The sequence below is a fragment of the Brienomyrus brachyistius genome, chromosome 7 (genome assembly GCF_023856365.1).
Source record: "Brienomyrus brachyistius isolate T26 chromosome 7, BBRACH_0.4, whole genome shotgun sequence".
In the NCBI taxonomy this organism is placed as follows: domain Eukaryota; kingdom Metazoa; phylum Chordata; class Actinopteri; order Osteoglossiformes; family Mormyridae; genus Brienomyrus; species Brienomyrus brachyistius.
Window position 1 is genome coordinate 10,869,814 of NC_064539.1, and position 288,358 is coordinate 11,158,171.

Consider the following 288,358-nt stretch of genomic DNA (forward strand, 5'->3'; position numbering starts at 1 on the left):
TTAATTTGTCATTACTGACGAATCCTGAATGCAGTATTATATTTAAGGCATCATAAAGCTTTGAGGCAATGAGAATTTTGGGTCAGATCTTAGTTTATTTGAAATGTTCAAAGTACTTCTATTTATGGCAGCACGGGGAAATAAATTTGTGAACTGGGTGAATTTAAGGTGAACAGGCTTTGAAAATTAGTCTGTAAAATACTGAACATCTATCTTTGCACAACTGCCCCCCGCCCCCCCCCCTCCACACCGGCCACAGCCACCCCTCTGGACAAGACAAAGCAAGCTTAACAACAGTATGAAAAGAGTGGCCTGTGAATGGTTACTATTCAATTTGTATTTCATTCCCCGCTGGTCATGGAATTGAGATCAGAAGAAAAAGTGAAAACACATGGCTGGGGTCACCAGGATCAGAGAACCACCACATACAGCAAAGGGAAGGAAAAGGCATTGAGAAGTCGTGTGAAGAAATGGATTGTATAAACATAGCCCACCATCGCCTGCACCCTATTATCCTATAATTTACACTGCATGGGAGCTTGGAAATGTATTAAACTAGTGATAGGTTTCATCACTGCATTACAGCGTCGACTCACGCCAATCAAAAAGCAGTGTGTATTTTGAGACGAGTTTTGGATTCTTTGGCTAATGTGTTTATTTTAAATATCCCAGGGAAATTATTACATCAGTGGCAAATAATGTTCAAGGAAACGGCCATTCCTTTGAAGTTTGTGGCAGCAAAATGTGATTTTAATTACATAATAACTTTGCAATTGTATCTAAATGTTCTGGGCTCGATGAGGAAGTATAGGGGTAGCTTAAAAATTGGTCATACCTTGATAAAACAAACTATGAAAGAAATGCACAAATGTGATGCCATGAGGAATTAGGCTGCTCCTTTTGTACGATAGTTAGCGTCAGATTGCCTTTTGGTGGTGATGAATGGCACCTTCCCATATATTCTGCCTTACTTTAATTAACATCTTGTGAACTCCCCTCAACACAAACAAAGGCGATGAGCTTAACAATAGCAAAAACATTTCTCTTGGTCCACACTTAGAAGTGCACTCAGGAGTCTTGGCAGACACCTTGCCAGTGAGCTCATGACATTTTATTCCAACTGTAGCAGCCATACATATTTATAACTGTAGATTACAAGCACCACTGGAACCGTTAAAGCTCGTCTCAAGTCTGCAGAACTCAGAGTAACCTTTATAATTTAATAACATATGCAACATATAGAACGTATAATACGAAGGATTTTATACAAAGTTCACTATACTGTGCTACAGTCCAACAGACTGGTCAAAGAGTGAAGACCACACTCAATGACTACGTCCAAAATAGCTGTTCACTAATTTCATAATGTAAGCCTTCAGGAACTAAATGACAGCAAATAGATCCAACATGGATACCACGGTCTATGACCAACCAATTTGTTCATAAAGCAATTCTTATGCTTTTGAAGTCACATTAGATGCCTCTCAATATTAGGTGTAAAAATGGACACCCGTATGAAAATTTGTAGCAATGGTTTTAGGTACTATGAAGTGGGATTTTTGAGTTATGACGGCGAAAAGGAAAATCTTTACAACACAATAGGCTATCAGACCTTGGCTATAAGCTTGGCTATATACGTATTTTAAAATCTTTATAGACTAGAAATCTCTATGGCCAAAGCAGCATGTGGTGCAGCTGGCTTCAGGGTCATATGACTTGTGTTTATGAGAATTAGGTCTACAGTACCAGTCCCCAGTGTGCATGGCAATATGTAAGGTTATACATTTCACATGCGGAATAATTAACACACTGATTCATGTTTCCCCAAAGCTAGTTAAGTTTCTTCCACATTAAAAAAAATGTATATTGTTCAATCATTGTTTAAGCACGGAAACGTATGTTTCTGCATTTATTTATGTCTTTCATTAACGTTATTTATAGCATAGTGAACGGATGTTGAATAAATATAAGCAAATAAAGAAGATCCTTAAAATTGAAAGTACTGCAGAGAAATGTTTGGCATGTCGCCATGCACCATCTAGCTCATCTGGAAGCTTTATGACCAGTGTCCTTCAACTCTGCTGTGAGGTGTGCAGACTCTGCACAGACTGAACGCCAGATTCTTTTTTGAATTTTCTACCCTCCTGTGTGAGTCATGGTTCATGCATCTTTCTTCTGGCTATGACTGTAAAGAGAAAGCAAGTCCCACGCAGGACACCAAAGCTGCGCCTATAGGTGGTAGCTGAGTACTTGGATCCCCACCCACTAGGAAGCCACAAGCTTCCTACTGTAGAGCTTCCCTGTTCTGCTGGGCCACAGATGAACATGATCCTGACAGGTAAACCTCACCAGGTAGCCTAACTGGAAAGACTACGAAGAACTGAGGAACATCTGCCTTTTGCTGACCCTCTCGAGGCACCTAGACCCCATTTCTGTTTTTCTTCCATCTACATATTCAGTCTATAATTGAATGCCGTCATAGCAATGCAGCCTATGGTGTAAACAGCACATGGGTGTCATTCCTAAGAAGACGGTGCTGCTTCTTCTGCAGGAGCAGCTACTGAGAAACTAAGCACTGTGTCAAATGCAATAGAGTATAAATGAAGCCGTGATCGTCTATCTCATTCTCTCCTGTATTACTCAACCTAGAGATGCTTATTGACCTTGCAGCTTGCTATATGTCTTCAGCCTTTTCGCATTAAGGCCTTTAAACATTTATAAATGATTTGATCCTGTGTTTATGTCCCAGCCTGCTTGACATCTGCAGTTAATATTTGTCACAGACTCCTCACCATGAACACGCTTCTTCCAAGGACCTTTCCTTGTTATGGCAAGAGCATATTTTGAACTTTGTGGATTAATTTGTTTTGCTTGCCCATGTGTGCTGCTCAAAACAGTCTGACTAATCCGACATAGACAAGTGACTTCGACATGTTTATGATCCATCTGCCTTTTACATTAAACCCAGATAATATGTTTTCGGCATGTTGTTGATGCATTTTCCGCAATAATTTCTTAGCAGGTGATTCGCTGAAAGTTTCCCTAAGATGAGCCCTTCTGTCCTGATTCACTTGTGCACTGACACTTTATGTATTTCCTTTGTAAGTCTCTGTTCCATTTAAATTGGAAAACCTACTTTGTGTTCTCATTAATCTATAGAGTGAAATGTTCTATGGTGTGGGTAATATGCTTTACCACAGCACTCACTATGAAAGACATTAAATTCTTTTGCTGTTGTTTGATATTTTACTAGTATTTAACATTTTGCTTTTGAAAGATAAGAAATTGCAATACTGGGAATGTATTTTTTATACCTCTTGTTTAACTGGGAAATATTTTTGATTTTTCAACATGCAGATTTCAGTTACAACTTAACTCTGCCATAGAAACTTAGTGTAGAAACTTACTACTATATCTAGAGCAAAACGTATTGCATTATTGTACAAATTGCAGCTGAGATACATACACCTACTTTTTTCAGAAGCTACGCGTATATATGAACATATTGTGCTGCAGCTAATGGCCCTGTTACCTCAGAGTTTTAAAAACAGTTTTCATGATCCTGGTATTTCTCTTTTGTAGAGCTTTTTTTTGCCTTTCATTTCTGTATTTGCTTGCTGTGTGTTTGTACAGAGCTGTGTTGCACAGTTATGATTATTCGGAACTCTATATGAACGCGAGCGGAAGCAGTGTTAACATTTCCATCTCCCCAGGAAACCTCAGGCCTCAGACACTGCTTTGATAAGATAATACACATTATATTTCGTGTTACGCGTACCGTGCGCAGCTTTTACGGTGATTACACTACAACTCCCAAGACAGAAACAAATAAACATGGCTCACGTACTTCAACCAGATTCTTAATCAAAAGAAGATACTACAGTATTTATTCTACTACCCCATTAACTTGATACAGCAACTGCTGACTGGTTTGCTTTTCATTAACATTCCTCCGTTGATTTATGTGTCAGTTTATTACAGCATCATAACATTCGTGATTACGTTAAACACAACATTTAGAAAGTATACACTGCAGCTACGTGAAATGGCACCAAAACAAAGTATTTTAAGTGGAAACTCAGAAACTTCTGCAATGATTTTAAAATATGGCAGAATTCTATTTTTTGACCACCGTAGTTTGAAGCGATAGGCTCGCGTTGGTTTTGCCCCTTCGCGTTAAATGAACGAAATGGTAGACGTAATACCTTAAATGGAAAAAGCATGACACATTCTTTTTTAAGCAGCACCATTAAGCAATTACACGGGTCAAATGTGTGGTCACATCATGCATTTAAAAGACACATAAGTAAAACGCCGGTGGGAATGCAAAAATCGATGACATCTAGCCACAGGCTTCATATTAACACACACTACCCTTAGAATTAAAGTGAACCGGTCACACCGCAACATAAATTATATTTAGTGCAAGCTCTGTACACTAATGTACGGGTTTTAATTTCATCATCTCAATCAGTGTGGTCCTGTGTGGTCTGCCTCACAACCGCATCCAGCACTCCAGTAAGAACATGGAGACCACGGGGATCGACATCCTCCGTGCACAACCATTCAGATTTACGGGCGCCTGTGATTTACACGTAAAATAGAAAATGTTCTCGTTGCTCTTTTAACTTTATATGAAATCATTGCTATTTTCTACTTTTTTGGTGGGGACCGTACAACTACTTGATAAATTACGGCGTGCTGTCCAGATAGTGCAAATGAATGTACTGCGTACAGATCAGGGTTTGACGGTGGGGGTCCTTGCAGCATGGACTGCTACAGGACAGATGCCAAAAAAAAGAACACCAAGTGATTTAAGATGTCATTCCCACCCTCATTGACGGAGCTACATGTGGTCTTTATAGACATCACATACGCTGCAATATAATGGATACATTTTAAAATAGCTTTGTCACTGGCAGTGTTCTCCCCTCTATTACAGACGTTTCCCTCGCTGCAAAGCCACGGCCGTTGGACCACCAGTGCGCGCTGGCACGGCTGGATTAGAGTATTCCTGGATGCATTAAGACTCCACATCATAAATTACGACACTCGCTCTTCGCCACCAAGTGCGCCACCAAGGGGGAAGAGAGGAGCGGGGTCCCCCACATCGAGGTGTAATTTAAGGTCCGCGCTTCTCTTGGAGGCAAGGCTGTGAAGAGAATGGTGAGAAATGGGAAACGAGCTGCTTCCTCTGTTAAATTCTGAGTGAAAAAATTGCATACTCTAGTGTCCCCCCCCCCCATTTTATTCTATAAGCCAAGAGAATTGTGTCACTACTGAAATACAAGCAAGTGTGTTTTTTCTAAACATACTCCGTGTTGTTTTAAGCGTCTCACTCAGAAAAAAAAGCCTCATCTGTCTGTATGTTTGCATTTTACTTTTTAACATTTTTTAATGAACTGTGAATAATGTGCACGTTATGCCAAAAAGTCGTATTACCTCTAATATAAGCTTACCATTCATCACTGTAGGGATCTCCACTTTGCGCCCTTTGCGTTTTGGAATGGGCGCCAGGTTCACAGTGACCTTGCATTGCATAAGTAATTATGGAAAATGGATGGATGCTGGGATGGATGGATACTGTATGTACTGGCTTTATTCAGAGAAAGTTAACCTTTAAAGTCATGAAAGGAAATTAATTTCACATCCTCTGCTCAGATGGAGAACTTTATTTATTCTGGTTTTAAACCGTGCTTAAGCTTCTAGTGATATGTAGTAAAAAAAGAAAGAAAGTCACATTTAATCAGTGGATTTCATTCCTTGTCTGAAATTTGGGGGCATTCAATTAATTTAATGAAAATGGTGGAGGATCACATTTATTTATTAGTGTTTGGCATGCAGTTCACAATGGCCTGACCACTGTAATCAGATAAATTGAATGATTCATTTATTATTCACTGCCAAGTCCCCATGAAGCCTGGTTGGACTGTCGGGACTTGGCACTCCCTGTACTTTCATTATGGTTTGTCGTTTGTCCAAATTCAAAGCATACTTCACTACTATGTTTCTGCGCGGATGTAGCCAAAACAGCCCATTTTAATCATCTGTAATATCAAGCCCCTCATTTCACTGCAGATCTCTGTCAATTTACACACTTTCATCTTGTTTTTTCTTTGCACTTGAAGGACTTACAGAGCTATTAGTTTTGAATTTAGTTCTATTTAACCCATAGCAGACACGTTGATTTTTTTAAAAAATAAGTGACATTTCTCTGTTTGCCTGGTAAAATTAGTATTGATTTTCGAATTATCATTATAATGTTTCTGAGCAGAGATTTCTGTCCATCTCTATTTTGTGATGGAAAACTGCAACTGCGATCGTAAGACTGACAATTGAAACCATTCAAAGCCAGGAAAATAAAATTCTATGCGTTTATTAATAAAATACAGACTTTAAGAGGGTTTTGTGGAATTGCTATTAACCATTCAAACACCATCTATGAATTACCCAAGTAAAGACCACCCAAAGTCTGTGTTTTGTACTCTGCGCATATCTTGGCAACTTAGCTCAGACACTCAGAGACAGGGCTGAATGTTCCTATTGCGCTTGAAGTGAAGGTGGTTGCCTGGTTCAACACTAATGAGATTCCAGTGTGCCGAGCCTCAGCAGAGCTGACATCAGATTCTCCCTCTCATCGTGGAGCCGAGCTGAGAAAGGGAGAGCAGTGATGTGTGGTGGAGACTGCCTCTGCTTTTCAGCTGGGCCTCTCCAGTGTTCTTTGGAAGTGTATTTGTGTGTGTGTGTGTGTGTGTGTGTGTGTGTGTTATTGTGTGAGTGGGCGGTAGCAAGGAGAATGCATCTATTCCCACTGCAATCCTGCCATTAGCTAATGAGCTTCATATAGACAACTGCTTAGCCGTAAAAACTCTGCTGATGTCTCCAGTTAAACTGTACTGCCGTTCAAAGGCAAGGTGCTGTGACTGTGTATGTTTTTATCAAAAGTCGTTTTTTAGGGTTATGACTTAAATCGGGTCTCTTAGGTTCTGTTTTATCTTGGATGAAATATTTGTCGAGAATAAAGCGAAGAATACCGATGGATGAAGCACCCCGATAATGCAAAAGACAAATTTTGGTGGCATTTCCAGATCTAGCTGAGTGTTTGCTTTTGTCAGATCTTCCCTTTTAGTCTAGAAGTCAGCATGACCGCACTGCGCTCCGGGCGAGTGCAGGCCGTTCAGTGCCTCTGACGCTGCTTTAACTGTCCTCGCAGTGGAACAGACGTGATCCTGTGTGTTCCAGGTTTCAGAGGCTCACAGTGTCTCATTACCCGCGTCTGAATGCCACACAGGCTCTGTGAGCCGCACATCCCGGCCTTTTGTCGGCCGCTGGGAAAGCTGTTGTTTTCGGCGGACGGGAAACACCGCAAAAAATTTGCACACAAGTTAAAAACACATTTTTCCTTACTCTCTCTCTCTCTCTCTTTCTCTCTCCCTCTCTCTCTGCAAGACCCAGGGAGGCTAATTAAGAAGCGGCGGTTGGCACGGAGATCGTCGAGGCAATTTGCGTCCCAGCGGGTAATCAAATGTCGTTCACATCACGACTGTCTGTGTGGCGGGACCTGCTGAGGGAAATGAACTGGGCTGGAGAGTAATTAGTAGGTAAGGTGCATTTCATCTTAGTCAGTGGATGAAATTGCACACGTCTAAAATAAACACTGGGCTAAAAGGAGAGGGATGGTGATGATGAAAGAGAAAACGAATGAATGAATGAGTCTTAGACCTTTCTTTATTTTGAAGTCAAAGTCATCGTGGATATTTCTGTAGATTTCATGATTATACACAAGAAATGTGGCTTTCCAACATGTAGGACTAAAATGTTTTTACATACTTTTTTATATATATAATTCACTTCGAATGTGTTATTTTAATTCTTCTAATATGCTGATTAAATGTTACTTACAAATTGAGATTTTTAGATCCTGTTTGGCACCAGTATGGTTTGCAGTACACAGAGACCACTGTACTTTATGAGCGTAAAGCACGTGTGAATATCTAGTAAATTGGAAAAGTGTGTCTTATTTTGTAATTTAAATAAAGGGGACAAAAAAGTGTGGAGAAAGTCCCTTGAGATTATGATGTAAATAATGGTGGTTTTTACCCTTGTTTGTCAATCAGTGCTAGTGGAGTTGAAACATTTACTGGTAAACTGATCAGTAGGTAAACAGTTCCTTTGTAATAATCTGTCCTAGAACTTTTTAATATGTTACTTTGAGGGAATGTAATAAATAAGTAGCGGAGGCATGTGTTTTATTACAGAATTCTTCTGTTCCTGTTCAATAAGCATGAGGATTAAGCATGTTAGCTTACATACATTGTAAACTACTTGCAGATCTACAATCGCATAGATCTAGCTCGTGTCCCCGAAGGCCTTAATGAATTGACTCTATGTGTTTAACCTTTGCAGCTAGAAGGTGTTAGTGATTCCAAAGTGGCTTACAATTGCCAAATTTATGAGTTATGGGTCACCCGGTTAAAAAGTGAAGGACAAAGTCCATCGTGTGACTGGGCAGCTTTTTAGGTTTACCTCAATTGTGGACAATTAGTGAGCAATTTCCTTAAGTGTTCTCTATATCTTTCCTACACTGTCTGCAGGGCTGATGTTTGCTTTTACTACTCCAGAATTTGCATTCATGCACCACGAAGCATGAGTTTACCTCTCTGAAAATAGAGTACGATGAATTAGTTCCTTCTCTGTGACCATCAAGGCAGTCTGGCCTATGAGCTGTCTTCGTATTCAGATGGACCGTTGTAGGCAATTATACCCTGCACCTCCATGGGACCACATCTCAAGCACATCTGGTGCAATTTGCATTTTAATTGAAAGAGGATGACTGTATCATGTGACCACCGTGATTCCTGCAGCTATGCCTCTCCTGTTCAATTGTCATGGATGCATGTGTGTGTGTGTCATCAGGTTTGTATTTTTGTTAAAGTTTTTTTTTTTTGTCCTGAGTTGTGATGGTTCATATGACACATTGATACCTTCATTTCATTCCTCAGGTTGCTAAGGAAACACCAGCCCATTGCTGCTATGGAAGTCAGCTGCTAACCATCAGATTCTAGAGGCCAATAAGAATCTCAAATTATTACATTTATATTTTTATTGCATTTAGGAATGGTTATTTCCCTTTTATTTATTTTTTTTATTATTTCACTGTTTTAATCTCTCTGAAAAGCTCCAAAACCAGATTTGGACAGTAGGAGCTTGCCCCCAGGCTGCAACACTTATCAAAGCATTGGCACAATTCAGCCATTAAATTCACATTGTCCCAAGAACGTCTGATTTTCATTTGCTAATGTCTCATTAAGCAAACACATGAAATCTACTAAATGTTCTGCAGATAATAATGACATGTCCAAGTTCCTGGATATGTTTGGGCTTGTGGTTCTCATGGGGTCCAGTAGGCAGATTTCCATTAAATTCATTATCCAGTGTTCATATCAATGTCTTCCTTTCCCCTGAACATCAAAATTTCAGGGAAACTTTCACTACACTGTTCACTACACTAAAGGTATTATGTGCATAAACTCTTAAAGCTAAACTTGGCTCACGCGTAACCCTATACATGAACTATTCATCGTTTTCAAGTAGTAACTCCGTCCCACAAATCCAATTACATTCACCTACTCCATCAGAAAAAAAGTACCAGTTTGTACCTTTGCTTGTCAGTGGGGCTGTACCCTTAGGGGTCTGTCAGTTGTACCCTAACTGTAGGTAATTGTACATTTTAAGATACAAAAACAGACAACCAAAAATATTTTTGTACCATTGGGGGTACATTATTGTTACTTATACCTTCCAGACATTATGGCAGACATGTGCTGTTGAAAGCCAAGCAAGGCACCATTTTCACACACAAAGCACTATTACTGATACCTCTTAGAAGAACTCACGACACAACAGCACTCCAACCACAACCCACTACGTTTTTCTGTTACACACACAGCCCACGATACTGGCTCCCACTTCAACAAGTCAGGGTGGGAACACTATTCACTGCACTCTCATTACCAAACATTAGCACTACACATGATATTACAAACGGGGGGCAGGCGGCAGACGAACATGACACAGTCATCAACAGTGACATCGTACATGGGCTATTTACAACACACAGACAGGCCCAGAATGCACTAGGAAACATGTAAATTATCTCCAGCTAGCGAGCTGGAACTAGCCGACTCTACGGAAGATTTACTTACAGCTATAGGGTACAATTGGCAGACCCTACAGGGTACAGCCCCAGTGACAAGCAAAGGTACAGACTGAAACTCTTTTTTTAAAGTGTATAAATAAAAAAAAAACATTGTAGCAGCAGTTACATAACTCAATAATTAAACAAAGAAAAAAAAAATCATTTTTACACTGGACTTTTACTTTTCGGTACAAATTATTTAAATCCAAGTACCTATTTTTTTTTTGTTTTTCATTTTCATATTTTTGGTATCACATTTACTTTTAACTTGCTTTTCTTCGTCTGTTCTCCCGAGCCCCTTCTATGCCAGGTACGCGCTGCTGAAACGCTAAATCGCCGAAGTCTGAAAGAGAAAGATCTGTTTTTGAAGTCCGTTTGCAGCTGTACCCTCACACCCCCTCCGCCGCCCCCTTAAATGTCACCAGGGCTGCAGAGTGTACATTGTGCTCCGCACAGAATGCGTTTGTTTCCTATTGTAATATGAAACATGCGCAAGCCCCTTTTATGAACGCAGCGAGACAATTAAGACCACATTAGGTCCTTCAAGCACTTGTAATTTCATAAGTGAGGGTTTGAAAATGAAATGGGGGAAACCCACAACCTTAGGAGAGGCACTCGTGGTGATGGGAAACAGATATTAACCCGCCGCGGCTCTGCCGGCAGGTCTGCCCCCGGCGCTGCTCGCCCAGCCCACCCACATTGGCACCTGCTCCCGCTAACGAGGTGCCTCTCGGCCGCGCGCCGCGGGAGCCCCGTGTGCGCTCATGTGACGCGGGCCGCCCGGGGCGCAAAACCTACGGCGAATTAATGGGGGTGGGGGGCACGTGGTACCAGGCTGATTGCTTTTTCTTCGCTTTCTTTTTACTGATTGCATCACTGAAATCGTGCCATACTGACGGTTGACAATCGCACTCACGCATCACTCATCGCACTGCATTAAAACAAACGCCTCGAATGGAGACTGACAGGCTGATAGAGGGTTTTGTTTGGGGTGTGAGGGAGCGGCTGTTGTATGGCAGAATTTCTTGAGGACGGCTGCTGTTTGTTGGTAAATTAATTGTGATTTATTAATCATCTTGAAAGTTTCTGTGGGGAAAATGTTTTGTTTCCTTATGCTAATAAAATTAATTTTGTTAAAAATATCTGTTAGCAACATGTGTAAAAACTAAACACTACTAGGTAACTAGAACGGATCCCTACTGTAAGTCTATCTTGGGCGCATAGCTAAAGGGGGCTTTTCACTCATTTAAATGATGGGTCTGGTGTAGTACATTTCCCAAGTTTACACAAACTGTCCAAATCCCATGCTGTGTGAAAAAAAAATGATGTATTGTCTTCATTAGATGGAAAAATATGAGTAATCTCCAAGCACGTTCAAGGTCTGCGCTGGTTTATTGATTTAGGTGAAGGTGCTACCTACCATTATTTACTTTGATCATGTGCATTTGTTCCTTTGCAATCAGACTAAGGCCATTAGGTTGTTATCACAAGTGCCATAGCTTGATACCTTGAGCAGGACTTTGAGCCATTTGTAATGGAGATTGCTTTCTTCTTAAAAGGGCCGGCCGGTGCGCTTGTTTTAAAAGCATATATCAGGCAAGAAGGGCTCATTACCCTAAAATGAGCTGAACGTAATCTCTATAGAAGTGTGTGCGTCTGTGCATGTGTGTGTGTGTGTGTGTGTGTGTGTGTGTGTGTCGTAGTTGGGGAGGGGGGGGGGGGTAAATGCTTGAAAACATGAGCAAGGTTGTCTTGAATTATTAATTGTGAAAGAAAAAAAAATGTTGGTGAGGGAGTGCATTAGTAGTGACCTACTGTTGGTCTTGCCGCGTAGGGTGTGGGTGCATCATCCATCCATCCATCCATTTTCCAAACCGCTTATCCTACTGGGTCGCGGGTGGGTGCATCATATTATGGTGAATAGGATTTAGAGTTAGGCTTTGGATAATTTATCTAAATTTTCTGGTTCGTTATAAGATCATTTCAGTTAAACAGTTTATGAAAACGATGCTCAATAGAATGTCACCCGCTGGATTCTGCCACTATGTGGCCGGGAGGTGATGTGCGAGTTTTGGATGTGATGTGCGAGCTTTGGATGTGATGTGTCAGCTTTGGATTTCACCTTCACACAGTAAAGCAACCCCCAGCCGGTGAAGGCCATGTCTCCCAGGTTCCCAGGGGACCAAGCAGGGTTTTCACGCCACTCTCTCTGCTTGGCCGCAGCCCCGTCCAGCGCTGATGGGCGAGCGGGTGGGTGGGTGGTCACCCCGGACCTCTCGCATTCGCGGCATCCCCACTTTCGCTCCAGAGCTTCCACACGGCCGAGCCCCGTGATCGGCATCCAAAGCGACACAGATTGAATGGCTGGATGGGCTGAGGTGAAGCTGCAGAGCTCTTCTGAGCTCTTCATTCATGGGGGTGATTTCCATGACACATTTCTGGGGTTTAACAAGGTTTTCCCTGGATAGTTAAAACAAAGAAAGGGCTTCCTCACTTAGTGGCCAAGTAACACGTGGGTCAAACAGGCAAAAGTTTAGCCCTGCCTGGCTGTGAAAATGCCTCGTCGACACACACACACACACACACGCATGCATGCAGAAACACACACGCACCCACATGTAGGATATACCTATCCGTATGGGGCCAGCTCATTCACTTCTATAGAAAAAATGCTAACGCTCGCTATGACAACCTTAACCCCCACCCTGCTCTAACCATAATCATAAGTAACCAAGCAAAATAGAGTTTTTGCATTTTTAGTTTTTTCATAGCAGTCACTGATTTTTATAAAATAGAATTTTCCCTTATGGGAAAAATAACGGATATTTATCACGTTATGGGGACATTGTGTCCCCATAAGGATAGGTATACCGCTCTCACACGCACACACACACACATACACACACACACACATTAATTCCAGCAATAATAACTGAATTGATTTGTACTTTATTCTCTGACATGCTCCAGTTTGCAGGATTTATTAGGAAGCTTCTGTGCCTGTGATGGGAAGGTCGGTGCTTTTAGCCTAGCCTTGGCAGAATTGTCACATGTCCGTGAGTCCTGGATCAAGGCCTTTAGCCCCCAACTCCATGGGCGCTGCTGCAGGTGGCTGCCCTTCACTGCCAAGCTCGCTCTCACTTATATGTGTGTCACGGAGTGCAAGATGGGGTAGAAGAAAAGAGAATTTCCCCACGAGGAATCAATACAGTATCATTATTATTAGTATTCTCTTCAATTGACATAGAACAATGAAATTCTTACTTACATGCTTCCTAGACTAGCGCCCATAAAACGAAAGTAACAATAACAAGACAAGAATAACAATATATTGTTACCATGCAATAAGTATGCAAAAGACATGCAAAGTCATCAAAGACAAACACTTACAGTTTAAGATGTATCCTGTTAGGTTAACCTGATAAATATTAGCCCAGGTTCCTCATGCATACACTTTGTGTGAATCATTCGGACCACAGCCCATTTTGTTATTTGTTGCTAAGGTTGTGAGGTGTGTTTTTTGTCAGACCCCTTCATTCAATGTGCATTTTTTCTTTTGCTCACATTTTACAATACACTGACAAAAACAGACACTCTTTTACCAGTCAATTTTTGTGGGCTCATCTACATGTCATTTATCAGGTCGACACAATTTTAACTGTTTATCAGGTTTAAAATTCAGTCGGGCAAAACTTCCAAGCATACGCTCACATTCATTTCTTTCAAAGAGCAGTTCTCAGGAAAATGAATATGACATGTTTCCTGAATGGCTATAGAAATCGTAGGAGCCACTTCATAAGAAGTGACGTTTTGTTTTCCAAATTGCACTTCTTTAAGTTCCCGGTGCTGCATTAGTCATTCTTTAGTGCCTGATCACACAGCTGGTTTGAGAGCTGTAGCAATCTCTCCACAGACTGGGGAATAGGTGAACTTTTGTCCTTTATTTAAGTGAAAGGTTGATCAGTTTGACTCTGGCAATTCATTATCCATGTTTTGATTTTTGGGTTAAGTTTCAGAAAACTCTTTGATATTTTGGTCAATCCAGCATGCTGGTAAATTTTCTTGTTATTTGGACAGATTGGACTGTCAAGGGATACGTGTATATGCCAGGTGTGATATATTCTTGTCTTGGCAAAACTGATATAATTTACAAAAAAAAAAATCAGGTAGTAATTATCATGGTAAAAAGTTTAAGACATTAAAAAGACTTCAAAATGGGAAAGGGATTACTATATACTAAATAAAATCTTTTCGGAGGAAATGTTCAGCAATTGCAGATGATTAATAAACAATTTGGGGTAAAGTAGGTAAGATTTGTGGTTTGTAATGGTGTCTCGTTTTCCTTAAACATTTTTCATTTGTACCACTTTCTTACCACTGAAAAAACATTATTATCGTTAGCGTGAAGAGCGCTGCAATCATTCACAGCCTCACTCTTCTCAAGCTGGGAAATTGCCTTGAAAATTGGTGAGGCCTGTAAAGTGTTCGACACTTAACTCCCATCTTTCATTCCTTGCCTTTACACACACACACACACACACACACACACACTCACATATACACACAAAAACATATTAATATATATGTAGGGAGTGCTATTTACCATGATATTACCATGAGCCCAGTTTTATATATATGTATACAGTACTGTGCCAAAGTCTTAGGCAGGCAAAGAAAATGATGTTTAAACGATAATCATGACGGTGTAAAACTACGCTATTATGCCTGTCAAAGTGTGCTAGCTTAGCCATTTCATGACATCTGCTAAAATCACCCCAGTATTTGCAGCAACCATCCAGTGCACGCATGTATTTATTAGCTTGAACACTAGCACAGTTCATCAATATATCATTGATTTTTTTTTTTAACAAATTACATTTATTAACTAAGTGAGCTGGTGGTGAAATGTATTCAATACATGGAATGGCTGGGCTGCCCCTGAGGAGAGGACTGGGACCTGATGCAGTGCTCACCCAGCCGTGAACAAAATTACAGTAACTTTTCGGAGAACAGAAGAAATTCTAGCTAGTTTTTATTGTTTTACTCTAAATATGCATGCATTCTAATGCTAAATAGTTTTTGCTCAGAGCATCCATGCACTTGATACTCAAATAAATAGCTTTGAATATTTCTTTTTTACTGCCTTAGACATTCACACATTACTGTGTGTTTATATATATGTATATAGCTTTAACCAAATATTAAGCACAAAAACTAAAAAGATGTGTATTTATTTCATATTAAAATACCAAGCAAAATACAGTAGGCATTGCAAATGCCTCTGTGGCCAATGTAATATAAACCAATTCAGATTTTATCGCAATGAACTAACTATTACAAGTAGCAGCAGCAGAAACAAAATCAGATCCCAAGATAACAGTGGATGATACAAAGAGTGTAAACAGTTCCACTGTCAGCTTTCGTATTTTGGAACATATCATTGAAAGTTTTGTGCAATTTCTGGCATTTGAACGTCGGTATTAAAATATGACAAAAGAAAAACAAAAATGAACACAGTTGGATTTCACTGCAGTCGCTGAATTTAACTGAAAACTACTTCCTTATGATCAAAATAATAGGACTAACTGCTTAACAAAGCATTAATCTATTCACACGACTTTCAGAGCTCTCTACATCTCGCAGCTGTGTTTAGTTTTTATTTGTGTTTTTTTCATTTCTTCAAAGTCTTATAAGACACACACAATGTTCTTCAGAAAGAAGGAGGAAGCTGTCAGGCTGACTTGGACCACATCTTGTTTAGAAAACCATTCTGCTGGGTTTGGTTGACTATTTCTACACATGAAGGTGTTTCACCCACTTAGAGTGTATGAAGAAAAACTGTATCAGTTCATATACGTGGGCAAACCATTTGGATTTCATTATTGGGATCAAGTCATTCTATTCAATTACCACTAGAAGGAAAACAATTCCGTCACACACATTTCCTCTTTGAGCAACAAATTCTAGTAAATAATGTGACTGTGAGGTCAAAGTTGTGCAAAGAATTTATCTACTTTTACTTCTGTTGACAACAAACTCTATACATTTATCAAATATACTGAAATACAGCTACATTTCTCCTGCCCACAGATCAGCACGTAATAACAGCAGCAAAAATGACTGACTTTATTCATCCAAAAGGCAAACGTGATGCCATGTTACAAATTGTTTGGTTTACATTGGTCAATAACCATATTATAACCCTGGAATTTGGCTTATTTATAGCACAGGTAGAAATTTCAAGTCTAGAAAGTAAAAATCCAGGCCAAGATTTTGATTCAACCAGAGGTAAGTACTCTGTAGCTGTGACTCTTTATACAAAACTGGTTAGTTGAAACAAAATCTTGGTTTGGAGTTCTACTGTCTGGACTGTTCTGAATAAGAATCACTCTCCCAACAAATCAGTTGTTCCTGAAAATGTAAGACAGATGAATGTTGAAGGTAATTAACCAGTCGAATTTAATAACTACAGTTATAAATAATTGCAGTGCTACATTATGTAAGATATTACTGTTTGGAAGCTGTAGTTCAGTAAGGGCATTTGAGCCCCTAAATAATCAATTTAATTGGCAGGTTTTGAATGTGCTGAGATTTAGAGCTCTAAAAATGTACTTTTGAGTTCATGGTTGGTTCCCATCTGGCCCTTTTGGTTCCTCCTCGTTTGGCCAGCAGGTGTTGCTGTCCATCCTGTTTCCTCTGTCTTGTAGCCCTAAGTCCCTAGAGTGTTTCGTAGCTCCCTGGGCTGATGAGTAGTTCAGAGGTTTGTCTGGGCAGTTCTGTGGTTGTACTCCTCTGGTCATGAGTGCAAGGCCATCCTCGCCTGTTATGTACTTCATAGTAGTTTATTCCTTGTGTTTGGTATTGTCTTTTTCATCTTTGCTTTTCGTCCTTGTTTTTGGTCTACCCTGCCCTTGCCTGCTTCAGATCTGTCTCTAGTCTTTTCCTATTGTTGTGAGCCTGTGAGTTTAGTAATGTTATCTAGTTTTCTGTGCTTATTCATTGTGTGTATTACACCTGTTTCCTGTTGCCCTGTGCCTTACTGATTAATTAATTGAGTTATGGCTTTCACCTGTCCAGTGTCATGTCCTGTTAGTAGTGTATTACGATCTGCTTTTGTTCTGTTCCTTGTTGGTTCATTGTGGCTCTTCCTTAGTGTTGCTTTATGTTTGTTAGCTGTATTCTTAATTGTTATTCCCTGTTAGATAATCGTAGTTCTGATGTGTCTCACCCTGTTCTTAGTATTATGGCTCCCAGTGTTGCTGCCAGTCTTTGTTTCTCTGCTAGTTGTTTGATGCCTCTCATGGTTTCCTTATTTTCTGGTTCCTCCTTTGTGTTTGTTTTTGTTAACAGCCCACTCTGCTTGTAAGCTACACTGGGGATCATCACTTTTTTCCCTGCCTAAGCCATTCCCTGCCGTAACACAGAATGTAGATTCATATGAAGAGGACTGTGTTGCCAGTCTTGGTTATTGAATTACTCTAGTGACTTTCACCTGTTTCATATTATGATACTCTTCTCTTTATACCTTTTACCATTGGCCAAATAGTGTTTTTGAAAAAGATACTTAACTTAAATATTAGACGTTATGAACATTTTCATCGTAATTAAACTGATCAACTCAGATTTCTAATGTTATGAAAGGAGTATGTCTTTGATGATGAAATCTCTCTGGAGTTTCAGAAATATCGTCAACAAACGATAAGCATACCGATCCCAGTGTTTGTCTAAGTGAAACACAAACAGAAAACAGAAAAGGTCTCAATGCATTTTCCTTTAAGCATGCAGTGAAATTCAGTGATTGCAGGTTGCATGATGCACTACTATACTGCCTGCTACCCCAGCACAGGACAAATGTACATAATTGCAAAGAGCGAATGCAAATGCTATTGCAACAGCATCAAATTTATGGTACATTTAAATCCATGTAAACAGAGCCGGCAATAAAACTTGCATATGAGCACTAAAATATTTCTGGTGCACAATATATCAGCTTGACACGGAGACATCCTCTGCATCCTATTACAGGCTCATGCCAGCTGCTATTCCTTATTGTTTGCTGCTCCAAACCACATTCGCTTGCTCATTGTCAGTCTGAGCATCGTCCACTCTGACTTGGCGGCACCCATTGATGTGGGAGCCGAATGGGCGCAGCGTCATCGCGGGCGGGATGCTGAGGGGGTGACGTGGCCGCTGTGTGGCCCTCCGTCAGGCAGCCCGGCCCTACGCCTCTCGCCTTGTGCGGTCTGATTCAAAACAGGCAGAGCGGATATCTGACTGCGATGGATTCCGAATCAGCGTGATTCCCCCTTCTCACTCCAATTATTCATGTTCGTATAAAGCCATCTTTTTGTAGCAGATATTATTCATTTGTTATTATTATTGTTATTCGTTTTTTACAATGATCATAATCATAACAATAATCTTCTGCTGAAGCTCCCTGGCTCCTCATTCCCACCCATCACTGCGTATCACCTTGATGCGAATCCTGATGTTTTTCCTGTGGGGGGGGGGGTTTAGAGAATGACCGAGTTTATAAGCTACCCCAGTTAAGTGCATGGGAGGTTACAGAATGCATGATAATTATGTTCCTTCTTCCTTACATCATTTCTTTTGCCATGTGGATTTTCATAACCTCAGTGCACAAAGACCCTTTTCTTTATCGATCTAAATGCCAGCGCTGCTTAAATGAATAGAACGGACCCCCACCTGCCCCCACCCACCATTTAATAGACCAGAGCCACACAAAAGACAGTCCTTAGACTCTCTGGATGTTTGTGACAGGGTGTGACAACGGGGCCGAAGGATTTGTGCTCGGCTGTTTCAGAGGGGGCGGCCGCTGGACATGGGATTAGGGCACGACAAGTGAATCGGCAACAAAGAGATGGCACCATCCACCACTGCATTGACCAACTCTGCCTCCCCCTCTAAAGAGCCCCCAGTACATGGGCTGGCTAAGGCTAAAGACGGCTGGATGGACCTCCAGAGACCGCAGTTAACAGACCCCCCCTGCCCCCCAGCTAATGGTCACTCACCCACTTAGGCAGGCCGCTCAGTGTCCCAGCAGAGGCTTGGTGAGATGGCACCTGTGCAGGCCAGATTAGCATGACGAACTTTATCTGGAGCTCTTTTCTCCAGGAGCCTTTTCACAAGGCCCTTCACATAGTGCCAGTTCCACTGAGCAAAGAGGGTTAGAGAGACAAGGGGACAGAGCCCACCTTGTCTGCCGCGGCTTCAAAGAGGCGCAGTCAGGGCCACGGTGTGGGAATAAAGCCCTTAGTCACCCACTGAGGCCAGCAGCCTTTGGACAGCGACAAAACTACTGTTTTATTTGCGAATAAAGAAACAAAATAAAATTGAAATTTCGAATAAGCAATCCCATGAAGCACTCAACAACGCGTTGGCCATAAATTGCGACTTAAAAAGGATTTATTACACCGTTTACCACCTTTATAAAAAAAAATAAAATAATAATCCACCAAGCACTCTGTAAGCTGTTAGGAATCTGAAAAACATCGCAAATCAGCGTGCGCCTTTAATGATCCGAGGCTTGGCTTTGGCGGAAAGTGGGCCGCTACACTCCCTACCCCTCCGCGTTTGCATCACATCAGTAGCGGGATGCGAGGTGACGCGATGCAGGGTTTCTCTTTTTTTTTTTGATGAATTCGGAACAGGAGGACTGCCTGATTACAATGGGGGCCAACTATATACAAAGGGGGTTGACACTGGGGACGCTTTTAATCAGACCGCTCCAGCCCACCACAGTCAGACCTGTTGCCCGCTGACTTGTTTAGGCTGACATCAAAAAGAAAGCTTGAGTCAACTAATTAGCACCGATGGTATATTCAATGCTGGGGGAGAAACTGATCAGTGGAACGGCACAGCTTTTCTTTATCTGGGGTGGTGCTGCTGTCCCTGGCTGGGATCAAAGGCGAAGGTCTGTTTCTCTTCAAGGGAAACGAGGTGTAACAGGTCTGATATAACCTCCGTACGCGTCCCGTTCCGCGTTAATCACAGCGATTCGCCGGGAGAAGCTGGAGCCGGTTTAAAAGGCTTCTCAGTTTATTGAGGATCTGTTGGGGTGGAGAGAACAAACTTGCAACGCTGTCCTGAAACGAGTAAAATGAGCTGTTATGAGTCTCCCAGGGCCGCCGGAATGGAAGAGCGTTGGGACCTGAGGGCTGTCGAGTCTCGAGCATTTCGTCGGTATGGTCGGGATGCCTCCGAGCTCTGTCTGTGGATGCTGGCGTCACGGGGATGAGCCGGTGTGGTTAGGAGAGAGGTCTGGGCGCACTGGAACTACCCTGGGGCCACGAATCTGCAAAGTCAGCTCCTCTGAAGCTTCGCAGCATGTGTCAGACAAACCCCCCCCCCCCCCCCCCCCCCATACACACAGGCAGTCTACCCACCATTTTACCCATAAGCAGCTTCTCCTTTGTCGAATATTTGTCACATGGACCCCACACCTATAGGACAAGCCTAAAAAAATAAAACAATTATGACAGTTAAATCTATTGTACAATTGTCGTAAACGGGAACGCAGCTGTTCTTGTGGATGCTATTCCACACTTGTGCATGTAATTTAAACGTTTAATTATTTTTCTGTTTACTAGAAAAAGTGAACAATTACTCTGAAATTATTCCCAGAGCAAGTAAGCATACCGATAGCACATTCTCTACTCCAGGCTATAAAGATGTGAAATACATCCAACAAACGCAATTGTGTTGGAGAAAAACTTAATTGCACTTTTTCTGACTCGTTATCATAACCCAGGGTAAGGAATGAAAGATTAATATCTTAGTGCTAAGAAATAGATAATATTTAATTTAGCCAAGTCACTGCTAAAGAAACTGCATGAGAGGAAGAAGTTATGTGGGATGACAGGGTGCACAGGGTGAACACATGTTTACCAACCAAATATATGAATGAAGCTGGACAAACTTAAATATATAAGTATTTACACATATAAAAGTAGGATTAATGTATGAAATCTCCAGATGCATCATTAAAATAAAGAATTGCTTTAGTCGTAACATTCTGTAGATCTGTGGCTGATGAGGACAACCATGAGAATGTGGGATTACTCAGTCGAGTTCGAAATTCCGAAACGCTAATGTCTGAAAAGACAGGCCTCAAAAAACACACACATTTAATCAAACAAGGGGACAACTGTCTGGCAGATTGTCTGCACATCTCCATGTCTACTTCAAAAACATTCATTAGCATGAAATCGGTGCTTTTGTGGCCAGAACTATAGATTTGATATTAAAGGTTCAAATGAGAATCTTCAGAATGTTTTGTTTGCTTAATTTATTTGAAACAATTAATTGAAATGTTAACCCCCCTTAACTGCAGCCTGAAACTGATGGATGTCCATATAGCCTAGTTCAGTAAGCATCCTAAATTAGACCCTCCACTGGAGAAACTGCTGTAGAAGATCAGTTGATGGATATTTGAATCAGCATGAGGGTTCATAATATCTGCTACTTGACCTGGTTATGTTTGTTATGTTACTGTTATGTCAGTACCAGCCTAGCTAGCCAGGGAACCTGTGCTGTACTGTGTCTTTCTTAACCCTAGTTTAATAATTAAACAAGCAGTGACTAGACACTGCTTAAAATTCATTCAAAATTATGTTGTTTCCAACTTGGTAATTCAACATAATATATAATTCTATATATTTATATGAACATTGCTAGATATGTCCACGTTTATGAATTCAATTTTTTTTTTAAACCCTCAAATTTCTCTATATATTGGGAGAGTAATGAATTCCAACAACATCTATCTGTTTGTCCAGATGGGTTTCACCTAAAAGTTATTCCTTTTTATTATCTTCCTTGCTTGTAACTGAAAGCTAATGAAATCATCTTTATATCACTGTTGCTGAGGAGAGTTCGATTCAGGTTCCCTTTAATATGAAAGATGTTTTCTGAGCTTTTAAAGCCTGTGGAGAGATGAGCCTTTATTCTCCAGAGAACATCCACCTCTCTGGCATGCATCTGCCTTCCTTTTTCCTGGCCCAGCTGCCCCTGATCTTCACTTAGAGGAGAGACTGAAGTACTAAATGATCTTAGAATCGCTGTGAAGTGATCCTGTCACATTGGACCTTCTTATGTGCTATTGAAGTGCATAAATCCTAGCCAGGTTAATACTTTCCTACAATGATTGACCCATGACAATAGCACAATAGGGCAATAAAGTGTTCTACATGACATTCCTTACAAGCAGTTCTGTGAGAGGAACTGGGGGGTTTTTACCAGTTCTGTTGTTTGAGACATATATATATATATGTATATGTGCCTGTATTGAACTGTCTAGGTGAATTTTCTGCTACAAGCTGAGATGAAAAATACGTGTAGGTTTCCTTCCCTTGTGTGTATGACTCATTGATAAACATCTGAAGTTGTCACGTCTAGACTTTGGAGGTCTCCACTGACTCAGTTCAAAAACAGTATCTTTTTTGCTATACTGGAAATGATTGAATGCAGATTGTGTGATGAATCACAGTTGTCTTAGCGTGAGAAGATCCTTTCTTGTATTACGGTCCGGTTGCTGCTATATGTACCGGATAAACGTGTTCCTTTTGATTATTGAAGTGATTGTATTGAGACATTAGCCAGAGATCATAAAACAACCATTGTTCTGAAACACTACATATGTGTCCATAAAGTATTTTAGACACATATGCACAATATGTACAATATCATTTTTATTTAATTTTTGTGATTTGAAGCTTTCGTCAGCTAAATCAATTCAAGTTTAGTAAAACATTATGTCATAGGCCCGACGATAATATTTGAAACACACTTTAAGACATTGGCAATGGTATAGCATGAGTTTAAAAACAGGCAGCATAAAGTAAAGCTGACAACCTATAATAGAGAGCAAAATCATATTAGACAACTGTTTATAAATTGTCTATCAGTTTGCATTAAAGTGGTAAAGGGTCTTTAAAACTTTAAGAACTTTGTAAAAGTAAACTGAGTGTTCTTTTTAATGTAGTTCAGTAATCCAGGTTTCTCAAAGATTTACTACAGGTGTAACATGTTTTCTATAAGAAAAGTTATTTGACTATTAATCATACTGCACCACAATAATTAACGTATTATATTTTCATTGATTTCACTGATTGCACAGCAGAAAATGTTATTGTACATATACAACACAAATATAATTAATTACACAATAAACAATACAACAAAATGCACTGTATCTGAAGAACATCAAAGGGATAAGGGAATCATTGTGTTTTTTCTTTGTTTATCACATTTTTACAAACATGATGTTACAGATCACTTTTTCAAAGACAATGCAAATAAAACCCCTTTTTAGAAAAGGGAAAATAGCTTAAAACCATTTCGTAAGTTAAAGAAAATAACAAGCAACTCATGTAGAAAATGAAGCTGCATCATATTTGTATTAGTACAACAAAGTCTACTATGGATAAAAAATTATGTATATATTTTAAAAATATAAACCATAACTATTTTGTCTAAACATTATTTGCTGGATGGCTACACTATACATTATAAAGTCATACAAACAAAACGCTTTCTGCTATTAAACACTAACAGTAATGTCTGCATTCTCCTAAAATAATGCAAATTTAATAATTGTTTAAGCACTTGTCTACAGCTGAAAATGTCAAACTTGAGTGATTTGGGAAAGTTTCCTTTAACTCGTTCAGCAATAGCTTATAAGAATCAATAGCAGATTTTCCACAATTTTATCTCATTATTATGACAACAACCTAGGAAATTCAGAAAGAATCATTTCTGTGCATAACTGAGCTGAAATAAGGGTAATATCTATGTTGTATAAAGGAAGGTGGAGTAACTGAGGGTGGAGTAAGCCGGGCACTTCTTACTTTGCTAGTAATGTGATAGAGAAAATAATCCATGTGGGTCAGTTCCTGGGGAATCACTATTACCCCCAGCAACCATGACATGGCATTAAAAACAGTCCAGTTTCGCATTAATCTAATGCCCTTAATCCATCCAGGGTGTCAGGCTGCCACCTGCAGTGCAACTTCTCACACTGCCCACGCTAGTATGTAGCCAGGGCACCCCGATGGCCCACACATGACATAGAAAGTCCAGACTAATTCCATGCTGAGGTCACACAAAGTCCCCATGAACACCCGCTGATAACCTGCTGATTTGAAACCTGTAGCAGAATACATACAGCAGAAGTTTTAGCACCGGCTCTTAACTTCCTTTTTCTAAAGCACAAATTGAATGACCTTTGTTTAGCTAAACCAATAAACAATACAACTGCCACTGCTGCTACTTCTATGAATATTACTACTGCTACTACCATTACTATTATTATTATTATTATTGTCAACAATAATAATAATAATAATAATAATATTGATACTACTACTACTAATAATAATAATAATAATGATAAGTAGAACAAAATTAAGGATGATGATGATGGTGAATTTTTTTATATTTATATAAAGGTGTAACTAACTATATTTTAAATATGTGTAACGATGTGTAACAAACTAAGTTTTAAAAACCACTTAGCACTGCATCACTAGATTACCAGTGTAAAATTACGGGTGTTTAGAAAAAAGTAATGGCCTTGCAGCTGTTTTCAGTGCATATCTTTTGTTATTCAACTTTTTGTGTTTGTCCTTTTAGTATCAGCCATGTCAAAGTTCAAATATATTATATATAATATCTAACATATTTAGTCATATGCTGTTTTATGTGTCACGTCTATCTAAAGACTAAAATCAAGATACTTTAAATATATCCTTTGTTTATTGATCTTTAACATCTTTGCTGCTCATGTCAGTTTCACCATTATGTAAATTAATGAATCTTTCAGAACTTATTTATGAGCTACTAATTTTGCAAAATAATAAATGAATAATTAGTCAGTCCCATTACACCCACAAAAGAAAACAACCCTTCTGAGTTTTTGGTGTAAGGTTTTTGTTAGCAAAGTTCATTCTTTTAGCAGTTAATTTCTCATATTTTTTTTCACTCTTTTGTATTTTTTTATGAAACCACTGCCTTAGACTAATAAACCTGTCTTCATTCAATTTACTGCTCAGGCAATACAGACAACAAATAATTCTTGCCTGTGCTGCAAGGAAGCCATTGGAAATCAGGAAGAAAAATATTGTTTCTATGCCATTGTTTGAAATATTATTTAGGAAAACCTGTCCTTTTGGATGTTTGAAGAATTTTTTTCTGGTCTGGTTATTTTTCAAGCCTCTCGGTCGAAAGACCCATGACAATTCTTGTCTGAATTAGTTGGATATCACGTTACTCGTGTGACGTTACAGATCCCTGGTTTACTAAAGTAGGTATTAAGGTTTGCTGTTCTAATATTTAAGACAAACGCCACTTTTGCAGTTAAAGTATAAGGTCTTCTTACAACAGGATACATTGTTTAAAATGTTATTCATTTAATTAATACTAAATTCTCTGCCTAACAGCGTTAGTCGTAGACAAAGAATCCTCGCAATGTAATACACTGCTGATGCTAGCGTCAGTATTGCTAAAATTTATTAACGCTGTCTTGTCTTAAGGTCCGTATAATTTAATTTGTCAACAAGAAAGAGTAGATTATATAAAATATATTTAGTGCGCTGTTAACGAATTTATAAAGCAATTATGTATTTCTCAAGATAAAGTTACTTGGAAAGTACGATGTACGGACAATGTAACGCCAATAATGTTCTATATGTAAAAGCGTACTGCCCTCTGCTATAGAGATTGCTTTTCTTTGGAAAGCTATAATCTAAGCTACAATACAAGGCTATAATATACGTTTTTCAATGCTTGAAGTACCAGTTACATTGTAACATTGTAACTATCCGACCGTGATGCAATTTGGCTTGCCCAGTTACAAGCACATCTCAAACGGTGGGATGCGAGAATTTTGGCTAATTGTTGATTATCTTTAATTTAGAAGGCGCGGTTTGATGTTTAAACAAGCTATTTTTCTTCGGACTTGTCCCCGCACTTCCTTTGCAGCTGTTTGCGAGCCGGTAGTGTACATTGTTAGGGCTTATTCTCATGAATAGGTATTCGCGTCTTCGTGTGGCTAATTCGTTCAGTTCGTGAGCGTTGCGCACAACCGCTTGATTTTAGGTTGCTGTTATTTATTTTTCTCAGATAAGAGTTCCTCCGCTTAAAAGCATTGAAGTGGAGCGCTTTCCATTCACTATCTTGTTATGCCGTCCAGTCGGAAAGTGGATACTGGAAATCTTTATTTTCTGACTGGTCAACCTGGCGTTTCCGAATTCTAATAATGTAGGACATCTCGGGTAAACTTCAGTTGTTTCCTAAAAAAAGATTATTTTAAAATTATATTAAAAAGTACTACACTCGACTGTAGAACACCAATCTTAAGTGATTTCCAGAAAAAAAAAGTTAATATAGGTAACACTTTTTGTATTAATGAGTGTGGCACTTTTACAAATATTGCTACCATAAATACTCAATATAAAATTTGAATCACTTTTAGGTTTTAAAACGTTAAAAAATACAATAAAATAATCAATGGTCTATTTTTAAATATACACATAATATTCAATATATCAATAAGTCAAGTGTGCTTACTCCAAGCAGCAATTTTTACGTTAACTCTCACTAAAGTGCTTCAGGAAACATTGCTTGATACTACTACATTTTCATGTACATTTTTTTTTCAACGTTGACGAAAATTAGCAATAACTTAAAATTTTAATATTTTACTGTCCAAATATGCAGTATTTGTATTCTATATCAAAACTAAACGCAAAACTATCAAAATTATTAATTTGTCAGCATACAAAAAGTAAAAATAATAGCAGTATAGTTAATTTCAACATTAGCTTTAAGATATAAGTTTGTCTTTCCCTGTAAAAGATTCCTATAACCAAGGCTCGCTTGTGCTGAACCTCGTATTACAGTGACATACTGTAGGGGCACATTCACTTGGCTAGATCAACTGCATTTACCCGACCAATTAATGTATGGTCTTTACCTTTCACAATGCTCCTGCATTGTCTTTGAGCTAATCAGGTCTGCAAAAACTTTGACCGTGCCCCCCCCAGGCCCCTCCTCCCCCCCTCCACCTGCATCTGTCACATACGATAACCAATCTGCAAAGTGCAATATATATTCAACAATCAATCACTTTGCTTAGATATCTAATATGTAATTTCTCTGTACAGTTTTGCAGATGATTTTTGTCATCCACTAGATGCAGAGTGATGTTGGCAACATGTATTTTATGTGGCCGATAAAGACTGACACAGTCAATTAAAAAGTGTGATATACTAATAATAGGAATTTATATTGAACAGAAAGTAGGAGGCAAATTATCGCGCGTTGGTTGTTTTGTAAATAAATCAGGAATATTATGAATGAACGAATGAATGAATGATCACCTGCAATATACAGCGATTGAGGTGTATTAGAGCCTTATTTTTTGCTCTTTTTTGGGGGGGGGGGGGGGGTACACTCCGACTGTAGAATACTCCACAAAGCTCAAGCGGCCCATAATATGGATTCTAAATCTATTATGTAGTCAATCCCTGATGACGTCCTGCTCTGTGGTAGAACCACATTTGTTCACGTGCATTTTTCTAAGGGTCTTTGTACACCTTTTGTAAGCTCGACATAAAAATGTATATATCGGACCGACTGCCTTTCAATCCACTGACTGCTCAAAAGATTACGTTCAGGTGCATGTTGCTATTAGTAAATTGTGGTAAAAATTGAGCCTTTTGTGAGAGTTTCTGTATGGTTATTAAAACTGTTTGGTGCTGTTCGGTATATCTGCAGCCATTGTCAGTTTACGGTACCAATAATTAAACCAGTTATATGCTTCAATAAATATCGACAGATATATATCTGAATCCAAAATATGTTTAATTAAATAATATTTATGAAGTGGTTTGTGTTAATATATATGCTTAAGTTCGTGTATTTCATCAGTTATTTTATTTGGCCGAATATCTTTCAACAAACAACAAAATCATACAATATGGACAAAAACATGTTTCTAATACACCACAAAGCGCATGCCAATAAGAAACAACTTAAATATTCAAACGAAGCATTGATTGCATAACCCCCAAACGTATACTGTACTTACCTCTAAGCGAATGTTGATAAACAGATGAAGCGTCATATTGTTGCGCTCCTATCCTGGCATCGGTGAAAGAGTGTAAACACTACGCCAGGACACAGTCACACTTAGAGAAAGCTTCTTTATTGTGCAGTTTTACGTGACCTATAAACAGTTATGGTCAATCAGCGAGAGCAGGTGCCACGGAAGTTAACTGAGAAACCATAATGCATGTTGAGAGGACTTTCCTGCCATAGCAAGCCAACGTTAAAAACGTGAATGGACAGAGCGGCAAGTTGATCACTAAGGTTGCGTATAAACACCCTCGTTACAAGGTAAATTATTATTTTAAATGTATTTATATGAACAAGCCGTTATCGAGAAGTTGTGGAAAACATGTGGAAAGCAAACACGCAGTGTAGAGTGAACGATCCGAAACTTAACAAAACACTAGCAGACATGAGATATGATAAATGTACAAGACCAGATAAGAAATTTAAAATGAAACTTAGGGAGGGGTGACGTAGCAAAAACGTATAAGCGAGAATGTGTATAAAAAAGGACATTGATCGAGGCCATAAAAATTAAAAATAAAACAAAAAAAATAAATTATATATAATATATATATATATATATATATATATATATATATATATATATATATATATATGTGTAGGCCTATGTATTACTATAAGTGTAAAATCTGCTACTTGGGGTAAAAACATACACGCAGAGAGTTTGAGTTTAACAGCATTTTAGATTATTCCTGCTATCAAGACATTGAATCCTCCTTGATTTTTAGAGAAATAACAGTTAAAACAAGTCACATATTTCATGTCACGGTTATAAAACATGTTAACGTTCATTTATAATGTAATCGTTTAGTTCCCACCTTTGATCCGACTCTTACACGTGGATCACACATCCAGAAAAAAAGCGCAATGCACGCTAGGGGCAACTTTTAGACTTTAGTGGAGAAAAAAGGGGGGAGAATTTCCTTGGCTTCGGGCAAAACAGACGCGTCTGCTTTCTTCGGTCACCTCCCACAAAAAAAAAATCGTTTTTTTTATGTTGAAAGTACCCCACAACAAACACTTGATTTTTTAAGCACTCATTCATATCTGAAAAATTGGAAGTTTTGCGGAAAATCATAGTTTCCCATCAGAGTCAAAGAAACTACAAAAGATATTAATTACATACACACAGTAATTGTATTGACCATAGAGGGGATGGTTACGTTAATTTCTGCAATTACTAGCCTGTTTATTGTTTCTTTGTTGACCGTCCCACTGTATAATTTTCACATATCCATCCATCAAAACGCTTACCCAACTGTTGTCGCGGAATGCAGAGTTTGTAAACTGCATTTTAAATCGCATATACATATACATTATAAGACGGTGTTTTTTACTCCTGTAACTGGACATAGACATGCTGCCTATGATAAATATGCGCTACGTATAATGCATTTATATGTATAATTTTTTTATAATTGATCATTCTGGGGACTGTATGTATAATATAATCCCTAATAATTTGAATTTGTGTGCACAACCCTACCTGTAATCACCATATGATCACCATATGATCACCATATGCTCGCACTTTCCGGCTAAGTTCTCTTAGAATTAAACGCTATACGTGCATCCTCGAATATAGTTATATGACCGCAGAAATGCATTGCGAATGCAACATCTGTACTTGTCTTCAGATTAAATCCCTGTTGTCTTACAAAATATATCACTTGCACGCTTGACATCTGTAATAGTTAGATATATGATAAACAAGGGGAAAATTCCACCGTTTTCCCATCGGGACTCCACGGGTGCCTGCCGCGCACAAATGATTTGCCTCAGTTTACAGGCAGAAATTCCCAAGATTTTATCAGCGAAATTATCCATTTGCTTTACCAGAGTTAACAGATGAATATCTCTTTGGTATCGGATAATGTCTTGAAGTGCATTTCATTGTGCTCATTTCAAAGATAAGATTTGCTTTAGAAAATGTTTGATTCTGTATACGGTTGAGTTTAATGAACATGTAAACTAATCTTGACACTCATAATGAATAGTCATTAACAATACAACGCCAGCAAATTCATGCACAGTTCAAGGGAATACTTTGGTGTCACGTTGAAATTGCTATACCCTACATATAAACCTACTTTATCGATTAAATAGTAGAAACACAAACTTGACTGAATGGCGAGATGAAAAAGACACATGAAATATAACAAACGTTTTCCCAAACTGCAGCAGACTTCTCGGCCAATTTAGAGTGGTTTACTTCGAATGGCAAAGGAAATAGCTTTCCACGCTGCTAAATGCCCAAATAATGCACCCGAGGCACAAAGTGACCGTTTAATTTTGTTTACGTTTGTTTACAGTTACCATAATAACATGTTCCCAGAAGAGTCTACACGTTAAGACTAAATAAAGATGTTTTGTGCCCAGCGATACTGATGTTAACTGATTTTTATTAATACATCGTCACCAGACATAAAGATAGCTTTTATTTATTCCGGGCTTCATGTTTGTAGCAACCAAACGCTTAATTTATTGATAGGTAGACTGTATGTTTAGGTACTTATTACATAAACGTATAAGCAGCAAAATTATTAAGCATGGGTTACGTTGCGTTTCACATCAGCGTCCACATGTGATAAACTGTATAGCGAAAAGAGCGCACAAATAAATAAACAGACAAGCAAATAAATGAACGAATAATAAATTCATATACAAACAAACAAACAAATTAAATAATGGGATGGGACAGAAGGGTAGCATGGGTGGCATTCGCCACGGTATCTGGCTTCATTAGACCGATTTAAACCTTGGCAATAAGATATGTTTCAGCTACGCAGAAGAAAAGAAAACATTTCAGAAATTCAGCTAATCCAATCCAGTAGACGAGGTCATGACAGACCCACGTGCATAAATATTGGAGGTATTATTTTCAGGTTTACATGTAAGACTAAGTGCCTTGTTCGGGAGGGGAGGTCTACTGTCCTCTTCCGATGGCGAAGTTTTGGTAAGGCGTTTTCACGGAGAAATTCCGGAGAGGAAGCGCTTATCCCATTTACAACGGAGTTCAGATTAACAGTTTTAAAACAAAGCACGAAATTCAATGTGTTGTCAATTTAGTGCCTTTGGGATGGTGACTAGCGACCTTGCCAGAATGTTCTCGTTGTACACAAGTATGGCATGGTAAGCGTTTAAAACATTAACGCTTATCATATAAAATGCTTGTTTCAATAGGCTATTTTATTTCAGCCAACAGCGATTCGGAATTTAAAATCTCGTTTTTGGATATTCATTTATTGTTAGGTGTTTTCTAGCTTTGTATTTTCTGCTTTGCCTCTTGGTGCATCACGCTTAACCCAGTTATAACTGAGACGTTTTAGACCGAAACGCGTCCTGATCGTTTAGGTCTTACACGAGTTGTGTACGTCTGTTAAATCGGAGTCGGAATCATATTACAAAGATGCCATTAATGTTTTTTTACCTATATTTGATAAGACTAAATGGTTCAACGATTTTTAAGTCAAAGCTTATAGGCCTATGTTTTGTCATTGAGGATATTAGATTTATTATAGTAATTTCTATTATTAAGAATGGGTCCCCGCTGAATAGTTTCAACATGGCAGAGTTACAGTTTCACTCTGGAAATTTAATGTATGCGGAGAGCAATGGCCAATAATTCTGTCACAGCAGCATAACCTCATACTGGAAAAGACTGCACAGAAGTTCCGACTCTTAAAGAACTATTGTAGTCATAGGCAAGCGATACGTATCGTGTTTTTCTAAATGCTTAATGTTTTATTAATCAGATCCCACGGCAAGCATTTTCTACCGGTGGTCAACATTCTAGTTGTATGAATCTGTAAGGCCGTCGTGGACAATTAAAGACACGTCTGCTTCTCACAGAATATGCTGCAACATCGCGGTACTGCAGCAGTACAATCGTATTGTCAGAACTGCGAACCGGCAAACCCACAACGCCCAACTCTCCAGCCACCATACCACATGTTTTCCTAACATTTAAATGGTTGTTAGTCCACTTTGGCTACCGAGGACATAAAAAATAAATAAATGTCGTACGTCGACCACCCGCCCCAAATAAACAACTGAAATTTTAGAAGTATTTATTTATTTATTTTGGAATTCTATTCGGACCTATATTAATTACAATACGAGCATACTGACCTCCATAACATAAAACTACCAGTATAGCCAATAGGCCTATTTATTACTTTTCTGAACTATTCTCTCAGTAGGCCACCTTATCCTGTTGGACCTGACTAGTGCCAGGTTCCTGTAGCATGCTCTACATGCTGTTTTTGAAAGTACAAAACATTTGTGTTTTGTGTCTTTCTTTGCCAAGTCTTGTACTGCATTTTGCCTGGTGGAGTAAACCCTCTCAATAGTCCTTTTTAATGATTCTGTGCTTTCCTATTGACAGTGATTTCACACAGCCATACCATTGAGTACTGCCAAGGTAGAATACCTTTGTACTGGATGAGTTATTTGTGAATTTAGTTGTATTTGATGAAGAGACATCATTTATCTTCAAGCTTGCTTAAACACATGTTTAACATACACTGTTAAGTGTGACACAGTTCATTAGTTTAATTTTAAAACATTTTTAAAGTTGCAGAGATGGCCATTTTTAATTTATCTGCTCATAATAAACCTTGGCTCATGCTCGCATTCATAAGTATTGTCACTCATAAGTAAACACAGTTTTACTTATAACATCATTGTTATTGTTGATATTGCTATAACATATTATAAGTTCAATAAATGTAATCCAGTGTTAGACTGGATTACTGTAATCATATAACATATATGCCCCCCCCCCCCCCCCCCCCAGACACACACAAACACACACACACAGGTTTGTAATTATGTCTTTGTGGGGACTCTCCATTCACTTATATGGGGAAAACTCTAATCCCAACATGACGACCAAACCCCTACCCAGCCCTAATCTTACCCATAAGTAACCAAACAAAATACGAGACTTTTGCAGTTTTCCTTATTTGATTGCATTCACAGATCTTCGTGGGGACCTGAAAAATGGTCCCCACAACATCAAAAACAGGTTTTTATTACATTGTGGGGGGCATTTGGTTCCCATAAAGTAATATACACATAATCCACACACACGCACAAAGATTAAATTATATTAAGTGCTGTGCTGCTGTGTGGGTTTCGGTGGTTCTATGCCATATGATTTCATATCATATATATGCTCTTCCATTCTACAGTCGTGTTTTTTTGGATATTTCACCAGAAAATGCCAGGTACCCAAAGCTATTGCTATAATAACCTTAAAGAAAAAATCAGCACCACTTAGAAGCAATAACCTTATGCCTAAGGCAATTCAGTGAATTTCAAATCCATAGCTTCACCAAAACAATCATAAAAACCACATACATACCTTGGAAAGATGTTAATAGATCAAGGTTAATGATGTATGCATGTTGTGTAAGCTAGTCTGTTCAATCCAAGTTAGCTGCAACTCTCTAAGCTTTTCAAAAACTCACTATTTTAGTTGACCTATGACATGACCCCATATTAAACAATGGTCTTCCAGATACATGAAATGGCCACATTTTGCCAGCATTGCTGAATTAATGAGACCATGTCATCTTTAGTTTACAGTTCAGTCAGGAACCAACCAAGTGGAAAAATGAGTCAAGGGCCACTGAGGAAGCTCACGCAAGCTTTCAAGGAATGTGTGCTTTAAATCCACTGGGCTTCGTGCTAAAACTCACCCTTTCCTCCTCATTTATTTACATTTCTCATTTTCTCTGTCATCTCTTTTACATTCTTAACCACAAGCGTTACCATAGTTACGTCCTATTAGATTGCTAAGATTTATTTTTTTCCCTCTTTGTCCCTATTGGCATAAACAGACTACTAAAATTAAATTACTTAAGTATTTGAATAGAATTATATATTAAAATATTTATATATTTTATATATTTATTTATATATTTTAGATATTTAAGTCACATTTACATATAAATGACTGAAAGATAAGGTTTTTTTCTAAGTGATTAATTGTCATTGTTGACACGCCACAGCACACAGTGCACAACAACGAAATGTGTTCTCTACATTTAACCCATATGTGACAATGTGACATAGCAGGGGGCAGCTAATTCACATTATAAGACAGGTCCGACAAATAACTATTCAAAATCTAATGCCGAAGCTTCTCTTTTTTGCTGGTGTTCTGAACCTGCAAGGAGAATTTTCTGTAAACCCAATATGCAAAAACACACTGAGCACATGTTAATTCCCTCTAAGGCTGGGTGTGGGGGTGCAACATTTACAATGCGTCTGGATCCCGGGGGAATGCAAAGACATAAAGCAAAGCCAACGGCGTAGCCTCTAATGGTTTTTCCATTTCCAAAAATACTGTTTCCATTTCTTAAGAAAACAAACCTGGATATATACCTCTGTGGTTTATACCCTGGAGGCCTCCAAATATCTCCTCAAGGTTTTCTTACCGTGTTTTCTCACATCGCTGACCCTTAGACTGAGAGAATAACCCTTTCACGCTTAGTTCACTTGCTTGGAGTCAAGTCTTAGTTCACTTGCAATCTAATTTTTTTTAACGTCTCTGGTTTGTTTGGTTTCACACCCCCCAAAACTAATCACATTTCAACTACCTTAAACCGTCTTCATTATGCCCTGATACAATGTGAGTCTGAACCGTCTGTACTGTTGTTTGCAGCTTATAACCGATGTATTTTTCAACTTTTGACCAGTGCATACTGTACATAATTTATTCTCTTACTTTAGATTTGGCCTCTGGTTGTAGTAGTTACTGGTTAAATGTAAAATAATGCAGTTATTTGAAACATAAAGAGTAGCAGTGTTGCGCTAGAAGTGCCGTGTCATGTTTATGTTTTACTGTCTGTCTTTTCTACTTTAAACTTCTTCGTATGTTTGTATATATGTGTGTACTTTTCCTGACTGAGCAGTTTTGTTTCGTGTTTATCCCACAGTGAAACCATTTGTGATGTCACAACAAAACCAACAAGTAGCGACCGTTTCCCCAAAGAGAACTTCAGTTGGTCGTTTGCAGGCACCAGTTATTGCTGTCAGTCATTGCTAGAGAATGAACAAACCACTCACACTTACGAACTGCCCACACGATTTGACAGCAAGCTGTACAGTTCATTTGTTATTGCTACCCCCATTTTTTAGCTCTTTCTTGAGGTGAGTTAGAGATCGTTTGCCACCTGCCTGTAGCTCTCAACAGACAGAAACGCATGTGAAAATTGAATTTACATATGTTACATATACATGGCTAAAAGCATTTTTATAATTTTATTTTTGATACAATGCTTATTAAATCAGACCATGAATTACATCATGGCATGTTATCAAATAAGCATGGCAAATGCTTATATTGTTTTTTACAAATGGAAGAAATAGTTTTACAAAATATGAAAAAAACAATGCCCTTGGTATTAATAGTCACTAGTATTCAAATCAGATAATTCGTCACAATAATTGTTTGTATTCTGGGTCCCTTTAAATTCATTTAGCCCCAAATGATAGTGGAAGTCAATGAATTGTATCTTTAATTTGTTAAGGAAAAAACTTCTAGATTTGCATCCTAACTCTTATCGCTTGTCTGTTGTCTTTCCTATGTGGCTGGAATGTGAGTTCAGATAAGATAGACTGTAATTACAAGGCATGAAGAAACGATCGGAAGTGGTTCCCAAAGAGCTCTGTCTAACTTAAACCTCTGTCACACTAACAGATGTCTATTAACTGCCTAAGGCAACCCCAAACACAAACCAGAGACAAATAAATTAAACTAAACTAAATGGCACAGATCCTGTTTTTAAAATAATGCACGCCGTGGCTTAATGGCATAGGCAGTGACATGTTTTCACATTTGGCTGCTTTACACAGTTATTCCATGCATATGTGTGCGTGTGTGTGTTTGTGTGTGTGTGTGTGTGTGTGCCCGTGTGTGTGTTTGTGTGTGTGTGCGTGTGTATGGCCGTGTGTGTGTGTGTGTGTGTGCGTGTGTGTGTGTGCATGCCCCTGTCTGTGTGTGTGGTAGTTTCAGTAGGGCAGTACAATTTATCCTGCCAGGCTTGGTTTTCATCTACCCAGCTGGGGAAACATGTGACTCTGTGGTACTTCCTGTTAGCAAACCAGATTGGCAGCTCTAGTTGACCAGTGACCTCAGGGGGGTGGGATGTATATTTTTGTTCTGCCTGTCTCAGTCCAAGAATAAAAAAAAAGAAAATGAACAGACCCTCAGATCTTTTTTTGGTAAGAAGTGGCCCTTAATGATTTTGTCACACATTAGAAAAAAATAAATGGAAAGTAGTGGATGAGTGACTTTGCTGTCTTTCATATGGCGGCAAACTGACTGCTTCAGTAGCTTGAAGGGGACCAATCTAGGTGCTGCTTGCCAAGAGTCTGTGACTGGGAGTGTGATTCTATGAGCCATGGCAGCTCCCTTGCCTTTAGAAGCCTTTGACGAGGCTTTGAATCACCCTTTTTGCCGATTGGTTCCCATGGAAATTAAAGCACCCCTGGGCTCAAAAAGTGTTCATGGTTTCAGATCTTACTGAAGCAGATTTACTTTAAGTAGACTCAATATTTTGCTTGCATGCGATTTACATTCTGCATTTTACTATAGAGATTTTCCTTTTCATTGTTCTGCGTATTATAATTTGTAATATGAAATATGTGATATTTGGTCGCATAGTGTTTCTGATGAAAAGCCATTTGGGGATGTATAGCAATATCAGCACCTTGTTTTTCACCTTATTCACAGGACAAAGGGGATAGACTGTTTTTTACATGATGAAAGTGAATCTGAGGATAAATTGCAAGGGCTTTCATAGAAAAGTGAAAAGCAATTCTTTAATGTGATGTGAACTGCTGTAGGTGGCTCCCTGGTGTTTCTTGCCCCTATCAGGGTGAGGAGAATCACATGTGTTGAGTTTGCATGTTGTGTGGGTGTCCTCTCACAGTCCAAAGACATGATGGACTGACTGGCTCATAATCAGAAATAGGTGGTCCTTTTTGGTAGACTTTGCCAGTCCTGGTGGGTTCGAGTTGGTTCCTTTAAGTCGATTTTGCTAAGCGAGGGACAGAGGCAAATTTCAAGTGATTGTCACTGATTGGCTGTCTGCCTGATCGGTAGTGAACCAAACCTGTTGTTTTTCTAGGTACCAGGATGGACCCACACCTTGTGTCATGGATCTTAGAATGCAGCTAAACAAGAGGGGGCAGGAGTGGGGGGCAATGTCACAGAACCATACGTATATTACTGATGACCTCATAACCCAGACCCACACCATGCATGTAAATCCAGGATGAACGTATGCGTCAGTATAAACATACTGAAATTAACTCTTCTGATCTGACACTGGTGTAAAGAATATAACCAAATAAACGTAGCTAACAACAGCCAATACCACCTCATTCATTCCAGAGTACAACCCAATCCATTAATTAAAGCACATCCTGTAGTATACGCCTGTCTACATTATGCACGATTCAAGAGAGAAGTACAAATAAAGTTGTTTGATTTTGTACCTTTTCAGAGTTTGAGGTGGAGTGTTTTTTTTACTCTGCTTGCTTGTGGAAATTCAAGATATAACTTTCTGTCTATTCATTTTTTTTTCTAAATTCTTGAAATCTGTCCAGCTCAGCGTACGAGTTACCCAGTGATGCAGTGATGCAGTGGTGCATGGCTCATGCTGTCGATGAGGAAACATCAAATGCAGACTCTTTAAAAACAGCTGACTGTTAGATATGGAATCGTGACACTCAGAGTGTCATCAATAACATTGGCTTCACCTAAAAAAAATCAGTTTTTTTTCCCCCAAAAAACACAGATATGATTCAGGCTTTAATATTTTTTTATAGGTAATTTGTTAATGTTTGTTCATCACTGCATGCTTAACGATGCTCCAAAGGCTACCTGAGCACAGGCCTGGGTGCTCCCTCTGCTCCCACGGTCCATGCCTTGTGTCCTGTCCTGCCTGGCATAGGCTCCAAAACCTCTGAGGAATTTGACCCCCACATTGAGAATAAGCATTTGCAAGATGGATGAATGGAAAATACGTAATTCTGAACCAGTCTACTAGATTCCGCTTACAGATGCTTGTTAGTATTGATTTCAATGACAAGTGATGTAATGTAGTCACAGGATATTGGTGTGTATGTAATGTATCGTGTGTATAGAACAAAAATCACATTTGTATTGACCACCGTATGCAATGGAAAAGATCACTTTGAACTGTAATAAAACAGTCTAATCAATTGTTTATGGAATGTTGTGTTTTTCATAGACGTATTACAGTGAGTTTGGGCTGTTTTTGAGTATTCAAGGATAAAGTTCAGGCTGCAGTGCATTATTCTTATTTTTTATTAGCACCTAGGCTGATAGGAAAAAAGGCTTTCAGAAGGTGAAGACTTCCTCATTCCAATATGTCATTTTCCTGGCAAAAAGGTCACCACTGTGCATAAAAGAGCCTCTTAACAGGTTTTCCTAAAATACTCAGGAGCACTTTAAAGAAACAATCTGATCACATTAATCTTGTTTATTGGTAGGAGTCATGAAATGGGTTCTGCAGAGAAACGACCCAAGGTAAACAAGGGTTTTGTTAAATATTGTTAAATACCCTTCCAGATGAAAACTCTCATCTCTTAAAGTTTCCTTAGAAACCCTCTCTATTAAACTTGAGGATTCAAATGGTTTGTGTAAATATTTGAATTGGGCCTGACTTTGCCTGTGAAGCGCTGTGCAGTGTTTTGATTTACTCTATCTGTGCAAAGTCGGTCACATACTGCAACTGTTTTTTCTTTTCAAAGCTGGCTACCTAAAGGATATTTTTCTCTTTATCTTGGACCAGGGAGCCACAGCCTTGGTCTTGGTGGGCTGTACTCTGCACCAGTCTTCCAAGTTTATAGCTAAGAACTTCCCTTGTGGGTGGGCACATACACAGCCCCAGGGAATCCTTCCTTGGGGGCGGGGGGGGGGGGGGGGAGATTAAAATTGTTATTTTTTTATTATCTTATATTCATTCAAATTATTTTATATTCAGTCAGATTATGCTCCGATCAGCTAGCAAATACATTATTCTATTAAATCCCTCAAAATGCTTTGGTTTGAACTTAGCTATTGACGACTGTTTTTGCTGCAATTCAACTACTAATCGGAAACTGTAGATTGTATTTTTATGAACTTCCACTTCCGGTTTAGTTTTCCGGTAACGGAATATTACAAATTACAAAACATGCATAGTCAGTAATTTTGTGCTAAAACATTTGAAGTTATCACAGTGCAAAAAATATTAATGGAATTATGGATCTTTGTATGCATTATCTGCCTCCTAAAATTATACCACAAAAATTAGTAGCTCACAGTTGTCTTGCGTCTTCCAGGAAAGGGAAGCTGATGTGAAGCCCTGGGAATCCCATCACTGACTCCTCCCCTTTTCACAGGGTGAGGAAGTCAGAGCCGAGCGTCCATAAGAAGACACATCCATCCAGCGCTAGCAGTCAGTAACTCACAGAGGGCTGACATATAACCACACGCTGCGGGCAGTTGGAGAACAAATCCCAGCCTATTCCCCTCCCACCACTGGTAGAACAAGTCCAATTTATCACAGAACCAGGGGCTCCCGATGAAAATCGACAAATGGTACACTTCAGATTTTAGACACTAAAGTAGTTTGTAGAGGCATAGCTAGGAATTCTGAACCCCCCCTAGCAAAATGTCTCCTTGCCCTCCCCCAAATTTTACGTGCAATATTATGTTTTTAAGGGTGCCTGTAAAGTGATGGGCCCCCTGAATCTGTCAGGGTATCTATTCCCCTACTGCACCCATGAAAGATCTGCTGGAGAGATTATCTGCATAACATTCTGTAAGAAAACAAAGTAATGAATGACGATAATTAATGAAACATTTGCGGAAAGACAAGAATGTTTACTCTGTAACCAGGTACATGTAAACAGAACAATAATGAACTCACTTTACTGTAATTTAAATGATAGGCTTTGTTTAAAGTGCATTCTTCACCTGATTTCCTTATGCATTGCTTCAAGAACCACAGTAAAGGCATAAAGGCTTCCAGCTTTAACATATAATAACAAGTAAACATTTCCTGAAAATGGAAGAGCGATATAGCTATGGGTACATGTTTTTATATTTTAAGCAACCACTGGCATTTCCTCCCAGAGCACATGAAAACAAAAACATTTGTAATTATAAGTAGATTTAATGCCACCAACTGTAGAAATTAGTCATCTAGTACAGAGATATTACACGTCTGCTTGGCTCTGGCGAACTCAGTGTCTGCATTCTCCCGCAGTCTTCCTCCCAGTATAATTATATCAGTGGCAATCTGGTTCTGGAATTAACCTGTTTTGCAAAACTAATGGGGTTAGATTTAAAACAGATGTAGAGTTCGGTATTTTCTGTGTGGCAAACATATGTTAATACTGAGGTAAACAAATTAGAAGACACCCCCCTTTTCTCTATTACAATTTGAACTTAGAGCTAAACTTTCTTTTTTTTATCACCACTTATGCATATATTCTGCCACTGGAATGCATTTAGCATACAATACTGAAAAGTTCAGTAACACTTTACCTGAAGCTGTCGTCTATAATGCACTCTAGATATCCTCATAATGCATGCCGGTATTGCATAGTCTGTGAGTATGAGAATTAGTATGCTTTGCATTGAAGGTATCTATAGTGCATAATTGATGACAGCTTTATAAAGCATTCACAGTGCATTATAAACATGGCTATAATGAGTTATGCCTTTTTGTAAATGGTTACAGCTATGTTTATAATGCTTTATGAATGCATTATAATGTGTTATGAATGTGTTCATAGATTCTTATAGCTATGGCTGTCATAGAAACTGTTGCCAAATTTTATTACGATTTGATATCTACCAGTCAGCTGTTTTTTAAGACTGTATTTTTAATGTTACCTGATTGACAGCATTAGCCGTGAATCACTGGGCAATAACGCGTATCATGAGGTGAACAGACTTCAACAATTTAGAAAAGAAAGAGTGGATGGCCTTCATTTATAAGCTAATTGCAGATGTTTTCTAATATTATATATATAGGTAGTGAAATACTGTTGATCTCTAGCCAGTTATACATGGCGAAAATATGACAGCCAGCTTTCAGATGTTCTGAACAGTTGAGGCTTTTATGGTGAATGCAAGTTCAGTGCGGGTCTGTAAGATGATGTTATTGGGTCCAGGCCAAAGGGGATGGTGACACATCTCTGAAAAACAGCTTCTGCCAGTGGATCAATCTGGGAGGCGATTTTGGAGGGAGTATACTGGACAAAGAGGGATGAGTAGTTCCACCCCTGACCGTGCACTGGTCCACACTGCAGACACAGCGCATCGGGATGGTGCCGATCTGGGTGATGTGACTGGCTGAGAGCCTGCTTACTGATGGATGGATTCATTTTTTTAGAATAACTTACAGTTTGTGTCCTCTGAAAACACATTAAAAGAGCATCACTCACATGAACAAACAGCCATAAATCTTGAAGACTCTAGGAGCAGCATTTAACTTCTGGCCCTGATGACTTCCATTTTAGAGTGTGCTCCAATTGATAATTTAATATAATAGTTTCAATGGCAGTCAAACGAAAAATTCAAATGCCGACTTTTTTTTGGTCGGGCAGATGTTCATTATGAATAGAAGAAGGTTGCCCGATTGCAAAATTGGAGGGCCTGTTTGAAACACAGTTTGCGGATTTCCCTGCACAAACATACCTACTAAACCTGGCAATTAGCTGACAAAATGTGTTTGAGCTGGGAAATCTGCAAAATGTGTAGCAACATAGCCCTCCAGGACCAGATTTGGGCAATCCTGGAATACAACAGCAAACCAGAAAGTGGTATTGAAATCGTTTTTAATCCTTCAATTTCCCGAAAACAATTACAAAAACATGAGAAGAAAATTTTCAATTAGGGAGCAGATTCCAAGCTTTCAGGTTGTAAAATGTCTAGTTACTTGAAACAGTTCTTCAAGCTAGATTTGATGTAAGCAGTCAGTTTCTCCTGCTTTGCACATTAATATTTTCACATTTATATTGCACATCAGTTAGAATCTCATCCTATATGCTTTTGGCTAAATTTGCTAAAATGTAATTTGGCAGTAATTGTAAATTTAATATGTAATTACTGTTATTTTAACCTTCACAGCATTTCTAATTTAATGCTATAGACAAGATGCTTTATTGTAGGAATAAATGAAGGTGTTACTAGATTTTATATAACCACAGTGGTTCATGAACGTTCTGGATATTATGTGACTATGTTCTGATTTTGCAAATATGTTTTTGTAAATACTTTGTGTCATTGGGATGTAGCTCCTGTTGAGATTCGAGTTTACATTTGAGATTATGTTAAAATAAATAAATAAATAAATAGTAAATTTTAACGCTAAAGCTGCTGGGAGCAGCAACCTGAGATCCTCGCGACTTAGCCGTTGGGATTTAAAAAGTTGAATCTTACTCAAAGCCTTTCCCTTTTCACCTCTCAGCCCTCATAGAGAAGAGCTTGTATAACGTATAAGGAGTTGGCTAGCTAGCAAACTAGTCATGACTAATAAAAACACACAAATTCACTACTGTTAGCGGGTGTGAGTTATTTGATGCTACACACAAGTCCAGACCAATATTCCGAAGCAAAGCGCCTCCCACTTCCCTGTCTGGCAGACTACCAGGTCAGTATGGCCGACACTTAGGTCAGTGTGCTTTCACTTTCACCAAGGGACTCATGGGTCACAAAGGTTAAATCCTTTATTTGTTTTTAAGTGTAAGACTCTGTTCTGAAGCTGTTAATGATTTTGAAGAAAATGGGCACTGTGAACCCAACTTTGAAAAGAAATAGAAGGTTTCTTTGACAGCTTCTTGAAAAAGAATAAATATTAGTTGAAAATAGGGTGATTGCCTTTAATGTGTGATGGGTATTACAGGATAATTCTGCTCAATAGCTATATAAAGATTTTTATGACTTAGAATAAACCTTATAATAGTTGGTACAATGATTAATAAAGCATTACAGAATCTTCTATTGACAGTCATAAGGCATTATAAAGTTGATTAAAATACTTTATAAGCTTCACTGAAGTAGTGTATTTTAATAGTCGATATAAGCATGAAGGATGCTTTGAACTGTAGATATCTATAGTGCATTATGGATGAAAGCTTCATAAAGCATTCATAATGCATAATAATCATGACTTTAATGTGGTATGCCTTTTTATAAATATTTACAGCCATGTTTATATTGCTTTATGAATGCATGATAATGTGTTATAAATGTGTACAAAGATTCCTATAGTCATGGCATCCACAGAAAGTGTTGCGAAGGACTGCTTTGAAAATATTTATCATAAAAAACATTGTATTACTAAAGGATAATGTCCCTCATGTGTAAAAGGACCTGCTTGATTCAGTGTACACAGGTCCCTGTTCTACAGTCCTGCACTGCAGACAGACATCAAGTACACATTCAATTTCATATTTGATTATAAATGATCCAGTGAAGTTTATAGTTGGCAGCTGTTTCTTTTGCTACCTTTGAACCATTTCAAAAACTCTTTATTTTGATCACTTATTTCTAGTTAACTGCACTTTTAAAAAAAACTTGAAATTCTATCTTTCCACCATAAATATTATGCAGTTTTCCGCTTGAAGGTCAGGGTAAGCCACATGCAGTATAACAGGCTACTTAGAGCCATCTTTGATAATATCTACACAAAATTTCTGTTGAGTTCAATTTTTCATTTCCAATTTCAGTGGATAATATGAGTACAAATTGCTTGTTATCAATCATTGTTTTGACAGCATCTTACTATGGTCCAACTTCTGTCATATTAGTTATTCTAAGAGAAATGCATTGAGCTTCTAGCAATAAGTGTTAATGTAATTGAATAAAAAAGCAAAACTCCAGATGGCCAGTAATTTATTGAAAATTATATTATTGGTATTTTACTAAATTTAATTCTTATTAGCGAAGGCCCACTTTCTTCTCAAAATATATTAAATCCTAATACTCGTATGCCCTGGAGAAAAGGACACGACAACAACAGTTTAGTGTAATTTATGCAGTGACTAGCTTAGGTATACTGCCAAAATTAATGAAATGGCAACCATGGGGAAAATTACTACTGAACTATAAAAACACATTTAGGGAAATTCACACTTATACATCTTAATAATGGCCAGTGCTTTTCACAATTTGTCTACACACCATTAAGTTATTCATTTTTATAGTCCCTTTAAATATACATATTACGTCTCAGGAAGTTTGCTCAACTGGCTAAAACAGAACGCATGTCAGGAACATTAATACTAGTATTCCGCAAAAGAATTTCTCCTTCTCCATACTTCCTTGACTGAGTATTTTTAAGTACACTGCCCAGCCAAAAAAAAGTTGCCATTTGAATTTATATCAGCAAATACTTAAGAGCCAATGACTGGATCATTATTACAGCCCAGTAACGTTATGCAGTGGTAAAGTGAAGTCAGCTGAGTACCTGAATCTACTGGCCAGGTTCCGCCTCCATCCATCATCAATGGATTTTTCTCTTCCCTGCTGGCATGGACATATTCCAGGACAAGAATGTAAGATTCACTGGGTTCAGATTGTCAATGAGTGGTTCAGGGAGTACGAGGAATTATTTTCATGTATGACTTGGTCACCACAGAATTGCGACCTTAACCTCATTGAAGGTCTTTGGGACGTGATAAAGGAGGCTTTATGGAGGTTCAACTCACTTGTCAAAACAGGATCTCGGTGAGAAATGAATGCAAATCGGGATGAAAATAAAGGGCGAGATGTTGCATAAACCTGTGGAAACAATGGCATGACAAACGTGCACCGTAATCAAAGTTAATGGCAGTCCAACGAAAAATTCAAATGCCGGCTTTTTTTTCGGCCGGGCAGATGTTCGTTATGAATAGAACAAGGTTGCCCAATTGCAATGTTTGAGGGCCTGTATGCAACACAGTTTGCAGATTTCCCTTCTCAGACACACCTAATAAACCTGGCAATTCACTGAATAAGATGTGTTTGAGTAGGGAAATCTATACACTGTGTTGCAAACTGGCCCTCCAGGACCAGAACTGGACAAGCTCTCATGTTCGTAATTCATTATGATGGTCGTTATGAGAATTAATAAACATAACAGCATCTTCTATTGACTGTCATCAGGCATTATAGTGTTGATTATAATACTACACAAGCTCCAATGAAGCTCTGATCTATAACGCACTATATAAATATAAATAATGCATTATAATGGTCAGTGTAAGAATTGATAAAGCATTACAGCATCTTCTATTGACAGTCATGAGGCATTATAATGTTGATTATAATGATTCATAAGCTCCAATGAAGCTTTCATTTATGATGCATTATAGATAGATACCAATGGCCATTTAACGAAGCTGAGAAGATAAATGAATGATTAAAAAAGTAATATTAACTTTTATATATAAAAATGAATACAGTATAAACAAAATATAAATGCATTATGTCTTACGCATATACTAGGATAAAGAGATTAGGCTTTGCCATCGTACTACCCTTCATGACTAAATTTCACACACACTGAAATAAGATGAATTTTTGTTATTCTGAAAATGCATATACAGTTTACACACACTTGAGTTCTGAATGTTTTTGGATATTTTTGGGATGAGGAGGACAGTACATGGGGAGCTTACCCAGCTGAACATGCAGGGTGAGCGAGCCAGCTGATTATGTTAATAAAAGACTAATACAAAACAAGGGATTGGCCCTTTAAGAACATAAACCAAATCCAGGAACTGAAACCCAAAACACCACTTTCTGCAGAGTAGATGTTTTGCCTTCCTCTTGCACCCCCTGCGTCTTTGCACTTTGCCTATCTAGCCCTTTTTATATGGCCTATTCGATTCATTACAGCCAGCTGAGCATTACTAAAGGCGTTATTCTACATGGGACTCAGTTTGTTATAGCTTTGTTGTTACAAAATCCAAGCCAGGGGCCTCCAGCCTCATTCTGACCGATTCAGATGTAAAAATATATTTCCTCACATTTCCACTTGTGTTTAAATTTCCTTCTGGATAAATCAATCAATCAATCTATCTATCTATCTATCTATCTATCTATCTATCTATCTATCTATCTATCTATCTATCTATCTATCTATCCACCCACCCATCCATCCATCCATCCATCCATCCATCCACCCACCCACCCACCCACCCATCTATCTATCTATCTATCTATCTATCTATCTATCTATCTATTTATCTATCTATCTATCTACAGCATGCATGATTCTACAGGACCGCCAGCCATGTCAACTGATGATTACACAACAATTTAAATCCCAATCATGTGATCTGCCTAGAACCGGTAACACTAGTGTCTCCACCGTTTTCCAAAGGATTTGCGGTTCCACATATCCTGGGACTATACCCAGAACTACATTACACTTGGACAGTATTAGAAAGTGCAACCAGCAGCTAAAAACACAAAGAGAAATTAGTTATGCATTTTTTATTAGTCTAAGAGGTTACTGTACGAAATGTTAACCTGCATCATTTACATATATTTGCATTTCCGAGCATGCTTCAGCGCTGACTGGAGACCTCATAAAGGTTTTCCTTAGCACTAAACAAAAATATAGCATGGAAAACATCATAGTAAAGGGAGCTCTTAAAAATGTTACATAATGATTGCGTTGTTTTCAAAGATCACAAGCCATGGAGAAGGTAAACCAGCAGAACAGAGAATGTTACCAGCACTGTATTCTCTCTGATAATAAAACATATTTCATGATTTTACTGCTTCACATTATTATTAGATGTCCATGCAAAAAAGCATTAAGGTCAATGAAAAGGGAAGAATATTTCATACTAGGCCTATATTTAGACATCCACAGAAAAATAAAATTAATGCTCACAGATGTTTTTCTTGGTAATTCAACCTTTTGATGGTGGAAAGTGCAGCTATGCAAACTGAATAAGAATAAAGCTGTCTGATAACTGGGTGAGTAAGGGGACTGGGATGCTGTCCGATAACTGGGTGAGTAAGGGGACTGGGATGCTGTCCGATAACTGGGTGAGTAAGGGGACTGGGATGCTGTCTGATAACTGGGTGAGTAAGGGGACTGGGATGCTGTCTGATAACTGGGTGAATAAGGGGACTGGGATGCTGTCCAATAACTGGGTGAGTAAGGGGATTGGGATGCTGTCCGATAACTGGGTGAGTAAGGAGACTGGGATGCTGTCCGATAACTGGGTGAGTAAGGGGACTGGGATGCTGTCCGATAACTGGGTGAATAAGGGGACTGGGATGCTGTCCGATAACTGGGTGAGTAAGGGGACTGGGATGCTGTCCGATAACTGGGTGAGTAAGTGGACTGGGATGCTCTCCGATAACTGGGTCAGTAAGGGGACTGGGATGCTGTCCGATAACTGGGTGAGTAAGTGGACTGGGATGCTCTCCGATAACTGGGTCAGTAAGGGGACTGGGATGCTGTTCGATAACTGGGTGAGTAAGGGGACTGGGATGCTGTCCGATAACTGGGTGAGTAAGGGGACTGGGATGCTGTCCAATAACTGGGTGAATAAGGGGACTGGGATGTTGTCCGATAACTGGGTGAGTAAGGGGACTGGGATGCTGTCCGATAACTGGGTGAGTAAGGGGACTGGGATGCTCTCTGATAACTGGGTGAGTAAGGGGACTGAGATGCTGTCCGATAACTGGGTGAGTAAGGGGACTGGGATGCTGTCCGATAACTGGGTGAGTAAGGGGACTGGGATGCTGTCTGATAACTGGGTGAGTAAGGGGACTGGGATGCTGTCCGATAACTGGATGAATAAGGGGACTGGGATGTTGTCCGATAACTGGGTGAGTAAGGGGACTGGGATTCTGTCCGATAACTGGATGAATAAGGGGACTGGGATGTTGTCCGATAACTGGGTGAGTAAGGGGACTGGGATGCTGTCCGATAACTGGATGAATAAGGGGACTGGGATGCTGTCCGATAACTGGGTGAGTAAGGGGACTGGGATGCTGTCCGATAACTGGGTGAGTAAGGGGACTGGGATGCTGTCTGATAACTGGGTGAGTAAGGGGACTGGGATGCTGTCCGATAACTGGATGAATAAGGGGACTGGGATGTTGTCCGATAACTGGGTGAGTAAGGGGACTGGGATTCTGTCCGATAACTGGGTGAGTAAGGGGACTGGGATGCTGTCCGATAACTGGGTGAATAAGGGGACTGGGATGTTGTCCGATAACTGGATGAGTAAGGGGACTGGGATGTTGTCCGATAACTGGGTGAGTAAGGGGACTGGGATTCTGTCCGATAACTGGGTGAGTAAGGGGACTGGGATGCTGTCCGATAACTGGGTGAATAAGGGGACTGGGATGTTGTCCGATAACTGGATGAGTAAGGGGACAGGGATGCTGTCCAATAACTGGGTGAGTAAGGGGACTGGGATGCTGTCCGATAACTGGGTGAGTAAGGGGACAGGGATGCTGTCCGATAACTGGGTGAGTAAGGGGACTGGGATGCTGTCCGATAACTGGGTGAGTAAGGGGACTGGGTTGCTGTCCGATAACTGGGTGAGTAAGGGGACTGGGATGCTGTCTTATAACTGGGTTAGTAATTCTCTGTAAACTCTACAAATTGTAATACATAAAAATCCCAGGAGGGCGACTGTTTCAGAGATGCTGGAAGCACCATGTCCGGCACCAACAATCATATTGTGTTTAAAATCACTTTAATTATATGTTTTGGCTGTTTTAATGTTTAGTCACACAGTAACTAAACCACCTGACCCAGTTTGCACACTCTGTACATTTAGTTATTGCCCCATGATTTGCTGTTTGTAGAAACAAGCTTTTTGTGCCAACAATCAGGTATCCCTACTAAAGCGGTTGCATTTTACACAAATAACCAACCAGGCTTGTTTTCTGGATCCTAGTTATTTGCTGGCCTTCAGCTAAGCTACAAACATAAGTGAGTCATTTTCTCTGCCACCCCAGGGCTTCAACACCACTGCAATCCCACTCATTTTTAGCATCGCAGGCTGCATTTTGTCAAGAGTTATTGTCTTGTTTTTTCTAACACTACATCTGTCAATTTTCCAGTCATTTATCCAATAGCAGATCACAGTGGGAGCTGGATCCTATTTACCTACGAATAAAATGTTTGATCCGTCATAGCTTTTGCATTAAAATTAATTTCTATGAATTAACGAAGTAGCCTTTTATACTTTTGATACTTCCACTCCACCATCTACCAGATCATATTCCTCATATTACCTGTCATATTTTGAATCAACGAACATATTATAAAACTGAAGGAGTAAAACTTTCATTCTTTATAGCAGTGCAATAACAAGGCACTTACTTTACTTCCCTGAATTAAAAAAAGTGTAAACGCTGTGAGATTTATATAGCAAAATATAGATTTTTCTTAGTTCACATTTTTATTTTATTTATGTTTCCTAGTAATTGCTGTGCAGTATTTCAATGTTACATTAGCTTTAACATTTTAAAAATATAAACATTACAAATAGAACCACGTCAAAAATTAAGAGACTACAGCACAGTTTTTTGTTTCACTCATTTTTCAATTTACAGGTGTGTCTGTGAATAATATATGTTTTTTTAAACTGCAGCCTGGTTCTTCCTTGTTTCTCATTAATGAAGGGCTTCTTCCTTGCTTTGTGGGATTTCAATCCTGCTTAAAGGAGCCTGTTACAAACTGCTAGCTGTGCACTTCACAACACTTAATGTTTCCCATTCCTTTTGAAGGTCACTTGAGGTCATCCTACGATTCATGTGAAACTGCCGGATAAGTTAACGGTCATCTCTGGCATTAGAAAGTGGCTTCTGCCCTTTACCTGGCTCGTTTATGGTCATTTCCAGTGTCTCCTGCTTCATCTTGTTCTTGTGTACTGCTGTCTTAGAAATTTTGAACCTCCTCTGTTTTTGTATTTTGTTCCCTAGTGTTTCATTTGTATGTGTTTTCTAGTTCCTGTGTCTTGTGATTTGTACTTGGTTTTGGTTTCATGCTTTGTGCCTGTGCTTGTGTTTTTACCTGTCTGTAATTTCGCTAGTGTAGATTCTGTTCCCTCTTTTCTGTGGGTCTTAGGTTTTCCCCTCCCAGTTCCCTGAGTTGATTAGTTCCACCTGGTGCCCGTTCTTGTTCCTGCCCTTGTGTGTTTCCCTGATTGCTCTTTGTCCTGCACCCTCCCCGATTGGTTAATTGTCTGTCTCACTCCTGCTTGCCATTACCCCGTTCAGTTTTTGTATTTAAGTTCCTGCCTGAGTTTAGTTCCCCAGTGGTTTGCTGTTGTATGCTGGGTATTGCTTGATGTTACCTGCCCATTTTGTAATTAATCTTTGTTTATCCCTCTTTACTTTTGACTCCTCGTGGTCCTTTGTTTTGTGTTTTTGTGTGTTTTTTTTTTTTAGTTCAGTTAATAAACCCCGATTTGTCTTGTGAGCCACAAGTGGGCCGTCCACCTCCTTCCCAGCCTATGCCATGCCACGCCCAGGTCCCAAATCTGCCCGGGTCCCCGACAAATTCCTACAAAAATATTTTGGGCATCTCATTCATGACCTGCCTTCTTCTGTCTAAAAGGATTACAAGGTACACTGCATAGCATAGTCATATTTACATCCTTACTTATGAATCAAGTCAAGTAGGTTTTATTGTCATTTCAACCATACACACAGTATATAGAGAAATGAGATAACGTTCCTCCAGCATGGTGCAACACAGAGCAGGACAAAGACAGAGCGACAGCATAACAGTACAAATTGACAAGACATCTTGCTTCAGATGATTAAACTTAAATCGCAAATCAAGGTACACATTAGATTATGGATTATACTTATGTGCAATTAGTGTTGTTTTAGCAGAGCTGTGATTCTTTCATTTGTAGAATTCCAAAAGTTATAAGGTAAAAATCTGAAGGTAAATATCACAAGACAACATCAGCATCAACGAGACATCCAACTGTACATCACGACAAGGGGATCGGAGCTACACGAAGGTCCCAGGATGGCTGGAGATTCTCTTTGAGCACGGTTGCCTTCCAGGAAGACCTATAGTGCACTTTGCTAAGCTTTGGAAGACACTTCATGGCCTGCAGCTGTGCTGCATAGAGCTGCAGGGAGGTATTCCATCATTCTCACGCTCCCAGACAAGTGAACTCGGCCGTCAGGGAGGATTTCAGGCCCCTTATTGATGATCCAGGGCTTCAAAGTAACCTTTATTTCAGCCCATGCTAAATCATCACATATGAGGGAAACCTGCCTGCACGTCCGTCTCCAGGAGTGAGCAATCAGGAGACTAGAGAAAAACAGCAAGCTATCCTAACCAGTCTGTCTAAATCAGTGTTTCCCAGTCCGGGCCTTGGGGAGTCCCAGACAGCTCAGGTTTTTGCTACCTCCCAGCTCTCAGTAGTTATTGGGACGGAGTAAAAATGTTGCCTGTGGGGAACGATGAGGGAGCAAAAACGTGGACCGTCCGGGGTGCCGAAGAACCGCATTAAGAAAAATTGGTTTAAAATGTGACTGACAAAGACATTTAGCCAATGAAATCACATTAACACACAAGAGAGACATGGGCAAATTCGACATGTCAGAAAAGTCATCAAACAAATTATCATTCTGCTTGTCACATTTTGAAATCAAGGTTGGTTTTTCACTCATAATTTACATTACACTGTGTGCTGATTTACTTTTTGTTTGGAGACAGCTGATAGGGGAGTGGACCAGCAGCCATTTCTTGCTAGCTGTCCGATATAGGACTTAGTTGAGATCATGCAAGACACTCCATAGAATCTTAAACCCAGATACTTCATGGTGGAAACCTGTAGCTGCCAAAGTTATAAATGTTAATTTATTAAAAAAGAAAAAATACAGACTATTACATAATCAGCAAGCCAATCGGACATAGGAGCGGAGCTAAGTGAAAAGATATGAGAAACGTAGGATGCAAAGATGACCGCACGAGATCACAGGACAGGCTGCCCAACACATTTGGCGTCCTCCAAACCAGCACTGTGCGCATATTTTATGCATTTATAAGTTACGACGTTTTTGTGTGTCGTCTGCTTGCCTTTAGGTGTCGTCTATGTCGGCTTTCTTAAAACTCCCCAAAACTCCCAGGGAATTCCCGTTTAACTTCTTATTCCGACCCCGCGATATACCGAATCCGCAACTGAGAAAGTCACAATGCAGAAGGGTCGACTGTACATAATTTTATTGCTAAGTACTATGTGTAATCTGAAAGCCATGTGATATTGAATTTTCCGTAAATGATAACCTTGGTTAATCATCATGATTCTGGGACGAAACGGCGAAACTTCAAAGTCCGCAGCCTTCATAAGGTAGGACAGGATAACCTAGCACCGTACTTATATGGGTACATTTTATTATTCCTACGGTGCTCCCTACGCCTATGGGCTTTTATTAATTATTCATGATCTTTGTCGAATTTAATTATACAGCTGTAATTGTTTCAATACCAAACCGCAATACTAATAAGGGAAGTGCATTCAGTCACCAGCAGTGCGGTTAGCCTTTAACTTTAGCTAATGAACTATCTGTGTTGTTTTTCTGTTTGTTTCAAAGACCACCAAGCCCATAACGTGTATGAAGGAGATAAGCATAAGATCTGCTGAAATTAATTAATGAAAGACAAGTCATTCTGCGGTTTTACCGAATTAATTAAAAATTATTATTGGACATAAAAAGCATTTTATGTTGTATTTTACAAGTTGTGCAATATTTCTATTTCCAAGCTTATTAGCTCAATATGTTAATTACAGTGGTTGCTACTAACTGTTTTGAATTTGGAAAAAAACACATTTATTGTAGACTGATTGTTCTAGACAGAAGAACAGTTTGACTTCTAGTTCCCATAATACTCTATTTATAACAGAAGCATGAAAATACATTTAGATTTATTTATTTGGCAAAGATTTCTGTACAAAAAGACATACGAGTGAGACCGTTTTACCTTTTAAAAACCAAAAACATTTCGATATTACGTTAGTGCGTTAGCCTTTCCTCTTTTGTCAGCAATGAAGTACCATTAGAGTTTTTTGTTGGTTTGTTTTGTATTTTTTGAAAAAAAAAAGTTACTTCAGTTACAACTCGGTTTTTCATCTAAGCGAATTTGCTCAGATGTCCAAAATGGAATGAGATTATGCAGAAGTGAAACGCGATAACTTTGTTGGGCTGCGATGTGGAGAGCAAGATATTTTTCTTCTAGTTTCCGATAAGTGATCAATAACAACTGAGGAGAATCTCTATAATGTTTATGTAGCCACTTTGAATGGGGAATTGTGTCAGGTGAAAGGTATTTCACAACATTATTTCAAATTAATTGGAAAAACAAAAGCAGGTTTAAGCAGTTCCCTTCCCAGCCTTGCAATTCTTTGCAGTCTACGTTTATACAACAGAAAGTACTTTAGGGAGACCAAGATAAGTATCTTACATGTCACAGACAGTTATGCTCTCCATATGTTGATGTATTCAATGTGATTTTAACTGATACCACTCTTAATATCCACCGTATGTATACGGTAAATATTCAGCTGAAAGTGTAATGGTTTAACCAACAACATTTAACAAACAGATAGATGTACGAAGTAAGTATGTAAATTATATAAAATGATGATATATCGGCTATTCAAGACATTAGATATATACGTTAAATCATGTAAACATTAAGTAGGAATGTTGTAACCGCTAGGAATCCAATAAATATAGGATAACGCGTGTGGACATGGGTGCGTGCTAAGTAACTGAAAATGCATATGTAACAGAAATAATGCACATGTATCAACATACTTTTGGGGGTTCAAAGGCGTAGAGGATAAGTAGGTAAAATTTGTCATTTGTATTTGCCAGTGAAGCTTGAGTTATAACGCCTTCCTCTTTCACTCCAGGTCCATAAAATTGCAGTTGATAGCAGTTGTCCCAGTAGACGATGCTAAGAAAAACAAAAGCATGAATGGCTTACATTGATTTCGGTATCAAGGGAATTACGGGCTTATATCCTTGCCCCTCCTTATGGAAAGGTCACTTTACTGAACAACTATTCAGGGGCTACTGGAAACAGTCCAAGAGACCGAATGTAAATTTTCTCGCAACTTTTTTTTCTTTCGTTTTAAAGACAACAGCTAACATTTCTAATCCAGAAAATGGTTATTTGTTTAGACTGACAAAGGGGATTCCCCCCTGACAGTACGTTGCTCGGAATGCCGGACCGTTTTCATGTAAAAATGATAATGGATGGTAAGGGGAGAGTTTTTTATTTACACATTGAAACAGCAATATCTTAAAATATTGTTGATTGCTTCCTTTACAAACAAAACGCGACAAAAAATATTATAATTGGATTTGTATTAAATCCAGTTCCCATTACTGGGAAGCAAAAGTGAGCTATTCAGGATATGGTAAATATCCTAATCTTATTTGTCTTACTATGAAATTATAATTTAATGTAATAGAGGATATGAACATTGACATTCAATACATTCATCATTAGTAAAATATTCATTTAAATAGATTTTTTGAACTGTCTATAAATCAGATATTAATTTAAAATAGGGCAAATGGTTAGTCCGAGTTCTCGTATAGTGAAACGATAAAGCCAAAACTAACAAAGTCTGTATGTAGATGTGGAGATTTATTGATGTGATCCTTTACATCCTTCTTCTGGTCTGCCCAGTGCTACACTCTGCTTAATTTCCTCACGGGGTTCGGGAAATTCTATCCGTAGTTTGCGCACAGCGGGTCAGCCAAAACATGATAATCTGTGTAGCATATGTGCTGGAGATAGGGACCACCGGAGCGCAATTCGCCGGCTTTCCAACTGGAGGAGAGGTGTCAGGAAAACAGGAGGGGGAAGGAAGGGGCCGGGGCGCCGTCTTCTATGTTTCTTCTGTGTTTCTTAATTTAACTCCTGCTCTTTCTTACCGTTTTTAAAGCGTCCTATGTATTATTAAATAATTTTGTGCAATAATGCAGAGCATAATATTGTACTATATTTGACTTTGTAGTAGCCTATACTTAAAATAAATCGCGGAAGATTTTTTTTGTTTTTTTTTTCTCCACTGAAATAATATGTAGACTAAACTAGCAGGTAATAAATGCGCTGATGGATTCGTTACTTTCGAAGGGTCGTCCACGCCTCGCCGGCCATTTAGTGCATGCAGCGGAGTTACAAGAGAGGAAGGAGGGAAAAAATGCCGCGTTAGAGACGCACTCGATGAGAGGGTCGCCATTCATCTCCGGGGACTTGAGCGTACATGCAGCAATGAGGCTTCAGAAGAACCTTCTCGGGGTATGAGGGAGGCTTTGAGCTAATGAGTAGGATGTATGGCAGCCTTCATTGCCACTGCTCTTTTATAATACGAGTAACCACAAGTACCTGGACCTTTATTGTCATCCCTTTAAGTTTCCAAAGTGCACTTGTTAAGTACCCTGGCATGCGTGTATTTCCAGGATAATTATTTGGTAAGTGTTTCCTTGTGGCTTGGTTTCGGTTCCTAAATTTGCACCGTTATAAATGTAAACTCTAAATTCACTACGATGCTGCAGTAGAGGTACAGTACAGGCTTTTTCTTAATTTACATGTACAACCGATTCCTTATATCAGTCTAAGGAATTAAACCGAACATTTCCGTTAATAATAGTTGTACCGAGAGATAATTCAATGTGCTTAAATAATGGCTGCCTTACTTAATATTTAACAATAAAGGAAGTAGGGCCACCTGCAACATTTTTAGAATTATGGCAATAGGACCACATTCTACTGATCAAGCAGCCTTAAAGCCTTTGTGCGATGCGCATCTTTAGAACGTTTTGATAATTAAGACAAAACATATAATATAATATTAAGATTAATTAGTAACATGGCAGAATTTTTAAAAGGAAATATTTAATTCACTGATCACAGTTAGGGGGATGCAAAGTAAACTTTTCCTCACAGATTTTTCTTTCAAAGAAATCAAGAAGATCAAATGGCGAAGGGCTCGAAAACGAGATCATAATTATGCCAGAAATCGATGGAATGTGACTGACTACCCACGTCCGTAAAGCAACTGACAGCTTGTTTGAGCAAAGAAAAGAACACTGTGGTCACAGGTCTGACACTCTAACCTGACACTTACACTTGGGCATATCTGTCAGACTCATGTAGAATTCATTGCTGTGTCACATTAAACGTAGGGAAATAGCAACGGCAAAAATGTAACAAGGAACATACAGAAATGATAGTAAGACACTCAGCAGTGTTAATTGGATTAAGCAGTACTTACTGGAAATTGTTTACATCATTTGTGAACATTTGACTCCAGGAAACAGAAAATGTAAGACGTTTCTAATTTTTGAGAAAACATTAGGCTCATAATTTTAAATATTTACCCATGGCACTAAAAGGAAAACTCAATGTGAAAAATATAAGTTACAGTAGACTACACTGGGGCACTTTGCTCTCAGTGCCAATCACTGATGAAAGAGCCGAGGCTTAGCTGAAAAACTCATATATAACAAAGGAAAACTCAATGTGAAACGTATACCTTACAGTAGGTTACAATGGAGCACTTTGCTCTCAGTGCCAATCAGTGCTGGGCCTCAGCTGAAAACTCTTATATAACTATATTTCAAACTAACTAAAATTATAAACTCACTGCACTATATTAATGTAGTTAAATGTGCATATATTTTCATTATTACTCTAATAAACGACTCCATTCCTCAGAATATTCTTCACATTCAACAAAGGTAATGCTGGCTACCTAAATATCAATCTTTGAAAGTAATTGTAACAAACATTATAAATCAATCCTGCCTAATATCAATCCATCGATCCTGGACAGGACAGGGGGAAGCTTGGAGCTTCTCTCAGTAAGCACACACTCCAAGGCTGGGGTCCATCCTGGGCCGGGTGCCTTTTCATCCCTTTTTATTTTATTTTTGATATATATATATCTTGTTTTTTGGAATAACTGTATGTCGCGTTCACTGAATTCACTGGCCAGATTTTATTACAGTGAGTGAACTGGTGACGATGCTTTTTACCAAACTGCCTCATGCAGCCGTCACAGCAGAAATATCGACGCGCGGCTGGAAACTTTACACTGATCAGAAAAAATGCGTAACTCAGGGAAAGTTTCTTCACTAAGTCATGTCTGTTTTCTCGTTTTTTCATCTGGCACAGCACATGCTCCACTGTCCCAATCTAATCCTTCGATCATGCTACACTATAGATATTTCCACAGGATGGCGCTCACACTCTTATGTAAACATGTATACAATTGAATCCATTTGATTGCATGTCATGCTGTGCTTTTTGAGTCAAAAAGCTGTCATTCCATATGAACCAACTGCTGCTACTGATCGCTGTTCTTTTTCTTTGCACGGCATGTCAGATGGTTCAGGGGGAAAATGGAACAATTTGCAGATCTATCTGCTCATTTGTAATATTAGTGCAGTTACTTTTTACGATACAAGCCCCCTCAGCACTACTTCTGCGGAACTGACAAATCTGCTCCACCTTCAACCACTAAAAGGGCACTTAATTAGGCCATAAATTAGCCAGTGACACGGTCCTACAATGCTACAGCAGTAGCCAATTAGGTGTCATGATTGTTTATTTGTACTTATTCTTTTAACGCTCACCCGCAGGACGATGTGAAGCTGCAGACAGCGGGATGTTTCCTCTAAGAAACCAAGTAAATTGAATTACAAACATAACAAATACACATTTAAGAGCAGTGTTTAGAAAAAAGACCATCACGTTAAACGAAACAGAGTGATTAGTGGCTTTGAATGCCTCAAATTAAAGCAAAGCTGAAAATAACTTGCGGCTGAGTGCTCTGTGCCACAGCGAAAAGGTATCTCAGATATGACAGGCTGACTGGCTGGGGCGCCAATGAAAAGCCACTGCGCACAGCTGAAAGTCATGTTAGAGGGCTCCAGTGGGGAGCTGTAAACAGCCAGTGGTCCACTAGAAGCTGGAGAAAGGTATTATGGGTGGTAATATGAATCAGAATTGAATCTAGTAGGTGAGTTCCTATATGAGAAGCCTGGAATGATTATAAAACAAATCCAGTCTGTAATTATGGCATAAATAGTATCACTTTTTATAAACAGATGAACTAATTACAAATGCTTCCACTGTGTTAGGGAAGTAATAATAAAGTCAAATCCCCAAAATAGCTTCAATCCCCAAAATATTTTATGATGATTGTAGAGGCTTTGCCATAAGACCTTGATGGGTGAAGTGGAATATCTTTGGGGTTATGCAATATGCTTGTTTTTGAAGCATTTACTTATATCTAAAATTATTTTGTATTATTTTCTTTGCGAATTCTGTCAGGGATAGATGTAGTTATATTATGCAGGATGTCATGCTACTGAGTATCTCTCCAAGAGTCTGGTGACCAATTCACCCATGGAAACACCTTGATGTCCAACTGAGATCAGTTCGACGTCTCTTTTCCTGACCACCCTGAAGGACAGGCCCTGCAGCGAAACTAAAGTGAAATTTGAACAACGCTGGACTCCAAAAATGTTGTGATTGAGTAGAGGAACTACTTGCTGCTGAGGGAGGAAGTATCAAATAAAACTGCATCTTTTTCCACTTTGTTGAGACTCCTCCAGTTAAACACTTTCACTGACATTTAATGCCCGACCAGAATCGAAGATGAGTTCGCAACAAAGAGCATATTCATGTGCCCATTGGTTGAAAAAATAGTGCTGTTTCCTTTTCAAACCCCTTTGAAATGATCACCGTTGATGTCTTGTACTGAGCAATTGTTTTTCCTTCCAGCTGCCTGTACTATTCTCAAGATATCAGTGCACAGTCGTGTTGCTGGGGGCCATATGATTTGCTGTCACTCCAATGCCAGATGTACCCACACACGATGCCGGGTGGAAATTTTGTCAAACACATGACACAATGGCTATCAGCTCAGCAGCATATGGAATATTGCTCTAGCTGAGGTTAACAAATTGGGTGGAGTAACCATTCACTTAGACCATACCCTATAATTTACTTACTAAAACTTAATTACCTGCATAAATTAAAAGTATTCTTCTCATGTATTTATAAATAAGGGGAACGGGGGAATTTTATGTATGGGCAATGGTAAAAACAGTAAATAAGAGGATAGATAAACAAATAAATAAAAAGTAAATGAAAAATTACAAGCTTTAATGCTTAAAATTACTCTGTCCATGTTAGATCTTTGAATCTACTTGGTTTTCTTTAAGGAATTTATTACATTAACATGAAAACATTTCAAAATGTACTTGGAAGTTATAAATGGAAAGTTGATAGCTTATATGGGAGGGTCTTGGAAAGGATTTAATTTTTTCTTTTCAACTGTTTGGAAATGCAATAAAGGAAAAGTCCATAACTTGCAGTAGTAAAATAAAATAATAACATCAAAAAATATTTTAAACGGAACATGAATGAAATCAAGAAAATATTTTTCAACAAGCGGGATACTTTCATGTGAGAGTGGCATTTTCCTGACAGTTTCAGAAACTAATCACATGGTTGAATTCTGACATCTTTTCATAACCTTGGTCCTGGAAGCATGATGTATATGTGACATTGATATAATTATTAATCACTGTATTGTTTGGTGATGAGAATGCTTATGTTTATTGTGAGAAGAACTGCAATTTTATATGTACATATGAACTATATTTGTAAGCAGGGGCACCGCCAGGGGGGTGGGGGGAGTTAGGGCGATATCAAGGGCCCCAGAGTGACAGGGGCCCTAAATAATATGGAAAATAACTAGATTGGTCTATACCGGGGGCCCGATATGATATGCTTTCATGGGGCCCAAAATCTTTAGCAATGCCCCTGTCTGTAAGTATTAAGAAGCAAACAGGAAAATGTGAGTAATGAGTTGTGTGTAGCAAGGAGTGGTGTATGTCTGTCAGTGTGGAACTGTCAGAAATAACCGAAACGAAACCTCTTAATTAATTGTAATACTAATCTGTTTCATTCATCAGTTTACAACAACTTTCAAAAGTTGACAGAAAAAACTTTGGTAACACTTTATTTGAAGTTGTCATCTATAATGCATTATAGATTCCTTCATAATGTATTATAATGGTCAGTATAAGAATTAATAAAACATTACAGCATCTTCTGTTGACAGTCATAAGCAATATAGAGTTAATTTAATACTTCATAAGCTCCAATGAAGCTCTCATCTGTAATGCACTATAGACACCTTCATAATGCATTATACTGGTTGGTATAAGACTGAGGATGGTTTGTACTGCATTGTAAAGATATCTATAGTGCATTGTAGATAAAGCATTCATCATGCATAATAAACATTGCTATGATGTGTTATACCTTTTTTATAAATATTTATAACCATGTTTATAATCCTTTATAATGCATTATAATATGTTATGAGTATGTTTGTGGATTCTTATAGATATGAATTATAAGTTACCAAAGATTTTTCTATTGCCATGAAGAGCAGGTCATTGGACGCTTTTAGCTCGTCAGGAGATGCTGTCATTTTTGCTGCATACATGTCAAGCTGACTGTAAGCCTATGGAACATGTGCCCCCTGTCCTCTGCATACCCACATGCTAATCACATGTCATCTTTTGAATTAATTAATTAAATCCCTAATATCCCTAATGGATGTTGTGCACCATAAACACAGTTCAGTCACCCATCATCAATTTATTCCATATATTACCACCATTGTGTTTCCTTCAGAAAGATGGTATTCCTTCAGTGTGTCAGCACTGCTTCAAGTTGAAAACTATAGTGTCAATTAGTTTCATGCCACTGGGGAGGACAGGCGATCTAATGAACAGAAAACTTGCTAGTAAACTGGAGATTATCTTGTTTTGATAAGGAGCAAAGCAAAAAAAAAAAGGAAAACACAATTAAGGTTTGGTCAGAATTTATACCCCATAAAAAGTTTTTACTGGGTAATTTTCTTTCAGTGTCTCCTTATATTTTGAAACAGAGTTATAATTAGGGAAGTTCAATGCAGCAATATTATTTTTAAGATTTTGTGGTGATTTGCATTTGTAGATACGTTGGTTTTTTTTTTTCTTGCTGAGTGTCAGTTTTGAAATATTTTCATTTAAATACACTCTAAAGCATGTATTGCATATTTTTATTTATCTGGGAAAATTTAGTAACCAGTTTTATCTTTACACAAAAAACAAGGTAAAGTCCCCCATGAAATCTGACATTGACATCTGAAGCTTAATTTTTCTTAATTCAGTGATTGGTTTCATTTACCTTATTTTTCATACTGTATCAGGGGTGTAGGAATGGGGGGGATGTGTCCGTCCCCCCAGTATTTAATTTGGTTAAATGCCACCCCCCCATAAATAGACCTTTAGTTCATGAACCCCGGCCCCCACCCCAATATCTCCTTTGCCCTTGGAGTGAATGTAATTACAGGAAGGTTAGGCCTAGCTCTGCTTTTCAGGGATGTGTGTATATTTCAACAATAACGACACTTGCAATAATGATTGATTTCAATCAGCTTTTACTGATTAGATCACAAATCTCAGTAATCACGCAGCAAATCGCCATTTCAACTTCCATTGCCTACAAAGGAGAAATAGTGTTTAGCTCCTGAAGGAACACAAGCTTGTGACAGAGAGCCTTAATTTGGTAATTCGCGGGAGCAGGCAGGACAGACTGGGTGCCAGCGTGTCATGTGCCGCCCGTCAATCGGAAGGACAGAAGCTGGAATTACAGCATAACCTCTGGAGCTCGTTTTGGCAAGATGTGCGAAAAGCGAGCCGCCTCTCTGCCAGATTGAGATCTGAGAACTCTGGCACTTTCCCAAAAAAATGCTACATTTTTTTTCCCACTTGGAGAGCAGTGTCACAACACTTTTGAATTCACTATATATATATAATAGGTGATACTGCTGCTTTTATGCTTACATATTTGCGTTCCGCACGCGGCAGCAGAAAATGGCTCATGAGGCTCGAAGATCACCTCCTCCTGTTTTTGATGTGATTGACAAAGGGGTGTCGCCCCAATTAAAATGAAATACACGACACAGTCCGGGGCAGTTCTGCCTTCAGTTTTATGGGATACGGTGTACCGTTTAAGACTCTCTGCGGTTTCCTTCGTTTTTGGGAGACAAAGAAGTCAGCTCACTATAGGTTGTATAATATGAATTCCAGTGGCGGCCGTCTGCAACTCTTCAGCTCCTCGACAGCTTGTTAGCGACGCGCGCATTCCTCAGCGTCGTTTCAGACCGCTTGAATGGAGCCGCACAAAGCTGTCGACAGCTTAAACTTTTACCTGGATCCCACAGTGCTTTAATACACACATCAATCAACTATAAGTATGCGCATTCAATGAATCAACTACCAATCAACTATATAGTTTACTTTTTAAAAAATAATATCATGAGTATTATGGAATATGCATCACAAATAACATATAATATATATATATATATTAAAGAACTTTTTTGATATATGTCTTACCTTCAGATCCTCTTTTTTTAATATGGGATTTGCGGTGTTCATATGGAGTACTAAATTCAAACACCTTTTAATTATGGATTTTTAACAGCTGAGTGTTTCCGTTCACGTGACAAGGTGTAAAGACGTTGGTTATTGTCTTTGCCAAGGCATACCTTTGCTTACACAGGCTCATGCCAGAAAAAGGCAGCTTCATCATTGGCAAAAGCCGCTGTCTAAGGCAGATGAAAAGCACTGCACCGCTTTATATACCTCTAACAGTGCGAGGATTTGTTTGAATAGTATTTTTGGTCTCAGGACAACAGCTAAATCTCGATGAAATGGAGCCCTCAAATATCAATGCAGATTGGACAAACTGCTCAGTTCAGCAACTGATATCTCACATCTATCAGATTAACCGCACGTTTAATACAGATTTACACTACACTTATCATTTTTACACAGCATAAAACAAAGATTTATCTGAAGCTTATTCTGTTTCAGAGAAAATATATTTGTTGAAATAAAATCTATTTGTTCACATATGGTTGCAATTTAATAATTTAATTATTCAGTAACTATGTTTATGATTTGGAATACAAAAATTCCAGTTTATATCACAAATACTAATAGAATTTTTTTTTTAAATGTTAAGTTTATTTTAAAACTGTAAACTATATTTTTAATAGTGCTAAAGATATGCATCACCAGACACTTAAACATGAAAATATACCTCTGTGGAAGTCGACTGTATAGTTTAACGTTCACAGAAACCTTAAAGGAGTTCCTCATCTTACAACCCTTGAATGTAATTACCTAGTCTGAATTGTCAGATGACCTAATTCTGTTTTAATCTAACATTTTCAAATTAAGAAAGCGTTGTTTCTTTGGCAGTTTGGTAGCTTTGTGGATATAAACTGGTGTAGTGATTATATGTGCTTGCCTGGACATTGTAGGAAATATGTACAACAAAACATGTACTAATTTATGCACAGCAGTGCATGTGAATGCGAGTGAATGAATGAATGAGTGAATGAATGTTACATTTATATAGTGCTTTTCAAGACACCCAAAGCACTTTACAGAGCCAATACCACTTCAACCACCACGGCTGTGTTGCACCCACTGGCAAGTAAAGCTAAAAATTTGACTCCAGGCAGAGGATGTACATTGCCTTTGGAGATGGGGAATTTAATTCAGCCTCAGCAGCATGTGTGAGCAGTTTGCATGTCCTCGGTGTGCAGTGTGGGTACCCAGCTCCTAACAGGCATGTAAGCACATTGGTGTCTATTAATTGTCTACAGTGCATGCATGCAGTGTGTGTGTGTATGTGCCTTGTGATGCACTGGCACCCCATCCAGGGTGCACCCCTGCCTTCTGACCTACGCTGTCAAGAAAAGGCTTCACTCCCCTCATATTTCTGCTCAGGGCAAGTGGTTGGAAGATGGATGGAGGCATGTCTGACATCACTGAGGCCTTCACTGTCCCACTGTGGCTGACAGACTCCTGTGTTCTCGGCTGTGATGCTCTCGACTTCAGCTTGAGTACAGGAATGGATCCATTATCCTACCGCATCATCCTACCGTCATGGTGGCTGAAAACGTAAAGCTGCAATAGTGGATGGAATCTCCTTATTATGCCATTATGCCCAATTAAGTCGCTGGGTTATATATATATATATATATATATATATATATATATATATATATATATATATATATATATATATATATATATATATATAAAAACACACAAGCAACATAGGTCTACTTGATGGATAATCAGTGCTGTAAGAAAATTTGTACAATGATACAAATTAAACTGACTATAGAAATATCCCTTCTTTTAAAAACGTATGCTACTATATAATAATAATAATAATAATAATAATAATAATAATAATATATGTAATATATTATGTCTATTCATATATCAATCCATCCATCTCACCGACCATCCATACATTGATAGGCACATGCTGACATTATAGTTGCGATTCACCAGCTGTCTGAATGTCTAATGATATGAATATACCTGACCGTATTTCAACTGAAACTGACTAGGAAAAGTGATTGGATTGACCAATTGGGCATGTGTATTAATGTGAAATGTTTGAAATTTGAAAAGTTATTTGCATTTAGCTCGACATAAGTGGCTAACCAAGAAAGAAACGCAGTCCACGTTTTTTTCGTTCTTAACTTCTTAGCATTAGCTTCTTGTTTGCCATTTTTTTTCTTTTGTCTGATTTATTATTTCAGGTTTGCCGGGACACCCTGGTGTTTGGACGTGTGGACATGTATGTGGTTTGGCGCGGACCCCGCCACGAGTGGCGTTGCTCCGTTTATTATTATAACTCAAGTGGAAGATGCAGCCGGTCAGTTGCTTTCGAGAGGACAGCGTAACAAATGTGGGCTTGTAACGAATGGTTTGTTTCACGCGGGCTGTTATTTTATCGCTCACATTCTGCATGCACCTACTTGTGTGCAAGTGTGATTGATAACTTAGGGGTCCATTGTTTCGCAAGATCAGCAGACAAGCCAAAGCAAACAAGAGAAACGGAAAGTGTGGCGAAAGTGCACAAAATAATTCTGCTGAGGATCTTGGTTCGGGGAGTTCACCTCGAGGTGAGGCAGCTAGATGTAGTACAAATAAAAACACCCAGAACACTTCATCTAAATAAATTATGGAGGCAAAAAAAATGATTATTTACATTGTATGAGTATGGAGTGTAGGGTTGTTCCATTGTAAGCCTACGATATTTTAACCAGTGGAAAGACTTTTTTATGTAATGATTGTAGAAAGTGTCTAGATAACTAAAAATGTTTATTTCACTATAGATACTATATATATATATATATATATATATATATATATATATATATATATATATATCCCTTTGTTTTTACAGTGGTGTTTGGTGTTATTGATTCAATAATAATGATTCAATGTTATTTTTGAATCTGCAGATGCCTTCTTTGAAGTACTTTAATGAATCATTTTGAACTATTGTGTACTTACAGAATAACCTTGAAGTATAACATAAATATTTATTTGCAACTTATTGGAATGTTAAATATTTTCCATTTCTGTCAAGAGATAGATCAGTGCAAATAGGTTACAAAGGATGAACTTCTGGGACAAGGCTAATGATTTAGGTTACTAAATGTTTGTGATGTTTATTATTTTATTACAAAGTAAGAGGACCGTGTAAAAACAATTAGGTGTGTGTGTGTATGTTTGAGTGTTTGTTTCTGTGTATCTGTGAAAATAGATTTGCAATTCAAAGAGTTTGCAGTTAACTTTAGCACAAGTTTTTTTTTCCATTTACAAAAACATTTCCATTTATAAAAAACATTAACTATAGTAATAAAAAGTGCAAATCTCTAATCCCTGTGTGCACCATCAGAACCCCAGAATAAACCCACTAAGAGTGAAACATAACCTGATGATACAAAACCACAGGAAGGGTTCCCGGAGATGGGCGGTAATTTGCGATTAGAAAGATCAAAGTTTCCATTTAATCCCAAGTCTGTTGAATTTTAAAGTGGACCAAGGTTATTAATACGGGGAACACGACCACTATGACGGCCTACAAGAGAAACTAATTCCAGATAATTATACCTTGGATCAGAAGGGCTGATTCCACCTCAGGCGCCACCTTTGGGAGATCCAGAATGAATAGCAACTGCTTCAGACCTCCCATCCAACACAAACATCTGCAGGGCTGCACAAACTCCAGAGTTCACTTTATAGCTGTTGTCCAGATAAGGCTCCAGATTTATTTTTAGGTGATTAAGAAGCTCATGTTCATGAGGGTTAAACTCTCCCTGCGAGCACAACAAAATCCAGCAGAAAAGCACCGGCTGCTTTGGGCCGACTCCTTATTTTGTTGCGTGATGTCATTTGGGGCTGCATATTTTTCCTGGAACGTGTGTCGGCTGTGTCTTTCCAAGTGTTTGCCGTGGTTCTTGTCTATGGTAAATGCAGACATATAGTGACAAGATGCAAGAATCCCAAACACTCATACATGAGGTGTGTGTGTTTGGGGGGGGGGGGGTGATGGCTGATGGGGGGTGGGCTGCACTCCTTCTTTGTTTGTCTACAGTTTCACCTCGCGCATTGCACAGTATGGCTGCTCCTGTTGACATGACCCCAGTGCCGGCAGCAATCATGTTGGGTGGCTTGGATTAGTCTGCCGGAATTCATATTTTTAAAGCCCGTTTTATAAGACTACCGGATCAAAGGCGCCTCAGGTTGAAAAATCGGCTGAACTGTAGCCAATCATCCGCTCTTTCTGCAAAGGAGAATGAGCAGAAGAAAAAGCTGGTGTGGCCAAATAGATCCCACTGCGTTTTCTCGTACGCAGCCCAACGATTTTCGTGGTTCTCTAATTGGAGTTGCATTCAGGGTGGCATTAGTTCCCAAACTTTTAATGGAGCGTAAAGCAGAGCTCTTTTTAAAGGGATGGGATAAGTGTAGCAACTGTTACATGGAGTGAATAGCAGATGTAAGGATTCTGTGCCTCCCATGGTAGTTATTCACAGCCTTCTTTAACTCTCCTTTTCCACCTTGCTAACGAAATCCAACCAAATTCAGTGTAAACGCGCCGCGCATGTAGCCACACTCCACTGTTCTTCTAACCAGACTAATTGGAGCACAGATATGCAAAGTACAGATATACATTAGCTGCATGGTAAATCCAGGCGGAGTAATTGCTCATTTTCTGTGAATGGATGGGAAACAATCTGCGAGTGCTCACATTTTCCAGAAAAACAAAGGTATAAAAAAATGTTCCTGCACAGCTGTAGTACTTTGAAAGATTAGGCTACATTTCTGATTTTTTTCTACTTTTTTTTTGGTTCTGGGGTATGACGGAATCAGGTCAGTGGACATGGTGTTTTTATTTAACACAGATAGATACAGTGTGCTGTTGGTTAGTTAAAAACAAGGAACAACACAATAAATAATCAATAGGAATCGTGTGCCACTGCTTTGACTCACCTAAAAATCAGCCATTCAAAATCTTATGATAATAAAAAGAAAACATTTTTCTTGTCAAAATCTACGTTGATCCTGGCTACAAATCAAGTGACTTGTGTTAGGCCTCTGATGCTTTTTTAATTCCATAAACGTGACACTTGACCTTAGATTTTAAAAAACCCCTCTAAGGCGAAACATAAGCTCATACTGAAAGACACAGAATTGTTATTGAGCACAAAAAGGTCCATAATAATTTTAGACAAAAGTGCATTTTATAATATCTAGTTTGGGTCATTATTGGTTATGTCTCCCATTTAAGTCGATATTGTTTAATGGATTTAAATGTTCACTTGAATTATGTCTTGTATATTCATTGAGTCAGCATTGTTTTCTGAGCATGGAAAAGAGTGCTTGGAAAAATATACAATGTACATCCCTCCATGGGACCTTAACTCCACTGAGGTACTGACGACATGATTTCTGTTCAAATACTAGCACCGTCATGCTTCATGATCGGAGCTGAAAAAATCGAAACTGCTTAAACAATTTATATAATCTTCAATTATTTCACTTTCTTTGCGTTAATCAAGTATGGTGTTGTTTGTTTAATGAATACCACACAAATACTGTTTAGGAAGTCAGTAATTGCCACTGTATTCTAGAAATTTCTCCATTGTGAGTGACCGGGTTAGCCGCCAGTGGAATGCAGCTGTGACTGACTGCGAGTCACGATGACCAAAAGCAGGGAGAGGGGTGACACTTCGGACCCTGGATCTTTTAAAACACCTTTTATGATTCTGCTGTTTCATCCTGGATGATTAACAACACTGTCAGCAAACGAAAACATTTAACAATTCGCATAGCCTCGCGCGAATATGGCGTCATGTTTCATTGAAACTTCGTATTTTAGGCGGTTCTGTGGAGTGGTTCAAATTAGCAGTGGATTTGCGTAACGAATTTAATGTTGTACCATGTCTGTACAGCTATTTCTGTTATTATTATATAAAATCAATGAGGACATTAATGAGTTTAAATTCTTAACGTATTTGTATTTGATTGAAGTACCAGCATACGCCCGTGTACTGTAAGAATACACGCAAAAACACTGCCATTTCTTCTGTAGAAAATTATCATCTATATAATGCTGACATACTGACAATTTTTTTTTTGTTAACACACATACACACACACACGCGCGCGTCAATATTGCGGATGCTGTCATCCTGAGACCCCGGGGGTGAAGCCAACTGTCCTGTAGGTGGTTAGACAGTAATGGATAGTTTAAAAGAGCAATAAATTACAAGCGAGAGTTTTTAACGTGCGCAGGTGTAAAAACACAGACAAAACTTGAAGTAGGCATTAGGCATACCAAAGCAGAGGACAGCCCCTGCGACCTGGCACTAGGCAAGGTCAACTATACTAGCAAAATCCACAACCTAACGGGAGCATAGCCAGAACACTGACTGAACAGCGATGGTTCACGGACTACCTGCTCATAATTATCGGTTTGCGTTATATAACGTGTACATTGCAAGCATAGAAAAAATTCAGTCACTATCTATATCACCACTTTTTACGCTGCATAATCGGCAAAGGGTTTTAAAAGAATTATTCCAAGACAAATAAAATTTGATGATTACGTCACATCAGAGCAAATAAAAAAAACACTTTAAAAAAATGACTCCCGCAAAGAAAGTGAAATTATTGAAAACTTTTCTAAACAAAGTTTAATACAAAATATTAATTACTGATACGCTGAGACACTAGGTGGCTTCTCTAAATGTGTCTTTTTATGTTACCTTCCTTTGATGCGAGTTTGATCAATAGCATAATATTTACTCTCATTCTGCAGGTTTTATACCAAACTCTACACTAAAGCTGATTAATTTTCAAACTCAGTATAAAGTTTACTTGTTGCTCTACACAAACATTCACATATCATTTTATATGATATTAATCTGAGCTTTGTAGTAATCGTTTTACAAAGTCAAAGAATGGCGATTATTACGCTATCGCTGTATAAATAGCCTACAGATCAAATTATTTATTAAAGCCTACTAGTCTATTGTATGCCATTGTACTTTTATTTTAACTTTTGTAATGAACAATAGGAAATGCAAAACATCTAATTTGTCCATTTATCTGGTGAAAATAATTGTTTTGACGTATTATCATAATCTTGCACTGGGCTAACTTCAATCACATACATATCTGATCCTGCCTCGAACTTAGCGTACGTTAAAAAAAATTAAAGATTTTTTAAAGCTTCATATTTATATTCAAAGTATGACTTTTTAGTGAACATGATTAGCTACATTTGAGGGAATTTAACTCATAGTAATAAATTGTAGACGGATACATTGATTATACCCCTTTGAAGCTTACGGATTTTCCAAAAAAAAAAAGGTTATGCATCCCCCCCCCCAAATTTTACAATATCATTAACTCAACAAAACAAGTATAATAATAATAATAATAATAACTCCAACAACACCAACAACAAATGTTACGTTTTACTTGGTCACGTCCGCATAGAAACTTAGGCTCTGTTACTTTGACAGTATTCAAATGTTTTAACCAAAAGTATTGATACCCCTAGACCCAGTCTTTATTTAAAGTGACAAAATATGTCAAAGATTTAAACAATTTCTTAAGATTAAAAAAGTATAATGACAAAACCTTCAGACAGAAATGTATGAAAACACAAAGCGCAGCACAAACATTTGTTCACTGCGGTCATGGAAACTTCAAGCGTGGATGTATAATGCGCTTGGGTAAACGCGCTTTTCCAAGTATGTTTTTGGTGATTAGTACCGGGGCAGTTTCAGAGAAACATCAGGCAGAGCATCTACGAAATAATAATCATTGTGCCAAGTACTTGCCAACTCCTACCCTTCTCGGTATGAAGATATCCTTTATTGCACAGCGAAGATGCACCGAAGCTCGATCTGCTTAATAATGCTGATACCAACGTCGTTCTACATGGTGAATACACAGATTTTCTCTTTTTTACACTAACAAGTATTGTAGGAGCCTTTACAGGGTGTCAGCGTCAGCCTGGTGTTACATCATAGCTGTCCTCCTGTGGCCTAGTGAACTATCTGCTTGGGTTTATGCGCTTCCTCAGCAGCAAAAGAAGCAGACAGAATCAGCCAGTCAGTAAAACGTGCTACCAGCTCACAGAAAACGCTAAGAAACGACCGTTCTCTCCACTCAAGTGTTTTAAAGAACGATGCTATTATTTACCGCCATTTATTACTTAATTTGGCTCTATTTCACAGTAAATTATTATTCGAAAAAAGAACAAAAGAATGGCTATTTATATTGCTTATCTTGAGGTTGTATGAAAATAGGCCTATTGGAATTATAGGCCTATTCGTGCAGAATAAACTCTTGAATTATTAACACAAGTATAAAACAATAAAATTACCTCTGAGACTAAGGAGTTATGAGTTTAATATAAACCTCTGGCATTGTATGGCTAACCTCTTGACTAACATATCAATGTATGAGAAATATGTAATGCATAGGGGTATTGTTTTTGAAGAGTGCACAGATGGTTTTCATCACAGAAACAACCACCAACAAGCAGAAATTCAATACCGTTCCAAACGCAGTTCTCACACTTAACGATGCTGAAAATGTGAACGTCCGTACTACATTTGGCCGTCGACGTTGTCTATCTGCTAAACAGACTAAGAAATACATATAGCATTCTAATCCCTGTTTGAATGTGCATCGTTTTTCGTTTATTGACGTACTGCGCCAATATAGCCTATAAGCATTTGATTAAAGAACATTTTTTAAAACCAGTTGTTGTTTTTATTATATCAAACCATGCCGATGATGAGCAGTGTTATTTTCAAGTAAATAATTTGTTACAGAAAAATCAGTTACATATTATACATATGCGTCGATGGCTTCAGCGAAACACCTGGCCTGAGCTGACAGCGCCAGTTTCATGAAAAGGAACAATACCTTACTTTCGGGAACACGGTACAAATAGGCCCAGATCATCTTTGGTTAACAACGGCACAAAACCCCTAATTAAGTAATGGTGTGGCCATTCTCCTTCTGATTGAGGGTAACTTCGTAAACATCGGCATAAGCATCCATTTTGCAACATGTTTTCCCTTACCTATAATTCAAAACGGTAAAAGGATACAAGCTTCTTAATTTGTGCAAGAAATAAGTTTCTGTGCCTGAAAAACGTGATATCAAACGGATTTCAAAGAAATTCTGACAAAAAAATCTGATCAAGCTGATTCGGCGTCTTTGGCTGTGAAAAAAAACGCAAAAAGAAGATTTATGCAAAGTGCATGCAGGCCTATCGGTCTTATGTAAAATGTCTTTTGCGCTCCGTTTTCTTAGTGAAACATCAAGCGAATTTGATTATAGGCCTAGGCCTACGGGTGTCTTTACTGAACGATTATATCAGTTATGATTGATATAATTATGAAAGCCAGATTTTGCAGTAGGCCTAACCGATAACCATCACCATTCAAATTGAAATGTAACTACAGCACTTACACAGTATGGCAAGTTTTTATATATATATATATATATATATATATATATATATATATATATATATATATATATATATATATATATATATATATAAACGCGTACACATATCTTATGATTCGAAGGCAGTTTATGTAATACTATACTATTACTGTATTAGTCAGTTGTATTAGAAGACAATACATTTGTTTCTTATTAAAATATTTTCGTAATTATACTTTATATTCAATTAATTTTGAATCTAAAAAGTATATTTATTTTTTTATAATTCGTGTCGTATATCCTTCGACTACAACTTTATATCGTTTTTTAAAGCTTTAAATCAGAGCCCTCACTAAAATGACTAACGGAGTAGATTTTAATAACCTTTCATAACCGAGCGTTACCCAGCACTTTAACAATAAGATGATTTCCAAGTCAATTTAATTTGAATATGTGAAAACAATATTTATTCTTATTGAAAAACAAAATGTGGAAAAATGTCACACTTCCATAAAACAATATTTGGCAAAGAATTTACAATATTTTATTACTGAAATAAGCACACACTTCATATAAATGTATTACTTTCACTTTAGTGTCTTTTGAATATAAAGCACAAAGTAAAACAATAAAATGTGTCAGTTTGTCAGCCTAGAAAAACAATCGTGTTTTTACAGGAAAAAAAAAGAAATACATTGTTTTAGACACGTGACACAATTTATATAACCTGTTCATAAAGTTGTAATCCTGAGATTCCAAAACAGTGATTTATGCGGATCACTTTATTTAAGTCGAACAATTCGTAGGGAAATTGAATTCAAACTAAATTGCATACATAAATATATTCTTATAAATTTTACAGCTTGAATATAGGCACATTTAGTGTTCATGTCCGTCATTCAGCTGCTTGTACCAAAAACATACAAAAATATTCCTACCTGCAGCGACGAGCGTTTTTTAACTTTGTTTTGTTTTTTATACAGTTAACAAGCACTGGTCCCATTTGAAATCCGATTCGGAAAGTTCTCGGCAGAATGTAAAGCGGTTCCTGGATGTAAGCTCGGCCGTAGCGTAGGCGACTGTGTGCTGAGGGAGGAAGATAAGATGGGAAGGACTGGCGAAGTCCGCGAGGCGCAGTTAGATGAACCCAAAGATCCCCCTATGATGCTCTCAATGGAAAACGGAGAGCGCTGCGCAGGGGAACTCGATTTGGTAGCAGTCTGTAAAGAGGAAGGCAGATTCGGGCTGAGTTGTGGGTAAAAACGGGTTCTTGGGAGATCAGTCGTTGTAGGTATTAAGGAAGGCGCAGGGATAATAGTTCCAGCCTGTGAGTGTCGGGATTGCTGCTGCTGATATGCGAAAATCGCTGAATGCGTGTGGTACGACTGCAGCTGAATGCCATATCCGCAGCCGTAGGGTCCGTAGCCATATGCAGCAGCGGGGATAAAATTACCGTGATCCCTCAGCAGGTCCGGCGTTTGCTGCCGTTTGAAGCGTTTCCTTCTCCTCAGAAAGCTGCCATTGTCGAACATATCTGCTGACTCCGGGTCTAAAGTCCAGTAGTTGCCCTTCCCTGGGTTTCCGGGCTCCCGCGGTATCTTTACGAAGCAATCGTTTAAGGATAAGTTGTGTCTGATGGAGTTTTGCCAAGCCGGGAACTTCTCTCTATAATAAGGGAAGCGGTTGCTGATAAAATCGCAGATCTCACTCAGCGTGAGTCTTTTTTTGGGACTCTGGAGAATGGCCATAGTAATTAAGGCAATGTATGAATAAGGAGGTTTAACTAACGTGTTTTTGCTAGCTGGTTTGTAAGGATCCCGGGATGAAGGACTATCCGCGCACTGCGGAGACCCAGCCAACAGGATATCGTCGTGCATCTGGGCCACCTCGTGCACATAGGACCGCGTTTGGCTGTCCCCATCCTCTCCCTCGCCGACTACATCTATATCAGTTTCTTCCGAAAGGATTGTGGCATCGGACATCTCTGAGCTCAAAGTCATGGCTCACTGCGTTCAGTGTCGAAAGCTGATTAAAAAAATACAATTTATATATAGCTTCCTTTTAGAAGAATTCATAAGGAATCAGTAATGAAAAAAGCAAACAATGAATCCGCAGTCCTCTTTTCTGAATACCATGTGTTCCGGGTATTCGAAGATCAGCAACTCATCAATAGACGCCATCCGCAAGAAACGGTAATTTACGGCAAGGAAAGCACTTAAAAAGGCCAGTTCTGAATCCGAAATAGGGCGGATCTTCTCTTGGTATATATACAAGCACGATGATCACATGGGTATGGAACGTCACTAGGCCAATTGTGGGGAAGAAAAAAAAGCAAAGAAAAGCTCTTTGAAAAATACCCAAAGAACTGTGGAAGATTAAAAAAGTTACACTCCTTTTTGGTGGTTATCTTGGTACATTTATATGGTCAGCGTAAACCCTTTATTCTAAAATGGTAGGCCTACTTAAAAAACACTGAGTCTTCTTTAAGATGAAAAAGATGTACCGACAACAAAGCCAATGTTTACTGGTAGGAAATATTCTACTTTGCTTCTAATTTTACTCGAATAATAATAATAATAATAATAATAATAATAATAATAATAATAATAATAATAGATTTATTAAAATAAAAATAACCGGAAAAACTATTTTAGATATGAAGAATTAAAAATCTCACTGGAAGTACTACACATATTTTACTTTTATGTTTTCAGAATTGCAAAGTTTAATCTTTGTCTGTATTTTCTCATTTTGCAGCACAACATAGTTATCAAACCTTTTTTTAAAAAATAATTCAAGTAGACAGCATCCTTGCTGCAAATTCGATAGTCACAGGACTTAAACACTTTCAAGGTTTAAGCATAATATTCACTACCCATAGAAGATTAAATCTATCATTTAATTTAATATATTTGTGATGGTAACGGCCAAGATCAATGTTGTGTATGCTTAAATATAATATTTAACAAAAGTACTACGAATTTGCTGTGTTTTTGTTTTGGAATAATTATTAAAACCACAAAAATTTATTTGATGTTTTTCAAAATTAGCAAGCAGCTAGCCAGCGCATTTCTGATATTTAGCGGAGTGATATATGTAAGAACAAAAATCAAATTTATTATGCTTTAAGGATAATATATGCAAATATGAATTACGTGCCACATCTAGGCAAGGTTATTATTATTACCATTACCGTTATTATTGTTATTATTTTAGTTATTGTTGTGGTTGATATTGTTGTTTATTGTTGTCGTCATTGTTGAATAATGCTTTTTTGTAAATTACCTTATTCCAAAACTGAAATAAATTTGTAATACTTGAAAGTATGAAATTAACCAACTTTCTATGGCATTTTCATCGTTGAGTTTTAAAAATCATTATTATTTGATGAATCCAGTTATTGTCTGGATTCCAAAAATGTTAATTTAAACCTCTTCGAAATTTCTAGTATACTGTTGGTAGAAGCAGGGCATTGCCTCGATGGATTCAGTTATTTAAGAATGTACACAAGTGCACGCAGCGGATCTTCAGAATCCAAAATGCCAGAAAGTACACCTGGCAGTGAATTACCGAGTGCCGAGATGATGTTTTACCATGATTTCTAATTTGCAGTTTTGTTCGGTAATTTTTTTTCAACTGTAATCAGTTTCATATCAATATTGAAAGATAAGACATCTTATTTTTACAATTGATCCAAGGAGGATGCCATACTGTTGCAGTTCTGTTTGTTTGTCTTTAACTGTTGTTAAAAATAGTTAAAAATAAATGTAGTGTGCAAAGAATGATTTTTTTCCCTCTGAATAAATTAATAATTTTATTACACAAATGTAAAAGCCTATATTTTTATTTATATAATGTGTCCGGTGTTTTGTAAAAATTAGCAATTAAATTGGGAGTAGAATATTTCAAATCTATAAGTGAAAATCATTTTAAAAAATCACCTACAAAAATATAATTTGTTATATGTTTACTAAGCCGTTTTTTCCTCATAATCCAATTTTCTTTATTGCCTGAAACCTACTCTCCTGTTGTGGTTTCAACAATTCAACAATTCCTTTCCTTTCTGATTGATGGGGCGTGCATATAAGGGGTACACATTTAATTCGATTAAACCATTTACACATTGTATTTGTTTGTTTCATTGTTGTTTTCCCCACTAGTAATAAATGTACTTTTATTCGAGTTTTTTTGAGCGCGATTCTAACAAGTTATACGTTTGGAGAGCACCACCTTGCGGTGCATTTCTGCTACAATTTTAATTTGAACGGTAATGATGTCAACCTTCACTTTTGTCTTGCAGTTCACATAAGAGACTTTAGGTGCGCAAGGTCTGCAAGGACCCAAGCACAGTAACGTAATGTGTACCTTTAACAACCACTGCTTTCATTTCTTAAAGGCCAGGCCTATTACTAGTATTACATAGTAGTTAGGGTTACAACTTTCAATCTGTAAATTACTGTAGGCCTAAGTAACGCCAACCCCACCCCCGGTCCCAGATGATAAATTTTCAAGACAATACAATTTGCTGAGCGCCCACGCGTGGGAGGTGGGGGGGAGTTGTTATGGGAATGGGGACTGCTTTCCCTAGACTGGGGGGTTAGAATTCCATCGAAAGGGCCCAAGGTGACATTTTGTCAAGGGGCCCAGAATTTTTAACTACCCACCTGTATAGGCCAAGGTACATCACGGTGCAGATTTTCAAGCCTGTATATTCAGTATAGAAAATACATTACATTAAAATTCTTTGCTCGTACTATTCACTTATTTTTGTATCATAATTAATACACTTAACATTAATGAGATAAACAAAATAAGGCGCAATGATTTCAAGACATCCGTTAGTTACTAGGACATTCCATGTCATATTTTAAGAATTTGTGAAAGCAATGGACGTGGGCTAGATAGCCGGTAATTTCCGCTTCAAAATGTGATCTTGATTTAGATATCGCTTATTAAACAATGGCATTTTTTAAACAATAGCACTGATCTAAACTTTTAAGTTGGATTTTATTATTAAATGGCAACAGCGCTCATAGCAATATACGTGCATAGGCTGGTGCTTTTCGGCGGAGAAACCCTGAGTTTTAGCCCAAAAATGTCACAGTAAATTTTGACCAGTGTTTCGAGTAGACAGACACTAAGGGCGGATTAATAAACAGGACTCGGTTCCCCGATAACGGTGGCTTTTAGCGTCTTACGAAGACTCTAAAGATGTATCTTACGAAAGGTATTTATTTTCCTAAACGTATTTTTCCCGACCAAGGTTGCTCAAGGGAGAGCTTCTTAAGAGCGATATTAATATAGGAACAGGTGTTGTGCCAAATTCTGCACCCCTACCGTTAAATGCACCCCCTGTCGGGAGCGATGAGCCCAGAACTAGAACATGGGTTATTTGTCTCGTTATCACTTTACTAGTTTGTGAACAAGGAAGTCCTTGGCTTTTACGCAATACCATTCCTTGTACATATTTAGTCATTTATTTTTCTTCACAATGAAGACAATGTTCTGGTACAATGGTCTGAAATACCTAAACAAAAAAAAGATATTAGTCTTTATGACGGGTAGCCTCCCAGGAAATTCATTTCCATTCTCTCCTTTGATTCTGTGACGAAATGCTGTTAGCAACCAACACATTTAATGAAATAGATAATAATTACTGAATTTCATAAATGCCATATTACGTGCAGCGCGCGCGGTGTCGGGAGGGGGGACTTTTACGGCAGCTTACTTGTTTCGTATTTAAGAAACTGGCTCAGTAACTGTGTTATTAATATCTTACAAAGTTCGCAATGTTTATTGATGCTGGTTTATTGTGTAAATCTATGAAAAGCATATTAGGAGAAGATCAACTGACAGGAACATGCGGTGGGGGGGGGGGGGGTCCTTATGCATAAGGGTATGCAGCCTTTTCAAATTTAGCCGCACTGAAACTGAATCTGTGAAGCTTGCTCCGATAACAACTTTAGGTCCACTGTGTGCGTTATCAAAAAAATTATATGATCACCTGAGACAAAGATGCAGGGGGGTGCCATTCACGGCAGGGGTTAGTAATTAAGTTTAGTAATTTAAACTACAAACCATGAGGCAAACTTGGTACCAAAACATACAAGACAAGTTTAGCAACTGATATTTACATTACTTGAAAAAGGAATCCTGACATAAAACAGCCCTCTGTATCTGTCTAACTGTAGGTCACTGGTGATTATATCACAAAATGCTTTGGACAGTACACTCTGTGCACTAAAGTATACTTACTGAGCAAATTTAATTTATGTAGTACCAACAGAGGCAGAATTACTAAATATGTATAAGGAATGGTATTGCGTAATTTTCTTTGGTTATTAAAGCCAAGGACTTCCTTGTTCACAAACTAGTAAATTGATGACGGGACAAATAACCTATGTTCTAGTTCGGGGGTCATCGTCTACTTGTGTCGTGCACTAAGGTGCCCGGAGCACAGACAGAAGTACAGGATGCCAGAAGTCAGGGAAACACAGGGTTTTAATGAAAAGCAAAGCAAACGCAGATGGACAATACAGTGACCGGACTGGGGAAACAAGCTGAAACGCGGACTAAATACATTGGACTAAGGGGAGCGAAGCGATGGGGACCGGGGGCACGACAGCACCTGGGGAGACAAAAGCAACATGAACAGGGGATATGGAACAGCACAGACACACAGAACTGGCACAAGGAGGACAACTTAAACAATAAGCCACAAACCACGGGGAACGCGGACAAACACAAAGACACGAAAGACGGAAATACAGGACCGGGGAACAGTAAAGGGGACAACAGAGGGATCAAACCAGGGAACGAAGGCATGGAGGGATGATGAGGAAACACAGGGGGCACAAAGGGCGCTTTTCCACCGCACAAAGTACGGTACTTTCGGTATTTTCACTTTTCCATTGACTTCCAGTCGAGTACCAGTACCGGAAGTTCCAGTACCGAAAGTGCCAAACCAGCTGGGGTACTACTTCGGTACTTTGGGGTGGGACTGGCAAAGGTATTTGCTGTCGATTGGTTATGCAAATAGCCTGTCGCTGAAACACAAGATACAACCAGCATCTTTTGAAACACACAACGAACAGCGAGAAACAAAATAAAAAGCAGTAGAAACAAAAATATATCAAAAAGTAAAATGGAATGATGGACAAATGAGGAAACACAGGCTTTAATCGCCATATGGTCAGATGAACAGATCCAGCGGGATTTGGATGGCAGCTGGGAGCTTGAGTGCCTGGTGGCCTCCACCCATTGTACTGTTCTGTTTTGGTGAAGAGGAAACTGAGCTAGAAGGCAAAGCTCTCAATTTACTGGTCGATCTACCTTCTCACCCTCACTTATGGTCATGAGCTCTGAGTAGTGACTGAAAGAATGAGATTGTGGATACAAGCGGCCAAAATGTGTTTCCTCCTCAGGGTGGCTGGGCTCAGCCTTAGAGACAGGGTGAGGTGCTCGGACATTTTGGAGGGACTCTGAGCAGCTCCTCCTCTGCATTGAAAGGAGCCAGTTGAGGTGGTTCGGGCATCTGTCTTGGATGCCTCCTGGATGGCTCCCTGGGGAGGTGTTTCGGGCATGTCTGACTGAGAGGCAGCCGTGGGGCAGACCCCGGACATGTTAGAAACATTATATTTCTTGGCTGGCCTGGCAAGACCTTGGGATTCCTCTGGTGGAGCTGGCTGGTGAGAGGCATCCTGGCTTAGACTACTGCTGTCGCAACCTGACCCCGGATAAAAGGCTGAAAATGGATGGATGGATAAATTATTCATATCCATTTGTTAAAGAGTTGAAAAATATTTCATGGCAAACAGTATTTAGATACTTTCATTAAAATGCATAGAATCACTTTAGTTCTTGGACAGATTATAAAAATCTTTTTTTGTTTTAACCCTTATAATTTTCACACAGCAATTGTGAAGTGTCTTGGTTTACACCAAATCCAGAAACTTTTTGGATACCTTATTGCGATTTGACATTACATTGCCCATCCGACCCATTTACTACGTGTTCTGTTTTGATCAGCAGGCGGCTGGCCATCCTATTCCCTCTTCCATTGTCCCTGAGCACTAGTGTGTTCTCCTGTTGCCTCCCGGATTGCCAATGGTGGGTACTGGTGGCTTAAGCAAGGCATCCCTGAGGTACCCTGAGTGAGGTACTGCTCCCCGACCAGCAAGGCATCACTGAGGTACCCTGAGTGAGGTCCTGCTCCCCGACCAGCAAGGCATCACTGAGGTACCCTGAGCGAGGTACTGCTCCCCGGGAGCTGAATTAGCTGCTCCCTGCTTTGTCATATATAGGTTAAATGCAAAACTGAAAAATGGAAAAAAACAAATATTTCTAATATGTAGAAAAGTGACAGAGTGGGAATGATTTTGAAAGCTTTCATGGCTTGGGTATGATTTTAGAATGTGTATAAATGCTTTCTTAGCCAATGCAGATTTTTCAGAATGTTCTTCTACAAACTCTTTATTAAGTAAATAGTCTAGGTTACTTTTAAGAAGTTGTTGCAGCATCATAGCCTTTCTTGGTAACGAGCACTGCTCAAGGCTCAAGTGCTTGACAACATTTGCTATCAAAAGCAACTGTTGTTAAATATCCCATTACCCAAAAGACACTAGTAGAGGTGACAGTGATTGTTCCAGTGCCTCTTGAGTAGTTTTGATGGTTAAGGGAAACTATAACAGTCACCATTCTGCTACAGATAGAAATCTTTCTGTAGATGTAGCATGATGATATGATTTTCTACCTTTAATACAATAAAGAAGGTGGTGTGACACAACATATTCAGTCTACAAGCTAGTTTTCCAGTGGTATAGAAACCTTCTTTTAAAATTGCAAACGTCTGCAGTAATCTTTTTTCACTTTTTTTTTAAATCCACCCTAAATTAAATATTCATTTACAACAAATGAAAATTAAGTTAACGCAGCTCATAACTGTACCACACTTCGTTATTGTCACTTATGATGGTTTTCCTCAAATAACTTCCGGTCATGCGCAGACATGCGCTTTTGTAGATTCCCGCTGGGAACTGTAGCCGGTTAGCTAATTCTGCGTTACTATAAATGGTACGTGCAAGATGTTGAACTCATGGAGCTATTTGCATTATTAGATAAAAACATATTAAGCCGAATGACGGGATTGAAGCATTTAAGTTCATTGATTCAGTTCTAAGTGTTATTAACACGGCTATTTTTGCAGCCTGTTTCTTTGTAGCTGACCAGCTAATATTTAACCAGGTTGCTATCTGATGTGTATTTAGCTTTCCAGATATATTTCACTTGTTTTCAGCTTTTTGTCATATTATTATCACATTTAAATATATAATATCGAACGTTTCGACATATCTTTGTTTTTTTCCCCAAGTAAGAACGTAAATTACTTTATTTGCCTTAGCCTCATTGGACAGCTAGCTGGCTAGGTCGTGTTCAAATCGAATTGATGGCGTGAGTGTAATGGGAAAGTGATTGGAGTATATATAAAATATGTAAATATGTTAAATTAGTTCCAGGTACAGCCGAGGTTGAGATTTATCTGAACAATAAAAGGTTACGTTGCGGTTGTTTGACTGCTTTATCAATAAATGTGACTTTTGCCGTACTTTGATATTTATCACGAATTAAACTACCTCAAACTACCTGCCAATGTAAACTAATTTACTAATTCGAACTAACCGTGTGTCATTTGAAAAAAACCGGCAAAACAACGTTGTGGTGGTTCTGTTCAGTTAAATTGGTATGCATGCAGGCAGAGATGTCCTGCGAATTAATTTTCAAGAATTTATGTGATACTGAGTTATCTCTTACTACCTGTAACACGCAGGATTGATGGTCACTGATAGTCTCAGTAGTTTATAACTCCTGCTTAACTTGTGAAATTTACGACATTGCATCTGCATTAAAAAACAAGTGACCACACTTAACCGGCCAATATATGAGTTTTTTTTTTATCGTTGTGTAGTAGGGCTAACATTGTGTTAGGAGAGGGTGTTAGATTATTTTTTAAAGAAATGCTTGCATACAAGAAAAGTCCAGAAACAAAGTGGGGTTAATGATCTGTTGCTTTTATCCCAGATGAAAGAAACCATCATGAATCAAGAAAAGCTTGCGAAGATGCAGGCGCAAGTCCGTATAGGTGGAAAGGTATGGACTGCTTTGGTCTTACCGTTTCTTCTGAGATATTTTATATTAAAAACATAAATAAAGCTGTCTTGTCAATTGATTTTTTTGGTTTGAAGGGTACTGCCCGCAGAAAGAGGAAGGTGGTGCACAGAACAGCAACTGCAGATGACAAGAAGCTTCAGTTCTCCCTAAAGAAACTTGGCGTTAATAATATTTCTGGCATTGAGGAGGTGAATGGTTTTGCACTTTTTACATGTGGTATTGCTATGAATTAGTTTGTCTCAGCCGTATAAAACTCCACTCAATCTAACAAATGACCTGAATGTACCTGCATGGATCCAAAGCAAAATGAACTGGGTTTTTGGCTGTGAGACCATTAAACAAAAAAAAAGTCTCTTTCTAGGGTCTTCAGTAACCACTTTTGTTCCATAGGTTAACATGTTCACAAACCAGGGAACTGTTATCCACTTCAACAACCCGAAAGTGCAGGCGTCACTGGCTGCCAATACATTCACTGTCACGGGTCACGCGGAGACCAAGCAGCTGACAGAGATGCTGCCCACCATCTTGAATCAGCTCGGTGCTGACAGCCTGACCAGCCTCAGGAAGCTGGCCGAGGCCCTGCCGAGGCAGGGTGAGTGTATCGCAGAGGCCCTGGTGATGGCTGCTATGCCGCGGTCTGGTATTCTACCGGTTGAAGCACAGGCAGCTCATTTCAAAAGATGAAAATCAGTTATTCAACTTTGTGATTCTTTTTGAAAAAATACTTTTAACACATTTGTGGTGCAGGTACATTACGATTTTAGGTACCAGTTATATAAATGTCGGCCAATTTTCTAAACATATTATATTAATATTAACATATTTATATAACTAAGGTTACTGGGTGCAGTTGGGTACCAGCTTTTAAAACATGTTTTCCTTGCTTTCATTTGTGTGAAAAGCTGGAGATGGCCGGGCACCCCTTGCTGTTGGTGAGGATGATGAAGAAGTTCCAGGTGAGATAGCAGACTTGTAGTCGGATCTGCCTTTTGGCCATAATTTAAATGCTCCTTGCTACTTTTGTCAACACATGGAATGTAGTTTCATATGCAGTAAGTACTTTGGGAGTGGAGCCTATTCTAGATGGCTGATGTGTATGATGATAGAATTTACAGTCAGTGATGTGCTCTTCATAAAACTCAATAATGTTCAAAATAATGAAGGTGAGACAAAGTCTATGAGCTTTCGACCCCAAACCACACTTTGGTCTTCTGGAGTCTGTGCGTCCGTCTGTGCGTCCATCCATCCATCCATCCATCCATCCATCAATCAATCATCCACCGCTTATTGGGGTCTGGGACATGTACAGCAATCTTAACAGAAATGCCCAGACCTGACTCTCCCCAGCCACTTCCTCCAGCTTCTCTGGGGGGACACCCAGGCAATCCCAGGGCAACCGAGAGATTTCTAAAGCATGTACTGCTGTGTAGTAAAATGCTTTTATTTTAACAAAGTAACTGAAGAAATAGACGGTTGCCTTGCAGTGGACATAACGCAGGAAAATTCTGATCTTGCAGCTCTTGTGGGGACCTTTGATGAAGCTTCGAAGAATGAAGCGAACTGAAGAGGACCAGATTAAGATGTGTTCTCTGATTTACAGATGGTCTTGAAATAGTTTTTTTTTTATTAACCACTATTGTCTGTTTGCCACCCATTTTTAGGGCACATGTATGTTGCCTTAAAAATCACTCATGATATTCCAGTATATTTCACTAATTACTCAGTTCTGCTTATATTTCTGGTATCTCCTGCTAGTAAATATAAAACCAAGTTATATTTCGAAATGTTCAAGTGGAAGCAACATTTGGATAGGCCAAATTTCCTTCCTCTTCCTACATTTGTCTGCAGCAACACTTGCGTTTGATGAAAAATAAGCAGTTTGACATTTTCGATTTTTCAGTGCAGTGTATTTACCACTGTCACTTTATAACTGGATTGTGCAGTGCACTGTGGAGTTACGGTGACCCTCAGATATTTACATAGGTGTTGTCATATTAGTGCCAACACTTGGACTATTATCTGGAATCTTACTCTACATTTGGGTGCAGTGAATTGACTCATACACAAAAATCTTGATTTGTGTTGGTAGTTCCAGGTGATGAATGTGGCATACTATGTGTATACTATTTACAATATATTCAGAACTTTCAGAAAAACCTCAAAGCAATGCATTCAGAGACTGTTTAATATATCAAGTTGCTATTCATTAAGGAATGGTTGGGGGGGGGGGGCGTGTTGTGTGTCACACATGATTAAAACAAAATGCCAAGTTTATCAAAACAGGATGCGTTGAAGGTGTGTTGTGTGTAACTTACTAAACTATTGATATTTGTTCTTTTGGGAACAAAATACAAAATGACATCTATTTAAACAAATGTGTTTTTGTGATTTACTGTATGAAATGACAGATGCAATCAACAAGTAGTAACTTGATATCCTAGTTTGTTTAAGGCAGGTTATTTAAAATATGGAATAGTTAGTTAAAAAGACTGCTCATTAAATTCATCAGAGACTGACAAGCAAACTCACAATTTAAATGATTTTAATAAATTCTCAAAAACAGCATGCTTTTGTATAAAACACATCCCAAAATTACAACTTAAGCATAGTCTGCAACTCTTACCACAGATTATGTCACCATGCAACTCCAGTGCCTTGAATTTGCTTTTCATTCATAAGCAGTTTCCTGCTTAACTGCTGCATGTTTCTAACCAAAAAAAAAAAAAAAACGTATATTTTAAAAATGAGTGTTAGCTGTCGCCTGTATTCTCTTCATGCATAGATGATCCCCCTAGGATAGGGATGTATGCTACACAAAAAGAAAAATTAAATCACAAATTCACACCAAACTACACAAAAATAAATATGACACAAATAATCACACACATCACGATCAATATCACAACTTCAGCAACCACAGAAATGAAACATAGCTAAGTAAGTCACTCATTGTGTAATTACATTTACTTAGTCCTTTGTTCAAAAAAATTAGAAAAACTTTCCCATGTTTGGTCTAGTCGTCAACTTTTAAAGATATTAGTAATACTTTAAAGGCTGTTTAAAATGTAACAATTAACATGGGAACCTTCACATAACTTTGTCAATGTAATTAGTTTTTTTTTTAAATATGTGCTGTTTAATAGCTACATGTATGTAGCACCTGTACCCAAGAAATAAGGGTAACTGAACAAAAGAAATGTTTGTATTATACCAGTGAAAAGCAGAAAGGTTGTTGATTTAAAGTGCTTCAAGTACACCCACTGCTTTCTGCTTTCACTTCAATTCTTCACAGTCAATCTTTAATTCCTTGTAGAAGCTTTAACAGATGGGCTTCCATGACCTGTTGAACTGGTAAAGGAAACAGTGCAGCACATTAACTAAAATGCAATACATCTGTGTTTTAGAGGTGACCAAAGATCAGTACAGGGATGTGCAGAACAGGTGTGTACAATGTCTGATTTAGTCATTGATAAACACAATGGTAATATTTTAGAAATTAAAAGACTATGGTGTTAACTGGTTTATTAGTATTCAAACATATTTAAATCATCCATTTTCCAGTTAATTCCGATAAGAGTTGCAAGGCCCATTTCATAACCATGGAAAACTTCACACGGCTGCATTATTGTAAGTATGGTGTCGCTATCTGCACATGACCCATGGGAGAAACCTTGGGCATTTCCTGTCTTCAACCACCTGAATCAGCTGAGAGGATACCAATGACAGAAATGCAGCATTTTAACCTCAACATCATTCAAGTACTATAATTAATCTGCCACTCAATCAGATGTTAAAATATGGAATTGATAGTTGGTGGGACATTTACCATTTCTGTGGCCCATTGCCACTGCCATATCCATGGCATTGAAACCAGAGTCAGACTCAATAGTCGGATCCGCTCCGCTATCTATAAAAGATAAAAGTCAAGCATTAAAATGCAAAAATATGAGAGCTAATGAAACCTCAGGTTGGAGTCACTTCAAATTAGCGTTTTCACTTCCCCTCTTTCGCTATGTGCTTGTATTACCTGCCTCACTTGAACATCACTTTGTCAAATTAATGTATGTATTTTTACATAGATGTAAAAATAAATCCATTCATAATTACCAAGAAGGAGTTCCACACAGCGCACGTGATTCCCATGAACTGCGTACAGCAAAGGGGCACCACCATTCTATATTGAGAAGGAAGTTCAAATACCATATTACATCTTAGCTTTTAAAAATTTGGTCTTTTCCAGCTCTTTCATTGTTACTGCTTTCAGAATCTCGAAATTTACAAGGGATGTTCCCTAAAAACGAAATCACGCTAGTCATGCCTATCCGGGATGTCAAATGACCAGCAACGGACAGTTCTAATGCTATAAGCTAAACTGTACATTAAAATAATGCTACAGATACGGAAAAGGTAATCTGGCATATTATTCCTACAGATGAAAATGTGTTAAATTTTAATATCACGATTATATTGACCAAAATGATCAGTCATCAGTATTATCACAATATTATTAAAATGTGCTGAAAACCTAAAAATGAAATTAGCAGCACTACGGACCTTTTGTTTGCATATGAAAACCACATCAAATATGCATTAACATTAAAAATCTCCGGAGCGCTGTAACTGCTTTTCCCCACATTTTCACTAGAACAAAACAAGCCCACACTGCATGTTGCGTCTGGAAGACTTTGGCTAACTTTGGTTGATGCTGTACAGTATTTAACAGGAATTTTTCAAAGCAAGGTAATCAGCCGTGGTTTTAATGATAATTTGAAAACGGTAATACTAACTGCAGGGAATTTACCGTGGTTTACCATGAAACTGGTAACAGTTTAGTTCCTAATTATTCCATCAACTGAAAAAGCGCTACATGTATGTGAAAGACGTACCCAGTCATATTCGTTAACATCCACGCCACAATCAATTAACATTTTGACAATGTCAGTGTAGCCCTTACTGCAGGCCAGTGATAGGGCACTCTCTCTCCCCTTAGCCAGGATGTTGGGGTCTGCACCCTAGGTAGAAGAACAAGAGTCAAGCCTGATGGACGATAGCAGCAATGCGGCATTTGTGGTGCAACCAAAATCAAATGCAGTGACAAAAGGGCGACTTCAAAAAACAGACAGTTAGGTGGACTCCAATAACCGATCCGCGGTAGCTTCTCACGTTCTGCAGCAGGAACTCCACGACGGCGATCTGCCCATGTGCCGCTGCCCACATCAGAGGGGTGAACCCTTCCTCATCCTGTAGGTTGATCACCGTCTCTGTTTGACGAAACACAGGGCTACATCTTCCATTTACAGATACGCCATGTGCAAGCGGTCATCGAGTTTGAGAGAAGGGAGCAACATGAAACTACTTCAGGACAGCAGTCACACATATTGACAGAGTGGTTTGTATAACAGACCGTAACATTTTAAACGTCAGTAAGTACTTCAAACTCTGTGACGATGAAAGCTCACCTTGTTCGATCCTGCTGGCCAGGAACACCATTTCCCCTTGAGCGGCCAGCTGGTGAATAGACAGGGCTGGAGAAAAAAAAAAAAAGACGGAACGCCACCTTCAAGTTTTCATATGGTGAATAAAATTACCAATATTAACATTTCTTACTCCAATTCGCTTTAAAGGAGCATATAAGGACTAAATGAAACTGAAGAACAAATTTCCAAAACTGTGTCCATATCTTGATGTTTTTGAAATGAGACATCGGCGACCTAAAGTCAGGCTTCCTCGTCATATGTTAACAGTGTTGGAAACCAAAATTAGATCAGTCCTCATGTAATGCCTCATGCAATTTATTCAACTTCTAAAACTCACCAAGAGTGACTGGACTGAGTGAGTTTTTGGAAATGTGTTCTTCAATTACAAATTAACATTAATGTAATACTTCGGCAAATAGATAAATGGCATCAGAGTAACCACACTTACAGTGAACCAGCAATGGCGTGGATGAGACCTCGTTGCCGCGGTGCTTGTTGGTGAGCGTGGTGGACTGCTTGATGGGAGAGAAATGCTTGGTAGTGGACGGCGTGTAGACATGTCGCACCTGGATTCCCGGTGACTGCGAAGTCTGAATGTTACATTCAGCTGTGACGAAGGTGATTCAAAAAGAAAGGCAAAAAATGCCCAGGGCTGAACAAAAAAAACAAACTTTTTTTCATTTTATTTACTGACAAAGCTGCTTGCTGGAATTTTTTTAATCCAGGGTTTCTGCAGGTTTCAAGAAGTAAAACTTAAGAATCTATAAGCCCTTTTTAAGACGATTATGAATGCATTACACTAGTCCACACATCATACCGCGACACTTTAGCTGGGGGTACTCCAACAAATTCTGACCAGGCTACAGTTTGCGGTTAGCAGACTCCAAAATAATTGCATATAATGCTGCATTTTCAATAGATATTTCAGAATTGGCAAGTATCAGTACTGTTGTAATAGTATTATTTTGAATGGAAGTATTATGAATTTCTTAATTTAATTTAGGATGTAATGCTACAATGAGGATATGTGCAACAAAATTGAAAATTACCTGAAATATCCATGAAACATTTATTTTTCACATACATTTTTGGACCTACCCACGCATGATGCATAATTGTCTGTTAGCTTTTAGTGCCACAAGACTTTTCTCTGTGTACCTTTAAACAAGACAGACGCCACCTCCAAATCTGAGTTGACCTGATCCTGGATGTTTTTGCTGTCCTCCTCGTTGAGCGATTTGACAAAACGTGAGCAAACGTTCATGTCGAAGCGGTTGGGCAGAATGAACTTAATGCCCATGGCCACGTTTTGGGAGCTGGGGTCCTCCGTGCTCACGTCCACCTGGTGTTCTGCCTTAATGGCACCACCCATCCCTGGCATCACACAGATGCCCTCCATCTCCTCGGGGCCCAGTTGGCACTCCCTCTGATTCTCTGCCGAGGCCATGTCCATTTCTGTAGATGGATCCTCTTTGTTGTAGGTTCAACACAGGAAGGAACCCATGGGTAAAGGCAATGGAACCTTGGAAACAAGGATTATGTCCAAATTAAAATCAGACAAAACACACTTAATGCTCCCCCCACCAAAACTTAAGCCGATCCAGCATTAGTAAAATCATTACGCGAGATATCGAATACATTCAAAACTGTGGTCTTAAAATTCATATGTTAATGCAGATAATTGAACTGTACGTCTGTATCCTCAAATCCGAAATTTTCACTAAGTGATCTAACAAGGCAAATATGATTGAAAACAGTCAATAACTTCCGTGCAGATAAATGGTCAAACATAGCCTGTAAACTCTGCACATAGCTAGCTAGATTTTAGAAATGTATCTCAAAACGTGAACGACGCTATTTAATGCTGCTTCCTGTCTAGTTACCAACAATACCCGAAATAAAAATTAACAGCACTGCTTACCTGTCAACGACCCATTCTGCCGAATATATTCACAACCTTTGTTACAGACTACCGCCAGCTTAAAAACTGTTGTTTTGAAACCTTCTTGAGCGGCTGTTGAATAAAGTTAATTGAAATCTGTACGACTGTTATCTGAACAATAAAGTTACATTTACATTTGACCCGGAAGTTTTGGCTGAGCAGTATGGCTGCCTCTATCAGCTCGCTAACAACGTGACTGCACTTTAAATGGAGATGATTCTCGGTATTGCAATTTAGGTCATATTTTTATAATAAAATTAACTGTCGCATTCGTTTTATATCCTATCCTGCACACAACTCATTTTTGGTAAGCAGTTTGTGTCCGATTTAAAAACTGATCAATTAAATGCTATGAAATTGGAGGTTAATCCTTTTGATATTTTAACGTGATGAAATATGTGGATTGATGATGTCTGCGAAGATCTTGTACCAAATTTAACGTGATTCACGGTCATTTTGATCGCTGCTTAGGTAAATCTTGGTTGCGTGATCTGATGCTGGTTTACCTCTAGAACGTCATTTACTTACACCACGCGCTTAGACCACTTTGGCTTAAGGTCTTGTATTTTGTCACAAAATATACTACTACTACTACTATTATTACTACCACTACAAATAATAATAATCACTACTGCTTCTCCTGCTTTATCTGCAGCGGTTTTGTATTTAGCCAATGAGAATGGTGGACAGTTACGCATATAAAGTTGTGAGAAGTTAATGGATCGTTTTTGTGAACAAGGCTGGCCCATTGTTTAGTAGCATCTTTAAGTTATTTTTTGATTATATTAAGTCTCGTCTTTATGTACGACATAGTAATCCTCACAAGAGAAAATTGTTGCCGATGATTATGAACGTACAGTTCACACTTCCCTTTAAGTTGTTTAAGTGTTTAGGAAAGAGATTGTGGACAATCAAATTGTCTATGACTTTGGATTTCGACCATTACATGAAAAGTTAAAAAGGATAAAATGTTGACAATAACAATCATTCGTTTGCTCTTTTTCTATTAGGTGAGCTCAGCAAAGCTTATGCTCACATTGGAAATTGTCAAGTTTTATAATGGCTTCGTTCAAACCCACAAGGATTCCAAGCTATCCTAAGTTTGGAGAGAAAGTTACTCAGGACACACTGTACTGGAGAAATTATAAGGTATGATATGAAGCATGGTGTCCCAGTGGTTATTACCGTCGCTCAGTGTTTCTGAATCCGGTCCTTGGGGATCCCCAGACAATAGGGAACTGAGAGGGAGGAAAAAACGTCAACTATCTGTAAAGACTCAGACCCTCTGGGGGTCCCAGAGGACTGGGCTGAGAAACACTGCTGTAGCTTCACACCTCCAATGAGTGTTTGAATGCTGCCCCTGATGTATGTGTGTATGTGTGTGTGTGTGTATGTGTCTGTGTGTGTGTGTGTGTGTGTGTGTTTGTGTATGTATGTGCCTGCGCACGCTGACACAATTTGTGAAACACTAAAGTAATTTGCAACGTGCTTTTAGGATCTGAGTAATTGTCAGTTTTTGTTTGTCTTAATGAATCACAGTTCACCTTTGTGTTTACAGACTCCTGTCCAGATTAAGGAATTTGGGGCAATCACAAACATAGACTTTTCTCCCATCTCCCCATATAATTATGCAGTCACTGCATCGACAAGGGTAGGTTTTTTGAATCTTTCAGTACTGCGTGAATGTGTTTTATTAGAGGTTTAAAAATCTTATTGGCATAGGATGAATAGAAATCTTGTTTTCATTATGCAATTTAGAGAGACAGAGATGGTACTCTATCAATCCTTGGCTGGAAATTAGGAATTTAAAACCCTACTCCTACTTTGTTTCTCTATAATCTTTTGTTAAGTTATTTAAAAATATCTCATGCTTTTGTGGTCAGTCTAAATAGACGGACACTGATGTAATTCATTGTCACTTTGCTCATGAAATCAATAAGCCACATCAAGGAAAGACTGCATTTCTTACATTTCCTGTTCTTACCTCAGTCATTGACATTTTGTATAAGTCCTCAATCTCATTCTTAAACATTAACTCTGCTGCTGAGTCCCTCATTCATGCCTTTATCTTTAGTCGTCTTGTCTACTGCAACTCACTACTTGCTGATGTCACTGTTACGTCTTTCCATAAACTCCAGATAATCCAGAAATCTGCTGCCTGCCTCCTCACCCACTCTCACTCCTACCAGCACATCAGGGCCTTCACTGGCTCCCTATAAAAGAACGCATCACCTTTAAAATGCTTCTCTTAACATTTAAAGCTCTTAATAACCAAGCCCCATCATATCTTTCTGAGCTGCTTCTCCCCCGCCAGCCTCCCCCTCACTCATAGATCCTACTCTTCTGACCCTCTCCTCATCCCCCTTTCCAAACTTCACGGCTGTGGCGATCATGCATTTTTCTTTTTAGCTACCTGACTTTGCAGCTTCCTCCACACTGCTATCCGTCGGTCCCTCTTTGTTTGCTGAGGCGTATAACCTTCCCTATCCATAATGTTTCGTCATTTTTTAAAAACTGTTTACCTCATTCTGCGTAAGCGTCTTTGAGATCTTAACGAACTATATAAATGTATTATTATTGTTTTCTTCATTTGAGCAACAAACACATAATTGGAAACCCCTGCTTTGAAAGTTCTGTTTTACTTAAGTAATTTAGTAATTTGATGGGTTACATGAGCAATCTGTGATTTTTCACATCTCACATAAGAGTTAAGTGCTCGTCTGCTATGTAAGGAGCTCCTGTTCTAAATGGGACGTTTTGGTTTACAGATCCAGATATATGGGCCGTACTCTCAGGAGCCGGTGAAGTCATTCACGCGGTTCAGGGACACGGCATACAGCGGCACCTTCCGGTCTGATGGCCAGCTCCTGGTGGCCGGCAGTGAGGATTCCCTGGTGCAGCTTTTCGACGTCAACGGCCAGGTGCCACTCAGACAGTATTCTGGACACTCCAAGTATGTTTTTAGCCACGAGGTGGCCTGCTTCTCAATGTACAGATAGTTACTTACAGTGCAGGGTGTAAATTTGAGACCTGTGTGCTTGAAGTTTCACAGAATTTACATACCGCTGGTATAATTAATAATCGTACTACTAATAATGAAAGTTGGTTCTCAGTTCTACCCAGTTTACTACTGGTAATTTCAGAAAAACCAGCACGACCTGCAAAAAACACGCACCCTCCATGCACATGGGGTTGGGAATGAAGTCCTGTACCCCTGAAGTTGTAAGGACTGGGGTTGGAAAATTCTAGGAATTTTCCTGTTATTTCCCATGTATTCCCATTAATTCCAAGTTTCCAGCTTGGATTATTTTCAAAATTTCCCAGTTTAATTTACCATGGAACGGAAAGTTTCTGGAAAGTTTCCACAATTTTTCTGCCCCTTTGCAACCCTCGTAAGCACACAGCACTGACCTAAAAATCCTATTTATTCATCCTAACGGTCTGCTGGGTATCAGTGTTTTCTGCGGTTGTCGCTTCTAAACTTCCTGTTTCATCACGAAACAAGCTTAAGAGCATTCTGCATATATATAGATGATGTGTGTTTTCTGTCTATCCAAATCGACAGGCCGGTACACGTCACGGACTTCACGTCAGACCGCTATCGGATACTCTCCGGGTCGGACGACTACACGTGCCGACTGTGGGACATCCCCAGCTCCGCTGAAATTTCCTGCTACAGTGAGCACACTGATTACATTCGCTGTGGAACAACGAGCAAGTTGAATCCCGACCTTTTCATCACGGGTGAGTGACGCGACGGCGGCATTTTCTGACTGTACCTGTGGATGACTTGGTGCTTTTGGCTAAATGCCTAGATTTGTCACCCGTGCAAAGTTCACATTCTGTTATCTTGCACAGTTGGGTTTTACCCGGTGCCCATTTTTTTACCAAAACATCTGCGAAGTGTCTCCGCGATATAGGGCAGCTGGGAGCTTTTGTAGCTGCTGTTCTGTGCCCATCCAGCACAACACCAAAGTGCACCAGCAGGCCCCATGGCCTGAGTGCTGGACCAGCGTTGGCGTGACTTATCGTTTGTGGAGATCTCACCACATGTCAGCCCTGTTGCTCCTGCTGCCCCTGCAGGCTCCTACGATCACACTGTGAGGGTTTTTGATGGGCGAACAGACAAAAGCATAATGAACATGGACCATGGGCACCCGGTAGAGAGGGTCCTGCTTTTCCCCTCTGAGGGGCTTCTGGTCTCGGCAGGTAAGTGGGCTCCCCTGACACAGAGATCACAGATGTCAACAGAAACACAAAAGTTTTTCTCTACCTAGATGACAGGTTTCAGAATTTAAAGTGAAAATCATTAGTTGTCATTGACACGCTACAGCACAGCCGCGGTATGTGTCCTCTGCATTTACCTCATATGTGACATAGTGACATGCACTAGGCAGCTAATTCAGCGCCTGGGGAGCAGTGCTTGGGGGTGGTACCTTAGTAAGGGTACCTCAGTGGTACCTTGCTGGTTAGGGATTCAAACTAGCAACCTTTTGATTACAAGTTGAATAGTATGCCAACAGAAATATACTGTTTAGCTTTGGGTGTCTTACCCGCCGGCCTACAGCATTCAGTGCCCATGATGCCTCTGTTCTGCAGGTGGCCGGTATGTGAAAGTGTGGGACATGCTGAGGGGGGGGCAGGCCCTGGTGTCCTTGAAGAACCATCACAAGACTGTGACGTGTTTGTGCATGAGCAGCTCAGGGCAGAGGCTGCTGTCAGGGTCTTTGGACAGGTGAGGCCCTGGGCGAGATGGGGACGGTGTGTGTGTGTGTGTGTGTGTGTGTGTGACTTTGTGTGACTTTGTAAACTATGTTTGTAATTGTTTATTAATTATTCACAAAATGTTATAACCAAATTAATAGCCTGGTAATAAACCATTTTTAAGGGTAGTATTGTAAAGTGGTACCTGAAACTGTTACATGGTGATGTAGGTTCCTGTGTGTTAGGTATTGTAATTTCTATTGTGATTTTATTATGGAAGAACAGATATGCTCTTATTCTGAAACTGGCCAACCTGAAATCCATAGTTCAACACTGAGGATTGTGTGGAGCTTTTTTATGGGTTCCAGAGATGAAGCTTAATGTCTTAGTAAAATACCGGCGTTCTCCGCAGGCATGTGAAGGTCTACAGCACGACAACATATAAAGTGGTCCATAACTTTGACTACGCGTCCTCCATCTTGAGCCTCGCATTGGCGGTAAGTGATCAGCCAGGTACCAGTGTGATGGCGAAAGAACGGAAGTTTGGCCAAGGCCTGTTGGATACTGAAATTACGCTTTACATTTTCCATTTAATGCTAAGCAGTTACTCCTATTTGTCATTGCTATACTAGTTACATCTTCGTTGTATATTGAGTAATGACTGTGTCCCATAATTCTTAGTGGCTTTCCTTAATCTTATGTAGCAGCGGTTCTCAAACTTTTTACCCCACATACCACCTCCAAAAATATTAGGGCCTTCACATAGCACCATTATGACAGATGTTTGAATAGAGATACCTCTACAAACCACTAGAGGGAGCCAATGGTACACATGCCAATGTTTGAGAACAACATATTTCTGTACAATTTCATGCTACCTGAGCCGCTTTGAGCCACAGATATTTTTTGGAGGGGGGGGGAGCCTTTTGTAAATGGAGCATCTGTTTTCCATCTTTATAAAGCCTGAAGATAACACTCTTGTGGTTGGGATGACCAATGGTGTGTTGAGCGTCAAGCAGAGGAAACCAGAAGAGAAGGACGCCTTTGGCAGTAAGCAGCGGCAGCGGCGGCCAGCCTACAGGGTCTTTGTCAAGGGGAAGACCTACGTGCCCAAGCAGGTGCTGCCACAATGGCTCTGCTGTCATCTTTTATGTCCTTTTATGGTTTATAAGCATTTAATTTACTTTAATATTTACAAAATTTTAAAGATGCATTCATTTATTTAATATATAAAAAGATAGGATTTTAATACTTGAAAATTCATGTAGGATATTATTTAACATTCATTTTCCTGTAAACATTAATATTTTATATATAATATTTGTTGACCGTTTTGAACCTTATGTTCTGAGTAGCAAGTTTCCTGTGTTTGTTTTAGGATGATTTCTTGGTCAGCAAACCAGTCCGAATGCACTTGCGGAAATACGACAAGCAGCTGAAGAGCTTCCAGGTCTCCAAAGCTCTGGACACGGTTCTGGAGGTGAATTGCTCTTGTTGCTTTTTTGCCCTCGTAAGTCAGTTTCTCAAGCTGGTCCTCAGGAAGCCCAAGATATAAGTAACCGATGGGTGTTGAGGTTCAGCCAGCAGGAGGCACCATGATTTGCTCTGTGTCTGTGCTGATTACATGTTGCTATGTGTGTCGCCCTCAGCCCTGGATTCGAGTGAAGAAACCAGAGGTCACAGTGGCTGTGATGCAGGAGTTGAACCGCAGAGGCACTCTGAAGAACGCTCTTGCTGGCCGTGATGAGAGGAGCCTTAGCACCCTGCTCAGCTTCCTCTTACGGTAATCCTGCTCATCTTCCTCTTAGGGTACTCATAGGCTTCCTCTTAGGGTACTCATAGGCTTCCTCTTAGGGTACTCATAGGCTTCCTCTTAGGGTACTCATAGGCTTCCTCTTAGGGTACTCATAGGCTTCCTCTTAGGGTACTCATAGGCTTCCTTTTAGGGTACTCATAGGCTTCCTCTTAGGGTAATCCTGCTCATCTTTCTCTTATGGTACTCATAGGCTTCCTCTTAGAGTACTCATGGGATTGATTCCTCATAGAGTTATCCTGCTCGGCTTCCTCATAGGGTACTTCGGTTTGTTTTGGTGAATTGTTACCTGCAGTGTCCTGGACAAAATAAACTCAGCACTTCAGGGGGTATTCTTTGTACGTGGTTTAAAAATTCCAAGATCAAAGACTCATTTGGGATCGTCTAATCATGGATACAGTTATCCAGCTGTTTGTTTTTCAAAGCCATTGGAGAGTCAGATTAGCCAAGCTGAACTGAATCATCAAAGATAACTGAGCACTCCCATGGACCCTATCTAAGCTACATGTATCGACACTTGCAACCATGACCAACAAGTGTATGATTTGGTTGCCTAAAAAGTCGAAAGCAGGATTGCAGTCCTTCACCCTCAGCAGAGCGAGAGCTGCTGCTGGAGGCATACAGGGAATCGTAAGTAAAATACACGCAGGGGAAGGACGTGCATATTTTTTTGTTCTCATCCATTGCTATTTTCGTAATAAAAAAAAAATGTATGGCATTCCTAACATTATTGGACGAAACCTCTAATGCAAATATGTTTTCAAAACTATATAGTTTCTACATTTTTGTATCGCAGAGTCCAAGACTGTCAGGTGATGTATCCGTCTGAACAAATGAGCAGAGTAAGAAAACTATTTAAATTTGATATTTAAGTAACTAAAAAAAGTTACATTTAATTTGGTGTAATTCTATTTTTGAATCCTTTTGCATGCCAGGTGGCACAACCCATGAAAAATCATTAAAACATTGCAATATGAATATGATAAAACTATTTGTTTTTGAAAAAGTGGATATAAACTTGATATCGAGGACAAAAGTAGAAATTGTGCAGGTGTCCAAGACGACTTTGTTACATTTGCAATGAGCTTCAAAAGGCAGGTGGTGCAACTGCGATCAATATTACTACTAATCATAAGTACAGTATACAAATGGGAATTAACATTGAAGTGTAGACATTTAAATGGTCATTTTATGATGGTTTTTATTTGGAAAAAAATAGCATAACTCTATTTCATCCAGGGACAAATGTTTTGCTTATGGACTATCGGGCTTATCTTCTATATTTCTATATTCTATATTTTTTTTCATATTTTTTCTTATGTGCCCCTGGCATTAAATTGTTTGTGTATATACTCTAATATTATACGTATTATGCATTATCTGTTACAAATATATATATGATCACTTTGATTGCAATCGGCTCCTTTCGTAAGAAAAGTGATTAGGTGGGTTTTCTGGCTGGACAGAGCGCTGTTTATATCTGTGATGTCCTTTATGTTGAATAAAGTTGCTCCAAGCACACTGATTGGTTGTTGTGAAAACCAATCCAACAAGAGTTTCGAAGGATTGAAAAATCTGGGATGTTGTCGAATCATCAACAATTAAATCCGGATAACTTGTTAATCCACGTACAAGGAACACCTCCCAGGGATGGCCAGTTTTATCAAGAAAGGGCCGTTGTGTATACTGGTTTTCACTGTAGCTTCCTAATTACGTTACTTATTAGAGGACTGATTGGCTGAAGGGTCATCACACTTGGATTTGAACAGCTGACCTAAGGGTTTCCAAAAAACCTGCATACACACCGGCTACCCCTGCATTACATGGTGTAATACACTACTATGCATTATACATCATTACGACGGGGTGCCCACAGAAAATCCATATGTACAGTAGCAGCAGTAACTGTAGTCCAGGACATTTCTAGTTAGTTTGAGCTATGGCATGTGGAAGGCATCTAATTTAGTTGTGAATTAGTCCTTTGGTCTGAAGCTGTTAACTAGGAGGGTGAGTTTTGGAAAAGTTGATGCTTCGGGTAAGAAATATTAGCAGTGAGTTTTCCCTAGTTTGATTCTTCACCCAGAATTCCTGTATTGAGGAAAGGCTGCAGCTAGTCTTTTCTGTATTGAGCCGGAGCAGCATTGAACCAGAGACCGAGGATGAGATGATGAACTCTGTTACACTGTAGGGTTAGTATTTCTTGGGGATGGTTACATGTCTTCAGTTACCATACAAGCATTGTCTGCTATCCCTTCTCTGTGATGCTGGTGATGCTCTAATGCCACCAGCAGTTAACGGGCGAGGGAAGACCCCAGGAACGCAAATGAACTTCAACAACGTTAACGGTTGAGTCATTTAAAGGAAGTGGAAGCCTGGAAATAATTTATCATCTCCTTTGTCTTCTAGAATGTGGACCTCTACATTGTTTTTGACTACAATGGTTTGTCAGATGTTTTTCCTTTCAGTTTTGTATGACTTGTATATTTATTTCTATGGTTTTATAGGAATATAGTTGATTCCAGGTTTACCCCCACATTGGTCATTGTTGCGGAGATGATTTTGGGTAAGTTTATTTCTTTTTTTTTTTGTCACCTGTCATTGCATTGTGGGTATTTTGACATTGCAGAAGCTGTGTCAGTGATGCTGATGCTAATTCTGTGTGTTCAGATATTTACATGAAGGTGGTGGGCCAGTCGGCGGTGGTGGACAAGCAGATAATGAAGTTACAGGAACTGATTGAAAGGGAGATTGACTACCAGCAGGAGCTGGTGGAGGTCTTGGGCATGTTGGACACGCTGTTTGCCACCATGACAGCAAAGAAGGATGCTTCACAACAGAACAGAACAGCCAATGGGCTGTTGGAGATTGGAAGTGGGCAGGACCAGGTAGTAGGGGCAACCTGATATTCCCATCATGCTCCACGTCCTCTGAGTGACTGGCTTCATGAAGTAACGCAGAGGTCAGAGGTCTGCTGTCAAGATCTCAGTTAGGAGACAGACATGGTTACAGCCCATGTCTGTTCTTTTGCAATTTGTGGGAAATTATGGACATATTTTATTCTTTTTCCCTTTTAATCTTTCATCTTTCTTCCAGCGGTAAATTCCTTCCTAAATTTTCAATGTATTTAGATCAACTCCAGTGTTTTGAAGTATGTATTTAAGACATCTCCATCTTCTAAAAATGTCATGGAAGAGTAAAACTTCTCTTTCAAAGCCAAATGGTAGTTTGTATTCTTTCATACAAATGTTTTACTGCTTAACACAAGGGGGCAGTGTAGTTCAGTGTTTCTCAAGCATTGTTGAGTGTGTGTTACTGTCAGGTTCTCAGTGACGCAACTTGTATGAGTTTAGATTATTCATTAATGTATAATCTACTTTAATTAAATCAAATTTATTCAAAAATGTATGCTTCTTTGTCAGGACAACTCATTTAGAAATCTGTATTTTGGAAAATATCTGGATAATCAATCAGATGTTCATTAAGATGCTGCTTGGAAGGAATAGGCTTATAATGATATAAGGAAGACTTAAGTTCATCTCTGCCACATTTAAGTGTCGTGTTAAAATAGTTACTGCTTAATCTCCATGTGATCCTGGGGGCAGCATAAAACAGGAGCAAAACTGATTATATTCATATCATGCAAAATTCTGTGTATGTGCTAAAGAAAAGCTAAATGTATCATCCTGCCATATGCATTTGGGACCTAAGAAGGAAACTCCGCATATTTATGTTTTGTGGTTGTTACTTTGAGGCCGTGTCAGAAATGTATAACCATGGAATACAATGTAAAATGTCATTAGTCAGACAGTCATTGATGCACATCGCAGAATGGCAGTTTCTGCAGTCCCACAGCTGCAGACTGTATTTAAAAGTTAAATTATGATATTCTTGTAAACAGTCCAGCACAGTCTGGGTTGTGTTTGCTCTTCTGGCTAGCTATGCTGTCTTGTCTGTCCTTCGGAGTCCAAATATAAGAATTGAAAGATGCCAGCCTGTCTAGTATTGTGAGGTGCTGACTTAAATGAATTTTTTTTGCTAGTGGTGTCATGAATTGCGAATTTCTATTTACCTCAGAAAAGTTGGCCTTGATTGTTGATGCTATTATGTGATGCTTGAGGAACATTGGATGCTGCTGTTATCAAAGGGCACCCGGTGGATAAAAGGCTGGATTCCTAGGAGGTGAACCATGTCACCATGTATCTGAGGCTAAATGTGACCTGTGCTGGAGATTCATAATGCAAGAAACAAATTCATTTTGCATAGCTGTTAGATAATCTTTATGGGGGATATAGGTGTAAATGCATCATCCTTGCATCCATCCACCCACCCACCACTTACCCTGGTAAGGGCCTTGGTTGTATTGTCAATATACTCCTTTAGTACATTTGAAGTCTACATCTTTAGTTGTGACTTTTTGTGATGTTTAACTGTTTCTCTAGCAGAAACACTTCTGCAAGGAATGCAGAAAAGTTTAATGCAAGGGGGACACTGGATCCTTCAGTGAAGTTCAGATTCATTTTCATTCATAGATACGACAGATTTACAAACGTATTGCCCTTGAATACAAAAGGTCTTTCAGATTTAAAATAGATTTTTTTTAATTGGTTGAGGAAAATAAAGTACTCTCGGTTTTTGGAGGTTCTCCTCCTTAGCACTTTTTTTGTTTGTTTTATCTGCTGAAATAAGCAGGAAGGGTGGGGATTTAATGCAGTGATTCTGTTGTTTCCTGTTTCACTGCTATAACTCTGAGTTTGTGGCGCTGTATGACTGAAGAAGCAGATCACTGGCACCGTCTGTTTTGCATAGGTGGGCCTGTGTGAACTTAACATTGTCATTATGTATAACCTCAGTAGAATTAAAGGTAGCACAACGTTAAAGCCTTTCAGATTGTATGAATGACTTGCAAAATAAGACCTTATCCCTAAATCTCTCAAACGATCTTGAACTAATTATTCCCTCATTTTCTGTCCAGTATTACATACACAAACTAAGTTAAATCTTAAAGCTACAATGTTAGGCAGTAAGAGGATTTCCAACATTGATTTAGTCCTGCAATTAAAGCACTAAAATCTGGAATTTGGTGCATGAACTCCTCGGTTACCGTATTCAGCTTGCACAGCTGTTTACATTCTCTTTTTGTTTTGGTAATTAAATTAATCTTAAAATGTGGGAAATATTAATATTTCAACTGTTTGGATCAACTGCTAAGCAAATTCTTTTGATGTGATTTTTTTTTTTTAATCTGTCTGTGATGGGCTTACATTTGTGGAAGCTAATATCAGAGAAGTGCTCCTTAAAAGTGAATAGAAGGAACTGTCCATTTTTTATTTAAATATCTAATCTTTCATGGTATTTGGATCCTTTGCCACTTGATATGTGTGCAGTTTGCATGCTCCCCGTCTGGCCAGGGTTTCCTGTTGTGCAAAAACATGGGGTTAGGTGAACTGGTATCTACAAATTTCTAACAGTCTGTGATGGACTAATATTCCGTCCATGGTGTTACCATGCCATGTGCCCTCTAATGGATGGATGGATGGATGGATGGATAGATAGATTAAAGAATGGATGAAAAGATAGGTTGATGGGCAGACAGTTGCTCCTGTAGAACTTGGCTTCTATGTATGGTAATATCAAAAGATGGTATTGCTATTTTACTGGTATTTTAGCACTGTTAGCTTCCTAATGAGAATATTATGCTTAACCACAAATGTACAAGAAACATACCCCTCACTGACCGCTCTCACCCAGGACTGGACTGGCGATATGGCATACTGGGTGTTTCCCAGGGGGCTGCTGTGGTATGTGAGTTGGTAAAACATATTGTTGGGGATAGACCCCACACCCCAGCATGGCAAAATCTACAGTCTAGTCCAGACCTATTACTACCTATTTCACATATTTGCCTATATATTATTCACTATGAGGTTATCCCATTACATTAGTCCACTAAACTCCTAATCAGTTGAATTCAGGTGTGAATTGGCCATTGGGAAGTTTGGAAATTTTTCCATTGGGCCAATCCTGTGAGAGCCAGACTTTCTTCCCCAATCACCACATTATATAGCCTGTATACCAGAGCTGCCCCGGCATTATGTAGCCTATATACCAGGGCCGCCCCGGCATTATGTAGCCTATATACCGGGGCCGCCCCGGCATTATATAGCCTATATACTGGGGCTACCTGACCCATCCGTCGATCTGAACATGTTTCCTGGTTGATCACAGGTATGATTAATTGGTAATGTTTTGCTGTTATGTAAGCTTAGTTTAAGGCCATAAAGACAACCCAGAGTGAAATGAAAAGTCATGCTAAAGTAATTTGGATTTTGTGTAGGAACAATATGATTAGTCTATTCTCCTGGAGTTTTTATTCAATACAAAAAGTAGGAACAATGTAAAGGTAACCGGATGACAACCCTGAACATGCCACACCGATATTAAAATACTTTTTCCCACCAGGCTTTCAGAAGCAGTTCAGTGCCTATCAAAGACCCAAAGTTGACTTAAGGGTTTGAAGAGAGGAGAGAAAAAAAATCATTCTCTTTTTGTGGAGTGAATTCGATACCATTGTGCTCCTGGCCTGTCATTCAAACTATACACTGCAGGAAGGCCTTAAAAAGAGAAACTAGATGATCTATTTTGTGTGTACCAAGGGTACCTTTGTTGACGCATATCTACTATTAAAAAAATCTCCAATGACATTACTTGTAGTGTGACTTTTTATTATGGGACTTTAGTAACATTAACAAAAATATATGCATTCTCTGTGAAAGACATTTTCCTTTGTCTCTTTATACCTTAACTTGTGAGTTTTTAAGTGGTGGAGAATTGCGGAATATTTCTATTTTGAAAACACCTGCGACTTTGCTTTCTGGGTACCTGGGGAGCTCAACGGGTTAAGCGCACGTCACGGCGGAGCCCTTCAGGTTATGGCGTGTGGACACGTGACGCTGTTATTGTGCCGCGCGCCTGGCGACCTGGCAGCGGCCGCGAGCAGCTGGCGAGCGAATCCCGCAAGTGCAAGGAAGGAGAAGCAGGAGAAGCGTGGAGCCGAACGGCATCCCCGGGATCCCCGGCGCCGAAACCCGAGCGAGCCGCCTGCAGAGCGCTGCGCCAAAATGCTGCCGAATATGCGCTAATATATTCCATATATTTTCATGAATATCTGTCGCGGTCTGGGCGCGCACTTTATTCAACTGTCAAAGTTGGAAGGATGCAAAAAAACGAATTTTGCTTTGCGCTGATAGCTTGAAACGATTCGTCTGACGTGAGGACTGAGGTAATTTATTTATGTATTTATTTGAACATATCAGTACTCTAGTCCATTCTATAAGTAACTGTAATATCCTTGACCCGCACTTACTATATTTACATTTCTGTAGTGGAAATACTATAACGAAGTGACCACTATGTGCATGAAGGTATCGTATGCCTATAGGAACCGACCCTGGGTCAGTATTGTTATTTATCCTATAACAAGGCAGAGGGGTTGCCCAGGGTAATCTAGTCTTGAATCAGTCGCTAATAAGAAAGTAAGACTCTTAAATTGATCATGACTTTCTCGTCTGCTACATATTCTATGTATACATGTGAGTAATCTGATTTAGCGTGAACGTGTATTATTAGCGTCTGCCAAGTTTGACACACGAGTTTGGATAATGTGCGTCATGTGTTTGCCTCTTTAGTTTTCCCACAGAAGGTCTACGATGGTGATACACCTGTTTTTAATGATTATTAGGATTAAAGAAGGGTGCAGTTAACTGGCATTTTTGCCCAGGTGGCCCAGTGTTAAAATAATTTCCTGGAAGCCGTCAGGTTAAGACTACCATTTTATAATTATAAATACTACCCTTTTCAGTCATTTGTTGACTCTTTCCTTCATTTGACACGTATAGGGTTAAGTGAAATAAAAAAAAATACATTTGTTATGCAGTAAGTATTGTTTAAAATTTGCTTCAGTATTCAAGAGAGTACTATGATCAGAAAATGACCACGTTAGAAGTCACGTCACTGTAGTCCAGTTTACATGCAATATAAAATAAGTACATTCCAGCTGAATTTAACATCACTCATAGTGGCTTGAATATAGATATGTGTCATTTTTGCAGTTTTAACAATGGAACTGCAGTTCCATTTCAATGCATACTGTAACATAAGCAGTTTTAAATTTTAATATAGTCCTTCAAATAATAGCATGCGTTGTCCTTATGTAAATTTAATGCATAAACATTTTGGCATGTAACAAACTGTACATGGACACAGTGAAAGGATTGTCTAGATCAAACCATGTATTGTAAATTTGTACCAGTGCTGTAATGATAAACAGTCAGTAGGCTCCAGATGACTGGTTGGTTACTACTGTATTTTTCATACTGGGCAATTCACTGTTTTCCTCCTGTGGTAAGCAAGCTAGTCAAATGAAGTGTGTAGCAGTTCTGAAAAACTTTCTTGCATGCTAGGTCTAAAAATGTTTACATAAGTACACTAAAGAAGTGTCTGTCTAGATAAGGCCACATAGCGTTCCATGAGGTATATCGATCCAAAGAGATCATTGCTTATTTCCATTGTTCCATTTCTTGTGTTTCAAGTTTTGCACTGTATCAGACAACTGAAAAGATATGCATGCTGTTTCAACAACTCTGAGCCTTGAGAAACACGTTAGAAAATCCTTCCCGACACCTTTTTTGACTTCTTGTGCTGCCTGCTCCCTGTTTTCTTTACCCCAGCTGTCATTGTGTTCCCCTACACTACATAAAAGATTATTTTTATTAGCTAAGCCCTGGACTAACTGGAAAGCATGCGTCAGCATTTTTCCTGTATTTAATCATATGACATCTTCTGTTGTGACACTTAACTTTAAAAAGCATAGTCCATATTTTTATTGATGCTGTGATCCAATGTTTCCTTTCAAGGTGTTTAGTCTCATCCTTGTTTTTGCAGTTTACTACGTACATTTTTATTTAGATCAATTGCAAAGTTTCGGGATATGTTACAACATCCCAGATACAAGATTAGCAGAAACCAGAACCAGTGAATAGAAGAATTAGCCAGATTTTCTGCCCTTACCCTCTCTGTATATTTGAAATAAAGACATTTTTTGCAGGAATTGGATGGGTACTAATTTGTGATGGACAACAAAATATTGCAAGGTTTGACAAACCGATGAACAATATTTTAACCACCCGTCTTGCAATTGCTTATCCTGGGAAGGGTTATGTCCGGCCTTGAGTCAGTCCCAAGCAGCCCAGGGCACGTGACTGGGGTACATCTTGGACAGGATGCCAGCCCATTACAGTACACACATACACAATGGGCAATTTAGCCTGACTGCATGTCTTTGAGCTGTGGGAGGAAACCCAAGAATGCAGAGGAAGCCTGTGTGACACAGGGAGAACACAGAAACTCAGCACGCACGGAGTGGAGGTGGAATTCAAACCCAAAGAGTGCTACCCACAATATGCCACAAGCTAATACTTCTCTGTATAGATGTTTGGGTTCCATGTGTAAATAGAAATATGGTTATAGATCTTGTTTACTTGGTAAGATAATATTAATTATAGGAAAAATATTCCCTTTTATAGGAATAAACACAACTCAGTTCGGTCCTAAAACAGTTCTAATGATATACTTTTTTTTCAGTTCTAATGACATACTGGATTCAGTTCCAAAGGAGTGTAGTGTGAAATTATTCTCTAAATTACTTCAAGCTTGAAGTCGAACGGCTCTGATATGTGCATTGTTTAGTTGTCCAAAATGATCTCTTTGTTGTAATCAACACAGAACTGCTTTGTACAGGACTAAATGTTTTGCATAAGCAATGAAATAATTATTCAAAATTATTGAAACACATACAACAAATGCTGGGTTTTAAATAGAGAAAGGCTGAGCCCAAGTAACAGATTCCGTTTAATATTTAACATCAGTATTTATTTTTTTTTTGTTTGGCATTTCGGAATAAATAGCTGGACACAATTTAAGAAAGCGGCAGGCGAAAGAAAAGGATCTCGAGGGGATGTAGAGAGAGAAGTGAATAAAAAGGGGAGGATCCTAAGAGGAGGGAAGGCTGAAGAAGAGGAGCATATTGAGAGAGAAGAGAAGGAAAAGGGGTCTTAAGAGGAAATGAGTAAAAAGAAGAATCTTAAGAGGAACGCAAAGTAGAAAGAGATGTATATAAAGGCAGTGATCACAATTAGACAGTATCAGGACAATGCTTTTCTTGCTTCCCATCTTCCAAATGTAATTCTTGGAATCTTAACATATATAATCAGGGACAATTTCAGAAATTAAAATGAGTTTTTTTGACTGGACAGGAGGTGATGCAAGGACTGCTGAAGCGTAACAGCTAAATAAATGGATAAGTAACCCTGACTGACATGAAGTGGCGGGGCATGGCACGGGTGCTCGCCCCGCCTGTTACTCATCAGGCCCCAAGCGGAGCACTGCAGCCGCGTTCCTGAGCCAGTTATTCCTATCGCAAATTTCACTGCAAATTTCACTGCATTTGATGTGTCTTTCTGTGAAAGAATAGAAAGGGAATGTTGTGGCTCTTGTGTGACAATGTAGGGAAAACGTTTTCAGGCTAGCAGAGAGAGAGGCGGACAGGGAACAAATGGGAATTTTCAGCTGAACTTGAATGCTGCGGATAGAGGTGTCTGACAGGCTATCACGGCTGGTGAGAGTTATTTCTGATCTCCCCCATCATTTTACAAAGGAACCCAAAATGTGGACTTTAATGACCTTTTGTTTGATGGATGTTTTGTCTGTAAGTCTCAAACCTAAAAAAAAACAGGAAATAGGAAAAGTTGGTATTCACAACAGAGCATGCTGTGAAGTGCCTTTGACTTGTAGCTATGCTGGAGTCACTTGGGTTTAGCTACTTCCTGTTTATATGCATTTAGTTTGGAAGTAGTTTTTTTTTGCTCCAAAATGCCTTTCAGGTCTAAGCTGTGCGCCAAATACAGCATCATTACACAATGAACACTTGATCATTTCAAAGTTTGTGCAATTGTTAGATCTTGTAGACTGTTTTGGATTGCATAGAAGACCTTCTGATGTCAGTAGTCGATTTCAGTATCCAGTTACTCTATGAATTAGCCCCCAGTTCAAAATCGAGTTTAAAAAAAGGCCCGTATTTGCCAGGTGGGACACACCCTCGGACTGGCAGGATTGTTTCACGCAGATGTTTTCACCCTGATAGACTCCAGCAGACCAAACACCATGCAGCACCATGAAAAAAAAGAGCTGTTCAAGATGTAGGAGTCAGCAGGGGATCTGTCCTTGCATTTCTTTATTCTTTTTGTTAAAAAGGACTTACTTATGTGCTAGCACCCTCCATAAGATGTAAATACTGTCATGCATACTTTAAACAAGCTTAATGGCATTTTTGGAGAATCCTCAACCTCGGGCCCTAGAAGAATTGAATCAGCCCCGCAGCTGAATGCAAAAGTAAAATCTCAAAGATGGGCTTTTCTGGAACAATGCCCCCCCCCCCATTTATTTCAAACAATCTTCTGAGGATGGCTCAAGTGGGCATTAGTTAAGCAAAACACAGATCCTCATCGTGATGACAGAAGGGCATAAGTAACTTTCACAGTGTAAAGTTCAGGGGGGTACTGAATTATTGCGGTTACATAATAACGTTATGGCACATGAGCCATCCACGTATTTAGACTTGACTGTCTTGTTTTAAAGTTCGTTCTTACTTTTGTGAACTGTGCTGTTTTTTGATAGCATATCCATTTTGTTTTTAAATCTACTTTTACACTATTTAATGTATTTAGGTTTAAAGCATGGTGTGATACTTTATATGTACATTGTACAAAAGTACTGTAGAGCAATGTCAAGAACTTTTAAATTGATAATTTTTTTACTGATGAGCAGTAATAGTGAAAATGAATTCCTTATCCTCAGCTTCTATTATCTGTTATCGTTCTGCTGTCCGTAGTTTTGTGCCCTTATATTCACACTCGGTATTGAAACAGCTGACCTGTATAACACCGGCTATAGATGCAAGACTTAAGTGGAGGAACTAGTGCTGGCATTACACAAGAGACTAATAGGCCCTGTCTTCACTGTATTCTCCCACCTTTCTGTGTAACATGAAAAGGAGGAGATGTGCACTTGGTATTGTGTTACAAGTGAAAATGTTTGAGAAAGGATAACTTTGTGGGATTAGAGATGTTTTGTCCCGACATGCTAGGAGATCAAAAGATTAAGCTGTCTCTCCTAATGAAGGCTTCGTGTTATCAGTATCCAGTTAAATTCGGAATATGGAATGAAGAAAAGCAGCTAACTTTGGAAGAAGTCCGATACCAGAAGGGCACCCTGAAATCCTTCAGTTTAACCGAGATGAACAAGTCAAAGCCTTCTATTTTAATCTCTATATATATGCATTTTTATACTGTTTGTTTGTGAATTTATCTTTCATATTTCATTTGGTCTGTGTTTTTTCAATAGGGAACAGGGACTTAGCGTCGCATTTGTGTTTCAGTGCAGTTTGGAATATTATATATATATATATATATATATATATATATATATATATATATATATATATATATATATATATATATAATACTACTACTACTAATAATAATAATTATATGTATATTATTATTATTAGTAGTAGTAGTATTAACAAATTGTATTTTAAGAATTTGATCAGGATGTACACATTTTTAATCTAAATAAATACCAAGGATTGAATCACTTCATGACAACGTAGGTTGTTGTCTTCGTTGATTTTTCCTAGTGATATATCACATTGAGTCTGTGTACCTTTATGGAATTTGAAGGCCACTGTGCCTTATAAGCATGCTTGATTAAAGGCATCTTATCTTGCTTCTCTCCTGTGCAGATGCTTAGGGAATGGAGCTGAGCAGACGAGCAGTCCCTCTGTATGTAAGTACTCTCGATTCTCCCCTTCAGTGGTTCATGGGTCCAGCACTTAACCCGCTCTCAGGTGAAACCCAAGACTGGCACAGCCTTTGTGGCCCGGTTCCCCGGGGAACTGTTTCAGTCTGCCTGCTCTCCAGATGACAAAGCTCACAGAAACCCGGGCTACTGGACAAGCCCCCTTGCATGTGTGCAAGGAAGAGCATGATGGAAAAATGAAACAATGAAGATAATTATCTCCTTGTTGTTTTTGTGAACAGGAGACCCTGAGCAGTAATTGCGTATATTAATGTGGAAAAAAATATTGTCTTGTTTTGGCTCTGGATGTAGGTAAAAGGGTTCTGGCAGTTAACGATTTGTTTTGTTTCATGCGGTGGAAATGATGGGGCTGCTTCTCGTTTACCGTGGTACAGAATGGTGCGCATTCTCTTCCATGGGTTATGCCCGACCCCTGTGACGTATGGAGAATGTTCTGTCCCAGCTGGCAGGGCAGCACCACATGTCAAAGACAACAATAAAGCCATTATACCAAGACTTGCTGCCATTGTGGCTGCATTGTCAGAATCATATTATTAGAATATATTTTGCCAGTGTTCAACAAAATGGGGAATTACCAGCTAGGAAGTACCTTGTCTAACCTTAAGATGTAAACTGGGTATAATAAAATCTTCATAAGTGTCATGTGTATATAATGGGATTCCTGTGGAAAAACTGGTGAAGAACTGGTCAGTCAGATATCGGAGAGGGATGCCTTAATCTACTGCTGTTGCTGGATGGCTCTGAAATGTTGTGTAAGGAATGTGTGAGACTGCTGTCAGTCAGTTAACCTTCAGTTTGTGACAGTCCAACAATTACATCGTCAATACCATTATCTAGATGCAGTGAATTTTTCAGTTAGGTTAAAGTTATTTATAAACAGATTAAGTTTCATATGGCTACATTTCACGTAAAATGTGTCTGTAGTGTCCAACTTCTTTGCAACATGTTGACAGAGTGAGATTAAAAAATCATCTCGTCACTGGAAAACATGGAGACAGTCAGTAATGAGTCAGCTGGGATGAGTGAAAAAACTACATAAATACAAACTGCTTCTTACTTAAAGAAATTAAAGCAGCTGGAAATAGAAAATAAGAAAAAATAAGCAGATGGAAATTAGAAAAAAAGTTCTTATTAAATTTTTTTTTAAAAACTTCATAATTTATCTGATTATATTCATTCTGAACTGGAATTTGTCAAGACATCCCTGTCACCTGAAGGCACTCTGTGAACAGCACCGGTGAGCGACGCAGGTGTTTTTTTCCCTTGGAGATCAGCTTTCAGTCATTGCATTGCACCTTTTGTTTGCTCTGATCCCTAAGCAACTTGTCTTGTTCGATTCATACATGTCATCCAATGCTATAAAAGTATTTGTTTCAACAAATTGTAGGGATGCTGTGAAAACATTTTTTTTTTTCGGACCGAATATGAGGTCTAACAATGACACCAGTTAGGCCTGAGCGATAAAAAAATAATATGCACTATGTGATACAATAGCACACATATTTAACTAAACCTCTATGTTGGCAGTGCAATAGTTTTGTGTTGGTTCTTCCAGCATACCGCACATGTGGTAAAATACGTCCACTAACAGCATTTACGTGTCCATCTTATCGAGTAACGTTCAGTCATACTTACGTCTCATAATACCCTTAATATAATTTATCAAGTGATGTCTGAAGCAGACGTAGTGGACGTCACGTTTATGTCAGCCAGTCTTGGACAGTGGGTTGAATCAAAATAAATGGAAAAGTGCACCTATGGGGCCCTGCAAAGGTGGTGTGTCAAAATGAGGATTACCACAATATACACAAATACGTCATTGTATTCCTAAAAACAATGAATTTTTCTGAAGTATACAGCTACTTTTAATTCAATCATAATTTCCTGGCAAAGTACCTTAAATGCCCCGGAAAACTAACTTGCAGAGACTTTTTTTTCATATACACACTTGGATGATGCCATCTAAAATGAGTTAGCGTATTCAATGTGTTTCAAGCACCACATCCTAGTTTGGTATAGCAGAGCTGACAGACAGTCTTGTTCTTATCAACTCCTCTTTCTACAATGTTGGAATAATTTTTTTGGAAACTGAGATGTTCCCCACCTTCTTCTTAAAGTGATGTGGGAGGGTCTTTGAGTTCTCCAGCCCTAACCATAACCACAATTAGCCTAATGTCTTCCGTATTGAACATCTGAACTGTTTCGCCCATGTCAATAAATGCATTCATTAGTTTCATTGTGTGTAAGGAAAATGATGTACCTAATGGCACACAATGAATACGTGTAGCATTACTGCCCTATGGTGGGTAAGAGCTTCTGAGCTACGTTTTTCTACATATGTGCTTGTGTATCATGGACAGTAAGAGGGGGCAGGCAAGGAGAGAATTTCTCTCTTTGGGGATCAATAGAGTGTTGTTATTATAACGTCTAAAACGTATGATGGTCTGTCGATAAATCAATAACAATATCAATGAAGTCAATGTTTATGTAAAGAAATCAGAATTCAGGAAAAGCCAGGGGCCGGACCGGAGTGTAGGGGGCGTGGCCAGAGACAGCCTGCTGACTGTTCCAAATCATGGGTGCATGTTACAAGTCCGGAACATATTTTAACTTAGTACTAACTTAGCATCATATTTGATCTGATTCGACTGAATATCCCAGGTTTCCATCTCTCATGCATCTGGTGTGACGTGTTTGTCAGACTCTCAGGCTGGCGCAAAGAAATCTTACGGGAATTGAACGTCTCACTCCGGTCAGCTGAGCAAAGTTGGTAACCTTGGTATTGTGTGTAGGAGATTCGGTATAACTATAATTTCGTTCTCCATTTACATGCCGGAAGTGTCTTTAAGTGTTATGTAGTTTTGCCTGAAACGCAAAAATAAAACAAAGAAATTAAAGCCAAGCAGTTGCTGAAATTCTGCCGTAGCGATTGAAGAACTTTTGTCGGAAGTTGGATTCGAACCCACGCCTTACTTCGGAGAACAGAACACCCCTTACTTTGAAAGACCATTTTCGCTGCGCAGGAGGCTTTAGACCGCTCGGCCATGGGGCAGTTCCCAGTTGAACCCTAAGGAGTAGGTTAAGTCCAGCCTTGGCTCCCAAGCTGACGTTTTTCTACATATGTGCTTGTGTATCATGGACAGTAAGAGGGGGCAGGCAAGGAGAGAATTTCTCTCTTTGGGGATCAATAGAGTGTTGTTATTATAACGTCTAAAACGTATGATGGTCTGTCGATAAATCAATAACAATATCAATGAAGTCAATGTTTATGTAAAGAAATCAGAATTCAGGAAAAGCCAGGGGCCGGACCGGAGTGTAGGGGGCGTGGCCAGAGACAGCCTGCTGACTGTTCCAAATCATGGGTGCATGTTACAAGTCCGGAACATATTTTAACTTAGTACTAACTTAGCATCATATTTGATCTGATTCGACTGAATATCCCAGGTTTCCATCTCTCATGCATCTGGTGTGACGTGTTTGTCAGACTCTCAGGCTGGCGCAAAGAAATCTTACGGGAATTGAACGTCTCACTCCGGTCAGCTGAGCAAAGTTGGTAACCTTGGTATTGTGTGTAGGAGATTCGGTATAACTATAATTTCGTTCTCCATTTACATGCCCGTAGTGTCTTTAAGTGTTATGTAGTTTTGCCTGAAACGCAAAAATAAAACAAAGAAATTAAAGCCAAGCAGTTGCTGAAATTCTGCCGTAGCGATTGAAGAACTTTTGTCGGAAGTTGGATTCGAACCCACGCCTTACTTCGGAGAACAGAACACCCCTTACTTTGAAAGGCCATTTTCGCTGCGCAGGAGGCTTTAGACCGCTCGGCCATGGGGCAGTTCCCAGTTGAACCCTAAGGAGTAGGTTAAGTCCAGCCTTGGCTCCCAAGCTGACGTTTTTCTACATATGTGCTTGTGTATCATGGACAGTAAGAGGGGGCAGGCAAGGAGAGAATTTCTCTCTTTGGGGATCAATAGAGTGTTGTTATTATAACGTCTAAAACGTATGATGGTCTGTCGATAAATCAATAACAATATCAATGAAGTCAATGTTTATGTAAAGAAATCAGAATTCAGGAAAAGCCAGGGGCCGGACCGGAGTGTAGGGGGCGTGGCCAGAGACAGCCTGCTGACTGTTCCAAATCATGGGTGCATGTTACAAGTCCGGAACATATTTTAACTTAGTACTAACTTAGCATCATATTTGATCTGATTCGACTGAATATCCCAGGTTTCCATCTCTCATGCATCTGGTGTGACGTGTTTGTCAGACTCTCAGGCTGGCGCAAAGAAATCTTACGGGAATTGAACGTCTCACTCCGGTCAGCTGAGCAAAGTTGGTAACCTTGGTATTGTGTGTAGGAGATTCGGTATAACTATAATTTCGTTCTCCATTTACATGCCCGTAGTGTCTTTAAGTGTTATGTAGTTTTGCCTGAAACGCAAAAATAAAACAAAGAAATTAAAGCCAAGCAGTTGCTGAAATTCTGCCGTAGCGATTGAAGAACTTTTGTCGGAAGTTGGATTCGAACCCACGCCTTACTTCGGAGAACAGAACACCCCTTACTTTGAAAGGCCATCTTCGCTGCGCAGGAGGCTTTAGACCGCTCGGCCATGGGGCAGTTCCCAGTTGAACCCTAAGGAGTAGGTTAAGTCCAGCCTTGGCTCCCAAGCTGACGTTTTTCTACATATGTGCTTGTGTATCATGGACAGTAAGAGGGGGCAGGCAAGGAGAGAATTTCTCTCTTTGGGGATCAATAGAGTGTTGTTATTATAACGTCTAAAACGTATGATGGTCTGTCGATAAATCAATAACAATATCAATGAAGTCAATGTTTATGTAAAGAAATCAGAATTCAGGAAAAGCCAGGGGCCGGACCGGAGTGTAGGGGGCGTGGCCAGAGACAGCCTGCTGACTGTTCCAAATCATGGGTGCATGTTACAAGTCCGGAACATATTTTAACTTAGTACTAACTTAGCATCATATTTGATCTGATTCGACTGAATATCCCAGGTTTCCATCTCTCATGCATCTGGTGTGACGTGTTTGTCAGACTCTCAGGCTGGCGCAAAGAAATCTTACGGGAATTGAACGTCTCACTCCGGTCAGCTGAGCAAAGTTAGTAACCTTGGTATTGTGTGTAGGAGATTCGGTATAACTATAATTTCGTTCTCCATTTACATGCCGGAAGTGTCTTTAAGTGTTATGTAGTTTTGCCTGAAACGCAAAAATAAAACAAAGAAATTAAAGCCAAGCAGTTGCTGAAATTCTGCCGTAGCGATTGAAGAACTTTTGTCGGAAGTTGGATTCGAACCCACGCCTTACTTCGGAGAACAGAACACCCCTTACTTTGAAAGGCCATCTTCGCTGCGCAGGAGGCTTTAGACCGCTCGGCCATGGGGCAGTTCCCAGTTGAAACCTAAGGAGTAGGTTAAGTCCAGCCTTGGCTCCCAAGCTGACGTTTTTCTACATATGTGCTTGTGTATCATGGACAGTAAGAGGGGGCAGGCAAGGAGAGAATTTCTCTCTTTGGGGATCAATAGAGTGTTGTTATTATAACGTCTAAAACGTATGATGGTCTGTCGATAAATCAATAACAATATCAATGAAGTCAATGTTTATGTAAAGAAATCAGAATTCAGGAAAAGCCAGGGGCCGGACCGGAGTGTAGGGGGCGTGGCCAGAGACAGCCTGCTGACTGTTCCAAATCATGGGTGCATGTTACAAGTCCGGAACATATTTTAACTTAGTACTAACTTAGCATCATATTTGATCTGATTCGACTGAATATCCCAGGTTTCCATCTCTCATGCATCTGGTGTGACGTGTTTGTCAGACTCTCAGGCTGGCGCAAAGAAATCTTACGGGAATTGAACGTCTCACTCCGGTCAGCTGACCAAAGTTGGTAACCTTGGTATTGTGTGTAGGAGATTCGGTATAACTATAATTTCGTTCTCCATTTACATGCCCGTAGTGTCTTTAAGTGTTATGTAGTTTTGCCTGAAACGCAAAAATAAAACAAAGCAATTAAAGCCGATCAGTGGCTCAAATTCTGCTGTAGCGATTGAAGAACTTTTGTCGGAAGTTGGATTCGAACCCACACCTTACTTCGGAGAACAGAACACCCCTTACTTTGAAAGGCCATTTTCGCTGCGCAGGAGGCTTTAGACCGCTCGGCCATGGGGCAGTTCCCAGTTGAACCCTAAGGAGTAGGTTAAGTCCAGCCTTGGCTTCCAAGCTGACGTTTTTCTACATATGTGCTTGTGTATCATGGACAGTAAGAGGGGGCAGGCAAGGAGAGAATTTCTCTCTTTGGGGATCAATAGAGTGTTGTTATTATAACGTCTAAAACGTATGGTGGTCTGTCGATAAATCAATAACAATATCAATGAAGTCAATGTTTATCTAAAGGAATCAGAATTCAGGAAAAGCCAGGGGCCGGACCGAGTGTAGGGGGCGTGGCCAGAGACAGCCTGCTGACTGTTCCAAATCATGGGTGCATGTTACAAGTCCGGAACATATTTTAACTTAGTACTAACTTAGCATCATATTTGATCTGATTCGACTGAATATCCCAGGTTTCCATCTCTCATGCATCTGGTGTGACGTGTTTTCAGACTCTCAGGCTGGCGCAAAGAAATCTTACGGGAATTGAACGTCTCACTCCGGTCAGCTGACCAAAGTTGGTAACCTTGGTATTGTGTGTAGGAGATTCGGTATAACTATAATTTCGTTCTCCATTTACATGCCCGTAGTGTCTTTAATGAGATGGCTGGGGTCATAGTCTTCATGTGGGAGAAGAGCCTCTATTGCTGCTTTTAACAAAAGCATCACCTTGGTGCCAGAGGCGAAGCACTATACACAAATATCTCCAAGAATATAAGCAGAAGGAACAGTACAAAGACAGGATTAGTTTTGTGACTAGGGTTGCTTCTCTCCATGTGGGAGAGATGGCTGCATCCTAGCTGAAGTGCTACCGTACGTGTAAAAAAGGTCGGATGTGGGGGAACAGTGCTGAGGACCTACTGAAACGAAACAAAGAGCGTGCGTTTTACACGCTAAGTGCTAATTTCAATAAAATTCAAGTACTTCTGCTATTGATAGCAGTAAACTATCAATTAAAATGTTGATATTTATTTTCCTAACAATACAAAGAGCTACTTTGTATTAGAAGTGACTATTATTCAGTTTCAGTTTATTTATTTCTATTTAGCACCGTTTCCAGGATGTTTGCCCCATGGTGTTTAACTTTTCACGCGCAGTATTTCAGTGGCACTGAATTTCCAGTTACTGATTACTGCCTGTACAATGCGTATCTGTTCCCTACACCACACCCCTGTTCTCCAGCCGTAGTAGCAGTGTATTATCTTCCGAGAACACTTCCTCCTACACAGAAAGGTGCATCGTGGAGCATGCAACACCACATAAAAAGGACCTAGTGCCGGTGTGTCTCCATTTCCAGTGAAAACAGCAGGAAATCTGCTGCAGAGAAATCATCTTCAATGATTGAATGATTCACATTCTAGTCTGTGATGTGCCTTTCCAAGAATACATGTGTATCATATCTTCACATATATAAGTATCTTTGTAGTCCTTCTCCTGGTTATGCCCTTGTTGATACATGTGTAATGCAACAGCATGCAGCTCATAATAATTTCATCATAGTTCATAAGTAAGCAGTCCAGTAGGAATGGCACTAAATAAATCTGGACCTTGAATTCTAGATGAATCCTGTTTGTTCAGTGTTATTCTGCCATAGGTACAGTCTCTGCTTATGTCATCTGATCATTTATTTTGTCTCTGTCACTGTACTCATGACAAGTGACAAAAGGAATCTGCTTCTAAGGGTTGCTTCTCATTACAATGCAGTCAGCTTTGTGTAAATAAGCATGCCAGTTTGATTCTCACAGCATCGCATCACCATCTCCCGTAAATATCAGAGATCGCAGCGGCTTCGGCTGGCTCTTAGACTTTCCGTTCCCGGTATATGCATTTGAGATCTGCTGCCTTTTAATGGATGTGTCTTTTCCTCGTCTTTACTGAGAACCAGCACATAGCTTTCATCTATAGTCCAATATATATAAGAAAGACCTCTTTCTGAAATGTTTATGTCCGTTGATGGATTGAGACATAAGTGATACAGAAGTGTTCTGTCAGGGATATGGGGTCGTGCAGTGGTCACATCTCAAATACGGATGTGAATGGCGGTAAAAGCCATCAACTTCCCGCTGCCGCGGCCTGTGCTAATTCCGTGCCTTTTGAGATGCCTTCATTCACTTTCAGTTAGTGGGAATGATCCTCCTTCATCTTTGGCATGGATTCCTGCCATGAATACTATCCTGTCTTCTTGTTTTTACCAGCCTCTACAGATACTAATTATGGACGAAAACTAAACACACTTTGTAAAGATCTAGTCAAGGCTGGGGAGAATCACAGATTCAATCACAATCCTGAAAGGCAGCCCCGATGAAAAGGGGGGGGCGGGTATCAAGGTTTCAACATGAAAAGTGCTGAAGGAGCCTTTTCCATTATCATCTCTGCAGTGCAAAGAAAGCGTAAAAATGATCAAATAGAGAGAAGCAAAAATCTTGCCTAAATTCTATGCAAGTATTTTTGTCTTTTTTTACACAACTTATTTCAATTAAACATGTAATGAGGTTGACTTTGGCATTTAAATTAATTATCTTGGATTTTACTCATCCTTACAGTGACCAGGCAGGTAAACTGGAATGCTGACCTGTTACTGACATATATCAGCGGGCTGCTAATATGACTATTAATATGATTCCAGTTTACCTCTGTAAGTAGAGCTTTTTCCTTTATTATGGAGAGAAGGAGGAAGCCACGTTTTTGCATGCTGTGCTAACGGAGAAGCTGGAAGTGATTGGTGTGCATTTTGGTGCTCTGGAGTGTGTGTGTCTGTATGCATCTGACCTGGTTACCGCTTTGTTTCTTTAAGAAAGCCGCTTCAGTAACGTAGACCTTCTGCTGTTGGCACTGGTTTTGGAAATATTTACAGTAGCTGCTTTTGTTTGGCGTGGAAACATTTGTCTTCAAGGTTATAGCTGTACTTCAAGTACTTTAATGTCATAAGGAAAAAGATAGTATATATTATGTATGATGTAATTCCAGTGTGATCAACAGAATTATTTCAGTTTAAGTTAAAAAAAAAAACTGGTTCTAGATGATTATGGGCAAGCAATAAAGTTAGAAATGAGCAAATGAGTATAGTGTGTCCGAGGTCAATTTGGATCAAAATGATTGTCGAATTCCTTTCCTTTTCTGAACATACCGAACTATGGAATATCGAATGTCATCATTTCAGTACAGGCCCGTTGGCCATGCTTTTTTGATTCAATCACGAGAAAAAAATATACTTTTGTTCCATCATGATCTGAACATGGATTTCTAAAAACAAAAGTGTAATAGCTTTCAAAACAATGCAAGAGAATATTTATTGTCAGCTTGGATGAATGGATTGACTGATGGACCTTCCTTTAAGCAAATCGTACAGTACATTTCAAAGATGTCTTTAAACTGTTTTTCCATATCATGCAAGTGCTAGAATTTCATTCAGAGCCACAGGATGCCAGACCGACAGCTAGTGAACTAACGGTTCACCAGACCAGAGTGTGTTTCCTCTGTAATCCTCTGATCCTCCCATAGTCATGACTGGTTTCCACAGTAACAAGTAATTACCCATTAAATGCAATTATCCTTCCTTCCTCTCCTACATTAACCCCCTTCCCCACCTACTAGAGATTTTATTAAGTGTTGAGAGTTTGTCTTCCTCTAAACGGGCTGCAGTTTCAGGACTGTGGGTTATGCTACTTTAGTGGATCTAACCCTCTTTGGTATCTTTGTTCTGTTTGTGATGTTATTAATGCATTTTTTTTGTAGATGGAAATTCATAATAAATATGTATTGCTTGTATATTTCTAGACAAGATCAGGCTGTGCATTCAGTTTTATTTTTATGTAATTGTTTATTTCTCAGAAAGCTTTCATCTGCAAATAGAGCATTAATGCAGAGAGATTTGAAAGAGATATTACTAATGGAGTACAAATTACCAGTTTTAATACTGGTCTGGTTACTTTATTATTTGGCCTTGTAACTTTACACGTGTAATGAATTCATGTGATAATTTGCAGTACATTCACTGTAAATTGAAGGCATGCATATTTGATATTCTTACACTTTTATGTGAACCGAAAATGTAGCTACCAACTGTTTAGTTCAGTTCAGCGTCTGAGGACTACATTAAGAAGCTACGCAGTAGCTATTGTATTTGGATTGTATTTGGCCCACTAAAACTGAATTCTTTGACCATCCAGTTCTCGTGTACATGTAGGACAGCACAACTCATATGGGTAAAATAGCCTGAACTCATATGAATGAGATACCAAAGCATGATGATCAGTATTGTGCCTGTTGTGAGTCTAAAATGCTTCAGAATTTCTGTTAAAAGACCTCTGTCTCACTACATGGCATTTTGGGCTTACATCTCCAAAGTTGTTAATTGGATATCTACCCTGCCTTGTCTGTGGAGTTAGCATGCCCTGCGTGTCCTCTGCCCATATTACCACCCTTAGTGGGTGACTGTGTGTGAACGTGAGCCCTGTGATGGACTGGCATCCCCTCCAGATTGTTCCTCGTCTTTCCTGGGATAGTGCCCATGCTCCCCATGACCTTTCTCTGGATAAGCAGTTATGGAAGACTGATAGATGAGACTTTTGTGACAGGTCGCCAGAAATTCCCACTCTGAATTGCTCACAAGTGAAAATCCAAAAGAGATGTTGTCTTTAGTGCATCTGGAGCAGTGCAGTATCAACTGGACTTCGCATTGGCTCCACATTGGATCTCAAGGGTCTTTTCCCTTCAGAATAAAAGTTGATGGAACCTCAATGTTCCAGTCAATTCCTCTTGTTATTGACTTACTCGTTATATGACTTCTTTTCCATACAGCATACCACTCGTTTATGGACGTCATATATAAGCACAATTTCAGTAGCATACCTTCACTTTCCACATTAACACACTTATGCTAATTGCGGGGAGTGTTTGAGGAGTTAGAATATATTTGTTTTCTTAGGGATTGCCACATAGGAACAATGTGCTATAACAATATAACGTCAATTATGAAATGTATAAAAGTTTATAAATATCAGTATACAGACCCTTCCACATTGCGGGGGTTAGGGACGCGGGCCCCTTGCTCTCTGGAAAAACTGGGTAAAATTTTTTGGTCTCCTTGGTGAGTGAAGCAGGCATGTGAGTGAAGTAAAAAGGTACTAGAAATGTGACAGAGAAAGATCACTGCGAGATCACTGCGAGATCACTGCGACCTTTCTGTGTCATCTGTGGCTTTCGTAAAATTTCCATAAACTCCCAGTAATTTCCCAGTTAATCCCCACAATATATCAAGACCCTGACGGGAAAGTCACGACGCTGAAGGGTACATGCATACATACATGTAGAAATATCAGTTTTAAAATCAGCGAATCTGTTGCTTAGGATTGTAATTTCAGTTAAATCCGCTAGTTTTTTCCCCTGGAATCAGTGATTATGCTACAATTATCCCTAATGTGTATGTTGATTATTACATTCATTGCATAATTTTTCAAGCAGATGAAGTAAATTTCTAATTCTTCAGGTAGGAAGTTTGTGCCTGAAAGCTCTGGCAGATTCTGCATCCTAACCTCCTCCTGTTTCTGTTCCAGGGGAGGGTTAAAGTCTGTGCTGTCCTGCAAACTACGGATGCGGTTCTGCTTCCAGAGGACGCCGAGTTCTACATCGTGCTGGAAGGGTCCTCTCTAAACCACATCGCCGTGGCTCAGAGAGCCGGCGAGGGGTGTGACCTGAACTTCATTGTTCCTGGTGAGTCCCACATGTAAGGTTTTGTCAAACCTGTATATCCAGTATAACGGACAGGTCAGAGTTTGCGTCTTGTACATCCAAAGCACACTTGTGGCCTCTTTGTCCCTGTAGATTCTATATGTCTATATTCAGAAATATAAAATAGTTTATGCAGGCCTGGGGGGACAGCAATCGCAGGAGGGAGGCTCAGGTAACGTGGGTTTTTTGGGTTGGTTAATCCTGTCCATTGTTTTGGGCAACAGTGTAATTGGTAACTGACTGTTTTAGCAAGTGGTTGGCAAACTATGTGGTAGCACCAGTAGTATGTGAGGACCTTTTTCTGTGAACCACGGGTTTAGATAATAGGAGCCCTGGTTGTGGGACATATTTTGTTTCCTGCCTTATCTTGTTTGTTTTCTTCTTCATTATCTTCTGCAAAGGCTTTCTTATTGTCACCTATGCTTTTAAATGGCTGCCATTCCGGTCCTGCCCCATCCTGTACCCTAATAACCAGACATTCCTGATGATCCCTGTGTTACATGGCTTTTGTTTGCCATTCTAACAGGTTTCCCAGTGTTTTATGTGAAGAATGTTGGGTAATAATTCACATTAAGTGCACCTTTGTAATGCATTTATAATGCATTCATAGAACATTAATAAGCAGCAGGTAAATATAGCTTAACGTGTTAAAGCATTGCATTCATCCTTTCAATGAAGAGGACATGACAGTTTTAAGACAGATAGACAGACACAGAGATAGACGGGCAGGCAGACATAAAGACAGATACTTAAGTGATCCTGAGATAAATTAATAACATTCTAAACATTTTATAAGCAATACATAACAAGTTCAAAAAGCATTTTAATGCTTTACCATGTACAGTATGTGTGGAATGGCATGAGTATTATTCTCCTTCTAAATACATGCTGCTTATTAATGTTCTATGAATGTATTATAAATGCATTATAAAGGTACACAATGTACATTGTAAAAGGATATAGTAGGCGCAGGCCGTAGGAGATGATATTTGCTGCTCTAGCTTGCTCCGTGCGTCGCAGTGTAGCAGCTGGAACTGGCTTTGACTGACATGTAATGCAAATAGTTGCTGAGCCTCTCACTGCGCCACACCCCGCTAATAAGGAATTATACAGGAAAAGTAACCTCATACATGAAAGAAAAAACACAGCAGGACAAACTGAGCTTTGTTGTGTCTGTACCAGTGTTAACATGGCTGCTGTTTTTTTCACATTGGTGTGTTTATGTTGCTTTTAGTTATTTTTTAATTTGATTTTGAGCAAAGCAATGTAAACTACTAATCTACTAATAATGATTTCGTATCTTCAGGATAATACAGTTGTACATGTGAGTTTAACTGATTGATTTAGCCAGTAAGCATCTGACGTTTTCCTTCCTGCAGGCCATAACCTCTTCGAGATGGTTTCCGTCATGGCTTATCTCTATACTGAAGGGCAGCCTGTCTCCTGCCTGGGAAAGGCCACTGTGGAGTACATCCAGGATGATGCTCAGGAGCTGGCCGAGTTTCTGGTCACTCACGCTCACTGCTTAAGCGTCAGCAGCCACCAGGACATCGCTGGCAGGTTTAGCTTAAGCGACAAGGATGGCTGCAGAAGGATGGATGAGGGTATCACACAAGCCATGGCAAACTTAGACTATCCATACTCGTGGAACGTCCTCGGAAGCCAACCCGGTGAAGGTAACCTTTGAGAATGCTTGTAAGAAGTGTGGCTGGGATCATGGAATAATGCTAGTAGTTGATGTATTCCCCTGAAGGAGTCCTATTTTGAGCATCAAAAAATTTCAGTTAAATTTCTCCTTTAGTATATACAACTGTTTAAAATGACAAGATGAAGAAAAATCACTTTCTGTAATCATGTTACTTAGCAAGTAAACATCACACCTCAGTGGCTGGGGCTCGGATCCCGTGTGTGATGTTTGCTTGTTCTCCTTGTGTTGTCTGAGTTTCTTCTGTAACTCAAAGCCATGCAGTCAGGTTAACTAGCATCTGTAAGGCCTGTCCATTGTGCTTCCTGCCTTGTGCCCTGTGTTGCCTGGAATGGGCTCTCGGATCAGTAAAACCCTGAACTAGATGGATGAAAGTTAGATGAAAAACGATACCTAGTAAATTCGAAAGGCAAGCATTTTTGCAAATATGCACACTGTATACACATTTTGCAATCTGTTTATCATGCATCTCTTTCGTCAACTGTGAATGTATCTTATTCAAGTCTGCATAACAGTGACACTTGATCCTTTCATATCAGGGGTGCCCAACTCTTCGACTGGCGTGTTTCCAGGTTGATCGTGAGATGATTAATGGATAATGCTTTAATTCATGGGTGACCAGCTGGTCGATCTCAATGGTATATGGTATACCACAATATACTCAGGGGACCCCCCACCCTCGTTGGCAAGGTAGACAGGGGGCTTGAATCTCTCCATTTCCTTTTTTCCATTTCCAAAAATATAAAAATTAGATATAGTATCAAAGTAGTATATTAAACTAAATAGAGCTATTGTATCGGAATCTGTATCGGTATTGGCAGTTGTTTGTCGGAATTGGATCGGAAATGAAAAAATGTGGAGTGGCCCATCCCTAATCGACAGGTTAATGGAAGTTTTTGTCTTCTGACTCGGCTCTCTCATCACAAATACAGACCAGTACAACCGATCCACCTGTCGATCTCCCGCACCATTATTCCTTCACTTGTAAACAAGACACCAAGATACTTAAATTGCTCCACTTCAGGTAGTAACTCACCCCAACCTGGAAGGGGAAATCCACCTTTTTCTGCTTGAGAACCATAGTCCTTGGGTTGATCCTCTGTAAACTGCCCCAGTGTAAGCTGGAGGAGGTCCCTGGTCCATGAAGCCAATAAGATGTAAAAGCAAAAGTGCAAGATACTGAGAACCAATGAGAACCATTCACTTATTAAAAGTCTTGCTCCAGGCAGCATGTTGGTGCAGTGGTTAGCACTGTTGCCTCACACCTCTGGGACCCGGGTTCGAGTCTCTGCCTGGGTCACATGTGTGCGGAATTTGCATGTTCTCCCCATGTCGTCGTGGGGTTTTCTCCGGGTACTCCGGTTTCCCCCCACAGTTGCATTTTCATTAGCCACGTGAGCATTAAAATCCCCCAGTAGGAGTCACTTTCTTGTACCTCACCCAAAGTCTTCAAGAAGGCTGGATACTCTGAGCTTATGTTTGGTGCATAGGCATGGACCGCTATCAGAGTCCATCCCCTAACATGAAATCGGGGGGGTATGAGTAGACACACACCTACCCGGCGCCTCTCACCATGGGCAAATTCAGATTGGAATAGAGTTCTCTGTTTCCAAAGCCTCAGCCGTATGTTCAGAGGAGCCAGACTATATCTAGTTGGTATCTCTCTACCTTCTGCACGAGCTCTGGCTCCTGTCCCACAAGAGGGATTATGCTCTGTTTTCCTAAAGCCAGTTTCAGTAACCAAGGATTGGTGCGTTGAGGCCCCTGCCTTTGACTGCTGCCTTATCCACGAAGCATCCAACCCTCATGACCCCCCTGCAGGTGGTGGGCCCTCAGGAGGGCGGACCATTGTAACTCCTCCGGGCTCTGTCCAACTGGGCCCCATGGGTAGAGCCCGGACCGCTAGGTGCTCGCCTACAAGCTCCACACCCAGCCTTTCTTTGGGGTGGGGCTCCAGTCTCCCTAATTTGGGTGACGTTACATAGTTCGTTATCTTTTTCATGACGGGGTCTTCTTCATCACCCACCTAGGACCAGTTTGCCTTGAGAGACCCTACCTGGGGCGATGACGCCCAGCAGCATCGCTTCTAGGATCCAGGGGAGCTCAAACCCCTCCACCATGATAAGGTGGTGATTTGTGGAGGGGAAATCAATTTTCATCATCAGGGAATTGCTCATTTGTCGATTCAAACATGCGCATTATATGCTCCTCGAATGGAGAAAGGGCCCTTTGTTTTTTTGGAAAAAAAAATCACTCTGTCTTATCATCAAGAGACATTTCTGTTCTGGTTTGTATTGGAAAAGAGAAGTATTGATTTGCAGTGTAACGTACTAGTATGGTTTCAATATGAACTGCTGCATCATTTCCCTGAAATGTTCCAGGGAATCATATGAAACAGGCAATAAACCTTTCAGTGACATATTTTGTTACGCTGCTACATTACTGTCTGTATATTCTTTTGGCACAAAGCCATATATTAATATGTTCGGTTTGTTTTTCTTTGTGTATTCTTCCATTCTGCATAATGATGTAATGTATGCTTACTTCCGAAAACTGATGGAAAATTATCTAAATTTTGTAGTCAAGTCAGGATAAAATTAGGAAAAGACTGCAGACGTAGAAAAGCAAATTGCAATACCATTGCTGGGTTCAAATAATTGAGTATGTTTGCTTTATTTACAAACAAATCTGATTTGCTTTTTAATGGAATTATAGGGCTCTGTTTCATAGCAGTACCATATCAATGTCTTCATAATTATGGATGACTAAATGGAAGATGTTTGAAATTGATTTTAAGTACACAACTATTATTTTTAATTTCTAGGGTAACTGTATGTTAATAATAATATAGTTATAATTGTATTTTATACAATTATAAAATGGTGCAGTGGTTAGCACTGTTGCCTCACACCTCTGTGACCCGGGTTCGAGTCTCCGCCTGGGTAACATGTGTGTGGAGTTTGCATGTTCTCCCTATGTCGTCGTGGGGTTTCCTCTGGGTACTCCGGTTTCCCCCCACAGTCCAAAAAACATGCTGAGGCTAATTGGAGTTGCTAAATTGCCATTAGGTGTGCAGGTGTGCATGTGTGAGTGACTGGTGTGTGAGTGTGCCCTGCGATAGGCTGGCCCCCCATCCTGGGTTGTTCCCTGCCTCGTGCCCATTGCTTCCGGGATAGGCTCCGGACCCCCCGCGACCCAGTAGGAAAAAGCGGTTTGGAAAATGGATGGATAAGAATAACCTAAAATCAGAAAAACCTCATGGTATCCATGGTGGAATGTGAGTCTTTTATGGAAAGCCAGAACTATATTTATTTAACATTATTGTGAGAATTAAATGACCTTCAGGGCTGCTGTAATCTTTAAAGTTTGTTTAGGGATTATAACTAAGTGAGCAATAATATGGACATGAATTTTGTGTTTTTACCATCATGTCCATTTAATACATATAATATTATTACAATTAATTATAGCAATTATTTAATTTTATTCATTTGTTTTAATGTGAGGCCCAGTAGCCCCAGACGCAGCACTGTCACCCACCCAGGGTTGTGATGTTGGTCCCCACCGGAACTTTGTGTGTGAAGCTTGCACATTATCCCCATATTTTCCTAGTTGCCATATTTCCACTAGTGGTCCAAAGACGTGTGTTTGAGGTAAACTGGTGCCACTAAAATCTGGTATCCTGTCCAGGTTGTCCCGAGGCTTATGTTGTTATTGTGGAATTTGGATGTAGTATGTATGTTTTTAGTTTTCTTCATTTACTTGCTCGTTTAAATATGATTAATTCTTCTACTTTATACTGACCTGAGACTATTTTTTATTGCTATACATAATTCTTTTAGAAAATGTTAAATCTGGAAATATGAGATTACATTAAAATAGAGGTACAATGAATGTTATGAATTTCTAACATTTGAATGACTTTTTTCCATTACCAGTTTCAAATTAGCAGTGGATACTTAAAAGCACTGTTACGATCCTCAGTCTAGGGTTGAGGACCGCCAGAAAGGTAAAGGGAAAGGAGAGGGGAAAACGAGCCAACCAGGGTATGGGAAAAGGGAACACGGGACACAAAGCACCATGAGTTATGAATCTAAAATTCATCCCTTTTAATGCAGTTTGCTAAACAGCTATTTTCGCATGCCAGGTGATTCATTAACATTATACAGTTAATGACTTATTAATTTTGTTTGACACACATTTCGCTGTATATTTACTGCACTGCCCAGGCCTGTTTTGTACCTGTCCAAAATCATAACCATTACTAAAAGATGTTGAAATTCCGAGTATTTGTTTGAGAGCTTAGTTCGTTTTGTTAATAGCTTTCACAGTTTCCAGGTTTCTTGTGTATTAGCATATCATAACAGAGGTCAGAACATTTAATTATCTTTCCCTTTCAGAATGATTGATTGTATTTACTCTGTACACTCTGAATCTGGCATAAGCACGAGTACTTGTACATCTGGATATTATTTCTGCTGGAGAAATTCAAAGTAAAAACTTTCCACGTGGACGGTAGTGCAGGAGGTTGGTCAGACCTTAATCACACTGACGTGGTTCCCTGTTAATATATGATGTGCTATGGCTCTTCTGTTAACACTGCTCTGTCTGGGGGACGCTTGGGTGTTTATTTTAATCATTTATAATTTTTTTAAGCTATATTCTTTTTCATTTAAAACTGTGCTTGCTTTGTTAGTGTGATGTTGGATATTATAGGCCACAAAGAGAAAACAGATGCGGTGTATGTTAAAAGAAAAAAAGGAATGAGTCTGTATTAATAAAATGGCATTGGGACAAATCGCCTGCTCTGCGGGAAGAAGAATAGCATGAGTGTCCGAGGATCCGCGGAATGCTTTACATGGCGGCGGCTTCCTTTGGCCTTACCGACGAGGTCGTGAAGGGCCTGTGCCGTGCTGTCGCATGGAATTAGCTGGTGGACGCTTCATTTGCCACAGTCCTCCTGCTGAAATCTGACAGTGCAACTCTGCAGGATTGCGAGCCTCCCTTTAATGAAGCTTTCTTTAAGGACAGATATAAGGCGTTGCAATCTAATCATGCACAAAAAAAAAGTATTGCTATAGAACGACATTTTGTATAGAAAAAATGAACACTCTTGTTGAGTGAGCCTTGTGCTAATTTGCAGTCACCTGATTGGCTAAATGCGGGTTATTGGAGTTTAAGCACTTTCATTATTAGTGGACAACAGGGGACCTAGGTGTATTATTGCAGTGGTGGGAAGGGGTTACTCTGTACTGTCTAAAGAAAGTGGCAAAAACAAAGAGAGCAAGATAAAGATGATTCAGGCAATCGTTTGTGTATGATCAGTTGTTTTTAGACAGGAATGGTTGGTTTTACACCTGATGTGACTCAATGTGAGTGTCTGTGCTTTTAAAATTGATAATATTCTTTATAACAACATTGAAAAATAAATCTTTGAATTAAGGTAACGCCAAAGTAAAATGCAAAATTATTTGTAGAAATACATTTAATTGCAGCTGTGCAGTATTGTGTATGTATACGACAGAAAGCAGAATTGTTCAGAGGAGTCGCTTAATATTTTGGCCTTACTGAACATGCGATTTCTAAACAATTCTAAGCATAGATAAGGAGTATGAAACACAAAATGGTAAAGAGTCCTGACTGTGTTATCTGGAGTCTGATACTGGTTTTCTGTTCTTATTTTTCCTATATTCAGCCAAGCCTTTATTAACAAGAGGCAAAACAATATTTTGAAAGCATCCAGACCACCTCATGGTAGAGATTGGACTAAGGGAACAGTGTCATAGCCATAAAGGCAGAGTTCCTATGGGATTGGCACCATGCCTCTTGGGGGTATTTCTCCTGGCATCCCTTTAGGGAACCTTAAATGAAATGTCCAGCTGTTTGTTATGTCAGTCTGAGCCAGGGTCTTTATTGGACTGTGGGGGGGGGGGGGGGTGTCCCCCACGACGACATGCGGAGAACATTCCAATGCCACACATATGGAGCTAAGACAGAGACTCAAACCCCAGTTCCGGTGGTGTTCATCAGCAGTGTTCACCACAGTGGCAAATGCCAGTCACAGCACATTTTTATACAGCTGCAATATTTTTTATACAGTATACGTGTGGGGCACGACAGAGGAAGGACAATCCACATAGCGGCTCCAAGAAAAGGGGATTCCTATGAAAAACAAAGGAGACACTGAAAATAAGGGACCATGAGGGGTCAAAACCAAACTGATGAAACAGAAATTAAGTCAGAAAACAACATCGGGAGCACAATACTTAAGGCAGGAAGGAGCAGAGGAAAACTACAATATATTTTAGGGGATATTAAATAAAATAACAGGGAATACTACTAACCAGGAAACAGCACAGGGTAACAGCGCCACGTAACCTGGGGACTCCCTGTTGAATGTAATAAAGTGTGTTCAGTACTAAGGGGCGGCAGTGTGGCTCAGAGGGTCACACTGTTGATCGAATCCTCCTGTATCATGCGGGATTCCTCTCACAGTCGAAAGACGTGCAGTTAGGCTAATTGACACCTCTGAATTGCCCATGGTGTATGATTGTGTGTGTGATCGGCGGGCAAGTTCCTCAGTAGCAGCTGAAGCTTCCTGACCTTTGGTACAGCCTCGTGCTTGTCTCTCACAGAACTGCAGCCCAGGGAGTCTCTGCTCCACATTGCGGTGCGACTGGGCCTCCCCCGCGTCCTGCAGCTCCTCCTGTGCCAGCCCGGGGGCCTGATGGCCGTGGTCTTGCCTAATGAGGAGGGGGACACTCCTCTGAAGCTGGCAGAACAGTCCGGGCAGCAGGCCCTACTGGAACTATTGACAGAGTGAGTCATTTCTCCACTGATATAGAGGCTCTTTGAAATCAGGTATGCTTTCTCAGTCAATCAGTGATGCATATATTTCTCATATAAATCCCCTGGGGGGTGTAAAAATGGATTTGTCAAGAAATGCAAGTGTCCAGCCTCATTATAAACATGGTAAAGCAATAACATTTAGAGTTTAAAAAAAAAAAAAGTATATTGGGTTATATAACGTTGAAAACGCCAACATTTTAAGAGCACATAGAAATCAGTAGTTGGAACTAGTGGAATCTTTTGATATTTTGGATATTTTTGCAGAGAACAATAACTGGAAGGATGTTAACATATTCCTTCTACTTGATTAGTCTTAATGGAGTTACATTTAGTACTGGAGAAGAATGGTCAAAAGATTAGGTTAGGGAGGATTACTGTCAAATATAGTCCCTTTAACTTATAATGGACATTACAGGTTATATAATGGATAGCAACAGCAGAGCACGTGTTCCTTATTATATTACTGCTCCATTTGCACTAGGCTCACTAAACAATGAAGGGTAAAAAAAAAACAGTGACAGTATTGGGAAGTATGTGATGTCACAGCTGCAGTCTCTGCATGGTGCCTAATTCCTAAGTAATTTTGTTTGATGAATCTGATTTATGAGAAAGCATTATTATTTGTTAAATGATTATAACATAAAACATGAAGACATTAAACAAAAGAACATTTTTATGTAATATTGTCCCGAGGTTGAATCTGCAAGATTTCTGAGCATATGACATTTCAAGATTTTTGCACTCTAACGGGTCTCTTTTCTGCTCATTTTCCAGCCCTCCGAACCCACTGACCACGCCCTTGGCCGGGATGTCGCAGGTCTGGGCCGACAGCTCGCGGCTGCTTCGCTTTTGCCACGAATCGGAGAGGCTGACCCTGACGGTCCAGCGGGCCTCGGACAGGAACCGGCAGGCTGGGATTCTGCAGCTGAGGAAGCGCTTGAAGGATGATCATTTCCTGAGGGAGGTGAGCCTGGGACATGCAGTGGAAGCCATCTAAACTGCTCTGTGCCTTACAGGCAGACTGAATGCAGTTTATTCTGTAGCACTGTAGTCCTGTGCCACATCACAACCTTTAAAGGTACAAGGCAGGTTTTGTAGAAAAATTTGAAAATATTTCCTCTTCCCGTTTTTACTAACATGATTTTACTTTTTCTTTACTTTTTATTTTTGTCAAATGTGAAGTAATTCGTAAGTCTAGAATTATTTTTTAACAACTGTATTTAGGTAATAGAATCTCAAAGTGGACATTATTATCCAGTGTAGTGTACTAGTGTGTCAAATGTATATTTACAAACGCATCCTTACACAGTTCCTGCAAACATTTTTTTACTGTGAAACTCCCTTAGATCAAAGCACTTTCTCAAACTGGACAGCACACTGAATCTGAAAAAGATGACGTCAAAGGCATCACAAAGACTACAGGTACTTTTCATGTTAGGTTTGGGGTTTGCCATAAGACATGTGTCAAGACTATAGTAAGGGTTAGAAGATCTGTGTTCTTAAATTTAAATAATTCATTTGGTTTTTAATGTAAAAAGGGACAGTCAATGACTGCTTATACTGTAACTGTAATGGAATTTTATATATTTGTGACATTTCCTTTTCTTTTCATGTTTATTCCTAACAGTTTCAGACATATCCTGAAATTGTGTGTGGCTCATACAATTGCAATGAGTTGTTTGGGTTGGGGTTAGGAAATGAGCAGTTTGGCAGTTATACAGCATACGCACTCTGTCATTATGACTATCCCATCTTTTGCCAAGAGAATCTGCATGTGTATGTGCAGCTTAAAGAATCCCGACAGAAATCGGACAAGTATTGAAAATATCAGTCAGTCAACAGATGACCGTTTTTGAGGCAGAAGGCATGGGTGGTCAGAACTGTTACTGAGTCTGAATACGATCCTGAGTTTGTCCTCTGGCAAGTGGGTGAAGAAAAAACAGAGTGATGGATTCATCTGAAGTAGGCGCTACACAAGCGGAACAGCAGCCCTGCACATGTTATACTGAGAAATCTGAACAGACTGATTATTTCCCCACACTGAGAATAACCTGGCTTCTGTGAAATCTTAACGAGGTGCTAGCCTTCCATGGTTTAGAAAACAAACACTTATAATTTTAGCAGGGCACCATGTTAATCTGCCAGATCAATACCAGTGACCTCCATGGGTACCTAATGTTACATAATTGCTTATTTACTGCTTCAGATAAGACTATATTGTCATGGCGCGGCATGACGCAGGCAGAAAAAAGGTGATGATCCACTGGGCAGCTCCAAGACAAAAGGGGTTTATTAATAAACCTGAACACAATGGGGGAGGCACAAAATAAAAGGACCAAGAGGGGTCAAAAAAACACAAAAAAACAAGAATTAACTAAAAGAAACCCTAAAGTAAATACACTGTGGAAACAGAACAAAAAAATTTTTGCCGCAAGCACAGCAACAAACACACAGTAACATGTACACAATGACTGACTAACAAACAGAGTGAGGGCAAGCACTGAAATACACACAGACAACCAGGCCAGCAAGGGACAGGTGTAGCTCATAATCAGTTAACCAATCAAGGGAGGCACAGGAACAACAAGAAACAGGTGGAAGTGGTAACGCTAAATGTAGAAACACCAGGGTTATGACACCGGTGGCCTGTACTATGAAGCGGGGTCACTGACTTATCGGGGTAACTTGTCTGATTTAAAGTAGTCTGGGCAAAATGTAAGTGAACGAATATGAAGTCTATTGAAACTATGGTACCTTAAATCCGACAAGTTACCCCGATAAGCCTGGAACCCCGCTTCGTAGTACAGGCCACAGTGGGCTATTCCATGCAAGTAGCTAAAGAAAGCCAGATTTTCCCGAAAAAGTCGGACTCAAACTAGTGCCTCTCTAAATTTTGCCTCATGTCGTTCCACTAATGCAGTTCAGTTTTAACTAATCAAGGCTCATACAAGACAGGCTTGCATAGTCTCACTTAGTGCGCACACCCGAGATATTTAAGAAGCCCAAATGAATGGATGAATGATAGATCGATCAAATGAGTTGGAAAGCATGTAAAACAAGAGCGGTGTTTTTTTCCGCCACGCTGTTGATGGATCTGTATGAAAAATGCAAAGATGTAATCACTAAAAAAGGCAATACTGTTGCCATAAATACAGCCAGGGAATTGACTTGGCAATGAATCGCAGACAGACTAAATGCGTAAGTTACGTAAATGTTACAAGTGCTTAGTACAGTGGCATGGTGGTACAGTGGTTTGTGCTGCCGCTTCACCGTGAAAGATCCTGGTTCATTCCAGGGAACCTTCAGGGTTGAGTTCACATGTCATTCTTACTGTATAGTGATATTCTGTATTATCTGTAAAATACTTTCAATCGCATTTGTGTGAAATATTCTGCACAAATAAGCGTATTTTGTCTTTGCTATTTTACTAATAAACTTTCAAAGTACACAGTGACTAAACAAAATATAAAAATATCTTCCTGTTCATATTATTTTGACTGATTTTTTTTTTCAGTTTCAGTCATTGCATTTCATATTTGACATTTCTAATATGGGTACGCCATCCATCCATCCATCCAGCCATCCATCCATCCATTATCTTCCACATATCCCGGCCACTTCATCCAGCTCCTCCGGGGGAACCCTGATACATAGTCCCTCCAGCATGTCCTAGGTCTTCCCCGGGGCCTCCTTCCAGTGGGACATGCCCAGAACACCTCATCAGGGAGGCGTCCAGGAGGCATCCTGATCAGATGCCCGAGCCACCTCATCTGGCTCCTCTCAATGCGGAGGAGCAGCAGCTCTACTCTGAGTCTCTCTCGAATGACCGAGCTACTCACCCTATCTCTAAGGGAGAGACCAGCCACCCTGCGGAGGAAACTCATTTCGGCCGCTTGTATTCGCGACCTCGTTCTTTCGGTCACTACCCACAGTTCATAACCATAAGTGAGGGTAGGAACATAGATCGACTGGTAAATCGAGAGCTTCGCCTTTTGGCTCAGCTCCTTCTTCACCGTGACAAGCCGATGCAGCACCCGCATCACTGCTGATGCCGCACCAATCCGCCTGTCGATCTCCCGTTCCATCGGTCCCTCACTCCTGAACAAAACCCCGAGATGGGTATTCTTTTACTTGAATTATTTTGGAATTAATTAGAATGCTGAGACGTGATTTTTTATAGGCTTTATTATATTTATTACACGACATTAGTAGTGAGATGAGTTAATCTCGTACAACGGAATGATCTTTTGGGAGTCTGTTCCCACACGTTGCAAGTTCTTTGAGACAATGCTTAACTAAGTGAGACCGTTAACCGGGTCCGGAGCAGACTTGTTTACCATGGTAGCTCAGCAGGGATTCATTTAGGACACGTTGATGGAACGGAATTCCCACTTAAATGAGCCAGACTGTCGAAATAAGTCAGACTTTTCTTTAATCCTGCTTCGTAGAATACTCCCCAGGAAAGACTAAGACCATAAGAATATACAGAATAAAACACAGCAGAACCGGGGGTCAACCAATACCAGGGAAACACACAGAGTAATAAACATTAGGAAACAAAATCCCAGTAAACACAGAATAACTGGAGGGTACAGCCTCCAAGCCACAGGCTCAACCTGATGAGCTGTGCAGTGGCCTGGAAAACAGGGAAACACACAAGGGCTGAGGGCTACAAGGGGGAGGGGGGACAAAATGACAAGCAACACACGCTGGCCAAAAACAGGACATGTAGGACGGGGTCGGGCAGGCAAACCTGACACATATATTTCAGTGAACTTTAGATATTTTGCCTGGTGCTGACACACTGTAGCTAGCAGCTAAATGAACAGGCTGCACTGCTGTGTAGGTGTGGGGCCCCATCAGCTTTTCATTAACTTGTTCAGAGATAATTGTGTGTAATGCTGTTCATCTGTTTATTTGCTGAAAGTAAAGCTGCGTATCAACATACCTCTGTTATCCTCGGGTACAATTTACAATGCATTCGTTGCAGACCACACCAGTTATGTCTCACCTGATAGTAACTCTGTGGTTAGTTTTATGATTCGTGAATTTCACTTGAAGCTTATTTGTAGCCATGCAGTTATCATGATGGCAAAGAACACTGGAGGAACATACAGAATTTAAACAAGCATCATAAATTATATTGTCGTACTTAGTGTAAAGTTTATTTGTGTAAAAGCAGTGTTTCCAGTCCGGGGACCTGCAGACGGTCCATGTTTTTGCTCTCTAAAAAAGTCTGGCAGGGAGCTGGGACCTTCTGGGAGCCCCCCAGGACTGGGTTAGGAAACACTGGCATGAAGTATCTGTGGTACAAAGAGATACAGATACATATATTGTACATTCCTTTTTTTATGGAGTGAAAATGATGAATATATTTGGTTTGTTTAATTTTGTCATTGACTTTTTGCGGCTCCTTAACCCAATCACCTATTGAATAAAGAAACCCTACACTGTTCACAGAGATTAGGAAGAATCGTACCCCCAGCTGTGTGTGCTAGCCCATCCTCTGCAGTTTTTGGCCTAGAAATGGCTGCCTTGTGATAGAAGTACAATGTCATCTCCTGGTTACTTGTGGCCCAGGCTTCGGTATTTTACGTCAAATGAAATAACTGAAAAATCTTGGAATATCTCCCCTCAGTCAGATATTTCCTGTGTCAGTTGTATTTAAATCGGTCAAATATATTTATGCCCTATTTACAAATTCCTTTGCCTTTGTTGCTTAAGCACAATATACACTTCTGGCGGACTAACAAACAAGCAAAACTCAGTTTACAGCATGCAGTTTCGACCCCACAGTTACCCTCACACTCAATTAATTCAGATAGTGAGGGCTTCTCTATGGCTCTTGGTCAGTAACCACTAAATTTCATGAAGCCAGCCCCCCCTGTGCACGATAACAGATTTGGCAGCGCAGGGACCTCAGTGAATTGCTGTGTTTATTACATTTTATAGAAGACACAGAAGGTCCTTTGTGAAATCTCAGCAGTGTTTTCCTAACATCCCCAGCCCAGGACCGAACGCATTCAGCCACTCTTGGGTGGCCCAACGCGTAGTTTATCTGTAGCAGTGCCGCACAGGGATGCTGTCGCTCTCTATTACGGACCCAAGTTCCTGTTGCAAGTAACCATAGTAACGTGAGGTTTGATTGCAGCCCATTAGCTGGTAGGCTGCTCCCTGCAGTAAGTCGATCCTGTGTCTTCTATGTCTCCTGTTGTCATGTCACTTCACGTCACATAAGGACGATGAGACAGTCCCTCAGCCTTCTTCCCTTTGGTCCGGAAGTTACTCTGCATATGTAATATAAAGGTTTTTTTTTTTTTTTTTTTTTAAGTTTTAGCATGTTAGAATTTGTTATCCAGGATGGAATGGGATCTGGAACCTTTACCAGAAATTGAACTTGAACCACAGTCGCAGCACGTGAAATGACTGCTTATTGGCAATAGCAGAAGTGTTTATCGCTGTTTTTATAAGTACTTTATTATTTGTACAGGTTCAATGTTCCCAGTACGAACAATGACTCATCGTTACCAGGATGATAATTGGTGGTCATAATGCAAAATAATCACTCACAAGGATTCATTTTCCTTCTTGTCCTGCAGATTTTCAGAAAGATTTATGCGGAGTCGGCCATGTGCTGGAAGATAATGTGAGTATGACTTGCTGTACCTACAAGGAAAAAAAACTGCGTCCAACGCCATGTTCATATGTATATTCTGTTAGTTTCTTAATCATTAAGTGGTGAACTTAATTAGGGGAAGAGTTCAACAATGGCTCGGATGATTAAATGTAAACTCTCCTAATGGGAAAATGTTGGCAGTAATTATGGGTATGGTTTGGATGTTGAATTTTCCATACGCAGGCAGCAAAGCTGAAGAAACAGCTTTATTCCTCAGGGCGAAATTGAAGGCAGGCTTGCAAAGCTGAGGGAAGGGTAGCGTGCTTTAACATATAGAGTGTTTGACAGAACTTTCAAGGCAGGAAAAAAATAACCCTTTCACAGGTTATTAATCAGTTCTGGGTTTATGCGCCTCTGCATTGGGAAGCTGTTTAAATAAGGCCATGAATGTAAGGCTGATTGTTCGTTCATCCAAATCTGACACCAGTCTTTGTCTACAAATATCTCTACAGTATTTGCTTTTCTCAGTACTTTTTCAGTGTCACTTGACAATGAAAACAGGTGCTTACCTGGTACAAGTTAAACAGTTATCCTTAAGCCCGTAGTTGTCCTTATATGAAGGAGTCTTTCTGTAGTCGTAAATTCAGTTCCATTCAGTTAAATTAAGTTTTACTTGTGTAGCACCATTTTCATCACATTACATTGTCTGAAAGCGCTATACATTATACCCGCCCAAAGCTCCCAGTGAGCAAGCCAGGGGCAACAGTGGCAAGGAAAAACTCCCTAGAAGGAAGAAACCTTGGGAGGAGCCAGACTCAGAAGGGGAGCCCATCCTCCTGGGACCGGCAGAGGAAGCCAGATGAACAGCATGGCAAACTCCTAATTATACAGTCCAAATTTTAAGAGTGTAGTGCACATGCTGAGGGCAGCCAGGTGGTGCTGGTCCCGAGGGCAGCATGTCCGCGGGTTTGGCAGCAGGGCTGTCATTTTCTTTAGCAGAGGAGGTCAGAAAACAGTTGGGGTTTGTATTTAATCTGCAAATGCCTAATAAGAGGCAATCCTATACACAATCTATTCTCTTTAATGATATTGTTACATTGCAGCATATTATTTAATATTGTGAATAAAATGCATTGACTGTGGCACGTGTTAGGGACGTGTCGCCATGATGGCTGAGTGGCGCCTGTGTTTCCCAGCTTCCGCTCTGCCTGAGAGGTGTGCAGAAGGCAGGGGGTCTTGCTAATGGACCACCGGATCAGACCCGCTTCACACCTCCCTTGATTATTGGCGTACAGGCAGCTATTTCTGTGTTTCTTGTCCCCCCTTCCTCCAAGCCCTGAGGTACCTTGCTGTGAATCGGCCTCACGTTCCTCCCTCCTTCTTCAGGTCTTTGAGGAACAGCTTGTACTCTCCCTGGACGAGGAGGAGGAACCTGCTGCAGCCTGTGCCGGTAAGATATTTTTTAATGAGAACTGATTTTTATATTGAGAAATGCATTAGTTTTTGCACATTAAAATGGTACATTGGCAACATACAGTATGCTCATTCAGGTTTACTTTCAGTCTTCAGTTTTTTTTTTTGTCCAAGATGTAATATTGACTCACATCAATCAGCTAAGCTTGGTATTCAGCTGGCAGGTGGCATTAAAGTGTAAATTCATTTTTGTGTGCAGTACTCGCCAAAGGGGCCAGCACGATAAATCTCAGAATAACAGTTTCACCTGCTCTTAATGAAATTTCTGTGATATGAAAGCAGTTTCAAGGGTGGGAGAGATCCCTCTGGGGCATCTTATTATCACCATATGTGCTTCCCGAAATTTGCCAGTATCTAAGCAGCAGACAGACGGTTAAAAACTGCGCAGAGCCTCAATCTCTCCAAAGCGTGCAAGAACCATGCCAAATGCGGGAACTATGAGATTCCTCTAAAATAAATTAATTTATGGTGAATAAGTTTATTTTATATTTTTTATAGCAGTCTTTTTCTGCTTGATGTTGGGATGAAAGTTCTTATTTTTAGAGATATAACACATTTTCCTTTTGAAAAGTGTTAATAGCCTTGCTCTGCTTTCATTGGGTTTGCATATTAGTATCACATTATATGGAAGTTAACTTCTGTTCTTGATTTGAGTTCACGATAGACTCGTCAGTAATCTGCTGGATAAATTTTAATGAAAATGTAAAAAAGCAACTTATTTTCAAGAGATGTTGAGTACATCTTCCTACAGACTCTGTGGGAGAAGGATGATTAGATGTCTGTGTATAACCGTGTGATAATGACTGTATGACCTGTGCTTCAATACAGTAACAGGAAGGTTTGGAACACAAAGCTTAAGATTAGTCAGAGCGTCAGTTATCATCTGTTCTTGCAGTGGAACTGTGGAGATCTTGAAAAAACAGTTGTACTGTTTGTTTATTACTTATTATCTTGTGAAAGCCGTGAGTAACTCTAAGGTAATATCAGTAAATCTAGGTTATGCCATGCATTTGCTATAATTAGGGTACTATAGATGTAAAACAGTAAACCACGGCATAAGCTCAAGTGTGCAGGTACCACGGCAGGCGTTTGCCTTTGCCATGACAGCCTGCCGAAGTGGTGGAACTCCTGCCAGACAGCCCCCGAGCGCAGGGCGGGTCCTGCCACCGCCTTCCTGTCCCGCCGCCAGAATGCCAGAGGAGCCGCAGGCTTTTGTTCCCTGGTGGCCACTTTCTGTCTGTGAGGAGCGTTTGCCCGGGACGTGCTCATCCCGCAGGGTCGTGGCGCCCTCCGCTGCCACCGTGGCACTGAGGCGTCCCAGGCACTCTGCAGTGGGGGAGGGGGGGTCGTTACTCAGCCATATGCACATGCGTGCAGTGTCCCAAGAAGGGGCTGCATGCACGTACGTGCAGTGCCCCAAGAGGGTGCCGTACGCACATGTGTACAGTTTCCCGATATGGGGCCGTATGCACACATGTGCAGTGCCTCGAGAGGGGGCCGTATGCACATGTGTGCAGTGTCCCGCCTGTGGCCGTGCTGCATGCGCCTTGATGTTTTTGATGACGACGCTCTGTAGCTACATATGTGGTGAATGACTAGCTGTTTCCTGGAATATATTGAACATTTTGGCCAACAGCAGAATTCCTTGTAATCCTATGAAGCACGTAGCGCTCAGTATTTAGGAATGCTTTGCTTACTACTTTCTTATTCTGATTTTCTAAAGAAAACCATTTCTCTAAAGAAAATGGTTAAAACAACTGTTATTGTAAATATATCTGTACAGTGTAAAACACAACATCAGTAATTGAACAACATTAAAAAATGCAAAAAAAAGTTAAGTGCGAAAAGATTTAATACATCCATCCATCCATTTTCCAAACCGCTTATCCTACTGGGTCGCGGGGGGTCCGGAGCCTATCCCGGAAGCAATGGGCACGAGGCAGGGAACAACCCAGGATGGGGGTCCAGCCCATCGCAGGGCACACTCACACACCATTCACTCTCACATGCACTCCTACGGGCAGTTTAGCAAGCCCAATTAGCCTCAGCCTGTTTTTGGACTGTGGGGGGAAACCGGAGTACCCAGAGGAAACCCCACGACGACATGGGGAGAACATGCAAACACCACACACATGCGAACCCAGGTCAGATTTAATACAGTGCATTGCAAAAAAAATAAATAAATAAAACACAAATAAATAAGAAAACACATTAACAAAACACAAAAACATTAAGGAAACACAAAACACAGAGGAATCAGAAAAAAATGAAAAACACTGAGTATACACAAAAAACAGAGCAAATAGTTGCATTTTTGCTTTTTCTCAGTGTTTTGATCTTCAGGCTTACCACAGAAATCCTTTAATAGGCCAAAATGCTAATGTAATCCAAACTATTTTTGGGGAGGAGAAAAATCATGCAAAGATGGTTCTCCTGTATGCAGTAACCTTTGTCATTATTCTTGCACAATTGACAACTAAATGGAGTCACTAATAACTCTTTAGTATAGGCAGAAAAGTTTACAAAATAAGACTACCAGTAGTGCAAGAATAAATCATTACCCTACCATATGCCCTGTGGTACAAGATAAGCGAGTGATGGATGGATCAATGCATAATTTTATTTTTATTTAGCAACAGTGCCGGTTTGATAAGTAGTCGGAAGATGGATGGATGTAATGTAATCAGTCACAAGCTGTGGTGCTCATCAGGCAAGGTTGAGATGTCTATGGCTTCTGTTCTTCACCTGGGAGTTCAGAATGTGCAAGGTGTCCTTGGTGAAGCCCCTCTGTCACACATCCTCTCCGTGTGGATTATGGTGAATTCGGAGGAATCGGATATCTGAAGCAAAAAACAGGCCTCTGGTTAATCATTCGACTGTAGTGGTTGACCAGGACTCATTGCCTTTTAGGTGGAATGCTGCGGCTCCAAGCTCGGTCTTATGGTTGGCAAACGCAATCTGCAATTTGAATATCTTGAGGTTTTGGTCCGTCTGCCTTGGTCAGTGCGTCTGTTTTAGTCATTCCTTCAACTGACTGCTTTTCCAGCTCAGCCTTTTTATCTCGCGCTTGTTACCTCCTCGCAAACCGCGGTACTGACAGTGGCATTGTGGCGAGCCGTTGAACTACATGGTCGCTCGCCTTTGCCTTCGCGGCGGCGCTGACGGAGTGCGATGGCGCAAAACATGGGGCTGTCCGGTGTCCGCTGTTGTGCGAGGAAGCAGGCTGCCCTTTTCTCAACAACTGAGAGAAAATGAAAGTCAGTGTGAAAACTTTGGGACTTGCTACTTATGGTGACATTTTCTATTGTAAAATTAGATTATGCTGCAACCTGAGCTGCTTAAAATCCTGACCGTCTGTCCATTCAGCCCAGTATAAAATGATTCCTCATGTGAATCAGATATCTCTGAATCCCATTTTCTAAACTGCAGTTTTAGGGAATAGTTTAGAGAGGAAATATATCTTATAGAGTTGAAAAATGAGGCCTAGTATTTCTCCAGCAAAAAAGAAAGTGGAGCTTGGAGCAATATGTACTGTATAATGCGGTGATGAGTTGTCTTGTAGTCTCTGAAACGTTGATTTTGCTCTAATGTTTAATCTTGCACATGAAAAAGTAGGTTTGATCTCGGAACTATTTAGTGCTGCACTTAAACTTTTATGTGAATGATATTTTAAGTTGTTTGGAAAGATTTTCGAAGTTATTGCGTTGCTTTATAGCACATTTTCAAATGTTCTATTATCTATGATGCAAATTCAAGAAGCATGTCTGTTCTGATATTTTTAATGTTTATTTTTGGATATTAATGTGTGTTAAGAATTGAATACTCTCAAGCAGAAGGTTATTCTGGTGCTAGTCAAAGATAATCTTCAACTGCAGTTGTTGTTATGCAGAAAACTAAAAATAGCCGCACCAGGCAACATTCTAGTGAAGTCCAACACACCCACTGACCAGAAATAACAGGAACACCTAGAAAGTGCTTCCGTTTCGCTTTTAGAATGTTGGTTTTAGGCTTTCACTAACAGTCTGCCCGTAAGCCTCTGAAGGCCTTTGATGTTGAATTTGTGAGCAAAGATAAATCAGTGAGGGCTGGCATGGCGGGGTGGGGCAGGGCAGACCCTGTGCTTCACAGTGCCAGGGTTGGTGGTTTGAGTCCTGCCTTTGTGCAGCGTTTGGGTGTTACCCCCATAGGGTTCCACCAGGTACTCCGCTTTCCTCTTACCTATCTCTAAGTTGCACATAGAGTGTGATGGACTGCGACCCCCCCCACACACACACACACACCCTGTCCTAGTCAGGTGACTCTGTACTGTGAAAGTGTTTGGTAATGGTCAAATAAATGGGCATAATGTTTTATTGGTCTTTTTGGGTAAAAGAATCCTCCCACAACTACAGTTATTAGTGGAGAGTGTCCAGTTCATTCATGTTCCTTGGTTGAATAACTACATTGAATAGTAATAATAGAAATGTAAGTCATTATTCTGCAGCCTCTGTGTGACTGAGCTGTATGCTCTGAAGGTTATTGTGGCATGAGGTGAGAGCCCTACTCCGTGCATTACACGGGTGAGACATTCTTCACAGTGCCTGTCACCTTCCTGCCCCCTGGGGGCAGTGAACCAGATGGGAAAGTCCTAGGTGTGGACAATCTGGAAAGGCAATTAGGTCTTAAATAAAACAAGCCTTTTTGTGGGGGATTAAGAATGTGTTTGTCAGGTCATGGTTGTATAGATGTTTGTTTAAATATTTATTTACTACGAGTGTGCAGCATGATGCATGTTTGTGCAGAAGATGTATGTTTAATTCTTAGGTAGTTACATTACGGAATATGAAAACATTTGGAATCTATGTCTTTTCTGGTAATTACAAGACAATGCACTTTTTTGGAAGTGCATGGCTAAACGTGCAAGAAGGCAAAATCAGGGTGGTGATTGAATTTGGTTGTGAGAATTATGCGTCAATTGGCCTCTGAAGTTATTTAATAGTGTTTTTTTCTTCATTAATATTAATGTAAGACATACTGGAGCCTTAAAAAAGGCACACGGGAGCATAGCGCTGATCTGTAGTCTCTTTGGTTCATGATCTGTCATATTGGCCTTCACTGCCAAGGGAACTTGGGGAATGCAGAGCTGGGGGGGGCAGATGGGCAGGGTGGGGCAGGGTGGGCGGGGCCAGCTGATCTACCTTCACCTAGCCCTGCAGCAATACCTGCTCTTGGCTGGGCGTGTGCAAGCAGAAGCTGGGGCAAGCAGAGATGCCCAGTAAAGCTCGAAAAGTATTCAGAGGCGAGCAAAGGAGTAGGTGGTTAAGCATGTGCAGGAGGTGTGTCCTGCCTATCGCCTGTGACAGACTGCTGGGAGTGTCGGCCATCAAGGAGGCATGAGAAAATGGGTAAATACATACAGTGCAGTCAACCATACAGCATTGTTTTCGCAAACCATTTACCTACTGAGCATCAACTATGGAAATATTATATTTGTGTGCTTTGTATTTTGACTGAAGTAAGTAAATACAGCAGCATTATATTTTACTCAAATAATGTTGCTAAAACCTACATGACTTGTTTATACTTCGATGTTTATGGTGTAGGAGCACAATATCCCAGATTCTCATTCCGAAACCATTTGGCTGTTTGTGTTTATGTGTGTGTGTATGTATGTGTGTGCGAGCGAGTATACTTTACCTTATGGGGACACAATGTCCCCACAACGTGATGAATACCCATTTTTTTTCCCCTTATGGTGACCGGTTTGCTGGTCCCCATAAAGGAAAACTCAGTTTAATAAAAATGAAAAAACTAAAAATGCAAAAACTCTAGTATTTTGCTTGGTTACTTATGGTTATGGTTAAGGCAGGGCGGGGGTTAAGGTTATAGTTAGCGTTAGCATTTTTTCCATAGAAATGAATGAGCGATCCCCATAAAGATATGTTTACCCGACATGTGTGTATGTGTGTGTGTGTTTCTGCGTTTGTGTGTTTGCGTGTGTGGTTTTCAACTGAATGGTAGCGATGAGCCGATACCTACTTAGGGTATATGCCTCAGACATGGAGAGTCCAGGCTTTGTCTGTGTTCTGCCTCAAGTGTAGGCAATATCAACATATCATCACCAGGACAACAACTCTGTCTATTTGTTTTGCTGTTTAAAGTTAAGACAGTGCTGCTGCTGCTGCTGCTGCTGCTGCTGCTGTAATTCAAGATACTGAGCTTCTTGTTAAGGTTTTGTGGGGGAGGTGTTAATTTTCACAGTTTTAAAGGCTTGTTTTCAACAACATCTAACATCAGTGCACAAACTGGATTAAGTAGTGTATTTACAGATTTATTACTTTTGCAGGTTACACTCTGATGTGCAGGTTATGGGTGTGTTTGTAATGTTTTTCTTTCAAACATTCTTTATTTTATCAATGCTTCATGGGAGTTTGTGTTCAGGGTTAAAATATCAAAACTTTCTAATAATAGCTTGCATATCATGTCGCAGTGGAGTACCAATGTTTTAGCATAACAACTTTATAGTAAAAATAGTAAAAATGTTAACTGTGTATACAATTACTACTGGCTAGTGAGAAAATAGTCAATTATTATTAGTAGAATATTGCTGCTTTTATTAAGGACTAAGATACATGAGATGCGTGTGGGGTTAAATGTACATGCCTTCACACAAGGAAAATGATGTACAGATTAAAAATGAGCCGTATGAGTGTGATGATTACGGGGAGCGGCCTGATATCCTGTTGCTGACTCTAGAGTTTTACGGTCGTCCTTAGCTGCTGGACGTGTAATCAAAGTGAAACGGGGAATGTTTACGAGCTCAAATGTCATCGCTGTACAAAAGCTGACATTTAAGATGATCCACACGTCACCCTGCTCCTGCCACTGTTTGGCCTGCAGCCCCCCCCGGCTCTCCCCTCCCCTCCCCTCCCTCCTCTTTCTGCTGGCTCGGCTGACTCTGAGCCTCTCCACATGTTTTTTTTTGTTTTTTGTTTTTCACCTCAAGTCCAACAAGGACACATTCGGATTCTAAGGGGAAGCCAGTAGAAAGCTAACTGTGAGTTTAGTGAGGAAGACGGAAAAACAGGTTTTTCATTTATTTCTTGATTCCGTGGGGGTGGGGGGGTTCACTCATACGGGTGTGCACTGAAAGGGGTTTTGTGCCGCGGAGACGATGCTCGGGGGGAGGGGGTGCCGGGCTGCAGTGAATGCTAATTACCAGCGGGTTGTTGGGGGAGACTCTATAAGAATGGAGGACTTGTTGTGAAGCGGCTCCATCGTTGCTGAGAGCAGAGGCTGTAAAACTGCCAGACCTCCACGGCTGCTAAAATTAGAGGGACCTGCCGGGCCCCCGCCGGCTGCCTTTGATGACCTAATGAGCAATGGAAACAATCAAAACTTATTTAGCCGCGCAGACTCCTGAGAGGACAGCCCCCCGCTGAAAGGATGTGCTGGCCCTGTCCTCCTCTCCTCATCTCTGTGAGCGTGAGGTTTGCTCACAGCCACGCGGATTCAGCCGCTGTGGGCTGCAGCGCTTGTCAGGAGGGTGATCTCGCTCTCTCAGCTGCCAAAGAGCGCGTGGCTGATGGCGCAGCGGCGGTGGTGGCGGGGGGTGCCGTATGACCGCGGAATGAAAGGAAAGTCAATGGAAAGAAACCTTTGGATCCCGCTTCTAGACCCCCAGGACTCTCCAGTCAGCGCTTGCTCGGAAAACTCTGCTGCGGCAGCTTGATGGGACGGACACCGACGAAAACTGGCTTTCCGTTAGCGGCTCACTCACAAGCCGCGTCCTGCACCGCGAGCTTCAGCGTGCACACGACAGCGGAGCTGACTCCGTCCTGTGCCCCTCTCTTGCTGTTTTTCTTGGGGACGGGAGGGGGGGGGGGGGTGGGCTCTCCTTCCCATCGTGCCCTAAAAGCCACCGGACTGCTGTAGCTCACACATGCATCGGAGATTAAAAAGGTGAGTTAATGATTCATCGGCCTTGGCTGACCTCTCAAATTCTTCCGGACACCTCTTTGCAGCCAGCGTTTACATCCTGGGAGGATTTCGGGACCGTCATCGGACGCGGTGCCCCCCCCCCCCCTACTCCCCATGTTCCTCTGAATTTCAAGCCTCCCACACAAACACCACCCCCCCCCCCCCTCCGCAGCACCGCAGTCCCACCTCGCATTTGGGTCCAGGTTTCACCGCAGCCAGCCCCAGAGCTGCAGACGGATGGTTTCGCTTTGAGCTCAGACTTGGGACGCTGCTGAGGACAACACACAGCTGTCCGGGGGAAGAGTACAGAAAAACAGCATGTCTCCTTTCTGAAGCGCTCGTCTGAAACGCTCAGCGGCCAGAGATGGATTCAGACTCTGACTCGCCTTTCAATTACTCCTGGCCATCTTTCCCCAGGATGAGGATCCGACGGAGCCCCTCAAAACAAGGTACAAGCAGTGCAGCAAAGGAAATCTATTGCATGAGCTGCGTTGTTTAATGCGGGAGGCAAAGACATTCTGATATTTAAATGCCAACAGCAGTAGCCTGAATAAAAGTTGTAGTAGCTGTTGTCTATATAATAGAAATGTTCATTTTTATGAAGTCTTACACAGCAGAAAAATATTTGAAGTGTTTCAGTTTCTGTATTTTCCTTTGTTTTGAGTTATTTTGTCATCTTTGTGACTTGGTGTTAAGTGGTACATGAGTACTCTTGCATTTCGTACCGCCAGTTAACATTATGTCATTTGGTCAAGCTGACCAGAACCTTGTCTTGTGCACATTTTGGGTCGCCAGAGGCAATGCTAGTTTTGAGAAATATATGTTTGTTTTTTTTCCTTCACGTGTTCTGTGCAATGAGATGCAAAAATGCAGTTACACGTCGATCTGCTTCCTTGAAATACTATTAAACTGTTCAATCATAAATAATCAAAATGCACTAAGTTCTGTCATCACTGTCAACATGGACAGCAAAAATAGCTGTCTTGCCTGGTGTTTTATAATTTTTTTTTTTTGTTAAACTTGCAAGGGCTTTTGCGTTGAGCAGTTACAGGGTCTGAGAGCGTGACACTCATCAGGTTACAGCCAAGTCTGTGGGGCCGGCTGAGTGAATCTGATTGTTGTGGGTGATGGGGGCTGCTAAGCTAAATTGTGTCAAATACCTCATTTATGTCACATCTGCAAAAAGTTTTCATTGGGGTACAATTGCATAAAGAAAATGGAAAAGCTGGAAACCATTTAAATGCACGATTGCACAGCTGTTGTTGTTGTTCATGCTGTTGTTTTGCGTGATTATCATGTCATGGGTGGGCAGCCTGTTGACCTTGAAGCTCCAGAATTGTCCCCCAGTTTTACAAGCTTAAGGCTGCGTGTTCCTCTCCTCCACTGTCTCCTGGCGTTTTCTGCTCACACAGTGTACTTTGAAGCTCTCTGGGGTAGCTATGCTGGGAAGGGTGCCGTATAAAATAAATTTAATGGAACTGAAAAAAAAGCCATGGGTAATTTTTGCTGCTGTCTGGAAAAGCACAGTTACTAAATGTCTGAGCTTAAATTTGAAGATGTGCATGTTAAGCAATTGCCTTGACACAGAATTAGTGTGGCTTTTTTTAGTCTTAGGTACTCCAGTTTCACAATACACTGGGACAGGTTTTTGAAATCATAGTATTAGCAAACTATACATGACAGCCAGTGTCAATGTCTTGAGAGAAATTATGAAGATCATTAAAGTAAGTTACTGTATGTACTCCTTGTTTTATTATTGGGCAGTTTACCTTCTTAGAGTATCTAATACGTACTTGTTTCTGAGTCAGAGGGATCCAGTCCCAGTGCTGCTTGAGTTTTTATTACGGCAGTTTTTATTGAGTGGGGAGAATGATCGTCTGCCCTGCTCTCCTTTGGTGGTGACTGTTCTGTTAAAAATTAATTTTCTCAGACAGGCTTCATCACTTGTGTTCAGTGTCAAGCTGCTGATGTAAACTGGTAGTCTGGAGGTGAACTGATTGTGACCGAGGACACGGTTAACAAAAAAAAAACTTAATTCTGCTGTATTATTTACGGCAGCTGTACCGGAAGTAGGAAGTCATTTACTAGCGATAAGCTAGGTTTTAATTAGTTTTCCTCTGTAAATTCAGAACTGCTTTATAATATTGGCATTTATTCGCCTAAAAGAAATGAATATTGAGCATTAAAAAATCTAAGTAAAGAATTCCTCTGTCTAGAAACTGTCTTATGTGTTCTGAAGGCATAATATTCACAATTTTGCCATTTTTTTTTTCACAACATGCATATCAGATAGCGAATGTGGTGGGTTACAGTACATGGCTGTTTACCTTCTTTGAAAACACAATGCAATGATCTGTCATCCAAGACCCCAGACAGCCGCAGAGTTAAAAAGCAGCTAGACTGGGTTTTAAGGCGGAGTGCCCCAGTGTAGGTTCACTGGGTCAGCACTGGTGTAATGTAATAGGTAATGTTTTCAGGCCTGCCAACAAAAGGGAGACACCTTAAAAAAAAGCTGAGGAGGTGAAGCACAGTCATATGTGTTCGCTGCTTCATACTGCTGTGGCTGGTAGGCAGGTGGCCTTCACAGCAAGGGTCCTAAATGATGATTTAATGTAATTCCAGGGAGCCACAAGCTGCCAAAATGAATATCCATTTTTAGCCGAATACCACTTTGCAGCCGTGAAAAAGAATGACAGGGAGCCATGATGCTAGTTAGTGTTTTTAATCTAGTGCTCATAGTGTTTTTTTCACTCTGGTCTGTATGGCTGTTTTCTGAAACTGATATAAAAGGAGGTTTGCTGTTATTTTTCTAGAAAGAATTCAGACATTGCATTCCTAAATAACCACGGGCATTTCTCAGAAACAGCTGCCGAGGAACCGTTTGTTGTACTGTTGTTTTTAATGTAGACCGCGATTCAATTTCAGAGAGCATGTCAGATGCCGTGTTTAGCAAATTCAGTCACGCGTATATGCGGGTTGTCACCCTGAGGTCAGTCTGAGACAGGACTCTGAGACGTACCTAATTCTCTTTGAGTAAGTTTGTGTTACGAAACAATGCACAGTCACTTGCTTCCTATTCTGATAAGAACTGGCTTTGTGTTGCTCTGATAGGGATGCTTCATTATGGCACAAATCATAACAATGATTGTTTTGGCCAGTATAAAGATCATGGTTATTTAACACTATTACTCATTGACTTAGGACATGTCATGCATTTGTTGAACTTTTTAAAAACGTTTCTTTTTAACAGTAAATTTCCATGAAGTCTACATATAATTCAACTGAGAAACAAATAAAAAGGGACTAGAAAGGGGTGTGCTGGATTTATAACACAAAAAATAAACGGGAGCATCACTGAGAAATGAAATGCTTTATCTCTATTATTTTGTTTTGATAATCATTGGAAGCCAGTATCGTAGCTGGAATTAAATTTCATAAACTGCCCAGCCCTACACTGTGGCTAACGTAGGGACATGTCGAGTCTTCAAAAATCCAGTTAGTCTGAAATTAAGATGTTATTATCAATATAGCACCACAGTTCTGTAATGCTAATCACATTTAATCTGCCATTGCCCAGTTGTCCGATTTTTTTAGGGTGACCAGTGCCGATTACAGAGCTGGTGGATTGTGCTCCTCTTTCTGTCAGCATGCTGTGATTTTCTTGATGGACAGTAGTGGTTTGCAGCAATGGCCCGTACAACCTAATAGCAACTCTGTTGGTCTTGGCTTTGGAGAAGCACAATTCTAATGTATTCAGGGTTCCCCATTATGAGAAATCATTCTGGAAAAAAAGACACTGTTCTGATTCCCTCTCTATTTTGTGGTCAAGCTTTTGTGAAGAACAACACGATTTTGGCAGCAGTTCCCATTTGAGGGGTGATGCACTCCTGTGCTCTAAGCTGATTTTAGAACTTGTTTCATTTTAAACGCCCTTCTTCTGTGTCCCTGGCCGTGAGGGAACCCTTTGTGCAGTTTTGTAAAACCAGGCTTTCAAGTGGTGCTGGAGACCATAGATTCGCTTCCACTTACCGGGACATTGCTAAATACAGATTGCTCTCTGCTTGGGTTCTCAAAACACTCGAAAGCCAAGCGGTTTTCGCAGCTGTCCGTGACCGGCCGGCGGCACGGAGGGGCACAGCAGTCCGCCTGGCTGAAAGCCCCTTGGCACCGTTGTTACAGTCGCGGTGTGGATTTTTCCGGGAGATGTTTGTAGTGGGACACCCTGTGAAGGCTGCGGGTCTTTCACAGTCTCAGAAGGAGACTAAGGGGGGCCGTTCTTGTGCCTTTTTACAGCGATGCAGTACTTGCTAGACTGACTGTGAGACTCATGATTCATTCAAGCACAGAAAAGTCGCAGACAGTGTATGGTTTTCAAATACATATATACATGCGCACACACACACAGACTAAATCTGTTGGTACCCTTCCACAAAAACAAAAAAGCACAACTTTCTCTGAAATAGCTTGAAACTGACAGATGTTTAATTGCATCTCTTATTGTTTATTCCACATTTAACACAAATGAGACTCTGCTTTTGATTACTAATTCATTTGAATACTTTATATAACTAAACAAATGAAAATGGCATGGACAAAACATGGTACTCTTAAATAAATATTTTGTGGACCACCTTTTGCAGCAATCACTACCAACAAACGATCTCTGTACAATGTCTGCATTTGCCAGCAGGTAGTCTGGCCTCTTCATAAGCAAACTGCTCAAGCTGTCTCAGGTTTGAAGGGTGGCGTCTCCACACTGCAGTTTTCAGATCTTTCATAGATGTTCAATAGCTTTAAGATCTGGGCTCATGGAGGCCATTTAAGAATAGCCCAATGTTTTTTGTTTTTTTTCTCAGCCATTCCTGAGTGCTGTTAGCTGTACATTTTGGGTCATTATCCCGTCGGAGGACCCATGACCTGAGACTGAGGCTGAGCTTTCTGACACTGGGCAGTATGTTCCGCTCCAGGCTGCCTTGGTAGTCTTGAGTCTTCATTGTGCCCTGCATTGGTTCAAGGCTCCCAGTGCCAGATGCAGCAAAGCAGCCCCAAAGCAAACCCGAGCCCCTCCATGTGTCACAGTAGGTATGGAGTTCTTCTCTTGTCAAGTTTCTTTTTTCCTTCTGTAAGCATAGAGCTGATGTGACTGGCCAAAAAGATTCAGCTCCGTCTCATCAGTCCAAAGAACATTCTCCCAGAAACTCTGGGACACTTGTGATACTAATTAAGGTTAAACAGTTGGTTTGAAACATGATTATAATGCAATGGTAAATATTTTCTTTGGTGGTCCCAACAAATTTGTCTATACTATTTTAGCATATCCTTGTGAAATAAACAACAAATCATTTTGTTTTCTCACAATTTTATTGGTTTACTCAATCACATACTGAAGACAATTGCTTGTAATTGAATCACTCTTCAGGAGAAATGAAGCATTGATTCAATGAGCTGTAAAGGTGTATGTATACACACACACACACACACAGTGATTTCATTGTTGGGCCCTGAACACCTTTAACCTCAAACTTCTCTAGGGACTGTCTGATATTTTTTGCTAAATATATCACATATGAAAATGTAAATATCCATTTTCCAAACCGCTTATCCTACTGGGTCGCGGGGGGTCCGGAGCCTATCCCGGAAGCAATGGGCACGAGGCATCGAACAACCCAGGATGGGGGGCCAGCCCATTGCAGGGTGACGGTATTATTTTACGGTATTACTTTTTTCTGGTCTTGTCCCTTTATGTAGCAATTTTTAAAAAATATATTTTATATGTACACTTTAATTGCTATTACAGTTGGTTATGGGTGGTCTTTAAAAAAATACAAAAAGTGTCATAGGTGATCGTTTCTCTTATTCATTTCGTAATTATCGGAGTAACTGTGCAAAGTGAATGATAAGCCGTTTCAGCTGAAAAAAGTGACTTACTTTTCATTTCAAATATAACTTAGGGTTGCCAACTGGAGTAAGACTTTCAATTCGAAACAAATCTGCAGGCATATGCACGCTCATTTACATGAATGTAAGAGTTTCATTACCTTGTAAGTAGTCTATAGGCTTTGTAAACTACCCCAAAGCTTTTGATGTCACTAATTTTAGGTTTAAAATGGAATAATATAGATTTGCCGTTAGATTTCTGCGTGAGCATGAGAGTCTGAAAGCCTGAGCTGGACACCCTGAAGACATACATATTTGATTTCACATAAGTTGATTTCTGTAATAAATAACTTAAATTTATACAGTTGTACAAACATTATACAGTTGACGAACATGAACTCACCAATAAATTACGTCCATTTATCTAGCAGTTTATAAAAAAACACTGCATTTGAAAAAATTTTTGCTGTACGATTTCACTCTGTTATGAATATTATAGATTTTTGGTTAGATTCACTTCTGTAAGGGCTGCATAAGCCGAAGTAAGTCTTGCATGGTGGTTAAAGGAGTTTGATGTTCATTGGTATGGGATACGGCGGTTTTAGTGTTAATTCGGCAGTTGTGCCTTTTACCATGGACCTAGCATGAAGGCAACGGCAGATATGTATGCCGATTTAGCAAATGTGTTTTAGTTTTTAATTCGGCACTATACATATATGTAACCAGGTTATAATTCTTTAATGTGTTTAATCACACAGAATCTGTTTGAAATTTGTTTTTGAGTTTGTTAATGTGCTACCAGAACATGGCGTCAGAGTATATATAACTATGATACTGGTGTACTGTGCCACCCACCCCTGATTGGTACCATGACTTGAATGAGTGTACTTGGTACCATCTTTTTGAAGGTTTTTTTGCATGTTCTGCTAGGAATCTGTATGATGTATGTAGTTCCAAACCAATGTGTGGAGCAAAAGCTAAAGATAAAGTTAATCATTTTAGATCCATATCTGAACTACAAAAGCCAATATATTGATACATTTTAGTTGGTTCTTTCTTACATTGCATTTCCTAATTATGTTGGAAAATTGCTGTTCCTGGAGCTGCTTGATGCCCTTAAGTTTACTTTCACCTTCTTGATTTCATTGATAACTCTGATGTCCTAAAGTGTGGGCTTTATGACTGCCATGTATTAGCTGTAGACCCTGCTGACAGACAACAGTATCGCTAGACAACTTGTCTGCTTAGTTCTGCCTTCATCTATGTTGCCTGCATAGTTATTACCTTATTTTTGAGCAGTTATACTTTGGTTCACTTTGTAGAATCATTTGCCTTGTCAACAGTGACGGTGCAGAGTATGTAGAACAAATTTACTTATGGAGATGTGCTTGGTGATGAGTCATTAACTGACGTTAGAAACCTCACTGCCATTATAAAATCCCAGGAATTTGTTGAAATATTGTTTTGTTTGTATGTACCAGACACAGAGTTAATATTTAAGCAATTTCAGAAACTGATTTCAATCTTTTATCTAAATGGATTAACTTTATCCTGGACAATTTTGTCATTTTTTTAAAGCCCGTAACTCATTTAGGCCAAATGCCTGTTTAATTGCACTTCGCTAGCAGATCTCAAATTTTTTGTGCTTCACAACAACACATACTTTAGTGTGATAGATGGGATTGTTTTTTTTAATGTAGACTCAGAGTGACAAGGTCTGCATTTTGATAATTAAGCTCTTCTTCAACCTCATCCAAATTGGATCTTACTCTGTGTATATATGTGTAGATATATGCACAGCACTGTTCAAAACGTGGTTGTTCCTTCACAGAGCAGAACCCCCTTTCTCTGGGTATCTAATCAATCCAGAAGCATTCTTGTCACCAGGGAGACTCCAAATCTGTGAAATTCATTAGGAATGGCCTTCCTGTGTCTGTCCTTCTCTGCATTTAACATTTTCATCTGAAGCATGTGTGATAAATGTCTGGAGCAAAAGCAAAAAAAATAAATAAATTAAGAGGCTAAAGGTTCTGGAGGTAAATTAATTTCTGGTCTTATTTGTGGATATAATCTGGCTTTATGAATGGAGACAGGGAGGTATTTTCCAGGCAGACATAGAGCTATTTGTATATGGTGAGCAAAATAACTTCCTTTTAGTAGATGTGCCAGTACAGTGGCTGCCCAGGTACAAATATTTATTTTTTGCATGAACGTGGAGTCAAGATGGGCATGTAGTGCAGAGGATCTGGCTGACGTGAATCTCTGATTGCCACTGGTAATGTTCCCTTTGAAGTAAATTGAAGTAAGTTGCAAGGAGCTGTTGGTTTTGGTTGAGCCTGCCATATGTGTACAGGCTACGAAAGATAAATATCAGTGCTTTCCAGTATCCTTGTATGTCCCTCCTGTGCTTAGTGGGAAATGCTGCCCTCAGAGGGACACATCTGCAGCGGGCTGTTTGCGCAAACCAGGCAGTTACTCTCGAACGCTTGTGCAGTGACATAATGCTTCTCTGGACTGATTGAATGTAGCCAGAGATTCCTGGTACAGCATCGTTCTCTCAGCCTCGCAGTCATGATAACAAACACTATCCACTGCTGAAAATTCTTCCTCTTATTTAATAAGAACCGGGCTTGATGTAATATTATCTCCACTGTTTTTTTAAGTTTCGCTAAAGTTGTAATGTTTCGTATTATTACACCTCACAGACCAGTATTAGGCAACGTCTCTTTTTTGGAGGAATTTGAAAAAAACACTTTTATTAAAAGCCCCAGCTGTCACCTTCCCAAACAGTTTCAAATCACTTTTAACTTTGCATATATAAAATGTATCATTGTACAGAATGACAGATTATTGTGAATTTGAACCTGTTATTACTATTTAGTGTCAATGGTGATACTTCATTTTTAATATGTGGAATACTACAGTGTCTAACACAACTAATACTCACGCTTATATTATCAGGGCTTTTACACCCTGGATTTTTCCCCCACATCAAAGAGTGAGCAGTTGCACTAATTCCCCTGAGCAGATGACGCCAGTGCATGATCGTAAATATTAAATTATATGGCTAGACTTCTGTATTCATGGTGCTGTGCTGCTAGGAATTAGAACACCTGTTTCTTTCAAGTATCAAGCAGTACTGCCTAAAAATATGCCTCTCTGGGTCTGGATGTTTTTGTGAGAACAGTACATGAAGGAAATTAAACAATAAAAGTCAAATAAAGCCATGACATTCAAAATTACATTATTGCATTTGGAACATTTATACAAGTGGAGATAGCACAGCTGTGGGGTGCCTGGGAAGCCGGGGCCTGTGCAAATGTACTGGGGAAGGGAAAGGAGGATGGGGGAGAGATGGGGCAGCCCAGGTTACAAACCAGGTCCATTTCCTAAGTCGGTCTTTAAGTCGAATTTGAAGGTAAGTTGGAACAATAATCATACAGTACATTATAATGATAATAATTGTACAGTAAAAATAAAAGTAGCTACATACAGCACTGTATTGTACCTCAAGCCAATGAACTGCTGAAGCCACACAATGTTTTCACGAGCGTCACAAAGTAGTGCGTACCTTCGTCATTACGCACCATTGTATTCAATGCAAAATTTTATTTAATAGGCTTTCTGGCGGTCAGTTTGTAAGTACAAGTCGTTCATAAGTCATTCTTAGCCCTGGGACTTTCTGTTTATGAATGACTTTATGAATGACAGCCTTAATGAGCGGCTGCGTGACGTCTCCTCACAATGATGAAGGACACTCTCTCACACGTATTGTCACAGTCGGGTAGTTGACGATCTTCTTCGGGTGGATTTTGCTCAGTAGCACAGCCTCTTGAGGCAGAAGGCTTTAAATCCTATGGCTGCATCCTCCTACCAATGCATGCTGCTTCTGGCATCCACACGAACGACTGACGCGGCCAGTGGCAGAGATCTGAGGAGCTGGATCCCGAGCAATTTCCTTCTGTCACGCATGCCAGCATAACTGACCTTGTCATGCATATCGAGGACAATGAAGGAAACAATGTAACTGATCTGCATTTAGCCACAACATGTGGTGGCTGGGAGTGGCGGGGATGCAAATGTTGAAGCAGCATCAACACCACTACAAATCCCTCGTTTTTAATATAAAGCCTGTGAATATGTATGGTGGACAGATGTAACACTCGACTTTTCTCTAAGCTTTAATGTAGGCTGCAAAAAGATAAAGATCCGCTAAACTCACATATTGTTGATGCTGTAGTGTAATCATTGTAGACATTGTCCTCCAGCTTTTTTCCAGGAATTGCACATAAGTAACAGTGAAAAGTCCTGCTCTGTCATTTACTCTGTCAGGTACTATGTTCTGTATTCTATTCGTTCTATAATATTTTGCGCACTGCTGTGATCCCTACGATGTAATGACTAATTAGTGCCATAGATGTATGAAGAGACTTCCTATCACTACAATAACATCCAGGAATGTTTGGAGCAAAACCTATTGGCTGGCATACTTCAGAAAGCTGCCCTGTAGAAAATAGAATAGAATAGAATAGTAATTTAATAGTAACAGTAACAGTACTTTATTGTAATTGTACAACACAACTTCATAATAGACTAAGATACACCACAAAACAGCTGTGCAAAACTATAAGCTATTAAAAATAGTTTTAATATTGCTACAAAGCAAAATGAGAGCTTTGTATGGAAAATTGCTCCCAGTGTACTGACAGGCTTTATCTGGATTCATTTTACAGTATAGCCCACATTTGCTGAAGGATACTCAGCCATGTGCTTTGTTCCTGCAGAGAAAAGCCCGTCTCCATCATTCAGGAGACCTCCGGACCAGTCGACCTTCTCAGCCGCCGCCCGGCTGTCCGCCATGCTGAATGGGAAGGACCAGATATATGCCAATGCCATGCTGGTGGAGCAGGTACCGCAGAAAAAGGCCCAAAGCTTTACCCGTAACATGCTGCTGCTCTGCCGACTCACAGCCTAATCCATAGTGTCTTAGGAAAAGGAGGTACTGTTATATGGAGCTGATTCATTCCTGTAAAATACAGGCAGTTCCTAGGTTACGAATGACAGCCAAGTCTGTCTTTAAGATTTTATGAATTTGTAGCAGTTGAATAGCAGTAGATTTTGTTAATTATTTGAATTATTAGCCATTCACCCATCCAGTTTCCAAACCGCTTATCCTTCTGGGTCTGGTGGGGGTCTGGAGCCAGAAGCAATGGGCATGAGGCAGGGAACAACCCAGGACGGGGGGCCAGCCCATCGCAGGGCACACTCACAATTCACTCACACATGCACTCCTATGGGCAATTTAGTAACTCCAATTAACCTCTTTGAAACCGGAGTACCCGGAGGAAACCCCACGAAGATTGCACGAGTACATGCAAACTCCACACACATGTAACCCAGGCGGAGACTCGAACCCGGGTACCAGAGGTGTGAGGCAACAGTGCTAATCATTGCACCACCATGCCGCCCTTATAATAATAATAATAATATTGTTATTATTATTATTATTAACAGTAGCTATGTACGGTACTGTACTTCAAGCTGACAAACCTCTGAAGCCACACAATGTTTTCACGGGTGTCTGTATGTGTTCATTGTTACAAATCATTGCATTTAATTCAAATATTTTATATAATCGGCTTTATGGCTGTCCATGCGTAAGTACAAGTTGTTTGAAAGTTGGACATTCTTAAGCAGGGGACTGCCTCTACTTTATTCGGTGGTTTCCATCCTCTCTGCAAATGGAATCATTCTATCCATGGAAGACACATGAAGTCTTACCTTCTGTGAAGACTTAGTCTACTAGTCCCTGAGCCATCTCCAGACCAAAACAAGATTATTGCAGAGTGGGTATGTGTGATGACATCATACAGCATATTAGATAACTTTATATACATTATCACACATGCTTACGCTGTGTGGACAAAAGTATTGGAATACACCTCTTAATACTAGAATTCAGGTGTTTTATTCGGATACATTGCCACAGGAGTATTAAATCAAGCACCAAGCTATGCAGTGAGGTTTACAAACATTATTATACATTTGTTCTGAAGAGCTCAGTGAATTCAAGCACTGTACTGTCACAGGATGCCACCAATGTGATAAATAAGTTTTATGAATTTTTTTCCCTGTTAGATGGTTGATGTTCCATGGTCAACTGTAAGGAGTATTATTGCAAAGTGTAAGCATTTAGGAAACACAAAAACTCAGCCACGTAAAGTAGCAGAGTGGGGTTGCTGAGTGCTGAGGCACGTAATGCGTAAATATTTCCAACGCTCTGTTGATTCAGCAGAGTTCCAAACTTCCTCTGGCATTAACCGCAGCACAAAAACTGTGCTCCGGGAGCTTCATGGAATGGGCTTCCATGACCAAGCATACAAGCCTCACCAAGTGCAATGCCAGGTGCCGGATGGAGTGGTGTAAAGAACGCCGCCGTTGGACTCTGGAGCAATGGAAATGTGTTCTGTGGAGTGACGAGGCATGCTTCTCTGCCTAGCTGTCTGATGGACAAGTCTGGGTTTGGTAGATGCCAAGAGAATGTTACCTGACGTGCCAACTGTAAAGTTTGGTGGAAGGATAATAGTATGGGGTTGTTTTTCAGGGATTGGGCTAAGCCCCTTAGTTCTAGTGAAGGGAACTTTTACTGCTTCAGCTTACCAAGAAGAATTCTATGCTTCTTACTTTGTGGGATCAGTTTAGGGAAGGCCCTTTTCTGTTCCAGCGTGACTGTACCCCAGTGCGATCTCCACAGAGCATGGGATTCAAGCCTGTGACCCTGGTGGCAGCGAGTAAAAGCAGCAATGTACAGTAAAAGCAGCATTGTATGAGATGGACTGCTTATCAGTTCTGATGCAAGTTTGCCTGCTGGGATAAAAGAAACAAGCTACTGGGCCAAAAGGTTAAATACAAGAGTCTGAACAATGTCCAAAAATTGCAGTTGTTGTTGACACAGCTTTACTGATAGTGTACAACTCAGCTACCCTATAGCTGGTCAGCCGTCATTTGGTAACGCTTGAAAGCAAAATACCAGGCAGGAGGCGTCCTTAAACGCCATGCCACCTTGTGGCTCATAGGTGCAATTATACCCCCCCCAGAAACTCCTGGTATTTCATTTTAATGAGCTGTTACTCAGGCACAGGTAAGAAATGCTGCTCTTGGTCTGGTCCTATCCAACACCTTAGGCACCAAAATTTGATTCAGCACATTCCTTGTATGAACAGAGAGCCTGATGATCTATTACTGCTTATTTCTTTGTTCATGACTATAGGATCTGTAAAGGAAACGATGTATCCACTGTTTATGGGTAAATGGCCTCCATTTTATCTCAGATGTCTAGCAGCCTCACTGTCTTTGTACCCCCCCCCCCCCCCCTCCACCCCGCCCCGTAGGTGGGTGACTCGGACATAAAGTACAGCATCACTGGGGTGACGGGCGACAGCACACTGACGGACGGTGGGGGGCCCGACACTCTCGGGGGCGCTCCGCCTTTCCCAGCTGACCCTGCACAGGTGGCAGGCCCATCCGCTTCTCTCTCACGCCCTCCACATGCAGAGGAAGGGGGGGCCCGGGAACAATTGGCCCCTGCTAGTCCCTCCCCATGTCTTTCCCCTGTTGACCTAGCGCTCGCTCGGCTAAATAAGCTAGCCCAGGCTGATGTGCTCAGTCATGGAGGAGGCTCCCCACAGGAGACATGTGCTCTGAGGTGAGATGCCCTGCCTGGCCACGGTCTTTACTTTAGAATCTTTAGAATCTCCATTAGAATTAGAATCTTCAACTTTCGCTTTGTACTTCAGTCTTCCTGTACAGTAATGGTACAGCTGGCTATTGCTCAAAATGTTCTTTTGATATGTTCAGTAAGCAGAAAAATGTCGTACATTAATTCCGTTTTGTGTTTGATGTATTTCTGTAACGTACGACAGTAATGATTTAAAGTATTTAGTGTTCTACAAGATTATTACATCATATGTGTTCAACTTCTGTAATGATTCAAAGTACAAAATTCAGTTTGGGGCTGTAAGATCCTTTTAATATGGGGGTTTGTCATCAGGTGTCTGAATTTATTTCAGTTTTATATGGAAGAATATGGACCAAAGTAGTTGTGATTAACGGCAGTTTTTAAATGCTATTTGGGTAATGTTTTCTCACTATTTATTATGTCTCCGTATTTTCCATCTTTTAAACGGTGACAACATCTTTTCAGACTAACAAAATTACTTCTGCATTCTGTATTATATTCTTTTCTAACATGTTTAATTCCTTTAGACATTACTGTATACTTAGCCCAGCCTGTGCTTGTTTTTCAAGGCTTCTTGCATTGAGCCCATTGTTCACCGATTTCCTCTCCGAGTCTCTAGCTGGGCGGGTGGGGGGTGGTTGCACTTGTTCTAATGGGAGATCTCTGTGTCACTTCCCGTCAGCCCCAGTCTAGTGGCTCTGGAGGTAGACAGCGAAGAGGACGAACTGCTGGAGAAGTCAGCTTTCTCTCACCATTCCACGTCGCTCCAGCAGGGCGGCGCCCTGCAGACTAGTAGTGGAGACGAGCGGGACTCCTTCGACGCCTCCCTGGACCTGTGTTGCAGCCACGCATACTCCTCTCCCTTACGCAACTCTCCTTTGGTACTGTGAGCCTCCTCGCTGTGGCACACACAGCCAGAAAGCAGATTCAGCAAAAAGCTTTTTAGTCTGAATCACACACATTACATGCATATGCCGTTTTATATGCACTAGTAAATTGTCTTTTACTTTTACAAAGAAAATATTCTTTGTCACGACAGTAGATGTTGCAGTAAACTGGGGGGGCAGGGGGTTATGAAGGCACTGGTCTAATTGCTGTGATCGAAGGGTCGGCGACCACTGATTTCGAGTATATATAAATGTAATAGCAAGTAACCATTTATTAGAAGGTTCATTAGAAGTTCTATTCGCATTTCTGACTGTTGTCTTTTCTGTAGGACTCAGGGGATCTCGGCCTCCGCCTGCGCTCGTACTCCTACTCATCCCCCAAGATCAGCTCGGTGCGGCCCCGCTGCGACCGTCACGTGGCCAGCTCGGACCTCACCGAAGGTCGGTGTCTCTCCGCCAGGCCCTCGGCTGACAGTTTGGCTGTTATTCTCCTGTCATATACAAAATGATCTTTATGCTACCATTACTGTACATATATAATGATCTGCTTTTCAGCATATACTGAGGGTCTGAGTTACTGTGGAGCATTCTGAATAGTATTAGAATATGTCTGTTCTGTTAGCTGTTTCTTCTTTTCCCTTTTGTTTTGGGCTGAAGAACGGGGTTGGAGTTTAATTTGAGAGCGCCAGTGTCCCCTTTCAGCACCAAGCTGATTATAATCAGTTATTTCACTGTTTGAATGAAACATCTCTGTGGAGCGTTTTTCCAGCAGCGCTCTGGCTTTGCACGAGATGACTTGGCTCCTGACTCTCCCTGGGTCTGTTTGTTGTGCGGCTGTGGGCCCAATAGCAGCAGCAGCTTGGAAGCAAATGTGTTTTCTTAGTAATTCAGATTTTTGGAGTTCGTCTTTCTTCGATTCTCATTTCCTAGATGGTATTTGGATGCTAGCGCAGATGTAACTACATAAAATGTACCAAAGACAAATACCTCCTGACCATAGACGGTTCTAGACCCTATTTAGGGGGGCTTCAGCCCTCCTGTTTTTTCGTCATAACCCCCCTTTAAAATAATGACCTTAAGACGATTTAGCGATTAGTCCTGTATTTCTGTATGCATTTTGTACCCTCTGCTCAGCATCCCTTTAGGGGCTTGAGTCCCACTGCTTATGATGCTTTTATCTTCTGCAACTGACAAGCTTAGGTTTACATTGTGTATATTTTTCTGGAATAATTCACGTTTTTCCTATCAGTGGGGGCAGACTGGGAGCGGACTGGGGGCGGAGTAGGGACCGACTGGGGGCGGACTAGGAGCAGAGTGGGAACGTATTGGTGCCAGAGTGGGGGTAGAGTGGGAGCAGACTGGGGAAGGACTGGGAGCAGAGTGGGAGCAGACTGTGGGCGGCGTGGCAGTGGATAAGGAGCGAACTGGGGGCGGACTGGGGAAGGACTGGGGGCAGAGTGGGAGAAGACCGGGAGAGGACTGGGAGCAGACTGGGGGCAGAGTGGGAGCAGACTAAGGGTGGACTGGAGGTGGACTGGGGGCAGAGTGGGAGCAGACATGGGGAGGATTGGGGGCAGAGTGGGGGTGGACTGGAGGTGGACTGGGGGCAGAGTGTTACTCCCAAGTGAGCGTTCTGTCCTTGCCCTGTAGATGGAGTGTTCAGCAACAGTGGTCGGTCCCTCCTTCAGGCTCTCTCTCTGTCTAAATCACTGTCCCTGCTCAATCCGATTAGTGAGTATTCGCCTCAGATGACCCCGCCCTGCCCGGCTAGCAAGCATGTAGCCCGAGCAGCTGGGCTCCATGGGATGGGCACTTTCCCTTCATTACCCCCACTCATCATCCCCGCCGTGCTCCAGTAACCATGTCTGGGGTCTGCCTCCACGTGTTAAATGCTAATCCTGTCCCCCCAGATGTACGTTTTTTTTAGTCATTTAGTTTAGCATTTTAGTCACCGGATCACCATGTACAGGACAGAGAGGCACAGTGCATGGTATCCACAGCCATCCCACTAACTAGCCAGCCTGTGTTTAGTCACCGCTTGGTGGTAGGGTGTGTGATGCGGAGGGCATGCAGCTCCTAGATTGTGGTGTGTGGGTCTTTGTGGGGGGAATTGTTGTGCCCAAAACATTAATCTTACCCTCTGTTTTCATTCCCATAACATGTCATGACTTCCGTGTTGGTCCTTGCTGAGTGTACATTTAAAACTCTGTGTCTCATCAAAGGGTGTTATACAGTCCTGAAGTCCCGCATGACAGTTCAGTTTACTGTGCCTGCACTCTAGCCATGTCATGTCGTTGCTGATCACCGATGTGAGAGTTCTTTGTCTAAAACATTTGCTAAATGAATCGTTTAGAATGTACTTTTGTTTTTGCTTTGGCTTATCGGCAGTTTTCTGGATGGCGTATAACACCCAGAACATTGTTTTTACATTTGTAAGGATGCGACAAGATTGTTGCACAAAAAGTCCCCAGAACGGCCTTTCTGCATATCCACCGTGTTTATTGTTTTCTTCATTTTCTTTTCCTTTTACAGAACACCGTGCTTTCAGCTTGCCAGAACAGCCACAGGAGAAGAGGTATTTATGAGGATGAATCTCTCCTTTAACTGCTTTCCGGTTCATATTGCCGTACCGTATCCCGCCGCCCCCTGTCACTCTGGCATAAACGCTCGCCTGATCTCTGTTAGCCATTACTATTATTAACGGCTTGCCCGGTGACCCCCTGGCAGTTCTGGTGGCTTCAGGCTGGTGGATCGGTTTCTCCTGGGTTTTTTTGAGGGTGCACTTATAAAATTAGCAGGCCCTCACTTCTCATTCAGGAAGCGTGGCCTTAGCGTTAGCTTTTGGCTTACTGTTAGCTTTCGGTTTGCTACTAGCTCTTGGCTTGCCGTTAGCTCTTGGCTTGGCATTAGTTTCTGGCTTGCCATTAGCTTTTGGCTTGCTGTTAGGTTTGGACATGCCATTAGCTCTCAGTTTGCTGTTTGCTTCCGACTCACTGTTACTGTAGCGTTCGGCTTGCCGCTAGCTTTCGGTATGCCGCTAGCTTCTGGTTTGCTGTTAGCTGTTTGGTCACAGCTTGCTGTCTGTTCCAGCTTACCATTAGCTTTAGGCTTGTCGTTAGTTTCCGGCATGCTGTTAGCTCTCGGCTTGCTGTTAGCTCTCGGCTTGCTGTTAGCTCTCAGTTTGCTGTTAGCTCTCAGCTTGTTGTTATCCCACAGTTCACTGTTAGCTCTGCGTTTGCTGTTAGCTCTCAGTTCACTGTTAGCTCTCATTTTGCTGTTAGCTGTCAGTGGCTTGCTGTTAGCTTTCGGCCGCTGTTAGCTCTCAGTTGGCTTTTAGCTTTTTGCTTGCTGTTAGCTTCTGACATGCTGTTACCTCTCAATTTGCTGTTAGCTCTGAGTTTGCTGTTAACTTCTGACTTGCCATTAGCTTTCAGCTTGCTGTTAGCTTCTGACAGGCTGTTAGCTTTCAGCTTGCTGTTAGCTTTCGGCATGTTGTTAACTGTCATTTTGCTGTTAGGTCTTGGCTTGCTGTTAGATTCCGGCATTCTCTCAGCTATCAGCATGTTATTAGCTCTTGGCTTGCTTTTACCTTTCAGCATGTTTTGTTGGTTCATTGCACATCCTCAGTGCCACTTCCTAATCTTCCCAATCGCCCATCAACAAAACAGAAACCCCAGAGGCTTTATAAATAGGTCTGTTGTTGAATAGCTCTATCTTTATTTTGGCTTCTGTGTTGGCATACATATATCATGCATATTAGCGTGTGTATATATGATTAGACGGCTACGTAGTGGCACATTTATGTGTTTATATCTACTATGTGCTATACATATATACACAAACTTCTGTCTGTTCCTTCACAATTGTATTGGCACTGGAATAGTTGACTAGGTATTTTTTTACCTAATAAACTGTAATATAGTATAGAAAATAGTTCAAAATGTAGGTTTCTTTTGGTTTTAGTTTTTTAGTTTCTTTTATTTTTTTAAGAAGATCAGTTTTTCCTGTTTAATCATTAAGCAGCTTCCACATGCCCCACTAAGTTGCTCGGGTCCTGGGTCCATCCTCTGATAGCTATGGGTTCTCCTTCAGGCAGGCTCAGTTAGATCTTGGATGTTCCATTATTCTCAATATTCAGCAAGAAGCGTCCAGGTTTGTATAGAAAACAGCACTGTAAGAGTTTCCAGATACATTTTGTTCATAATAAAGATATGCAGCATTTCTAATGAAAGAACTGCAAAATGTCACATTTTAGCAAATATATAATATATAAGCATTTTATGAGAGTATGAAAATTGCCTTTTGAGATATTAAACAACCTGAAAATAACCAACCCTATAAAGACGTGTTCATGCTTAACTCATGTTTAACACTTCCTGATTTCACTTTATCTTACTAACTAGTGTTAAATATTTTTAGTTTACAGTTTTTTACCTAGAGTACAAACATACACATCAGCTATACCAAATAGGATGCTTATTTGTTAGAATTATGTTAAGATTTTTCCTTGCTTGCCCTTTTCAGTAATTTGGGACTATTTGGGATATGAAACAAAACACCAGGTTCCTTAGTGCAATCCCACTTGTCCCAGTCCTGGGTAGCCGGTCCTTAGTCCCCATTTACCCGTAATAAGCGAAAGCCTGGACATATTACCGTTTTCCATAAAATGGGACAGCATGCACAGCAGCTTTCCCCATGTCCCCAGCCAGCGCGCTGTGCAGTTATCACACACTTTCAGTCCCTTTGTAGTGCTGCCAACAGCAGGCACTCGAACAAGACAGACACCGCAGGCAGAGAGTCATTCCTGCTGCTCGCTGATGGTTAATGCCGAAAAGTACACAGTGTGTGACCAAACCCACCCCCCCCCCCCCCCCCCCCCCCCCCCACCAAGCCACAGCAGGTCGGGAGAGCTCTGTTGTTTCCCATAGGGAGTTAACTTTCCGTAAGAGGGCACAGTCAGCTGAGGACGAGGGCAGAGTGGCACTGGCGGAGTCCCTGCAACACCTCACCCTCTCCGAATTCCTCAAAGAGTATGTGGCCAGTCCAGCCCTGGGGTCAGCTTGGCGTGACCTGTTAGCTATTAATCCATCCTGCCGCTCACTGCCGTGTCAGCGTCCTAAACACCGCAAGCTGTCTGGTAACCAAGCCTAACATCGCAGGCACGCTTTATCTTGGTTTATATTTACCAGCAATAGCATCTAACCGCCCCTGAATTACTTGGCAGTAGATCTCTAACCTGTAGTTCTGCTACCTATAGCATGTTCAGGTACATGTATGGATTAAAAGAGGAGCTCAAAATAAAGGCAGCTTTAAATGCTCTGTGAGTCATGAATCCTAAAGTCCAGAAGAATGAATTGGTTTGTTATGACTCTGTGGGGGGGCTTAGGATTGCATGGTATGCTCGCTTCGGTTTAACTCCACTCCAGCAAGAACAGTATGAACAGTATGGGTATGAACTAACCCACTGCAGTGTTCTTTTGGTGCTTAAACTTTAAAATGTATCTGTGAGCTTCTTAGAAATGCAACAGTAGGACAGTGGGCACAATTTGCTTATCATTGTGACTAATAGATCTCCTACTTTGTATAAAGTGCATGATTGGCACAATGCGAACTAACCATAACATTGTCCTTAGTAGACTAATGCCAAATTGTTCTGTAATGTACAGCCGCAGAATTGCCGAGTGCGTGACATAATTTTGCAGTCGTGTAAAATGTTTTTTTTTTTTCCTCAAACAGAATTGAAGAAGAAGAGTGGGATAAATATATCATCCCGTCCAAAGCGGAGTCGGAGAAGTACAAAGTGAGTCGCACCTTCAGCTTCTTGAAGAGCAGGATGTCCAGCACTCGCAACAAGAACAAGGTAAAGGCAGCCACTGCAGCTGTCAACCCGCCTGTCTCCGCTGAGGGACATGCCCGCGTTTACGTTCAGCCACTAATTCCAGAGAAGGAATGGACATATTAGACCTTAGAAAGTGCTGAACTTTTAACTGTTGCCCACCAAAGAGCAGATCTGTGCCTGTAATCATTAACCCTCATGGAAAGCAAATAACACATTCACCTTTGCACGTCCCCGCCGTAAAGCTTCCATTATCGTTAATGCCGTTTCGTGAGGGCAGTCAGAATAAGAAGTTAGCAGAAAAAAGCCAGATTCTGTGCCTTTGACTGATAACCACTGGGTCTGACTTTCCAAGGGGAAGGCAAAGGAAAAGGAGGGCAAAGAGAAGTCACTGAATGGGCACCAGTTTGCCACAGGGTCCTGCACAGGTCTGACGCTGTGCCTGGTCTGCGACAAGCCAGCGGTGGGGAAGGACCTCCTTCAGTGTTCAAGTGTGTATTGTTTTCCCGTCTTCCTGTCAGCGGGTCACCGCCTTTATCTCTCTATAAATGTGGAGAGGACTGATATTATGCTATTGTTGAAAGAAGCAGAGGTGTTTGCTCTAGAATTTTCTATTATACTCTGTTGCTGCTCTCTAATCCAGATGCTTTTGTTTCTAGTCCTGATGTAATAAATACTTTTGCGGAATAGGCTGGTGGGCGTGTAAATTCTGAAAGGCTGATATGCAGGCTAATATTGGACTCTGTACACTCTAGCTGTTTATTGAGGTGGTGATGTCACTTCCTCCACAGACTGCGGCATCAACGTGCACAAAGGCTGTCGGGATTCTGTCACACCTTGCATGAAGGTATCGCATTATTGCACGCAGGATCTTGCTAAATACAAATACTGCAATTTATAGCAGGAAATACTGTAATTATTTCAGGTCTTGGTTTCCAGTCATGCCCACAGAATTCCTTAAAAAGGAATGAGGAAATGTTATCATTTTCAGGGCGTCTTTCAAGGAGTTTCTCAGTTACGTTGCTTGTTAGTCATGGTCAGCCGAAACCAAGAATTCATTTATGGTAATGATTTCAAAGTGCAGCATATATATTATCTTTTTCTTTCCTTAAGAATGGAAGAGTGGGCACATGGAAGTTATAAATTGTTTGCACATATATGTGATCCTTATTTTCAAATCAAATTCTTTGTTTCTCACAGAAGCTTCAAGAAAAATATGTGGTGACAATGAAGAACAAGACAACTTCCCTCCCGCAGAGTAAGTCCAGCAGTTAAAGTTTGCCTGGTTGTATTAATGTTTAGTGAGCTATGTGGGGGGTCCCTGACAGAGCCTCTCTTCCCCTACAGGGCAATGAAGCACCTTTTTTTTAAAACTGGCCGAGTCCTTTGATCTTTGTACAAAGACCTGTTTAATGAGCATTTTCATTCTAATGAGCATATTGAAGTTAAAAACCTACTTTATGCTCACCAGAAATAATACAGAAATGTTTTTTCCACAATTCCAGATTTATTTTAATCTGGAATACTGGAATACAGCAGACATGTGATTCTTGCATAATTTTAAACTAAGGGACAGTAGAAATTTTGAGAGTAATTATATAAGAGCAACTACAGATATGCTGTAAATTGAGGCACACATGGCCCACCTTTGATGTGCTTAAGCTGCCACAACTGGGCTATTTGTAATTGTCTCCCAGTAATAACTAGAGAGGAAAAATTATGTCTAAATTTAAACTGAAATAATCTCTTCTTAGCTTGTCCCTATGAAAAGATTTATTTAAACTAACGGAAAGCAATGGTTACTTATTTATTTATGATGCAATTGTATGGTTATATATTTTTTAGTTAAGCATATGTAATTGAATTGGAATGTTCAGCAGCTTTTGTTTTCTGCAATAAATGGTTCACCCAGGATTAAGTTCTGGGAACCTCATACTGACCTGTCACCATTATTATCTGTGTCAGACACTCTGATGCGGGAAAATCCCATAACCTGCGTCATCCCCACCTCCACCTCCCTGCCCGCCGTCATGTGTCGGGATAAGAGGGAACAGGCCAGCGTGCCTGGCTCCCTGTCCAAGAGCGCACCCATCGTCACAGAGCGGTGAGTGGGCTTCCTCTGTAGCCATGTGATGTGGTGGGGTGGCCCGTTACAGGGGGGGTGATGAGTGCAGCACTTCTCAGATTGTTACAAAAAAAAAATGCAAGCTTTGATTAGACATGTGCACACAGCCATGTTCCTTCTGCAAGGAGATGAACCTCTCAGGGGCAGAAAGCTAAGCCCTGGACTATGTATAGAAAAGTATTTCTGAAAGGTGCATGGTTTTAGCAGATTTAATGACGTGCGTTTCAAGCCCCATGAAAGATCAGGCCAGTATAGCCTAAGACAAGCTATGTGTCCTGAATTTCTCCAATAGAATATCTAGCTTTATGGAGATTGAGAGTGAAGCTAAAGCCTTTGCTATGCTAATTTAATCAGAAGATGAATTGTGGTTTTGCGCGAAGCTCCACAGAGGCCCTTATGGTGTTGTTGGCGATGTCCTCCTCAGCAGGCTAAGCGAGGGTCCCGAAATCGACCCTGAGACCGTGGCCTGGAGGAGTCGCTCGCAGTCCGAGGAGCTCCTGCCCGTCACCGAATCCTCGCCCTCCACCGATTCCTCCATCATTGAAGGTATTATCACGTCATCCTCCTCCTTAGCTACCTAAACACCCACTCACCCAGGTTCTGCAACTGCTTCTCCAGCACAAGTTACCCCAACAGACTGAACTAATTGTACTGTTGACTGTTTTCGGAAGCATTGATTTATTGGTGCTGAGAGGGGGGGGGGGCTATTGAATTACCTGGCATCTGATTTGTGGCTTGAAACAGGACTTTGAGCTCTATTTACCAAATTAGCAATGAGAAGGTAGTGTGTTGTTCTTTGGCTATTTGTGGAAGAACATTTTATTCTCAGGTACTGCCTGATTCTGACTAATGCTTGAAAAATGTGTTACTCGTTGAATGAGCTTGCATCAAATCTGTGGTGCAGTGGTGAAATTCTTTCAAGCATCCATACCAGTGATCATTTAATAAATATAACTGCAGTTTGGGGTCTTTTTTGATGTACTTCTCAATTTTCCATCTACTCCCTGAGGTCGTTTTACCAGAGGAATTATTTTCTTCACAAAAGCAGACAGGTGTCATCTTCTGTGTCTTCAGATGTTGTGGATGCCTCGTTAAGAAATGACTTCCGGGAGGATCTGCTAGATTACGAGGCGGAGTCCTGGAGCCTTGCCGTGGACCACAAGTTCTGCAAGAAGCAGGAGAAACGTGTTGTGAAAAGACAGGATGTGATTTATGGTGCGTTCTGCAGCCTTACCGAACAGGGACTGAATCTCCGCCTTGAATGAACAATATTGTCTTCCGTCCTCTGGCATAAAGTCAAAATAAATGACAAACTTGAAGCTGGTGCTGGTTTTAGTCTACGTCACTGTTATGGCAGCTGTTTTAATTGCTGGGGGATAAAAAAAAAGACAGTCAAACCTTTCCTATTAGTTTTGGCAAAACACCTTTACTTAGTGGAATATTTATGGTGTTCAGAAACAAAATGAAATGTCTTTCTAAGTTATTTTTTAATTCTCTGTATGCCATGCAGTCATCCTTCTTCCGTATCTGCACCTGCAGTTCATACTTATGTGAGCCTGGTGCCGGTCTCTGGAACCACGGGGCATGTGGCAGGGTACACCCTTGTTGGGATGCACTATTTGGGGGAATATTTATAATCTGAGTCAAAAACCATTTAGATATTCTTCAGAAAACTTTATGTGCTAAGAATCAATCTAATAATATGACCTTGAAATGACTAAATGTGTATTTAGAGACATCGAAGCAGTTTTGCAAAGTTTCTAAATACAGAACAGCATGTTGTGTTTGGGAACTACAGTGAAGCAATCGTGAGCTAATTTCCAAAAATAACCGAATGTCCTGGCAGTGTTTTGCATATTTTTAATCGGAAATCAGATGGAAAAGCTGTGCTTCACTTGCCTAGGTGTGGAGATCGCAGTTTACTTCAAGTGAACATGTGTCTGTTGGCTGGAAATCAAAGAACAATTAGTGTTTTTGAGAAACATCAGAAGCATCTCTGAAGATGAACATAGCACACCTGAATTTTAAGCTCTCAGTTCTTGTCGTCACCATCTGGTTTCAAAAATCATGCCTGACTCTTAGTTCAGATCCGTTTTACTCTTTTAATCTTTTTTAAACTACGTCTACATATGAAAAAAACTTTTTTTCAATCATTTTTTTTTTTGCTTACTAAATTCCGCTAATGGAGGAAACCGCTTGGAGCAATCTCGATACATCATGGTTAGGTTATGTCATCAATACAATATTTAAATAGCTTGCATGTTTTATACGTTGTCCATTCGTTGGCAATAAAAAATAAGTCTTAATTTCCTTCCTTTGTGGTATTGCCAAATATTTTAGATAAGTTTTCCAGCTGGGTTTTGACCTCACAACCTTCTAGGCGCAAGGCCAGCTCTGTGAAGAGTGGCATTCAGGCCTGCCAACTGTTAATTGTAAGGACTACAGAAGTCACCTTTGAAATATATATACAGATATCCATTTAAAGGTATCTTTCCACTCAGTCTAAGCCCAGACACTGCAATGTTTGCTTTATAACTGTGGGGAGATTCTGAGTAAAACTTATCTTGTTTTTCAGTGAAGCATTTGCTGCTGTTGAACTTACAACTACAATTAGTAGCTGTGTGCATATATAGTATGATTTGTTAGGCATAAATTATTTAGCAAATGTCTTTGTAAGAGTAAAAGCTTTCTTGTGTGTTATTGATACTTTAAATTAGTCTAGTTTCTTTTTTTTTTCTTTTCAAACTCCTGTGTTCAAGAGGAGAGGGCTACGCGCGCAACGACATGTGCCCACCAATATGGGCCTAAAGATTAACTCTTGAGATTATTACTCTGCTCTTTGTTGCTCCAGAGCTGATGCAGACCGAGATGCACCACATCCAGACCCTGACCATCATGGCCGAGATTTTCCGGAAGGGCATGAGGGAAGAGCTGCAGCTCGACCTGGAAACGGTGGACAAGATCTTCCCCTGTCTAGACGAGCTGTTTGACTTCCACAAAATCTTCTTCTGCATCATGAAAGAGCGGCGTCAGGCCTGCACCCTGGAGCATAACAGTAGGAACTTCCTCATTGACAGGATCGGAGACATCCTTGTGCACCAGGTGAGCATCCAACTGACGACAGAGTGTGAAGTCTATATATGGGTCCGTCTTTTTTAAGTATTTGGTTGACAAGGGAGATCTCTACTAATACAGTGTCACAGCACATTACCTGTTATGCACATAGATGTTGCATGTATATAGCTTTCAAGCCTCCATGCAACCAACACTCTCTCATTTTTATATAGTTTTCGCATGAAAATGCTGAGAAGATGAAGCAGGTCTACGGAGAATTCTGTAGCCATCATACCGAAGCTGTGAGCTTTTTCAAAGAGCTTCAGCAGCAGAACAAGAAATTCCAGTTATTTATTAAAGTAAGCCTTATTTTATCATTTTTGTTCCTTTAAGCCTTATGAGTTACGTTATCATAATCGCCTTATGGGCCACTGGCTGCCTTATTCATCCGATACCTATTGCTTTGTATCCTGATGATGTTTCTACAGCAACAGAGTAATAACTCTTTGGTGCGGAGGAAAGAGATCCCAGAATGTATCCTATTGGTGACACAGCGCATCACCAAATACCCAGTATTACTGGAGAGGATTCTTCAGTATTCCCAAGGTCAGTCAGTCTGTTTCAGGTTCAGTACTGCAGATGCATCTTTAGTTTACACATTAACTTAATTTCAGAATTTCCATTTCTTCATCCATAGCCTAAAATAATTGTACCTTTGCTCATCACTGGGGCTGTGCCCTTTTAAGGTATAGAAATGACATATAAGGAAAAATGTCTGTACCATTGGGGTCCATTAATGTTTGTACCTTGGGGATGATCCTCCGAGTCAATTTCTGTACCTTGAATTAGACTAAAAGGTACATTTACTACAGCTAGAGTACAACTGGCTTACCCTTGAGGGTATAGCCCCAGTGATGAGCAAAGGTACAGATGAGTACAGACTCATTTTTACTAACAGTATATGTCAGACAAATGTGGAACACTGAAAACAAATAATAGTTCAATTTCATTATAATTGAACACTATTGGCCTAGAGATGCATAAAATGAAAACGGTAAGATAAGTTATAAAATACAGTGGTCCATTGGTTTGCGAACATAATTCACTGGAATCTTTTTGCTCACTGGAATCTTTTTCTTTTTGTGCTACTTTAACAAGGAACCTATCCAATGACAGTGCTTTTGCCTCCTCTTTGATTTCACAGAAATGTGGACAATGCATTGTCGTTAAACAGATTTATCGCTCGCACTGCCACGCCCTTATTCGTGTGGTGCTTTTCTACAAAACTATCTTGACTATACTAGTGAGGCACGTTGACTGAGACCGAGCATGGGAAACGATTACCCACAATCCCGCAGCTAGAGAGAGAGAAGAACCATCGGCTCAGTTGTGATTACATGACGCTTGGCAGACAAAGTATATATGTAATACTCGTATTGCAAGACCTCGTATCAATACCGTATTGTTTTTTTTTTCTTGTGATCATACAATATTTACCTCTGGAGCTTATTCTGGCAAGCATGTGGCATGAGGCAGTGGCCACCCTGGATAGCAGAACATCACAGGGCTCTCATATTGTTAGCAAAATACAGCCGACACTAGAAAAGCGACTGAAAATGAGGCACCTGTCAGATCTCACCAAACCAGTTTTGCGTTTCTCTCAGAGGGCACTGAGGAACACGCTGACCTGTCACGAGCCTTGGCTCTGATTCGGGAGGTGATCGTGGCTGTCGACCTGAAGGTCAGCGACTACAACAAGGAGCAGAAGCTGCTGGACATCTTGAACCGCATGGAGAACAAGACTCTGGCTAAGCTGAAGAACGGCCAAATCTTCCGCAAACAGGACCTTCTCAACCAGACCAGGACATTGAAGCATGAGGGCTTGGTCTACTGGAAGACGGCAACTGGAAGACTCAAGGGTTGGCAGCAGAATTGGGAATTGTAGAATTGCTAGATTATAAAACTATCTTTAGAGGGATTTCTTATCCTTTGTATCTTTTCTTACAGACATCCTGGCACTTCTCCTCACGGACACTTTGATATTCCTCCAGGAGAAGGACCAGAAGTTCATTTTTGCTGCTGTAGTAAGTTTAGAATGAGCATGAAAACTTGAAGGTCACTTTGTAAATGACACATTTATCATGCCAGATGATCAACCTGCTGTTTCCTTTTCATTTGTCATGGATGGCGGTTTCAGTCATGCATCATGCATCTGTGGACTGAACTGCAAGTTAATATGGACCTAGCCGATAATACACCTTATGGTGCATTAATATGGTATATTGGCGGTTCTGTATGGCATCACATGGGCCTGTCCTCTCATGAAATATGTGAACACGCTTGGCTCTCCCAGGACCAGAAGCCTCCAGTGATCTCCCTTCAGAAGCTCATAGTGAGGGAGGTGGCCAATGAAGAGAGAGGCATGTTTCTAATCAGCGCGTCTGCCGCCGGCCCAGAGATGTACGAAGTGCACACGTCCTCCAAGGAGGAGCGCAACACCTGGATGAGGCTGATAAGGGAGGCGGTGGAGAGGTCAGTCAGGACTGACTGCGGCCTGTGTGGGCTGTGCAGAATACCACCATGGACTACACCTCTACAACATGCTTCACTCCACTTAATGGTGCTGTCTTTGAATTGGTAGTTTGTCACATGTACTTCGACAGAATGTCACTTCAGATTAAAAGTCAAATCTGTAGCACAAGTGCCCATCAGACTGTTGCCTTTTCTTAAACAAACCTGTACCCAAAGTTGACCTTCTTGACCTGTTTGTCACCTCAAGTCGTAAAAGCCGGGCGACAGCATGAGCGCCCGCTGGACACTGCACACATGTCAGTGGCAGAGTTCATGTCCCGACACTCACCGCTCCTTCTTATACCACAGCTGCCCCGAGGAAGAGGAGGAAATCAACAGCGAGAGTGAGGAAGACAAGCGAGCTGCGGAAGCCCGTGCTCAGAAGATCCAGAAGCTGCAAGGTCGCGTCTCTTTCGATATCCGTCATTTGTCTTAGTCCTCATGCTTCAACACACGCCACAGATGCCTCTCCATCACAGGCAGAGCAATAAATAGAATCCAGCTTTATTTGTGTTCTAAACGCACTTCACTGTTGTCTCTGACCTGTATTGGCTCAGCCTGTTGAGCATGGCTGTGCAGAGGTTTTACAGATATTGTGACCCCACATTGGGCTTTGGTCCTCTGCATCTTTATTCTTCACTGTGCTTTGTCTGTGGCCTTAAAAAGAGAATGTGATCTGACCTGCTTGGCCACCACAAGGAAAATTCTGATGATGGGTAGATATTTTGGATTGATGTGATGTGCCAATATTGAGCAAGGCCCCCTACTGTATGTTAAAGGATCGAAAGCCGAATCAAGCGGAGATTTTACGTTAGATCTCCTGCGCATATTTGTGCAGAGACGCTGAACTCACAGGACCAGCAGATATGCTCCAGCCTGGAGGAGAAGCTGAGGATTTACACGGAGCTGGCGAGGATGAACGCGAAGGAGGACTCGCTGCCTGAGCCGCGGCTGCTCATCCAGGCCAACACAGAAGAGACGCCGCAGGCTGCGATGCTACTCGCTGCTGCGCTCAGGGAGGGTGAGAGTCTCAGCCTCAGAGCCGCGACAAGCACCTCTGCTGCTCCACTGATCTTCTTTATATATTAGAAGACTACTAAATTCCATTATGAGTCTCTGTCTGTTTTCAAGTGCTGCTTATCTAGTTCCATAGATACATTACTCATGGTAGAAACCAAGTAGCTGGAGAACATGCGAAATTTTTTTCAGACACGTATCTGGAGCCCGATTGTAAATCTCTGCACGCTGAGGTGAAATCACTGCCCATTTCTAAAATGCACCAACCTGCATCCTCTTCCCAGCGGAGAAGCTGACCACCACACTCACGTCCCGGTCTCGCTCGTCCGACAGCAGGTCCCAGGAGAGCTTGCCAGAGCCTGGTGCTCCTGTCAGGCTCGCCGATTCCACTGGCACTGCAAGCATCCAGGATTCCTCCTTGGAATGTGAGTCACATGTACATTCCCTAGCCCAACCTTTCTGTTTTTAACTGCGCGTCTCTATTTGGTCAGTCAGCATAATGTGAACATTCATGATTTGGGGTTTATGGTCTTATGATAAGATATCATATATATACATACATTATATTGCCAAAAGTATTGGGACACCCCTCCAAATCATTGAATTCAGTTGTTCCAGTTGCTTCTATAGCCACAGGGGTAAAATGAAGCACCTAGGCATGCAGACTGCTTCTACAAACATTTGCGAAAGAATGGATCACTCCCAGGAGCTCAGTGAGTTCAAGCTTGGTACTGTGATAGGATGCCACCTGTGCAATAAGTCCATTTGTGAAATTTCCTTGATACTAAATATTCCACTGTGAACTGTTATATATATTATATATATATTATTATAACAAAGTGGAAGTAACTGGGAAGACAGAAACTCCTCCCGCAAAGTGACAGGCCATGTAAAATCACAGAGTGGGGACAACGCATGCTGAGGCACAAAGTCTGCAGAAGTAGCCAAGTGTCTGCAGAGTCAATAGCTACAGATCTCCAAACTTCATGTGGCCTTCAGATTAGCTCAATAACAGTGCGTAGACAACTTCATGGAATGGGTTTCCATGGCTGAGCAGCTGCGTCCAAGCCTTGCATCACCAAGTGCAGTGGCGTAAAGCACGCTGCCACTGGACTCTAGAGCAGTGGAGGCGTGTTTGAATCATGCTTCTCTGTCTGGCAATCCGATGGACAAGTTTGGGTTTGGCAGTTGCCAGGAGAACGGTACTTGCCTGACTGCATTGTGCCAAGTGTAAAGTTTGGTAGAGGGGGGATCATGGTGTGGGGTTATTTTTCAGGGGTTGGGCTTGTCCACTTAGTTCCAGTGAAAGGAACTGTTAATGCTGCAGCATTTGAAGCCATTTTGGACAATTTCATGCTCCCAACTTTGTGTGAACAGTCAGTTTGGGGACGGCCCCTTCCTGTTCCATCATGACTGTGCATAAGTGCACAAAGCAAGGTCCATAAGGACATGGATGAGCAAGTCTGGTGTGGAGGAACTTGACCGGCCTGCACAGAGCCCAGACCTCAACCCGATAGAACACCTTTGGGATGAATTAGAGCAGAGACTGTGAGCCTGGCCTTCTCATCCAACATTAGTGCCTGACTTCACAAATGCTCTCCTGGGAGAATTGTCAAAAATTCCCATAAACACACTCCTAAACCTTGTGGCCTTGTGGAGAAGAGTTGAAGCTGTTATAGCTGCAAAGGGTGGGTGAACTCCGTATTAAAACCAATGTATTAAGAATGAGATGTCATTAAAGTTCATGTGTGTGTAAAGATGGGTGTCCCAATACTTTTGGCAATATAGTGTGTGTGTGTGTGCATCTGTATAGATAGATAGATAGATAGATAGATAGATAGGGTTATCTATCTATCTATCTATCTATCTATCTATCTATGATAAAAAAAAAAGCAAAAATCCCATGTTAACTTTCTTAAAATAATGTAACTGGGACAGTAATTGTTCAGCTACAGAAGGGCACTAGCTGAATATCTAACCTCCAGCAGATGTCGCCATGTCTCCTTGCCATATGAAAATGCATGAGTATGGAAATCTGTCCTCCTGGGCAAATTTGCACTTATGCAAATGTATGTAAATAGAACTTTTACAGGTAATCTATTCTCTAGGTATTAAAAGCCTTTTTGTTTCGGGGTTGGTTTTGTTCAACAGACATATATCACTGTTTATCCGAGTATTGTGTCCCTGTAGCTGAAATGTGAATTCTCAACAATTTAACATGTTTCAATGTCTTATTTCTCTCATAGCTGACTGCACGGTCACCCACAATTCCAGCTCAGTGTCTCAGACTTCAGACCTGGATACCAGAGAAGTAGAGTGGACAGGGGCCAGCTCTGTAATATTATCTGTCCCTGCCCCTAAAAGGGATCACTATAGTATTAACCTAAAGGTAGAGTAACATGCATAACAAACAGACCACTTCTGTGCCTTATCATTCCAACAGTAATTGCTTTTCTTCTCCTTTTTTATTACTACAATTACAATTGCACTTACAGCTGGGTATTCATTTCACAGAATAAATAGTGCCCAGTAATAATACAGTGCAGAAATGTTTAGGTGCGTTTGTATGTATGGCCTGCCTGTTTGTTATTCAAACACGCAGCTCACATTTGCATTCATTGCCCATTCCTGCATTCTGTTCCCTTCTGTGAAGTATGTTGACGTAAAGCCAGAATCCCTTTATACGCTACAGCGTCAGGCCACTAGGTGGTGCTCAAAGCTAACAAAAGATCCAGGCAACAACCAAAATCAAACCTTGTGGGTGATAATACACCTACTCACTTAAACCAAATGATTAAAAAGATTATTGTCTTAAAATAAATTATGCATAAATAATAAGTCGATACTGCACATGTACAGCCTCGGATTTTGAAAATTTGGCAGATGAGCATGGTTTGTTTTTCCGTACTTGGGAGATGTCCGCGCACAGCTCTGTTACGACTGGTGTTTCTGCCCAGCTGGGGACAATCTTCCCTTCTGCTTAATTAAACCCAATGACCCAGGGTAGCAAGCGAGAGACTTTTCTGTAGGAAATGGCCTTTGCATAGGACATTAAAACCAAAGTCCTGACTCATAGGGATCTCCATGGCAGTTATTGCACAGTGTTAGACTGTCAAAGCTGTTGTCTTGGCTTGCTCACATCGGCCTTGTAATCGAAACGGCCCTTACGCTAGATTGCCTGCATAAACAATAACCCTTTTATTCTGCCTGGGTAGCTATAGTTTTGCCTGTATCTGGGAAAGAATGAGCTTGTAGTTTAGTGTGCGTTGCTGTCTTTTATTACCCACACACAGATACTCATGTGCGTATGTATTGGTACGGAGCTTTTTATGTATTTCTGTTGTAGATCATTATCTGATTGCATATTGGCAGCCTGCTGTCTGTAATCTACCCTCACCGGTATGGACAGATGCCAGGGCAGTGTTATAGCGCAGTGCTTCTCAAACCGGTCCTCGGGGACCCCCAGGCGGTCCACGTTTTTGCTCATTCCCAATTCCTTGGGAGTTGGGAGGAAGCAAAAACGTGGACCGTCTGGGGGTCCCCAAGGACCGGTTTGAGAAGCACTGTTATAACGAGTCTCATTTACCCATCAGGCAATGTGAGCGACTCACACTTTTTGTTCATCCCTCCTTCCCAGGTGGCCCAAAGTGTGCAGAGCCTGACCCAGTTACTCTACAGTCTGCAGGTGAGAAAGTCCTTCCATGCTGCTTCATTGTTGGGAACCATTTACAGCAGTGTTTCCCAGTCCGGTCCTCGCGGATCTCCAGCCGGTCCACATTTTTGCTCCCTCCCAGCTCCCTGCGAGGCAGTTCGCATTTTTGTTTCCTTCCCAGCTCCCGGTAGGAGCAAAAACGTGGACTGTCTCGAGGTCCCTGCGGACCAGGTGGAGTGGAGATTATTTTCTTAGTTTGCCATAGTTTTCGTATCGATTGTTCGTATTGGAGGTGAGCCAGGAGTGAATGTTGTACTATTGTCAGCCAGCTCATGGACACATGCATTGGCAAAGTGAACCTTCATTCTTATCAGCCCACTCTCTATTTAGTTGCAAAAATGAAGAAAGGAAAAAAAAATGTGCAAGATTCTACTTTTCTGAATATGACTGAGTGCATGCCTGTGCTGAGAATGTCAGTATCTGTCATGATCAAGGCTACTTCCTTTTTTATTTTATAATATAGTAGACATTTTTTCCATCATTACTACTCAACTGGCTTCTGCAACAGCCGTATAAATATTTTTGTTCTTCTTGACATCTCAAGACTCCCGTAGATTTAATGCAAGTTTAGATGTTTGTAAATCATAGGTACCTGAGCAGCTTCCAAAGAACCTTCCCAAATCCCTGTGATCATCGCCCTCCTCTGAGAGAACATGATATCCCCTCCAGTCACGGAAAACTTAACGTACATACTTCCCTGGAATAAAGGGAGATTTTTCCAATTTCTGGTATTTTGGACTAGCTTTAGGAAGTTATACAAATTTCATCAGTAAGCTAAAATAAAATAGCCTTTTCAGGAAAAGTTTTTTTCTTACATTCTCAATATTTATTTGTGCTCGCTTGAGTTTTTTCAAATTTATGTAGTTTCTAAAATCAAAAGATTCCTTTTGAGACCATTGTTACTTATTATTATCTGAAATAATATTAGATCATTATATTGTTGTGTTGTAACTCATGGAACTAGATGTATTATTATTATTATTAATATTATTCACTGTTATTATTTTCGGTTTCTGTGTCTAGCTAGTTGAGGCTGGCCTGCTCTTGAACTGCTGTTGCGGGCATCATGTGCTTTTCAGGCAGCTGTGACCATCCAGGACAGCTGCTTTGAAGTGCAGAGGGTCCTCCTGCAGGAGAGCGGCAGGCTTCCCCGGCAGCCGTGCCCCCGTGCCAACGCCCTGCAGGAGCAGGAAAAGCAGCGCAACCTGGAGAAGCAGCGGGAGGAGCTCGCCGGCGTGCTGCGGCTGCAGGGCCAGCTGCGGCAGGAGCGGCAACGCTGGGAGCGCGAGTGCGACCTGCGGCGGCGCCAGCAGGAGGCGCTGGAGAGCCGGTTGGAGGCACGCGAACTGGAGTGCCAGCGGCAGGCGCAGCGGCTGCGGCGGGAGCGCGAGGAACTGGAGGGCCAGCTGCGGGAATACCAGCAGAGCCTGGAGAGGCTGCGCGACGGGCAGCGGCTGGTGAGCCGCGAGCGCGAGAAGCTGGATGCCCAGCAGAGGATGCTGCAGAGCTGGCGCCACAACCGGCAGAGGAGTCTGCCCGTCATGATGATCCCGCTGGATGGCTGCCAGGTATGTTGACGCCCACGGTGGGGGGGGGAAGCCTCTCCGACACGAGTGGGCCTCTCCACAGCACTGGTGGGTGCCTGGCCAGTCGCAAACATTGAGCTATGCAGGAAGCACACAGCTGGCGGAGCAGCTGAAGCATAGGCACGCTGTTCGCAAGCCCCACGCTACATGCCAAGTGATATTCGGGCCTCATTACATGAAGTTGCCTCGCAGGTCACATCGGCAGGGTGTTCAGCCGGCACCTTCTGCTCTCTGTGTAGATAACGGTCAGAAGACGGTCACAGCGATGGAGCCGGGTTTCAGTGTTTTCATAGTGACCCTGATTAATCGAATTTTAAGCCTCTGAAATGCACTCCTGTGCGGACATTAAAATTATGCTTGACTAACCTATAAATGACTAAGTTATTAATGCCAACTGAAAATGACATTAGTGCATCAAAGGAAATTTTAGATGGGATGGGTGATGCAGGATTTAGCGACGGCCACGGGAAGAGGAATGTCCACCCTCTGCGAAAAATGTCTGTGTGTCGTGGGGCCGCATTCCAGGCCCTGCCTTCTCAGAGGGGGTGGAGGCTGCTGTGGGCCTCTGATTCACAGACCGGGAAGACAGGGGCAGTTTAAACACTGTCTTATATTTAAACCAGCCAAAAAACAAGGAGATGCATCTGAATACATACATACAGACACACAGACACACACACACAACAGAGACTAACAGGAAGTGAAAACCTGTGAAAACTATTGCGTGGCAGGGAAGCTCACTACTGGTAAACAAACAGTGGATTTACCTTTTCCTGTCTGTGCTTCCTTCCCTGGTTTTAAAGTCGCAACACACTAAATAGTAATGCTAAGTCTCTGGGAGTAATGCGAAGTAGGAGTGAAGCAGGCTGTTGGGTTGCTAACCTTGTGTTTTGACTGGTTTGTGTTGCTAAACAGAGGCCTGTGTTTTAGCCATTTATTGCGGGGAGCTGAATAAAAGCTGCATCCAGGAGAAAAGTCACAAAAAACTCCTTCAAGGACAATTACTGCAAAGCCTTCCAGTCACGCTGCCGTTACATACATCAGTACGTAATACTTTAACAACGCTGTGATAACAGGGCTACCTTTGGCGTTTGTGTCCAGCAGAGACAGCGTGGCTCGCTTACCAGCAAATCCATCGCGCTGTTTTCTTTGTGTCCTTTTTGGCCAAAATGCGTGGCGGCATTTGGCACCAGGCGGAGGAAACGAGTATGGAGGGCAGGAGACATAACGAGTGGTGACTCACACGCTTTGTTATTGCGACGTGCTCCAATTAGCGGGACGTGGCATCGATCAGCGGCACTCCCGGACGCGACTGCGGGACCGGGCTGGCTCCTGCCAGCAGCGAGGGCGCTAGTGTTCTGAGGGCGCAGTGGTGCATCGTGTCCGCCCACACACCAACAACTAATTAAATTCCATATCGCCTATAAATGTCACTTTGGATAAAGACAGCCGTGTCTTTGACTGTTTTATTAAAAATTTATTAAAAAATGCACTGAGTGGATCTGAAACCATTTTCTCATTGACCTTTCGTAGAATATCTTGATAGCAAACCTGAAAATATCGAAGATGTTTTTACAAATGAGTTTGGTTCCGCCTCACAGGTGCCTGTAGCTCAGTGTAGCTGAGCGCTGGTCTGCCATTGGTGCACATGGTCATATGTCCCTCCCCCCCAGGACTCGGCCCATGGGCAGTACTGCGGCTGTGACGGGAATGGCTCCGTGTTCGTCAACGAGGCAGCACTCCACCTGCCGCTCAACAACCGGCAGGCGCAGCAGCACCAGCGCTCAGGCTCTTTGGTGTTCCCCAACGGGCCCAGCACCCAGAACAACCTGAACTCCCTCATTGGCCGTCCTGCTGAGAAGCTGGGCTGCGGACAGCAGGCGGACGGCTCCCATCACTGCATGCTGACCCACAGCCAGAGCCACGGCACGGGGAGCCCACCGAACGCGCCTTACTCCAGCGGGGGGGTCAGCAGCCTCGGGAGCTCGCTCGCTCACAATGGTATGGACCTCCAAGAACCACAGGGCCAAAGGGACACAGAACCTCAGACTACTATAGTGAAGGAAGGTGGTGAGACACAAATTCAACCTCAAATATCACGCATAAACAAACTAACTCCAACCCGACTCAAGCCCTAATTTGAACGTAATAAAACTGACTTGTACCCGAAACCCGAAACGTTGTCGGGGTGCGTCAGGTTCGAGCTGGGCTGCAGAGAAACCCTGGAAGGGATGCCTCGTCATGGCAGGACACACATTCACACGTTATGTTCACCTGTCTGCAGGAGGAACCCCACACAGACGGGCTCTGCACACAGTGCTTGGGCTGGGATTCTGACCCCCAGTCCTGGAGAGGTGGGGGGATACAGGGCCCCCGCTAAGCCACTCAGCCCCTTGCTGCATTTGATACTTTTTAAGGAAACAATGGCTGTTCTTTACATATCTACTTTAATCAGTTTTTCTTTTAAATCTCATTCACAGAGTGTGGCACTAACACGGTATTATGTATGATCCCGAGAGACGTATGTGTGAGGATAAATATCAAGGTCATCAGTCACAGAGCCTCTCTATCCCTCTGAGTCACACACTTCTTTCCCAGTTAATCAGTGTCTCCTGACAAAACAACAGTCTCCTCTCTCGCCCTGAAAATCCATCTCGCTCTACATCGAGCGGCGAGTCAGACAGCGCTGAGCAAATCACCGTCACGGCGACCCGGCCGGCACACCGGGGCATCGATCAAAAAAAATCTTTACAAAACTCATTATGGAGCAGACCGTCATCGGCCCGTCACAGACGCATGAATATTAAGGCGCTTTTTACCACGGATATGCAGTAAGTCAGCTGTTATTTTTGCAGCACTAAACACACTATAGGCGTTTTTCATGTTATAAAGTGCAGTACGCGATTTGAAATGACTGCAGAAGTAAATGCTGAGGATTCTGCACGGGCTTTGCTCTGACTCGGTCACTGAAGCCACTGAAGATCTCCGGCTGGCATTCAGCCCATAGTCGCGATGGCTTCTGCAGTTTGAGCGTCTCGGAGAAAGTGTGTTGCGTCATTTACAGACAAAACCCTACAAATACTTCAGCTGGCACAGTTTTCTACAAATTGACTTATTACCTTCTTTTCCCCAGTATTTATCCCTCGCAGGCCCCAGTTAGAACAGCATCACTCACTGGTCTGACAGTTAAGTTATCCCATGTAGGGAAGTCAGGCCCAGGGCTCTTTTACACTGATACTGGGTACTTACCCTCTTTGATCCCAACAGTTGACAGTTTAATTAATCAAAACCACTAGTTTTTCCTGTTTTGTAACCTAGGCCTCTCTGCAGCCAGACTGAAAACAAGCCATGTTTTGTCCAGCACTGGAATGCGGCTTTCTGCTTTAGTTTTTTCACTGCAGCAGACTTGGCTGCTTGCTTGCAGTGCTCGTTAAGGCCGGACAGGGCAGGAGACTATCCCGATCCTGTTATCACTGGCAGATACCTGTGGAGAGAGCTGCAGTAGGCGAACGGTATTGTTGTAGGGGGATGCCAGCTGATCTGTTGCAATCAGTCAGAGACCTGAATTTCTGGAGGGTTCCTGTACAGACCGGGAGCTGTCCTCAACCTGGCACAGGCTTTGTCTCTCGTCACTCTCAGCGCGGCCCACAGCAAACAGGCCTCTGGTTCCGCCCCTTCATCATTTCGAATGTCGAGCCAGCCCGTGTGGTACTCTAACGAGGTGATGTGTGCAATTAATCACCCCGAGACACATTCCCGATGAGTCCCAGCAAGCTGATTATCGGCCAAATCAATTATCGCAGTCTGTAGAATGGCACCTGTGTTGAACCTCAGAGTAGCAAGAGACACTGTGGTCTTGGGAGAGGAGGGGGTTGCATATACCTGGCCCCTTTCCTTTCTTCCCCTCATGCTTAAATAATGTGGTGTCAGAGAAAGGGCAGGCCATGTCGTTGGCTCCACTGCATGGAAATAGGGCACGTAGCTCAAATAGCCGGGGGGTCCTTGTAGTGTAAAACCTGAGATTCCCCGTGGTCCAGCCTGCTCTCTGGCTCTGATTAATAGCTGCACTTACAGAGCTTTGCAGAGAGTATCTAAATGTTTGTACATACATATATATATATTCATATGTTTACACCCACATGTTCTTCAGATGTCAAAGGCAAAACTTTTAGCACATCATATGTTGCCAATGCACCAAACTCACGCGACTCCCACCTCCGAACGATTCATCTACCCCTTGAAATATCCACATAATCTGCATGAAGTGCTCTGACGAAGTTATTTCTGTGCCAGAGTTCAGCACTGGGCATCCCATTGCCATTGAATTGTAGGTGGTACAGGAGGTTGTTGCCAGATTTCAAGTACAAACTTCTTGATGAATAGCCATCAGAACAAACAGTCCCTGTGTAGGAAATATTACAAAAATGTGCCCCTTTTTCCCTTCTGCTTTTGTTTTTACTGTCAGCGATGCGAGTAATGCCGAAGTACGATATGCTTGCTGATCAGTGACACACCTGGGCCCACAAGCCAGCAGAGAACTTCCTGATTATCTGAGTAAAAATTATGCCAACAGCACTGATTACCCCAGCAAGGCTGATTCTAAGTTTCTGCATGTTTCAAAAACACAGTGCACTCCAGAAATATTAGTCTGCAGGTAATTTCAGATTTCTTGCCTAGTCAGATAACTTGTCCCAAAGTACCTTAAATCTGACAAGTTATCCGGCTAAGCAGGAAATCCAGCTTCCTGATACAGGACCCTGGTCTGTACTCCAATAGATCTGCTACATGTATACAAGGCAATGGTGTAGGCTTTAGCCTGGTGTCAGATTGATTGATAAATGGTGTGTGCTCTGTGATGGACTGGCATCCCATCCAGGGTGCCCCCTACCTTGTGCCCTGTGATGGACTGGCATCCTGTATAGGGTGTCCCCTGCCTTGTACCCTGTGATAGATATAGACTGGCATCCTGTATAAGGTGCCCCCTATAATGTGCCCTGTGATGGACTGGCATCCTGTATAGGGTGTCCCCTGCCTTGTACCCTGTGATAGAGATAGACTGGCATCCCATCCAGGGTGCCCCCTACCTTGTGCCCTGTGATGGACTGGCATCCTGTATAGGGTGTCCCCTGCCTTGTACCCTGTGATAGATATAGACTGGCATCCCATCCAGGGTGCCCCCTATAATGTGCCCTTGTGTTTCCCAGGGCACTTTTCCAGGTTTATTGAAACCCACCACTAGAACAGGCCCAAAAGCATGCTTCCTGATCCCCACTGAAACGCTTTGATTCTTTTCTCTAGTCTAATTTTCAGAACCTGAAGAGCATGAAAGCCAAGCAGAACATACTAATGGTCCGTGCTTATACTTGCTTTCCAACACAGACATGAACACGCTCCAGCACAACGTCAGTGGCGATCGATGGCCAGTGGAGACGCTGCTCTCGAGCCCGGACCTCTGCCACAGCTCCAGCCAGCCGGTGAAGAGCGATCTCCTCATCTCCCAGCCCTGCGTCCCTGTGGAGACTGAGAATGGGGAGGATGGGAGTGAGGAGAACATTGTGTACCTCTAAACCGCTAGATACCCAGATAGAGGACATAAATGTCACCCCATAGACTGTGAACTGCTGTTCCATTCAGCTTTACCGCACAGGTTGAATGAGATGAGCCCATGCAATGTAAGCGTGCACTTATTGGTATATCAGTCTGGTAACACTTCACTGCGTAGGGCTCTGATGTACATCATCAAACAATACATGAGAGTATAAGGACTATAGAACAGTACCTGTATTTTAATATGGGTGATGCGCTGCAGTGGCATTCCGAAGGATTAGAAAGCCTTTTACCAGCCGGGTCACTGGAACAGGGGAAATTTAGGGACACCTGAACCTCATGTTGGAGAACCGGGAGGAAGACTTCACCTGCACGGGCGGGAACACGGACCCTCCACACAGCCGCACAGCTGGTGATTTGGGTTCCAACCCCCAGCCCAGAAGGTGCGAGGCCACTGCACTGCCCCTGATAAAATATAAAAATGAACTGTATTACACGTTCTTTTGTATGTAACTAAGTGGATACAAATCATTGCACTTATATATAATACGTATTATATATATCTGTTAGACCCCTAGAGTTAATTGTTACATATTTCTGTCTCTCTCTCACCGTCTCTGTGTGTGTGTAAGTGTGTGTGTGTGTGTGTGTGTGTGTGTGTGTGTGTGTATATATGGAGTGGCTGGAGCTACGCAAAAACCATTTCTAGTGTGTTTAGGTCAGGTGGCTGGGTCATGTGATGTGACACTATCACTCTGTTGTGGGCAGCTTGGTGTGTTCAGACTTTAGACTTGAACTGTGTGTGTGTGTGTGTGTGTGTGTGTGTGTGTGTGTGTGTGTGTGTGTGTGTGTGTGTGTGTGAATGAATGAACATCGAGGAATTCATATGCGATTTAAACATGCCTGTAATGTTGTATAGGAACTGCGCAAACGGCGTCCCTTCTGGTAGCAGACGCCCTGAGCAGCGCGTAGGTCCTGCCTGAAGTGTGTGCAGAGTGTTTTTGGCAGCGCGGCCCCTCACTACACCCCCCAGCCCCCAGTCACCCCACACGTCCCATTTGGTGGTCCAGAACAAACAGCGCTTATTATATCCGGTCCCTCCCTCCAGCCCCCCCCCCTGCATTCCCCCTCAGCTACACATCGCCCCCCCCCTCCCCCCCCCGGAGACACTAATGCCCACAACATCCTTTATTTCTCCTATGTTTCTTTCTTTTTTTTTTCCTTTCTTCCCAAAATTGACCTGAGGTCCTACATGCCCCCCCCCCTTCCTGTGACAGAATTGGGTTGTTCAAGCTGCCCCCCCCCCTTCTTCTTTATTACAGTGGGTCGAGATGATGGGAGGGCGCTGGGGGGAATGGTGGACCCGAGATCACAAGAATCGTTCAAGTGCCTGATTGCCTGGCCCAGAAAAAACAACTCAGGACCTTAGATTGGACAGCCTCTATTTATAAGACTGATGTGGTCCGAGAGGTGTGTTAGGAGTGAATGATCAGTATGAACATCTCGCTGGAGAAGTGTTACAACTTCAATTTGGTCCCTCTGAACCAAAGTTTTCCTTCTTTTTCTTTTGAGATTTCTGTGCTTTCACTCTGCATCAGACAAGGATGTCCTACCGCACCATGCCATCAGCTTTCTGAAATCCAGGGGATTCAGCCTCTTAACATTATTTAGTACAATTGTGTCATGAGGAAATACACCAATGAAGTGGTGGTCATTTTCTGATTTTGTACGTGTGCTTTTTAGACGCCCTGATTTGAGGGAATAGGAATGGTGTCACGGTCATGATTACCCTCAGCCTCTGAAAGCCCAAAGAATTTACGGGATTCCAGTGTAAGTTCGGTGCAGCACTGTAGAGCGCATTCAACCACATGTGTCTGATACACCGTTAAGTTAGGAATTGTGAAAAGCTACCTCTAGTAACATTTGTCACTGTGATATACAAGTGGCTTTTAAGCACCCTGTAGTTAATCATCTGTACTAATTACTCATGTATGTTTCTAAGGAGTTTTCAACAGTTGTACCTAAACCCTTAAAAAATGAATGCTGGTGTCCTCCAGTGATCTTACGTGTAATTAATCTTTTGTGCACTTGGACATAATTATATAATTCCTCTCAGATGTATATAGAGAGAAGGTGTATGACTTCTATATGAGCTATATATCTGTGTATATTATCATGTGTATCTGTGTGTAAATGTCCTTGGCTATTAGAGCATGTGTATATGGTGTATATGGCAGGATTGCTGCATATTATGTAGTATTCATGTCCTTGATAACATTGGTATAATTGTGCTTTTTTTTACAATAATATTTCCAAAAAAGGTCCTCGTTATTTTGTTTCCACTATGGCAGTGTATTTTAAAAAGACAGTGTATTTTTAAAAAAAGAAACAAAATAGTTTGCAGCCTTTTTTTAAATTGTATTTCAAAAGGTATTTTTCTTAATTTATTTAAAATTGATGTTCTCGTGTTAAGTATATGAACAATGTCAACACCTTCATTATTATAATTATAGTTATATAATTAATTATATAATTATATATAATTCTGAATATTGTATCATTTAAACTCTGATGTGTAATTATCTTATAAAATCAAATGTGCCTTCTTTCAAATTTAACATCTTGTGTTCTATAAAAGCCAGAGATGTTTACAATTTTGATAATCTTAGGATGAAAACCATATTATGACTCATATTCTGATTTCACTAAGAAATGAAACTGCACTGTACCCTGAGCCCCAAGAACTAGTTGAAACTAGTGATAACAGTAAGTAGTACTTGAGCTATAAGGACTCACCACAACAATCGGCAAGGTGGACAGACTATCGAAATGAAAGCTCATAATTAATTTCCATGAACAGAAATTCAGATACAGACGAACGTTGCACATAAGGATTGCTTTTGCATTTGTATAGTCAAGTGTCATTGATAATTATATACTTGTGCTTGTTTCCATAATCTGTTGATGCATGGCAGGATGCTTCAGTAATGCAACATCAGCATCAGTGGGGATAATGCACAGGAACAGGAGTGAAGCACTGTCTTTGCGATGTCTCTGGGTAGGTTGTCATTAACGTGCCGAACTACACTCTTCTGGTTTCTTCTGATACATGCGCTTACCTTCTACTTAATACTACAAAAATGAGCTTGGTTAGACAGCTGTCTGTGGATGCCTGTCCAGTGTGTCTAATAGACATAATAAATTAAACATATCTCGTCTTGAAACAGCTGGAAGAATTGCATGGTGGCTTGCTCATTCACCTGGGCCCATATAAAATCTACATTTTTAATTTTCCCATAAATGTTACGTAGCAACTGACATTTTCCTACATTGACAGTGCTATTAACATTTCCTCCGGCTTTGGCCTGATGCTTTGGTGATTTATTGAGTCATTTAGTTGATGTATTGGACATCTTGAGAGCAGTCAGCATAAAAGGATTTTGGTAATGCGGCGCTATTTAGCTGGAACAAGGTGGTGCCATCGACTTGTACGTGAAATAATAGCCTTTTTTTTTTGCGGAGTGCTAGAACAAACAACCTCTCTTCCAGGTGTCGCTATGGCAACTGCCCAGAACTGTGAATTCAGTAAAATTGGAACAGATGTACTGCGTTCTTTTGCAAACTTTCTGACGGTAATGAGATTCTAAAAACAATGTAGCTGACAAAACTTTTTCTGCAGCAGACATGGTTAATATGTGCATTTATTAGAACAGAGTTTTGCGAGATGGATTTTCAGGTAGCTACTTTTATATTCATACTTCTTGATCATCACCCCTTTGTCACTCATGATTAAATTCAGGCCCTGCAGAATTTCACAGTTGCCTGTCTGATGTAACTGCATTAGATCTCATATTTCACTTCAAATGTAAATGGGGCCACAGTTCTCTTTGCTGAATGTTGTTATTAATGATAAATGTGCATCATAGTATGTCAAGAATTCTGAGCTAAAATGAGTTCATGACCATTACCATATGTCAGAACAGATATATACACGTGTCAAAGTACCATATCTGTTCCTGTAATGTGTTACTATTTCAGCAACATTTCTTCTAATCATGGAATTCATCCTAAGCAAACATGTTACGTGCACAAATGACAAAACTGGCCCAACAGGATCAAGCATTCAATAAAAAACCGTGTCATTCTGCCTGTTGTTAACTACAGCTTTGATGAGGAGAGGCTATGAACCATTCTAAGGACAGTGAGCACAAAGTCCATTAATCAGGATTCACGTCCTGACAGTTACTAAGGCCTTAGAGTATGCTTAATTCATACTTTATTCATAATTCACTTTTGGAATTGGACATCTAATACCCAAACTAATCATTATAGTTTCTTGTGCAGCCCCTAACACTAATGCTGCATTCAAAGTGGGCTTTGTGAGGGTTTTTAATAAATGAACTGGAGCCTTCTTGCATTTGAAACAGAATCCTAGTGTGCATACAACACCAGCCTGGAGGTGTGGCTTTCTCTGTACTTACAACAAATGTCTTAGAAAGTTATACTTAACTAAGCATTATGAATACAGGTGGGAATTCTTTAAGTCCAGATGAATATGACTCTATCCATCGTCAGATTTCCATGCAATTTACAACCATGTTTGTTTAGTAAAATGGACTCTTTGTCAACATACTCGACAAGTTTTCCAACTAAAACAAAAAAGGAGAATCGCTAAACGAAAATGAGTAAATAATGAAGGCATCAGTCAGAAACTGGTCCCCCTCCCCCCTTGCCCGCCCCACCACACACACACATGCTTTTCTCCTCAGCATTACATATATGCCAATCTGCAGCTGACTCACCCACCCCCCCCCCCCCCACCACCACCTGATGACAGCTTGGACATCTGCGCCATCAATTCCTACCCCTGTAAATGCGCTGCTCCTCTCATATTGCAGACAACAGGTCTTGTGGGGAAGCTGCCTGCTGATTACAGGTGTACCTTAAAAGGTCTCTGCTAGCTCACAGGAACCGCTGGACACGGGGCATATCAGAGAATCAGTATTGCGACCTGATTCGTCTAATAAATTTTGCAGACCCATTCATTTTTGCCTCATTGGCTTCCCGCCCCACCCGTAATTATTCTACAGACCTCACGGGACGCGTGGCTAGCAGAGTCAATATCTTACCATTAAGGATGGGATTACAGAATATAAACCCCCCTTCCTTATACCCGCAGGGCCTCCTTTAGCCTTTTTAGTGTATTTTTTATAGCTCCATTGCCCTGTTTAGTAAGTGTTCAGGGGCTGATATATATATATCCATCCATCCATCCATCTATTTTCCAAACCACTTATCCTACCCCATAACAACATGAAGAGAACATGCAAACTTCACACACATGTGACCCAGGCGGAGACTCAAACCTGGGTCCCAGAGGTGTGAGGCAACAGTGCTAACCACTGCACCACCATGCCACCCCATATATGTATATATATATATATATATAAGGCTCTGACATATCCCATTGCCTCTTTTCCCATATCTACTCTTGCACAACCACCCATCAACTGTCTGGCCCAGATATGCTTTCAAGACACTCTAAAACCGTAGTCTCAGCACCTCATGGGCAAAACACAAAGCCGCAGTTACATGGCAACAGTGAAGCACATTCTACACAGTTTCTGTTCATTATCATGATACGTTATCAGCTAATTCTTCTCAAGAAGGTTTTATCAAGCAGTAGAGTTAGTTGTTTTAGGGGGAAGGGCCAACAGTGAAGAGAAAAAAATCACCATTGTCACGTTTCTACTAAGTGCACAAAACAGGATAAAAGACCATAATTCTTTAAGTTGCACAATCGAATAGCAAATTTCCGAAACTTGCTCATTCCATTTTTTGCTGTTTTTGAGATGAGATCGCCAGTGACCTGAAGTCAGGCTCCCTCATCATATGTTGTGGTGTCGGGAACCAAAACTCACAGAATGAAGAACTTTCACTGGTAACTACTAAATGTCCTAAGCCGACTGCATGTTAATCTTTAGCCACAAGTTATTACTTCATTGACCCGTTTTCAAATTATACTATAAATTGAAGGATTATATTGAGTTCAATTTTAGTGCCACTGTTATTCCTAATTTACATTAATGATATTGACATCAATATATACAGTAAACTGGATAAATCTACACATGACACCAAGGTGGTTGGTGTAGCAGATACTGAACTAGCGGCACAGAGGCTATAGCAGGACTTGGATTTAAATAGTGACTGGGCAGATACTTGGCAGATGAAGTTAGAGACAAATTTAAGATAATCCACGTAGGGAACAGAAATATAACGTGCTGATATTTTATGGTTTCCACTGAAATAAAGGTAGCTGATTATGAGAAAGATGTGTATGTTGATGCTTCCATGTCCGACTCTCGTCAATGTAGGGAAGCAATAAAAAAGGTCAATAGGATGTTGGGTTACATTTCTAGGTGTGTGGAGTTTAAGTCAAAGGAAGTGATGCTATGATTATACAATTCCTTGGTAAGACCTCACATAAAATATGTGCAGGCTTTGTCACATTACCTTAAAAAGGACATTGCTGCCTTGGAAAAGGTGCAACGTAGGGCTACAAGAATGATTCTTGGTCTTAGAGGAATGTCTTATGAGGAGAGGTTAGCTGAGCTGAACCTGTTCAGCCTCGATCAAAGGAGACTAATGGGGGACATGATCCAGGTATATAAGATTCTGAAAGATTTGGATGTTGTTCAACCAAATAGTTACTTCGGTATTACTTTAAATACCAGAACTTATGGCCATAAGTGGAAATTAGCAGAACATTTTAAACTGAACTTGAGAAAGCACTTTACACATTTTGTAGTTAGAGTATTGAATAGTCTTCCTGTTAGTGTAGTGGAAGCTAAAACCCTGGGTTCCTTTGAATCAGAGCTAGATAAGATTTTAACAACTACGAGCTATTAGTTAAGTTCTCCCCATATAAGCTTGATGGACCACATGACTTCTCATTCATAAATTTCTTTTTCTTATGTTATATTGCGGAATAACTACTACGGAATTCCACAGACACAATGAAAATGTTGCCATTAATTCAGCTCACAGCTCTTTAGCAGTATTTAGCAGTATGCCTCTATCATAAAGAAAATGCTTACAGATTATACAAGGCTCACTTCGGACAGCTGAGCTCTCACCCACCAGCAAGCTACCTGCTAACACACTCTAACCCATCCACCCTGGCAAGCCTACACTCTGAAAATATGGGAACCAGTAAAATGATGTGTTCACCATAAAGAAGGCGCCGTAGCCATATATCCATTTGCTTAACTGGCGGACTCTTCGAAATGTTTTAATCTTCACCACCACAATCCCTAAATTATGCTCCCAAGGCAAATCCTCATGGTCTCATTTCCCTCTGAAATGAATTTCCCAGCTCCATCAAATCTGCAGGGTCCTCCAAAGAATAGCTTAAGACAGAAACACCTTCTCAACATCTCACACCCAAAATAACGTCATATTCAAGTACCATTGACCCTCACCGCCTCGCTGTCTGCTGTTGACTTGTGCCATTGTGAAGTGGTTAGTTTGGCATCACTGTTTGACTGCTTTTTATATTGTACTTCGTACAAGATTCTCTCTTGGGTGATGTCTGTGTGTATAGCATTTCTGACCCAAGGCTCATACAGTACTTGTATAGCTCCCTTTCCCACAGCTATCTTGCACTTCTTCCTGGTCAGGCACTGGCAGCTTAGCTAAGCAACACCTGCATTTAAGTGGGCTCTGTGAAATCTGTATGTTTTTGTCGTGTATGATTTGCTTTCCTTACACATAACACTGGTCAAAAGATATCTGGCAAATAAATGTAAATTTAAATGTAAAAACGACCATGAAACATATTCTCACTACAGTTCTGTATTACATGTCTAGGCGCTCACCCTTAGTGTGACAAATAGGCGAAAGCATTATTATGTAAATTGTAATGTAAATAAATTCTTCCACTGTTTGCATTTTGTTAATAATTGAAATCTATCACTTCGCCAGCCCCCTTAGTGAGGCTGACCTTTTACTTTGGATTGTTTCGATGAGGCCCCCTGTGGCAAAACACTGAGTAGAATTTTAATGTGCTGCAAATAAAATATTTATGGCGTTGTCTTTCACAGGAAATATATTTATTTAGAGAAAGCCTTGTCTTTTTAAACACGAGGCTGCACTCCTTGCCCCACTGTTCCATTTCACTCCTCAAATGCCAGGCAGTGCGGCTGACAGTTTTGTTTGAAAGGTTTTGATGAGGACAATTTAAAGAGACTCTTCTTACCTGACCCTTACTTTTTCACTCTCTCTGTGAATACAGCTTATTATCAAATTGACTATTTTATTTGCAGGAAGGCAGTCATTAAAAGAGTTAAATCCAGGATCATGTGACTAGAATTATACTTCCATCCATCCACCCACTCACTTCCAAATTCTCATCTCAGGGTCACGAGGGATCCGGAAGTCTGTTCTAGGCAGCACAAGGCTGGGAATGTCCTTTTTGATTCAATGTTTTGCCTTGTCCAGTGTCATTGTCCAAAGTTTCCATTTAAATGTGAAATGACTATTTCACTTAACACATTCATTTAGATATTATTAGATATTGTTTTCCATCCATGACTAGTGTTTTCAGTAAAACCCCTGAAGTTAACCACACAGAACCAATCCATACAAACTACTGCATATGTATGTATGTACATATGTATATGTGTGTGTGTGTGTGTGTGTGTGTATTATGTTTATATTACATTGTGGGGACCAAAGGTCTTGTATTTTGGCAAAGATCTTGTTTTTTTTGGTTACTTATGGTTAAGGTTAGGGCTGAGTAGGGGTTAAGGTCGTCATGTTGGGATTATAGTTTTCCCCATAGAAATGAATGGAGAGTCCCCACAAAGATATAATTACAAACCTGTGTGTGTGTGGTTGTTTGTTGAATCAGCTGAATGTAGATGTAGTTTCCTTTTGGTTACTACAGCTCAACGGCATTTGATTTATATATATTTAAATAAGCCTGACGAGACTAGCCTTTTTTTGTAATACATTTTTGTGCTTCTCGGGACCTGTTCATTATCCCTCATTACAGCTAGCGTGTTTGTGCAAGTGTATTAACACATATTCACAGTCAGTTTTGGAGCCCTTAATGGAAATTAAAACACAAGTAAAACACAAGCCTAATTTATTTTGGTAGCGATGATATGCAAATCCTCACAAAGCAAAGTGAATCCATAACTTCAAACACATTATGGGCACCCAGGGAACTGAAGCTGAAACACTGGGATGAGTCACTGCAAACGCGCTTCTCCTGCTTCAACACCTGTTACAGCCGCTTGTTACACATGCAAAACAGTGGCATGATGCATGATACTGGACTTCATTATTATTTATTATTGTAAATAATATTTATTTACAATTCCATCATCATCATTATGTCATCTATGTGCGTATGCGAGCTTACAGTTAATGTTATGGTTAGGTAGGGGTTAAGGCTGTCATTTTGGAATTTTTCCCATAGAAATGAAGGGAGAGTCCCCACAAAGATTTGAATATAAACGTGTGTGTGTGTGTGTGTGTGTGTGTGTGTAAGCATATACTGAATGTGAATACTATATGACAAAACCCCGATATTTGTTTTACATGCTATGATAAAATTCTTTTCACTCCTCATTCTTCTTATACTCTGATAGTGATATAAAATCCTGACCTAGATATTTTTTCCCCAAAAAATTCCAGACACCAATGTGCAAATATAGATAATATATATTATTCCGTTGCAGTATTTGTTTGCTTTTTACAACTTTTTGCGAACATTTGACTTGAATTACTTGAACTTTGTTCCACTTATTCTTGTATTTCTTGCCATTCTGATGACAAAGCATCCTGTTACTAAAGCAATTGCTGCAGATACTTAATTTTAAACTTTAATGTGAATTTGATTGCCCTTCAGACTTATACATTGCCAGTTTTGTTTTATTCACTTGTTTGTTTATTTTTGGACTGCTAAGCGTGGGCTTGAGTTCAGTGACAGTGACAGCTGACGGCTGTTATTTTTTCACCTGGTGCCCATGTCAGCATCTCCTGATGACATAATGGTGCAGCAACACTTTTCATTAGAACACACCATTTATTATTGAAGAAGCCAGTTCTTTGTCTATTGATGTGGGCAATGCTCAGAATTATACACTGACGTAACAAAAACACATTCAAAGATACATCCAAGCAAATAAATGAGTTTCCCAATAGAAAATTGACTTGAATTGTTTTCAAATTCAAAACGCAAGGATATTCAGCTTTGTCCATACATAAATCATAATGAAACTGTATTCTCAAAAATGAATTTTAAATACATATATTTGCATTTCCCAAAAGCACAGACGTAAAAGTTTCAAAATTTATGAGAGTCTAAAATGTAGCCGATGAGATTTCAGGCATTGGTAATATGTACATATACAGGAATGTGGTGTTACGAGCTTTTGTAATTGTAGTAATTGTGTCTGTTATTATTTATATTAACTGTAAACATTGAACACGCACTCCGACAGGATTATGCATTAGACGAGGCTCCAGATTCTTGCAGAGAAACAAGATGCTTTGTGTTCATTGTGGCTCCAATGTCCTTGAGTGTTGTGTGTTTAACCAATAACTATGGGATTAAAGTGGGTGAATCCATACATCATGAAGTGCAGTGGGTGGGGAAAAGGCTACGGCTAGTCCCACGCTTACAGACAAAATCCCAGAGAAGCACTGCACTCATTAGCTTAGGACAGCTTCTGTCTGCTGAACATCTAGTCTGCCTTCAGTGGCCTTTGTTTAGGAGGGAATTAAAAATGTCATGTACACCAGTGTTAACAAATGCTGCTTTCTTACTTGGGTGCTAATTAGGACCTTCTGAAAACAAGATCAAGGGAAGACAAAATGTCAATAATAATTAATAATGAATTAATGAAAATACTGATGTTGTTGATGATATTAATAATAATAATGATTAACAATGATAATTTTTTATTGTTGTTGCTGAGAGCGTCTGCTTCACCTGTGTATATTTACATGTATTTACTGGATAGGTGATGGTGATAGCCATGCTCCAAACGTGAGAATTATATTCTAATGCAGTGTCCAACATAGCACACTTCCTGATTAATAGATTATGGTGATTCATGCTGACAGGCGCCAGCAACAGCATTTATCAAAAATTCATCCACAATGGACTTTGACTAATGAGTAATCCATAGGCCCACATTAATCGAAAATTCAGATCAATGTTAGTTTAACAGAGACACTGCAGATGGAGAATGAAGAGTCAGATGCGTATCTCCCAGGTTCAGAGATTACAAAGCATCCAGATTGTGTGCTTGTACTGTTATAACTGCTTACATTAACACACCAGTCGGGTGCTGCAGTTGATTCCTTATTATATTCTAGATTAATCACTAGATTAATTATAATGGTGGATCATGCATGATAATATATTGCTGGTAATTTATAAATCAAACTTTGAATGGATGGGATGACCCTGCCTAAGGGCCAGCACTCATTACTCACTAAAAGCTTTCAAACACGTTTAGTTATTTGGCCTAAGCATTATAGCTGATGGCATGCCTGTTTATCATTAAATTTAGCATAGCATGGGTTTCCTGTGAGTACTCCTGTTTATTATTTTTATTTAGCATAGCATGGGTTTCCTGTGAGTACTCCTGTTTATCATTAAATTTAGCATAGCATGGGTTTCCTGTGGGTGCTCCTGTTTATAGTTTTTATTTAGCATAGCATGGGTTTCCTGTGAGTACTCCTGTTTATTATTTTTATTTAGCATAGCATGGGTTTCCTGTGGGTGCTCCTGTTTATCGTTTTTATTTAGCATAGCATGGGTTTCCTATTGGTACTCCTGTTTCTCCACACAGTCCAAATATGTACAGTTAAGCAAAGTCCTACAGTATCTCTAATTTACCCTTCGGGTGGATGAAATAAACAGAAAACAACACTTGCCTGTCCAGCAAATGAAATATCTAAAGACAGGCTACATTTTAAAATATATACAGTTTATATGTGCATTGAAAGATGATTAATGCTTTACCACTGTTCCAGTTCATCACAGTGACACTGCCTTTCTTTTTATACCATAAGACGCTTCTGGAAACACCTTACGGTATCTGGACTGGCTCTCTTGCTGCACTTTCAGTGGCTTTCCCACTACACCGCTAATTACCTCGGGAACAAGCGAACTTGTGGATTTAAAGTGACTGTATGGCAATAATTCTGTATCCCAACATGGTTCCTAATTAAGGGAGCCTTGAATGTAGAAGTCCTTCACGGCCACCTGTCACAGCGCAAGAACATATGAGTCACCCGTCAGTTCCGCAAGATCTTGTTACGATTTGATGCTTATTTAGGCTAGTCAAGGGCTGGTTTTGTAATTCTCTTCCATTAATATGTGATTTATGAGTCTTTACACATTTATGATGCAGCCAATGTCACTTCCTTAGAACAAGAATTCCATCAGACCTTATTTTGCTTACTCCCCATTATTATTATTTATTTGATGCTGTTATTAAAATTCAAATTTTAACTTCATTGCTTTTTCCATCAGCATGTCCCCTGAGAATGGAGCCAGTGACATTGTATGGTTCACAGGCCGCGTCCATAACTGTTGAATAAAGAAGCCAAAAAATTCGAAAACTTCACCTTCACCTCGATGAAAAAGGTTGCTAGTATAGGTGGTTACGAAATGCAGAAGAGAAACTCAACCTGCACTTGTTTTATTGGAGGCATACAGAAGGCCAGAGTTTATACACGGGTTTTTGTATAAGGAGACAAATTACAAATTAGTTAACTAACACTTTCTGTGATTGCCACGTCTATAACAATTTATGAACACATTCATAATACATTATAATGCATTCAAAAAGCATAATAAACATGGCTAGATTTATTTTATAAAAAGGGCATAACATATCATAGCCATGTTTACTATGCATTCTGAATGTTTTAAGAAGCTCTCATCTATAATGCACTATAGATACCTACATGATGCAGTACAAAGCATCCTTAATGCTTACATTGACCATTAAAATGCATTATGAAGGTATCTATAGTGCATCATAGATGAGAGCTTCATTGGAGCTTATGAATTATTATAATCAACATTATAATGCCTCATGACTGTCAATAGAAGATGCTGTAATGCTTTATTAATTCTTACGCCGACCATTATAATGCATTATGAAGGTATCTTTAGTGCATCATGGAAGTGAGCTTTAAACAAAGTGTTACCGTTAGTTCCTTTGCATATGGTTGAATGCACATCCCATTGTGAGGGGACGTTCCCCATCTCTCCATTCTGACATTGCTTCATTATTCCATTGTTCATTGGAGTAGCCTTCTGCTTTGACTAGGTGTCACCTCCACTTGTCTCCCTCTTTTGTGATCATGACAATGCGCTTGGACCGTCGCTGAGGCAGAGATGACTTATTTGCATCTCACTGCCAACAGCATCTCAGAAGATTACAGAGACCAACTATGATTAGAATACAGAAGATTGCAGCGGCATGATTATGAGAAGGGTACAATCTTACACAATTATCACCATGACAACTTCTCTATTATGTTTTTGAATATATATCATGCAGACGTTTTTAAATATTTTCCCCAGATTTTCATTTGATTGATTGTTTTCATTGTGCCTCAACATACCCACTGCTACTGAGGGTAAAAGGAAATACAATAGATTATGTGTTTTTACATAAGTTATAGTTGGCAGATCATAGTAATATGACTCAGAAAAAAAGGTTTCTTTCTAAATGACTTACATATATCTTACAAAACCCAAATTATATTGCAGGAAATGCAATGATCTGGCAATATGGTTCAAAGTCAGTGGAAAATTTATGTATACAGAATGCTTTGATATTTTGTTATAAAACTCTACATTAAAAATAGTTTTTAAATATGAGGCTTTTAAATGATTCTGCGATTATAAGAAATGCAGTATGTCTACTGTAATGTGCCAATAAAAGTCTTGAATTACTTAAGCTTGTTGAAGGAGTTCAATACACTCTCATCTACATAATATACTACAATGACAATATGAAAACCTCAAAACCACTTGTTCAATGTACCCAATTATTTTGCATTTGAGGTTCTAACATACAGATTTAAATTCTCTTCATATGCAAATGTTTCCATAGCAACAGTCCTTGAGACACCCCAGCAATTTCCAAATCCTTTGTCTTTAATGCATTTGTTTAGTCAAATGACTACTTATACATCAGACAATGACTCCATCTAGTCCATTAAAATGATATGGTGTAACTGCCTCTATGACAGGCAACAATGCACTTTCATTTTCTCTGTATATTCTCACTATTTTCCATAGTATTTCTGCCTGTTAAATATGTGTTTTCTGCAGTGCATCTTCATCTTGTTTTTTGTCTCCTATTGTGTTAAAGTGGGTAAAAGGAGACAAGAACATGCAGGAGTCAGAGCCCCAAGGCCCTCACAGGAGCGGGTAGGCAGGCGGCGCAGGTGATATACTGTAGGTGAGTGAATAATGGAAACCCCTGTGAGGAAGAAGGAGGCCTGCTGTCAGCAAAAAGACTCTTCTCTCCCATCCTCTCCTTGCCTCTCCCTCTCTCATCCTCTTCCTCTCCCTCTCTCTCCTTCTCCCAACCTCTCCATCTCTCTCCCTGTCTCTCCCTTCCTCTCCCTCTCTTTCCCATCCTCTCCCTCTCTCTCCCCCATCCCCTCCCTCTCCCATCCTTTCCCTCTTCCTCCCATCCTCTTCCTCTCTCTCTCTCTCTCTCTCTCTCTCTCCCTCCTTCTCCCATCTTCTCTCATCCTCTCCCTGCCTTTCCTCTCTCCTCTGTGTGAATACTAGGAACACTGTGGGCTGTTAGAACAAAACTATGCTGCATTGTTTCACAGCATATGCTGATTAAAGATCCCTGTTGAACGACAATCAGTGACTTGTGGGGGTCGGGGGAGGTGGGGGGAGAATGCGCGTGGGAAGGCACCACACACACACAGAAAAGAGAGACCTCCAGGGTTTTTGCTTTTTCACAATGTTTCACAAGGCCAGCTTGGGCAGACCAAAGGGGTGTCTACCCTGTAATTGTGGGCATCGACGCACCTGATCCCTCAAGGTTCATCATTCACAAGCTGACATCTGTTATGAAAACATGCTGGTGTTGTGGGAAGCTTGCCTCTGGCAATGTCCGCCACAAGCGCTTAGCAAACTTTCCTGGTACACTCCTTGTGAATCCTTTCAGCAGTGCAGAGAAGTTATTGCAACATTAAACAGTCCTAATTACCCATCTGACTGACATATACTGGATGAGAACAAATGATCACTGTAAGCTCTATAAGAAGGAAATTCATATGAGATTCTTTCAGTTATCAGTCAAAAATATGGTCTCTAATATAACTGTCAGTCAGGCCATTAAATTCTTTTATATCTTGATTCTTCTCAAATTCATCTGAAATGTCAATTTTTTTAAGTTTACGATATTTTTTGCTCTTGACCAAAGATATTATGTTGGTTAGGTCATTACATTGCTCGTATTATGTGTAAGTCATAGTAGAAGCAATTAAAACTTTTTTATTTCCATGTTATTTTTTAAGATAGGAGACCAGAAAATCTATTATCCAACACCTGATGAAAGGTACCAAAGACTACCAGTGTACCCCTGCTGGGATGGGGTTGCTGGGAACCGCTCTGAAGCCAGGCCCGGGGGGTGATGTGAACCCAAATAACCCAGTTAGGCACAGCCGGAAATGGCTACTAGACTCAGTGTAAAACGTGGTCAGGTCAGGTGCAGTGCCATTTGGGTGACAGGTATTAATAGGGAGGACACAGACAGAACAGGACTTGGCAATGGACGCCGGCTTTGGGAATATGGAACATTACCTCTCTGGCAGAGAAGCATGGCGATATTCATTTGACTTGATCCAATCGGGACCTGGAGCATGGACTCGAATGATTCAGTGCAAAATTTTACATGACAGGGATGAGACTCAACACCTTGAAATCTGAGGCACTGGTACTCGAACAAGATTAAATTGCTCCTTTCAGGTGAGAAGGGCGAGTCTGTTCTTAACGAAGAAGTTTAGATGCCTTGGAATTTCTGTCAACATTGCCAAGAAGGGCGGTGAGATCGACAGGCGGATTGTGAAGCACTGTGGCGGTGAAGGGGGAGTTAATTTTCAAGACAATTTACCAGTCAGTTTACATGCCTCGTCAACTGTGGGCAATTACCGAAAGAACAAGGTTTTAAGAACAAGTGGCTGAAATATCTTCTATTTATATGTTCAGTCTTAGAAGTGATCAAGTCTACATTTCTTACATCTTGTATTTGTATGAATGTTAAATTCCTGCAAAGTTGCTAGAGTCTCTGTGACATGATTTGTAGATCCAGAGGGATCAGGCAAGAGAGCAGAGGCACCTTTAGATTGAGAAAAGGCAGTTGAGGTGGCCCAGGCATCGTATGTGGTGGCCCACCTGGATGGCTCCCAAGGGAACAGTTCCAGGCATGTCCCACTGGGCAGAGGCCCTGGGGCAGACCCAGGACATACCAGAGGGATTATATTTCCTAGCTGGCTTGGGAACGTCTAGTGATTCCCCAGAATGATTTACAGTCTGTGACCATGGAATGAGTTCAGGTCTTGTACCTGGCAAACTACTAGTGGTGGGTACAGCTAACTAAAAAGTTAGCTTCGAGAACCGCTAATCCGCTAATGGAAAAGTTAGCTTTGCTAATTAGCGGTTAGCGGATTAGCAGAACCCTGCCCACCACTGCAAACTGCGTACTGTTCAGCAAACTGCCACCGCAACCCTCACCAGGAAAAGCAATGGGAAGGTGAGCTGAGGTCCCATCCAGGGTGTCCTCCAGCCTTTTGCACCCTATGCTGCCAGGGATAGACTCCAGGTTCTCCTGTGACCTTGTCCAGGGTAAACAGTTGGAATGTGGATGGAATGGTGCAGTATTGCACATATATACTTTCCCCTTTTCTGACTTGAAGATTCTTCCTCTGATTGTGGGTTTTCTAGTAATTAATGGAAAAGCTGTAAGGTGACAGCTGGGTAGGAAAATCACTGCTGGCTTCAGTCTTCTGTCGTCGACTTTCCCCTTTTCACACAGGAAATGGTTCCATACATGACTTAAAACAGCACGGCAGTAATATTTTCGCTGCCCTACGGCATGCCAAGGCCAGATTTAGGGCTGATAGTGATATCAAATCATTTTAGATTTCATGATGGCAAAATCTATCATCCTGCAATGTAATGACATCCTGTCTACAGTTTTTCCCCGCCTTGTGCTTCCTGCAATAGGCTCCAGGCTAACAATACTCCTCTTTACTCTATATGTTGTTATGGAAGAGGGATGGATGGAAAATCTATCATGGAGGATGCCGAGCAGCAAGATTTTAAGAGCGACGTCTCCCATGAGCAAACATGCAGGCTCATTTTTTTCCACAGTAATCCTCTTATTCCTACGTGAACATACATCATATTCAGTTTTCTAGATGGCAATGAAAACCAAGAGCAGAAATACTAAGAGAAACTGTAAAAATAATGGGGTTTTTACCCTCGCAATGTGGATAACTATATGTATTTCTCATGTTGCTTTAGGTATGCTTTGATTAAGCAAGAACACGTATGGTCTTATAATTTTATTTAAATATCCAGACTTGGTAAAAGTCTCAAGTTAAATTTTTAAACAGGCACTAGAAAGCAGAAACACGAGAGCAAATTGACTTTATATCCATGCTGTACTAGGTATTGGTAGGTATGCAGGTTGTCATTTTCAGGAATAGGTATCTGGATCATGGGATTTTTTATCACTTACTGCACTCTGAGATTAATCAAGATGGGTCAGAAACAGAGCAATGAATGTAGCACATACAACGTATGTAAAGGGAAGCACATAGCCTGTAAACTTCCTAATGACAGTTATAAGAGCATTCCTTTAAACCAACCTGTGAGGTTTAGGGCAGGGATAGACGTTTTGAATGACAGCATAGTATGGCAGGTAGCCTAGGAACTGCAGATGCCAACCAAAACACGGAGCCTTCAGTACAACACCCATAAAGATATCTGTGAAATGTACATATTGTGTAACTTTCTGTTTAAAAGAATCTGTAAACCAACTAGTTACGGACCTCAACAGACATATTATAGTATCTAAATGTTGTACACAGACTCAAAGTTTGTAAAAGAAAACAGCAACTGAATGTTGTTTTAAATTAGAATTATTCATGTGTAATATATTGCAGAACAATACTAAAAGATCGAGTAAGAAGTCAAAAGTAACAGGAAGCAATATAGTACCACATATACCGCTTATTAGAACATCTGTAGTATAAAACAAATATAAAAAAATAGAAACCAGGTAAATGGCAACTAAGTAAATGGGGCACTATATGCAGCGAGCTCTATGCAAAGATCCATGCAAAACTCAAGCCAGACGTTACACTGATGCAGACAGAAATCAAGGGCAGAATCGCACTTTCCCCTCATGAAGGCCTGAGAGAATCCAGCCTTAACATGAGTACAGGCCAGCTGTGATTACCTCATAGTGGGCCACTGCATTCTCACTGCTCTCATAAAGGGGATTTCTATATCTGAATTAGGGGGGAGCCGTGGTGCAGCAGGATGGGGGGCTGTGCTAAATAAATGAAATCTAAATGTGGTGTAAAATGCCCTCTGGCCATATCAGACAGTTATGAGAATGGCAGGATATGAGTACTAAAGCCCGAGTGATGGGTTTCAGGGGGCTGCGTGCAGTGGCTCTTTGGAGATCCCTGAGCCACTATCTGCCAGCTAAAAGGTACAATGGGAAATGGAAAAGACATCTGAGCGAGGCATTCGAAGGAGGTACGACGAGATGCTGCCTTATCTGCATGAGAAAATCTGAAGAGAGTTACCAGGAATTGCTAACGGGGAACACCCTGGATTCCTCTCTGTTTTAGTCACTGGAGTAACTTGGCCACCTCAACGGTTTTTAGGTTTCTATAGACAGACCGGCCACAGTTAGGACGCGTCGCGGAAACTCCCTGGCTCAGCCTAAAAACTTGTGTAACTCTTCCTGCATGAGGACAAGGAGGGTGTCCTGAGGTGTGTGAATCCGGGCGAATTACCGCCGCGTTATTATACAGCTTCAGGGTCAGAGTCCGTGGCCCTTCCTTCTGTTTCGCTCTAGGTGATTTTAGGAAGAACAAATCATCTCTTCGACTGCAGAGGAGCTGCATGGGATTATAAATCAGCAGCAGAGCTGTTGGGCGTGCAGGGGCTTGTTCGTTATGTCAGTTGAGATGGCATGCATGCACAATTGCGTGTATACATTTAAGGCACATTTCAGAAATAAATCTGCTGCATGATTGTTTTTTAGTATGGCTGAGGAACCCCTGGCACGGCAAAATGAATTGTTCTGCAATGCAACTCTGTATGCCTGGATACTCTTGGGCTCATTTGAAAAATGACTCATCGTCCGTAATAAAAGCAAAGTAGAAGTCAAAAAGTTCAGTTTTGTGAAGAGATAACATATTTAGCCGTTGTACTTTACAGATTCAGTGCCTGGAGTGCAGTTTTTACTATACTGTGGTCTGTTTCATTAGTTTAGGCATGACATATACATGACAATTTAATTAGACACAATGGCATGAAAGTGAAACAAATCATGATGAACATATAATATTAAACATGCAAAAAAGTTTGTAGTTAAGTTTTCAGAATCTTGGAAATACCAAAGCTAGCATTAGTAGCATTCCATTTTAATGTCATTTTTTATCATTCTTCATACTTATTATGGTTATTTTTTTCACTTGCAGCAACAGCATACAGATTGCTCAATCAAGGCCCAGGAAGAATCTATAAACAACTAACAGCTACCTTCTGTTTTAATGTCCATTTTGTAAAATGACTGATTTGTAAAGAGAGACCTGTTGTGGTCATGGAGAACTGATGAAAGGTACCTGCAAGGGCCTGGCTGTTTACAAGAGGTGTCATCCTTGTAATGGTGTTAAACTTTTGATAACAGCTAACCACAGATTAACAGTGCACTTTGTTTTCACATGTTGCTAAGAAAACTTTTGTAACTCAAGAGTGTATCTGATGCCTCAAGGCATTCCTGCATTTTACACAGATTCAGCCTGAGAGTGGAGGGATGAGATGAGGAACACCGGGGCTGTGATGAAGTGAGGAACACTGAGGCTGGGATGAGGTGAGGAACTCTGAGGCTGGGATGAGGTGAGGAACACTGACGATGGGATGAGGTGAGGAACTCTGACGATGGGATGAGGTGAGGAACTCTGACGATGGGATGAGGTGAGGAACACTGACGATGGGATGAGGTGAGGAACACTGACGATGGGATGAGGTGAGGAACTCTGACGATGGGATGAGGTGAGGAACACTGACGATGGGATGAGGTGAGGAACACTGACGATGGGATGAGGTGAGGAACACTGACGATGGGATGAGGTGAGGAACTCTGACGATGGGATGAGGTGAGGAACACTGACGATGGGATGAAGTGAGGAACACTGACGATGGGATGAGGTGAGGAACACTGACGATGGGATGAGGTGAGGAACTCTGACGATGGGATGAGGTGAGGAACACTGACGATGGGATGAGGTGAGGAACACTGACGATGGGATGAAGTGAGGAACACTGACGATGGGATGAGGTGAGGAACTCTGACGATGGGATGAGGTGAGGAACACTGACGATGGGATGAGGTGAGGAACACTGACGATGGGATGAGGTGAGGAACTCTGACGATGGGATGAGGTGAGGAACACTGACGATGGGATGAAGTGAGGAACACTGACGATGGGATGAGGTGAGGAACACTGACGATGGGATGAGGTGAGGAACTCTGACGATGGGATGAGGTGAGGAACTCTGACGATGGGATGAGGTGAGGAACACTGACGATGGGATGAAGTGAGGAACACTGACGATGGGATGAAGTGAGGAACACTGACGATGGGATGAGGTGAGGAACTCTGACGATGGGATGAGGTGAGGAACACTGACGATGGGATGAAGTGAGGAACACTGACGATGGGATGAGGTGAGGAACACTGACGATGGGATGAGGTGAGGAACTCTGAGGCTGGGATGTGAAGAGGAACACCAGGGCTGTGTTGCACACCCTTAATTAATATGTCTATATATAAGCAATAATAAAGTACTGAATTTAGTGAACATCTACATGTACAGGTTCATTAATGGAAGGTTGTTTTATCAGATTATGAAAGGGAAAAAAAGTTTAGTCAAACCATTCAGCTGGTTTCACTCATCAGTTACATGCTTTGATTGTGCCCACCCCCACCATTTTCCATTCTTCACTGTTTCTGTTTGGTTTCCAGGTTTGGAATTAATTATTAAACGGGGCCTTGGGGAAGCATGCTATTTAAACTTCGCTTTGCTCCCATGTGCTTTGGCTCCGAGTATAAAGGTGGAAAAGCAGTCCCAGAGGAAACGAGTGGGAAACAATGCAGGGCCTGAAAGTGTGTAACATCAAGGGCTCAGCACTGCGACACAGGCTCTTAAAAAACATAAAATTCCAGGTAACCCTCATCAAACTGAAGCCCGGAGCCTTCTTTCTACCTTAAGTACCTCCTGTACCTCACTTGGGACTTTGTGGGTTTTGGGTGGGATGTCCTTTGACAAGGTCCCATATCATGGGAGGTCACTGGCTGTTACCGTGATTAAGTGTACTGCTTTATGGGGTTAACGAGTTCACAGTGTTGTGTAAAAGTGCATAAATAAAAAACTGATGGAAAAGACGAAATAACACCCAATATGATTATAGATTAAGTGAAGTACAAATGATGTGACATTTTCCAGTAGAGACTGTAAAACATTATAATCCCATGTACCACAAACACCCACAGCCAACAGGCAGTAAAGGCACTTACCGGCCACATAAAAATTCTAACCTTCTGATTGCTTCCAGTTTGGCTCGAATATAAACATGGTGAACAATCGTATTTCAGAATTCCAATTGCACAGGCAGGATCATATTCAAATTAGCTACATCAAATGGAAATAACTAACACATGTTTGTATCACCGCAATAAACAACACATTGCTTTTCTGTGTGTGTGTGTGTGTGTGTGTGTGTGTGTGTGTGTGTGTGTGTGTGTTTTATGTAGTCATGTATATGCTCCCTGAAGCGAAAACTATCAAATATCTCTCAGGAAGAAGCTGTTTTCCACACAATGCTGTATGTTCTTTACAATGTCCTGCACGGCGCCTTTTCTTTGTATTCAAAACTCAAGTCTCGAAAAGCTGAAATTGAAAAAGAACAATGAGGAATAAACATGAAACAGTTCAGGCTTTTGCTGCCCATTGTCATCGCCATTGAACGGTGGATTGGACACACAATGACTGCGATGGTTTCACTGGATATTGTTAGCCTGTGGACTGCAGCAGGGGATGTTGTTCTGTTGGAGTCTCCAGTTTCTAACTCCCTATAGGACATGCATTTGTTGAGTCACTAATCCCCATGATCCAAAGCAGGGCTGTTAGGCAATGGGAACACATCTGTCCAAAGAGAAAAGTAAATAAATAAATAAAACGTAACGTTAACCAGCCTCAAGTGTGGACACACAGAATAAAACGATGAAGGGAAATGGACCATTATTTTCTCGGGACCTTTCACTGTAGATGTCAGGATATGTAGGGTGTTGTACATCACAAGCTTAGTGGCTGAAGAAGAAGCTCCAGTCCTGACTTGTTTAAATAAACAATTCAGCGCTGCCTAAGAATCATGACTGTTTAATTCTGAAAAAATGTTTTCTTTTCATTTTGTCACTTGGGTCCTAAATGAATGTAAGAGATCTGGGACTGGTCAATGAAACAACCAAGCCTAAGGAGTCTCCCATGTTACAGATGATTATCAGTTGTCACAAGTCATCCACATTTCAGACCACAGACTTTGTTTACACAAGCCTCAGTAGGACAGTGATCTGGCCAAGATGGCCCTGGCAATTGAACAGGGTCTCCAGTATGCTGTGGGCCCAACACACAGATCTGTTGATAATGGTGTCATCTACAGCACAAGGGACTCTTTCACTGGGAGGCCACTCAGGTAACACAGGACTTTCTGTTGACCTATTAGCAGATCTCCCCCACTGCCTGGGCCCCCATCCGCCATGATGGGGTGCAGTGCCGGCATAATTGCGACCATTAGGGGTGTATCGGTTCAGGCTCTGAGACGCCTTTGAAGCTTAGTGAAGACAGATGAAAGATTTATGGGTTTAATTCATGAACTGCACTTGCCTCTGACGAGTTGATGCTGTCTCAAGGAACAGGAGATTTAATAAAGCCCTGAAGACAAGGACAGTTGGTCATCCCGCTCCGATGGAGGCCTCGCATGAATGACGGCGTGCTCCTTGCTGTTCGTGAAAATAACAAAATGCCTTATCAAATTGCCAAATGGCTAATGCAGTTAAGATGCTGATAGGATGGGCCTGGGAAAATCTGTCAAGTGTGAAATATTGTGAAAATGGAAACTATACATACGCTCAGTGGCCTCTTTATTAGGGATAGCTACACGTTAACGGAAACAGCCTGCTTTTGCGAACCATGAATCATGTGGCTACAACTGAATACATGCAACATGGGGAGAGAGTCAAAGGGCTAAAGAATTATTTGGGTAAGTATTGAAATGGCAAAGATGCCATGATCTAAGATCTTGAACACAGCATGATTGTTGGTGCGGTCCTTACAGCATCTCAGAAACAATCACCCTCCTGGACTTTTCACATATCACAAATGGATAATCTGGGCGCATTTGAACATACTATGCTTGTTGGTGCTTCCTGAACCTCAAAAACAGCCATCCTCTGGGGTTTACAAGCAATGGTGCGATAAACAAAAATGTCCAATCAGTGGCAGTTCAGTGGGTCTCTTGTTAATGTGAGAGATCAGAAGAAACCACAGATTAAGGTTAAGGATATGAGGAAGTACCTCTGAACGTGCAAGGCACTGGATTTTAAGAAGGTTCTGCAGGCTAACGGAGGTCCCTCCACATAGTAGGTAGGCGTACCTAATGAAGTACCTATAAAACATAAACACAAATGTCTGAAACAGATTTTACTTGCTTCATATGACTTCATTTACTTTAAAGATTGTCCAAATTGTTTGCAGGCCCATAATGTTGACAGAAGTACAAAAACAAAGGAATTAACATTTACTGGGCTTATCTTTGGAAGCGTAACAGTCAGCAAGCAGATCCTGTAATGAAATTACCACTTCAACCCTGAATACTTCATCTTCTCCTTCATTGGTTTATTGTTTAGGAATATGTGTGTGATAGAGAGACAATATGTCTGCATATACTCAAGCTATTAGAAAAACATGTTGTCCTAATAACACACAGAACATAAACGAAGAAAACAATTTAAAAAATAAATAAATGCACATAATTGCTGACCACGCTAAGAACTTTCCATTTCACTAGAAAAAAAAGAGTAGAAAAAAACAATTCAACCCCCACATCTCTAAGTGACGTGTTGCTAAGCAAAAACCCTTAAGGAAGCAGAATTTGCAACTGCTGTATGTATACGTCTGATACTTTGTGTGTGTATGTTATGTTAATTGCTGAATTCATTGAACCGTAGGGATTCATTTGAGGTTTCTAAGTAATCCTGGATTTTTTTTGCTTTGTTTTCTCCAAGTTTATTTTATTATAGATTTACTCTTTCAAAACTTTTTTCTTTTTTTCCTGACCAAAAAAATGCTTATTGTTTCCTGTGATGCCTTACTCTGGACCAGTTTGGTAGCTTATGTTTAAATAAATATCCTAACATCTGGTTATTTACACAGTTTCTTGGAAATATCTTGGAAATTAGTCAGTTTGACGTTTTAGAGTAATTTCTTCCAGTGGGTGTTTCAGGTCTCCAGTATAATTTCAGCTGAATGCTACCCCTGTGTTTTGACCCAGGACCTTAAAGCTCCCTACTGGTTTGTTGTTTTGAGGACTCAAACAGTGGCTTGTCAATCGGAAATGTTTTTTCTGCCTGACATAGATCATTAACATTTGATCATTTCCAGTCTTCCTGCAAGTCTGAAAGTTCTGTTTTTCTCGGCTGCTTAAACTGCATAAATTACACTGGTTATTCCCATGGGTGGAATTTAATTCAGGGCCCAAGATCAGTGAAATATTGACTCAAGTGTTTAACTCCTGTTTATCTCAGCCTGCCTCGGAGTTAAGCTAGTATCTCCGGGAATATCAGCAGTCTGTCTCTTTCCGTTTTCTCATAGTTTTATATGATTTTATATAATTATTTGTAGGACAGACAACTTTTACAATGAATGAATACTCTTTTATTTGCCATTTGTAAATAGTAAGTTTACATGAATATCAGAATACAATTAATTCATTCATCCGTCTTCTAACCACGTACTGTATGGTCAGGGTTGCTGGAGCTATGGAGCCAATCCCAGGCACCGTGGGGCACAGTGCTGGGATACACAGCTACACGGATGCCAGTCCATGTCCCGCTCAGACTCACGCATCCATTGGTTTGTGAGGATACCCAAGAACATGCCAGTTACACACAGAGCTATACTTCAGCCTTTTAAGTGTGAGACAGCAGTAGTACAGTATAGTGGTATTATTTATATATTATTTATATACAGTACTGTGCAAAAGTATTACAGTAGGCACTCAGAAGATATGTTTAATACTATTAATCTGGATAGTACATTTTCTTAGAACAAGAAAAGTATAATTTAACATAAGAACATTACGAGTAACACAATAAAAACTAGTAAAAATGTCTTCTGTTCTCCAAAAAGTTACTGATATCTACTTGGATGGCTGGATGAACACCACTTCAGTTCCCAAACTTCTCCTCAGTGGCACCCGAACCATTCTATGTATTTATTAAATTTCACCACCAGCTCGCTTAATTAGCTTAATTAGTTTAAAAAGTGAACGAGATATTGAATAGATATATGAGGTGGGCTAGTGTTCAGGTCAAAAAATACACGGGTGTATTGTATAGTTGCTGGAAATAATAGGGTTATTTTAGCAGAGGTTTTGAAATGGCTAAGCTGACACACTTTGCTAGGCGTAACAGCATAGTTTTACACCAACATGACAGTTATTTAAACATAATTTTTTTTGGCTGCCTAAGGCTTTTGCACAGTACTGTATATATATTATAATAGGTTTGTTATGTGCCACTTACAGACAAGTGATTAAGAATAATGACAGTGAGACTGGATAGTTACATTTCTCTTGATTTGATGTAGGCTGCAAATTACACTGCTGGGCATTCAGATAATTCGCAAGTGTTACGAAGCACACAAAATGCATTTACAGTGCACAATAGAAAGGAAGAATGTATTAATCGCCAACAATCAAGTGTACATAAATCCTATTTGCAGCTCACAGAAACTTGAATATTAACACATCTCTGTGAGATTTTTGCATTCTTGGCAGATGATCCAATGGGTTTTTTTAGGCCATAGGCCATGTGACACCTGCCTACTTTACCATTCCGTATTACTCCAGTGTCTTTCCAGTTGTGGATTGTTCCAAGACGTAATCCTGTTAGGTGATTTCCCTCTGATTACCAGACCACCTTGCTATGTTTCCTTTAGGTCTGCTATGATGACTCTGGAGCATAAGAATTAATCAATTTTCTGTTTCCTGACCAGTAATGTGTGTAATGTGTGTTTGTTTGTGTGTGTGGGTTTACACAGATCACATTTGAGGACCAAAGTGTGGTAAAACCTGAAACTTCCTTAGTTTTGGGGGCATTGCTCATATTTTCAATTTGATAAAAAATCTGTGACTGTAATCAAAAAAGTAAAAATGGCAAAAGTATTTTGTTTGGTTACTTTTGGTTAAGGTTAGGGCTGGGTAGGGGTTAAGGGTGTCATGATTGGTATTGGAGTTTTTTCCATAGAAATGAATGGACGGTCCCCATTTAGATAGGTACGCAAACGTGTGTGTGTGTGTGTGTGTGTATACAATGTAGAATGTAAAAAATGTTCTCTTTTAAATCAGGCACCGAATGCGGATAAAAAAGCACTCTTAAAACATTCATCAACATTTTGGTTTTCTTCAGCTTGCAATCTATTCGTACTGCATGGAAACAAGGAAATTACCAAGTGTAATGTCATTCATTCATTCATTCATTCATCCATTTTCCAAACCGCTTATCCTACTGGGTCGCGGGGGGTCCGGAGCCTATCCCAGAAGCTATGGGCACGAGGCAGGGAACAACCCAGGATGGGGGGCCAGCCCATCGCAGGGCACACTCACACACCATTCACTCACACATGCATTCCTATGGGCAATTTAGCAACTCCAATTAGCCTCAGCATGTTTTTGGACTGTGGGGGGAAACCGGAGTACCCGGAGGAAACCCCATGACTACATCAAATGTAGTGTATCAAAGATAAATTTAAATGGAGCAGGCTGGTAAATTTAATTCAATTGGACATACAAATTTTGCTAATTTGCATAAAGACAATTATCGTCTCCAGCATACAAATAAAGGCATTGACAATAAATGAATGTCATCATCGTCTTTCTCACTCCATGAGAATCGATGAGTCGCAGACAGTCTGGTTTACAGCATCGCGTCAACAAGTATTTATGCTGCAGACGTTCGAGACAGGAACCAGGCGAGACTCTGTGCAGAGCACATGTTCTTGACATCTTTGCCTGGGACTGAAGTGAAGGCCAAAATCCTGCCATCTGCGCAGCCTGCAAAGCTTTTCTAATTACAGAGTGGCACCAGAAACTGTTAAAATCCTAACTCATTCCACCTTTCTTCTTGGCTAAGAGAATTGGCAGGAACAAGCTGAGCAAGACGCAAGATGCTCAGCAGCTCCCATGGCCCCCTGTACCCCCTGCAGGAACAGAGGAGGCCGGTGACGTGATGAAGGTAAACAGCCAGCCATTCATGCCAGTGAAGAGATGCTTCTGGATTAGCGTATCCAGGTGCAGAATGCAGCATTGCTGCAATCCGCAAGCTTCCGTGTGTAATCAAAGGTCTATGGCACATGTGGTCTTACTGCCACATTTCCTGTAGTGCAATCATAAACACAGGGATTATCTTCATGCCTGAGATGTTTATGGGTTTGTTTATACTGAAGGGTGTGTTAGTGAATGGGGGGGGGGTGCATTTGACCAGGTTGCAGGTCCTGTATGTAGTGCATGTTTAAGAAAGCCTTGACTCCTTTCTCCACAGTGGGCATTTTCCCGGTCTAGGTCAAGAAGTCATGGGCAGTTTGCTCAATCTGGGGTCACACCAATCTTGGAGGTGTCCACCTGCCATAGATTCCTTTCGGCTAGCCAAGCTGGGGGGTAGGCGGATACAGTCCTATTAGTTAGTCTTGCCTGTTTTATGTTACAAAGATTCTATATTATCCTTTGTCATTTATGTCTCAAGTCATTAAAAATCCCATCTACTTCAGCTGCAGCTTTTATAGGGTGCTTTAAATTTCTGGACCAATGGGTAGATCGTTCACGGGGATCCTTGAGGGATGCATTAATGTGCCGTGTGCACTGCCTCGGGGTGAACGCTTATCAATCTGACCCCGGGTTTTTATTGGCTCAGCCAATAGCACATCAGCACTGCTTTGAGACTGCAAGGCTTGCAACTACGGCACCTAAAGATTGATGTTGAATGTAATACGTGTCACAAAAAACCCTGTGAACATTTTATCAGTTCCTCATTATGGTTGTTAAAGGTTTAAGAAACAGTTGCAGAGATGTTGATAATGCTTGTAACTGAACTGGATGGAAGCTTCAAGTGAAATTTCAAGTGAAAATTTCAAATTTCAAGTGCAAATTGTAGTCAGTTTCTATGAAAAGGTTATTTTCATATAATATGCACTGTATGGCCAGAAGACATGGATAAAAATGAAACTAATTATAATTTATGTATATTATCAATACAGCAGCTGTTTTGTTGGGTAAAATGTATGCGAGGTATGAAAAAGTCTGAAAAGGAAATCACTCTTGAGACTCCACAACCTATAAACATATTATATAACAGATTATAAGAAGCAACCAATTCCATCTAGAACTTTCTTTTGACAGTTTTAGTTATGGCTTATTTATGCATGAAATTATCTTTCCTGTTTTCCTTCTTAAGAAATATTACAGCCCTAGTCAAAATGTTGCAATTTCATGCAAGGCAAGTTTCAAGGACATGATTATGAAGAACAAGCCACTTGTCGTGGACCAGCAAGAACACGCGTGTGTGTGAGAACGTGGGTGTGAGGAAAGGGTGCAACATGTCATTCAAAACACCAATGTGCTATTGACGTTCCTACCATCCCCTGAAGCAGCCCCCACCAAGCAATATAAATTCTCTCCAAGGTATCTTGGTGTGCTTCCCTCTGCATTTGAACATCTGAAGACGTCTTCCCTCCATCTCCCGCTTCTAAATCTTGTACAATTCAGGTGGCTTCCCTTCACAGCAGCTGCACCCTCAGTTCCCACACTTGCTTACGGGTTGGCAGTAGTCTGCCTGTTTACACTTTTATGTAATTATGATATCTAAGACAGCAACTGGCATATTCTCTAAAATAAAAGTTTATTGAGCTATTCCAGTGTGGCCTTAGTTTATAAGACCCTGTTATATGATCTAATCTTATTAACGAGAATTTAGCCCTGCACCAAATTTTGAAGTGGAAGGACACCCCAACAGACGTCGTAGTTTAAACAATTAAGCATTGCATAGAGCTGGACAAAAATAAATGTGTTTTTAATATTTAAAGTGTATAACACAAGCATGACAGCCAATAATGAGCTTAGTCCTGCCAACCAATCACAGATTTATATTTATTAAATTAAACAAGGAAAGAAGCAAGCCAATTTTTTAAAGACTTTTTGACGTCTTGCACCCAAACAGCCCCCAGCCTTTTCAGAGAGTCGCGTGGCTCACGCTGAACCTCAGAGCCAGAGCCAGGCCTGCCAGAAGAGGTGCGTTAAAAAATTTTAATTACCTGCAGTAGTTTTTTTTATGGATGTTATATCGCTTTTGATTATTGACACACCTTGACACAGGATCCATTATAAAAGCTGCAGCCAAAATGCATGTTCCTCGTCTGTTTAGTTTGTTACCAAGGAAATGGTCCAGTTTATGCAGGGTAGCGTCTATTCGGGAAACACTTTTTTTTTTTTTTGATGTTGCCTACAGACAGAGCGGGTATGCCGTGTGATCGTCAGAAATAAGCTGACAGAATAACAAATGAATGACTTGTCTTCTTGCCATCAAAGGCGGAAAAAAATCTCCCAATAGACAACATTTGTGCAAATGACAGATGAAACAGCAGTATGGCGTCTGGAAAAGACAGCAAACCGTGCTTGTTTTCCCTAGTCATACGCAGATGATTTATAGAATGCTGCTGGTTCTGCATATTACCAAGAGCAAAAGCACCATTATTTGGCCTAACCTACATATGTAGTTGTATACTTTGTATAATCTGAATCTCTTTTAAAGGTTAAAGAACCCATCCATTCTTGAATTGCTTATTCCATCCTGGGTCATGGTGCTAGCAGCAGTAAGCAATGCGTTACACTTATTAGAACTTATTAGAACACCCCCCCACCCCCCAACCTCGGTCAACACCTTCTTATTAACGGTTGATATAATTTTGTTTTAAGCACATTCCCCATATTCAGGGGCGCTAACTGGGGGGTTAGGGCAATTCCAAGGGCCCCTCAGTGAGAGGGGCTGTAAAATACTTGGAACATAACTGGATTTAGTTGGGGTTGGGGGCCCAATATGATATGCTTCCACGGGGCCTAAAATCTCTAGCAGCATCTCAGCCCACATTATGTTCTTTCTAGAATGGGTTCAGTCCGTAAATGGGATTGGAGACCCCTGGCCTAGAGCCTATATCAGGAGTTATGAGGCAGGAAACAGCCTGGATGTGATGCCTTATCATCAAAGGGAGACTCCAGAGCATTTTGGTCAAAAGGAGAGTATATATGCAATAAAAGAAATACTTCTTTGAACCCAGTACAGCTGTACATTCTCCTGGCCAACTGTCATAAAATGAAATATTTTTTCATAGCATGTGAATAACAAGCAACTATCATTACAATTGAATTTAATAAAGGTAACTTTCTTCCAGAAAGACTATTTCCTACTAAACAGCTAGGACACTGAGTTCAGTATAGCTGTTTTAGTAAACAGCTGTTCTTCACCATTATTGAACAGGCATAAAAATAGTGTCTCAGCAGAATTATTTTGCAGATTTATAAAGCAGATGTTAAATTATAAAAATAAACCAGAACTATGTGTACATTTCTGAAGTCTGTATATCTGTCAGTGTCTGTATCACTGGATACTCCTTTTGGGATGTATAAAAAGCTACCAAACAAAAGTAAATCTTTCCAAATCGACGTGGCCCTATTTATGACGTCATCAATATTGTCCAGAAAATAAAGTGATATTCAAAGCCAAAAATAAGTAAAGGTTATCAGGAATGATAAACTGACACCGGTTCTGAAAAGTCTCCCTGGTTACAGCAGAAACAGGACGTGCTGTGCTGCTGGAAGTGCATATCGGATGAAGATTTAGAGTCACACACAGGAAGCGTTCTACAGCAGCTGAGCTCACGCAGAGCAGAGCCGGCGCTGGGGGGAAAAGCTGGTTCACATGAGCGAAGTGGCTGAACGACAGCGAGGCGTTTAAGCAAACAACAGCTTTTCCTCTGCTCTCAGGAACACCGTTTCATGTATGGTGACTGGCACTGCTGAGAAGAGCTCGCAAGTCACCCGCTGAAGGTCTTCAAAGGGGATCTGAAGCTGATGTCATACTAATGATAAGTTACAGTGTGGTCAGTCACTTTTATGATTTAATAAGGCTTTTACTCCTACTAATACACAAAAAATAGAAAAAAAAATATTGCTATTATACTTAAACTTGTTTTTTTTTATATATTTTCCTTCATCACTCGATATTATTTTGCCTCACTATCCATTTATCTTGTAATAAAATCATTACTGACGTCACATTGAGATGTGAATGTTTCATCATTTTCATGTCCTTTGCAGAATGAGATTGAAGGTGCTTTAGTGATAAGAAATAGCTTATAAACTTTGTTAACATCGGTATGAAGTTTTCCAGGGTTTGTCTCCTGTCTTGCTAGACACTTGTAATTATTTTACTGAAACATGATTCTTGTTTATTGCCATGTGTCTTACACTATGGCAATTTGTTGCTGACATATAATAATTAAGCAGAAATGAACAAATCCTACCCGACGACCTAAGTATGGCAGTGAAGGTACAGGACATCGGCCAGTGAAACCACTTCCCAGACAAGCTCATTTTTAATGACAGGATGTGCTGTGTTCATTGTGAATTAGCCAAGGACGTGTCTCAATAGTGTCTCAGCATTTTCAAGCAGAAAAGTGAGAAGCAGGGCCTGCGATTTGTTTCCTCTGTCGTGACACATCAGCTCTCCCCCATGGACCGGGATACGGAGTTAGGAGATCGACGGATGAAACATCAACCAACAGCTGGGGGAAACAGCTAGTGGGACGTGAACAGACCTCATCCTGGTAAAAACATTCCCTGTTCCCTTCCTTGGTGGGAGAGAAAAAATGGGATTAATATAAAAGCACAGAGTCTGTGGCTTTGATGGTCTTCCTCTGCTCATAGCGGCTGTTTATTTTTGGTGGACACCAACTTCCTAATTTTACTGGATAATTTGTACTTTCTGTAGTTTTATGACATCCATTTTGCAGAGACATTTGCTGCCTTCCTCCCCTCAAATTCTGATACTGATACTTTCATGTCTTTCTCTGGCACTGAGATTTCATGTCCATTCACACCTCTTCCCGCTAATGGTTATAGAACACATGGTAATGTTTTACATGAACTGCACCTTCATAATGGATTCATGAGTTGCATGTAAGTATACCTTAACATCCTAACACACCGTAACAGCTTCAAAATACATTAGTAACAAACAAGGTTAAGGTATGATAGGAAGTGTATACTTACATGCAGCTTATGAATGCATTATGAAGGTCTACTGAATGTTCTATGAATGCATTATAAAGCTATTATGAAGGTGCAGTTAATGTAAAGTGGAACCAAACACACGGTATAGTGTGGAACCAACAATGACCCACGCTTAGCATTCCTGGTGATAGAAGGACCATCATGTCTAGTGGTAAGACAAACAGTGTCTGGATAGCAGTGCCAGTCCCTTACAACGATATTTTCTACACCTATAAAAGTCTTTTTCATGGGACACAGAACAGACACAACCCAGTGACATCCAGACTATAGAGCACAACCCACACAGAACAGGGGCTTCCATTTCAGAAACGGAGACACTTTGATTTTAGTGTCTGTATTAGTCTATGTCTCACTTTGATATATTTCATTTGGTCTTTATAAATGTGTATTCCAGTTTCCATATTGCAATTTTCCGCCCATAATTTTCTTGTAAGTCATTATTTTGCTGAAACCCAAGCAGACTGTGGTGAGAGTGGTCAGCGTGCAGAAAGCCAGGACAGAAGAAAACAGAACCATCCCACAGCCTCTGCAGATACAAGCAGCGGCTTATTGAGACAGTCAGGGACATCCATCGTCTCTGTGTCTCCCCCATGTGAAAAGAATGAATTGTACTGCCGTCATCAGCGATTGGGTACATCCTGTATCCTGTAACTCTGTTCTCCCATGATGTTCCCATATTCGAAAATGATAATGCCCCCAATAAACTGTTAAACAAATTCGAGAGTGGTTCTATGAACACCGGGATGAAGTTATACACCTTCCATAGCCCAATCAAACAGCTTCCTGAACTTATATGGTGAGGAACGGCAGATCTGAACCTATATGGGAAGTTCTAGTAACGCCTAAGTACAGTATATTTCCACCTGCTTCATCCCTTAAGGAACTGCAGAGCTTCTCTTGTTGAAGAATGGACCAGTATCCCATCACACATAGTTCAGGAACTGTTTGTCAGCATTCCATGATGTATTATAGCTGCTCTGAAGGCAAAGGCTGGTCCTTCTCTCTGTTGGGTCCTTGATTGTAATATATGTTCGGCTGTTGCCGTTATTTTCCCCTCTGTAGGTAATGTAGTATACAACCAGATAGCATTTCCCCAGTGAATTTTATAAACAAATTAAATGAAACTCTTTTCTGTTTTTCAAAGTGCCACAGTGCAGAAAATTTAGCATGACTTTGGGTTAATAAATCAGCTCTTTTTTGGACCAGTCCAGTAAAAAAAAAAAAATCTATGAACAGTCCACTGTGTTCATCAGCTAGATCTCAGTCACTTTACAAGATCATTAAAATCCATTTAATTTCTGAAAAGAAATAAACTTAAAACCCTTCTTAGCTCATTGTTGCAGCACGAATGTCCAAAAGTTTAGCAATTTACAAGCTGGTGTTTGGAAATTTGGAAAAAAACTGTAACACTTGTAATTGTAGTTAAAGTGGAAATAATTATTTAGATTCAGTCTTTCACTTTCCCAGACAATGTATTGCACTCGGAAAAGAACTATTAATTTTTTATTATATACCAGTTCTTATATGGTGTGAGATTCAATCAACATTAGCTTACTGCACTAAAAACAAGCCTTTAAGCTATGCTGTCATCCCAGGTTGTTTTGAACAAGGCTGACATTCAGCCAATGCTGCCCAGAGTCAGTGAGATTCATGGCTGTTCCAATTTACTGGGATGTCAACAGCCAATATATCAAAGAATTAATTTCCTGTGGCAAAGGAGAAAATCTTGAATAATACTTATCCTGCAGAAAAGCACATGACACACACACACACACGCACACACTCAGAGGTGTTCAGAGAGATGCTGCGGTTGCTGGCAGGTGTAATATTATAGCTTTTGGCCAAATATAAAATGAAATCTCTATGGTAGAGCTATACTTACAGTACAGTTCATGAAGGGATGTCTCACATCTGTAAAAAGCTAAATGGACTTTGGAAAAAGCCCTGTTTTGTGAGTCACATGACTGATATTGCGTGAGACAGGAGTGCCTGTCATCAAAGTTTAGTAAATAAATCGCTAATGGAGTTTACTGGGTCCAGATTGTTAGGAATTTTATTAATTTACTTATTAGTTTAAGCAGCATGCGTGTGAGTGAAGTGAGGCAGGTGAGCACACAGCGGCGAGCCAGAGATTTCGTCTGGTACGGCTTCCAGACAAGCATGTGATCTTTTGTTTGCGTTCTCTTTCATGAAGGATTGGCATCCAAAAATGTCTTAAAAGTCAATGGTTCCCCTTAGAAGAGCAATTTACCCACATTCCCTGGCATGTAAACCCTCTGCAGGTGTAACCCTAAACCTAAGCTTGCAGTCATTATTCAGACTGTCACAAAAATGGCTATGTGGAGGGAGTGTCTGAGGAGCCCCAAGCTATTAATTAGTGCTTCACAAGCTTTTTATTATTAGTTATTTTAAAATCTGTTTAAGATACAAAAGCTTGATCCTGTAAAAGGCAAAAAGAACAAAGTGGTCTGATCTTCAGCGTCTGTGTCGGTTATGGGGGCCCCTGGCTTGGATGCTTCTTGTTGTTAGCAAGTCTCCCTGATATCTGGTCTCCACCTGGTTCCGACGGTCCATTCTGCCCTGCTCCCTTTCCACCTCTTTGCCTGCGCTTTCATTTGTGTGACGGTACGCCATGACTTTGGGCGGCTCTCCAAACGGGGGAACGGCAGATAGGGAATGTAAGCGCAGTGTAAAGCCTTGGGGCTTTCCCAGTGGCCAGTGTCCTGAGCCGCACGCACTCCCAGGGCACAGAGACCTCAACATTAACTTAATGTTTCACCCCACAAATGTGCTATGGAGCGCTCGGGGAAATAAGGGCCCCTCCTTTCACACAGAGCGCATTATTTCCTTGTAAAACATTTCCCTGTAAAGCCATAAAATGTCCCTTCTGTGAGAATGTATTCAAAGACAGGAAGTCAAAGATAAATAACACGCGAGGATCATGCTTCAAATGTATATTACTTTCCCATCTAGACTGTGTCCACCAAGTCCCCAAGCTCATTATTTGTCTTTATTTATTATCATTACCCTTTTCATTCCGTATGAGAATGATTTGCGCCAGTCATGCGTATAATAAATTGAGTTGTTGAATGTATGGGCATTAAAAATATTCCAGGAACGGTATTCATGCGGAAGGATGGGAGAAAAAAGCATGTGTGTCTTTTTTGGTAATTTAACACTCTCTGTCATTAGGTTTGTGCAGTACAGCTGGCTAAGTAGTTTACACCAGAAACTAGCTCACAAGTCTGAAGGAGGATCTAGATTGTTTTGTAGATTGTGTGGGATCGCTCCTGTACCTTCCCCTCCAGTGCAGTCAAGGTGGAGTACAGCAGCGGTTTGCAGTCGTACTGAGGAAAACTCGCAGAAGCAAAACTGCAGCAGCTTCTAGTCCGCATTCAGGTTCTGGAGAAAAATTCATTCATCCTCACACCTGTCAAAATAAATTCCTCCCTTTCCAAACATTTCTTTGACATAGAGAAATGCTTTGCTGGGGCTAGGCTAACCAGAGCCCAGGTATACAATTTGTATGATTCGCGGCTTGTGAGAACTTAATGTATTCATTTATTCATAACGTTCTATGTTTTTTTTTTTTTTAAGTGAGGTGATTAACTTTTAAATGTATTTTCAAACATACTAGAGATGTTTCCATTAATAATTAAGCAGAAATGCCAAGCATCTAAAACTAATGATTTGTTTTTAAAGTGGTTAAAATGCTTAATCATATTAAGTATTTTCTTCAATGTAAAATATTCAAAAGTTTTACTTTAATTAAGCATTTTTTTCATATAGCCAGCTACCTCTTTAGTGTGTATAATTAAAGAGCCATGCAGTGGTTGTCATATACAGTATGATATATTTAGCTTAACCATTGTGTGTTAACTTAACATTTATAGTAATTAATCTTTTAATCTCTGAATCTGTATTTGGCTTTGTGTCACTTCATTAAATCTTTAAATCTTGATTAAATCTCAACTGCTTTATATGACAATACATAAATCTCTTTTACTTGGAAGGACAGTATCTCTTTGTGACTTCAGGCACAGTAGCTAATAAGCTGTGCAGATGTGCTAACATTTCATATGAGCATGTGTCAACCAAAATCGGGTTTATTAAAAGTTACCAATTGACATTCCATATTGAGCATAATTGAACTGATGCTTCAATTTTGTTTACAGCTGTTCATTTAATATTTAGGTTTTCAGGAAAATTCCTTCAATATTTGTAATTTCCCTGTATTTAGCAACATGCTTTGAATGGTCATTAAGTTTGATTTGATCTGTTCAAAATATACACTCAAGGCATTCTGGGTATGAGCGGTCAGTTTCAATCAAAGACATCTGCACCGCGGTGCCACTTTGTTTCCCATTTATCAACATTTTTTTTCACTGGATCTTAATTCATTCGGGTAGACAGATTGCTGGCAGGTCAGCCTTAGGAATCCACCACACCAAACGAGTTAAAAGTGAAAACAAATTGGAAACAAAACACTTGACTAATGAATCTGTAACAGCCCAATACTCAATCAACATTTTATTTAAACATTAACAACGAGCACCTTGAAATATAGATCATGAGCGTGGCAGATGCAAAGATTACACTGCGATTCTACACTGCACTTGTACACTATGGACCACAGTGTCTACAGTACTGCAAGCCCAAAAGAAAGGGAATTATGCATTTGGTATATACTTCATTGTTACCAAACTGATGAACATCAATAAGTGGCTGCAGTAATCACGTCATCAGCATCACAGTATTTGTCTACTTTCAATGTTTGTGCATCCAAGGGAATTTTGAAGATGTATTCACCATGTGGTTTAAGCAGGGACCCGAGCTTGAGGATAATTACCGTGCTTGTGGTATCTCATAGCTTTTAGCCTGCTGGGGACTCTTATTGGGGCAAATATACATTTGATATTTCTGGAAAAAGACAAGCCGAACATACCTTATTTTAATGAAACACCAAGATCATTGGGGATTCCAGAGACAATATGAAAATTGACGTATTACATTATTTCTAAAGTACTTTATTAATAGGTATGTGCTAGCAATTCTACACCTAAATAAAATAACGTTAGTCGTAGTTAAAGTTTCTGTAACTAGAGATGTGTTTCTGCAAGAAAATGTGAATGTGATTGCGCACGCAGCATAATTGGCTGTTGCCCCATAACCTGTGCAGTTATGTGGGTGCTGCCACACAGTCTATGAAAGGTTTGACTTTCTGTAAAGAGGGATGAAAAAGAAGGATGCGGGTTGAATATGGTAAAGAAAAATGCAGTCGTCTCCTTAATGGGTCGAAGATTTGAGAGGTGGAGAACTGTAGCAGATAGGGCTCAAAAATCATAGGGTAAGACTTAAAAAGGACAATAAGTGCTGCACTCACATAATAATCTGATATATATCGGTAATGATTTTTTCTTTACAGTACAAGCCAGTGGAAGAATGTAGAATGGATGAATGGATTTAAAAAAAAAATCCCAATGATATGGTTAATTTCAATGTATTACTGTGGCAGAAGTGGAACCAGCCATTAAACCACAGTCATTCTGACAGAATGTTTCCTGTCCAGCAACTAACTATAAACTCACTAACTAAATTATCCTGTCTTAACTCGTCAAGCAAATCTTTGATCGTGATCAGTAAATATGAATCCAGTGGCAAACCAAAAGTGCTTCTCGGGAGAGACTGACAGCCAAGCATCCCAACTGCTTTCTCGTTATTCCTTCTCCTGCGGTTGGGTTTTACGTCAACAAAGCATATAAACAGTTCATATAATGAGTGTAGACGTACACCTGACCCACCCAGCTGAATTGCCCCATTTTATAAGAATTTCTTTTAGATTTGTGGTTCTGGTAGCACAAAAAGGCACCAAGAACTTCTGGGGCAGATATGCAGACACACACATACATATGATTGCAGCAAATATGTCAATAAATCATTGATTAGGTGGGGACTAGGATACCACTTATCATCACATTTGTATATTAATTATTCTGTGTTCTTAGCTTATTACATGCTTTATATGTTGCTTTGTGTGCTATGTGGCTAGCAATAGGCCTTTATTAGCTTTGATACATGTATTTGTAGTCTCGGCATTTATTCATGCATTTATCACTCATAAGAGCACAATGTTCCAGGAAACTCATTTCATTTGCTCAAATATCTGACATGGAATAGAAAGAAAACCTGAAGCAGTCTGTCCCACCCAGCTGCCAGCTCTTCTGCCAGATGGTACGTTGGAAACCAAAATATCGCAGGATGCAGTCAACAGACTGGACTTTGAGAAACAGGACACAGGAACCAGCCAGGAGACTCTGGTGACCTAGAGGCCAAGAACCACAACCCAGATTAAAAATGAAAGCCAAAAATTCACTGATGAACTAAAATAGAAATCACATGAGTTATACATGTATTGCGGATGTGGAGCCTGTGGCACACAAAGGAGGGGAGAATAGACTTACGGCTTCGTGGCAACAAGGGTTTATTTAATACAACAAATTGGGGAAAATATATCAATACAAATGGACCATGAGGGGTCGGAAAACAAACAGGGGAAAATAAGAAATATCCATCCATTTTCTAAACCGTCTATCCTTAAACTTAAAAATAAAAAGAAACTAAACACAACTAAAGAACAAGCAAAGATGGAGAACCAGGTAACACAGGGAGCAGACCAAGAGCAACAACACACAGCTACTTAGCACAATGACTGACTGGGGAAAAGAACAAAGGCAGGCACTTAGATACACTGACTATACCGTGTTAGCAAGTGGTGTGGAACAGACAACTGACCAATCACTGGGGTGCAGAACAATGAGCAACAGACAATCAACAATCATTAGGCACAGGAAATCATTAGACATGCCAAAAGACTTAACAGGCCAACTAGGACACAGAATATTACCACTAGGAATATAACAAAGACAAGTATTACATAATCATAAAAGGTACAAAGCAAAACCCAAAACGGAACAAACTACAAACTGGGAACAATTAACTAAAATGTTACCAGGACCCAGGTGGGACAGAGTAAACATGAGAGAAACCGATAAGCACTAATGACAGGCAATTGGTCAAGCCAGCCTCAAACCCACAACCAGCAGGTACTCAGTTTCTGAACCACACACTCAGCCCACTGAGCTTTGTCGCAGTTCAGGGGGCAACGGAAACACACTAGGGGCTTAAGGGCAGTTGATGGGGAGGAGAACAAGATGGCCAGCAACACCTGCTGGCCAAATGGGGGAAGACACGAAGGGCAGGGTCAGACAGTACCGACCCTGACAACATGTTAGTCCTGAAAACACAGAATAACTCTTGGCAGAAGTTTTTAGTCTCATTTTATACCTACTGAAAGAAATATATCTGGATTTGGATGATTTGTCACGAGAACCGTTATTTCAGGAGGGGTCAAGGTATGGTATTTAGGCATAACACCCCTCCCCAGTACCACACAAATGGGTAGTTCCTGGTGACTGAGAACAACAGATCTGCAAATTCAGCTAATGACACCTAATGACACACGACACGCGGCAATGGAACCCCCCTCACTTCCAAGACTGGAACCAGACTGGAACAGCATGGCTGAGAGTCCTAGTTGGACAGATCAATGGAACACTGGACCAGGACCAGACAGCGCAGATTCCTTCTTGGTTCCAGAACTCAAACTCAAACAAGAACCAGCAACATGTCTAGGAGTGTTAACAGAGCACAAGGCTGACAGGGACCAGGAGAGATGGTCCTGCAGAAGGAAGGCTACTGACCAGACTCAGAACACGTACAGGATTGATCCCCAGCCACCCCTTAGAGAGAAAGGCATGAAGCATTTAATCAGGTTTTACATTACAGCAGCACGCAGTCTACTCTCACAAATAGAAGTGACCTTTGTTCAAAGAAAAACAGACCAAAGAAGAATTTATCTCTGTCCATCCTCAGAACACAGAGTTAAACACCCAGATTCACCTTAATAACACTAAATGTACACCCTTGCAAATTTAAGCACCCAAGAACAAATAATCTATTAGCACACTTAACCAATATATCAGTACAAAGCAACTGCCACCAACGGCAACTTTGGACGCGGTGGCATTCAAAAATCTATGCTAAACTTATTTATATATCAAAGACAAGAGAAAAATCACTTTTGAAATCCATGTGCCAAGGTACAGCTGGAAAAAGCGGACGGAAGATGGACACACCATCTACCAACTGGCCAGTCACTCCAACCATGTTCAAAATGCTCCTGCAGGTTTCCGAACATGGCACACTACTCGCACACCGCGAAATGACTGTGGTCCCCCATCTAGTCAGGGATCAACCTTCATTTACAACGGTATTACAGGAAACCTTATTTAGCACATTTTGTAAACTCAAACATCTAACACCATACACAGACAAAGTTTCACCACCAAACGCATAAATGAAGCTTAATCACTGATAAACCTTCATTCAACATGCTTTTATCTTTGAAAGAGACAATTACAATTAATTTAGTATGAATATCCATTAATGCCGTATACATGTAAAACTGCAATGTATATAAATCAGCTCTAATGATTCAAATATTAACCTACGAACATTGCTGTGCGCCCATTAGCAAGCTAGCATCCAAAACCAGCTGCTGGGCTTTCAGTCTGTGCTGTTTGTTAGGATTCATCCTGATTGACAGGCCATTGACGGAGCATCCCGGTCTATCGTCCATTTCAATAAGGACCATTCAGTGTGGAATGCAGGCTTTCGAACTAGAACAGTCATGCAGCACTATTCCATGTCTCATCTCTTATGGTTGTTCTGCTACTGTTGAAAGGAATGACAAATGATTAGATATTTCTTCACTCAATGCTACATATATTGCACCCCCCCCCCCCCCCCACACACCAAACACACAAAGTTGAGACTATGATCGGCCAGCTGTGCCCTAATGTGGAACAAACCCATCTGGCCCTGTCTTTAAAGATGCCTTTTAATTACACTGTGCCATTTTCTGATGTTCGGTTATTTTGTATGAGATGAATGCATATAAAGGAAAAATGAAAATAAAATACGTTTTGGTCCCTTGGAGCAGTCTGCTGGCTGGTAATTGTGCTATTATTGTTGGAGAGCTGAAGGGGATGATAAAGTCTGGATTTTCTAATTTCACTGGCCGGAATTTCCTTTGTTGCAGTATGAGTGTGAGAAAATTGATGTAATTTTATATGACGTAGTGTCCAGAAATCTTCGCAATTTTAGTTTTGGAGGAAATAAAACATGGAAAAGACAGTGTTGTGACGAGCACTGCAGATGTTTTTCACAAAGAGTAATCTATTTTATTCCGATTATCAACATTGTGTGCCCAGATTTTAAAATGAAATGGGGAATATCTATATAACATATTTATGGCCAGTTTTTCTGTCACTATTAACATTAATTGCATGTCAGCTATTTCTGATGCTTGTGCGCTTGCATTCAAATCATTTTATGTTTCATCATAACAATTTTCCAAGCTGACTCACTGGGCTAATGGCGTAATTTGTGAGTAAATGTGACAAATGTGTTTGCATATGTTGTTCTTTATTGAGTGCTGGGTGTGGATTTTCACATATAATTGCAGTCGCCTCATAATGAGACATAGACCAACTCTGTCAGTAATATTTTTTTTCCATGCAGACTGGAAAACAGTTTGAGGTTTAAGTCCCGTCAACTCGGCTGTTTATTTTGGTTTTTTTTTCCACTCTGCATTTTTCATTTAGAACTCAATTAGCCTGGTGGAAGCCTAAGTTTGTCTTCCTTGTAAATGTTCTGCAGTTTTATGCCAACGCCTTGAACAAGTGTTTTCTTGTAGCTTTGCGACCAAAGCTGATAACTTCCTACTGATGCATGCGCCCTGCCTCTCGATTAATTGCACAAGGTGTTGCACCCGCTTCACTGTACAAAAATCTGCAGCATCATCATAACACTGCGCTGCGCTTGTGGAAGGATAATGGATACAGCCAAGGAATGTGTCCTTTGTTTGGATGTCCGGATGAGCTTTGGGCTGTTTTATAACACAACATGGAGCATATCGAATCCTTCAGAATGCCTGGCCCACGTTAACTGATGTTTACTGTTCAATTTTAATGTGTTAACGTATGTTTTTTTTAAATGAAAAAGTCTTTTTTGGCTTAGTGGAATTTCTGAATTTATATTTAAAATTCTTCATTCTTCTGATTTCAAACGATTGATTATTTGTTTTCCTTGCTAGATTGTACATCTGTTATGTCTCCTCCGGTCCTGCAGGGGGAGCTGGGTTTGCATCTAAATAAATTCATTGTTAGCTGGATTTGTGTCTCTGCGCAGGCCAGGATCTCATTTACTGTCATAGCCATTGACCCTGGCGAATGTTTTTTTGTTCCTTCTGCCTCATTTCTCAGCTTTCACTCTGTCATTTTTCCTGTATCTTGATTAAGCTAATGTTTTGATATTTAGCTCTGGAAAAAACTGAGACCATATTTTTTAAGAATCTGTACTGTTAAATCCTGGTTTAATCCTAGTTCTGCTGGCAGAAGGCTACACAGAGCGACAGGTAGCTTCCAGGTTAAAAGTTTCTAAGACAGCAGTACAAAAGGACACTGAAGCAGGAGACGCTGGCAGTGACCAAAAACCAGCTGGGCAGACAGCAGAAGCAACTGTCTAATGCCAGAGATGACTGTTAACTTATCCGGCAGTTTCTCATGAACTGTAGGATGACATCAAGTGACCTTCAAAAGGAAAGGGAAACATTAAGTGCAGGTGTGAAGTGCATTGTTAGGACAGCTCGTATCAGAGTCTTAGAAGCAGTGCTTGAAGTCCCACAAAGCAAGGAAGGATTCATTAATGTGAAGCAGGGAAGAGTCAGGTTGGAATTTGCAAAAAAGAAAAGCATATTTTAAACAGACGGATTCCCATAAACTGAGAAATAAGTGAAACTAAAAATGTTGCCGTGGTCTCTTATTTTTTTCCCGAGCTGTATAGATTATACAAGGTAATTGCAAAGCTAGTCATTACAAGTTAGTTTATTCTTTGATATAAAATAATTCCTGCTCTTCTCTAAGAGTGTATGAGTCTACCTAGTGTCTCTTTCTGAAAGCTTATAACTGTTTGATGGGATAGAATAAGCTTTGGTTCTCGAGTTCTTGTAATGGGGAATTCTCGTCGGCTATTTTTATCGAGCTACTTCTGCCATAAGTAGTTCTAAGGTATTTTTGTTCCTACCCTGTACTTGTGACGCACCATCAAGGGCATTATAAGGGACAGGAGAGGTCAGCCACTGAGTAGTAAAACTCTCACCATGTCACCTGGCATCTTACCACCAACTGCCAGTTTCATGGGGAGTGCTTAGGTGGCCGTCCACCCACCCAGGCACCAATTATGGTCTGCCACTTCAGACCCACAGTCACAGCTATCTAAGCATGACATATCTCAGCTCTTTCCTGGTATGAGGTGAGGGGACGTGGGGTGGTGTATAGGGAGGCCATTAGTCTGGTGATACAGAGCACTGTATTGATTCAATCCAACTCTTCCTTGCTTTTCCATCTTGCCCCAGTAAACCTGCCCAGGATCCAATGCCTGTCCTCTGTGACCCTGATCATTCTCCAAAGGCCATGTGTGAGATCCTTGAAAAGGGAACCCCCATTCCCTATAAGTATCATATTCCATATCACATCCCCATGTCATATGGTTTTGGTCACCATTGTAATGGGTGTGATTCCATCCTTTAGATGGTGAACAAATCCATTTGACACAGAAGTTATGAGGAAGTAATGGGGATTTTTATTAGAAACTTGCGATTGGTTGGCATTCCATCCTGGGTTGTTTCCTGCTTTATGGCCATAGCTTCCAGGATAGGCTCCGGGCCCAGCCCCCGACCCTGAATAGAACAAGAGGTTTCAATAGTAATGTGCATATGATGCATTGTGTCTGCTCTTTGCATTCATGGTGTGATGGCTCATCGTGAACATGGTGACAGGACCCTATCCCAGGCATTGTTGGACACAAAGCAGGACTGTATCCTGCCAGTACATCACAGGGCACATATACTCTATGGGTAATTTAGAGATGTCAAAGAGCCAGGAGGAAACTAGAGAACCCAGAGGAACCCCACATGATACAGGAAGAATAATTACACTCCTCATATATGGAAAGGGAGGCACGATTCAAAGCCTCAACCCAGAAGGCACCGGTGCTGCCTGCCTACATCCCACCATTTAGAAGCTGTAGGCTTTCCAAAGGAAAGCTGGGTTTCTGCTGGAAGAGGTGTTGGTGCGGCCAACAGGTTTGCCCATCCTGTGGTCAGTGTGGATCCCAATTACCCAGTGCAGTGACGGGGAGACTGTGCTGCAAAAATGGTGCCATTCTTCAGATGGGGTCCTGATTGAGGTCATAAAAGACTCCTGGGCATCTTTTGAGAGTCGGGGTGGGACCCCAGTGTCCTGGGTAATATTGCCCACTGTGGCCCTTTCAAATCTGGCCTCCCAATCATCCCCTATATCTACTGTAACTCGTGAATTTTCTCCTGCCCCTTCATCACCTTACCTGCTGTGTGGTGGGCGTACTGTTGCAGAATGGCTGCCATCACATTATCCAGGTGGGTGCTGCACAATGGTGGTGGTTGATGTGGCTCCCCATTGATTCTGTAAAGGGCTTTGGGTGTCTTGAAAAGTGCTCCATCAATGTCACATACATTCATTCATCTACATTAGATATTTAATTCTGTGCTTGCAAATGGCTGGTGGTGTGTGGCCTTTTGTTCAAGAACTCTTTGTCCATGTTATGATGGTTGACACTTAAAATCCTGGAGTTGGCAAAGAGATGACATCGTTAGGCCCTTCAGCAGGACACTTGAGTGCATCCCAACTGCTCCAGGCATATTGGCTGCGGCTGCACTCTCTCTAGCATCTCTAACCTTCACTCGTACATTGTTTTGGACAAAAGCATCTTACAAATGTAATATATACAAATGCAATGTAAATGACTGGAAACAGAAGAAGTTTCTGCACATAAAAAATCTTTAGTTTTTACAGCATGGAACACATTATGAACATCACTTTCAATGTAGTCTTTTATTTTGAGCTTGTGGCCAAGATATACAGCCCCATAAAACGGTGGATGGTAATAAAATTAGCCAGATCTTCTGTAAGAATAAGGTGATGCTGTCATGGGGCTGGCTGCCCCGATATATATATATACCTAATGCAAATGCTGGGATGCAAAGAAAACTGTTGATCCTTAAAATTTCATTTTTTTGCAGGGTCATATGACTAGACCATGACAACAGTAGCGGGACAGACGTGGACAGACTTGAGACTAAAGCCCAGAAGGTGACAGTATGTTTTAAGGCTTCACCCACAACAAAAGACAGGACAAGAGACAAGCCTAGGAGATCTACTTTGGGCCTGATAGCCACAGCACAGGCAATTATAAATTGCAATTAAGCTGTCATTTAAAATGTTCTTTTCTTAAAGGCAATCTTGAAGAATTCTTCCACTGGTGATGTAATAATAGCTCATTCTGATCTATTAATATGTCATTTTGAAACAGAAGAAATGTATTTAAACATGTGTCCCAATGATTAGGAACTTCAGGCACAAAAAAGCAGGAACAACCCTGCCACAAGGTATGTATGTAATGTTTATATTATGAAGAAAGAAGGAAAACCTGATTTTGTCAAGATACCTGATCAGGTGAAAGAACAGCTACTGGAAGCTACTTAAATTTTGATCGTAAGTGTTTGACGCGTGTACAGCAGCCAAGAACACGGTATTAGTCACACTCTTTGTTAATTATTTGACACATTGAGATTTTCTGGCATATCAGGATGAAGCATTGGGGGTGGGTCATCTTAAAGTATGTGGAGAAATAGGAGGAGAGAAACTCCTCTTTCAGACTGACGTACAGTACAGTACCACGCCATCGCACCTACAGAAGGAAACTTCTAGATTCTTAGTCAGCAGAGCCTGCAGACCTACAGGAAGTGTGAAAGCCTGTGTCTGCTCTAATCTCTTATGATTCACTGCATCTTCAGGGTGCTACGTCTCTGAATCATCTGACAGTTTATTTTAAGGCAAGCAACAACAAAACCTTACATAACAGCTATGCTAGGACATGATAATGTACATTTAGCACGTAGTTGGCTTTTAATTCATTTAAATTGCATTAATTATGTTTTTTATTACATGGATTTTTCATGTACTGCTGCAGATGTGGGGTGGCGCTTTGGCTCAGTGGGCAGCCCTGCAGCCTGCTCTACCTCTACCCCCCCCCCCCCCCCCCCCCCACAGTGCCGTGGGCCCTCTTCCCACTGATGTGAGTGTGTGTGTTTGTGTGTATGTCTTTGTGTCTATGTCTATATGTGTGTCTGTGAGTCTGTGTGTGTGTGTGTGCCTATGTGTGTGTGTCTGTGTGTGTGTGTGTATCTGTGTCTGTGTGTGTGTGTGTGTGTGTGTGTGTGTGTGTGTGTGTGTGTGTGTGTGTGTGTGTGTGTGTGTGTGTGTGAATATGCTGCTGGAATCCCATCCACTGTGTGCCCTGCCTCAGGCCCTGCGTTGGCTGGGATAGGCTCCCTGAAACCTGCGCTAACACTTACCTTGAGGGGGTACAGATAATGCAGTAATACACTCTTACTTCATGTATCATTTAACCAGAAACTAAGTGTTAGTTATGTACTGATCCTATGTTCGTTCAACATTAATCAATCATAGCAGTTCATGTATTTAATATAGGAACTATATTATCTCATTTGTACTTGAGTAGTAACTGAGTTACTAACTTACTGGTACCTCCTCAAGTAAAGTGTTACCATACCGTGTGCTGTAATTGTTATGCAGATAAGCACAAGCCAGGTTTCACTGTAATCTCTAAACAACACGTTAGTTCATCTGCATTTTTTCACCTTTTTTTAATTAATAGGGTTTGTGCTGAGCAATTGATGTGCATATATGTCCTTATGCAGGTTAGTATCAGAAACAAAGACAGCCACGCAAAGAACTAGTAGTTATATATATGACCTGTGCTAATAAACACAGACCACTCATTATGACATCACAGCACAAAATATTCTCATGTTTAACAGATTTTGAGAACACTGATGTATATTTCATTGTTTGTGAAATCACTTAGAACTTTACGCTCCTGTTAACTGTCTGTCTCTTCTTTGATTTAAGAGTTGGTTTACATCTAGTGAAATATACTGTATGGGGGTGCAGTACTTAGGACTATTACTTCTAACCCTTGGGAGGAGGGTTTGAGTCTCTTTCTTGGCTCTACGTTAGTGAGGTTGGTGTTTTTATAACTTGCGGTTACAGTAAACTGACCAGTCACACATGTTTTATGTTATCCTGTTCCAATAAATTTTGCACCATAAATATCGGCACCCTGAAAACTGGGTAATGAATATATGAATATGTACACATACACACATACACACACACAAACCCTATATGGACAAAAGTATTGGGTCACCTGGCCATTACAGCCATAATAAATTTCATGGCATCCCAGTCTAAATCCATAAGCATCAATACGGAGTTGGTGACCTCTTTGCAGCTACAACGAAAGAAGGCTTTCCCCAAGATTTTACAGTGTGTCTTTGGGAATTTTTCATTCCCATTCATTCAGCATTTGTAAAGTCAGGCACTGATGATGCACATGAAGGCTTGTCTTGCAATCTCCATTCTAGTTCATCCCAAAGGTGCTCATTGGGGCTGAGGTCAAGGCTCTGAGTGGGCCAGTCAGGTTCTTCCACATCAAATATATGCGATATCTGTCATCATGCTGGAAAAATAAATTTAACTGAAATGTAGTGTGGTATAGACTATTTTCTGGAGTAAATAATGCTGATTAGATGCTAATAAGTTTACTGTAATAACTTGAAGTACGAAGGAACCAAAGGCAGGTGTTGAGGAGAAATAAAGGGGGTTTTATTAAACTCACAGAACATAAATGAGAAATAAGCAAGACTGCAAGGGATCAAACATGGTGTAGTTCATCAGGACCATGAGGGAGGACACAGGAGGGTCAGGCAGACGTGGCAGACGTGACATTTACAAGAGAGATAGAAAAATAATCATGAATCTTTTCTAGAAACTCCACAAAAATTTACTTTTACCCTCAGCTTTGTTTTGAACTAGCTTTTTTTGTGTGATTCAAGATTTATGAAGTCAGAAACATTCATCAAATAACTTTCATCCTTCTGAGGCGGAATGAATACCAATGGTTATGTTAATGTACCATCATTATCAACCACCCTATCTGTCCTCTATTCAGATTTTCTATAAAATAGATGAAAACTAAGCAACTATGTAACACAGCTTGCTCCCACCTGTATATCTGTCTGTGTATTTCATGGAGTGCAAAATGGGAAATGTGAAAAAAATCAATTTCCAGTACCACTATTCCATTATATAGGATAGGATAGGATAGGATAGGATAGGATAGGATAGGATGGGATAGGATGGGATAGGTTAGGATAGGATAGAATGGGGTAGGTTAGGATAGGATAGGATAGGATAGGATAGGATAGGATAGGATAGGATAGGATGGGATAGGTTAGGATAGGATAGGATAGGATAGGATAGGATAGGATAGGATAGGATGGGATGGGATGGGATAGGATAGGATAGGATAGGATAGGATAGGATAGGATAGGATAGGATGGGATGGGATGGGATGGGATGGGATGGGATAGGATAGGATAGAATGGGATAGGTTAGGATAAGACTTTATTGATCCTTCACTGGGGAAATTTACTTGTTATACCATCCAATAGAAATAAATAGTAATAGAATAAAAACCTATAACAATAGAAATAAATATGAAAATTATAAAAATTCATATACATATTTACACATATTTCACATATGCAGTGGATATTGCACAGATGTAACCAACATTCATGTCTAATGAACACTGAATACCTAATAATGGCACAGACCTGAAACTCTAGCTGACTGTGAATAGGATGCAAATATAGATATTGCACCCAGTGGATATGAATATAGAGGAATATAGATGTTCATCAGTGCAGACGGTGTTACATTGCAATGGAAGTCAATCACCATCTTCTTTGTCTGATTAGCATTAGAATTTGGGGAACTTCATTCTGACGTATTAACTCCTACTATAACTTAACTTACTAACTTAGAGAATATTATAGTACTTGGAGACTTCAGTATACATGTGGGCATAGAGACTGATGCCTTTAGCGAAATTTCCTGTCCCTCCTGGACTCTGTTGAATGTGACCAACATGTAACAGGACCAACGCATGTTCACAATGATACACTGGACTTGATTATTACTCACAGAGTTTATGCTCATCATGTATCTGTCTGTCCATTGAATAAGTCCATCTCCAAGCATTTTCTAATCACCTTTGTGATTGAGCCACCCTCTTTGACTATGGCAGAGAAGATTATCAGGACACGTCACCTAAATGATAGAAATCCCCTCCGAATTATTAATGTAGTACGTAATGTGAACTTCATGTCTACTGTATTGTAGGGATGTCAACGAAGTCACCCATGAGTTCAATACAGTGAGTAGTCAGATAATCTGACTAGATTGAAAAATACAGTGGCAAAAACCACCAGACACCGCCCATGGTTTAATGATCACACACGCTCTTGCAAACAGGAGTGCCGCCGATTGGAGCCCAAATGGAAATTCACAGGCTTAGAAGTGTTCGGGTTTGTATGGTCTGACAGCCTGCAACAATACAGGCCTTATATACAGCCCTTTATAAGACAAGTTCAGCCTATTACTCTAACCTTATTGACTGCAATAGAAATATCCCTTGGTGCCTTTTTAAAACAATAGCTCATCTAACAAAAAAAGCTGAACCTCTGCTACCGAGTGATTTCAGTAGCCAACATTTTATGAACTTCTTCACTTCAGACATGTTTAAATGGCTCACAATTAACTTCAATGCAAACGGAATGTGAACACACCCTTAATGTTTTCAAATTAATTAATGAACAAGAGCTAAACACTATTATAATTAAGATCAAACCAACCACTTGTCCACTGGACCCAGTCCCCACTAAACTTCTTAAAGAATCCCTGGGAGTTCTGACAAGACCTATAACTGCTATAATGAATGCGTCCCTGTTATCAGATGATATTCCTGACCAACTTAACGTAGCAGTAATCAGGCCTCCACTGGATCCCCAGGAGCTCAGCAATGACAGACCTGTCTCTAACATACCATTTTTGTCAAAAGTTCTGGAGAAGATAGTTGCTGCTCAACTTCTCTCGTACTTGGAGAGACACAACATGCTGGATTGTTTCCAGCCAGGCTTCCACCTGGGACACAGCACTGAAACTGCCTTGACTAAAGTTGTAAATGACATATCAATTGCGATTAACCATTCTATCCTATTACAAAGACTTACATTTGTGGTTGGGTTGAAGTGCTTTAAATCGTATCTGACTAATCGTTATCAATATGATTAAGTGTCAGATACTTGTACACCATCGTCAATGTCATTGTCTAATATGAAATACCACAGGGATCAGGAATTGGCCCTTTATTGTTTTCTCTCTACATGCTGCCATTAGGAAACATAATGAGAAAACATGATGTTAAGTATCACACCTCTGTCGACGACACCCAAATATACATTTTGCTTACGCCTAACGGCGCCACATCTATTGTCACCTTAGCTAATTGCTTTAATGACGTCAAAACCTGGATGGCAGAAAACTTCTCATCACTAAACGCTCAGAAAACCGAGGTTCTGTTGTTTGGAGGCAGGTCTGCAGGTAGGAATTTTATAATCTCCGCACTCCAGTCCAGAGGGCTGCACTTTTCCCTCACACCACAGCCCATAACCAGCCAGTGGGTGGTAAAGCACAGGGGCCACAGGGCCTCTATACTGTGGGATGGTTTACTTGGCTTTGGGATGCCGATTCAGGCTCAGTCTTTAAATCTCGGCTGAAGACCTATTACTTAAGTTTAGCTTACCTGCAACCTACTACACCATAACTATGGCTGCTAGTGCTGCTGCACACGCATATTCTGACCCTCCATGCTCTCTGCCTTCCCACATGTCCGGATGGTGCCTGAGAGTCCCGCTTCAGTCCCATGGAGGGGTGACATCACGAATGGGACCTACGAACTGTATCATCGTGGTTGGGGCATTCACTGCCACCATAAACAGGCCAGCGTGGATAACAGACTCATTGCTGGACTTTGTCTGGATCCTTAATCACTACTTACACCTAGCTGTTAGCAAGCAATTCTACTCTTTTCTGTTTTCAGTAATGTTAATATGCCCAGGGGGGTGGGCAGCCAGTTGACCTTGGACCCCCCCCCGGGTTTTTTGGTTCCTCTCCTCCGCTGTTATCTGGTTTTCTTTATGTATCTTCTTTCCAAATTTTTTCCCATTCCGTATTACTCTCTCTAGTGATGTTTAATGTATCACAACACAACCCTGTAAAGCACTTTGGGACGACTCTGTTGTGAAAGGCGCCATATAAAAATAAATTGAATTGAATTTACCTGGAGGTGGCTCCTTCCACAGCATTCGACAAAGCTGTTGATGTCGTGCCTGTATTCTATTCTATTCTATTCTATTCTATTCTAATCTATTCTATTCTATTTTTTATTTATATGCAGTTTCAGCGCTTTGCCAGCAAACCTAAAGATGACTTCTTGACTTTGCATTTTACACAGTGGTTATACAAGGAAAAAAAGGACACATATTTTGTATCAGGTTACTGAAAACATTCAGGGTTAATTTCTGTCATGGGAAAGGAATGATGTCATTCCTAAACATGTGAAAACTTGACATAAATAAACACACTCTGTAGTTCAAAGCCACATGTGTTTGTCTTCTGATCCACCCATTGCGATAAGCGATAAGTCCACAATGAGTGCTTTAAAGCCACATATTTTTACGGCTGTGTAATGTAAGAATGTTTCTTATACTGTAAGCGTATTATGGCTTATTTATTTGCATCTTCTGCTGGCATCATTGGCCAGCTCTACTGGAATTTTTTCCGGCTACAGATAAGGAGGAATTGTGTCATGTCTCTGCCTGCTTTCATAAAGCACCGGTCAAACTCTTATCCATAATGAAGAGAGTTCACATGCGAAGTCAAACATGTGTCATGATTATTAATGGCAATGCTCAACCTTTCCTGTGCACTGATCGCACATTCCTGAAGGGCCACCCATGCACTTCCCCACTACAGCCAGCGTGGAATAATAAACACAATGTTTATATAATGCTCCATCATTATTTTTTGTATGAAGGCTAAAAATAGAGGGAAGGTATGCTGTTAAGCCTCAGCTTAATGTAGAGCCCATGTTCAGCCTTGATGCAGAGCCCAAACCTGAAGGCAGCAAGAAGTATCACAGCATCAACCTTAACAAGCCCTGGTCTCCTGCTCGGGCATCCAGGATCACTCTGCTGTTTGGTTACATCCCATTACAGTCCTTTATGGAGTGACAAGCAGACTTCAGGTTTATAGCTATAGTCAAGCCATTCATTTGCATATTAAAGAATAGTTTAGGTCTGAATCCTGCCCCTCGCTCTGTGTTGGCCTCAGGGAGAAGATTTGTGCCCGTGATCAGAAGGTCGGTGGTTCAAATCCCATGGTTGGTAGAGTACCACAGTTCAGTTCCTGAGTAAGGTCCTTAACCCCAGGGCCACTGTCTCACCAGGCAATGTCATACTCATTTGTATGTGACTTACTGTAGGACAAAAGAATCTGCTAAATATATCATATGGACAAAAGTAATGGGACCGCTGGCCATTACACCTACAGGAACTGTTATGACATCCCATTCTACATCCATGAGCATCAATATAGTTGCTCCCCCTTTGCAGTTATAACAGCAACCACTCTGAATGGCTAAGTGCTTGATTTCATATACCTGTAGTATTGGGTCTGATTGAAACACCCGAATTCAATGATTAAGAGGTGTGTCCCAGTACTTTTGTATGTTGTTGTGATGTTTATCTTAGTTTGCTCTCACAGGCCAAAAATATACAGTTACAGTAGGTGAATCTTTGTTAGATGAGTCTCTAAACTGCCCACATAATAGAATAGGTTGTTCCCTTGCCTTGTGCCAAGTCTGGACAATCCTATAGGTGACATAGGCAGCCCTGCCTAAGGCGCCAACATCTGAGGCCTGACTTACCAGTTGATTTGTCCAGGATGGGGAGCGTCGGCAGAAATGCTTGCCTAGGGGCCTACTGCCTAGCACCAGCCCTGCCCTGAGCACTGGGCTTTCTGGGAAAGCCACCCTGTACTGGATAATCAATTATGGAAGACCACCAGATGGATTTATTCTTACTGGGAAATTTTTTTCCAGTCACACATGAACACCGGAATAATAAATGAATGTGTATTTCAACTGCAGATACTTAACGGGAAAGGTTTAAAACTGCATAAACAGATGCAGCTGTAAACCCTAACACAAAGGCATCCAGAAAAAAGCGTGAGAGGTGATGGGGTTTTTCTTTGAACAGGGTGCCAAGTGTTATCGCCTTAATCGGGGTGTTTCTCCTGGGAGGACAGCTGGGCAGCGGCAGGCACGCGTTGGTCCCCGAGGGGCCCCTGAGGGCCCCTGCCGCATCAGCAGCTGGCCCTGCTGCCGACACAGGGTCTTTGTGCGCCCTCCCCCAGCCCATCAGTGCCCTGACTCAGAGGTGGAGAGAGCAGAGCAGAGGGTGTCAGGAAGGCGAGGATATTATCCAGGGGCGTGAATATGAGATCCGAGGTGTTTTTCTTATTGCCGCATAACTGGAGTCGCAAGAGAGTGACATTCAGTGACACCCAAACCGCAGAATGTCGCAACAAGATGGTGGTAACCCAGTAAATGAAGACATTTATTTGCTTGTTCTCACATGAACTTCTGTAACAATACTGTTAAATGCAGTTACACTATACTAAAGCTGTTTTCTCACACTGTGCTTTTTTTAAGACTAAAAAGAGCATTTGGTCAATCATCCGTCTTCTAACAGCTTATCCTGCTTAGGGTCACCTGGAAATTTTCCCAGGCAGCACAATCACACTCCACGGGAGACTCGGAGACACCAATTAGCGTAACTGCTGTCTGTGGGAGGAAGCCCATGTGACCCAGTGAGAGCATGCAAACACTACAGTATATACACACAGATGGGGGGGGGGGGGTTCGACACAACCCCCCAACCCAGGAGGTATGTATGAATCAACAGTGCTACCCACAGAGTCACCCGCTTTGTCAAACATATTACACTGAATCAGAATAATAAAAACTTTTAAATTGACTGAAGTAAAATAGCTGAGTAATTTGCTGATATATATAAAGGTGCTTATCTAAGGCTCCACTTGTGCTTTAATACAGAAGTTCCCCTGGGAACAGAGGCTTCTACTTTCTGCTTTTGCTGTACGCAAGCTGAAATACGTGCTTTTAAAAAGGGTAATTTAGGCCAGTTAAACATTAAGCAGTTGTCTTGGATAGACCTGGCCCTCATTACAAATGCGCAGTTTCGTCTTAGAAGTTTTAGTTCGAATTAATTTTGTAAGACTCTAAAGAGTTTCGTTGCCGAAGTCCTGCTTCATTCATATATTTATACATTTTTAGAAATACAACCCCAAAGCTTAACTACAACCAAGCAGCATTCACTGACCCATCCATCTGTTCATCCATTGTGGCAGCGATGATCCCGAATGGTTCCTCAAAGCACAGGACTTAAGGTGCATATAGACGTCAGCCCGGGCCAGTTATGTTACCCTACAGCTTAAAATTAAATGTGAGCCTATTGTCCCTTTAACCACTGCATGTTCCCTTTATTGATTCGGCTGGTAACAGACTATAAAAAGAAGCATTTAGCGAGCACAAGATTCATTAAAGCATGCTGGGCTGTGCTGATTCATCACACCTGTCCCTTACTCATGACTAATGGTACAAATGAATGTGTCCTATTTGATCTAACCCACTGTAGAACTGACCTTATTCTGATGCCCACTCTGACAACTGGTTTATCTGTTCTACGAAATGTGACCAGTGTAAACTGTCCCTGTTGTGTTTCTTCCCAGTTCCCAGGGTTTAAAAAAGGCAACTCCTTTACCAGTAACATTACCAGTATCTGTGTTTCTGGTAATCTGTGGTCGTACCTGCAACCCCAAACACACAATACTGCATATAACAGAATAAAACACGCATGGATCAACAAGGGCAAATCATGGAATGACAGGCAGATCTGGAACAAGTGCTTCTGTGCCTCCTTCTCGTATCGCTATAAAAATATTTTAGCGCAATAACTGCCATGGAGAAGTCAGTGACCAGCAAGCCTCTGCCTGTCTCAGTGATCAGTTACATGCCAATGTAACATCGTGCCATACCCGTGATGGGAAGATTGGCACCTTCCTCGTGTGGCAGATGGACATAAAATAGCACTTTGTTGTAAGTTCAACTGTTAGGGGAAAAACATAAGATAACAGATTATATCTTAAACTTATTCAGAAAGAAGAAATATCTAGATGTTTCCAGGTAAAGCGATCTCAATGCCTTCTTCTCTTATCTCTGATTTGTTGAAATCCTTCTTTCCTGCATTTCTATATATAGGTCAAACACAATAACTATGTGCATTTTTCTGTTTGTTAACAGATTCTTTTCTGTCATTCAGGTTCAGGGAAATGCTTTTTCAAACACGCACTGACAGCACAGATCCCAGAGTGAGACAGCACCTCTTGCAAAATGGGCGTGGCATTTTTGCAACAAAGTAAGGAATCCAAGTTATGTGTCCTATGTGTTTCTGAGGAACGGTGTGGACATGGTAAAACTTGCAGAGATATATTACTGCGTCTCATCTGAGCCTGAAGGCCGCTGGCCTCTCTCCATCCCTTGTCTCTCCAAACATTTCCAACTCTCACTGTACATATATAAAACATCCGTAATGCCCAAAGTATATAGGTGGCCTAATCCTGTTCGGGTCTGTCGAGAATTATGATCTATCAGCTTGTGAACCTTGGAAAAGATGTTATTTTTGGTAGACCAGTGAAAGTTAGCTCAATGATAGCGATAATGTGGAAAAAGTTTATATAATAACCAATAACCATGAAATTACAGGAGCAATGTTTGTCTGGGCTTTCCTGAAGGTCTTGTTTAACTTGCAAACGAATGAAACAGATCCTATTTTGGTATGTGGTGTGCAACTATAAAATAATATTTTTCATAAGTTAACTTTTATTATGTGAGATCCTGATTATGTTCTTTAGTTCGTATTATTAAGCCGTAAACAGGTGTTACATTCTTTTCTGTAATGTAAATTATTGGCCGTCAAACTTCAGCCTTCAGATTTAGAGATATTTAGAGAATTTTGTAAACTTTTTGAAAGGTACCATACCAACCCATTGCCACGAATACCATAGTAAGGCCTTCCAGCGCTAAGAGGCACGGTCAGCAGGTTTGTGTGCTTTCTTAGAGCAGCTGTAAGTCCCGTAGCGTCGAATGGACATGTTTACATTTCTTATGGCACGAACGCCATACGAAGTTGGAAACGACTACTTAGGTTTCCACCAAACCCCTAGATGAAAAGTTTAATTAGTGTGTCAGCAACTGTGTGTATTTTTAGAGGTGAGCGAGTCATGGTGAATGACTGATTATAGGCATGCCCCGGGACGGCGATTTAGAGGTCAAGCTGGGGAGACTCCTGCCCTGAATGATGGCTGCCCTGCCGGCCCTGCTGGGTGGGCGGCTTGTTTCCTCTGACTAATCAGGGAGGAAGTGAGATTTCCCAGCACTCAGAATGAAAGGTAACCGAGTCCAGCCACCTGCCAAGAAACTATATTTCACTGCCCGTCGCGTTCTGCCTGCAGGACAGGCACACAGCCTTAGCCCAGCTAACAGTTTTTTGCTCTGAAAAAATTTGCCGAAAGTTAAGAAACGGAAGCGTTTGAAGTGTCCAGTTTTACCGGTGGTTTCAGAACGTTGTCCCAGTACTACGACTAAGACTAATAATACTGGGAGAGCTCAAGGCTATGGTAAAGTGCGTAGTACTGTTGTTTTGCACATTTAAGGTCATGGGTTCCTGGCTGGCTGGTGCATTTACCACATACAAATATCATACTTCTATAAAACAATAATTTTGTTGTAAAACATGTTAAATGAATGTTCTGGTAATAATGTTATTGTGCTAATGTTGACAGAAACTGTACAAAAAGTAACAATATGGAAATAACGTTCCTTTAACATTATAGTAAGAACCTTCTCTGCCAGCTTTGAGAAGACCTTTAAATAACATTAACTAATTCTGGGAATGTTCCCTGTTTTTCAGTATTTCAGTAATACCTTGGCTACATTATGCTTGATGCTTAATTTTCAACAGAAAGAAATACTTTCTCTAAAAATAAAAAAAGGTTTTTGAAGCTATGTGAAAACTTTTTTTTTCCAGTTCACAAAAAATAATTCCTCCATCTATCTAAAGTAGTTTGTACTGAATGTAATTAAGTTTAAGATTAAGTGGTGGGTTACTTATCAAATTCACTCCTTATGCATTATTACTGTATGCATTAATAGAAACTCTTAATTCAACAAGTGTGTGCTGATGTCTTTATGAAATCTTGGCAATTAACTTATTTGTAATAGCAGAATAGTGATTCAAATTAAATAGTACAAGCTGCCACAATAGATAATATCAAGGTTTTAAGAGGTTGGTGTGAAAAATAGTTCATCCATCTTCTGAGTGTTAATCTAGTGGGAGATCCAGCCTATGCCAGTCAACACTGGGAACTTACATTTGACTCATTTATCTGACAACTTCATGGAAAGTGACTTATAGCAGAGGGAAGGGTTGCAATTTTTCTTTATGCTCCCTGGGATTTTATCCCATTGTTAGCACAAAGGCAGGCTTGAGCATAAGAGAGCTGTTCTTTTCTCTTAATACACTGTTTTTTTTAAAAGAGATCACACCCCAGATGGGACTCGAACCCACAACCCCTGGCTTAGGAGGCCAATGCCTTATCCATTAGGCCACTGGGGCTACAAGAACTGTTCAGATGAGAAATGGCTTCTCCATGGATGGGATGCCAGTCCAGCACAGGGTGCACACAAATGGGCAATTTAGACAAATTCACCTGCATTTGGACTAACAAGAGTACATTTAAACATGAGATTATTTACATTCATTTTATTGCATACATTTCCATGAACAAGTGACACAAGCTTATCAGCAGTTAATGCCTTAATTTACCGAAGTCCCATTAGTAAAAGTAAACTGCCCGTTATCGAGAACAGGCAGTATTCCTTGACAACGTACAGATAAGGCTGTAGTTCTCACTGTTGTCATCACAAAGCCATGTTGCTCTTAGACTGCCAAACAGTGTCAGTAAATCGCTTGTTTGGCTCCATTCTTCATTTTCATTAATTATGATTCATCCTTTTTACTGTAATGCACTGCTGAGGTCCATTAACTGTAAACATCACAGCTGATTTCTACAGTAGCCCAAGCATCTTGGTACAAGGAGGTGGAATACTGGCCACTTTTCCTCATACGTGGGTGCAGAGGGGTAGGGACAGGACAGGTAAGGCAGGCGACTGCCTAGGGCCCCTGAGCTGAGTCGATTACATAGTACATTCCAACGACAAATCTGCTGTATCTGTGTATTTTGTTTTTCCCAGTAAAGTGAATAGAAACATTTTTTAAATCATTAATAGGCAATTATAAACAAGCTATAACTTAAATGAATGAGTTACTACTATCCATAAGTGGAAAAAGGGAACCTTATTGTAAAGTGGTACCCAATTTTTTATACCATTTTTAGGCTTAAATATACCTATCTATCCAAAGATCTTTCTACTCACTCAAAGATCATTTTACAGTGCTATACCACTGTATGTAAGTTAATAAGATTAGTTTTCTTTCTAAATGGTCTTTTAGATCAGTTCTGCCTGTACACAGGTCATATACTTATGTCTGCCCTTCTCTGTTTACGCTTTTTTGCAGCAGTAATGCTATGTGATGAACTGGCGGTGTGACCTTTGCTGCCTGGAATGGGGGGTGGATGGATGGATGGATCCAATGGGTCAAAATGTTTTTGCAATTTGGTTCCTGGAACATCATAGCAAATCAAATATAGAATTTTACATATCGAATATAATTTATTTTGGGGGAAATATGACCCATTCAACATAATTTGGCAGAATTTGGCAAAAAAGTTTTGGCAGAAGTTCATCACGCAAACACTGAAACAGACTGACCATTACTCCAGTGAACATTTATACTGCAGCGTAACTTTATGGAACCTCAAAGAATTCACATAGCTGACAAATGCAACTGTCTTAACGCAGCCAGAGAATTTTATTCCCTATGAAGAAGGGCGACACCGATGACTGAGTCACCGATGCTCTGAGCAGTGACTTAGCTCCCTGAGATGGTATTTAAATGCACAGACTTGACACAGCAATCTTCATCTCTCTTCTTCGGGGTCTTTGATGAATTACACATAGGTAATTTATCAGGGGGAATGCCTTAAGAAGAATTAGGGAAAAAAATGCTCTAGCAAAAGTGATAAGGCATCCAGCACTTGACCTCTTCTGTAGGAATCTGACACGTTATGGGTTTGAGTGCAATAGGTGGCTCTTACAGATGCTGGGGAAGAATATCCACTGGCTGTGAGAAGCTCACTCTCTAAAAGCACACAGCAGTGGATCACTCACCGCTGGATGCAAGAAGCTCACCCAAAGCACACTGGAGAGGGTCAATTACCGCTGGGTGTGAGAAGCTAACCCTCTAAACGCACACTGAAGTGATTCCCTCAGCCCTGAGTGTGAAAAGCTTATCCTCTAAAAGCACACTGAGCCGGTTCACTCACCCCTGGGTGTGAGAAGCTCACCAAAAACACACTGGGGTGGGTCACTCACCGCTGGGTGTGAGAAGTTCACCAAAAACACACTGAGCCGGTTCACTCACCGCTTGGTGTGAGAAGTTCACCAAAAACACACTGAGCCGGTTCACTCACCGCTGGGTGTGAGAAGTTCACCAAAAACACACTGAGCCGGTTCACTCACCGCTGGGTGTGAGAAGTTCACCAAAAACACACTGAGCCGGTTCACTCACCCCTGGGTGTGAGAAGCTCACCAAAAACACACTGAGCCGGTTCACTCACCCCTGGGTGTGAGAAGCTCACCCAAAGCACACAGCTACTCAGCTGTCCAACTGATCCCAAAACCGCATGTTTTAAGGGTTATCAAAATGAAAAGTTAAAATAAAACAGTGCAGTTATTGTGAAGTTTTGTACAGTGAAAATTTCTGTACAAACTAGCAAACAAACAAATAAATAAATTGAATGAAATATGGCAGACCCTCAGGTCAATAAATTTAAATTGGTTATGTTGTGTAAAGACTGTGAAAGCTAATAAGCATGGTTATTAAAAAATACATTAAAATGCATTACATAACACAATTTTATATGCAGTGCTTCACTGTAAATAAATAATGGAATGTGTTTTCATAGTTGGTGGACCTTATCTCTGGATATCTAGTGGTTTGTGTTAATATCATCTATCTGCATAGAATGAAAAATCGTAAAGCTGTGGTTTGTGCTTTGCCGTTAGCTGCCTTTCAATGGAAGGAGACAGGAGCATTCTTCCTGAAGTCAGCTCATTCCATGGAAAGGAAAATGAACATTTTACAAAATGCGTAAAAGGTTCAGGTTCAGTTTGTCTGTTCCAATTTTTATTTTGGAAGAAATGCTCGGCATATAATTCTGTAACTCAGTAAAGTACCTTTATTGAGTGAATAATTTATCACAAATTTAGTGTTAGAGATATAAACAGCACAAAAGGAATGATATGAAAATATATGAGATTTTGAGACATATATAATCAAAGGAGCCCTTTCTCAAGGGGAGATAGAGTCTGACGTCTCCAACACCCAGCAGATATATATTTTTTGGATCTCTTACGTTTAAAAGACAAGACAATACTAGAGTTGGATGAGAAGTCTGAATGCAAACAATAAAGCTTATCTTTGTACTGTCAGGATTTTTTCCATTGCTAAGGAAATAGAACAGAAAAAGCAGGCCGCAGTACCAGCTCCCCTATCCCCCGGCATGCGCGCTGCTCAGAGACTGACTTAGACTCGCAGGCAGTGTTAGCATTCCCAGTGTCTTCACATCAGCTTTCCCAGGGGATAAGCTGCCTCTCAAGTACCTTGGGGCATTGGACTTTCACTTGGCTGCTTCAAATTAAACTTTAATTGGAGGTGAAAGCCCAAAGGGAAGACAATGGTAGATAAAATGGACAGATTCAGGGCTGCCGTCATGGCAACCTTGAAAGGTCCCGACAGGGCGCTATACACATAAAACTAGAATTAAATTTTTTTTCCCAGTGCCACTTGATTTTTTTACAGGAAACTTTTTGACTTTTCTTAACTTTATTTTTAAACTTCATGACTTTTCAGATGTATTTTATTGTCCTCACTTGGGCAATTCAAATATGAATTGCTCTTGCTTGCATGCATAAGAAAATACAATAAAAGCCAATGGACAATAAAGACCACAATAATACTGCACAGAATATTAATATTAGTTTCAGTGATGTTGGTTGCTATGGCACAACAATTTTCAACGCACAAAAATTGCAAATATGTACATGCATAACTTGTACTCTTAGTACATATGGATATGTATAGTTAAATATGTGGATATGTTTTTGTCTGTCACAATGCCAGGTTATTTCAGCTCGAAAAGCTCTATCCGTACGTCTAAATAAAGTGGCACTGAGGCAGTAAGTGTTAGCTAGAGATTCTGATCTAATCGCAGGGTGTTTGAGGAGCTCTTGTTTTATTAACATGGATAATCTGCCATCAGCACAGCACTGTTCCCTTCACAGGTGCAGAGGCTTTCCATTTGTTGGGTTTCCTGCAGGGGATAGTGGCGTAATTACACAGTCGAAGCCTTTCGTATTACACAACAGCCTGCTCATTGTGCCACCAAGCGCAGCTCCCAAGTTCAGTCGGGAGGTTTGTTTCCAGAGCTGGATTTACTTCTCAACAGTTGAGATGTTGATTGCTGCTCCCCATTCATCCATTGTTCAGCCAAGACAGTACTAAGATTCTTCTACTTGACCCGCCGACCATTTGTAAATTGTGTTTTAAATCCGGGGCTAATGGAAATAGATTATGTCTCCAGTGACTGAGATTAATGTGTGCATTATAATACCGTTCTTTTGACTAGATGTTAGTAGCGGGAGGAGAAGAGAGTGCAGTATTAGGTGTCACATTAACAGTTCTGTAATGAAGCAGCACTTCCGTTGTTTGAATGCACTATTGTGAAACCGCTAACAAAGTTTTCTTTCATAAGGTGACCACCTGAAAGAATGCAACACACAACAAGTCAGACAGTAATGACAACTGCCCTCTCAAAGCGTGTCATTGTTCTTTCAACTCAAACTCACAATGCAGTCATATTCCAACAGCGATGGTTCGTTTGCAATGCAAAAGAAAACTTTATTCACAATCGAGTGATGCTTTACACCGATGGACCTGAATTCATCAATTTATATTCTGCATGCTGCTTATTTAGCACTGGGTCATGGAAGAGAATTTGCTGCCCCAGCCAGCATAGAGCATGAGTCATGGGCAATCTACAGGTGACGCCTGTCCATTATAGTGTACACACACAATGGGCAATTTTACAGCAGCAGATAGAAACTGGAGAGGAAACAATGCAACAAGAAGAGAGTAAGCAAACTCCACACAGAATAGGGGCAGAATTCAAACCCTCAACCCTTCATGTCTGAGGTAACAGGGCTACCTATACCACCATTGGAACTTTAATCATATTTATACATTACATTGAAGCAGGAGGTATTTCTGTGCTAAATCTGCAATCAGAGCTCCTGAGACGTTAACAATCTGCTCCATGAATGATTTTGAAACCATTAGCATACAAAATAGTAGATGGATTTGCAATAAAAAGCAGCCTGGGTATTTGCCCTCAAATGGCCCCAATTGGATTTTTTGCTGCTGACCGGGTCTGGAGGAGCGGCCCCTTGGTGTACTTTGCTGCGATTAACTGATTTGCCCTATATTTAATTGGAGTGCCCAATTAAATAGAGCGTTGCCCATTATTCATATTCTGCAAATGATGGGTTGGGGAGCCCAATATAGCCTATATAGGCTGTGTAAGATTAGACACCCCTGGTAAATAAGCTGTATAAGGTTGGACACCCTTGGTATATAGGCTGTGTATGACAAAATACATATATTCTAACAATCTAACAAACACATAGCAACCAAATGAGCAAGCAATCAAAACTAATACAATCAAACCACACTACTGCCCATTACAAAAAAACAATACCAGAAATAAAAATAAGAAAATGAAAAGAAAAAAAAGCTAGCTATTTACATGGCCGCATGATAAAAACATAACAGAATGTGTCCCGGAATCTGGTCGGTAGTCTACAGTTCTTTTTGGTCGTCACTGCACAGCCTCAGATCTTCTTCTTATTCAGGGGGAACTGATTGGCGACTCCACGGTGCACCAGCCCGTCAGCAGCTTAAAAGAAGCCAGTAAGAAAAAGTAACAAGGAAATAAATACCCAGACTTTCTGCTAGCTACACCCACAAGCACACAGAGCAAAACAAAAACATTCCTTTAAAACACTTAACAGCAACATCGCCCTGCAATTAACCCGCATCCAGTCCAGCTAGAGATCATCTGCCATCGATTCCGATCACTCCCTCTGTTCTTCCAGGATGCGACGATCCAAAAAAACGCCCCTCCCAAAATAAATCGGCAAATAAATCCATTAATTAGTCACACATGTCAATAATTACAGATTTCGGAAATGCAGCAAAAACCCTAAACACAGCACGCCACAGCACACAAATTACAAAGGGAAATAGAAACCAGTCAAAGAAAAAAAAAACCCGATTCTTATTTCTCCCTCTTTTCCACTGCCCACCGTCTGACATATACAGTACTCTATAGGCTGTATAAGGTTGGCACCCCTGGTATATAGGCTGTATAAGGTTGGCACCCCTGGTATACAGACTGACCCTCACAAGACCAGCCAGCTTCCTGATGGCCAATCCACGCCTGGCTGAATGTAGTAGTATGTGTTCTCCTTAACCTGCAGGTCACCCACAGGAAGAGGAACAGTGACAAAGAAGATAACTGAAGATCCAACCCACTCCAACGTGGGCCTGTTCTGAATAAGGGCTCCTATAGCTTACATGCCCCTTTCCGCACTTCATATACTCCTCTTTTTTATCTTATGTAAATACCATCAGTTACAATATTACTTTTTACTGTGCCTGATTTTAGCGCTTTATTTTACTTTGATTGTTATTTTAATCTTATTTCTATTTATCGTCATATGCTCTTTTATCTTTTGTGCATAGTCCATAAAGCAGGTGGACAAAGCATTTCACTACACGTGAGTGATACAGTTTGAAACCTGATTTGTAAACGGTGCAAATTTATAAACGTATAACACACACACACACACACACACTCACACACACACACACACACACACACACACACACAGGTTTGTAATTATATCTTTGTGGGGACTCTCCATTCGTTTATTTGGGGAAAACTCTAATCCCAACATGACAACCTTAACCGCTACCCAGCCCTGACCTTAACCATAAGTAACAAACACAAACAAAGATTTCTAGAGATTTCTGGCATTTTAGTTTTTGATTCATTCACAGATCTTTCTGGGGAATGTAAAATAAACATATGTGAAATGGCAAATGTAAAAATAACAGATTTTTATGACCTGGGGAAAATTTGGTCCCAACAACAAAATATAAACATAATCCACACACACAGACACGCAGACACACACACACACACACACACACACACACATATATATATATATACATATAGTGGCACTTTAATTGATCCATGTGAGGAACAATAAAATAAGACATATATATGGAACCACACATGTCAGCTATACAAGCCATTTTTTATAAATTGACAGAAACCACGTTTGCATCCTCCAACATGGCCGGAGTCCTTTACTGTCTGCTTGGATTCTTACTGTGTACCTATATGATACTGTTTTTGGTTCGGTGTAATTAGCTGTAATTAGCTACCCCAGCTCCTGCCTCCAGAAATCTGAATTCTCTCTTCCAAGGTAAGATCACAGCAGATAACCATGCCTGAAGCCCAGACAGCCATGCTGACGCTTTGACATATTGCCCATGTAGGCAGGGACCCACTTAGCGAAGAGGCTATTAGGCTCAAGTCGCTCGTCTTTGAAAGGTGAGGCCTTCAGTCGCACAGCCAGCGGGGGGAGAAAGTCAGTGGTGCTTTTAAGCTCAGTGCCACCTCATTTCCAAAGGGCTTGGAGTGGCTGGGGGGGCAGCGAACCTGCAAGACCCACTTCACTGACCCCCCAGTGGATAACCGCACTTCAGCACATAACCTTACTCTTTGAACACCTCCTGCCATGGTTTGCATTCTCCAAAAAGTGGCCTAAATGTGAACCAAAGGGGTTGTTTCCTTTTTTAGTTTAGTAAATTCACCCATGATCAAAGCTCTATGACTGTCAAATAATTCAATGACCCAAGAGCATAACTGGGAAATGGGAATAAAATGCAGTATACTTAACAAAACGGAATGTGGTCTGATGGATACACATTGTAAGTGCCTGAAATGGTTTTAATTTATTTACATATCAAACAAAAAGACAATAACAAAAACACCACAGTCTCTGTCAAAGGCCTTGTCTCTCTCTAGCTATAACTCTGTCTTCTATTTCTCAGAAAAGAGCAACAATAGGGCAAGAAGAACATGAAGATGGAATAAACCAATAATCTCAATATGTGGTTTTCCACTGTTCATACCAGTAGGGTGTTAAAATAAGTCACAACTTAGAAATTCTCAAAATAACTCTTAGTAATTTTGTAATTTTCCTTATTATGGCCCTTACAAATAATTGGTATAGCAGAAACTGTCAATTACATATTACAAATAGTTAAAAGGCACCCATCAATTTTCAATAATTGCTCATTCAAGACCGAGTCACAGAGAGCCTGGATCCTAAAAGGGAGCAGAAACTCATTAGATTACAGTATTATTAGATGCATCAAAGCACAGGTAGCTTGCCGACAGAAATTCACCTTCCTATCCTGTCCTGAAGTTATTTGTCATCAGACATTTTCGCTCAGTGGGAAAAAAAAAATATTTTCCTCTTTCTTCACTATCCCATTGTCCAAAGGACTTGGCAGTTTTCTGTTAGAATTGCCATTAAACCAAACAATTGACACTGCTAATTATGACGTAATTTAACTAGTCAAACTGAAAAGTACATAAAAAGAGCAAAGGTTTTTCACCTTTTTTACCAGGCATACAGAACTGTGCAAAAAGTCTCAGGCTGTCAAAGAACGATTTAACGTTATGATGCAAAATTATCAGTAACACAATAAAAAGTAACAACAATTTCCTTTTTCCCCAAAAGTTACTGATATCTTGCTGTATGGCTAAAAGAACAGCTTTGGCTCCCAAACCTCTGTTGAAGGGCATCCCAGTCATTCCACGTATTCATTAAATTTCACCACCAGCTCATTTAGGTAATTAACTTCATGAGTTAAAGAGCATGAGGCATTGATTAGCCAAGCATGATATGCTAGTGGAGTCAACAAATAATTGTACCTAGCATTCAAGTAACCAGCATGCTCAAGTAACCAGCACAATTCTACAAAAATTAAAAATCATAATAGAATTGTGTTCTATAAAAAAAAAACAAAGAAAGGCATTGTGTAAAGCAAATGTCAGTTTGAAGGCATGTCCACAGAGCAGCATGCTGAAGTAGCCTTTCTGTAGGTTCTGAAGTAGTTTACCTTGCGATCTCTTGTGTTGTATCAAATATCCGACATTGTAGCATGTTAAAATACAGCACAATAATCATTAGTATGTCAGTGTATGAAAGGGTTAAAGCAGTAGTCAACAACTGGTGGACTCTGTCCTGAACTACAATTCAATCTGCGTCCCTGCAACTGATTCTCCCAGTCAGCTGGCAAATTTTATCAATGTCCGACCACCCCCCCCCCACTCTTTTTTTTGGGTGCAGTAGTCCTTGGCTTTGTGCTGATGGAATTTGGCCCTCAGATAAAAATAGTTGTAGACCCCTGGATAAAAAAATACAAGAAATTTGTTACAATTCAAATTCAAATGTAGCTATTTGTCAGTGCCTTGGTCCTGACATTGCCGGATATGAGAGCTTTTACCATACATGGACATATTGGGCGGTTACTTCATGAAAATACTGGGGTGACCTTTGAGGGGGATGTAGCATACACGTTAACACACTTTGACAAACAAACGATGGAATGATACTCCATTCGTCATTGTACAAGAAATACGCATATGGTCTATACAGTTGAGAACAAAGCCTGAGGACAGAGCACAGGGTCAGCCATTTACCCAGCATCCCTGGAGCATTTCTTAGGGTTAAGGGCCTCACTCTGGGACCCAGGGGTGATGCAACCATTCTACCAGAGGCAGCATTTAAATCGACGACCTTCAGAGTACAAGCACAGACTCCTAACCTACACCGCACACATCCCATGATTTTACACTAACATGAATATGATTTAAAAAGAATTTTCTTTGGCAGCCTAAGACTCTATGTGCTCTCTAGTTATGTAGTAAAGAAATGACAGTTTCACCTAACGACATTAATGACAAAAATGTGAGCCTGTCCTCTGTGTTATTTTAAGAAAAAATATTGATTCAGTCAATAATATTCAGTTGTTGGTTCATAATTATTCTTGCCAGTTTTAACCACCTTATCAGACATATGTCTTAGGGCAAAAATACATATAAATTACAGAACAAGAAATTATTAATCAAATCAAATATCAAAATCAATATTTTTCTAGACAATAATATGGTCACCCAAATTTCAACATAAAAGGTATCCTACTAGTCAGAACTGAATCTTTTACCTTTCACCTAAAATTCTTTTTTCTAACTCGTAAGGTATCATGCTTAACTGACAACATACAAAGACTCTTTTCAATGACAAATGTTAAGAATATTGCGACAATCCTGAATCACTATGGTCTCCACGTCCTCTGAATCCTGACCATTCTTCACAGACTGGCAGTACAGAACTTTCACCGTGGATATTAAAAGGACCAGTAGACTTTTCCCAGTTATTCAGACAGAGCATGGAGATGGTTTTGACAGAATAAAGAGAATTTTGAAATAGCAGACAGTGATCTATATAAGTTCTTACAAATGAAACACTTCAGTGAATCACAGCAGAAGGATAGTAAAATAGGAATATATCCTTCAGAGCTCAAGAAACAGGTTAAATCTGGAGTTTGAATGAGTGTGCATTGTTTAAAAAGTCTTGTTTTTATATCATCTGTATTCCCATAACAAATTTATTGTAGCTGTGTACATCTGTACATCCTGGTCTGCGGATCCTGGTCTGATCTGCTTGCAATGCTTGAGTCACTGCTGCCTGCCCATGAATGTCACCCTTCCGGGTTGTAACAGCAGTTCCAGTCCTACAGGCTGCTAACATCTGTGTCGCTAATGACAAAACCATGTCGTGGGATGTTGCACGTAACCACATTTAGAGCAGGGGAGAAGGAACAGAAGTGACCGCAGCCCCCTGGGCCGCTCAGGATCCTGCATGGCCCCCCCCTTCTCATCCTGTCCCACTCACCCTGCCCCTCTTCCAGTCCATCTGCTCCCCAGGACCCTCAGACAAATGTGGGCAATGAAAGTAACACTCATCCCTGCCAGGCTGGCGACCAATGAAACTGAACATCAGGGTCCACTGAAGAATCCTGTCTTGGAAGCTCAGCTTAAAGGAACACACCCTTGAAGCATTCCAGCATGTATATATGTGCACATCATGGGCAGCACATGCATTCCAGAAATGGAACAAAGAAAACCTAGAAGAGTTTATTATCTTCTCTGGGTTCTTGAGTCTGTCTTCCCTGGTTATGGCAGTTCAGACTAGTGGCAGCCACATATTTTACTTCTGGAGTGGTTTCTGAGCAAAGTATAATTTTTCTCTTTCTTTAAAAACTAAGTGGCAGTTAAAGCTGATGCTGACATTAAAGGTCAGAAAGCTCACTCGCTGCTGAATATTTATGAGCGTGCTGAACTTCAGAAATGAGTGCAGCACTTAGTGAGTAAGACAACTCTGCAAAAATGAATAAAAATGCACAGATTTCAGCCAAACAAAAGCATTAACACCAGAAACACTTTACATTTCTCTGAAAAAACCCTAAACTGGGTTAGATTCTCTTGTCTTAATTAATAGTAAATTATTCCCAAACATCCTCCTTACTAATACAAGAAAAGGCTCCCATTTGAAGGCCAGAACTACATGTTGCAAAGTCAAGGAAATAATCACTGGCACTCTGAGAAGTCTTGCAAATTGAACGTAAAGGTGTTGAAATACCTTGGAAGATTGTTATTAATGTAAATCCACTTAATTGCTCTTCCTTAAGGCAAAGTTAGTTCAAAAAGAAGATAATACCTATTTCAGAATGCATTCCAACTGGCTGCCTAGATGCAGCATGTCAACATCAAAGTTAGGCTTTCTAAAAGTGTAGTCCAGGATGATCTTTTTATTTTCTTTATTTGTATTTATTTTTTTTTTCATTTCTGCTCGTCTTAACTGCAGAATGAAAATGTCAAACCGTTTTTAATGTATGTCAGATGCATCTGGCATTCGCCCCAGCTAAAATCTTCATCACACCGCAGGAGAATGCTTTTCTGCCAATTATTGCCTTTCTTTATGGTATAAGTTGAGTAGACCTTGCAATGGCAGTTATATTTCGGGTAAGATCGAGCCTCTGGGTGAGCATGCTAGCTGGTCTTCTAATGAGCTTGATAAATTATGCACTCACTATATACTCACTAAACATGAACTGAGAATCTCCCACATAAACACAACTGTTTTGTCTGGCTGCATTTTGCACGTTTGATCTTGGGTGTTAACATGATGACCAAGGCAGTTTGTTAAATTTGCACTTTAATATTTAAGATATGTTTGAAGCAGTTTGCCTGATTTTGAGGTTATTGGATGAAGCTGCCACTTAAACTACTTAGGCTACTATAAATGCAGTGTTTAAAAAGCTTCAGTAATGCCTTGGCCTCGTGCTGTCAAGCCACAAGTCTTTGAAGCACAAATATCACTTCAGAGCAGTGAAAAGGGGAGTGTAGCTTCACAGAGGCCTAATTCCCCCTTAGGATGCAGTTGAGTTGCCTGGAACACACCCTTCGAGTGGTTAAACAGAATCAGATGACAGAAGCAAGAGGAGCATGCTTGGAACGAGATGTTTCAGATGCTTTCCTTTTTCTAGAACATCCCCAGTAATCAAAGCCCATTCCTAATATCTATATCTATATATGCTTATGTGTGTGTATGTCCCCACAATGTGATAAAAATCTTAAGATTTAAGCATCGTAGGAGGGGAGCAGGAACCGCAAGAAGATCCTCGCATACAATCCCTGTCCACACAGACCCAGGACCGGGACTCAACCCACTCAGCTTTAGAAAATCTGTGACTGCAATCAAAAAACTAAAAATGCCTTGTTTTTGTACAAGTTTTGTATTTTGGTTGGTTACTTATGGTTAAAGTTAAGGCTTGGTAGGGGTTAAGATTGTCATTTGTAGGATTAGGGTTTTTCTCATAGAAATCTATTGAGAGTCCCCATAAAGATATAATTACCAACCTGTGTGTGTGTGTGTGTGTGTGTGTGTGTGTGTATATATAAACACATTTTCCCCTCTCTTTCTAATTGTGGTAGAGATGTGTGGAATGTGCCCATGGCAGGCAGCAGTTCAGATGCTGTCACTGAATTCACTTACTGACCGCAGCCCCGCGCCTCTCAGCAGCCGACCGAGGGAGTGGTGGTGGGGGCCGCGTTATGCGGGGCGGTGGGGGCCGCCATATGCGGGGCGGTGGCGGAGGGTGCTGTGTTATGCCGGGTGGCGGCAGGAGCCGCCATATGCGGAGCAGCAGATGTCAAAGCGGGCGAAAGGAGCGGTGATGCCGAGCCCCCCCGGGGAGCGCCTGATGTATATTTTATCTGTGACAATATGGTGTTAGCGCCCTTTCCCCCATCCCACACATCATTCACGCCAGAAATATGTCCTGTTCAAGGTTATCTTAATAAAAATGGTTTGCTTTGCAGTTTGGAATGTTACTGTAAAGTGATAGCAAATTAATTGTTCATAAAGGGAATAAAGATTCATAAAATTCTTAACACTTGTTTTTTTATTGTTTTGCAACAATTCCAAATTATATTTGTCTATAATATCCATTACATACATGCATATTTCCAGTGTCATCCCATCCAAGAAGTTCCCCCAATGCTCTCCTGTTTAAGTGTTTTTGAAGATGGACGGATGTATGGATGGCTGTCCTGCCCCGCTCGTCCGATCCTCCCGTGTGCCACGCCCCCTCTTCTACCCGGTGTGGAATCCCTGTGTGATCAGCTGTTTCCTGTTGCTGTTCTTAGTTCTATGCATTTAGTCCGCGTTTCAGTTTGTTTTCCGAGTCCAGTCAATACCGTTACATATTCCTGTATAATAAAGTCCTTTCTCCGTATCCATGGCTCCCCTCGTCTGCTTCCCGGTGCCGATCAGAACAGGCTGGATGAATGGATACATTGATGTTTAGATAAATAAATACAATAGCACATGGTTTAATACACATAGCACATAGCACATGATAACATGAAGTTTTATCGTACAGCATATTGGAAAATATTTCAGGAAGGCTAGACTAATTATTATAATTAACAAAGGTTGCCTTTAAACAGGGAGGTGACCTAAAATATGAAAGACTGAAAAGAAGTCAGTTGCCTCATTAAAGGAACCTTAACTGACAGGAATCACATGAGCTGTTCCCGTTAATGTCTAACAATCACACAGGGCAGCTCTAAACCTTTCTCATTGTTTAAAATCATGCCGAGATAGCAGTCGTTTGAAATCATTATGATTAATGATCGTGATTATGACCCCTTTCTTTTCACACATTACATACAATAGATGCTGAGCCCATTAGAGTTGCGCATCGTAGGAGGGGAGCAGGAACCGCAAGAAGATCCTCGCATACAATTCCTGTCCACACAGACCCAGGACCGGGACTCAACCCACACACCTGTAGGCGTGAAACACAAGCACCGGGGCGCTGACCCCTTTCTCATTAGTCTGCTTTAGAGTACTAAAACCCAGCACTGTGTGCTATGCAGCTGCAGGGAGGGGTATGGGGGCATGTTTATATCCTCTTTAAGGCATTAGACAGCCATCTGTTTACAGAGACTTGCCACCTAAGTGCATGTCTGAGAAGCTGAGAAGCTTGTTGGTGGGTGACAGTGGCACCGCACACCTCCCGGGTTCAGAGTTTGAGAGCCACCCCTCGGTGCAAACTTTGCATTTTCTCCCCACATTGTGTCAGTTTCTTCCTCCAACTTAAAGACACACGGTTGAGAAACAGAGGCGGCAAATTCAGGTTCAGAAAATACAAATCCAGACCAAGGTTTTGTTTCAACGAACCAGTCAAGTATAAAGAGCCACAGTCACATTGTACTCAACTGGTTGGTTGAAACAAAATCTTGGTCTGGATTTGTATTTTCTGAACCTGAACTTTCCATCTTTGTTGAGAAGTGCTGTCCCTGAGCCCCCACAGTGTGCACATGTCCCCCCCAAAGGGCTGCATCCCTGATACTTCAGGTCCTAATAACCCTAGGATGGGTTATGTGCTTGGAAAATGCATAAATATAAAGGAAAACAGGATCATTTTAAACACATATGCATACCAACTATTCCCCTGTCTTTAATTAGAGAATATTCTTCAGGCAGCTACTAACAGAATATTTTGGGTCTAATCAGGATTATGTTTTAAATTGGAAATTAAAACTGGATTTTTGGAATGATTTTCAGAAAGTCAGTGGTGAGGTTGGGAGATGATTTCAGGCCAAAAAGCATACAGTATAGGGTGTAGAAAGCCAGCTGACTGTAATGAAGATGTTAGCTTTGTTGTTCAGGAATGCATCACAACGCACCCATGTAAAGCACCTTTGGGCAACTCTGTTGTGAAAGGCGCTATATGAAAACAAACTGAATTGAATTGTTACACAGAATTGGAGCAAAGGGTGTATTTGTCCTAGAAGGTGGTGCTGTTAGTACGTTTGGTCTAGGGATTGGTTTTCTGACCTAACATAGTTTCTCATTTGTTTTATACATTGTTTCACCCTTAAAGAGACCTCACCCCCATTTTGTTTATGTTTTATTCTGAAATACTGCCTTTTGTTTGGTTAACCCTGGTGTCCAACGCCCATGTCCCACCCCTGTTTAAAAAAAAAAACAAATGGTGTCCAACACCTGTGTCCTAAACCTCTCTCACAGCAAAAAAACTGTGACTTCTGGATTAACTTTGCTAGATTGATAAGAGAAATACATATGTGGAAAATCTCAGGTAACTGAAATATCCTTGACAATAACACATATCAAAACGTTGTACATTTTGACTATTTGACTATAAATGCTTTGGCATAATCACCAATCGAAAATAATCCACGTTAGCAATACATCAACACATTCTGTCACGTTTGATGCAAACGTCAGAATGATGTAAAGTAGCTGTCTTGTGGGCCTTCAGACGTCCCGGAAGTTCAGAGATCTTTGAGTTTTCTGTTACATTTCTCAAAGATGAACTAGATCACTACAATGCATATATTAGTCCTAAGACGTCTCTTTCTCAGTTTTTGCTTCTCTGTTATCATTATGTTCAAAGCGGTACAACTGTACTAAACAAAAAGATCTAAAATGCAAGCAATGACTGGACATTTCAGAGTAACTCCTCATTGCTTTCTTTATGAACTGCTCTTGATGGTCTTTTTTCCTCAAAATGATCTAATTTATATTCATATTGTCCCTGTCTAATTTCCCATTTAGGTCTTACGTTTCTCTTGCACACCTCATGTTCGTTTTATGATGTTGTTTATTGATACACTAGCGTGTTTATTGCAAACAATTCAGAAAGGAAGGACACTTTACCAAGTTTTAAAAAGATGTTTAGTGTTTCCCTTGAGAAATTAAATAGAGCAGTAAAAAAAAATGGCATAGGGCATTTAGGTCTAAATGTTTTAAGTAGGTTTCTGAAGCAGAAGATAAACCTCAATATACGCCGGTGGTCTGAGGAACATGATATTGGGGGCATAAATCATGGTGGCGCCCCCTGTGTCTCCCAACATTGTGCTCTCCCTGCCTTTCCCAGATGCCCAGGAGCAATTCTCATATGTCCTTGACATTAAATAGTTTTTTTTTCTCCCGCCAGTTTGTTCATTACATTGGTGATGTGGAGATGATTTATGAGACCCTTGAGACAGCCAGTCTCATGATTCTGGGGGACTGTAGCTTTCAGAGAGACACCGATGTCCAGACTTTCTACAGGAACCGAATTCTGCCACCTTGAGAAATCCATTAGTGGCATTTTGACCTGCAAAGTGTAAACATGTTGTTCCAGGTAAAGATTACAGCTCCACAGAAGATTAGCTGGACTTCCTAGGCCATGCACCTAAAGCTTAGCCTTGTGCCAGGTACTGCAAGTAGGTTAATTACACTTGTGCACTAATCCTATAAATTCTTTCTTCCATAATTCTTCATGCTAAAAAGCTATGGGTCTGCATGGGTATTGCAGCGCCTGCCAGGGTTTTGTATTCACATTTCAATCCTCCATTTGTTTGCAAGAGACTAGCCAAGGAATATCTTTGGATATTTTATAATCCATTCAACTTGCAGGTGTTTGTTTCAGGAATATTCAAACAATAGCGACAAATATCGCATCGCAAAGATCCGCCACAGGAGGAAAAAACATAACCATTCTGGTTATTTGAATTTTTATAATAATCATGATAATCTTAGCTGGGCTGCATTGAAATGTTTTGATTATTTAAGCTCTGTGCCTCGTAGTTGTATAAACAGTATCCGTAGGTAAGCATTTTTGACAGCACATCCTGCATTTCATTCGCCTTCTTCCTCCCAGAATTTGAGTCTGTAGATATAAACACATTCCAAAGCTGGCATTCGAGCCCGTGGGATTTACACTTAAAGTGCATTATGGCATGTCCTCGTCTGTTCATAATTTGTATCACAGAAGCTCCCTGCATTTGTTGTAGTTATAATTATGCGTTCTGGTCTGGGTCAGGGAATGACCCATCCCAGGCAGCACAGACGGGGCACATGGAGTCCACTGCGGGGCGCATACACACGCAGCCATAATTACACATGGGCATTTTAGATGGCAATTAAGCTAACTACATACATGTCTTTGGAGAGCAGAGAGAAAATACAGAACCTAAAGGGAAGCCTGCATGACAGAGGGTGAACGTCCAAACTCCACACACACAGCACAAGCATTCAAGCCCCCAAACCTGGAGGTGCAAGACGATAGCTAGGCCCACTTAGCCACCATGCTGGTCCTCATCAAAGCTATCCATCCATCCATCCATCCATCCATTTTCTGAAACCGCTTGTCCTATCCAGGGTCACAGGGGGTACAGAGCCTAAGGGCACTAGGCAGGGAACAACCCATCGCTGGGAACCATTCACTCACACACCATTCACTCACACATTCACTCACACACCATTCACTCACACACCATTCACTCACACCATTCACTCACACCATTCACTCACACATCATTCACTCTCACCATTCACTCACACACCATTCACTCACACGTCATTCACTCACACCATTCACTCACACATCATTCACTCTCACCATTCACTCACACCATTCACTCATACATCATTCACTCTTACCATTCACTCACACCTATGGGCCACTTGGTAACTTCATTAATCTCAGCATGATTTTAGACTGCAGGAGGAAACCCCATGACAACACAGGGAGCCATGGCAGAGACTTGAGCCCTGGTCCCAGAAGTGTGAGCCACCCAACACAGCTATATTTACTGTCACTTTATTTTATTAAGGATTTCTGTAATTTTTGCAAATGAAGGTGTAGTCTTTTAATGTTATAGTTAATTAGTTGAATGCGGTCTATTATTAATTAAACGTCAAATAACTCAAATATGTTGAATCCGGTTGTAATATATAATATGTAAACTGGTTTAAGCAAAACAAAAATATTCATCATGAAATGTTGAAAATCACTTCCTGTTCTGTGTTTTTTTAAGCAGTCATACTTCCCAGAAAAGCCACTTCCTGATTCCCAAATATACAGTACAGCCGTGGAAAAAATTAAGAGACCACTCTCTATTTTTAAACAACTCTGCATTTTTAAATCATGGTTTAACTGTGGTTCTGCTGGCTGAAGGCTTCGCCGAGCAGCAGAATGCTTTCAGGTTCAAAATTTCTAAGACAGCAGGACACAAGAATAAGGTGAAGCAGGAGACACTGGGAACGACCAGAAACCAGCCAGGTAAAAGACGGCAGCGGCTTTCTAATGCCAGAGATGACCGTTAACTTATCCGGCAGTTTCTCATGAATCGTAGGATGACATCAAGCAAGCTTCAAAAAGAGCGGGAAGCATTAAGTGCAGGTGTGAAGTGCACAGCTAGGACAGTTCATATCAGGCTCCTACTGTAGAAACAGGACCGAAGTCCCATAAAACAAGGAAGAAGCCCTCCATTAATGAGAAACAAATAAGAACCATTTTGCAGTTTGCAGAAAAATATATGTTATTCACAGACGCACACCCATAAATTGAGAAATGAGTAAAACAAAAAATTGTGCTGTGGTCTCTTAATTTTTTCCGTAGCTGTATATTTTTCCTACCAGACAGTGTCTTACCCCCATTCCAAAGATGGATATGTCCTGATGTCGTTTAGGTTAAATAGAGCTTAGATAGCGGTGATAATCAATGACCTTTAATATGCACAATATAATCGAAGGAAACCCAGGATTAAGTAAACCTGCCAACCAGCTGAACTGTCAAGCAGGGGGCTGTGACAGAGGCTGACCCCTTGTTATTAAGCATTCGTCACCAGGACAGATGTCTATAAAAACACAAATGCTCATAATCATTGCTAGGGGCCAGATGTCATCATGATGGCAGCCTCAGCCTCCCGGGCAGTTAACGCTTGTCACCCAACAAAAGCTAATTTCAGGTTTTGAATCAAGGTTGCTTGAGTCAGACAGCTGACAGAAATTATCTTAAATCTGAACGTTTTTTTTCTTTCTCAAACTCGCCTTTTTGCGAACTTCAAAGGGCAGCGTGAGGGATAAAGCTGCTCATTTACTCAGAATTTGGCCTGCGGTTAGACAGATGTGTGCTGACACCGCGCGGGAAGCGCCCACTGCGCCTAATCGTGAGTCAGACCCAAAAGGATGTTTACTCCCCTCCCTGTCTGTGTAATACATTTCTCTGGGGCCCATGTTTTCATAAGCGTTTCTTTCAATATCAGGTAAGGAAGATCTCTGGGCATAAATCAGACTGAAATCTAAGCAAATATTCACAATCTAAATCACACTGTGTGACCGATAAAAAGTAACTGCAGGTCGATATAGATGTTCACTGTGAATACACCAGTCTTTATTTTTAATCAAGGGATATGTCTGCATGAAAGGAGTCCCAGGGAGCGGAAGAGCAGATGCCAAAGCTGACTCCCTTCACCATGGCACCATTCACTGGGAATGCACAGGCCTCTGCCAAAAGTATGCAGTCCAGGCCGGTTCACGTCCCTCTGTTGCTTATGCCCAGATGCCAACTCAATAACATGTATGGACTTTCTGAGATGCTCTACACACTAATCACACCCACACCTGTTTTTTTTTTTCTCTGATTTAGAGCAAATGTCACTTCAGTGTTTTAAATTCAATTTAAATCATCCTTCTCGCCGTGTTGGAACTGTTGCAATAATAATAATAATAATAATAATAATAATGTTATTATTACTATGTCATGCATTACCCCCTCCCATCTTGGGTTATTGCCCTCCTTGCGCCCGTATTTTCCTGGATAGGATCCCCTCCGGATCCCTGCGACCCTGCATAGGACAACCGGATATAGAGAGTGGATGGATGGATAATGTCGTCCTTCTCCCATTGATCCTGAAAATGGAATACCAAATGAAATGCTGGTTCATTGCCTTCACATCTCTTGCTCACTGAGCCGTATATCCTGTATACAAAGGAGTATTCAAGCTTAAGAAAGCAAACCTTTTTAAAATTCTCTCAGCATCATGCCCGATTCCTGATAAACGACAAAGAATCCGCTCCGTCCTGAAAATTACAGTGTAAATAAAGCAAATTTCATTTCAAAAGAACTTGCTATCCTGAATGAAAACACAATATTCAGAGGCAGGTCTGGCAAGGTTTGCAGAGGATGGCTAGAGCATCAGGAATGTACACATACACAGGAAATGTGCCTTTGACAAGCTGTTCAGAAACTGTAAACAGTGGTCAGTTTCTTGCAGGTGTGCATCCATAATGTTTTTTTTTACATTTTTTTATTCAGCTGCACAGAGAATTGCTGTTATATGTACATGCATATGTCCAACATGCCAACAAACATGTGATACACTTTTAAAGTGTAATTCAAAAGCATTTTTTCCTTCCCGATTTTAAATTCCTCTATGTCTCATATAGTTAAGCTAAAAGAAATTAGGTTATGAATTATTGCTATGATAACAGGGATTTGATTAAACAGGGTTTTCTACTAATCAAAGCAGTATGATTTATTATATCTGTAAAAATCCAAGTAAGGATCCTGATGTTATCGTGTCATTTTCATAATGTAATTTTCCTTTCACTGCAGTGCAGCATGCAGTATACTGCAGCTGACGTCATGGCATTTATGATTTTGTGAAATGGCCAACGTGCTCATCCCCTCAAAATTCACGCCGCATGGTGGCTTGGTGATCAGCATGCTAGACTCACACCTGCGGGGTTAGGGGTGTCGATTCCACCCCTGCTTTGTGCCTGAGTGAGGTTTGCGTTTTCACTCCCAGCTTGTGTATTTTTCTTGTGGCTGTGCTGGGTTCCCCTCCCAGTACAAAAACATGCGGCTTGGCAAACTGGAATCTCTGAATCTCACACTCAGGAATTGTGTGTGTCCTGTGATGAAGAGGCGTCCTGTCCGGGGTATTCCCGCTATAATCCCACTCTGGATAACTACACTAGAGGATTATATATGGATATATACAGTATATGGATATATAAACTGTAGCACCAGGAATTAAAGCATTTTATTCTTTTTTATTTCCAAATAAGTCAAATATGAGAATGCCTGTTGTTTTTATAAGACAGGAAGGATAGGAAGGTGGTGTACAGCATAATATGGCTGTTTCCTCATGCCTCCATGGCTGTGAGTAGGAATCTGGCCTCGGATTCATGTTTGCTTGTCTTTGTGCCTCTTATTGCGCAGTTTTCCCCCAGGAACTCCAGTCATCCTCTCACAGTCCAAAACCTACAATCCAGGTAAACTAGTAACACGTAACTAATAAAACTGCACTTATCGTGTGTGGATGAGTGTTTAAGTAGCTATCCGGCCATGTGATTCAGAGCTGTTCACGTTGCCCTGTGCCACATCACAGCTGGGACCAGCCACAGATTACTGCCCGCAGACTGAAAAGCAAGCACTTGGTGGGTTAATGCTGTGTAAGATTTGCCTTTCATTTATAATGATACTGCTGCTGTATTAGGAAAATAAATGTCATAAAAAAAGAGATGAATCCTGTCTGGTATCTGTTATCGAAGCTGCTTTAAAGTTTGAATGAGAAGACGTTGGGAAATAGAGGCAGAAATGTAAAATCCATATTATTTGAAATGGGTTTAAACAATATGAATGAATGCAAAATCTGCTTCAATGAATCATGTATTATGCAACCCCCCCAACTTGAATTCTTTATCTGAACCAATTAAGAAATATGAATAAATAAATAAATAAATAAATAAATATCAATTGTCTGCCTCAGACCCCATCTCTTCTTCAATACTCCTGACAGACTCATCTCATCCCTTCTCTGATGATACACTCCCCTTCTAATGGATCATTCCAGAAGCCATCAGATCACATACTATATCTTGTAGAATGCAAACTATACAACATTTCTCTTGCCACAGGAAGTGATTCCTCTTTTTCCTCAAAATGGTTTTAAACTCTTTCATAACAGTTGTGACCACCAGCCGCCTAATTGTCTCCCCACTGTCCCTCTTTGTACCTCACTGTCTTTTTATGGATCACAGGTCTAATGTTGCGTTACGTTTGATGTCGGAATTTCTGAGTTCCCAGTTGGAAATTTCAACTGGAAAGTCCCCGGAAGTCAAAATTCTGACTCGAAAAGTCGGAGGAATCTTTAACCCCAACCACAGAATTCAAGATGGCTGCACCCTTCATCAACAGAAGTGAAAGCTGTAGTTTTATACTAATTTAGCACTTATGTCTTATTTGTGGGTCATTAAATCAGTCGTACACACAGTACTGTCCAACCGCTATCTGTGGACATGTTGCTATGGTGTCTGCATGCACAAAATACTGCATAATGAGTTGTTATCAACTGGTATTGCTAACAATGGCTAACAATGAACCTTGAGCGAACTGTGGTCTGTTTTATAAAGCAGGATTTCTTGCTTGGGTGGATAATTGATGGATGTCGAATATAAGGTAGTTTGGGCTAAATGTATTTGACAAATGTGGCATTTAATCTGGGGTAAATATAATTGAACAAGTTATCCAACTAAGCAAGAAATCCTGCTTTTTGAAAGAGGTCGCTGGTATTACTATATGGCTTTCCAGCTTGCACTGGAACCCAGTTAACTCGAGTGTGACGTCATTCTCAGCTCCGATTTCCGACCTCCAAGGTAATGGAATGCAGCATATCCCAGGATGTTAGCATGTCTACAGGGAACTTAACATTACATTCAGTCTCTCCCTTTTGAAGGTTGCCTTCATCTGCATCCTGGCCAGACACCATTCCCTCTTTGATTTCTCAATTTCAAGAGTGTGACAGTTTCTATCATTGACACGTCTGAGAACCCATCTGTCACTGCTGGCCACTAGGTCACTCCTTCCCACCATGCAACAGCTGCCAGAACCTGCCCATACCCCCAACTAAATCAGATACAACCTGCCTGCTCCGAACAGCCTTCTTCTCCAGCTGCTCATTCGGCTTCTGTTCCGGTTATCTCAATGACTACACCCCTCTTCTGCTGCTGCTATCCAATTACCCAAATGATTCAAAACACAGCTGCACTTCTGGTCTTCAACCTCCTAATTACATGCATGTCACATTAAGTCTCAGCATTTTGACGTTTTTACACTTCAACACTAGCACTAACTACCTGGTAATATATTACGTTACCTACCTTAATGCTAACAGTTTTGCTGCAGCCTTGCCAATTGCTGCAACACAGAACATTGTTTGCCCTTCTGGCTGTGGGAGCCGTTGTAAATAAGAGCCTTAGCTAAATTTGTGAAAATTTAAATGCTACACAGTTGCCTGCCAGGTAAATGTAATTCTGTATTTCCTTTGTTTTTTTATTTTTATTATTAAATATTATTTGTGACATTCTTTCTGCTGAATAGCTGACCCATAATCAATGGGAAAATACATACAGGCAGTCCCCAGGTTATGAATATGATCCATTCCTTAAATCTGTCTTTAAGTCGAATTTGTTGGTAAGTCAGAAAAAGAACAATACAGTACAAAATAATGATAATAATGAGGCAGTAATACTTTACTGCACCTTTCAGCAGGTAAACCACTGAAGCCACACAATGTTTTCACAAGCGTTGCAAAGTAGTGCATGTGTTCGTCATTACGCACTATTTTATTCGACCCGAAGTTTTTATATAATAGGATTTGTGGCGATCCATTCATATGTTTGAGTTGTCCATAAGTCAGACATTCTTAATCTGGGGACTGGCTGTATATAATTTATTTGTAATGCAACGATCTGGTCTTCTTGACTAGGAATTCTGTGAGCTTGAGGTAACACTGAAATTAAGTCAGTCATCATTCCATCATGAGTGACATTAAAAATGTTCCTGGCGTAATTAGCTCCATATATTTTGTCAGTGAATATCAGGAATACGTAAAAGATAGGGGAAAAATTTGTACTGTTAATTAGAGCGCTGTTTTCTTGACTAAATTTAAGTGGAGAACTTGAAATAAAACCTAATGATGTACACAGATGTACTACGCTTCCCTAACCCCAATAATGAGAACTTGATTCATCCGTAGTGCCTGGCTTTATTGCCCTTCAGAGCACGACTGGACAGAGGCATCGTAAAGCTGGCAGCATGAAGCTGAGGTGTAATGCTATCTCGGTGGGGCAATGAGCACGACGGCTTTTCAATAAACTGGGTAACCTCCAAAGCCAAGGGCATTTTCATGAGGCCTTTGTACCGGGCTGGAATTTCAAATGACCCCACGGGAAAGGGCAACGTTGGGGAGAGGAAACAGAAAATTAGCCCCCTGATTTACAAGCAAGATGATGGTTCTGCAGAATGCGATGGCAATCTCATGACAAGGAAATGCACCGCTGAAGAGATGTGACATTGCTGGTGATAAAATGTCATTGTGAGAATATTACCATATAGATGGGTGCAACCACCACCCTGTTTCTCACAGATACTGGATTGTTTTCTTTTTAAAATGAAACCTAGACTTCACCTTAGCATAAATGTCAATTCAACTTCCAGAACTGCTTATTCAATACAGATTCATCCCAGGAAGCACCATGGAGGGAAACACTGTGGACAGGATATCAATCCATCAAAGAGTACACACTCTCTCTCTCACATGCACACACTATGGGCAACGTATTTGAGCCAATCCTCCTAAATGTACCAGAGATGGACTAAATTCTCTGGGAGTCTAGGCTAACATGGGTAGGGCCCTTCCCCCTAAATGTGCCATTTGAGCTATTTTTTGGAATCAAAAGAGAAAGGAGAGATAATTAAAAACGATGGAACATCAATAATATGCTAATCAAAGGGCATGGTTCCAGTGGAAAACCTTACCGATCTGTCTGGGGGCAGGAATGCTGTTGATAAAATTTACCAATTGGGGGGAGGAGGTGTATCACTCTGCTGGGATCAGTTGGCCAAATTTGCTAAGTTTAATTGTTCCCTCTTTTGCTACGGTTATTTTTCCATACACTCGTATAATTGGTTTCTCTCCACATTTGTTCACAATTTGTGTACCACTCTAGCGGGATAGTATCAAAGACATTGGAGCTGTAATGTTAGTCTTGTATCTTCTGTGAGGCTACTTTGTGCTGCATGGCAGTGAGCCAGTAGCTTCCATGCAGAATAGTCCATTACAGCCGAGACAGGGGGCAACTTTGCCTAATGTGGTGGCCCAGGGTGTAGGACCCCCCACCGCCTATTAGTTATTTTTGTCTTTTTTGTATTTTAGTCTTTAGTTATTCCTATCGACTCGTGAACACAGCGAAAGGCTGCCAACACACCCTGGGGCAACGACACAATGAGCCAAACACAGGTAAGTAAAAACTTTTGCCAGGTTTATTTGGGGCTCAGTTACAGTCACTCCAGTCTCCCAGGCAGCAACCACCTCCCTCCCGCCAACAGGTAAATCACACCACTACCAGAATTGTTCTTTCCCATCCTCCAGCGCTACATACTTAGAAAGGAACCCACAGCACTCCTACTTTCCCCAATTTCCACTACAAAATAATTACGCACAGCGAAGCACAGCAAACTTATGCAGCAGGAAAAGGAACCAGGTTTCCACCCAGGTAAAAAGTAACCTTAAAGGAAATCCCCCCCAAATAAATGTAACCAAAACAAAAATTAAGAATTAAGGGAAAAAATAAATAAATAAATAGCTAAAGGTCTCAGTCCTGGGCATGCTCCCCCGTCCGGCCCACAAAAATATTGAAAACAAAAAAACTTAACTCTGTCCCTCTCAGGCAGCACCGCCACACGCCAGCAACGACCGGACTCTTTAGGGGCTCTCTCGGACCAAAACACTTGTTGTTCTCCTCTTAGCTTGGTAGCTCATAGGCCACTCGCTGCCTCCATCTACGGTCCGCCACGGGTGCCTGCCACACACCTCCCGAACCCACCATCCCTTGGCGGCGAGCTTAGACCTGCGTGGGAAAAAGTCAAACAGTGCTAAGGCACCCCTGGTCTCGTCTCGATCCAGACGGCTAACGTCATGCACCCAGCCAGCTGGGAACTTCCCTTCATTCCCGGATTGAGAGCATTGTACCCCTCGCTGTTCCCTTTCCCACTGCTGCCATCAGCGTCGTCTTCCCACTGCTTATGCCGTTATGAAGACCTGCACACCACCTTAGCACAAAGATGCTCCCGGCTGTGTGCTCGTGACTTGTAGTTGGGTACTTCAACCCACTCACGCCCCGCTCGTTACACCCGCCCAGCATGGGAAATAAGCGCTGCTTCTCCGGAAGTGTCTTCAAAAACAGAACCTCTGCATTAACATTCCATCCCAGTCCAATCGCCCCAAACAATGGATCGGGCAGAGTCTCCTCCTCCAATCTACTGAGTCCCATCTCTTGATCGCCACCCAGACCCTGGCGCAAGATCCCCGTACCTTTTTATGGCGCCGCCTGAGAGAAACAAAACAAAAACACCACCAAAAACCCCAACACAAATCCCTTAACTAAATAACTAAACATAAACCCTGTAAAGCATAATACCCCCATCGGGTGGGACACGACACTCCCCCCCACTAAATGGGGGCTTGCCCCAAGCACCTACTCCCTATACCGGGCTGGCCTTATCCCAAAGTTGGCATGCTGAGACCAGAGCAGGGGCTCCGCAACCTCCTCCTGCCGTTCTGACCAATCCTCCATTAAACCAATCTGTGCAACCACACTCATTTCTGGTCGTCACAACAGGGCATCCACATTCTGGTGCTCCCAGCCGTAGTCGAACGACGCCAGCTGGCCAGCCCACCTCTATTCCACGGCCCCCAGTTTGGCAGTCTTCAAGTGCAGGAGGAAGCGGTGATCAGTAAATACTTCAAACCTAACCCCCCACAGATAGTCCTTAAACTTCTCTACTACTGACCACTTTAATGTCAATAGCTTCAGCTTAAAGGCATTATAGTTCTGGTCATTTCATTTCGCCTTGTGGAGGCTCCTGCTGGCATAATCAATTACCCTTTCCTGCCTCTCTTGCACCTGTGTCAGGACGACCCCCAACCTCTGGAAGCCAGCATCTGTATAAAGGTTGAACAGCAGGGTATAGTCAGCATAAGCCAGTACTGGGGCTTCAAGTAAGGCCTTCTTCAAAGCCTTAAATACCTTCTCACACTCCTCAGTCCATTCGATCTTCTGCCTTGACGAGGATCCGGCACCTTTCAGCAGCCCATGGCATGGAGCATGGTTGGTTTTTTAGCAAGTCCGGTACAAACCGACGGTAGTAGCCCACAAACTCCAAGAAAGACCACACCTCCCGTATCGTCCCTGGGTGAGGCCACCCTCGTACTGCCTCCATCTTCTCAGGGTCCGTGGTTACCCCATCACAGCTAATGATGTGACCCAGGTAGCGGACCGCCTGTTGAAACAGTTGATACTTCTCCGGCTGAAGCTTAAGCCCATGGGCCTCCAATCGTGCAAATACCTCCAAATGCTCCAGGTGCCCCCTGAAGTTGGAAGAATACACGATCACATTGTCCAGATAAATCAGCAAATAGTCATAAACTTGCTCACCCAGGCACCGTTGCGTCAATCTCTGGAAGGTTGCTGGTGCGTTGCACAGGCTAAAAGGCATCCAATCAAATTGGTAAAAGCCCATGGGCGTCGTAAAGACAGTCTTCTCTTTATAGTTGGGGTGAACCTCCACCTGCCAGTATCCATTCGCTAGGTCCAGTGTGGAATACCAAGCTGCCCTTTTCAACCCCGTCAGCAACTCCTCAATCCATGGGAGTGGGTATGCATCCTTACAGGTCACGGCATTCAGCTTCCGGTAATCCACACAAAACCTCCAGGAGCCATACTTCTTGCCAACACTTTTGGGACAGCCCAGGGTCTAGCATTTTCTGTAATGACTCCTCCCTTGAACATGGATTTCAACAGCTCCTGGAGCCCTGGATATAAACTGGGGGGAACTGGTCGAGAACGCTCTCTCGAGGGAGCCGCTGCCCCCGTGGGGATGCAGTGGTACACAGCATCTATGCATCCATGGACATCTTTGTCCCAGGCAAACACCCTCTGCCATCGCCCCAACAGTCCCTGCAGCTGTTGACTCTCCTCACTAGTCAACCCTGTGCTTTTAGCTGCCGGGGTGCGCAGCTGCTCAGGCAAGGCCCCTGCTACTGGCCGCACCTCCATATCAACCACACCTCCCTGCGGCTGACACAACACCAACTCCTTCTGAAGCTGCACAAACCCTGCCCTGATCTTCTTCATTCGGGCCAGTAGACGTCAAGGAGGAAGTTCCACAGGATACTGGTGGAGATTACATACATGAAGTGGCACTCTCCCCTCACACACTTGTGCCACAACCTGGGCCAGACACCACTCTTGCTGATCCCCCCGATAGTCTTCCACCAATACCTGGTTCCCATCTCGCAGATGCCCCAGGGCACATTCGCAGATCAACAGATCAACTTCTCTGTAGCGGGATTCAACACCCATGGCTTCTCTGCCTGCAACCTGGCAACTTGTTCCACCAACAGTTCCCTCACTTCTGCTTAGAGGCACCAACAAACAGTGAAGGCCTGATCCCAGGCTTGCAGGTCACTTTGCGGGAGGGCAGAATGAAGCAGAGACACATGGGGTCCCCCCTGTTCCTGCAATACCTCCCAGCAATGTCTAATTACATTCATCCCCAAAATCCCGTACGGGGCCAGGAGGTGCTGGTCCTCCACGAATCTCCACCCCAGCCACCGTGAAGTCCAGCACCACATAGCCCATGTACGGGAGGGACAATCCATTCACCACCTTAAGGGCTAGCCACGGGACCTCAGCAGCCCCCTTGACCTCAGTGCCTCCAGTGCACTGGTTAAATGTACAGCGACTAAACAGAGTCACTTGCGAGTCAGTATCCAGGATATAGGGACCCAGCCTTCCCACTGCCAGTACCTCCCGGACCGGACTTTCTCCTTTTTTTTGTCTGTCCCTCTCAGGCAATGACCGGACTCTTTAGGATCTCACTTGGTCCCAGGGAAACAACCAAAACACTTCTTGTCATTCTTCTCCTAGCCTGGTAGCTCGTATGCCGCTCGCCGCCTTCATGTATGGTCCACTGCGGGCGCCTGCTACGCCTCCCGAACCCACCGTCCTTCTGCGGCTTTTTCCCTTTGTGGGAAAAAGACGAACAGCACTAACCCTCAATCCAAACGGCTAGCATCATCCACCCAGCCGGCTGGGAACTTTCTTTTATTCTCGGATTGAGGGCGTTGTACCCCTCGCTGCTCCTTTTCCCACTGCCGATGTCAGTGTTGCCTTCTCACTGCTTGTGCTGTTATAAAGACCTACACACCTTGTCCTTCTGTCGGTGCTGCGTGCTCGTGACTTGCAGCCGGGTACCTCAGCCCACTCACGCCCCGCTCTTTACACCCGCCCAGCATGGGAAACAAGCGCCGCTTCTCCGGAAGTGTCTTCAAAAACAGAATCTATGCATTAACATTCTGTCCCCCATCCGAGTGCCCCAAACAATCTTTAAATCGGGTGGAGTCTCCGCCTCCAATCTACCGAGTCCCGCCTCTCAATCACCACCCAGACCCTGGCGCAAGATCCCCGTAGCTTTTTATGGTGCTGCCTGAGAGAAACTAAACAAACACACCACCAAAAACCCCAACACAAATCTCTTAACTAAATAACTAAACATAAACCCCGTAAATCATAATACCCCCATCGGGTGGGACACGACACTAACCTGAAAACTGTCACTAAAAATGCAAATAGCTGACATGTTGCTAATTTATAATAATCATACTGTATCAGGTTATATCCTGATATGTAATTTCTGGAAATTCTGTTATGAGGCCTTTAGTTTCTATCGTTGCCTCTGGTTTTGGATAGTGAGCTAAAAGAAGAGCACCGACAGAAAACCGTCTCAACATGGGAAGAACATGCAAACTCCAAATACAATGAGGGATTCAAGTCACCCAAACCCGATGCATGCTGTCTGATCACACCCCCCTAAGACATTCTGCACATATTTAATTTTAACCCACAGAAGGCTTTGGCTGATTAACGTTGCGCATTACATAGACATTATCATGAACCCGTTACTGGCCAAAGGCCATCAATTTTATTAGAGCCACACTGCAGTTCCCTCATTCAGATGCCAAGGTGATATTTGCAGACATATTTAATGCAATACTTGTGAGCAGAAGTGCAGCCAAGTGGCTGTACTCTAACCATGACTTACTCCAGCTGAAAATGTAGCATGTTGGGGTGACTCTTCAAACCTGGATTAAATTAGTATGTCTTGCTTATCATCCATCATAAAACAGATTTTTAGACTGAGATACAGCATTTTAAATGTAGAGGATGGTAACCCCAGGTATCAATGCAAGCAACGTAAACATGGGTTAAATTAATGAGCCCTAAGTTACAAACAAAGTGTAGGATAGTAGCTTTTTTCAGCATTCAGTGAATCTTTTCATTCATCAAATATAAGTTCCTCATGATCCTGTGCTGGATAAGGGGTTGGAAGAGGCATGGATGGATGAATGAAAGGCTAAATGGATGAAAGAATGGATAGATGGATGAATGAATAGATGGAGTACAAACTATAAACCTATTAGATCAGTTAAAATCCATCTTGAAATTGTTCACCTAATGCTGTTGTGAAAGTGGACAGTCAGGTCTTATCATGCAAAAGTAAACTGTGAAATATATGCAGATAACTGCTTTTTAGATTCCCCACAAATTTTAAATTTGCAGTGTTGACAGATTTTCTTTCACCATTATAACCAGTGACAAAATCATTGTTAAGTTTTGGAGGGAGGAAAACAAGTGGCCCATATAAGTAAATACAAATTATTCAACATTTAACAAAGGCAAAGAGTCATAACTCAAGGTAAATTAACATTTTCTCAATGAGCTGTTCCAGCCTTTTTCTTTCTGTATATGACAAATTGGGTCATTTTAACTGCAAACTGCCACGGTTGCAGGTTTTAGGATATTCTAAAATGCTAAGCAGTGGTAATAAAAATGGAAATGCTCTTAATCAATCACAGACATAGTGCTGATTTATCAATTAAATGCAGTCCCACTGGCTTGAGGTTTAATAGCCATTCGATCTGAGGATAAGGTGGATGCGTGTGGAGAATCCTGGTCTGCTTATGTAACCTCAGAGCTCAGATAATATTGTGAGGCTGTCTGGCTTTGTTTTTGCATATGAGTCCCCGCGAAAGAGCCAGCACACAGATAACTGTCAGGTATGTAATAGTCAAGCCTGTTTAATGTTCACATGACTCCTTACCAGCTGTTATATTTCAAAAGGAGAGCGACAGATATGTGATTCTTCATTAAATAATGATATTTGCAGCTCTCTTGGAATTCTACAATACACATAGGCTTCCAGCAATTTCTTTCCCATTTTCTTTTGCCAATTTAGCATGTAGGAAACCTTTCAGGAAAAAATGGTCTATGAAAATGTGGTAACACTTTACTTGATGGCGCACAGATAATATGGCATTATGCTATTACTTATGTATTAATTAACCACAAAGTAAGTCTTAGTTACAGTACATACCGATCTTATGTTAATTCATCATTAATGAATCATGACATATGTTTCGTCCCAAGCAGTTACTATATTTGTTACTGTATTTGTTAATTCTGTAAACCTTTGTGAACTACTGAAGGTACTACTGAAGGAACAACTAATGAATAACACAAATGAAATACCGATCACCTATGTTCATCAATGAATCACGAGACATGTTTTATCTCAAGTAACAGCAGTATTTGTTCATGATTTGTTTATGATTTGTACTTCAGTAGTAACTGAGTAATAGAGTTATTACTAAGTATCTGTGCCCCGTCAAGTAAAGTGTTATCAAAAAATTGTTTCTAAATTATTATAGTAACAGATATCACAGCAATAAATCCCAGGATTTCCACATTCATGCAGTATCTACGTATCATTGTTGTTAATCTGTATTAGAGCTGTGACTTTGCATTAGTACTCTTCATATTTTTATTTTTCGTGTTACATTCTATTCTCCCACTTCACCTTATTCTAATTTATTCTCAGACAGTATCAGTTATCTTTTAACCTATGATTGAAGGAGGTCAGTTATTGACCCCCATTGTTGTAATAACTGCAAAACCAAAGGGAGCATCAGCCCATTAAACAGATCTCCTCACATTGTTTCCCTTCATCTTTATGACATCACTAAGCTCCATGTTTGCTTAAAGGGATCACTAAACTCTCCACGCATTATGTTTGCTTAAAGGGATCAAAGAGCTTTCCCAGTGCCCTCTCCGGTCTAGCAAGATGCTAACGCTGTATGACATACAGTAAGCACCTCGCCCGGCTGCACCAAACTCAAGTGCCCCACCGTCATCATGTACTCAGTGCTACATCAGATTGAAATGTACTCATGGCCATTAAAAACTGAAACTTTTTAAATTGTCCATCTACATATATTTTTGCAGACAGTAGTATTCATTCCTCATGCTCGGTATTGTTGTATATAACAGGATCTAAATTCAGGATGTAAATTCTGACATTTGCACTAAATGATTATCAATTTAATAGTGTCATTAACATCTGATTGAACTTAAAAATGCAATTAAATGATCAGTTTTTTAACTTGAAAACTGAAAATTTAAGCACCAAAACCAAACTAAGTAGCAGTCATATAGTATAATGCATATGTATCGCTACTTTGTTATTTTGTCATTCATATGAGCAATAAAAGATGACATTCACTTTATCTTAGTTTGGAATTTTACCTTATGGAGTTACAACAATAATGGGAACATGCTATGAACTTTCTAGGGTCTTCCTGTATATTCTTGTTCTAATTCTAAGTCAGACCGGTCTGTTTATTTATTTATTTTTTTTATGATGTACTTTATTTTAAAATTAAAATGCAATCCCACGGCTTCGCATGCTTTATGGCAGCAGCATTTTGTCTAAATTGCTTTTTAAAAAATGATTACGCTTGCTTGGTGAGACAGCCTTTCTGATAATGTGTCCTACGGGGGTCTTTTTAGTAATAGCATGCCTCTGGGCGTAAAAGTGAATTATATTTCTGAAGATAATAAACAAACAATGAACCGATTCTACATCCCTGAAAATCTTGAAGGGTCAGAAGGGTAGATGGCAAGATGTGTGTATGTGCTTAGATTGTCTCCATATACTGTGAAATATTTTTGTACATAACACATGAACAGCAACACAGTTTGGTAGCTGAGTAATTATAAATACAGTCTAACTAAGTGTAACAGTGTTGGTTTGTTTTTGGTTTGGTGGGGTTTGTAGATTTTCCTCTTGTTTACTTTGACCAGATAATCCATGTCAGGCAGGACACTTTGAGCTAGGACAGGATTTGTAAACTACCATTTCAATTAAAAGCACCTGAATTTCACTAAAGCACTTCACCATTTGCTGAGTTCTTGCTGTGTGCTGATTGGTCTGTGTCCTATAATCATGCATTTGACACCGATGATACTGTGAAACTGCTGCATGAGTCTTTCAATAATGGAAACAAGTCACAGCAGAAGAGGAGCTGAAATATTTAGCCAGTTTCAGTTTCAAAGATGTTTGGAAAATTTGTAGCAGCTCAAAGTGTCCTTACAGACATGGATTTTATGGTCACCCTAGTTCATGAGTATTTCCTCTTCTCTTGTGTCTTAATTTATCATAGTGTGTGATTGTGTGCCCTGCAATGGACTGGAATCCTGACCAGGGTGTCTTCTGCCTTGTGCTTCCTGTCGCCAGCACCAGACTCACGGTGACCGTATTGGCTAAGCGGCTATGGAAATTGGATGGGCATGAACAATATCAGCAGCACGCAAACCAAATACAGCCACGATGACGCGATTGCTGTGAGGTAACATTACATCATCGCACCTAGTAATAACAGGTGTGTCGATTTGTAATGGCTCACAATGCATTTCATTGCTACAACTGCATGACATGTCAATCAAAAGGTCACAAAAGGAACAAAGGTAGCCTGAGAGCTACCTGCCCTGTGTTTTGGTCAGACGTGCAGTTAATAAACACTCCTTTGTATTATTGTATTTTTTTCTTTCTTTGTTTCACAACGTGCAATGAGTTTTCCTGTTTGTACCATTTTATTAAAAAAAGTTGCATAAAACTAAATATGCATGTGTTTTGAATACATTTTAAAATCAATTATAGCTAACTTGAATTTATCATTATTTAATTTAAATATTTTAGTGAATTTTTGTGAATTATATAATAAAAGGTAAAGCATATGACATATAGACACAGTACACAGTGTCTTGGTGTTCTCCTGGTACATTGAAAGTGATTGGCTCCCAATGAAATCTCCCAGCAGCTTGACCGATATCATCACCACATATCAAAGTGACACAATCTCCCGTGAGCAGGATTCACTTAACAAGATCGGGATGAACTTCCGACAGCAACAGCCTCCCTCCCACCAGCACAAGACATTCTACAAACGAATCCCGTTCGTCTTGCGGTTGTCACACGCAGTGACCGCGTCCAGTAGATCTGGGATTGAGTTGCCAAGGAACAGCATCTGTGCTGAATTTAAAGACCAGGAGACATACACTAATAGAAGAGGCCTGGCGAAACCTCGGCTTGTTTTGTCACAACATTGATTTCCCGTAAATCACTCCTGAGCAGCAGAGAGGGCCTTTAACCGTCTGCGGATGATCCAGGGTAGTGAGGGAACAAATACTGTATAATCACCTATAACGAAGCCCCAATACTACACAGAACAGGGCCTGATTTATCCATGTTCACAGTCAGCAGTGCAAGTGTACTATGCGATTCTTTTAATTCCAAGTCAAATAATCGCAATTTACAAAAAAATTGTATTGACTGTCACCTATGTGAATATAATTGCTGCATGTAGTGACTTAGTTAATGTTTATTAATAGTGTGTTCTGCCCAATCAAAACTTTGAGTCATTGCTAGGATCTGTTTCATTTAGTTTAATAAAATTTTATGATATAAAAATAACAATACATGAATCAACCCTGCCTGTTGATATGTATGCTTTTCCTGCTTCAGACTAAGCACCTTTACGTTGCTATTTTTTATTTAATTTTTTTATAGATACATGAGGTTGCCATAGGTAATATCAAAAAACAATAATATACAGTATATGAGGAATGCCGATACGAGCATGCGAGCTGTTTTCGGACGACCTGCACATCTTCATTCCACCCAATTCCATTTCATTTTCTGATTCTCGTCACTCCGTCACATTTCCCATTTTATGTCCTTCTCACACACCAATTTCACCAATCAAACAACTTGCTTCATTCCAGGTTATTAGAATCCAAAGATTAAAATCCCCTCACAGGCTGAGTATCGCGCTCATAAATATATGATGAATTTTGAAAGAGATGTAAATTGGTTTGGGCTGTTTTAAATTCCCCTGAATATTCAATATAGTGCTCTGCTGTCCAACAGAATGAGAGGAAGACTCTGGGGGGAACGTGATGAGGGTGATGGGCACGGCATGGGCATGTGATGGGCAGGGCATTTGGATAAAGGCCAAGAGAAACACTCCAAAGTGTCAGACATGTGACCAGCAGCAACTTACCATTATATCACTATATGGGGACCCACAGGGGGTGATGACCTGCCCCTTTCAGCGGTTTATGCGGGATATAATGAAATCCCAAGCATCTGTAATTATATTGCCAGAGAAACGGCAAATGCTCTGGGGCTGTTGGTACAGATGATGCTGTGTCTTTTGGTTAACTGAGGACATGAAACACAAAATAGCCTTTAATGCCAGATACCAATGTGGGCATCTGAAAATGGTTTGCAAACATGAAATGCAGTAACGACATATAGGGTTTGATTATATGGGAAGACATTAGGGCCAAAAGTAAACTGAATTTGCTTGTAAAGATTCTGAACATCTATTGTGGTTGGTGTTTTTTAGATTTCTCTTGTTCTGCGTTTCAGTACTGCAGGCGCTCAACATAGTTTCGTCGTAATGCTGAACTTTTAAGCATGGCCATTAATTTCACTTTTAACACAGGAATGGAAAACATGGGGGGGGGGGGATATTAATCAGCATCATTTACAAGTATTCCATCAAAGTCAGTTTCTTCCCCCAAAGTCAGGCACTAATACTGTAGAACTGACTTTTCTTTGAATCAAGGCCAGAACTGCAGTCCTTGAAATTTCCACTGCCGGCATCCTAGAGGGAGAACTCAACAATATAAGCGATATAAGGCAACATGACACGACTAGGGCGCAGCAGAAAGAGCAGATTTAAAGTTATACGACTTGGGAAAAACATGCTCGCAAACGCACACACGCAGCGAGACCTCTTGCTAATTGGTTTCCTCTGGCCCTACACAGACAGCGTGAAGTTCAGAGCAGCGTTTTCTCTACTCGGAGGCACCATCCGTAATGAGGAAACGTCACATGTGTAAGGAAGCTAGATGCTCATCTCCCCAACAGCTCCAGCGTGGAAAGTCACAGGCCAGGAAACATGGAGCTGCTCCCAGCAGGGGTTACGGCTGCCGGCTCATTTAATGAGGTAACCACCTCAGAAAGGGCCATTTGCATTCTTTTGATCAAGCCGCGCCGCACGCCTGCCGTTATTCTCCGCTTTAATTTCTGCTTACTCTCACATTCTGCCCGTCATCTGCATGTACAGTGCCGTTTGATCTTCGGGCTGTTAACATGATTCACCACGGCTCACGCCACATCAAAACGCACCATGGAATACCGGATTCTTTTGTGGTGTCAGGCGATTTTTCTCTCTACCCCTTAAAACTAAATCTGAAGCCAGGTGTTGGATTTTTACCATCAATTTCTTGGATTTTTTTGGTTATAATGGATAGAATATATCTTGGGTATACAGCCTTGCGGGAGGCGACTAGCACTGTTTCCTCGACACTCGAAAAGTGAAGGACTCTGTGAACTATGCACCTTCTCCCCATGTTATGTTTTCTTCACACACCCCAGTTTCCTTCCACAGTCCAAAAAATCTAATTGGTGTGATTAAATTGCCCACAGAGTATCATTGTGTGGGTGTTCATGTGCCCTGCACTGAACTGGCATCCCGTTCAGTGTCTGCCCAGCCTTGGGCTTAGTGCTCCCTGGGATGGTCTCCAGGACCCCCTATGATGCCATCCCTGAAGTTAAGGCAATCACATCCAAACTGCACATAAAATAAAGGATAAATTGTAATGTGATATGTGTAAATGGCGAAGGTAACCTATTATGTTTATAACAGCCATTTAATTTACTGAATGTGTTTATGTTTCATTTAAATTCTCTTATGTATGAGTTAACTGATGCCAGTAGACTGTTGTTAGTTTAATTAATAAATCAAGTGTGACTTGTGGTTTTGGATCTGGGAACTTGGGAGAATCTATTTTGGAAGTGTGAAGGGGGGTTGCCAATAGTATGAATAGACGCTACATTGAAAATCATAGGGGAACGCCCCTCTGTGTTGGAAGGATTGGTGTGGGCTACACCTGCCCACAGTTTAATTACTTTATGAAGGGGCGCTAAAATTATTAATACTAAGTTTGATTGTCTAGAGTCTCTGGCGAAGTATGGAGAAATATTGGTTTTTCTGTTTGAGTTTCTGTTTTCATTTTTCAGTCATTTGTCTGTTTAGCTAGTTATTTATTAAATGAAGCAATTATACCTGAGTTTATTAACAACACACAATGCTGGACTCTTTGGCTGTGTCTGAATTCGGGGACTGCATCCTTTGAATGATTCAGTCTATGCTGCCTTTGTAGGCTGCATCCTTCAAAGGTCCGCACAATGAATCTTCGAGTATGTTGGGCTGCGAGGGATCTGCCCGACGCATTTCTAGATCGCATTTGAAGGAGCCGTCGAAATCAGACAGCCTTGTCATGTCACTGTAACACATTCGGTCTCTTCCTTTGAAAGAAGCAGCGCCTGAATCCGACAAAGCCTTTGTTCTGCTTGCATGTTCTGCCGTCAACCCCTGAGTCAAAATTACCCCTGTACACCGACCCTCAGCAGCACGGTACCCAATACAGTCATGCCACATTTGTGACACCCCCATGACCCTGACTAGGACAAGCAGTTAGAAAAAGGATATTGCTTTGTGTCCAGTGCTGGCTGGGATAGGCCCCCACTGACCCTGCAGAGGATGAGCAGTTAGATATTGCTTTGTGCCTTGTGCTGCATGAGCTAAGCTCCAAGTCCCAGAAGCCCTTGATCAAGATAAATACTAGAAGGTAGATTCCTGGGATGTTTTCTGCTGACTTGGTTCTGTTGTGGTGTTCATGCTGAATATTAATAAATCGAATAGAAGAGTATGGAAAAACAAACTGCTAGGGATGATGATGATGATGATGATGATGATGATGATGATGATGATGATGATGATGACAAAATGTAAGGTAGACACCGGAGAGTCCGAACAGAGACAACCATGGAAGCAATTACTCAGACGATTTATCCTTCAGTGACAGCTTGAAAATCAGATTTTTCACCCGTCACTGCAAAGACACGCCTATACCTATGTAGCATTGTATTTAAAGGACCTCATATTGTCTGGGAAAATACAAGCCATAATGTGACCTTTGACATTAATCATATATGCCGCGGCACTATGAGATGAATAACCTGTCAGTGATGTCGGCTACGCCTGTCACACTAATGATCAGATGCAATTACTGGCACATCTGAATAATTTAAAATACAGCTTATTCATTGTGGCACATCTACTCCACGTTTCTGTCTGTTAGACTCTATTGGAGATCCAAAATAATTTCAGTCCCTAGTGAGAAAATAAGTGGATATCATTTCCATGTCAAAGTAATGTATGCATGAATGCCACTTGCAGGACAAGAGCCAAATCTGCTTTGTTTAAGAGGTATTATGGATTGAATAGTTGTGTTATCTGGTTAACCTGGTTTAAAGCATGAAACTTAGGAATATGATGTTCAGACATGCTCAAAAATGAATATTCTTCATGTGTGCTCATAGATATTGAATAGTCATTTGAAACCCATCCCTGTTATGTCTGCCAGATACACCTTCGATTACAGTAAAAATTGTCAGTGATTTTACATATATGTACTAATAATAAAAAAATTATAGTCTATGTAGCTTTTCTGATTCAAATTTGGCACTTACGTACAGCCCCCGGAAACTCACTACTCACTACTGACAGGGCTGGCCCTCATCCACCAATGTAGTATCAGATAAATGCTTAAATATAATGAGAATAGTAATTATCATTACTATTTGTATTATGTTTACCTAGTCTGAGACCAAACAGTCAGCAATGGAAGGTCTCATATGATTGATGGCTGGCAACTTAAAATGTGAGGTTTTACAAGATGTTTTAATTGTTTGATTTAAAGACACGACTTTCGCCATGAGATTCGTGTTTGTGTTGTGATGCCACTGTCCTCGGTTATTTCTGGCTAACTCTGCATGAAGTTAAGCACCGCAGTAAATTGGCCCAGATCTTGACTCAGTTTAATTCTCCTTAAAATTTGAGCGCAGCACCTCTGTAACTCCCCACTACACCTCAGATATGGAGAGAGCCTCCTAGTCAAGGAACAGAGACACTTTCCCTTCATCACAAAGAAACGTGCGCAGTGTTCATACTCTGCTACTTTCCTCGCTGAAATTTGTGTTTCCTCGCAATATCAATTTCACCCATCATTTTATTCTGAACACAGAGCTCCATAATGAGTGTGTTAATCCAATGAAAGCAGACCTAATGAATAACCAAGTCGAGCAACAGGCAGCACAATGGCTGTCACACGCATGCACGCGAGGACCCCCTCCAGCTGCACCCAGCTCCTAATGACAGACGAGGCCTTCAGCCCAGTCCTTTGTTATTCTGACCAGTGATTGGAAGAATAAACCTTTTCTATAATGGTGCTTGGAAACCCCTTTGTGGTCTTTCTCCCGAGGCCACTGCGCAGAATGACTTCGAGGGGGGTTTGAAACCAACACAAATGAAGAGGCATGGCTGACCAGCAGGAGGTTAACAAGCAGATTTCTATCATGGGGCAGCGAGCAGAATGGCCTCAAGCAATGTCACGGCTGGTGTCAGCACCCTTGGCCTGCCGAATTATGGCACAATGGTAAAAGATGTCGGGCGGCCATGTTACGGACTCATCTCGGGGGAATTATCTGACAAAAGAGCCCAGGAAGAGTACTGCCTTCCCAAAAGGGGAGCGCATATCCCACAGGCCTCATTCAACCTCCAGGCTGTGGAGACATTCCAGTCGTGCCTAGTCTTCTGGGAATATTTTATGGATTATGTCATTGCTGTTTTTTTTCAAGTTGCAGTTTCTGCAGCAGAACGTGTGGCATTGTTTGGACCTTTAGGGAATGATGAAGGGCAGGTAAGTGAATGCACAGACGCCAGCGAGCCACACCCTAGAGGGTGGTGCACGCAAGCAAATTAATAAAGTTTCGGCATTAAAACGAAGCAGGATACTTTAATTGTTAGAAACGTTCACTCAAAGACACATTTCAAATGTAGGTGTCTTTACATATTTCTCATATATCTAGGCAAAAAGTTGCATTGCATGCTGGTGCAAATTAGCATTCATTTCATTCATCTTTAAGCTTCAGCCATTCCTAATACTATTCACAAAATGTTTCGAAATTAAGATGTTATAGGATAAATAAGTCTGTTGTTTGTATAACTCACTAGGGGTCCAAGAACCACCGGTGCTGGATCCTTATTTATTTATTTTTTGCCTTGGTTTTTGATATATTCATTTGCATCATGTATCATAACAATGGTACATCCTCGGGACTATGTAAATTTCTTCAATGATACAGTTGAAAGGTCCTTTTCATAAAACAATACAAATATACATAAAAACTGTAGCAATTCTATGTCCAAAACTTGTATTTATTTGTATTTAATTCTAACTCACAATGTTCCTATATGACTGCAGACTGAAAGATAAAAAGCTTTGAAGTTCCTATCTGTTTTATTAAAGTGAAGCTCAGAGGCAAGCAATCGAACCAACACCTACTTAATAAAAACTGCCAGCACAACATGAAAGCTAACTGCCGAGAAGAAAAACCTTGCTGGGATTGATGGTCCTGGCAATGTTGGATGGGGGGGGTTCTCTTCAGAGGGAAATTATGCAAATTTTAATCACCATAAAAACACACAAAGCTGGTCTTTTCCCTCCTGCGTAATTAAGCCTTGCATGCCTGCCTTGTCATTTTCAGCATGGCCAAATGGGATGCAAATCAGAGACCCCGTGTAGGAGGACCTGGAGTGCACTGCATCTCAATATAGCAACACAGGAGAGCAACGTTACCTCAACAGCTGCCTCAAAGGTTCCAACCGGTATCATACATTCTCTACTGATCATGTTTAATCAACAATTTTTTTATAGCAACATTTCAAAGCATTAAACTACTTTCTTAATTAGGATTTCTGGAGTATACTGTAGATTCTATATGAATAAGAAATAAAAGGGGAGAAATTTCCCAAGTTCTTTCCATTTTTCAGTTTCTTAATTCATTTGTTTTCTCAGCTGTTGCCCACATATGATCACATGAAACCAGCTGTTTTTTGGATTTTTTTGTTTTTATTTTGCCTTTCTGTTAAAATAGCTTCAATTTGCTATGGAAATGTTGACTAAAACTGGAAAAAACGATCAAAGAGGTTTCTGGATTTTATGGTAGCACCTTTTTGGTTAAGTACCTTGTTTGTTAAGTCCTTTTCCAAAACAGATGCAAATGATTATGACAGGGAGGACCGGACTGTGGCTCTCTGGGTCAAAGGTCACACCCTGCCTTTTCAGGCCTAACACAGCCCAGCGTTGTGTTGGGCGTCAGCTGTGACCGGGTTATGATGTCACATGCCCTAGAGGTATCACTAGTTTCTCTTAATGAGTAAACAAGTCTTTGTTGAATTTCGAGATGGCATGGACTTCTGTTGACCTTGCATGACTTTGTTATTTATTAATTCCAAGAGCTACTCTGAAAGCCTGCAGTAACATTTGAAAGATACTGGAGGAGGGAAAAGGGGAATTGAATTCTTTGGTCTGTCCATCCTGTAGACCCCTCTATAGGATGTGTAGTCTAGCTATTAAACACAACGCCTAGAAAGTCATTAATAACCATAACATTAACTCAATGGGATATGCTAGGGGGTCATTCATTTGAGTGTTTGTTCTTCAGCTTTGAGGGCTCTGTTTGAATGGAGTGAAGAAATGGAGTGAAGCAGAAATGTTAAAGGAAAAAGGAAATGTAAAAGGAAACCAAATCAGACCTTCGTTCTGCAGTAGTCGGACAAAGCGTATTCGATTTCCCCAGTGCACAACGATCATTCTGCACAGATTGTAAAAAGTACAAACAAAAGAATCATGCCAGAATTTAAAAAAAATGTAAATGAACTCCATTCAGGTATCTCACATCCTCAACTGCAGATCATCACATTCAGGGACTCAGACAGCGTCCATAAACTCCTCTACTCAGAACACGTATTTTCATAGATCAAATAAATGAATAGGTTGTAGTGTTTTGTTTTGGATATTCTGAGTGGGTTTTTTACTCCAGAAAATAGGCACATGTAAAGGATTAGTTGAGTAACAGAAATCGAAATGGAAAATGAATTTTGTAAAACTAATAACTAGCAAAGTCAGAAGACATTTCAAAGCATGATGTGCTTTTGACAAAGGTCATTATGAACATAAACAAATCAATAAAACAACAATGTAGACAGATGCTGGTGAAGAAGCAAAGCTGTTGAGAATCAGGGTCTGTTGAAGCTCCAGCTAGATTTTAACAGACACCATATCCCACAGGGCCTATGAGTATTACAGGCCTTTTAACAAAATGATGACATATGGAATGGAACATGGCCAGTTTTTATCACAGGAATATTGGTGTTTACATAGCTGAGTGCCTCTTCAACTTTTCTGCATGTTTCTCAGGCCATTTGATGCCAAACGTGAACACGTCATGATAGCAGAAAGGACAGACGGGGCCAACTGGGAAGCCTTACGTCGCTTCCATTCATGGGGAATGACAGAGGAAAAACAATCGCAGCACATGTCAAACTCTGGAGTGCTGGTGATGCAGATTTGTGTCAGGACAGGTGGGGACATTGGGCCACAAGAGCAACGTGGCATTTAAGTAACTAACATTGTTAGTTGCCATGTTTCTGTCTCAACATGGTTAATCTGGCTAAACGCAGATGAGGCAAATACAACAGCAGTAGCAACACCAACAACAATGATAATAATTCATTCATTGTAGGAAATAGCTGTCTATTCAATAAGTATAATAAACACATTTGCAATGTACATAGAGAACAGTATAGTGTCTTTGGCACTCTTCTTACTTGATTGTAATTTTATACCTTGAAAATTATTGTAAGAAACATAATCATGTATAAATGTATATAACTATATGTTTGATAAGATGATGTATACCTTCACATAAAGTGTTACATTAGTATGCCCAAATATCCTGATACAGTGATTTATGACTGTTAATTATCATAAGTTCATTCAC

The 288,358-nt window shown here is 40.8% G+C and overlaps 5 protein-coding genes and 1 non-coding gene across 17 annotated transcripts; 3 read left to right on the forward strand and 3 right to left on the reverse strand.

The window, feature by feature from the left end:
• Positions 1 to 72,777: 72,777 nt before the first annotated feature.
• On the reverse strand, positions 72,778 to 74,570 carry foxd1 (forkhead box D1). The gene has a single exon (XM_049021486.1). The coding sequence runs from the start codon at positions 74,336 to 74,338 to the stop codon at positions 73,322 to 73,324; it is 1,017 nt and encodes a 338-aa protein (XP_048877443.1). The 5' UTR covers positions 74,339 to 74,570; the 3' UTR covers positions 72,778 to 73,321.
• A 6,761-nt stretch (positions 74,571 to 81,331) lies between these two features.
• Positions 81,332 to 85,250, forward strand: btf3 (basic transcription factor 3). Of its 2 annotated transcripts, none has more exons than XM_049021489.1 (6): positions 81,332 to 81,410; positions 82,416 to 82,484; positions 82,580 to 82,693; positions 82,896 to 83,097; positions 83,408 to 83,461; positions 84,023 to 85,250. In XM_049021489.1, exons 1-6 carry the CDS (start codon positions 81,408 to 81,410, stop codon positions 84,067 to 84,069), a joined length of 489 nt encoding a protein of 162 aa, XP_048877446.1. In that variant the 5' UTR covers positions 81,332 to 81,407; the 3' UTR covers positions 84,070 to 85,250. The 2 variants fall into 2 exon arrangements, with proteins under 2 accessions (XP_048877446.1, XP_048877447.1); XM_049021490.1 differs by lacking the exon at positions 81,332 to 81,410 and adding an exon at positions 81,865 to 82,077.
• Positions 85,031 to 90,045, reverse strand: ankra2 (ankyrin repeat, family A (RFXANK-like), 2). Of its 2 annotated transcripts, XR_007399083.1 has the most exons (10): positions 89,904 to 90,045; positions 89,141 to 89,504; positions 88,431 to 88,589; positions 87,965 to 88,030; positions 87,669 to 87,766; positions 87,392 to 87,517; positions 86,613 to 86,679; positions 86,332 to 86,412; positions 85,717 to 85,853; positions 85,031 to 85,212 (listed from the first exon to the last, which is right to left on the reverse strand). XR_007399083.1 is itself a non-coding variant. In XM_049021487.1 (9 exons), exons 2-9 carry the CDS (start codon positions 89,433 to 89,435, stop codon positions 85,798 to 85,800), a joined length of 948 nt encoding a protein of 315 aa, XP_048877444.1. In that variant the 5' UTR covers positions 89,436 to 89,504; positions 89,904 to 90,045; the 3' UTR covers positions 85,031 to 85,797. The 2 variants fall into 2 exon arrangements, 1 of the variants encoding a protein (XP_048877444.1); XM_049021487.1 differs by having other exon boundaries at positions 85,031 to 85,853.
• A 12-nt stretch (positions 90,046 to 90,057) lies between these two features.
• utp15 (UTP15 small subunit processome component) lies at positions 90,058 to 101,323 on the forward strand. The gene is made up of 13 exons (XM_049021484.1): positions 90,058 to 90,231; positions 90,935 to 91,073; positions 91,483 to 91,575; positions 92,693 to 92,877; positions 93,490 to 93,668; positions 94,008 to 94,133; positions 94,524 to 94,659; positions 95,041 to 95,125; positions 95,591 to 95,746; positions 96,007 to 96,108; positions 96,278 to 96,411; positions 98,946 to 99,004; positions 99,109 to 101,323. The coding sequence occupies exons 2-13, from the start codon at positions 90,984 to 90,986 to the stop codon at positions 99,342 to 99,344; spliced, it is 1,581 nt and encodes a 526-aa protein (XP_048877441.1). The 5' UTR covers positions 90,058 to 90,231; positions 90,935 to 90,983; the 3' UTR covers positions 99,345 to 101,323.
• A 2,095-nt stretch (positions 101,324 to 103,418) lies between these two features.
• Positions 103,419 to 189,963, forward strand: arhgef28a (Rho guanine nucleotide exchange factor (GEF) 28a). Of its 10 annotated transcripts, XR_007398839.1 has the most exons (38): positions 103,419 to 103,720; positions 109,298 to 109,341; positions 121,092 to 121,248; positions 122,646 to 122,942; positions 129,607 to 129,790; positions 130,595 to 130,784; positions 131,167 to 131,242; positions 136,420 to 136,466; positions 137,823 to 137,886; positions 156,530 to 156,654; positions 159,137 to 159,450; positions 160,166 to 160,364; positions 160,700 to 160,811; positions 162,021 to 162,101; positions 162,903 to 162,945; positions 165,299 to 165,400; positions 166,107 to 166,230; positions 166,562 to 166,697; positions 166,998 to 167,053; positions 167,407 to 167,464; positions 168,172 to 168,310; positions 168,756 to 168,877; positions 169,406 to 169,546; positions 171,183 to 171,433; positions 171,619 to 171,744; positions 171,874 to 171,991; positions 173,050 to 173,304; positions 173,393 to 173,469; positions 173,739 to 173,917; positions 174,266 to 174,357; positions 174,795 to 174,977; positions 175,258 to 175,398; positions 177,220 to 177,362; positions 178,611 to 178,658; positions 179,765 to 180,253; positions 181,945 to 182,341; positions 185,651 to 186,261; positions 187,141 to 189,963. XR_007398839.1 is itself a non-coding variant. In XM_049019673.1 (37 exons), exons 2-37 carry the CDS (start codon positions 109,309 to 109,311, stop codon positions 185,836 to 185,838), a joined length of 5,487 nt encoding a protein of 1,828 aa, XP_048875630.1. In that variant the 5' UTR covers positions 103,419 to 103,720; positions 109,298 to 109,308; the 3' UTR covers positions 185,839 to 186,951. The 10 variants fall into 10 exon arrangements, 8 of the variants coding, with proteins under 8 accessions (XP_048875630.1, XP_048875632.1, XP_048875631.1 ...); XM_049019673.1 differs by lacking the exon at positions 187,141 to 189,963 and having other exon boundaries at positions 185,651 to 186,951; XM_049019675.1 differs by lacking the exon at positions 187,141 to 189,963 and having other exon boundaries at positions 181,945 to 182,272; positions 185,651 to 186,951.
• A 54,738-nt stretch (positions 189,964 to 244,701) lies between these two features.
• trnar-ccu (transfer RNA arginine (anticodon CCU)) lies at positions 244,702 to 244,774 on the reverse strand. The gene has a single exon. It is a non-coding gene; the product is annotated as a tRNA-Arg (tRNA).
• Positions 244,775 to 288,358: the final 43,584 nt, after the last annotated feature.

Bases quoted from the DNA above. Each gene is read 5' to 3' on its own strand.
- arhgef28a (XM_049019673.1), top strand. From the start codon at position 109,309: ATGGAGCTGAGCAGACGAGCAGTCCCTCTGTAT. The intron at 160,365-160,699 runs GTACTGTGAGCC...TCTTTTCTGTAG, and splicing joins CCTTACGCAACTCTCCTTTG to GACTCAGGGGATCTCGGCCT. The intron at 166,231-166,561 runs GTAAAGGCAGCC...TGACTTTCCAAG, and splicing joins GCACTCGCAACAAGAACAAG to GGGAAGGCAAAGGAAAAGGA.
- utp15 (XM_049021484.1), top strand. From the start codon at position 90,984: ATGGCTTCGTTCAAACCCACAAGGATTCCAAGCTATCCTAAGTTTGGA. The intron at 91,074-91,482 runs GTATGATATGAA...TTGTGTTTACAG, and splicing joins TGTACTGGAGAAATTATAAG to ACTCCTGTCCAGATTAAGGA. The intron at 96,412-98,945 runs GTAATCCTGCTC...ATGGTTTTATAG, and splicing joins CTGCTCAGCTTCCTCTTACG to GAATATAGTTGATTCCAGGT.
- ankra2 (XM_049021487.1), bottom strand. From the start codon at position 89,435: ATGGACATGGCCTCGGCAGAGAATCAGAGGGAGTGCCAACTGGGCCCC. The intron at 88,590-89,140 runs GTACACAGAGAA...CCTTCGTCACAG, and splicing joins GGCGTCTGTCTTGTTTAAAG to CTGAATGTAACATTCAGACT. The intron at 86,413-86,612 runs GTAATTATGAAT...TATCTTTTATAG, and splicing joins CTGTGTGGAACTCCTTCTTG to ATAGCGGAGCGGATCCGACT.
- btf3 (XM_049021489.1), top strand. The intron at 82,485-82,579 runs GTATGGACTGCT...TTTGGTTTGAAG, and splicing joins AAGTCCGTATAGGTGGAAAG to GGTACTGCCCGCAGAAAGAG. The intron at 83,462-84,022 runs GTGAGATAGCAG...CTGATCTTGCAG, and splicing joins GGATGATGAAGAAGTTCCAG to CTCTTGTGGGGACCTTTGAT.
- foxd1 (XM_049021486.1), bottom strand. From the start codon at position 74,338: ATGACTTTGAGCTCAGAGATGTCCGATGCCACAATCCTTTCGGAAGAA.